General features: G+C 49.4%; 12 protein-coding genes and 1 pseudogene across 29 annotated transcripts; 4 read left to right on the top strand and 9 right to left on the bottom strand.

The window, feature by feature from the left end:
* Nucleotides 1–45,555: 45,555 nt before the first annotated feature.
* Nucleotides 45,556–56,683, bottom strand: RHBG (Rh family B glycoprotein). The gene is made up of 10 exons (XM_003415153.4): nt 56,497–56,683; nt 50,877–51,063; nt 50,189–50,339; nt 49,930–50,077; nt 48,105–48,271; nt 47,688–47,825; nt 47,426–47,559; nt 46,773–46,894; nt 45,772–45,845; nt 45,556–45,624 (listed from the first exon to the last, which is right to left on the bottom strand). Exons 1-10 carry the CDS (start codon nt 56,681–56,683, stop codon nt 45,556–45,558), a joined length of 1,377 nt encoding a protein of 458 aa, XP_003415201.2.
* An 11,542-nt stretch (nt 56,684–68,225) lies between these two features.
* TSACC (TSSK6 activating cochaperone) lies at nt 68,226–75,080 on the bottom strand. The gene is made up of 2 exons (XM_064282718.1): nt 71,044–75,080; nt 68,226–69,950 (listed from the first exon to the last, which is right to left on the bottom strand). The coding sequence occupies exons 1-2, from the start codon at nt 71,201–71,203 to the stop codon at nt 69,736–69,738; spliced, it is 375 nt and encodes a 124-aa protein (XP_064138788.1). The 5' UTR covers nt 71,204–75,080; the 3' UTR covers nt 68,226–69,735.
* CCT3 (chaperonin containing TCP1 subunit 3) lies at nt 75,069–92,667 on the top strand. Its single transcript, XM_003415151.4, has 14 exons — nt 75,069–75,219; nt 77,731–77,792; nt 78,542–78,592; nt 78,682–78,744; nt 79,034–79,130; nt 83,880–83,997; nt 85,978–86,164; nt 86,885–87,034; nt 88,350–88,482; nt 88,785–88,866; nt 90,402–90,582; nt 91,084–91,329; nt 91,651–91,782; nt 92,334–92,667. The coding sequence occupies exons 1-14, from the start codon at nt 75,189–75,191 to the stop codon at nt 92,436–92,438; spliced, it is 1,638 nt and encodes a 545-aa protein (XP_003415199.1). The 5' UTR covers nt 75,069–75,188; the 3' UTR covers nt 92,439–92,667.
* Nucleotides 92,668–96,358: 3,691 nt separating this feature from the next.
* On the top strand, nt 96,359–99,353 carry GLMP (glycosylated lysosomal membrane protein). 2 transcript variants are annotated; one of them, XM_003415150.4, is made up of 6 exons: nt 96,361–96,521; nt 97,024–97,281; nt 97,449–97,649; nt 97,775–97,993; nt 98,472–98,728; nt 98,841–99,353. In XM_003415150.4, the coding sequence occupies exons 1-6, from the start codon at nt 96,402–96,404 to the stop codon at nt 99,004–99,006; spliced, it is 1,221 nt and encodes a 406-aa protein (XP_003415198.1). In that variant the 5' UTR covers nt 96,361–96,401; the 3' UTR covers nt 99,007–99,353. The 2 variants fall into 2 exon arrangements, with proteins under 2 accessions (XP_010593135.1, XP_003415198.1); XM_010594833.3 differs by lacking the exon at nt 97,449–97,649 and having other exon boundaries at nt 96,359–96,521.
* A 300-nt stretch (nt 99,354–99,653) lies between these two features.
* Nucleotides 99,654–106,954, bottom strand: TMEM79 (transmembrane protein 79). The gene is made up of 4 exons (XM_064282717.1): nt 105,491–106,954; nt 103,917–104,707; nt 103,399–103,612; nt 99,654–100,617 (listed from the first exon to the last, which is right to left on the bottom strand). Exons 2-4 carry the CDS (start codon nt 104,662–104,664, stop codon nt 100,404–100,406), a joined length of 1,176 nt encoding a protein of 391 aa, XP_064138787.1. The 5' UTR covers nt 104,665–104,707; nt 105,491–106,954; the 3' UTR covers nt 99,654–100,403.
* Nucleotides 106,955–106,992: 38 nt separating this feature from the next.
* Nucleotides 106,993–134,475, top strand: SMG5 (SMG5 nonsense mediated mRNA decay factor). Of its 3 annotated transcripts, XM_064282714.1 has the most exons (22): nt 106,994–107,210; nt 110,971–111,069; nt 111,588–111,711; nt 112,081–112,237; nt 115,601–115,690; nt 116,617–116,706; nt 117,369–117,447; nt 119,544–119,669; nt 119,775–119,843; nt 120,266–120,474; nt 121,154–121,291; nt 121,460–122,059; nt 123,333–123,508; nt 124,685–124,760; nt 125,453–125,628; nt 126,561–126,719; nt 130,358–130,417; nt 130,779–130,938; nt 131,366–131,456; nt 132,275–132,349; nt 132,754–132,892; nt 133,074–133,265. In XM_064282714.1, exons 1-22 carry the CDS (start codon nt 107,137–107,139, stop codon nt 133,155–133,157), a joined length of 3,051 nt encoding a protein of 1,016 aa, XP_064138784.1. In that variant the 5' UTR covers nt 106,994–107,136; the 3' UTR covers nt 133,158–133,265. The 3 variants fall into 3 exon arrangements, with proteins under 3 accessions (XP_064138783.1, XP_064138784.1, XP_064138785.1); XM_064282713.1 differs by lacking the exon at nt 132,754–132,892 and having other exon boundaries at nt 106,993–107,210; nt 133,074–134,475; XM_064282715.1 differs by lacking the exons at nt 106,994–107,210; nt 110,971–111,069; nt 111,588–111,711; ... (1 more) ...; nt 116,617–116,706; nt 132,754–132,892 and having other exon boundaries at nt 133,074–134,475.
* Nucleotides 134,476–136,572: 2,097 nt separating this feature from the next.
* PAQR6 (progestin and adipoQ receptor family member 6) lies at nt 136,573–139,493 on the top strand. Its single transcript, XM_023554081.2, has 7 exons — nt 136,573–136,873; nt 137,291–137,418; nt 137,554–137,759; nt 137,901–138,027; nt 138,352–138,448; nt 138,670–138,820; nt 139,219–139,493. Exons 1-7 carry the CDS (start codon nt 136,823–136,825, stop codon nt 139,491–139,493), a joined length of 1,035 nt encoding a protein of 344 aa, XP_023409849.1. The 5' UTR covers nt 136,573–136,822.
* A 905-nt stretch (nt 139,494–140,398) lies between these two features.
* On the bottom strand, nt 140,399–141,366 carry BGLAP (bone gamma-carboxyglutamate protein). Its single transcript, XM_003414939.3, has 4 exons — nt 141,252–141,366; nt 140,972–141,010; nt 140,715–140,784; nt 140,399–140,528 (listed from the first exon to the last, which is right to left on the bottom strand). The coding sequence occupies exons 1-4, from the start codon at nt 141,313–141,315 to the stop codon at nt 140,399–140,401; spliced, it is 303 nt and encodes a 100-aa protein (XP_003414987.1). The 5' UTR covers nt 141,316–141,366.
* Nucleotides 141,367–143,558: 2,192 nt separating this feature from the next.
* On the bottom strand, nt 143,559–185,347 carry PMF1 (polyamine modulated factor 1). Its single transcript, XM_003415147.4, has 5 exons — nt 185,058–185,347; nt 148,017–148,122; nt 146,894–146,994; nt 145,370–145,565; nt 143,559–143,670 (listed from the first exon to the last, which is right to left on the bottom strand). The coding sequence occupies exons 1-5, from the start codon at nt 185,216–185,218 to the stop codon at nt 143,617–143,619; spliced, it is 618 nt and encodes a 205-aa protein (XP_003415195.1). The 5' UTR covers nt 185,219–185,347; the 3' UTR covers nt 143,559–143,616.
* A 105-nt stretch (nt 185,348–185,452) lies between these two features.
* Nucleotides 185,453–204,291, bottom strand: SLC25A44 (solute carrier family 25 member 44). Of its 10 annotated transcripts, none has more exons than XM_064282709.1 (5): nt 204,007–204,279; nt 201,401–203,126; nt 199,005–199,634; nt 191,157–191,284; nt 185,453–188,027 (listed from the first exon to the last, which is right to left on the bottom strand). In XM_064282709.1, exons 3-5 carry the CDS (start codon nt 199,627–199,629, stop codon nt 187,836–187,838), a joined length of 945 nt encoding a protein of 314 aa, XP_064138779.1. In that variant the 5' UTR covers nt 199,630–199,634; nt 201,401–203,126; nt 204,007–204,279; the 3' UTR covers nt 185,453–187,835. The 10 variants fall into 10 exon arrangements, 9 of the variants coding, with proteins under 9 accessions (XP_064138779.1, XP_064138780.1, XP_064138777.1 ...); XM_064282710.1 differs by having other exon boundaries at nt 203,082–203,126; XR_010321552.1 differs by lacking the exon at nt 185,453–188,027 and adding an exon at nt 191,426–191,552 and having other exon boundaries at nt 191,175–191,284; nt 203,082–203,126; nt 203,246–204,291.
* Nucleotides 204,292–209,740: 5,449 nt separating this feature from the next.
* SEMA4A (semaphorin 4A) lies at nt 209,741–234,560 on the bottom strand. Of its 6 annotated transcripts, none has more exons than XM_023554076.2 (16): nt 234,441–234,560; nt 228,401–228,623; nt 226,430–226,590; nt 225,514–225,576; nt 225,151–225,249; nt 224,780–224,885; nt 223,817–223,930; nt 223,321–223,445; nt 222,972–223,144; nt 221,680–221,830; nt 215,112–215,153; nt 214,053–214,233; nt 212,201–212,319; nt 211,920–212,077; nt 211,525–211,625; nt 209,742–211,072 (listed from the first exon to the last, which is right to left on the bottom strand). In XM_023554076.2, exons 2-16 carry the CDS (start codon nt 228,537–228,539, stop codon nt 210,480–210,482), a joined length of 2,325 nt encoding a protein of 774 aa, XP_023409844.1. In that variant the 5' UTR covers nt 228,540–228,623; nt 234,441–234,560; the 3' UTR covers nt 209,742–210,479. The 6 variants fall into 6 exon arrangements, with proteins under 6 accessions (XP_023409847.1, XP_023409848.1, XP_023409844.1 ...); XM_023554077.2 differs by having other exon boundaries at nt 228,401–228,568; nt 234,441–234,556; XM_064282702.1 differs by lacking the exon at nt 234,441–234,560 and adding an exon at nt 233,274–233,293 and having other exon boundaries at nt 228,401–228,568.
* Nucleotides 234,561–241,890: 7,330 nt separating this feature from the next.
* LOC111751930 (large ribosomal subunit protein eL43-like) lies at nt 241,891–246,395 on the bottom strand (annotated as a pseudogene).
* Nucleotides 246,396–251,550: 5,155 nt separating this feature from the next.
* Nucleotides 251,551–270,734, bottom strand: LMNA (lamin A/C). The gene is made up of 12 exons (XM_003415143.4): nt 269,912–270,734; nt 257,921–258,077; nt 256,488–256,613; nt 256,040–256,210; nt 255,708–255,833; nt 254,688–254,908; nt 254,376–254,598; nt 253,846–253,953; nt 253,628–253,747; nt 253,135–253,224; nt 252,116–252,385; nt 251,551–251,814 (listed from the first exon to the last, which is right to left on the bottom strand). Exons 1-12 carry the CDS (start codon nt 270,265–270,267, stop codon nt 251,788–251,790), a joined length of 1,995 nt encoding a protein of 664 aa, XP_003415191.1. The 5' UTR covers nt 270,268–270,734; the 3' UTR covers nt 251,551–251,787.
* Between the last annotated feature and the right edge of the window lie 9,006 nt (nt 270,735–279,740).

The raw sequence follows: 279,740 nt of genomic DNA, 5'->3' as shown, positions 1-279,740 counted from the left end.
AGGTGGTGGGAAAAGGGAGGAGGATTCGAAAATGTGGAATGGGCCCTGGACGTCATGAGATACCTCTGAGTCAGCAGGGGCCAGACAGAGGCCTGTGCCCCTGCCTGCGCCCTAAACCCCAGTGGACCTGGGGGCTCATCCGTCCCACCTCCAGATAAACCAAAAAAAAAAAAAAAAAACCCAAACCCAGTGCCGTCGAGTGGATTCCAACTCATAGCGACAATCCAGATAAACAGATACTTGTTTTCTCTGCAGACCTGGCTTCTTTGTGCCTCTCTGTGCACAGGTTTGCAGCTGTCTCCGTTTTCTCCATTCCCTGCAAACTGGGTACCTGTATCTTTGCCTCTCTATCATTGCTTCCTGGCTTTTCTGGCTTCATCTGTCTCTGTTTTCAGGTCTCTGTCTCTCCATAACACCCACCCCCTCTTTTGTTAATTCAAAGGCTTCTCACTGAACCCCTCCCCACTCTTCCCAGAATAACATTGAGTAAAATGAGATAAAACCCACCCGTAGGGTTTTTTCCCTGTCCTACTCCCTTCAGCCCCCTCCTCCAGGGCTACAATCCCCCTCTTATAATGTCAAATAATTGCTGGTGTGCAGTTCTGAGGAGCCAGAGCTGATACCAGGGAAAGAGGGGTGGGGGGAGAGAAATAAATAATAATCTGCCTCCATTCAGCATATATAGGTTACCTGATTTGCATATATGCTAATAATGCTATAATTACCCTGCTGTTCTGGCCTATGATCAAGTTCTATAAATACATAGGATAGCAGAGCTAGGCCTGGCAACACCATCCCTAAAATTATAAAGTGTATGTATGTATATGTGTGCATTTATATCTACCCCAAATCTATGGGCCTCTCTTTGTGATTCCAGCTCTTCGGCTTTCACCCATCTCTCCTGTGTTTGGAGGCAACTCCATGGGAGGAAGAAAGAGATGCGATGCCTGAATGAGAAAGTATTCTAGGTTATATTTAAGTCTTAGTATCATTGTGAATAGGTTATTAATATTATTTTAAATCAAAGATTTTTTTTTCTTGAATTATTATCGTCTGAGTGCCCCCAGCTCCTCCAAGCCCGCACTTTGGGGTATAGGTTGGGGAATGGAAAGAGGAAGCCCTCATATCCTAGGCCTATTGAGATGTTCCAGAAAGTGCTGCCTGTGGAAGAGGAAGTGGAGTCCTCTTCCCCGCCGGCCGGCCCCCCAGCGCACTCCCCACTCTTGTGGGAAGCCAGGGGGAGACGCGCAGGGGGCTGTGCCGAGTTTTGGATGATGATGGCAGAAGTGGGGAGGAAGCTTGGAGGAACATAAAAGACGCAATCCACAGCTGTCTGCTTTTAATTATAATTATCCCCTTTGCTTCCTTTCTGGCTAATGAGGGGGGAGATTTAAATTTTTTTCTCCCCCTCCCTCCTTTCCCTGGAATGGAAGGGTGGGGTGAGTTCAGGGTCCTCCTCCCCTTCCTCCCCCATCCCATGGTTACTGGGAGAAAGGCAGACTCCAGAGGGTGGTGACAGTATGAAGAGATTTGCAGGAACAAAAGAAGGACAGGTTTGGATTGCTGGACACGTCCCAGAGCTGAAGAGACCCCCCCCATTCCACTGGCACCCCCTCCCACCAACCCCCAACTCCCTAGACAAGGAACTCAATGTCTTCTAGCCGGTGAGAAAGGAGCTAACGGGAGCCCTAGTCTAGGGGGGAGGAGGGTGGAGTTGGGGGGGGGGGTAGCAAAATTAGTCTCAAAGGATCTTTATTTCTGAGCTAGTGAAGCAGATGTAATCAAGGGGAGAGCAAAATAATCATAATGGGAGGAATGGGAGGAGGGGTAAATTGGGGATAGAATGGGGGGACTAGGCCAGGACCAGGCTGAGCATTGGGGGGCAGGGAACCTTGAATGGGGGGAGTCTAATGCCTTCCTCCACCTCCCCAAAGTCTCTGTACTTTGGGGTGGGGAAAGAAGGGCCAGATCTATATAGACCCTGACCTTAGGCCTCAGAATCCCTCATTTGGAGCTTGGTGATGGCTGGGCCAGAAGGTGGCTGGGAAGGCACCGAGGAGAAGAGAGCCCCCACCCCCAGTTTGAGGGAGGTAGTGAAGAGAGGGGAGACTGAAAGCAGTGGGGGAGGGTGAGAGAGGGGAGCCGGCAGAGACTCAAGTGGCCTCCAGGTCTGTGGGACAAAAGTTGAAGGGAGATTTGTGTATGAGAGAGGAGGGGAGGGGACCATGGTGAAGGGGGGGCTTTGACAATGAACTTGAGACAAACTTCATTAGCATGCAGGCCTGCTGTCTGTCACGTCGAGCTCAGGCCGAGTTCCCATGCAGGCCAGGAAGAGTGGGAGGGAGAAAAAGGGAGGGGCTGAGGGTTGGGGTGAGAGAGAAAAGAGATCCGACAATTGTACCATTCTGGGCCCCCGGCTTCCACCAAATATCGGTACCCCAGCCCTGGAAACCAACCCCCAAATCACTCTCCCTCCTCTAAGAACAAGATAATTTATCTTCCACTTTGAATCTGTGGTCCTACCCCTCCTGCTCTCTTGTCTAGACTTCCAAGGGCTAACCTTCACCCCCCACCATCCCCTCCCCCAGCTCTCAGCCTTCATCTTCCAATCCTCACTTTCTCCTACACCACTGAGATCTGGATGTGTGATTAGTTAGGCTGACAGGGATGGGAGTTGGGGGGGAGATTTGGAAAGGGAGAGCTTGAATACCCTGAACCTCCAAATGGTGAACTGTGTCATCTTTCTATCTCTCCTCTTACCAACTCCACTCCCCACCCTAGAAACATCTCATTTCAGCACACTCTCAAGTTCAAAAGTGAATTAGAACTCGAAGGAGACTAGGGATGAGGTAAAACCATCTCTCAATTTCCGTCAGACCCTTTCTCTTAGGAATGGGGAGGGGGGTTGACCTAGAGGAGCAATAGCTCCCCTGAGCCCCGTTTTCCTGCTTCAGGTTAGAAGAGACAGTAGAGGGGAGGTGGGAAACAGGGTGGGGATGACTGAGACCCCTTCTCACACAGGCACTGGGAGGAAGAAGGAGGGGACTTCATCAGAGTGGATCGTAATTCTGGTGGCGTGGTGTCTCCAGACAGGGACAGCACCCCCTTTTTGCTGCCTTTCCAGGGAGAACAGCAAGAGAAAGAAAGAGAGGCAAGCGAAATTCCTGAATGGACAGACAGCTGCTACGTCATCGGAGCTGCATCCTCCGCTCCACAAGAGGCTGGGAGCCGGAGAGGGAGGCAGTGCAGCCGCAGGGGCCACTCTAGCAGTCTCTGCTCCTCGCGGAAGCTGGGTAAGTGGCCTTTCGGGTCCAAGGAGGATCCTTGCCCCTTCAGACATCAGGGCTGGGGGTGGGAAGGGGTCCGCTAAAACCAGTCAGGGCCCCCTAGCCTTCCTACTCTGCCTACTGGCTAATGGAGGCTGGTGCAATAATCACAGAAAGGAAAGGCTGATAGGAAGATTTAGGGGGTCCCCCAGAGGAAAGAGGCACGTGTGTGGAGGAATAGTTGGCAGAGTGGGGTTCCACCTCCAGCTTCCCAGGCGTCCATCACTGAGCTGGAGGCAGCGGCCCTGCCCAGCCACTCCAGAGTGTCTCTCGGGCCCCCTCCTTCTCCCAGCCCCGCCGCTGGCCGACCAGGAGACAGCTCACTAAGTTTGTCGATGGGATTCAGGGGCTTTAGGGTCACGGTGCTACTGATCCTATTAGTCCGCCCCTCCCTTCTCACCACCAGACAGGGCGAACATCTTAATGCTGGCACCAGAGGAGAGGCAGGAAGGAAGATTGTAGTAGAGACGGGAGGGAAGAGGAAAAATGGTTCCGAATTTGGACTCCCGACCTTCTTCCTTACCCTGGTTCTTATCCCTCTCTGCCCCAGAGATTTCGGGCTTCAGGGGAGGACAGTCTAAGGGACTTAGGGATGGGGTGGGAAGGAGCTACATTTCCAGAAAGGTGGAAACCTGAAGTGGGGGAAATCCAAAAACATGTTACAGGATTTAAATTAATTTTATTCCTCCTCTTCCCCCTTATTTCCCAAGAACTGGCAGGTGGGAAAGGGGCCGAGGGGAACTTAAAGGCAAATAAGGTGGCAGAGGCAGACACTTAGGTTCTAGAAGGACTCTGCTTCAGCAGTCTTCAGATCCATCTAATGGAGATCTTGTTTGGTTTTAGGGAGGCCCTGGGGCATATAGAAAGAAGGCGCTATTCTCCCCTTCTGTCCCCCCACAAACACTGTGCCTTCTGAGAAACAGGATGGGGCCATTACGGGATAGTGGAAGCTGGAAGTGAACTGACTATTTCTGGGACTTCAGAGACCAGACTGCTGGGAGAGGCTGAGGCTGCCAGCCATCATACGTGCACACACATATGTTCCAGGCCTACTGGGCCCTGTTCCTCGCCACCGTATTCCCTGGGCACTGTGTGGGTTTGGTGTTGGGGGGGCGGGGCAGAGATCAGGCAGGGGAAGTACAGCTGCACCAGCTATGCTGGAACCCTCTTTGATTGGGGGGCAGGAAGGAGCCAGAGGCTCCACAACTGTCCTTGTGCCTGTTTTCTAGCATGTCGGCAGATTGCGGTGGGGATGCAGGGGGCTTCTTCTTTGGTATGAAGATAACTATTTTGGACTGAGATAGCCCTTTATGAAAAGTGGCACTAGGGCTGGGAATGAAATGGGTGTTAGAAGTGGATAGGGTACATTCAAGGCACTCGTCCTGGAAATCAGGCTTGGTGTTAAGGCTTATTCCTGACCCGCTTTTATCTGATTTCCTCTACATTTAGGTAGGTTATCTTCCTGATTAGAAAAAAAAAACTAATTATTTGTGGAATTGAGTTTGAGATAGGATTCGCCAACTTACCCTATCTGTCTGTCTGTCCATCTCTCACACACATACACACACAGTCCTCTTAGTATTTTAGGAACTGGGTCACCTTTGATATAGCTGACATTCCCTCAAACCACAGTTTAGGAAGGTGAGACCATAAAGTATTCAGACTGGGTTCCATCCCCCACACAAAGATTTTTTTTTTAATTTTTTTAATGGTTTGTATTCATACCTTTTGTGTATGAGAAGAGCGAAGAAGAGTGAAGACAGGGGAAATCCATAGTTACAGGGTATGTCTTTATGGATCCTATCTGATATATGAGTAGATGACAGGTAGATGGGTAACAACAGAAATGAGTGGAGAAAACTAGAAGGATAACTCGGTAGATAATATCTTAAATTCATATAGCACTTCACAGTTTACAATGCAGTTAGAACTAGACAGACAAAAATATATCCCTGATCCCAGATCCTTCATTCCATCTTGGGCTTGCTTTCTGGCAGTCCATGAGCAACAGGAATCTGTGAGGAGTGGGTCCATTGGGCCAGGGAATTGCTTCTTCAGGTTTAAGTTATCTCCACAAGCTAAGTCTAAACCCCTGGGTTTTGGTTGGAGGTGGAGGGAGGTTGTGAGGACAAGGCTGGATTAGAGCCATACAGGCAAGATGGAGCTGGAGAGGCTCTGGCTGGGGGGCCCTGCCTTCTCTGCATGTCTAGGCTTTTCTCTTTCATCTATGCCCCCCCTGTGCAGCCACAAGCCCTTGAAATTGGAGACCCAGACTGTCTAGGTCCTGAAAACGTAAGACTGGGAGAAAAGGAGTTAGTGAGAGAATGATAGGGAGACTGGGGAATGTTAGGGAGAGAGGACTGGAGCCACTCAAAGGACTTTAACCCTTGCATTCTCCACCTTGGCAGGAGCTGGGCATCCAAGAAGAAGTGCCTCGTTTGTTTCTGGTGTCATCGTAGGTCACCACCTTTGGCTTTTGGGGTACTTATTTTCTTGTTTGTATTTTTTTGATGGTGGTGGGTGGGGGAGGAAAAGAAAACTGGCCCTGTATTACCTGTGTTTCCTCCTGTTCTCTATACCTCTCCCCACCGCCCCGCCCCACTCCCTGCCTCTTCTACCTTTAAGCCCCTGATTTTGGTCTACTCCTAGTGTAGTGAGACCTTATATAGTCAATGATAACAGGAATGAAACAAGGTGGGTTGGGAATGCAAGGCCACCCTGTGCCCAGTTCTGTATTTGAGGAGAGGCACTGGGGATGCAGGGAACTCTTTCCTCCTTTTCCTATAGGCTCCTGAGGGCGGAGATGGAGGCCAGTTGACCTGGGGGAGGTGGTTGATTGGGAAGGGGGACATAAATACCTGTACATGGGTGATAGCAGTGAGAAAGAAGAGGAGTGTGGGTTATAGTCAATGGGAACCCGAGAAGTTTAAATAATTGTGAGTGAGTGGGTATGTCAGGACATGTACCTGTAAGCGTTAGGAAGGATGGTGATACTGCTGGAAGTATCCACGGCTATGTCATTGCATTCATCTGAGTTGATAGGTTTGAGTGTGTGTGTGTGTGTGTGTGAGAGAGAGAGAGAGAGAGCATGCGCAGCACGCATGTACACTCGTGCTCTTGCCCCTTAAGGAGACCTTTTGCTGATGGCTGAGGGTCTTGTGGCGAGGGCTCAAAAGGGATGGACAAGACAACCCTCTACTGTCTCTGCCATCTTGTTCTTACCTCCCCAATTCCACAGAGCTCTCAGGCAAGTGAGCCCTGTGTGGGTTCAAGAACACAATCGGGAGCAGACAGGAGGGCCATGCTTAGGCAGGCCTGAGGAATTCTTAGGCTGGCCTTGCAACGAGAGAAAAAGCACTCTTGTAGGGAGAGAAGGGTGGTATCCACAGGGATGAAACCCTCCAGCTTAGTCTCCATGCCCTCTAACCTAGTCTGCCTGTGCGGATATACATGTACGCACATATATATATTTTCCCACACAGCCTCGGCATTTTTTACTGCCAATTCTTGCTTTTATTTCTCACTATCCCACAGACAATGCACACATTCCATAGCAAAAGAATAATGTATCATAATGTCCATCGTCACGATGTACTTAAAAGACAGAAATAAACATCTGAACCCACTCATCCCCAAATGCAGCTTTCGTCTGTATCTTCAAGGCAAATTAACGTGGTAATTGAAACAAAGAAAAAAAATATGCTTTTTATTTAATTACCTGAATATTTCCAGAGAGTGGCTGAACACCAAAATGTATTTTGGGACCTGAATTATAAAGATCCGTCCCAAAGCTGCATCCAGACAGCGTAATTCAGGCCAGGTTTTTCTACACATGATCTCGTCTTCGAGCACACAGACAATGGGTGGGCATCAGGGCTGTAAGGATGGGGGTGGGGACCAGCATTGGTGAAGAGTGCAGGCTCCTAGGTTAATTGAGACACTCACAGGCTCTGACCAGAAACAGGGATTTGGTGTGCGTTCCCATAGTCCGAGAATTTCTCTGGAAGGACTCTGGGTGGGGTCTGCAGACCATGGCTCTACAGAACACTGCGGCAGAGTCTCTGTGTGGCTAGAAACAGAGGGCTCAGCTCCGACTGAGGCCTTCCTAGGGAGACTGAGGCTGGCGTGCCAAGCACAAAAGCCAAAAACCAAACCAGTTGCCGCAGTGATTCTGACTCATAGCGGCCCTATAGAACAGAGTAGAACTGACCCATAGGGTTTCCAAGGAGCGGCTTGTGGCTTTGAACTGCTGACCTTTCCGTTAGCAGTTTTGCCCACATTCACAGTGTTAGCTTCTTACAGGCTTACTGTATCTAAGCCTAGGTAGTAGAAGGGTCTCCTCTGGTGAAAGGAAGTGCCAAATAGTCAATAACACATGACAACTCTCCCTTCCACACACACATATACACAGATCCCACAGAACACACTCTTTACCAGTACTCTCCCTCCCCACCATAACATATTCATGACACACACACAGTCCCTATGGTGGCAATCACAGACTTGACCGACACACTCGCAGGTAGACACATACCTTTATTAATTCAACAATTACTGGACACCCACTGTTTTAGGCATAGAGTTTGAGAACATGGACACAAATATGTATGAAATTGCTCCTACCTTTGAGGGGCTGACTTATTTGCCACCCTTCAAATAATTTCTTTTTTTTTTTTTCAATAATGAAAACAACCTGGCTTGGTATACAAACCAGTCCCAGTTAACATGATGGTGGGGAATTTTCTGCTTCTTTTAGGGCAGTAGGAGCTTATAGCTCCATCCACATTGACGTACAGAGAGATCCCTAAGCAGGAGCCGTGGGAGATGGGGTTGTCAAGTCCACCTCAACAAAACCAAACAAAAAATGACTTCTTCAGGAATATAGACAGAAGAGGGAATTCCATGTGGATTGTGTGAGGACAACTTGGACTAATCTCCATTTTCCTTTGTGGGAGTCTTTCCTCCTTAAATTTGGAAACTGTTTATGCTGAATTACCTCTGTAGACCCTAAAGCCACAGTAAGAGATAGGAGAACCAGCTCTTTATCCAGCTATTTGGGGAAATTTAGATATTAGATATTTTCAGAAGCCAGCTAAGTGTACCCATTTCTCTCCTGACCTTGGTTTTTGAGGATGTCCAGTTGAGTCTAAATTTGGCCAGCGGCTTGGGAGGTCTCCTCTGCGCAAAGAAGCTTTTCTACCCTCTTCCCTCCCAAACAAAAGTACAACCATGGCTAAAAGAGAAGAGATGGCCATGCCGAACCTAGCTCCCCTTTGCCCCTTGCTGTACTGTCTGGATAGCCCAGGCCAGGATAAGGGGTTGTGGAGATAAGCTTGGGCCCCACAGAGGGCAGGGGACTTGGTTGGAAATTGGTGACAAAGAAGAAATGGGACAATATTAGTTAACAGGGCAGCCAGCTCTTTCCTACAAGGTGACCCAGCTTCTCAGGTATTGGGTGAGGGGAAAAGGAAAGGAGAGAAAGGTTTGCTTAAGGTGCTTTTAAGGGATATTATGGGAGGGCAAAGGGGGTGATAATTGCCGGGGAATTTGGTAATGTGTCTGGAGAAATGTAGGCCAGGCCCCACTTAGGATTGCTGGGATGTCTGGAGCGTATTGGCTATACTATAAAAGGGCAAGAAGCAGTGTCCTGAGAAATATTTGAGGGGTTTTGTAGGCGTGAAGAAGAGAGGCTGGAGGGCCTGGGGTCCCTCTGGGGTCCCTCTGGGGTCCATTATGGTGTATGCATGTAGTGAATGCATTTAGCAGCACGCAGTAGGGAAGGTCTATGTTTGCCAAGGATTCTGCTTTTCTGCAACCAATGGAATGAGGGGACCCCAATGCTCCCGGCACTGCTCCATTCTTCTGAGCTCTAGGGGCCCCTGGGAGGGGGCAGGAGGACACAAGGTGGTGAGTGGACACTTCGTCTTTGCCTCTTTCCTTCCCTCATCACCATTGGGTGAGTTCTGGGTGAGGGAGAAATTGATGCTGTGGAAGATTCTAGAAAGCTTTTCCCTTGAGGAAAGGCCCTGAGACCTGTGGAGGCTGACAGAGGGGAAAAGCTGCACCAAGCCCAGTGCTGAGAATGCACTGAGACCTGGGGAAATCAGGCCTTTTATCCCATACTGCCATTCTGCTAAGGAAGCATGTGGCCCTGGACTTCATCCTATTTCAAGCTGTCCCCCACCCCACCTTCATGCTGCCGACACCTTCAGCAGCAATTATCCAGACAGTCTCCAAAATATTTGAGGGGAGCACTAAATTAAACCATTTGTCCAAGCCAAATAGCATTCAGTCTCGGCATTCTCCTGGGCTGCGCAGAGGCTGTGCAGACGCCTGACCCTGGGGAGAATAAATCAATCTGGCCAGGCCTGGTGGCCAAATTGGGGATCCCCTGGAATGCATCCTTGGTGGCTTAGTGTTTAGGGATCCCTGGTTATAAGAGATGGTCCATATTAATCAGATGGACAGGCTCCAGATATCTGAGCCTCAGGTGGAGGGGGATGGTAGTGGTGGCAGCGGCGGCGACTCTGCCAGTATTGGGATTGCTCCCTAGCAGGCACAGTCGCTCAGCCAGGGCCCCGCAGCTGGTTCTCTGCGAACTCCGCAGACAGCGAGAATCCGGATCTCAACTACGGGCCTGTGTGGGCCGCTCGAGGTTGGGACAGGGCATATTATTCTGCTGTGCTTCTCCAGGCGGAGAGGCCAAGCTGGGAGCGCTGCTCTGGGCCAGATGGGGAGCCAGGTCGGGAAGGCCCAGGATCTGGAATCTTGCTCGGGGATGGGCAGGGAGTTGGGGTGATCTTCTTCCCAATCCCAATGACCCCGGCTCTCCAGACGAGCGGAGGTGGAATAGGGGTGAGAGACGCAGGGCCAGGTGTTGGAGCCGCACGGAGCGGTGAAAGGAAGAGAAGGCGCTAGCGAGGGCTTCCGTGGCTGAGTCAAAATCTGCGGGTTTTGCGCAGGCTGATACCAGCCGGGGTCCTCACCTCTAGCCTCCGCACCTGGAGCTTTGGTGCTGCGAACAAGTTGAAGAGATATTCTCGTTTCTCCAAGGTGGAAGAGGAGGCCCAAACTCGCTCGGACCCCTTGTCTTCCTGAGGGGTGTCCCAAACTTCCAGAATCTTTCCCTCACATTTTGTGTCGAAAACCGCCCTTCACAAAGATTAGGACCACAATCTGGAATAGGTCAGAGCCGCGAAACAAAGCATACCCTGGCGGGAGGAGGCAGGTAGCGATAGAGTCTTTTGAATGGAGTGGATTTTACGCGCTCTCTTTTCCATCTTTATACGCTGGTCCTGGTGCAACATACCTAGGACCAAAATGGAAAAGGCAGGACCTACAAAATGAGCGAGGCTGGAGATCGAAACCACAAATGGCATTGGATTGGAGATGGCAGGAGGCTCTCGCGGGTAGGTGAGGCAGCAAGAGGCTGAGAATTAGCACACAGACCCCCGTGCCCCCTCCCCATTCTCCGGAGGGAGGGGCGCCCCAATTGCGCGCTCCGGCCGGTCAAGGAAGGGGGAGGGGCGGGGCCGAGGGGGGAACGAGTTGGTGACGTCAGACTCGGTGGAACCAATCAGAAGCTGGCCTTGGGAGGGAGCGTGAAAGGATGAATGAAAAGTCTGGATCCGGAGCGCGCCTGGGCCAGAGAGGCTGCACCGACCGAGGAGTGAGCTGGGGAGGCGAGTCCCGCTCCGCCCTGCTCGCCTCAGCCCGGCCGAGGCTGAGAGGCCAGGGGGCTCCCCCGCTCCGGCGTCCGCTGAGTCCTTGCAGCAGGGGCTCAGGAACGTGGCGCTCCGCGGGCGGGAACAGGCCGGGAGGACTGCGCGAGGGAGCTGCGCTGGGCACCTTGGGTTCTATGTAAGTGGCCTGGCCGGCGCCCGGCAGGAGGCGGGCGAGCGCCTCTGAATCCAGCGTGCCCGAGCTCCCTCCACGAGGGCCGGCTGAGCCCACGGCCTCCTGGGGCTTCCGGGACCTCCTCCTTCTCAGTTGTTCTTTCTGATCGGAATCCCCACCAACCCCTAGGGCACCTCTCCCCTCGGACCCCCGGCCTTGAGCGCTAGGTGATTTCTGCTCTTCTTTGTACAAAGCCTTTTCTCTGGCAGGCTCTGCGGGGCCTGGGACTCGGCTCACCTGCCCGGAGCCAGTCCGGCCCACTGTCGGCTTGCCTCTCTCCATCTCCATCTCGTGAGCGCTTTCCTGGATCTCTTCCCGGGTGGGGTCTTTGCCCTTCCCCTCTCTCCTTGGGAGACTCGCTTGGGAGTCTCTGGGGTTGCCCCTCAACCCACGCCCACCAGCCTCTCTCCCTCTATGGGTTCTCGGGATTTCCCCATTTCCTACTTGGGCATCTCTAGGGTTGTTTCCGCTAGGGTTTCGCTGCCGGCTTTCCCTTTTAGTCGGTACCTTGGATCCAGCTCTTTCCCCTGCCCGGGCTCCGCCTCGCTTGCACCGATCTCGCGAGTTGGAGACGTGGTGGGGCCGGCTCGGCGGCTCCCCCAGCCGCACGGGTGGCTCGGGCTCCGCCGAAGGCTGAGGCTCCAGCTCTTGGATGAGCCCTTGGTCTTCCAGAGGCGGGCAAAGGAGACCCCGTGAGGCTGGGAAGGCCTTCGCCTCGGTCCCTGCCGCCTTCCCGGGTTGCACGAAAAGCCCGCGGGTCCCTCCTCCCCAGGATCAGCGAACTGCCGCTTCTGGCTCCAATGAGGAGCGGGAAACTGGGCGTCGGAAGCCTTTGGGATCTGGGTCAGGGAGCTATCCCCGGACTTCGACGCCACCGGCCGTCTCGCCCTTTCCACGCCTTTTTCGATCTCTCATGTCTGTATCCCTGTGTCTGCGTCTTTTTCGCTCTTGGTCTCTGTTTCCCTCTCTGCAACCCCTTTCCGACCTGTGAACCCTGTGCCCAACCCCACCGGCGGGCGACCCAGAGGCTGTGGAGGTGCTGGAGGCGGCGGAGGCTGCAGCCGGGAGGCTGCGTGGAAGCGGCGGCGGCAGCCAGGAGGCGGGGTTGGTTGTTATCTTTGGTTATCTAGCTGTATGAGTGGTGTGGAGTCTTCATAAAGCTAGATAACCGAAAGTAAAAATAACCCCATACACAGCGCAGAGGGGCCCGGGGGAAGCTGGCCGCACCGGCAGGCGGGGGAGGCCTTAGCGAGAGGGTAGGGCCGCCAGGACCGACGGGCCACGGGAGGCAAGAAGAGGACCCGGCGGCCCACCGGCTTCGAGCCCGCACCAGTCAGGCCGACCTTGCATCCCCGACCCCTCGCCCGCGCAGGTAGGAGTCGCCGGCCCATTTCACTTTAGCCTGGTGCAGTATCTTCCCCCGCGGAGTTGGAAAGAAGCAAGAGAGCCGCGTTTTGGTCATCTCTCGGGTTGGGGCCTTTTTCGACCTTCTGTGAGTGGGGTCACCGCCCGGGAAAGCTGCTCCAAGGAAGAGATCTGTTGAAATCTATTTGTAGGGTTACCGGGGACAGTGTCTGGGGCTCCCAGCCCTGGCCTTTTCCATAGGCGCTGGTGAACAGTTTTCCCCTCTGGCTACCCACAGCTATTATTGGGGTGGGAGGATTCAGGAAGGTCACCTGAGAACACTGGTCTTTGCTTCAGTGAGTTCCCTGAAGCCATATAGGACTGTCCAGCCTGGCTGGGATCTGAGAATGACGCAAAGTGCTGGAGGTACTGGGTAGGAGGTTTCTCAGAATGAGGCCAGAGTGGTGGGAAGCCTTTTTCTCTGCAGCCTGGGTTCTTGAGCAACGGGATGCTGTCTCTCTCAGTCCCATTTCTGTACCTTTCCTTCTTGGGACCCAGGACCCTTAGCCTGATGTCTGGAAAAGTTGACCATGCAGGCTTGTCCTCACTGACCAAAAAGATTGAGTTGGGGTCTCTCAGGACATTCTTCTTTCCCACCCCATCCTCACTCTTGGAAATCATTTCCAAGAAGAGCGAATGGCCTCGAGGAGCTCTCAGGAGCTCAAACACAAAGGAATTTGTAGCTTAGTATCTATGCTGCTCAAAGAGAGCAGAGAATTAGAGAGATTAATCAGGCTTCCCTAAAAGAATGCATTTATTTGGTTTGACCCAAATATTTTAAGCAAAAGAGTGTTTAGGTGCAGTTGAGAGGAAGATGGTCTAGAGTCACTTCATCGAATAAAAGTAAATGGAGCCGAAGGTAGAGAGAAGTGGCTCCCTCTGCACTTACTGCCTCTCTCCATGGCGTCCTCACCCTCTCACTTTCTAGGACTCAGGGCAGAAGGGAAGAAAAGGGGCAGGAGAACTGGACAAAATGACCTTGCACTGACGCCAGTTTCTGGTGTAAATTTAAAATTTCTTTCCAGGAACTGATTTTACAGCTTGAAGCTTATGAGTCATTTATATGTTATGTGGAAGAAATATTGGGGAATCCAAACTCAAAAAATTGGGCTCCCTAGAGACTGAAATACCCAAGTCTTCCTCCTTCCAAGGTTCGGCCTCTTGCTTTTGTTTTTTTTTTAGCTGTTTGGGATTTGGGTTTTCTGGAGGAAAGGAAGGTGAAGGCAGGGTTAGGGAAGACAGTCGGGGTTATACTGGGTAACAGAGCGCTCCCCTCCGTGCCTTTCTTTGATCCTTTAACACTGTGAGGTAGCTGTTATTAACCCCATTTTACAGATGAGGATCCACAGACCCAAATGAGTTGCTAACGTCACTCAGTAAACCATATGCTTATTCCCACTATGCTACACTTGCCTTTGTGGAAGGCTGAATAGAGAGTGAGGTGGAGAGGAGATTGAAATCCAGGGAGTGATGGGGATGAGTTGAGTAGGGAGGGATGGGGCAGAGAAAGGAAAGACCTGGGAGTGAGCGTGGGCTGAGGAGATGGGCAAATGCACACACAGGGGTAAGGTGGGGGATTTGTGAAGCCTCCAGGACGATAGGCCTTTTTTTTTTTTTTTTTAAACCTTTCTTGAGCTGGTCAGGAATGCATATTTGGGATCTGCTGAGGCTCATCTGGAGCCCTGGTGGCACAGTGGTTAAGAGCTCAACTGCTAATAAAAAGGTTGGCAGTTGGAATCCACCAGCCGTTCCTTGGAAACCCTATGGGGCAATTCTACTCTGTCCTATAGGGTCTCTATGAGTTGGAATCGACTTGACAGCAGCGGGTTTTGGTTTGGTAAGGCTCATCCACATGAGACTTAGAACTTATATTATTAACCACAATAAAAAAAATTTTTTTAACCACAATGGGTTTATATTATTATCATTGTGTTCTATTAGCTCATTTGACTATAGTATCCCCAAAGAGAGCTACAGAAGGGCAGGAGAATAGAGGATCCTAGGGAACTGGTGGGTTGAAGGTTTATACCTACAAAACAAGCACTTCAGTAGAAAGGGGAAATAGAAGCGAGGAGGGACATGGGGTGACAGTTTGTGTCTGCCTTATGTGTACATATGATGTGCGGGTGGAGTTGTCAGATGGGTTACTGTGTCTGTGAGCTGCGTGTGTCTGGTTTTGAGGGTGCTGAACTGTATAGTGTCTGACATGGTGTGAGCTGGACTGTGTGACTCCATGGTGGGTCGGAAGCTGGGTCGTGAGATTAGGGATGTCTGGCTATGTATGGGTATAAATCCACTGTAGAAACAGGCAAATATAGGCATCACAGTGATACCACTGAGTCCTATCCTCTTCCTCCCCCTTTACCAGCTAGCACTTCCTCCTTTAGGAAAACCCCAGGGAAAGAGGGGGCAGGGAGGCTGGGTTGAAAAGGGCTCAGAAGGGCTTCACCAGTTAAGTGTTAGGAAATGTCCTTCTTTGTATCATCACACCTCTGCCTGTGTCCAAGATTTTTCAGAATTTGCAACATCTCCCTATTCCTGGTGGAAACGAAGCTGTGGGTTAGTTTCTTTACTCGTTTGTGTCCTCAGCCTCTCATTCTAATACCTCTTATCAAATTCTGAGTCCAGGAGTTCAAAGGCAATTTTCTCCTGAATATTTCACTCAAGTTTTGCATTATCACGTACACCCTCGCCCTGGGACAAATTTTTTCTCAGTTCCAGGCATAGAAAAGGGTCTTATTGAAAGGTCTGTACAGTCATAATAACCCTCACAGTCAGTAAGCCTAGAGAGGGAAAGAGACAGAAAGAGCAAATGTGCTGAACCAAGGACCATGTTTAAGCTCCATCGCTTACCAGCTATGCAGATCACTGAGCCTTGCCTCAAATGTTTGTATAAAAAGGGATAAAAATTTATAGTCTCAGAACTGTTCTGTGAAGCACATGAAGAATTCTATGTGAGAGCTTTATGATACGTTATCATACCTGTGGGTAACGGGAAATTCTTAGATTCCAGAAGGGTAAAAGGCTGCAGTTTGGAAAGACTGAAAGCATATGATTGATCTCAGAGTGCAAAAAGGATCTTTGGCATGTTCCTGACTGAGGATCTCAAAACATTTAAACTTGAGGAATTTCCTCCTCCTTTTCCAGCTTTGAGAGTCGAAGAGGAGGGAATTCTGGGAACCTGAGTGCCCAGGCTGAAGCTGGAGGAGAGGAGCCACTGCCCTTGGGCAGCTTGTTAAGGGGGAAGGGGCTGGAGTCCACGTGGAGTTACCCGTGATTTCTAGCAGAAGGGCCACTATGCCTTTTCTCCTTAATGGATCTTACCACCGAAGGCATGGTTTACAATCGGCAAACTGAATTCTACACATAGAAAAGAAATATATATAAATGATAATTTCAAGTTTATGCCATTAAGCTTCTAGATTCTGGAGTTACTAAAAACACAATTTATTAAAGAACCAGTTAGGTAGTGGGTGAGATTAATGGACCAAATGGAGACCTACCTACCAGCATGCAGACTTTTCTTCATCGCTGAGTGACTTGAAGAAGGAGTGTCTTCTCTCCCCTTGCCTCCCAGCCCAACCTCCTCCCCTCCATCCCCAAATGGGATTCTTGAGGTTGATAGCCCACCAGGGAGGCACAAGCCCCTCTGCAGTCTTCAGCATCTGCAAGCCCTTGAAGTCTACAATGGGAGTCAGAATACTGGTTATTTGTTTCTTTACCTCCACCCACCCCATGTTCTGGGGACAGATTGACCTTCCTTCCTCCCTCCCTTTGCTGTTAGGACCTCAGAGAGCCGGGAGATTATATACTGTCTCATCCAGAGGGAGAGCATGCCAACTTCCCTAGGAAATAAATGAGTTTAGATTAATGCTTTAAAATCATTGGAGGGAAGGAGTGTGCAAAACAGTAAAAACATTTTTGTTGGTGCTTTGAGGAGAATGAGGAATAGGGTTATAGAAGGGAAAGCATGGGTGATATTGAAGTAGGAGAGGTGTGAGAGAAAGGGGGAACCCTTCCTTGCCACCCAGGCTCTCCCAGGGCTCAGAGCGACCCCCCCTTCTCCTGCCCTAATCCCCCCATTAAGGCAGCTCTGAGTTTGTTATGACAGCGGCTGAAGGCAGCTGAATTGCTGTTTGCTGTGTCTGCTAATTGGACTGAAGGGTTGGAGTCTGGACACTGAAAGGGACCATTGTTGCTGTTTACCTTCCACAGCAGCCTCCCTGGGGACCCTCTGGGTGAAGGGGAGTAGCACACCCTCAGGGTTATTGCACCCATTCCCTGTCTCTGCACAAGGGACTGGGTTGGGGAGACAGTTCATCTCATTGCCTTTGGGTGGTCTGAACTCCCACAGCCCAGAAGAGATAAGCCCAACACCTGAGTCATCTCCAGGCCAGACTTGGAGGCCTCCTAGGAGGGGAGAGTTACATGCTTGTCCTCCTTCCTCTTCATTCCCTTTCTTTTTGGGGCCCTGGCTTTGCCTCACTGTCCAGCAGAACAGACTTATTCCCTGTACCTTTTTCTGATCTGTCTTCTCCTAGACCAGTGATTCTCAACTTGGTTATGCATTAAAATCAACTGAGAGAGCTTTAAAAAAAACTGATGCTTGGGTCCAGTCTCAGACAAGTTAAATCAGAGTATTTGGGAATGAGGCCTAGGAATAGTTATCATTTAAAAGCTCCCTCAATGTTTCTCATGTGCAGCTAGGGTTAAGAACTGATCTAGGCTCATCTATCTGCCTGGGACACACACACACACACACAAATGCACATATGCACACAACCCAGTCTTCCCCTAGCTCTCCTCCCAAGCTCTGACGCCTATAATTCAGTTAGGCAGATTGTGTGTCTTCACCTGTGTCTTTATCATCTTTATTTCTGAACTCCTGGTAGAAGCCATAGAACTTAGGATGGAATTTAGAGGTCTGTACTCTGTCCCTTACCTCAACCTGAGCTCTTCTCTAAGGGTAGGAACTATGACTCCATCTCCCTCTGGATTCCCAGATAGGATACAGATAAGGACTGAACTAGCCAGGACACTTCAGTCATTGGCGATAAAGGGGTGCAAACTTCAGAGATGCGTAACCATTGTGTTTTCCCTCCCCCAAAGTAATATTGGTGATTTGGAGGTCTTCAGAGAGGAAAAACGTTCCTTAGGAACACATATTCCCCTTTTCTTACTGTTTCCAAATGTTCCTGCTTGTCTTCCCTCTAGCTTCTCATCTGGGGTGGGTGGGGTGGGTGCTTCTCCACCCTCCCGCCCTCTTTCCTCCACAAGCTCTCCAGAACCACGCCCAGCACCGCGGACAGCTCCCGGGCAGGCGGTGAGTGAGATGGCTGCGCTGACCCCCTCTGGGAGGGCTGGGAGGGGTCCTCCCATGTCTGTACAGTCAGATAGCAAAGAATCTAGATTTGTGAATCTGTGGTAGTTGTTTGCAGTCAGCTGTGGAGTCTCAGGGAAAGGCAAGGCAGTTGGCATTCCTGTCGCCACGAAATTGGGCTTGTCTTGGTGGGGGAGTCTGGATGAGAGTGGCTGCTCTAGCAGTAGGAAGGATGAAGGTTAGAGTTGAGGAATGATTTAACCTATGGTCATGTAAGATACAGAGTGTGTGGATCAGGTAGAGCTAAAAAGAACCTCAGATGTCATCAGCCCTATATCGCTCATTTTACAGACGAGGGAATTGAGATTCCAAGAGAGAGGAAGAGGTGTCACCAAGGCCTCTCAGCTGATTAGTGGTGATTCCAACATCCAGGCTTTTGAATTCTTGCCTGGATCTTCCCATTGTGTTCAATTCCTCCTTTAGAAGTCTCCCTGCTTGTGTTGGGTGGAGCAGGCCCAATGCTGGTGGGGGAAGATCACAGGCTTACCCTGCACAAAAAGGGACGGATGCATGTCTGAACATGCCAGGTGTCCACACAGACCAGGAAGAGCTGGGACTGACTGTTGTCTCTGCCTGCGGAGGTTTGGAGGGGAGGCCTCGGGGAGAAGCAAGGGGTAGGCATACCTAGCAGTAACTGGCAAGCCCATGGGAGAAAAGGCAAGGGGGCAACCATCTGCCAGGGCACAGAAGCCAGGAGATGGTCACAAGGAGTCTCCAGAGGCCAGGAGAGTCACACAAACTGGAACAGGGCCTGGGAAAGGCCCTTCTGTGTGCCCAAGCCTGCTCCCCCAACACCGTGAGCCCAGAAACAAAGGAGCCATTCTCTCTAGGATTTGATGCTGCCATCTCCGGCTGGCAGTGCCAGGTGGCAGGGGCATCAGGGGGTGTCAATCCATTATCCCCCCCAACTCCTAGGTCCTCTGGGGCTGGATATTGGAGAGGTGGGTGTTCCATGCTATGTTGCCATGGCAGCCACCCCAACCCCCACCTCCAAAGCACAAAGAGAGACAGCTTTTACCCCCACCCTAAGAAGAACCTGGGTCTGGCTGGGAATCTTCCCTTGGGAATCCTTCTTTCTGAGGCACAAGCCACAGCATGCATAAGCAGCACCCTCTTTCCAGCATCAGGAGTGGAAGGTTCTGCCATCGGCAGGCTGTATAGGCAGGGAGGCTGGAACATCCAGGGTCTCTGGCCAAAGATGTGCAGTGGGCGCCAGGTGCCCTGTGCTTAACCTCCCTCCACTCCCCCACCAAACTCGAGCTCTCCTTCCCCCCACCTACAGCCAGGACCATCCGAGTCCACCCTCACTGTCCTAGGCCTTCTCAGCTGTGGTGATGGAGCCTGGACCTTCTGCTGTTTCCCAGAAGCAAGGGACATACTGCTACCCCACCAGACCTCTAAAAAAAAAAAAAAAATTTTTTTTTTTTTTTTTTTTTTTTTACCTCTGGGATGTGGAAATGGAGAAGAGGAGGGGGCCATTCCTGCCACCCTCCATCTGCACCCTCCGCCATTACTCATTAGGCATTCTGCCCCCTCCTTCCGCTTGTTAAGCCTTATTTGCATACATTTGCATAATACATCTCATTTGCATTCCAGGAGGCTCATGGTAGAAGGCAGGATAAAAAGGGGAGGGGGGCTGGAGAAGAGAGAAAAGGGGAGAGATTTTCTTTTATCAAAGTGTTTGTGGGGGGGGGGTGGCAGGAAGAGGACAGAAATAAAAACTCACACTACTTTCTTTCTTCCTTTCTGCCCTCCCTCCTTGGGCTAGACTCAGAAGCCAAAGAGAGATGCCAAGGGGCCGGCTTTTCTGTCCTTTTTTGTCTTGCTTCCTCTGGCCTTGGCTCCCCAGCCTGGCCCCCCACCTTGTTGGGCTCAGGCTTCAGAAAGAAAGAGGCAGGGGTAGAGGCAAGGGTATGGGAACGGAAACAGAGGGAGGGAGGGAGGCCACCATCTTAGGTAGCTGGCGCCTGTAAAATGGCTGCCTCTGATAGGTGTGGGCTGAGAACCAGCCCTGGATGGTGGACATGGAGGGAGGTGAGACCACAAGGAAGGACTTTCTCGCTGACCAGGGATATTTTGGAGTATTCCCAGTAGTGGACTTGGGAAGAGAGGATGAGGAGAGAAGGAAGGAGAGAGAGACTAGGAATGGCAGTCCCCAGAAGAGATGAGAAGTCAACACAGGAACAGGAATGGTAGAGAGGCCTCAGCACTGGGTTTCCAGACCCTGTGTGAGCACCAGAGGTCAGAGGACTATGGGTAATGTAAGCTCATTCTTTACTTGTTCTGTTCCCCATTCACGCTGGGGCTGGCTGACCACCAACCAGAAACTATGAGTGTCTCCTTGTCAGTTATCAGTACCCTCACCTTGACAGTGACTGATCTTGACCCTCTGCCCATGCTCTGAGCTCCAGACAAAAGGAGATCAGGACAAAGAATGAGGCCAGGAATGACCAGGACAGGCAAAAGCTGGAAACACCAGTACTCAGGGAATTGGGACTGGGAATATTGGCAGAAGGAGGGAAAAGCATGGGCAGTAGGGGTTCTCTGCCAGTTTGAGGCCATTTCTGGGGAGTGAAGGGCCACTGTGTACTTGAGGTGAAGCTCCAAGTCTTCTCTCAGCAACCCAGTAATCTGGCTTTCATCTTCATAACTCTGGTGAAACCACACCCTCTCAAAGGCCACCAACAGCCTCCTCAACACCGGACCCAATGGCCCTTCCTCAAGCCTGGTCCTCTTTGATCTCTGTGGGACATTTCACACTGCTATCCACCTGTCTTCTCCTCTGGCCTTTTGTCCTTCTGTTATATCCCTTATTATTCATTCTTAGTTCCATTCACTCAATCCTCTGGATCAACCAGTTTGCCAACCAGAAGTGTTCTCCAAGGTTAGGCCATCAGCCCCTTTCTCCCCCTCACTTCTCACTCTCGTCCACCTTTATCGCCTCAACCATCATCTGAAGTTTTAAACTCTCAGACTGGTTCCTCTAGTCTTGACTTCTCCTAACCTCCAGATTTGCACCCTAACTACTACCTGTGGTCCTGCCATTAGCTCCTGGTATGGTGCATCTGATTGGCCAAGCCTGGATCATATGCCCAGGCCCTAGCTGCAAGGAGGGCTGGGACCTGTATCTGTGTTTTTAGCTCCTATCATGACATATGGGTACAACTTCCCACCAAAGCTTATGAGGCAGGGCCTTCCCCAAATATAGGAAGGGCTTCAGATGCTCACATACTCAGCATCATGCTTCAAGTCTTTTCCCACATTCTTGCTTCCCTAACTCTATCAGTGGCATCATTAAACCCTTAGGCTCTCAGATCCAAATCCTGAGCATTACCCTTGACATAGCACCCCCCCAACATCCAATTCAGTCACATCGAGACCTAAACCTCCCTTCTTTGTTGCACTGCTCACAACCCTACCTTTCTTTCACTTATCCCTGACTCCATCTCAGGCATTTTTTGAGTGCCCACTGTGTGGTAGGTGCTATGCTAAAAGCTACTCTAAGGAGCTAGCCACCTAGTGGGGGAGGCAGACACACAAACAATTACCATACTGTGTGAAGAGTGCTGTCCTGAAGACGTGTGCACAGTGCTGGAGAAGGGGGCCTTCCTGAAGGGGCAGTCACCCAACCTTGGTGCTAAAAGATACATACGGGTTTGTCGGTCTGAGGAGTCTGAGGAGGTAGGTGGTGGAGATGGAGCAGAGTGTGTGAAGGCAAGGAGGGAGGAAAGAGCAGGGAGGTTGGATTTGACGACGAGGGCACTGGGGAAGTTAACTGACAGTGTCAGAGACACTAGTGCAGGGTATGACTGCGGAGCAGCATGTAACCACTCCCAGGAGGGGTGAGGACACCCAGTCTGGCTGCCCAGGAGCCCAGCACCCAACCAGACAAGTAAATGGCTCTCAGCTAGTTCTGAACAAATGAAGGGACACATGAAAGGCCTAGGCACCCCCTGAGGAAGGGAAGTATTTCTGCCTCCCTCCCTTAAAAACCCTCCCTCTCAAGACACACACACAGGGCAGGCTTGGGAGCTCTCTGGGGAGAGACGTAAAGAAGTCCCTGAGATTGGGCAGGAGATGGGAGAGGCAGGGCACTGGCCTGGAGGTAGGCCTCCTAGGAATGGTCCTGACTTTGTGGGGACCCCCTTGACAAGGAGGGGAATCAGCTCATCTCTGAGCTCTGGTACAAAAAGTTTCAGTAGGTTGAGGCTGCAAAGCTGAGGGGGTTGGAGTGAAGAGTCAGAGAAGGGGGCTCAGTCTTGGAAACTTCCTGGAGGAGGGAGTGAGGGAAAGGGTGAGGGGGTAACCAGGGTCTGGACCTATGCTCTGAGGGGATTTTACCTAGAGAAAGGGGGTGAGAGGTAGGAGAGAGGACTGAGGAACCCACGAGACCAACCACTGACCACTGCAGGCTGCTGGGGTGGAGTGTAAGTAGGGGTTACACCACTGCCCATCCCCCAGGCCCAGCCTCTGCACAAAGACTGCTCTGTGAGTGACCACTGAAGTGGCCTTGTCAGGTGAGGGGGCTTAGGGAAGCCCTTCAGGGAGTGGTATAGAATGGGGTTGGGGAGGAGAGGGCTGAGGGCAGCCTCTGCTTTAACTAGGTCCGGGCAGGAAGTAGAGAAAGGCTGAGGCCAGTCCAGGGCCTTGCAGTGAGGCCGGCCGAGTTCTTCCTAGGACAGGCTCCTCTCCCCCATCTAGTCAGGCCACCCATGTCCCAGCACCAAGGCCCTGTCCCTGCCCCCTCCCCCATTTCTTTCCAGCTGTAGCCCCTGATCCTGACAGGCCTTCCCACCCTCCCTTCCCTGGCCCATACATGCTGTTGCCTGGGACTGACCCCACCTTGAGCCTCTTCTCACCTTCCCAGCATAGGGGCTGTCAGAGTCCCCCCCCCCCCGCCCTCCGACTCCTGCACAGGGCTCCTCCTCCAAGGAGGGCTGTGTTGGGAGCCTGGAAAACGAGTTTGACTAGAGCCAAAAAAGATTCCTGAGGCCACCATGACCCTTCTTCACACCCAAGCTTGTCTTCCCCAGGGGAAATTCCTCTCCTTTTCTGGCTTCAGTGTCACTTATTCCTAAACAGTCAGCAGTATAGATAGACCTTCTCCCCCACCTCTGAGCCTTTGTTGTGCTCACTGTCCCCTCCAATAAGTGTTTGGAGTTGGGCTGCCTGAGGCAGTAGAATGACAGAGGACACAACCTCAGCCTGCAGGCTGCTCATAGATTTGGTAGGTAGAGGGGCTGTGTCTGCAGCAAAAGAAGGTGGTTCTGGCTTTTGACTCTAGAATTGGACAGGCTGGCCAGGATACAAATTCTGGCTTTCCTCACTTTCTGGCTGGGTGACCTTAGACAAGCCACTTTATGTCTTTGGGCCCTAACTTCCTTCCTGCCACAGTGATCCTGACACTCCAGTGGGGTGATGTGCATGAGAGTGTTTTGTAAGGCTAGTGTTAGTATGTGCTGAGTAATAAGTTAGTAATAAGTGCTAGTGATAGTAATAAGTGCCAAGGGACACAGAGTTGTAGGAGCTGTTTTTTTTTTTTTTTTTTTGGAGGTAGGTAGGAGGTAATTAGAGAAGGCTTCTGAGGGTTGGAAATGAGGGCCATGAGTTCCTGGGGTGAAGAGTGGCGGGGCTCTGGGTGCAGCCCGTGGTGAAGGTCTGTCTGAGAAGGTTGCTGGGTTCTGTGGACGGGCTGGAGCTCTCATGGTCTTGAGCAACTGAAAGTCTTGCTGAGACTCATTTGGGAGGGACTTGTTTTTAACAACAAAGTGGTGGACTCCATTACCGCAGCTTCTTTCATCCTTCTCAGGAAGAACTTCCCACTGACCCTGCGTGAATACTGTCCAGTCATATGGGGAGGAGAGGAGGGGTAGGGCATAGCCCTGTTACCTCTGATTACCTGTAACCCACCCTGCTTACCCTCCCCCAGCCCTTCGATGCTCTCAAGAGGGAGAACACACCAGACATTGTGGAACCTTCATTTTACATATACAAAACAGCTCCTCTGAGCCCGTCCATCTAGGACCCTCTCAAGTCTCCAGTGGCCATTTTATGACTCCTCAGCATTGTCAGGAGTGAGCTAAATTCAGACCTCTTTGGATTCCTCAGCCCATGGGCCAGGGAGTCTTGTTTGTAAGTAGTCATCCCTTGTTGTACAAGCTAGAGTCGGGAGGAGGGATGGTTTTGGCATCATCCCCCACAGATAGTAATGGGGCCTTGAGGCTTAGAGGGAAGGGCCAGGCTGAGGCTGGCATATGGCGGGAGTGCCCTGGGCACAGGGGGCATGGGCTTCACCCGACTGGGCTGCCTTCTGCTGGCTTTGTCCATCTGGCACCAGCTGGCTTCCCAGTGCCGCCCCCACAACCAACCAGCTCCTTCTACTGTTGCTATGGCAATTGGCTACCATCTTGTACTCAGGGCACTACCTTATATCTGCATTTTCCCATGGGATTCCTGGAGAATGAGAGATAGGTCTCTGGGGGTTTTTCCATTCCTCCTGATGTCCACCAATAAAAATTCATATTAATATGTGATTTTTTTTTAAATAGCCAAATGGAGGCTTACTGTGTGTCAGGCTCTGTGCTAAATACTTTCTCTGTATTATTTAACATGGCTAAGAAAGCATTAGTGAGATAGGACTTGAGAGTTTCCACCCAGTTTCCAGCTTCTATAACAGACTTTGCATCTCTCCGACCAGGAAATTCCATGATCTTGCTTCTTCCTCTCTTGAGAAGTCCTTCCCAATGTCTAAACAAGAGCTGCACTGCTGTAGCATCAGTTCTTTGACACTTGGCTTGACATGGCTAAATTGAGAGGTAAGGAGGGAACTGCCACCCAGCGTCAGTCACTTTATTGGTCTTCCTGGGCTCTAGCTGTTGGAATAGGGAAATTGAGACTTGGCTAGATTGGTGAGAAGGATGAGACAGACTTGGGGTCCCCCACCCAAACCTTTTGTTTAGAGATGCGGAGTCAGTGCCACAAAGTGCTTTGAAATTCCCTGACCTTGGCCCTATCTCCATCCAAAGAAAGAGGCAGGAACCAGGGACCATAGAAAAGTGATAGTTCCCAAGCTCTCTGGGTTGGGGGCTCCCCTGGGAGGTTGGGGAAGTTCGAGCAGGGTTCCTGAGAGATCCTAGAATGGTGAGAGTTCTCCCCTTCTGAAGCTCAATCAGAAGGCAGAGGAGAATGGTCACCTTGACCTAGAGGGCCGTCCATAAGAGGCACGGAGCAGGGCCAGCTTTGCTGAGGGAATCCTGAATGAGGAGCAGGTGGAGAGAGAAAGGAGGCCATCCCAACTGAGGAAGCCTGGGCTGGTGGGGAGGGGCCGGGGATAATTTATGATATCATTGTTCCCCCACCCCACTTTCCCAGCCACCACCCCTCTTCCCAACCCCCTGCCACTGTACCGTTGCTAGGAGATCCTCACTAAGTCTGGGCGAGGAGGTGTAACAGGCGAGACTGTTCCAGCTGGACTCCTCCTCCCACACCAGGGGAGGGCCATGCGCTCAGCTTCATCCGCCACCACTTCCCAGGCCCTTACAGACACCAGCCTCTTCTGCTGTTCCCCCAAATCTAGCCAGCTGGGAGGTAGTAGGGCTCCCAGGCAGCTGAGGGTCTGGAGCAAGAAATAGGAAGGCAGCTGTGGAGGAAGGGAGGCTGAGGGACTTAGAGAGGTGCTAAGAAGCAGCTGACTCACCTCAGGGCCTCCTGGGAGCCAGTCCAGGCCAGGAAGGGGCCCAGAGGGAGTCAGGGATACAGGCTTCAAGAAGCCTAGGTCTAGGGGAGAGAGTCCTTACCTTTGGGGAGTTCCCAGTGTGATGGGCCAGGCAGACCTCCCATTCCCACTCTTCCATAGGTTAGGAATTGGCAAAGCTGGACAGTGGAGCGGGGAGGGGGTGGGTTAGGGAGGAGGGAGGTCACCGTGGAAAGGCTGAGGGGAGAGAGTCTAGGTAGAAGGCAGGTGAGGCTGACCTGAGTGAGCAGAGTTAGGCAGCACAGGAGTGTGACTGAGACCCCTCCTCTTTCCTTCTCAGACTTGGAGGCCCATGAGTGAGGTGAGCGTCTGAAATACAGAAGACAGAGCTTGGGGAACTTCTAAAGCTTCTGGCACCTGACCTCTCCCAAGTCTGGGGGGGACAGGAAAGGAAGGCTGTGCCCATGGCTGAGCTCCCAACACCTGGTTTCTGCCCGGCCCCTACTGATTTTACTGGTCTTCCCTCAGCACACCTTTCCCTCCCCAGGAAGGCAGGAACTGACTTTGATTCAGCACCCACTCGGTTGTACAAGGCCTTTCTTAGCCCTTCTCTCAGTTAATCTTCCCAAGAGTCCTGAAAATTGGATGATACTGTCCCCACTTTACAAAGGAGGAAACAAAGGCTCAGGAGGCCTCCATAAATTGCCCGGAGTCCCAGGACTAGTAAGTGGTCAGGGATTCAAATAGGCTTTGTGGACCCCGAAGTGTGTGCTCTCTCCTTCCTTCCCTCCCCTGTGCTGCCTTCCAGCAGAACTTGTTCTAAACAATCGGAGGAACTGAGAGAAGAGAGGACGAGATGTTATCTGCTGTCAAGTCCATTCTGATCCAAAGCAACCCTATGAACAAAATAGAACTTGCTCCCGTAGGATTACAGTTCCGAATCCCAGCTGCTCCTTGGAAGCCCTATGGGCAGTTCTACTCTGTTCTATAGGGTCACTATGAGTCGGAATTGACTTGACAGCAATGGGTTTGGTTTTCGGTTTTTCATCTTTATGAAAGCAGATCACTAGATCTTTTCTCCCACGGAGCCACTGGGTGGGTTCAAACTGCTGACCTTTAGGTTAGCAGCCAAGCATTTAACCATTGTGACACCAGGGCTCCTTAGAGGACCAGACAGGCAGGGAGAACTCCTCCACAGGTGCTGCGGGGTGGGGTCCGAGGAATGCTAAAACAATCCTTGTAGGTTAAGACAGGATTGGGGGTGAGGCCACAGGGGCTGGGGAAGTTACCACAGTCCTCCCCAGGTTGGTCCCTGGCCCAAGGGAAGCACCCTCCCTGCCTTCCTGAAGCAAGCTTCTGGGCTGTCCTACTAATCTCTCACATGCTTGGGATCTGAGTGCCCCCGGTATCCACCCAACCATAGCCCCGGGCAGGGCACCTGACCCACTTCACACTCTGCCCCTGTGCTTGACTCAAGCCTAGAGGAGATGCCTAGGCTCAAGCTACCATGATGGTGGCTCTCTGTAATGGGGGCCTCCCCAGCTGCTCCTCGTTCCTGATTGAAGGGTAGCCCTTCCAGGGTGGAAAGAAGTTCTCCGTAGAAGTCTGTCCTTCACCTCCTGATAAGTTCTTCATCCAAAGAGTACCTTTTTCACTCTTAACATTTTTTCTTTTCAGATTCAAAAGAAGAACCTGCTCTACTTGACTGGCTTGGGTTCCCTCTGAGAAGCTTTCCTGGATTGACTGAAAGATGAGGCTAGGCTCTAGCAAGCTGACCCGCTCCCCCCAGGAAGCCTTTGAGCAGGATGGAATCAGGGACCTCCACCCTGGGCAGCCCATTACACTTGGAGCAGGTTGGGATAAGACTTTGCTTGACCCATTGCTCCTGTGTCCATAAGCTGTCCATCCTAGCCTATTTCCATGTATCTTGTGTCATCCAGCTGGGATTCTCTTGTCATCCGAGACAGAAGTCCCATCTCATATCTAATAAAGACTCTGGAATATTGAATAACAGTAATAGTGGTAGTGCTTGTACCTGGGCAAGGTTGGGAAGGAGGGGCTGAATGAGAGGTGGGCCACGCTGGGTTCCCTCTAACAGAGACCAGTGCTGCAGAAGCCTGTGTTGGGTGCCTCACAAAAGTCAGAACTTCCACCTGGTGGGGAGGGATTGGAGTGAACCTCTCCTTGGTTCTCTCCACCTCTCTCAGCCATTCCAAGACTCCTGGGAACCCCAGCAATGATCTGGTCAGTCCCAACTCAGAGAAGCAGGCTGATGCACCTAGCTGAAGAGGCACCCTCAACTAGGTGCCATCCCAAGGACCAAGGGAATGGGGGAGGGTAGTGTTGCTCCCCCAGACTGCCTGTTTGGGAGGTCACTGGGTGGCCCTCTGTCTCTTACCCCACAAAGGGACCCTTCCTTGGAAATGTCCCTCCTGGTGGCATGATAGTTAAGAACCCGGCTGCTAACCAAAAGGTTGGCAGTTCGAATTCACCCAGCCACTCCCTGGGAACCCTATGGGGCAGTCGTACTCTGCCCTATAGGGTAACTATGAGTGGGAATTGACAGCAACTGGGTTTTTTTTTTTTTTGGTTGGTTCAAAAAGACCACAGAGAGGGAGCACCCCTGCCCCTCAAGGCCACCAACTCCTCCATGTCTACCCTCAGTGGAGATGGAAGAGAATGCATACAACTAGCAAGAGGGATTCAGGTTTGATAGCAGGTAGGACTTCCCGGCAATAATAAAAGCAGGGACGGAACCTGAGGGGCAAGGGAGCCACAACAAGAAAAAGGAGCTGGGGCCCAGAAACAGTGCTCTTGACCTCAATTCCCCAATAACGCACCTGTATTCCACATGCTACCCAGAAGACGGGCCCCCTCTCACTCTCCAGAGAGCCCCTGCTAGAGTGTTAGCAAAGCCCAGGCTGACAGCACTTTTCAAACTCCCCACTACCCTACAGGAAGTCCTTTCTCCCATCTAACCACAATCTCTCCATGGAAATATATTTCAAATCCCCCAATTTTTCTAAATAAAAATAACAGATAAGACATGTGGCACAATCCTAACACCCCAAAAGGGAAAAAGCATGTCTTTTTCCCACCCCTGTCCCCAGACACCCACCCCTCTCACAAGAGGCAACCCCTGGTACTGTGTCTCCCCGAGACACTCCCTGTGCATCCAAGCACACATGTATACCCACCCATCCACCCCCCCAACACTGCCTTTGAGACCCTGACCACAGTAGTTATAGCTCCTCTAGACCAGGAATCCTAGCCTGAGGTCAAGATAGACTCCAGGGGTTCATGCACCCCCTGAAATTGCCTGCAGTATGCTGGCTGGGCTCCTGGGAGCCTGGAAGAAGGCCAGTCACTCACATGAAGAGCCACCTACCTGTACCCATTGCCACTGAGTTGATTCCAACTCAAAGCCACCTTATAGGACAGAGTAGACTCCATAGGGTCTCCAAGGAGCAGCTGGTGGATTCCAACTGCTGACCTTTTTGGTTAGCAGCTGAGCTCTCAACCACTGCTCCACCAGGGCTCCAAGAGCCACCTAGTCTTAGTTTAAAAGGATCCCTGGTGGTGCAGTGATTAAGTGCTCACCTGCTAACCAAAACATTGGCGGTTTGAACCCACCAGCCGCTCTATGGGAGAAAGATGTGGCAGTCTGTTTCCATTAAGATTAGATTTGGAAACCCCGTGGGGCAGCTCTACTCTGTCCTATAGGGTCTCTCTGAGTCGCAATTGACTTGACGTCAATGGATTTGGGTTTGGTTTGTTCTAGTTTCAGCCCCTCATTTTACGGAGAAGACTGAGGGCTGGGAGGGGAAGGGTTATGTCCAGGGTCCTCAGAATGGCAGAGGCCAGTCAGGATAAGAATCCAGTCCCCCCTTCAACCTGCATGCCAGGGACTCCCAGGGTCCCCCTCAGGGACTGGGGCTATGAGGGCTGGTTGAGGGGAGGTAGCAGCTCAGAGGTGGTTTCATTTGCATCACAATCAGGCCGAGTTTCAGGGACTGAGCCCAGTCTTGTAAGGCCTGCAGTGCTTCTGAGGTTCCCAGCCCTCATTTTGGGGTCCTCCCCACTGCCCAGCCTGGGCCTGGCCAGGACACACCACAGCCCTGGGAGTCAGTCCCTGGGGAGAGGGGATGAATGGAGACAGAGTCTGGCCTGGCGTCAGCACAGAGGAAGCTGCTCAGGTCTGCCCGACCCATCCCCCTGTGTTTATTTGGACCCTGGAGCCCAAGAATCAATCTTCCTGGGTGTTGGGGGGGTGGGCAGACAGGGCGAGGCAGCTAGGCAACCCTCTGCTACCACCAGTGGCCTCCTGCCTTGGAGGGAGCTCCTGGGTGGGGGAGCTGGGACAGGCATGAGGAGGCAGGAGGAATGATCCTCTGAGCACAGGAAAGTGGGGCAAGGGCAACAGCAGGTGGGAGGGGAGAAATGGAGGGTGGCCTGCTTTTTGGAAACAGACCCAGACCCAGACAGGGACAGAAGGGGCGGGAAGGGGCACTTCCCTTGACAAGGATGCCTGTACTAAGGTGGGAGGGCCCAGTTGGGACACTTCAGAAAGTGCCCTGTGAGTCCCACTGAGCATATGCAGATGAGGCATATCTGTATGCAAATGAGCATGCCTGTATGCAGATAAGAAGAGAGGGCATTCTCTTCTCAGGGTTACCCTAGAGCTCACCCCCTCCCCACATCCCCCAGGGCCCCAGGAAGAGGCTAGGCCAGGGGAGAGACAAGCTGCAATAGAAGGTTAGACTTCAGGAAAGACTTCTAACGAAAAAGACTAGTTCTGGGGAAGGAGCTAGAAATGAAATGGGGAATACAGAAGGGCTGCTGGGAGAGCCACGCAAAATGGATGGGGGCGGATCACCACAGAAAGACCATCTCAGTCCCAGGGAACCACAGGCAGACTGGAAGCTTTGAGAGGGAAGCTAGGGAGGCAGGAAGGAAAGGAAACTCGACTGAGTGTCCACTCTATGCATCTACTCTGTGCCAGGCCCCACGCGGAGCCCCTTCTACTCATACTATCATTGGATTCTGGTGATAACCCTGTCTGGACTTTTACAGATGAGGTGCAGAGTCACACAGTCTGTAAGTGGCAGGGTCCTGGTCTGTCTGGCTCCACAGCAGGCAGCCATGGCTCAGAACCTTCTTACTGCTTCAGCAGGAGCAGACTGAACAGTCAGTCCCTCCTGACCCCAGGGCAGGGTAAAGAGAGTTAGGGATTGGGGGCCTGTGCCTGAGGGCAAGACCTGATACCTCCTGAGGAGAGGCCTGGGGAAACTGAGGCCCAGAGAGGTTGACAGAGTTGCCCCCTCACTCAGCAGATCCAAGTACAAGCTGGCCTTGAACCCAGGCCCTTGGGCCATCAGCCCAAGGTCCTTTCCTGGAAGCACAGGGGCTGGGGGAGGTGAGGGGTGTTTAAAAATGGCCTCTCCTCTCCTCCGATGGCCCAGGCCCCCCACATCCAGTGGCGCAGCCAAGGCTTTTGTGGGGAGGCCGTGGGGAAGAGAGGCCCCTTGTTGGCCCATTCATCCTGCCGGAGGCTCCACCAATGATGCCAGCCCCCCAGCACCAGCTGGGTTCTCCTTCCTGGGGGTGCCAGCCGGCCCCCACCCGCTGACACAGCCCGCTCCCCAGCTCTGCTGTTTCCTGGAGCCTCGGGGCTTTGGCCCTGCTCCCGGTTGAAGGATGGCGGGGAGCCCCGGCCCCCGCGTCCCCCGCACCTCGCCTTTCACACGCTGGCACCAGAGCCGTGGGAACGCTGGACGGCAGCTGGGCACCGGTGCCCAGTGCTGCCCACCCCTAGCCGGGCCAACCTCAGAGAGGGGAGAGGAACAGGCTGCCCCCAAAAAGAAGCGCCTCCAGGATGGGGCCCTAGAAATCCTTAGCACTAATTATGAATCTGAGGACAAACAAGGCATTTGCAAGTCAATTAGTGACAGAACTTTCCCAGGAAAGAGCTTCATCCAGGCTTAGCTTCAGACAGGGCCGCATGCTGGGTCATCGTGTCCCTCCTCCTGCCCCTGTCCTGCTCCTGGCTCCAGGGATGGAGACCAGCCCCACACACTGCCAGCTGCTATGTGGCTGAGGGCGCCGGGACCTGAGTGGACCTAAGGGGCTGGGAGGGCAAGGCCAGGCTCTGCTGGGGTCAGCTGGAGGTCAGTATAGGGCTGCCACCGGGGCCATCCTGTCAGGGCTCTGGCCTCAACCCCATCTCTGACAGAACCTCGCGGCTTCTGGAAGGAGATACAGGAGGCAGCCGGCCCTGACAGGGTGGCATGGGTGAGGGTGAGGAGGCTGACAGGAAAATGGAAGCCATTGTGGAAGGGCCAGGGGGAGATGCTTCTCAGAGAACACGAAAAACCACAGCAAGAGGAGACTGAGGGAAAGCAAAAGCTCTTCAGGCATCTCAGGTGATCTCCCCAGGCCAGGAGGCACAGAGCCCAGGGGTTTCAACTGCACCTATGGAGGGACTTCCAGGTGGACTAATGCAGCCACAGAGAAGGCTACAGCGCACAGGGATCTTGCTCCTCCCAACCTGAGAGGCCTTCAGCCAGGAAAGGAGCCCTCTGTGGATAAAAAAAAGATAGGACCTCTTAATTGGGGGAAGGAAGAGAGGGAGGGGGGAAGAGGCTATGCGGGGCAAAAGCCCTAGAGCCAGCCCTGCCATCTGAGGGAGATTAAGGGATTATAATTAAAACATGTTTGAGGGGCTCTGAGCAGGTGGGTTGGGGCTGGTGCTAACGATCTAATTGCTGCCTTTAGCCAGGGCCTGGCTGCTGGGGCTCTGTAATGAGTGGGGTGTTTTTTTAAGGGGAGTGGGTGAGAAGAGGCGGAGTTGAGGGGCCAGGAGGGGAATTCTTTTTCTTTACTTTGAGCACTCTGGCTCACAGGCTTGCAGGCTCGGGAGAACCCTCCCCTACTGCCCTCCTGGAAAAACCAAGATGAAGTGTGCACCGCAGTGGAGGCAGAGGCGGCACGGGGAAGGATTTTTTTTGGACCAGGAATGAGCAAAGAGGGTGCCCAGGCTCAGCCCAGAGAGGGAATGTGGATGCGGGGGATGGCTAGGAGGAGAGCAGAAAACTGGACTCATTACAATAGCCAACATTATGTGTCAAGCATTGCTCTAGCATTTTATAAAGGTATTTAATCCTCACAACCACACTGAAAAGTAGGTGCTATTTTGGAGATGACAGCTCAGGGCCAGACTGAGGGGGAGACACCTGTCCTGTGGGCTCAGCTGAAACCCCTAAGAGAGTAGATGCTGGGGGTCCCACTGACCAGGGGTAGCACTTTCTAAGCATTTTCTCCTACCAAGGAAGGAATTGATGATCAAGCCCTCCGTAGACTCTGAGACCTCAGGCTCACAAGAGCATGTAGGTTGCAGCCCAAAGACCTTGGGCTACTGGGGTCCAGCTCCACCCAGTTCTTGCAGCCTCCTCTCCTGTCTCTCATGCAAAAAAGCCCACCAGGAACCCAGACACATGTTGGATGGCAGACTGCTAAGCCTTTGCACATGCTGTTCCCTCTCCTTGCAAAGTTGTCCTTTCTGCTGATTTTCTGCCCTAAGAATTTCCACTTGCGTGGCCTTCCTTCTAGGGTTCTCCCTCTCCCTCCATCCCCTGTGCCCCTCAGAGCTTTTCAGGGTCAGTTACCTCTGTCACCCAGAGTCAGACGGGTGCTTAGCACTTTTTTAGGAAACAAATGAATGGGATGGTGAGCAGTGGTATTCGGTTTCATGAATAAAAGGCCTGAGGCAGAGCAGCCCTGGGAGGATACACAAGATACCAGGAGCTTTGGTTGTCTCTGGGGTGGGCCCGAGTGGTAGAGACAGAAGAGAGATAGAGACTTCTTACTGGGTAGCAGATCTTTTGTGCCTTTAAAGTGTTGTTCCATGTTAAAAAGAAAAAAAAAAAAAAAGAAAGACTTAGAGATAAATTAAATTTAATTAAAAATATTAGTTACTGCATTTTTCTAAAGGCCTGGGGAAGAACAGTGTTTAATCTCAAAGGCCAGAGCATGAAAGAACCCCTGAGACTCCTTGTTTGAGAAGAAATGGTAGGATTTCAGTTCCTTCTCTCCACCTCCCCTTCTTTGCCTGCTCCTGCCTCCTTACAGGCCAGCTGGGCCTGGTCACTGTGCCCCATACTCTGCCCACCCCCTCCATGAGACTTCCAGGATTGGTGAGGAGAGCAGGTGCCTCTCAATGGCATCTTGGCCCTCCATTCTCCCCTGCCACCTCCCTATCCAGATGGCTTTGCAGGTAGAACACCTGGAAGGTCGGGCTGTAATCCTACCTTTGCCCCTAACTGGCTGGGAAACCTTAGGCAAGTCTTTTAATCTCTCTGAACCTCAGTTTTGTCATCTGTGAAATGGGGCTAATGCCATTATCCCAGAGGGAGGCAGTAGGGGAGGAATGATAATACCCATAAGGGTTTCATAGAAGTGGAGCAACATGGCGGCTCAATGCTGCGCTGCAGACAGACTATCTAGTTGACAGGTCTGCCCCCAGAGAAACTCAACCTCTCGGGGGCAGTGAGACAAGGCCCCAGGGCCTCCAGGGTTAGGGTTCCCAAGATGCTCACTAACTGTGTGCATATGGGCAAGCCACCGGATGAAGCTCCCTGAGCTAGCATCTGGCCCTATGAAAGGAGGGACGGTGGTGGCTGCTCTCCTACTTCAGTGAGGGGTATGTGTGAGCCCTGGCCTTGACGGGGTGGTGGCCGCTTTCTGCCCTCTGCTTGGGCAAGCCTGGGCCCCTCCTAACATGCTGTCTTCTCTTCTCTGAGCCACTCCCCCTTCTCTGAACCTTGGCTGTCCCATCTAGGACGTGGGTGGATCCCTGCCCTTCCCTCCTTGTATGGCTGAGCTGGGCAGAAGGGCACTCTGGTCACCCAGTCTTAGCTTCTGCATCTGAAAAATGGGGAGGCAAACAGGAGCTACTTCCCAGAGCTTTTTAGGGGGAATTAAATGAGATATAGGGTCACTGTGAGTCAGAATCAACTCGATGGCAGTGGGTAATGTATGTAAAGTGCCGGGCACAGTGCGGGGCACGCAGCGAGGGCTCACAAATGGTGGCTGTTATTATAGTTATTAGATGGGAGGGACCCTGTAAACGTGCTAGGCCAGGGAAGGGACTCCTCATTATGGCTCTGGTGGGAATAATGAGGCCTTGTGGTAATAGCCCCTTGCGCTCCCAGGCCCCTCTGACAAAAGGACGCAGGCGGCTCTGGATGAGCCCGACAAAGTGAGAAGTGAATGGTGTATAATGGGACACTTAGGGGCTTAGCCCAGGCTGGGGGCGCCGGGAAGGACCCTCTGGCTCTGACTCCAGGTGCTGAAGGACCCCGCAGGCCAGAAACTCAAGCCGATAAGCAGCCCTGCTCCAGGGGGCTCGGCAAAGAGCCCAGGTCTTCATTCTCCTGATAGGTGTCCAGAGCCTGCTAAGCATTGGTGCTGCTCTGCATGGCAGGAGGGGAGAGGATGCACAAAATAGACCCCAGATCGCCGACCTCCTGAGACTAGTTGGGGAGATAGACAATAATCCAAACAAAGAAGTAAACTACATAGAAGGTCGAATGGTGATAAACAATACAGAGAAACAGAACAGGAAACAGGGACAGACAGGCAGGGCTGGGTGGGGGTGGCAAATCACAACTTAAAATAAGGTGGCTAGGGGAAGGCCCAATTCTCTTCGATTTTTTGTTGTGGACGTTTTTAAATACAAAAAACCCCAGTGCAGTCGAGTCGATTCTGACTTATAGCGACCCTTTAGGACAACAAAAATAAACAGAACTGTGTAACGAACCCCACCTACCCTCATCCAGCTTCAACAACTGCTAACCTCGTTTCATCTATACTTCCACCTACTTTCTTCCATGTTATTTTGAAGCAAATCCCAGTCATCATGCCCTTCCACAGAGGGTGTGATTTGAGCAAAGCCCAGAGGAGGTGAGGCAGCCAGCCACGAGGTCATTTGAAGGCAAAGCATTCCACGCAGAGGGACAGCATGTGCGAAAGCCCTGTGCCAGGTCAGACCTGGTATTTGGAAGGTCGGGCTCTAATCCTAGCTTTGGCCCTAACTGGCTGCGTACATTTAGGCAAGTCTCTTAATCTCTCTGAACCTCAGTTTTGTCATCTGTGAAATGAGGCTGATGCCCTTATCCCACGGGGAGGCTGTAGGGAAGTCATGGGTGACACCTCGACTGACCCCTGAGTGCTTCACAGAAGTAGAACAACAAGGTCTGGCTCCTGAGGAGCTCAGCATCTGGGGGGAGGTGAGATAAGGCTTCAGGGTCCCCAAGACTAGGTGGGGGTTGGGAATAAGGTCTGAGGGTAGTTTCTAGGAGAAGGCCACCCCTGAACTCAACCTTACAGGCCACTCTGATGGGGAGGGGGCCTGAGCCCAGGGCTTGGCCATGTTTGCTGCCCCTACTCCCCGTCCCCCACCCGCCACTGGATCCCAGGCTGCTGGAGACAAGAGAAGGGCTGAAGGCCTGAATGGCTGACTGTTCTCTGAGCAGGCCTGGCCCCCTTTAAACATCCTCATCACCACCTCCACCTCCCTCCCAGGGTGATTATCACCCGAAGGGGCCTTTCCTGGGGGACGCAAAAAGACCCTCAATTCCCATCCTCAAGGCAGGATAATGGGCCATTCACACTGAGGGGACCTCGGCCCCACACCTGGCCCTCTCAGGCAGTCCTCCGACCCTCCCTTTTGTCCCAGGCCCGCCATGCACACGGGTGTCAGTGGCCCAGGGAAACTCCAGCCCCCAGCTGGGGCTCTCCTGGCCCTTCCCCCACCTCTTCAGCCGCTTGGACTCTGGGCTGGATTTGGGGGGAGGTGGGCTTCCCATTCATCCCACGCCCGCTCACTCACAATTTCACTCCTCTCGAAAGTCCTTACAGAGCGATGGGAAAATGGGAGGGAATAATTAGGAAAATCATTAGCGTCTCAAGGCCCATCTGAGAGGGATTAAGGGATTAAAGGCCTTCCAACCAATCTCTCCTACTTTAAAGTTGTTGTAGGGGTTTTGTTTTCAGGACTTTTTTTTTTCTCTTCTTTTTTCCTGGGTTGGGGGAGAGGAAAGTCTCAGTGGATCCTTCCTTCAAACGGTGCAGGAAAAAGTCAAGACATTAAAGTTGGGGTGGAGAGGAATGCGGGAAAGCAGGTGTGTGGAGTAGGGTCTCTACCCAAAATCTCCTGGGCTGCCTCAGACCACTTCTTTTTTTTAAATAATAGTTTATTGTCTTTATGGTGAAAGTTTACACAGCAAATCAGGTTCCTGTTTAACAATTTCTACATAAATTGGTTACTGACATTGGTTGTATTTTTTAAATGTGCCACCATTCTCATTATTTCTGTTCTGGTTGTTCCATTTCCAGTAACCTAGTTTCCTTGCCCCCTTACCTCCTCGTTTTTGCTTTAGAGTAGTTGTTGAACGATTGGTCTCATATAGATGATTTTTTAAAGGAGCAAAGTATTCACGGGTGATAGTCTTTATTTTATAAGCCAATCTGTTTTTTAGCTAAAAGGTGACCTCAGAGGACAGTTTTGGTTCAAGGATTAAAGAGTATTTCAGGGTGATAGTCTCAGGGAGTCCTCTAATCGCAACCAGTCCAGTAAGTCTGAACTTTTTAAGAATTTGAGTTCTGTTCCACATTTTCTCCCATTCTATCAGGATCCATCTATTGTGACCCTGATCAGAACAGTCAGTAGGGGAAGTTGGGCACCATCTAGTTCTTCTGTTCTCAGGGTAGATGAGACTGTGGTTCGTATAGACTATAGACTATTTACTAGCCCTGTAGGCTAGTTTCTTCTCTGGGTCTCTGATTTCCTTCTTTCTCTTTTGCTTCAGACAATAGTTGTATCTTAGATGGCTGCTCACAAGTTTTTAAGACACCAGACGCTGTTCACCAAACTAGGATGTAGAACATAAACTTTATGACCTATATTATGTCAATTGACTGAACTGTCCCACAAGACTATGGTCCTAAGCCTTCAAACCCAGAAAAGCGATCCCACGAGATGTTTGATTACGTCTAAGAAGTATCCATAACTGTATCCCAATGTGCTTTATTATATAGATGAATTTACACACATGCATGTATTATAGATACATCTATATAGTTCATAAAGTTTATGTTGAATATATCCATATAGGAAACCCTGGTGGTGTAGTGGTTAAGTGCTACGGCTGCTAACCAAAGGGTCGGCAGTTCAAATCCGCCAGATGTCTCCTTGGAAACTCTATGGATTCTACTCTGTCCTACAGGGTCGCTGAGTCGGAATCAACTCGACAGCACTGGGTTTGGTTTTTTGGTTTTACGTATGCATACACATATACATACCTATACACATATGCATACATACACACATATATGTGACCACACATGTATTTCCTGGTTGCTGTTGCAAAATTATATGTCAGGGCATTTACCAAAAACGTCCTTTTTTTGGTGTACTTCTTAGTGACATCATTTACCTTGATCAAGCCACGCACACTTCACCTACGTTCAGTGTTACCTTTCCCATTCATCAAAAATAACAAGTGTCAGACCACTTCTTGAGGCATGAATGGGTGGGGGAGGGGAAGCCCAGACAGGTCAGCTAAAAGCTCACAGGCTTCTTCCGAAGGTGCCCCAAGGGCCCCACCCTTACCTGCCTGGTCACCTCCCACCTCCTCCAAGTCTCTGGTGATCACTCAGTCAGGCTCTCCTGCCCCCGATTGGGTCCAGCTGAGGCAAAATGGGCCAAGGGCTCCTTGCTGCTCCTCCTCCTCTGGTAGCCCGAGACTGGAGGCTGGGGGCCAAGGAGGAGAGAGCTAGGCAGGGAAGGGAAGATCTCAGGGAGACTGAGGCAGGAAAACTGCATCAACAAAGCTGGGTTGGTTTTCTACAGTTTGCAGGAACTGGCACATAGCTGCTGTCCTCAGGCAGTGCACGGCCCGGCGGGGAGAGCAGAGAAGGGAAGATCTCATTACCACCCAGTGCCAGGTGGGCTAAGATGTAAAAGGGCAGGGGAGACACACAGAGACAAACCTCCTCTGGTCTGGAGGGACCAGAGACAATTCCACAGAGGAGATGTCTCTATTTTATTTATGAGAGTATCCCTGATGCCTGGAAAATGGTAGTTTCTCAATAACTGTGAGGTCAATATTCCACTCAAGACAGTGTCTCATTGAAGTGGTACCCCTAACTTACGGTGGTGAAAAACCACCACAGAGAAGAAATTTAAGCACTGTACCCTGGTGGCGTAGTGGTTAAGTGCTACAGCTGCTAGCCAAAAGGCCGGAAGTTCAAGTCTGCCAGGCGCTCCTTGGAAACTCTACAGGGCAGTTCTATTCTGTCCTATAGGGTCACTGTGATGCGGAATCGACTCAACAGCAGTGGGTTTGGTTTTTTTACTTTATCACTGGCTCAAGACAACAGGCGAGTCGGGGCTTAGGAAGACGCTGAGACCTCTGAGTTGCTGGTGCACACCCAAACTCTCTCTAGAGTCTCCCTGCCCAGCCCCAACCATGCTAGAGAAGAAAGAGCCCTGGCATCATGGGAGTTCCCACAGTCTCTCTCACATGCACACAACTTCTGGCTTCCCTGGTTCCAGTTTTGGGCCCCCTTGGAGTGAAGGTTGCCCCTCCATTTCCCTGGAAGGCTCAGCTAACCCCCCTCTGAGCCTCCACACCCAGGAACCTTGGCCTTACAGGCCCTGAGGCCAGCCAGAGCAGGTGGGGTAACGGAGCAGCCATTCCCATGATGGAGGCGGGCAGAAGCCATTGTGGACCCAGCACCTTGCCAATGGTGCGGGTGATAGATGCTGGAGGCTGCTGCCTGCTACAGCATTAATAATCCTGTTTATTAATGGTCTTAATTAGCAACTGCCAACAAGAAGCCTGGTGCTAATGCCACCAATAATGGAGGCTTGTGGGGTGTGGACTGGAAGGACGGGGGAGGGGATGGATGGCTTGCAGCCTGGGTAATAATACAGACACAGTGTACAGGGCTGGGCCTGGCTAGCAGCAAAGGCCAGCCTGGGCACTAGAGAGATGAGGAGATAGGGACCCCACCCCCACTGGCTTCCACACCAGGGCTCCTTGACCCCCCCACTGCGCAGCCTCCTCAGAATGGTGTTGGGACAAAATGAAGCGTGAGGAATTGCAGGAGGGGGAGGGACCTGTGTCTGTGCCTTTAGAGCCAGAACCCAGACAGTGGCCCGTGGGATGGAGGCGAGTCTGTAAAGGCTCGAGTGAAATGAGCTAGAAGGGGATTGGGAACAAGCCCCACAGTGTCCTGGAGCCACATTCCTGGCTCTGGGGAGACGGAGACGGATGGGGCTGCGCTGGGAAGGAGGGGACACTGGAGTGAGGGGGGGCAGCTTCTCCAGCTGAGGCCTCCCCTGCCAAGAAAAGCAGGGTGGGAAAGGCAAGTTTAAGAATCAAGACCATGCCTGGTCACAAGAAAGCTCACTTCCCCCCTCAGCCTCAGAGCCAAGGCCGGGCCTACTTAGGTCCTCCCTGGGGACCCAAAGACCAGCCCAGAGCAGGCCCCAAGAGGCCTGAGCATTCAGGCCAAGGGAGAGGGCCTCCTTAAAGAAGGGAATGCTGGTCAATCCTCTTCTGGGGGCTCCCAAAGCAAGGGTCTCCATCTGCAAATGCCCTGGAGAGAGGGAGTGACCTGTGGAGGGATGAGTATGCTCTGGGCTCAGCCAGGTCAAGGTTCCAGTGGCAGGTAGAGAGGGTTGAGGATACTGGTTTGGCTTCTTTCTAAGATGGCTCTGGAGGAGTTTCCATAAAGACTGGGCAGCCCCAGGTCAGGATGCTTTGGAGCGATTCTAGATTGGACCAGAGACCTCTGAGGTCCCCTCCAGTCCTAAGCACACTATCTGAAAACACCTGGATGGGAGAGTAGCGGAGTGACAGGCTGCAGGAGGGGTCTACTTCAAAAGGTGAGGGGGGCCAGAACTCCTGGCTGCTCCCTGGCACCATGAGATGTCAACTCCCAGGCCTGGGCCCTCCCCCAACTCTCCTTTTATCTAATAGTCTCCCAAATACTACCCTAGGAGGCCAAGCCCCACTGCCCACACTCCACTTCCACTTCCCCAGAACAGGGTAGACATGCAGGTTGCACCTGGATCCTCATAGAGGCCAGGACAGGAGGGAAGAGCCCCATCTTATATGGAAGGCTGGACCAAACCAGAAATGAGCCCTCTGAAGCCATCTGCAGGGATATTTTCTCCCGGAAGACTGCCTGCCTTACAAGTACCTCCCCCATTCAACACTCTCTCAGACCTGGACTTCCTGGGACAGTTCTCACTGTGGGTGCTTTTTCCAGTTGACCCCCAAACCGTGACAGCATACCAGAAGCATCAGTGTTTCAGGGCCCAAACACCAGCTCCCAGATGGCTTCTCACCTGAAGTGGCAATGGGTCACATGTCTTGGTGGGAGCTTAGAGAAGATGGACTCAGGCCCTGTGCCTTGCTGAGTCTCAAGCTCCTTTACTTACTCAGTGGGTAAGTGCCCGAGCGCAGGAGGCTAAGCTCAGCTCTGCTCCCAGCATAAACCCTTTAACCCGTTGCTGTTGAGTTGATTTTGACCCTATAGCACAGGGAGTAGAACTGCCCCATAGGGTTTCTGAGGTGTGGCTGGTGGATTCAAACTGCCGACCTTTTGGTTAGCAGCTGAGCTCTTAACCACTGGGCCATCGGGGCTCCCAGCATAGTCTCCCTTACCCACTGCCCAGCTATTTTGCCCCAGTGTTTGAACCTGTTGGATGGACACAGGCTCTTGAGTTGGGGGTGGAAGGATGTGCCTCTTTCATTTGCTTGGGGGAGGGCTTTACATTGGCAACCCTCCACCTCCACATCACTGGAGAAGCTTCCTTTAGTCCTGCTATGGCTGGCCTTTCTCCCAGTGAAAGGTGAGCCTCCTTACCCGGTGAAGGTAGTGGAAGGCAGAGGGAGGCAGGCAGGAAGGAGGCCTGACTAAGCCAGGAAACTCCTAGGTTGGAGGGGACCCCTTGGGGCATCTCTGCCCAGAAGCCCACATTGGGAACACCACAAGTATCTCCCTCAGGCCTCTGGAAGGGAATTGACCCTGATATACCTATGATGAGCCCAGTGGGTCGGTATGACATGACTGTACAGAGGCTGGAGGTGAGAACAGCACCGACTATGGACCATATTTAGCCTCCAGGAAGCAGAGGCTCAGAGAAATGAACTGACTGATGTGACCACCAAGGGAGTGAGCCATGGAGCCAAGATGGGCCCACCAAGTCTAACCCCAAAGTCCACCCTCTTTGGGAAAGAAGTACAAGTGGAGGAGACAGGTGACCACCCCACCTTGGCCCAAGGTCTGGTTCCAATCACCCTCCACCTTCCTCCCTGGGCTGGTGGACTCGACTGGTGATCAGACGGCAGCGGCAGAGACAATGGCGCTCTGTCCCGGTGGCTCCGGGACGACAGCTCATCCCTATGCAGTGACCGCCACCCCACCCGCCACCCCCGCCCCCACCACCCCCACCCCCACCCCCACCCGGCCCGGCCGCCAGCCCCTTTCAGGCGGTGGAAGCCAGGGCGGCGACGGAGGGGATTTCTCACAGGCGGCTGGGCATTTGCATAGCCGGCTCGCCCGCCCGGAGACATAGGCCCGCATTGTTCCCGGGCGGCGGTGGCGGCGGCGGCCGCACGGGCCGGGGCGCGCTGGGCGGCGCGGGGACCCGGCTGGGAGCGGGCGGGCGGGCCAGACAAAGGAGACGGGGCGCCCAGAGCCCGGGCCGGCGGGCGCGGGCGATCCCGACAGTGGGAGCGGAATATCGGGGTGAGGTGGGGGGACGCGGCTGCCCCAGGACGGCCACCGCCGCCCACTTTGGACACCCACGCCGTGTCTAATTCCTCCCGGAGCTGGGGCAGCCGCGCACCGTGATGTGAATCCCAATATGGGAGATGTGAGGCCTTTCCCAGGCTGCGAGGTCCCGAGAGCCGGGTCCTCCAGAGGTCAGAGGAGCAGCTCCAGGCTCACCGGGACTCTGGCCACACAGGCCCAGAAGCCACCCTAAGGCCCCTGGGGGACCTAACTCTTCCTATCCAGGTGCCCTTTGGATAGGAAACTGCTGTTGCACATACACACGTGTGTCCCAAGCCAGAACCGTGGCAGCTTCCAGAGACCTTTCCTTGAGTGCTTGGGGCTCTGCTGGCCTCAGCCCTGACCCCAGCCTGGCCTATCTCTTCCATCAGCAGTGTCCTGGGAGGTGAGCAGGGGCCCAGTGTCCTCATCCATCACTGTCCCCATAGCTCAGTCATTGGGGTTAGACAGACAGAGTTCATGAGCCGGCAAGTGTCTGATTGTCCTGCATTGAGGTGGTGATCAGAGGGGCTGTCCCTGAGGGGCAGAGGCCTCATTATCCTGAAGGGGTGAGGAAGGAGCCCCCCTGGCCCCTGGGCCTGCCATCTTCTTGACCTGTTCATTGTCACCCTGTTGACCCAGCCGGATTGAATAGGCCACTGTGTGGGGGACCAATGGTGCTGAGCCAGGGGATACAGGGAAGATGGGGGAGGGGCTCAGCCTTGGCTCAGTAGAGGGTCTCCCAGGATACCTGTCCTTCCTGCCCTCTGAGCTCCCTGCCGGAAAGCCATATGGACACTCACCTCCATGCCCAAACCACAAATAATTAAACAGCACAATCTGTGGAGAACCGAGTGAAAAAAATCTTGTTTAGAAGCTAACAGTTGACACTAACTGAAAGGTTGGAGGTTTGAGGTTTAAATCCACCCAGAAGTGCTCAAAAGAAAGGCCTGGCAATCTACTTCCAAAAAATCAGCCTTTGAAAACCCTGTGAAGCACCGTTCTACTCTGACACATGGAATCATCACAAGTCAGGTTCGAATCCACAGCAAATAGTTACTGGTTAGAGAGGGCTCAGTTGTCCCGTCCCTAGTTGGAAATGGGTGTTTTGAGATGGGTGGTTCTCCCGTCAAGGACAGGCCTGGCTGGAGCTGCCGGTTTTTTCAGGCCTGGAGGGGAAGATGTGGCTGTGGTCAAGAAGGAACCAGCAATAGAGGGAGAGGGTCAGGTTGCAAAATGTTGGAATAAATGAATAGTCATAGCTTTCCCCACCCAAAATGGGCTAGGCTAGGGAGGGTCTCACCCCATCCTGGAACTTCCCCTTTCCCCAAGTCATCTACCTGGATCTCTGTTCCAGGAGTGCTTGGGGATCTCTGAGGTGAGGGGAGGTCACCTGGAGGGACCTGGATTTGTACAGGGCTGGGAGCTGATGCCCCCTCAGGTGGAATGGGAGCTGGGGCCTCAGCTCTTCTAAACTCCTTCCTTTCCTTCTAGCTGGGGCTGACAGTGACCTGGAACCTCTTGATAATCTCAGCTCAGGAATCTTCCCCCAACATACCTCCCATTCAGCCATGGGCAGTGGAGGCTATGAAGGACGGAGGGGAGTTGAGTGGTGGAAGCAGAGCTGGCCATGCGGCAGGGAGGGGTTGCCATGGAGGACTTGTCCTTCATGCTTCCTCCTTATTCTTCCCTTCTCCTCACCTCTCCTTTGTGCATCTCCTCCCCATCCCGTCAAACTCATCCATCTTTGATGGGCAGCTTTACCCCGTCCCAGAGCCAGGCCCCAAGAATCCCTCCACTTTCTCCCTGTGTTCCTAGGTCTCCATGAATCCGGGTTTGGGAGGGTCTGTATTCATGCTCAGCTCCTGCCAGAAACCTGGGGGAAGGGCAGGAGAAGGCGGAGGGTGTCCCTATGCTGCAGGGGTCCTCGGGGGCTCCGTTGTACCAGAGGGATGATTCTCTGTTGGACGAGTGATCTGAAACCCCTAGCACCCGCCTGGCATGCAGTGGGGGGCAGAGGCTCATAAAAGGTTTGTGGTGTGAATGCATGAGAACCATAGTTGAAGCAGACAGGAAGGGGGTTAGGCTGCAAGAAGGACTTCCATTCTTGATAGAGGCTGAGGGTGGGGCATGAAGGCTGGATCTTCCTCTGCTGAGTGTGGGGTGCCCTCTGGTGGTCAGAATGACCTCAAGTCTACGGAGGCCCCGGACCAACCTTCCCCACCCTTCTTGGCCACACCACACGACCCTACCTACTCCTCACTCCCCATAAGGTAAAGTCTGTGTGATGGCTGCTTCCAGCTTCCAAGGGCCTGGTGACAAACATCCCCCCCCCCCCCGCAAACTGAGGGTCAGAGGGGCAGAACTTCTGGAATAGGAGAGCTCTCCAGCAGCCCAAGTTGCCCTGTAATAGATAAAGTTTTCTGGGAGAGAATGAGCTCCCTGTCCTTGGAAGCATTCAAGCCACCCAGCAAGTCGTAGCATCCCAGAGGGAGTTCCATGTACCACGAAAGTCCTTTCCTACCCCAAGGCTCTAATATCGTGAATTAAAAGACACTTGCCATATTCCCAGTGTGAAAAAAAAGGAGCCAGAGTCCCTGGTGATGACGGTGGTGTTTATCATTCTCAGAGAACCAGGCTCTGGCTCAGACTTCACGGTTTACTGTGTGACCCTGGACCAGTGGATCAGCCTCTCTGACAGCTCCATGGTTTTCTCAAGGAGAGAAGAGCTTGGGTGCCTCATTTTTGGCCCATTCTCTCCACACTTGCAGGCTGTGGGGTGCGGGCAGCTGGCGAGACCCTTCCCACCACACCCAGTTACAGCTGTGCCCCACCCCCACCTCCCTGACCACCTCCTGCCCCTCCCTCCAGCACTGCCCATGGAAAGGAGGCTCCTTCTGGCTCAGGAGCGTCAACTCCTTTCTGCAAAAGGAGAGGTGGGAGCTGGAAAAGAAGAACTTCTCAGCGTCTTCTAACAGGAGGGGGGTCCTCTCAGGATTGGCAGCACGTTAGGCCCGAGTGTCTGGTTCCTTGGTCCTCAGAGGTCCCTGGGCTTCTTCCTCAAGCTCCCCTGGCACCTGGAAGGGGGGGAGCAGCAGGTGAAGGGACAGCTCCAGGGGTGTGGCCCAGAGGAGAACGAGCAGACTCAAAGGACCACAGGGAAGCAGGGAAGGGAGGGTTGGAGGGTGGGCAAGAAGAGCATGAGGGCTGCAGCTGAGTCTCACCTCCCAGTAAATCTGGTCCTCGAAGCACTGGGAGTCCGGTGGGGAGTCCAGGAAGGGCAGCTTCAGCAGGAGTCCTGGGGAGGGATGTGTGAGGCTCGGCACCCATGGCAGGTATCACCCAGTCCCACAGGGCACAGAGGGGCTGGGGGCATGAAGTCAGCATAACGTCTGGTGCAAGCAAACCACGGCTGTATTTGCTGAGCACATACTATGTGCCAGGCCCTGTGCAAAGTGCTGGGTATGTATTGCCTTCCTGAGTAATTACAGCAACCTTCCAAGTGAGTATCATCTCCATATCACAGACCAGGGGGAAGTTAAATTTGCTCAAAGAAGTTAAATTTGCTCACGTCTGCAGTCAGCAATGGACCAAATTGTGATTTTCTCACGAACCACAGCTGCTGAGCTTTCTGTAGCCTCCTACACAGGAGGCGTGCAGAAAATGTTTATGGAATCAATATGTGAGCAAAGGAATGAATGAACTGGTCTGAACCTGGGTAGAGAACGAAAATCTTGAGGTGGGAGCAGAAGAATGTGGATACTGAATCATAGGTTTTATTCTGAAGTCCAAAAGAACTAAGGCCAGACACCAGGAAGAACTGCCTGATCCAGGACAATCTGCCTCTGTGGAAGGTTTTTGTACATCTGTCTAAGGGCAAGCCCTGCAGGTCCCTTGCCTTCCTGCCCCTGCCGCAGAGAGCTCAGGGCCCTTCCAGGCCTCAGCCTGAGGGTGTGCTGCCCTCTGGTGGGCAAAGACGGAAGCACAGGGGAGCCGCAGAACCCAAGGAGAGAGCCTAATCAGCCCCTGGCACCCACTTGCTCCTCCTCACCTGGGGAAGGTTACCCTTGAACCCCACCCACTACCTGGCACAAGTAGGCACTCAATAAGTATCTGTGAGTGAGGAGGTGGGGACCCAATGGCTCTTCCCTGGGAGAACCCCTCCTCTGATTTCTCCCTCCCTGGAGCTCCTGTCAGTCCCTCACCCCCAGCCAAGGTCACTCACCTCCAAGCCCCGCGCCCACAGAGGCAAACGTCAGTGTGACAAACAGCCCAAAGAGCTGGTGCACAGCCTGAGACGTGGCGCTGCGCTGGCCCTCTGCAATGAGTGGGAACACATTCTCCAGGCTGTGGGGAGATGAGGCTGTAGGGAGCCTGGGAGGGGGGCGGCCGAGGAGGGGAGCCAGGGTGGGGCCCGGGGCCATGGCTGGTCAGTCCATTTGCCACGTAGCGACCAAAAGGGCCTCAAGGGAGCCTCCTAGGCTGGGTACCCCTCCAGGCCTTTGCTTAAGCCAGGCCCCCAGCCAGCAGACACCCACACACCTTTCGAGGCTCATTTGAGGGTCGCTCTTGCTCACCCTCTCCTCTGAGCTGTAATGTACAAAAACAGATTGCAAGGGGCATGATCTCTTACTGACCCTTTAGTAACATTATTGCAATCATTTGTTCAATGACCTTCTGCTCCACTTGACTGAGGACAGGAGGACAGGGATGTTATTCACCCCAATTTTCTCAGCTCCCGGAATATGGATGAGTGAATGAATGAATGAGTGAAAACAAACACTGCTTTTTTGCTCTTAGCAGTCTACAAATGGTGGAGGAGCGTGAGAAAAGTCATTCTAGGCGGTAGCGACTCCAGGGTGAGTCAGGGAAACTCACCCATCTCCGTAAGCTTCGTGGGTGGCCAGGCCAGCTACAAGGACCCCCAGGAGAGCCCCCAGGATCCCTGGCATCCCATGAAGATTGTGGACGCCACACGTGTCTTGGATTTTGAATCTTGACTCAAGGATGGGCTAGGGGATGGAGCACCAGTAATGAGTCTCACGTGCCCCCTCCCATCCCCACCCTGGGCCTGTTGGAGAGTGGGAAGCAGGGTGCTGAAGCCTCCCTGTTCTTCCTAGGGCCCAAGAGGCATCTGTACCGTGAAGAACTTGTACCCCAGTGTGGAGACAGTCCCGGCCAGGAAGCCAGCTGCCAGAGCCCCGAAGGGTGTCAGCATCATTTCACCTGACGTCCCCACCACGACCCCTCCAGCCAGCGCTGCATTCTGGATGTGGACCTAAGGGAGCAGGGAAGAACAAGGCATTAGAGGCCTTTTCAGATCATCACACCCACACTCAGACCAATCCCATCCACCGCAGTGGCACCTACTGCTTCCAGAAGTCCTTTCTGTTATTTAGCCTCTGACTCTCCTGCTATTGCATCATCCCCTCCCATGCTATTCCCACCACCACCGGGTCAGATGGAGCCCCCATGCCCTGCCCGTACCTGTTCCCTGGAGAATCTTCCTTGCAGGGTTTTAGACCTCCCTCCCCCTCCTAAGGCCTCCTCCTCATACCATGTCCAGCCGCCCATCTCCTCCGACAAGGGCTGACAGGGCAAAGGTGCTGAGGGTGCTTGCAGACAAGGAGTAGTAGGTGTTGAGGGCTGTCCGATGTTGCCCGTCTCCCAGTGCTGAGGGCGCAGAGTTGAAACTGGGCCAGAAGAGCCACAGGAAGATGGTCCCTGAGTGGTGGGCACACAGGCAGAGTGAGAGGAGGTAAGTGGCTCCCTGACCAGGTGCGGGCTGCGTAACTGCAGGCAAGTCACCTATTCTCTTTCAGCAGCCTCAGTTTCCTCAGCTGGAAAGTGGGGATAATCCTACATACCTCACTGAGCATGGGTGAAATCAGGTGACACATATAAAGTGTGTAGCTCATGGCCTAGCAGATGCTAGGTGCTCAACCACTGGTAGCTTTGGCTGGGTACTGGTGCACAAGGCAACTATCTAACTGAAGACCCAAAAGGCCGAGTTTGTTTTTTTAACCATCAGAAAAGGAAGGAAAAAAGGCAAAGGCCACTGCTTGCTGAGAACTATGCTGGGTACTTCATGGAAATTTGGGTTTTATAACTTCAACTGCCTTCTGGGGAGGGCGGCCCCTGCTGTGTGCACAAGGCCTGTCTGCTGAGCACTGGATGGGGCTGGGCCGGAGAGTATCAGGGTAAGAGCTGGGAGCCGCAGATGACCGGTCTGGTTGTATGAGGTTCCCAGGGCAATTCCAGAGTGAGGAGGAAGCGAGGACAAGGCCACAGGAGAGGAAGGCGTCTGGGGCCCATGTGGGGTATGGCCAGTCAAGGGTCTGCCTCAGTCCTGAGGGGGCTGCTGGGTGTGCCATGTGACTTCTCCCTGTGGCCCACTGTCCTCAGTAAAATCTACCATGCTCACAGATGCGTCCTCTGAGTGGAGAATTTTGGGGGGAATCAAGGAAGGACCGGGTGTCCTGTCTGGGACATATACACACACCACAAAACAGGAGCGGGGAGGCAGAGGAAGCCTCGAGGAATGAAGGGAAATCTTGGGGACACCTTTGGACTTTAACCCAGTCTTATTTGGGTCACGAAGGGCAAGGAGACCTCAGTCCACCTCGGGTTCCACATGTTCTATTTTACAACAAACCCAGAAGGTGGATAAGAAATATAAAACGTGCCTTGCTTTTGAATGCAAGGGCTGGCACTTCAAGCATTGTTTGATTCCATCTATGAAAAATGAGATACCAATTTCCTTTCCTGACTGAAGTTTGTGGAGGTAGAGAGGGAGCAGAGGCCAAGGTGGAGGTGGTGACGGCGCTCCCAGGCCAGACCCTTCAGCTCTCAGGGGTGACTTAAGAGCACCCCCAGCCCCCACTGGCCACCTCAGCCTGGGAGGAAGTTGGGTGGGTGGCAGCTCCAGGGGCAGAGGTTTGGTCTGCAGGAATCGTGAGTACAAAGGCCTGGAGTCTGGCTGGAACAAAGTGAGGAGAGATGAGGAGGGTGAGGGGTGGCAAGACCTGGCAGTGGCGGATGTGCAGGTTGAGGAGCCTGCTTCTAACTCATGGGGACCTGAAGGGTTTTAAGCTTCAGATTTAGGAAGGTCCCTTAGGACGCACCTCCAGGGACATGTACACCCCAGAGCTGAGTTCTAAGAACCTGTCACAAAGCTATCAGGAATGATGAGCACAGAGCCTAGGGCTCTTGCTGCAGAATCTGAGTGGGAGGGGCGCTCTCAGCCAGAACGCAGAGATTTCAACCCAAGGACTGTGGGCAGCATCCTGAGATGCTGCCTGGAGATGGTCTTCCCTGGCCCAGGTCAGGGGTGTCTGGAGCCGTTTCTCCCTACCCCCCACACACACCTCAGCAGGCCTCACCAATCATGGCAAAGAGGTCAGAATAGTAGACAGAGCCCTGGCGATGCTTGTTCTTCTCCAGCTGGGGCCTGTAGAGCACCCGTGAGAGGACCAGCCCGAAGTAGGCACCAAAGGTGTGGATAGTCATGGAGCCTCCTGCATCCCTCACCTGGGGAGGTGGAGCTGAGGTGGAGGGGCAGCACCCTTCCCACACCCTCCCGGCTCTGAGCCTGGCCCTGGCCTCCCCACCCCCTCCCCCTACCCCTGTCCAGGCCCTCACCCCCAGGAGACTGAGGAGCACAAACTCGTTGATGCCAAACAGCACCACCTCCAGCAGGGCCATGAGCAGCAGCTGGGTGGGCCCGGTCTTGCCCAATATGGCGCCGAAGGAGATGAGCACGGCTCCGGCGCAGAAGTCAGCATTGATCATGCTGCGGGGGAGGAGAGGAGGCAGGGAGAGGCTCTGCCAGGCCTGAAACAGGACAGCACTGAGGGGCGGGGTGGGCAACAAGCCTACAGGTAAACCAAAACAAGACCCACTTCTACAGAGTCAACTCCAACAGAGAGGAACTGCTCCACAGCTTTTGCTTGGCCTACATGTACCGTGTGCCAAAGCTCTTCCCTGGGAGGCAGGAAAACCGAGGCTTAGGGAAGTTCTGTGATTTGGCTACATAATCCATACGGGTGGAAGAACCAGGACTTGAACCAAGAGCTCTTCTAAGTCCTGACTTTTTTCCATTAAGCTCTCTATCCTCCTAACAGACCTTGGTAACGGGGCCCTAAAGAAATGGAAGGTAAGGATGAGTGTGTGGGTCAAGGATGAGGATGAAATGAGGCAAAGAGAATGGACAAGGCACCTAAGAGAAACTGACGGATGGATCAAACCTGGGCCAGGGAGCAGACTTGAAGGACAGGGCTTCAGCTAGGTCCCTTGGGCAGGGGGCTCCCAGGTAGACCTGCCCGCCCACCTCTCCACGCCAACATAGATGTAACCGCCATGAAAGGAGTGAAGGAAGCCCTGGATGAGCGTGGACCACTGCAGGGCAAAGGCGGCCAGGAGGAAGGTGAAGCCCACGCTGCTGAAGCCGTAGCGCTGCAAGAAGGCCATGAGGAAGCCGAAGCCCACGAAGACCATGACGTGCACATCCTGGAAGCCTGAAGGGGGCAGGGGCATATGTGGCACGTGGGGGTTGCCCTGGTCATGATCCATAAACCAACCAGCCACCCTGCCAGTGCCCCCAGCTCTCACCAGCAGCCTTAAAGCTGGAGTCGAGCCTACAAAACTCTCCAGGCATGGAAGGGCCTCCCAGCCCTGGGCCACCTGCGTGGAGCCAGCCAGCTTGGGGCAGGGGGACCCAGACCATTCCCACTGGCTCCACGTCAGAGCAAGGGAGTAGAGCCGCCTTCTGCTCTATTCTCTCTCCCTGCTCTTTTTATAAGGAGCTCTGGTGGCACAATGATTAACCACTCAACTGCTAATGACAAGATTGGTGATTCAATCCCACCCAGCAGCTCTGTAGGAGAAAAGGCCTGGTGATCTGCTCCTGTAAAGATTACAGCCTAGAAAACCTCACAGGGCAGTTCTACTCTATCACACTGGGTGGCTGAGTCAAAAATCGACTTGGCGGCATCTAACAACTCATTTGGTAGTGTAAATGGTTTGCTTTCCATGGCTGACCTAAAAGTTGGCAGTTCAAACCCACCTGGCAGTACCACAGAAAAAAAGGCCTGGCAATCTGCTTCCGTTAAGATTACACCAAGAAACCCTGTAGAGCAGTTCTACTCTGTAACACGTGCGATTGCCAGGAGTTGGAATTGACTGTACAGCAACTAACAACAACTCGTTTGCCTCATCCCTGGGTCTCTTCCAACTGACGAGCTAAAAGACCAACCTCTGCTCCTTCCTGCTGCAGTCCTGGCCCCTCCATGCTCAAAATCCTCTGCCCCTTCAGGCTTCTTTTCAACTTTGCCTTTCCGTCAGAAGGTCCTTCTCGATGTCTAACCTCCATTCCTCATACTTCAGAGTCTATACCTCTCCATTTTGAGGTTTCATCCATTTTGTTTCTTAATAAATTATGAATTTTAAACTATTAACAGAGATTACCGATTACCCCAGGGAAAAGGAAATGAAAGGAGGGAGCAGGGCTGCTCATTGCTCAATTCCAGTCCAAATGGTGCCCCCGATGTTGTACAATATGTCAGCGCTGGGAGGGAGGATTTTACTTTTTCAGTTTATGCCTTTCTATAGTTTGATATTTTAACATTATAGATAAATCACTTGAATTTTTTAAAGTGTCAGTGGGGTTTCTAGGCAAGGAGATTTGGGACCTTTTTTATTTGTTTTCTATTCTGTACCACTCCACACTACCAAAAAAAAAAAACAAAAAAAAAAACTAAGCTAATAATAACAATATACAATAACGAGATAAATACAAATAGTTTACTTTGGCATTAGTTTGTTCTGTACCTGCCCTTCCCCCCGCCCCTCCCCCCCCATGTACTTGCAAGTAGGCTTGAAGCAAAACCTCATCTGGTGTTTAGCTAGTCCATGTGGTCCTGTGGTTAAGCAGCTTGCTCAGGATCGTGCTGTCAGAAATGGGTGGGGGGCTTGGATCTGAACCAAGCTTGGGTTGATGTAAAGTCACACTATATTTTTGGTTTTAATCAAGAGACACTAGAAAAAAAGTGTCATGAGCGCTCTTATTGCATTTGTCGTAAATATCTTATTGATAAACAGGGTACACCATTACCCTCAACCTCTCTTTAATAGCTCCATGTGAGAAATTCCTCTTGGAACTTGGGCTAGGAGTGATCTGCTTTCCCTCGTTCAACTGATGTGACTGAGCAACCGGGGACCAGGCTCTGGGAATGCTGCTGTCATCAGGCACCCACAGTCCCTGCCCTCACAGAGCACAGATGACAAAGAATTGCATGTGTGAGGTTCTGGTGAGAACAACATAACTGATCATATTTCCCTTTTCTTCTTGGCTGCCTGGAAGCTCAGAGCTACACTGGAACCTCAACTGCAACTAGAACGTTCATATTTGTGTTCTGCCTCTCTGCTTTTCTTGTACACGTGTTTTTGTTGTAAATGATCTCAAATCTCTTATAGAAAGAGGCAGATCATAAAGAAAAAGAAAAAAAAACCTACCATGATCACATTTTTGGTTAATCTGAAGAAGCACTGACAAGCCAAAAATTATTATTGAGCTTTAGAATGCAGTAAATAACTTAGAGACAAGCAAACTTTTACTTTTATGCTTCTTTGTGTCATATATGGGCTGATAGGAAATGGGGTTGCAGGCCTTTGGCAGAAGGTTGGATGTGTGCTGGACCTGGAGGTCCGCAGCTTAGCTCCCAGCCAGCGGCTGAAGGGAGCGAGGGTCTGGAGAGCCACCGGCCTCACGAAATGTCCCCAACGCTGCACCACTTCTCCAGCCCTGCCTCTCCCAGAACCACTCAGATGTTTCTTCCCTCCCAGATCTTAGAAACCTAAGAGGAAGGGACAGGCATCACTTAGAACTCAGCCTGCAGCCCAGTTTCTTTTAGGCTCGGTGACTGACTCCTTTTCTCCTTGTGTAAATGATAAAGAGGATGTCATGTCTGCTCTTGTGTCCAAGGACAGCAAGATAACGATGGGGGGCTAGGTCACAGGGGTCTGTGCCCTTCAGGTGCCGAGAAACCACTCCAGAGCTCGTTGTAAATGGCAATAAAATAACATTTACTTCCCCTGCCCCGGGTTTGTTCGGAATCAAAACTCAACCCCTTAACTTTTCAAGTGAAATTAAAACATCAGGAAATCTTTCCCAGGGGAACCCTCCTAGGGCTGTGGTGGGAGAGGTGGGTGAAAGATTACTCCAGGTGGAGTCAGGGAGATGAGTAAGATGGCCCCTCCACATTCCCTCGGGAGTCCTAATGCCTGACACCCACCCCGCTGCATTTACCCCCCACCAAGCCTATGCCCTTTTGGTTAGAGAGATGATAAAAGCCTTCTAGAGCCACCTATTGCACTCCTTCTTGCCCTAAACACTGCCCCCCCCGCCCCGCTCCAGTCCTGTCAGATGGCCCTGGACAAGACAAGACTGTGGGACAAGGAAAGGTTAAAGCTTTAGTGTCTGACAGGTCTGGAATTCAATTCCAGCTCCCTCCCCTTCTGACTGTGTAGCCTTGGATACACCACTTAACCTTCCTGAGCCTCAGTTTCCTCATCTGTAAAAATGGGCATATAAAATATGGGGAGTAGAAAGAAGGGAGAGGGGAGCTGGTGAGGTCATCTTTCCCTCCCCCACTGCATTCTCACCTGCCCCTAAGAGGGCAGATGTGGCCATAGTCTCCTAAAACAGAGGCCACAAACCACTCTGGTCCAGATCATATCCTCCATCCTCCACCTCTTCCCAGAAGATCCTGATTCCATTGATCCTAAACCTCTCTCCCTGCAAGTAAGGTCTCTGAGGTATATAAAAAAGGACCCACCCGTATCTTTTTTCTTAGAACCCTTTCCATGTTTGCTTCTGTGACCTCTGTACCCCTGGCTCTTTTCCCCTCTTTCTTATTTTTTGTCACTTGCTTCGTGGAATAAGAGGCTGCAGATGGGAGGGGGAGGCGGGGGAGGTGGTCAAGAGACCTGGTTCTGCAACTTGCTGCATGACCTTGGTCAGGTCACATGACCTCCTTGGCTCTCTCTCCACATCTGAGAGGGGTGGACCAGATGGGCTCTGAGGGCTCTTCCTATCAGGAAAACAGACAGACCCTCAAAGCGGCCATGCCCTTGGCATTGGTTAGTCCTGCAGCTCAACACCAGCCTCAGAACTCCCTTTCATCTTCCGAATCAAAGGGCGGTGGCTACACTCCCTCTGGCCCTGACCTTCCTCTAAACACAGAGACAGGTAAGGATCGGCTCATAAAAGCCCCAGGCTCTGGGGACCTCACACCTCCCTCCTCCCCAACCTGCCCAGAGCAGGGGCCTAAGTCCACAGGGATTGAAACCCAGGGAGTCCCACTGCCATTCCTCTCATTGCAATGCAGGGATGGGAAGCCATGTGTCTGAGAAAAGCCCACCATCACAGCAGGGGCCAAGAGGCCAGACTCAGGGAGGATTTCGAAAGGAGCAGGCCTGGGAGGCCCTGAATGAGGCCCATGGCAGAAGCAAGTGGGGGTCATGGCAAGCAGCCAGGTCAGACCCTTGGGCAGGAGCTTACTTCTCTCTGCTCTGGACTCTTCCCTCCCAGCTCCCTATCTCTTTGGATAAATGCATGACCCCAAGAATTCTCCATCCCAAATATGAGCCCCAGCTTCCATGGCCCACCTTTTCTGATCAAGGCTGAGGGTTAAATATAGGGAGGAGAAGAATTCTGCTGAGAATGGCTGGGGGTCTAGCACTCCAACTCTCTACCTTGCCCTCTATTTCCATAGCATTCTGAGTTTCCTGTTGTTGGGGCTAGGGTGGAGTGGGACGGAGACAGCCTGCCACCAGGTCTGCATACAGAAATTAGGGTAATAACAGTCTGGGATATTTTATAGGAGACCCTCACACCCTAGGCCTTGAAACTAAGGTGTCCTTCTCCCCATTGCCAGGATGGGGAAAACTGAGGCCTTGAGAAGAACTGCCCAAGCATTTGTGATAACAGAAATCCAGGAGGTCTGGTGTCCTTGGTCCTAGCCACCTAGAACCTGGGTCACAAGCCTGGGCCCCCAATCTTGAGGCTCTGTCCCTAGCCAAGGGCAGAGGGTTAACCCTTTCTGGGCCTTGTCAGCAGGAAGCTGAGCTGTGGTGCAAGGAGCTTTGGATACCTGAGATCTAGTTCCAGCTCTGCAACTCACATGCTGGGCTATCATGAGCAAGTCACAACTCCTCTGGCTTCAGCTTCCTCCCCTGTGAAATGGGCTAATGACCCTGCCATGGCTCCCTCTCAGGACTGGAGGGTGTGGCTCTGTGAATAGCTTCTAGGCAGGTGTCTGTCTCATTTTCTCTGATTCTGGAAGGGCCAGCTTTCCGAGACTGGGGAAGAAATGCCTGAACCCCACCAGTCTTGGCTACCTACAGGTGTCCGGGCTTCAGAGCTAACACCCACCATTATGGCCTCCTGCGTGGGGCCCAGTCCCTGCCTCCCCTACCCAGCAGGATTCCCTTCTCTGTGGTCAGGGAGGAGTCCCTAGGAAAGGCAAAGTCGCTGGAGCAGCCCTGCAAAGCCCAGTTAGTCCAACCGGAAAGCGAGAGGAGGGAGAGGTTAAAGCAGGGGCTTTAGATCTGGGTTCGAATCCAAGCTCCCTCACTTCTGACTGTGTGACACTGAGCAAGACACTTAACCTCTCTGAGCCTCAGTTTCCCCATCTGTGTCTACCTCATAGACTGAATGAGATAAGGCATGTGCTGGCCTGCACAGTACCTGGCACGTGGCAGACACTAGGAAAGGATGCTTGTTATTATAAATCCGGCCTCTTCATTTCCCATTAGGCGGCCTCCAGCCACGCCCCCTTCTTTGGAGCAGAGTCGCCCACCTACGGGTAGATCTGAGCACCCAGGAGCCCCTCCCCAAACGGCGGGGAACTTGGGGTCTTTGATCCCCGCGCGCCCTCACCCGCACTCACTTGGGTAGCGAAAGTAAAATTCATTGGCCGCGTTACTGTGGTTGCCCCAGTGCCAGAGGGCAGGGTCGGTTTCGTGGTTGTAGCGGACAAAGGCCGCAAAGAGGACGGCGGTGGCGCCCTGGAAGAGGAGGCACAGCAAGGGCAGCTGCAGGCGCCGGCCCTCGGAGCGGCGGGGGAACCCGGGCATGGGGCAGGGGTGCGAGTCGCCGGCTGAGATTCAGGGCTCTGGGAGCGCGAGGCGCAGACCTGGCGGGGCTGGCGGGGCAGGTTTCACTGCACCGGGCCCCGCCCACCGGAGGGCCCGCCCACACGGAGGCGTCACCCTCTGCCACGCCAACCTCTCCCTCCCAACTTCCTCCTCCGCACCCCCTGCCTCTCAGGGTCCTGGGTGGGATGGGGTTGGGGGTGGGACGGCGCGGGCGGCGGCCTTGGCCTACGGCCTGAGGTGGGGCAAGGACTGTGTGTGTGGGTGCTTAGACCCGCAGGTCCCGTCTCCCTTGGCCCAGCTGACAGTGGCTCCGTTCAGGTTGGAGCAGGTTCTTGGAAATGACCCTGGAAAGGCGCCCGGTGTTCTGCCCTGCTAGGGCGCAGCTGCGCGACCCGTGGCGGGGAGATGGAGAGGACCCGCCCCCTCATACTTGGTGTCAGATTAGAGTGTCTCCTCAGAAATAAGCGGCCTTTAAAGGCCCCATCCTGGGCCCTGCACGGTTAACACAAGGGGGAGTTAGGGGGTTGCTCAATCTTTTCCCTACTGAAAAAAGCGGAGGTGGAGAGCGGAGATAAACAGATGGCTCTCCAGGCATTGATGATTAACCAGGCTCGGGATGTCTGAGCTGGGCAGTAGAGTCCCTTACACGTCCCCCAAGCCTTCTCTACCTCCCCGCCCCCAATCTGCTACCCCTACCACAGTTGGGCAGGCTAGGCAGGGGACAGGTTGACTCCTGAGTTCTCTGCACTGCCCAGCATGGGTATGAGAGGGCCTGGGCCAGCCACCTCTGCAGCTGGAGGGAGGGAGGCTAGATCAAAGGAAAGCCTTCCCAGTTATGAGTTGGAGTCGCCTTGTTGCACAAGCCGATTCACATCTTGTGGAGTCCGTAGACAGGTGTTTACTGAGCACTGTGATCTAGGCTGTGGCCATGAACTAGGCGGCCCCTTCCCCCAAGAGCCCTGTCCAGGGGAGAGACAGATACTTCAAAGGGAATTTAATTACCCTTGGGGTAAATGCTGTGATGAAGAAAGCAGAGGCTGTGGGGGCCCAAGAGCAGGTGCCACTGAGCTCACAGGGAGGGGAAGGGGAAGGAGAACTGCTTCCTGGGGAGGCAATGTCTGAGGGAAGTCTGGCAGGATAGCCTAGGGACTGGACAAGTGAAGATGGAAATACCTCTTGCTGTTGGATTAATTCTGACTTGTGGCAACCCCAGGTGTTACAGATATAGGGTCTTCGCTGTACTCTTTATGGAAGCAGACTACCAGGGCTTTTCTTCTATGGCACTGCTGGGTGAGTTCAAAGTGCCAACCTTTCTGTTAGTAGGTGAGCACAAACCATGTGCACCACCCTGGGACCTCAGGCAGAAGCCTGGCAGAGTGAGCATCCAGCGTGTTCAGGAACCGAGGCTGGAGATCACGGAGCATGTAGCCTCTACCCAGTGGGTGCCGGGTCACCGGACGCCTCTCAGTGGGTGGGAGCCAGCACCAGCATCTTCGATTCTGACAGTTCTAATCCCAGGATCTCCACCTGCAGTCCACAGGGAGCTTCAGAGAAGAAAAGCTGAAGGGCAGTCTCAGTGGGGCTGATGGGAGGGCAGGTCCAGTGTCTGCGCTGCCGCCAGCCCATCACAACCCATCTGAGGGGGCTATGGGGGTGTTTGCAAAGATGCCCAGGCCCCCAGCCTGAGAGAAGAGCTGCAACCCTCAGGGGATGTGGCCAAGGCTTATTCCAACCAGTCACTCCCTAGAGTGGACACAGGGTGGGGCTCCTCCTAAGAACCTGGCTAACCCCCTCTCAGGAGTGGGCAGTGACAGCGGTGTCAGAGTGAAGCCCCTGACCCTCCTCTCCTCCTCCCCTCGTGCTCTTTCCTCAGTTCACCTCCTTCCCACCTCCCCTCATTGGCAAAAAGCCACCGGCCCAGCATGAGCTCTTGGGGACTGTTGGATTTAGGTGTCTGGCTTTCTTGACCTAAGTGCCCAGCCAAGTGGGCACAGGGGTACGGGCAGCTTCTGGGTAGTACTCACGGCTGGCCTAGCAGGCTCTCTGGCCCTTAGGGACCCCTGTCCCAGAGACTCCTCATCACAACTGGGTCAGCAGGAAGGTTGTTTTCCAGCCCCCTCCGCTGTGGTGGAGGGAAGGGGAAGATGCCTGGTCAGCAGCTTTTGGATAATGGTTCTTGGATACTTCAGCATCTGGGGGCTCCTCCCTGGCCCAGCATTCCACCCCAGAGATGCAGCCTACTTCCTGAGACTTGTTTGGGAGTGGGATGTATGCTCTGGGCTTCCCAGGCAGGGACTGGGGAGGTTCTGGACAGTGGGAGCCTTCAAAAACTGCAGAACCAGAGAAAGCAAGGAGGAGTGGGCTGAGCCCTCCCAGCATCATCCAGCTTCCTCCATCTCGATCTCGATCTCACCTGTTGTCTCTCCTTTTTGAATTCCTCTGGGTCTCTGGTTTCCCCTCTCCTCTGTTGGTCATTTATTTATTCATTCATTTAACAACTATTTTTCTAGTGCCAACCACGGGATACAACCTGAGTTTCTAATCAACACAGGTAAAGTGTTGGAGCAGGGTCCTAGAGGCCCCTTGCCCTGGCAGGTGTTAATTCTTTAGTTGCTGGATTGTGGGGAGGACTGGGAAGTCCTTTTGAAGGATAACTTGGCCAGCCTCAGGTGGGTACACCTGGAGACCTTGGGGTGGCAGCTATTTACCAACCCGTATGGGAGTATCTCCATATTTTTACTGTTGAGTACCAACCAGTATCAGCCCTTGCTGAGCAGAGAGCAAGACCCTGACAGCCCTCTGAATCTGAGGTCTTCCCAGCCCAAACCTCCTCCTTTGAGCTTCCCCTGGTCCAGGCTCCACCTGTGAGAGTGTCCCTGTTCTACTACCCACCAAGCACTTTGGAGAGGTTTTCTTTTGGATTGCCATGTGACGTCAGGGCCCTTGACCCTCTCTCCTGCCTCCTCTGCCCCAGGCAGCTCTGATGGAATGGGGGGCTTAGTCTCTCCCCCTACTCACCTTAGGCCTTCTCTGAGGAGCCCCTGACTCCATCACCAGCTCCCATTCTGCCTTGCCTGAGCTCTGCCCAATCTTTGACCTTCCATCTCCCGTTTCTAGCCGGGACCAGCTGGGTGCCTGATGGATGACCAAGGGGAACGGTGTCTGCTGCCTGCCCTGGCCCAGCTGGACCAGGCAGATCCTGAGGCCCAAGTGTTTGAGGTTACTGAGTAACTCAGGGCTGCTCGGAGCTGCTCTCTATGGGGTTCGCCTCCTCCCTATTCCCTGCTCCCCTAGCCCAGGAATCCCCAAAGCCACTTGGCTCCTATTAGTTCCACTGAGCCACCCCCAGGGTTTATGGGGGACAAAAGAGAAAAGTGGCAAAGCACCAGAGTCATTAAGGCATTCGTTCATTTGATCATTCATTTATTCATTCACTCAACACATCTTTATTGGGTGACCTTGGACAAGTTACTCAGCCCTCTTTGAGCCTCAGTTTCCCTATCTATAGGACTAATACTATTTCCTCTGTGGAATTGTCACAAGGAGGCCACATGATCAATGCAGAGTGCTGCCATTTTCATAAGCATTCAACAAAGGTGGTGATCGTTATTATTGTTCTGATGGCTGAGCAAAAACGGAAAAACACAGACCCTATAGGAAACCCTGGTGGCATAGTGGTTAAGTGCTACAACTGCTAACCAAAGTGTCAGCAATTCGAATCTACCAGGCGCTCCTTGGAAACTCTATGGGGGCAGTTCTACTCTGTCCTATAGGGTCGCTATGAGTCGGAATCAACTCGACAGCAACGGGTTGGGTTGTTTTTATAGGACAGAGTAGAACTGCCCCATAGGGTTTTCAAGGCCATAAATCTTACAGAAGCAGACTGCCACATCTTTCTCCCATGGAGCAGCTGGGGTTTCCAACCATCGACCTTTCAATTAGCAGTCAAGCACTTAACCACTGCACCACCAGGGCTCCTGATGGCTGTGCAGAGAAGGCAAATGAGTCACTGGCTCCAACACACTATGGGCCACATGGTGTCTCTGAGGACAGGAATAGATGGAGGGGCAGGCACAGTCTCAATACATTTCCTGCAGGGGTGGGCAGAGGGGCTAGGGGCCTAGGACAGGCACATACAAGAAGGGCTGTCAGACCAGCAGCCCCAGTGACATAACAGCTCCTAAACAGAGGAGACTCAGGAGAAGTCAGAGCCTTCTTTCATTCAAAAACATATGTTGAGTACCTACTGTGTGCCAGGCACTGTCCTAGGTGCTGGAGACTCAGTGGAACAAAGTATGGCCCCTGCCCCAGGTGGAGGCGTCATCTGGGACATGGAAATAAACAGTCAGACAATCATACTACAGAGAAATACCATGGGAGACACAGGTTCTGTGGGGACACTTGGGAGTAGCTCTTAACCTGTGATGGGGGTGGTCAGGGAAAGCTTCCCAGAGGAAGTGATGCTTAAATTGAGACCTGATCAAACTTCACCACAGGTGGGTAAGGGGGATTCCTTTTTGTCTGAACCCTCTGGTAGGAAAATGGAAAAAAGGCTACACTAGAGAGCTCCTTACTGCCCTTTCTGGTGGTGGACAAACCCCAGACCCCAGCTTCTCCTGAAAACCACAGTCACAGTAGCACCATGCATAATATTGTTATGTTTACATGCATGGGTGGTAAAAATTAAGTACGACTTTTTCTTCACAGAAGTTCACTATATTGGCCTCCACATAAAAGTTTGTCAAGGAGCCCTAGTGGCATAATGGTCAAGCATTCGGCTGCAAACTGAAAGGTTGGTGGTTGGAACCCACCCAGTGGCTCTGTGGGAGAAAGACTTGGTGACCTGCTCCTGCGAAGATTCCAGTCTAGAAAGCCCTACGGGGGCAGTTCTGCTCTGTCACAAGGGGTCGCTGTGAGTCAAAATTGACTCGACAGCACCTAACAGCAACAGCAAAAAGTTTGGCAGAATCAGATTACTTACGTTTGCTAACCTGCTTCATCTGTAAAATAAAAATGACAGTATCTGCCTTGAAAACAAAGTTTTGTCAGAAGCAGTCAAGAAGGGCACCCAGGTTTTTTATCTGAGCCACTGGCAGAATGGTGGTACCATTTCCAGAGCTGGGGGCACTGAAAGAAGAGCAGGTCTGGGGGAGATCAGAAGTCCCATTTGGAGATATCCAGTTTGAGATGTCCAGTAGACGCCCATAAGGAGATGTTGAGTAGGCACTCAGATACATGAGTCTGGAGTTAGGGAGAAAGATCTGGGCTGGAGATAGAAATTTGGAAGTCATCACGTAGGGTTGGCATTTAGAGTCATGAAATTGGATGAGATCAACTTGAATACGAGTATAGATAGAGAAGAATAGAGATCAGGAAGAGAGGAGGACACAGCAAAGGAGACCAAGAAGGAGCAGCCAATGAGACAGGAGGACAGCTGGGAGAGAGTGGAGTCATGGAAGCTCACGTGAAACAAGTATTTCAAGAAGGGGGCAATCAGTCACATCAAATGTTGCTCAGAGAGTGAGGACTGGAAGCTGCCTATTGGGTTTGAGAAGGTAGTAGACCCGGAGACCTTGGCATGAGCTGTTTCAGTGGACTGGTGGCAATGAAAGCCTCATAGAAGTGGGTTCACGAGAGAATAGGAGAAGGGAGAACTGTGAGCATAATCACCTCTTATGGGAAGTTCTGATCTACAGGGTAGATGGAGGGGAATGTGGGGTCAAGGAATTTATTTTTTTTAAATGATGGGAGATGTTTTAGCAACTAGCTAATGGACTAGGAGAAATTGGAGCAGTCCTGAAAGTAACCAGATGTAAACAAAATATTAGAATGAAAAATACAATGGTGCCTGTATTCTTTGTCATCATGTAGAGAATAGCTGAGACATGTTTTTTGAGCTGGCAAAATGCTCAGATTTATTAAAACCAGTGTTCATGAGCCTACTTGCCAAACACGAGAGTAATGAAGACTAGTCAGCAGGAGTGTTGGAGGAAAATGTATTCTGAGCAGTTTACACATGGCGCATGTGCTATGGATCTAAATCTTCATATCCTAGTGATGGATTCGGGAGTAATGGCTTAAATCTCCCACAGCTTCTCCAAATCCTAAAGGATGCGTGTAACACACACCACGTAGGAAGATCCAGTGGTATTGAAAATACTCAAGAAATACTTCCATTCCTTGAAGCATATATACCATCAGCTAAAGAGGAAAGTAACTTCCAAGTAGAAAGGAATTGTGGGAATAAGCAAGCCTCTGGGGCCTCTGGGAACTGGACAACAAGAGTGGAGAGAATGAGCAGTCAGGGAGTGGAGGAAGCCTGGGAAAAGGCCAGCTCACCTCTCAGAGAGAGAGCAAACTGGGCCAATTCAGGAGATAAAGACTTCGAAAGACCTGGGTAAGCTGGTTGTCATGGAGACTCTCAGCAAGCGGCGGAGGGTTCAGACTGCCCCTGGCTAGGTGAGGCTGCCCGCTTTTCCAGGAACACAGGGCTCCAGGCCTCTGATGCCTTTGAACCTTCTCCCATGCCCATTAGTGACCTTGGAATCCCCCTTCCCCACCTGCCTCCCACTCATTCTCCAAGTCTCCTCACTGTCTGGGTGAATCTGCCCCTGGTGCCCACTCCTTCCACCTCCACCCCCAGCTTACACTCCTCGGATAGGAGCTTATGGTACAGTGGGAAAAGCATGGTCTGGGAGCCAGGCAGACCTGGAGTTGAATCCTGGCTATGTCCCAATAAACTGGATGCTTTTGAACTAATTATTTAATCTCTCTGAGCCTCAATTTCTGTTTGTTAAAATGGGGATACCAGGACCAGGCTGACCAGCTGGCTGTGACTCTAAGATGCTGCACGAAGTACTCGGCACAGAATAAACAGTAAACAGAGCTATTGCTATTTTATTATTATAGTGGTTAAGTGCTATGGCTGCTAACCAAGAGGTTGGCAGTTCAAATCTGCCAGGAGCTCCTTGGAAACTCTATGGGGCAGTTCTACTCTGTCCTCTAGGGTCGCTATGAGTCGGAATCGACTCGACAGCAGTGGTGGGGTTTATTATAATAAACGGTTTATACATCTTTCTCCCTGGATAGACTGTGAACCCCTCAAGGGCAGAGAGAGGACTGTCTAATTTACCTCTGTCTGGTGCCTAGCATGGAGCCCTGGTGGTGCAGTGGGTTATGGCTGCTAACCAAAAGGTTGGCAATTCAAATCCACCAGCCAATCCTCGGAAACCCTGTGGGGCAGTTCTACTCTGCCCTATAGGGTTGCTATGAGTTGGAATCGACCCCACAGCAACAGGTTTCATTTTTTTTTTGGTGTCTAGCACAATGCCAGATAGAGGTAGATACTCAGTGAACGCTTGTGGAATGAATGAATGAAGCAACTGGAGCAAATGCAGAGCTGTACAGTCAGGTCCCCTGTCCTTCCATCATTAGCCTGCAGCGTTTCTTGAAGTTTCCATTACTACGGATGCTTAACAGCCAAGGTCTTCCTCCACCCCTACTCTCTGCTGCTCAGACAAGATCTTCCTCCTCCCTCCCCACCCCCCAGGCACCAAGCCACTTCTTCAAAGCCAGCAGGGAACTGAGAAGACCTCTTTCAAATACAGCCTGTTTCTCCCTCCATGCTGAGAGGTTCACTTTCTAGCCTGGGTACTTTCGTTCACGCTGTTATCTGCATGCTTTCTTCTCCTAAGGCTCCTCCTTGAAGGAGGATCCACCGTCCTCAAGTATGACTCCTTTAGGAAACTGTCCCTTCCTTTGGGCTCCGTGCTTTGTTTCCCTGAATCAGAGCAATGGACACACAGCCAGGATTTATACCTCCACCCTCTGCACTGGTGCACCTTGAGGCCCGGGTGTCATATACTTTGCTTCAGTGACACCCCCTCCCCCCACGTTGGGTATAGCAGGGTCTCCGCTCCTAATTCCTGAACGAAATGTTTGGCTGAAAGAGGGCGCGACCTTGACTTCATTCAGGTGAAGTGGCCCCCAACATTACTGGGAGGCTTACCAGATCTCCCTCCTGGATTCCTCTCCCTCCGGCTTTTCGGCTGGGCCCAGCTCCCTGAGGCGGCTGCCACCTGGCGGCGGAATGAAGTCATCGCACTGCGTCCTCCCTCCCCCAACACCTCCTCCCTACTCCAGCGGCTGCAGCTCAGTCCGGCTGGGGGTGGAGGGAGCAAATTATTAGGTGTGGATTAGGCCTTGGAGCCGGTTCGTTCCAGTTCGAACCCCTGCTGAGAATCTGCATTCCCACCCCAGGTGTACTGAATCAGAATCTACATTTTAACAAGATCCCCAAGTGATTCTGACGTATAATATTGAGAACCACTGCTCTGCTAGGGGATACCCTGGTGGTGTAGTGGTTAAGTGCTAGGGCTGCTAACCAAAGGGTAGGCAGTTTGAATCTGCCAGGCGCTCCGTGGAAACTCTATGGGGCAGTTCTACTCTGTCCTATAGGGTCACCAGGAGTCAGAATCGACTCGACGGCACTGGGTTTGGTTTTTTGGTGGCTCTGCTAGTTTTTCTCAGAATTGGTCCCTAACCAACAGCATTAGCATAGAGAAAGTCAAACAGACTTTCAGGCAGTGGGTTTGGTTTTGGGAACTTTGAAATGTAAATTCTCAGCAGGGGTTCGGACCGGTCCATTTTTTTAAAGCTCTCTAGACAATTTTAATGTGTAGTCAGAGTTGAGGACCACCACTCCATACCAGCAGCATCAGGGCCAACTTGGGAGCTTGTTAGAATTCTCAGGCCCCACCCCAGACCTACTGAATTGGAAACTGAGAGTGGGGCCCAGCAATCTGCATTTTGACAAGCCCTCCTGGTGACCCTGATGCCCTTTCTAGCTCTAAGAGTCTCAGAACCTCTGGGAAACAAAAAGTCCCACAATCTCCCACCCTCTCAACCAAGGGTGACTGCTCACGGGTCAACCTGCCTACAGGACAAGCCAGTCAAACCTGAGATCACAAAATAGTCTTACTTCTTTATTACATTACACATTATTAAAAAGCTGACGAAAACAAAACTACCCATCCTCAGACTTCTCCAGTAAGTGTTCAGTCTGCCAATAAGCAGTGGTCCTGGGCACCCCCCTCACTTGGCTGTCTGCTGAAATGTGTGGGCCCTTAGGTCCTACCGTGTGGTTTATGAGGTCTTCACCTGTGATACCTTGATATCTCTTTGGTTTTCATCCCATCACGAAGAGTTAGACTCCTGCAAAGAGGGGAAGGACCCTCCCTCGAGGAGAGTTGGCCCAGCTCACTCAAGGAAAATAATGGTGGCAAAGTAAGCTTGAGCGGGAAAGGGAACGGTCACCTCCTGTTTCTACGGCTACAACCTCTTCTCCTCACCTTCTGCTCCACGCTCCACTCTCCACAACGAGCCTGGAGAGGCAATGGGTTAAGGCGCTCAGGGATTCCTGTCCCTGGGCTACTGTTTCATTCAGTGACAAGGAAACAAAGTGCCAGCCATGGTAGGAGAGTAAAACCAAACGCCTGTGTCAGAGCAAACCATGTACAATGGGGAAATGGCATATTTAGGGATCGGGCCTGAGCATGTCCAGAAAACACATGCTAACTCCATGAACTACTGGGCCAGATTCCCACGGCACCTATGTCCTTTGCACCAACGCCTTTCCCTCAGCTTACACCTACGGCCTCAGGGGAGACTTCCTATGACCAGCTGACAGAAGAAAAATTCAGGCCTGATTTTGAATACTCCCTGGATATTTGATGATATTAAGGAATTATTGTTATTTTTTAAGTATCATGACGATATTGTCATTATTTTTTAATAGATTTAATTTTTGAAGCAGTTTTAAGCTCACCTAAAAACCGTGCAGGAAATACACTCGTTGTCGAGTCAGCTCCGACTCACGGCGACCCTATGTGTGACAGAATGAAACGTTGCCTGGTCCCGCACCATCTCCATGATGATTGGTGTGGATGAGTCCATTGCTGCAGCTGTTGTGCCAAGCCATCTCTTTGAGGGTTTCCCTCATTTTCATTAGCCTGCTACTTTACCAAATACAATGTCCCTTTCTAGTGACTGGTCTTTCCTGACGACATGTCCAAAGTGAGTGAGTTGAAGTCTTGTCTTTCTTGCTTCTGAGGAGCATTCTGGCTGTTTTTCTTCTAAGACTGATTTATTCTTCGGCAGTCCACCATATATTCAAATATTCTTCACCAACACCACCACTCAAATGGGTCAAGTCTTCTTTTTCCATCACCCAACTTTTGCATGCGTATGAGGTGACCGGAGACACCACAGCTTGGGTCAGGTGCACGTTAGTCATCAGTGACACTGCTTTTTAAAACTTTAAAGAGGTCTTTTGTGGCATATTTGCCCAATATAATCTGTTACTTGATTTGACTACTGCCTTCTATGGAGGCTGACTGTTGATCCAAGTAGAAATAAATTGTTAACAACTTCAACTTCTTCTCCAAGAAAGTACAGAAAGTTCCCTAATGCCCCCTTCCCTCTGCAGTTTCTCCTACAATTAACTTCTTGCATTTGTGTTGTACATTCGCTACAACTGATGAGCCGAGACGGAGGTATTAACTACAGTCCGTGGTTTACATCAGGGTTCACTCTGGTTGTACAGTCCACGGGTTTTGATAAATGCATAATATCATGTGTCCATTACAGTGTCACACCCGATAGTTTCCCTGACCTAGTGCCCTGAGCTCCACCTATTTACCCCCCCTTCCTCCCCAGAACCCCTGATCTTTTTTGCTGTATCTAAAGTTTTGCCTTTTCCAGAATGTCACCTAGTTTAGGTTTCTCAGACTCTCATTCATTGCTGGTGAGAAGGTAAAACAGGCATGGCCACTTTGGAAGACAGCCTGGTGGTTTCTTACAAAGCTGAACATAGGTTTACCATTCAATCCAGCAATCATGCTCCTGGGGATTTACCTGAATGAGTTGAAAATGTATGTCCACAATAAAACCTGCATACCAGTGTTTATAGCCGCTTTATTCATAACTGCCAAAAGCTGGAAACAAAGAAGTCCTTCAGTGCGTGACTGGATAAACAAAATGTAGTACATCCACAATGGAGTATTGTTCAGTGATAACCAGAAACGAGCTCATAGCTATAAAGACACTGAGGAAACTTAAATGCATACTGCTAAGTCATTTTTTTTTTAAAGAACTCCTTATATTTTAGAGATACATACTAAAATATTTATAGTAAAATTAAATAACATCTGGGATTTTTTTTCAAAATAACACGGAAGGGGGAAATGAGCAGGGGTATGGATGGGAGAGAAACAACCATGGTTTTGTTAAGCCTGAGTTATGGACAGATGGGGGTTCATACAGCATTCTCTTTATTTAGGTATATGTTCTAAACTCTCTGTAAACCAAGGTATTAAAAAAAAAAGAAAAAGCAAAAAACACCTGGCTCACAGATGGGTCAACATGACATATTGGCATTAGCTGTACATGGGCTGCGGCTGCGGTACGGCCTTATTCAGGGTGGATCTTTTTTTTTTTTAATGCATATTGCTAAGTCTTTTTTTTTTTTTTTTAAGTACTCTTTACATTTTAGAGATACATACTAAAACATTTACAGTATAATTATATAACATCTGCAATTTTTTTCAAAATAATACAGAAGTGGGAAGGCTTTCTCTGTTGGCTCTGGAGGAAGGTCCTTGTTATCAACCTTCCCCTGGTTGAGGAGCTTCTCTGTGCAGGAACTCTGCGTGCAAAGGAGACGCTCTGCTCCCAGCACTGCTTTCTTGGTGGTATGAGGTCCCCCGACTCTCTGCTAGCTTCTCTCTTTTACATCTCAAAAAAGATTGACTCAAGACACAATCCAATGTTGTAGATTTAGTCCTGCTTCATTAACATAACTACCACTAATCCCATGTTATCAACACCATAGAGACAGGATTTATAACAAATAGGAAAATTACATCAGATGACAAAATGGTGGGCAATTACACAATACTGGAAATCATGGCCTTGCCAAGTTGACACACATTTTTGGGCGACACAATTCAATCCGTAACAAGGACCCAGTCTCAAGAGTAATTTGCCAATAAGCCTGTAAGAGAAAGTGGTGACTTCATGTGGCTCAAATAGCTAGGCCAACCTCAGTTGCCTCCTTCACAAATACTGAAAACTCAGGGCTGGACCTGAACCTCCTTAAAACTAAACTGACTTCCCAACTTAGAGACTGCTGACTCTTGGTGTTTTCATGCTCAAGACTACTCCATCTCTGCTTGGATTTACCCATTTCCTGTCTTCATTTCTAAACCCTTTATCCAGACCATGGTAATTTTACATCAGATCACTATTATTACTTTACGCAGGCCTCTCAGCTACCATTCTCTCTCCCCCGCCAAAATGTTTTGCCCACGGTGTGTCTACTCCCTTATGTGTACTTTGCTGCTATTTGCAAGCTGCCAATGTCTCTCCACTGCTTCCAGTAAAATCAGAGCTTCCAATAGCTGCTATCAGAGACAGTCCCCAGGGAGAGCTGCCCTGTTTTCAGGTCTTCTTTCTACCTAATCCCTCCTCCTGCCCCATATTCTGGTGGTGGGGAAAGCTGCCATCATTTCTCTGTTCCTCATTTCTGTTGGTTTATTCTCCTACTTCCAGGTCTTTGTCCAATTTTTCCACCTGACATGTAACTACTTGACTCCATTTGTCCATACCACCCAATCGCTCCCCTTCTTCAAATATCATCATAAAGCTACTTCCTCCAGCAAGATTCCAAGGCTGGTCCAGTTGTATCTCAGTAACCTCCAATGTTCTCTCTGAACTCTCATTCCCCCTTAGAGCACCACTAAATTTTGCAGTGAATTATCTGTTTTATCTGCCTTGTTAGACAGTAAATCCCCCACAACTGTCTCTTCTGTAACATGTATCCCCAAGTGCCTTGTATAATGCTTTATACTCAACGAACACTTACTATGAACTTGTGAATAAACCAACCACATGAAGAATATATGCCCAGATTCCATCAAATGTTGACTGGGAAGAGAGAGGGAAAAGTTTACACAATAACTTTGTTCCACAGTTCATTTACTGAATTGGGGCAAGTGATTTAAAAACAGATTATGAGATACAGCTGGGAGAGAGGTCTTGCTTTCCCTCCCAGGAACCAGTTGTGTCATGGATGCTTGTAAATTCTCCAGAATGGCCATCTGTTGTTGGGCAAGCTGGGTCTGGAGCTGGAGATTGGCATACATACATTCTAGGAGTCCTATGCATTCCTTGGGCTTGTGGTTAACTCCTGAAGGAAGAGGAATGGAGGTGCAAAGGGGACAAAGGGGAGAAATTTTATAATTGTACTGAGATTGGAAGGGCTCGAATAAAATGACCCCTCTAATCTCTCCAGGCACAAGGCAACCCAGACATACCTTTGCTGAGCTGTCATGTTATCAGTGAGGCCTACCTGTACACCCTACCCGAATCTGAAACCAATCACTGGAACTCGTTACCCCTTCCCTTACTTTATTTCCCCCATAATAGTTATAATCATAGGGCATATTTTGTAATTACTTATTTAATTTTTGTTTAAGTCACCCTTTTAGAATATAAGTTCCAGCAAGGCAGAGATTTTTGTCTTTGTTCCCTGCTGTATCCCCAGCACCTAGAAGAGTGCCTGGCACATGTAAGTGTTCAGTAATTATTTGATGAGTGAATGAAATGGTCTGGGAGTGAAGCCTAACCTCCGTCTTAAGAACTCAGGTGATACCCCAACTTCTCTTTTTCAGGTAAACAGAGTGTTTCATTAGCAGTGACCTAAGTGCTTCTTGTTGTCTAACTTCAACTATTCTTGCTGCATTGGCCCATTTTTTCCTAATATCGTCAAACACATTATGCATAGCCAGCTCTTAGTTAGCCTTGGTAATTATATTACCTCTTGTTTCTGTATTTACTGGTTCTAACTTCTTTGTTAGATCCTGAGGTCCTCAAAAACAGGGGTCATGACTGACTACTGCCCTGTTAAGCTCCCCACAGGAATGCCAAATACCCACTGACTTTCCCAAGGAAATGATGAATAACCGAAATTCAAAGAAACAGACTGAGCTAACAGTCATTATTTCCTTCTCTGACCACCTTTCAATTACCACTGCTAGCAAGCATTAAGATTTTCATTTCCCTTCTGCTTAGTCTACCAAGGGTGTTAATAAGCAAGAAAATAATGCAAATTAGTAGAACCAGGAAGAACTGAACAATCAGTGAGCTGCCAATGGAAAATCTAGAGGTGCCTTGGCACACAGTTGGCAACTAGACCAAAAGGAGAAAGCCCAGGACACCTCCCTCCATGCCACCCCTCCCCACTGCTGAGTCCATTTTGCAAACCCTCCCTGCATCCTCACCTGAGGGTAGCTTTGTTGTCTGGATGTTCAAGCAAGTGCCTGCTGGGGAGCTTGCTTGAAGATGAATATAGCTGGGGGAGGGTTTGGCTCGGCAGAGAGGCACAGCACTAACTTCCTCTTTGGCTGGAACAAAGTCAGAGGCCACTAAATCAGAACTCATTCCAACAAGGCGTGGCCTTTCTAATTAGATCCCTGCACCTGGTCTACAAAGTGCTGAGGCCTTGCCCTAAACATCTTTGAAACCAAACCCACTGCTTTCGAGTCGATTCCACCTCATAGCGACCCTACAGGACAGAGGAGAACTGCCCCATAGGGTTTCCAAGGAGCACCCGGTGGATTCGAACTGCCGACCTTTTGGTTAGCAGCCGTAGCTTTTAAACACTGCGCCACCAGGGTTTCCAAACATCTTTAGGAAAGATACATAAGACGAAAAGAAACCTGAGTGGGATTAGGGAAACCAGGCAGGGGTGGGGTAGCTAAAACTTAATTCGCTTACATCTTACAAGTTCTCACTGAGATGCATTACATAGTGACTGCTGGGCTAGATCCTAGAGGATATGCAAGATATGTAAGAAGACAGTTTCTTGGGTCGTTAGGGAGACAAATCGGAGCTAGTGATATTACGACACAACTCTTTAAAATGTTAAAAAGCAAAGATGTCACTTTGAGGACTAAGGTGCGCATGACTCAAATCATGGTATTTTCAATCACCTCACAGGCATGTGAAAGCTGGACAATGAATAAGGAAGACTGCGGTGTGACAGATTGTTTTTGTGTGTGGCCCTTCTAGCCATGGTCTTATAACTCCCACCCAAGTGACTGATCAGGACTGTGTGATAGGGTAATTGTAGCCCACCAAAGGGATTGGTCAGTTTTGCCATCCTGCTGGACTTGAAATGAGCCACCCCAGAGGGAAGAAGAAGGTACCACCTCCACCAAGGAAGGAGAAACCGGCAATAGAGACCCACAGGATACAGGGAAATGGGTTTCCCAGCCCACGGAGTGAGAAAGCTGAGTGCCTTTGGGCAGAGACTGAGGGCCAGGGAGAGGTGTGCCTGTGAGCACAGCTGAGAAGAGGCTGTGTTGATGTTAAGAACTGTATCTTTGAGTGTCCCTGAGCCTGAATTGTAACCTGTTACAATTGGTAAAGATGGCGAAGAGAGGAGGCATGTTTGACCTCCGCCTCATAGGAATCAGCCTAGGGCTGTTGATCTTGGTTCTCCCTCCCCCTTAAAAGGAAGGAGGTCTGACGCCATGCCCAAGCCATTTTTACAAAAACAGAAGAACTGATATATTTGAATAATGGTGTTGGTGAAGCATATTGAATATACCATGTACTGCCAAAAAAATGAACAAATCTGACTTGGAAAAACTATAGCCAGAATGCTCCTTAGGGGTAAGGATGTCGAGGCTTCATCTCACATACTTTGGCCATGTTATCGGGGGGACCAGTCCCTAGAGAAAGACATCATACTTGGCAAAGCAGAGGGTCAGCAAAAAAGAGGTGGACTGACCCAGTGGCTATAACAACAGGCTCAGATATAGCAAGGATCTTGAGGATGGTGCAAGATAAGTGTTTCATTACATTGTACATGCGATTGCTGTGAGTCAGAACTGACTCAATGGCATCTAACAAGACAGTAGGTCCTCCATCTTCTCCTCAGGCCTGCCCTAGAGTCATCAATCATTTGACGGCTCATGCAGAGTGGTAAGGAGATAAAAGCTGCAACTCAAATCTCAAGATTCTTCTCACCATTTGAATATCTGTTAATTTGCTAATTTCCATGCAAAGGCACTTCTAAATAATTTGAGCCCTTTCCGTGTATAAAAGGATGCACTTCCTACCGGGTTGTAAAGTTTAAAGAACACTTTACATATACTCTATACTAAAGAATCATATTTCTGACTAGACAATATTGAACAGAGGATTAGGTTGAGAAGCAGCAAAAGGAGGCAGGACAGAGAAAATAAAACAATGCTTTACGTACAGTATCTTATATATTCCTCACCATAACCTGGTAAGGTAGGCAGCACTATCTCCATGTTATCTGAGGAAACTTAAATAGATTAAGAAACTTGCTTAAGATTCCACAATAAGTAAGTGGCAATGCTGGGCCTGTAGACTTTAAAGTCATGTCTTTTTGTTTTTTTTTAACCATTGCATTATAGACTCTGTAAAAAGAATGAGTTCATTTATGTCCAAGCTATGGCAAAGTAGGCTACTCAGATAGTCTATTCCACCTACAGTTAAGTGGACAGGCTCTGGAGTCAGACTGCCTCAGGCATTTCCCTGGCTCCCAGAGGACTGTCCCACTCAAACTGAGTATCTGTTCAAGGCCATGTCTTCTTGGACCACTGTACAAGTAAATTCTTGTTATAAGTATTAAAAGACACAAAAGAAAAATAAGAAATTGTTTCAACAAATAATTATTGAGAATCTACTATATGAGAGATCCAGTTCTAGGCACTGGGAATACAGCAATGTCCCCATTTAGTGGGAAATGCAGAATAAACACAAATACCTTCCAATGAACAGGGGAAAATGAACATAAAACTAGAATCATTATCCCAAATGCTGAGCATTTAGGAAGGTGTGGCTTTTAAGTGAAAGGAAGTGGGGCTTCTGACACACACCTTTTTCATCTTTTTTGTTAGTGGGCTGACTAGTGTGCTGCTCCATCTGAATACCAGCAGGTGTGGTACCTGGGAAAGAATCACAGCATTGCATGATCAACAACCCACACTATTATTTTTACTACCGACAATTTCATAAGCTCTTCTTCAGTAGGTCTTAGACTGTCAATTTTCATGGCCAAACATAAGTGACTTATTGATAATCTTTATTGATAATCTGTTGTTAGGTGTCATCAAGTCGATTTCGACTCATATAGATCCTATGCGTTACAGCGTAGAACTGTTCCATAAGGTTTTCTTGGTTGTAATCTTTACAAAAACAGATCACCAGGTCTTTCTCCCGCAAAGCTGCTAGGTGCGTTCGAACAATCTAGTCCTCTTGAATTGTTTGCACTCCCCACAGTCTCTTCATTAGTTTGGCAAACAGTTGTTTCTATAATTATTGCTTCCTCTATGAGCCGGAATCGACTTGATGGCAACGGGTTTGGTTTTTCTTCTGCAGGAAATAGTAATTATACCAAGCCGAAACCTTAAGAGTCTAAGAATGGACCACAAAATCTCCACAGAAGGCAGCACCAATTACTCTCTTCCTTAAAAGGGTGTTCTCTCCATGCCTAATGTCTGCAGCATCAGTCCCTTCTCTGTCCTGTGCGGCAATTTAAGAACTCCAGCTCCTGTCATCTCTAACGGGTCCGCAGTTGAGTGGATGAAGACCGAAGGGAAGGGTAGGAAATTGGGCGTGGAGGAAGAAAACCTCGAAGCAGTAGAAGGAATACGTAAGGAAGTGTTTTAGGTAACGGGGAAAACGGAAGCCATCACCTCTCTACACACAGCTCAGAGTCCAGAGGAGATGAGCCACAACTCCCAGCGTGCCCTGCGGAAGGGTCGTTACCGCCCAGCCCTGCAGGACTACCACACCCATCTCACCCGCTTCAAACCCGCTAGGTCTCTTCTCAACGGCCGGCTGAAGTACAGCCCTTCTATTTCTCCCCCTTGCTTAAGACAGGAACAAAGAGTGGGAACCGGTACGCATTCCTTGACCTTCACGGTCCGGGAGGAGCCGAGGCGCACGACACAGTTTAACGACCTCACCTGCGGCGTTAGTTCAGAGCCTCTACCCCAGCACCCTCCCCGGTAGTTGTTGCTCATGCGCAGTAGGAGGCCGACCAACTGCCTGAGCCTTGGCGCTTGCGCTGAGCTTCGCGCCGCACGCGGCCGGGAGCGGTCACCCTATAGCGCAAGCGCCTGTGCCCTCCCAGGTCCATCACTGCGCTCTCTATCTAGCTTGCCCTGCCGTTCTTGCGTAAGGGGCGGGGATAAGAATTTCAATTGGTCTGTTTTAGTGCCAGTCAAGGAAGCCGGTGCGGTGATTGGCGGCGGTCCGGAGGGTAGCGGGTTTAGGTGTAAGCCTTGAGGAGGCAGCGTTTTCTGGGCTTCTCCGTGGTTCGCTCTCTCCAGAAGGTTCTGCCGGTTCCCCCAGCTCAGGGTACCCGGCTCTGCATCGCGTCGCCATGATGGGCCATCGTCCTGTGCTCGTGCTCAGTGAGTTCTGGGGAAGCCGGGGAAGGGTCCCCTTTACACCCTCATCTCTTCACACTTTTCACTGTTGCCCCAGCCGGGTCTCGCCCTGGCTTGGCCACTGATCCTCCCAGTCATCGTCCTCCTTTAGGGATCTCCGCCTTTCGTTTTCCTCCCTTACTTTAACTCGTTCCACTGTTTTTTATAAACGCAAACTGACATTTTCCCTCGCCGAGCCCTTTCATGTGTACTCGCCTCAGGAGGCTCCTTCCCTACTCTCTGTCCGGCTCCTCACCCTCCCGCCCACTCTCCCTTCCTTAATCCTTTTCCACGGTTTTCTGCGTGTTGTAGCCGAATGAATAATGGTTTTTAAATTAGTCCTTGTTTTTTTCTTAGCCCATCTTGTAGTAGCGGTGCGCCCTCGGGCAAACTGTTCAATATATTGTGAGGTTAATATTTCCTCGTAGAATTGTGAGGGTTAAAAGAGATAAGTAGGTAAACTGTTCCAAGGAGGATCTAGCAAATAGTGAGTGGTATCCTTGATCACTTTCTATTACTTATTTTTTCCCAGTAACAGTCCCACTTGAATTTCCATTCAGTAACCCCTGTTCTTAAATATTCCTGGTTGCCTCACTGGTCTTCAGATGTGATCATTCCCTCAGCGACCCCTGCATTGTAATCTTTCCCACTAACCGACTGATTTTTCCCAAAACTACAGGACTGATTCTCTTTCCACTTTGGAAATACTCCTAATTTCTCTCTGACTGACGGGCATCACCTCCCTTGTCTTCTCCTAGTATGTTTTCATTCTTTGTACCCCATCTGCAGGACTAGCTAAGATGCCTGACTAGACATTTCCCCTCGCTTTCCATCTTCTGAATACAGAATGCTATTGAAAGTTCTTATCCATTTTCTCTGTACTTGGGAGATAACTGTTTTCAGGAAAAAAAAAAAATAATAACCCTGGAAAAAAACCTCTTCTTTTTGATGGATTGTAGACCTGTGCAGGTTTTTAACCATTGCCTGAGATGGGAACGTAAGCCCTGAGGGTTGTGGGTGCTTAGATTTGATGGGAATAAATTGAAAGAGGAGCCCTGGAGGCACTTTGGTTAAGCATTTTGCTGGTAACCAAAAGGTCATCAGTTCACATCCGCCATTCACTCCTTGGAACCCTATGGGGCAGTTCTTCTCTGTCCTATGGGGTTGCTATGAGTCGGAATCAACTGCACGACAATGGGTTTTTTGCTTTGGATTGAAAGAAAAATTTATAGATTCAAATGGTAGGGGAATGTATAATTTGGAGAGAAAAAAAATAGCATTATATTGGGTTGGTTACAACCATTGCCTTGTCTTATCTCCACTGAAAGGGCCCTGGGATGAGTGGTGCATTTGGGATGCCCTTTTCGAGTCTGAATTAATCCCTGATATTAGTGGCTGTAACCAGTCAGACTCCCTATTAAAGTATGTAGTCACCATTGGTATAGTTAATAGGTTATTGAGGCATCCTCACTACCTCCAAGCATGGGATGACCATAGAATTTATCTTGCAAACTAGGACACTTTTGAGAGTGAAAGGGGACACTATCAATAATTATGCTAGGACTGTCAAAGTATGGTTCCCTAACAAGCAGGAGAATATGAACCACTGAACCCTTGCTCTGGCAAAGAATATTGAATATACCATGGACTACTGGAAGAACAAACAGATCTGCCTTGGAAGAAGTACAGCTAGAATGCTCCTTAGAAGCAAGGATGACGAGACTTCGTCTCATGTACTTTGGACCTGTTAATAGGAGGGATCAGTTCTTAGAGAAGGACATCATGCTTAGTAAAGTAGAGGATCAGTGAAAAAGGGGAAGACCCTCAGCAAGATGGATTGACACAGTGGCTGCTACAGTGGGCTCAGACATGGCAATGATTGTGAGGATGGCACAGGACCAGGCATGTTTCATTCTGTTGTACATAGAGTTGCTATGAGTTGGCAGCGACTTGATGGCACCTAACCTAACGGTAACGATGACAAATTTTCCCTTTCTTCGTAAAGCCATGATTCATACTTTCTTAGGGTCATCAGCCTTTTGAGGTTCTGATGATAACTGGATCTTCTCCCCTGAAAAAAATGCAAGATCTCCCACTTTCTCATGTAATCTGAGAGGTCACTGCCCCTCTGAAGCTCATTCATGCATCTCCAGTTATGAATCCTTGCTGTATATTGATACATGAATATTTGGTTAAAGGGAAAGTGATGACCAGGATTCCAGAGTTTTGAAGTGTTACGAGTTGTTTCCTAGTATACCGGGGTTGAAGTAAGTAAAGTGGTGAATAGTCATAAATATTCATGTGATTTTATTGTTGAGGTATAATCGATACACAATGAGCTGCACATATTAAAGTGTACAATTTGATAAGTTTTGATCTGTGTATACACCCGTGGAGTTGGTATGCTTATTTTCAGAGATTAGGGGTTAAATAGCTTATATGCACTGGAGCAGTCCTGGGCTCTTGCCTTTTGGGTTTTGTTTGTTTCTATTTTAGGCCAGAACACAAAGCGTGAATCTGGAAGGAAAGTTCAGTCTGGAAACATCAATGCTGCCAAGGTAGCTTATCTTTTAAGTGTTCAGACTTCAGTAGTTTGCCTCCACTTTTTTTCTCTAGTATTTCTATATTTCTTTTTAGTGGTAAGTATCCTATGCATCTATATTTCAGAGTGTCTGATTAAGTTAAGTACCCTGGTTAGGGGGAGGGTCCTAGCCCCAACTGAGTTAAGCATACTAGTTTCCTTATATTAACCTGTGCATAATTCTGTTGCTGTATATTGTTTTATGATGTTTTCTTTGTGCTTGTCTCCAGTACTTGAGTTACTTGAGGGGCAAGACTATCTTTGAGTTCCTTTTTGTGTTCCTAGTACCCACTGTAGATCCTGGATAGGTATTCAGTCTTGAATGAAAGACTGAAGTGACCCTAGACTTCGTGGGTGGTGTGGAAGCCAGTATCATGGAAAAGAATACATGAACTTCTAGTTATCTGGACTGCTGGGAGACTGAAGTTCCAGGAGACATTCCCCCTTTTTTCTTGTAAAAAGTCCTTTCTTTGTATATTTACCCTAAAAGCATTCCTCGGGAGGTGGGGGAGGAGCTAGCCACATAGCTAAAGTTGTTGCCTAAATGTCTAAAGTTGTTGCCAACCTTACTTTAGAAGTGTCATTGTTTAAATGAAAACACTGGCTCTGTGCGTTGCTCACGTCCCCTTCCCCCAGTGCTCCCCCTCTCACACACACCAGCACACTCACACTGGCCTCTGATTCATGCTTACATGTTTTATGCTTTTTTTTTTTTTTTTTAATTAGACTATTGCAGATATCATCCGAACATGTTTGGGACCTAAGTCCATGATGAAGGTAGGCATATCTCTTAGTGAAGCTCTTAGACTACAAATTATCCTGTTATCGGCGACACTCAAATATAACTTTTACTTTTGTCTTATTAGATGCTTTTGGACCCAATGGGAGGCATTGTGATGACCAATGATGGCAATGCCATTCTTCGAGAGGTGTGACTTTTTATTTTGTTATTTAACAGTTTTTAACTATATAAGATCTGTATAGATACGTGTAAATGGTGCTAAAAGGTAATTGTTCTGTCCCCAAGGAGTTTTAATAGTTGAGTTAGCAACTACTGGGAACAAGGCTTACTTAAATATTCTAATCTTTCAAGGTGTGGTAAAGAAAGGGAAAGGGAGTAAGTGTGAAAACAAGAAGCTCAAGAGTTAGTCCAAGTAGAATGGGTTAAGAGGCCTTCGAGTAGTGTCGATTCAGTGGCAGTCTTCGTTTTTCTTCCAGATTCAAGTCCAGCATCCAGCAGCCAAGTCTATGATTGAAATTAGCCGGACCCAGGATGAAGAGGTTGGAGATGGTACCACATCAGTGATTATTCTTGGTAAGAGGAGAAGGGGAAGTTGATAAGGAAAATTGGATTGAAATGTGAACATATTTTGCTAGAAATGCATCTCTGTCATGTTTTAAGAAGGAAATTCTCTTACCAATCCACTAATTACAATAGAATTGACATAGTGGTTGCAATAATGGGCTCAAACATAGCAGAGATTGTGAGGATGGCACAGGACTGGGCAGTGTTTCATTCTGTTGTACATAGGGTCCCTATCAGTCCGAACCAACTTGATGGCATCTGATAACATAACAAATAACTTGTTGCTAATTTTTTATGTATTCTCCCCAACTGAGTATAAAACATGGAAGTATAGAGTGAGCTGTGCAAGTCTGGTAGAGTACAATACACCGTTTTTAGTTTTAATGACTACTTTTTTCATTTGCTAAATAGGATCATAAAGGATCTCTCCTGAAAATTTTGCTTATTGTTTTTGTTGAAAAGTTAATTATTCGTTGTATAAATTTCAAGTTGATGGCAAAATTTTTATAATAGAGGTGTTCATTAAAAAAAATCTAATTGCAGCAGTGTATTGTTAGAGAATGAGAAGGGAATTATTTTAAATGAATGTATGTCAATTTATAGTGTTAGGCCACATGTCTAAGATGATAGAGTCCTTACAACAAAATTACAGTAGCATCTTGAAAAGCAGTGTTGTAAATTATTTGTACGTTGCCTTTGTGTTGCATTTTGAAAATGGCGAGTTGGATAGAAATTTGGCTAAATTACCAATCACCTCTTTAGATGCAGTTCTTTTGAAGATCCGAAAATACACGTGGCTAGTTCTGAACTTTAAAGAAACACTTGAATGGCATCCTTTACCTAAGAGAATGAAACAGGAAAAAGGAGTTTGTACTCCTTCTCACCTTTTTTTTTTCCCCATTTGTAAAATTTGAGGCTTAGATGTCAGGCATAATTTTCTAACCGATGTCACGTAGTTGAATCTCCTGGTGATAGAAGATAGCCATGAGTTTGGGTGTCAGATTTTTAAGGCACTTTAAAAAAAACAAAACTTGGCCATCCCTAAAGGTGTCTTTCTTCTGTGTTACTGTTGTGACTGTTCTTTAACAGGGCATACCCTTTTCTAAATCGTCTTACTCAAGTATCTTTTAAAATATTATTTTTTAATATGCATGATGGTTACTGAGGAATTGGGATAAAGTATCGAATTCAAACGTTTGTGCACATGCTGCATTTGTGTTTATTTAGAATTACTGTCAGTGGGCAGATAGTGCAAGCAATTAGTACAAAAGCCTTTTCTGACAAAAAGGATTTTAGCATTTTTCTTAAACCTTTTTTAGAAACAAATGTGTGTGTGACAAAGTTGAAAAGAAAGGGGACATTTTTACTGCTAATTTGTTACACAGAGGACAAGTTTTGTACATTTTTGCAGTTACTCTTCTAGTTGTAAAGTTTATTTGTTGTGTTTTGTTTTTTAAGTACTAGTGATTTGGCTACTAGGTGTTGAGGTAATAACAAGCATGTCAGTTTCTCCTGTATTTCTTTCTATTTTTGAGTCTTGGGAAAGTTTTTCCTTTTTTTAAACCGGTAACATGTATTTAGTTAGAAATATCAAGAACATAAGTAAACTTTAGCATCAATCTCTGACCATTTAAAACAGGTCAGATAGAGATGTTTTCCTAATGGATTGGCTTGTTCAAAGGGTAAGATTTAGAATAGTGTTGTTAGTAGCCATCAAGTCAGCTGCAACTCAGAGCAGCCTTATATATAACTGAACAAAATGTCGCCCAGTCCTGCACCATCTTCATCATCGTTGCTATGCTTAAGTTCATTGTTGCTGCTTTTGTGTAGTGCCTTCCAACATGGGGGTTCATCTTCCAGCAATATATTGGAGAAAATTTTTGTGTATGCAGTGAAAAGATACATAATAAAACATACACCGTCTCAACAGTTTCTACATGTTCAAGTCAGTAACATTGATGACATTCTAAGTTGTACAAGCATTCTCAGGATCCTTTTCGAAATCTTCCCCCCACCTTTAACGTAAACTCAGTGCTCCCTAAGCAGAAGCTCCAGTTTGTTCCCTCACTCCCAACTCTGGTAACCACTAACAGTCTTTGGTTTCTATATGTTTGCTTCTTTCACGTAAGTGAAATCATACAGTGTTCGTTGTTTTGCAGCTTATTTCAGTCAGCATGATGTTTTCAAGGTTCTCTTGTGACGTGCATGCGGATTTCATTTCTGTTACAGCTGAGTAGATTCTATTGTGTGTATATACCACATTTTATTTATCCATTGATTTGTTGGTGGACATTTATGTTGTTGCCACACTTTGGCTATCATGGAAAGTGCTGCAGTGACCATTGGTGTGCAGGTTTCTGTTTGCATTCCTGCCTTTACTTGTGGGTATATACCTAGGATTGGGGTTGCTGGGTCATATGGGAGTTCTAGGTTCAGTGTTTTGAAACTACTTTCCACAGTGGCTGTACTATTTTACATTCCCACCAGCAGTGGATGAGGGTTCCAGTTTCTCCACAACTTCAACAACACCTATTGTTTTCTGGAGTTTGTTGTTTTTTTTATTTTCGATCATTGCCATTTTAATAGGGGTGAGGTGGTGTCTCATTGTAGTTTTGATTTACATCTCTCTGGTAGTTACAGGAGTATCTTTTCATGTGCTCATTGGCCATTGAAGATCTTTGCTGGCAAAACGTTCGAGTCCTTTACCCATTTTTTGATTGAGTTGCTTGTCTTTTTGTTCTTAAGCTATAGAAGTTTTTTATATCTGTTCTGGAAATTGGATCCTCATCAGGTATATGATTTCTCAAAATTTCCTCCCAATCTTCAGGTTGGTGTTTCACTTTTTTGATAATACATAAGGTTTTAATTGGCTAATTTTCTAAAGTAGGTCACCAGGCCTTTCTTCCTAATTGTCTTAGTCTGGAAGCTCTGTTGAAACCTGTCTGTCCACCATGGTAATCCTGCTGGTGTTTGAAATACCGGTGGCATAGTTCCTAGTATCATAGCAACACACAAGCCACCACAGTGCCACAGACTGACAGATGACTATTAGCAATGTCAAATGGGGGGGAATCTGTTTTAGAAAAAGATAATGTATTTTTAGAAGTATAATGAAATTGTCGATATCCAGGCACTTTTTTTTTTATTATTGTGCTTTAAGTAAAAGTTTACGAATCAAGTCAGTCTCTCATACAAAAATTTATATACACCTTACTGTATACTCCTAGTTGCTCTCCCCCCAAGGAGACAGCATACTTCTCTCCACCCTCTAATTTCATGTGCATTCAGCCAGCTTCTTTCCCCCTCTGCCTTCTCATCTTCCCTCCACACAGGAGCTGCCGACCTGGTCTCGTGTCTACTTGATCGAAGAAACTCACTCCTCACCAATATCATTTTCTGTGTTATAGTCCAGTCCAATTTCTGTATGAAGAGTTGGCTTTGGGAATGGTTCCTGTCTTGGGCCAACAGGTCTGGGGACGATGACCTCCGGGATTCTTCTATTCTCAGTCAGACCATTAAGTCTGACTTTTTTATGAGAATTTGAGGTCTGCATCCCACTGCTGTTCTGCTCCCTCAGGGGTTCTCTGTTGTGTTCCCTGTCAGAGCAGTCATCGGTTGTAGCCGGGCACCATCTAGTCCTTCTGGTCTCAGGCTATTGGAGTCTCTGATTTATGTGGCCCTTTCTGTCTCCTGGGCTCATAATTACCTTGCGTCTTTGGTGTTCTTCATTCTTCTTTGCTCCAGGTCGATTGAGACCAATTGATGCATCTTAGGTGGCTGCTTGCTAGTGTTTTAAGACCCCAGATGCCACTCTCCAAAGTGGGATGCAGAGTATTTTCTTAATAGATTTTATTATGCCAGTTGATACAGATGTCCCTGAAACCATGGTCCCCAAACCCCACCCCTGCTATGCTGGCCTTTGAAGCATTTGGTTTATTCAGAAAACTGCTTTGTTTTTGGTTTAGTCCAGTTGTGCTGACCTCTCCGGTATTGCGTGTTGTCTTTTCCTTCACCTGAAATTGTTCTTGTCTACCTTGTAATTAGTGAATACCCTCTCTCTCCCTCTGTCCCCACTCATAACCGTCAAAGAATATTTTCTTCTCTGTTTAAACTATTTTCTGAGTTCTTAGAATAGTAGTGTCATACAGTATTCTTTTGCAGCGGACTAATTTCACTCAGCATAATGCCTTCCAGATTCCTCCATGTTATGAAATGTTTCACGGATTTATCATTGTTCTTTACCAATGTATAGTATTCCATTGTGTGAATATACCATAGTTTATTTATCCATTCATCTGTTGATGGGCACCTTGGTTGCTTCCATCTTTTCGCTATTGTAAATAGTGCTGCAGTGAACATGGGTGTGCATATATCTGTTGGTGTAAAGGGTCTTATTTCTTTAATATATATTCCAAGGAGTGGGATTGCTGGATCGTATGGTAGTTCTATTTCTAGCTTTTTAAGAAAGCGCCAAATTGCTTTCCAAAGTGGTTGTACCATTTTACATTCCCACCAGCAGTGTATAAGTGTTCCAGTCTCTCTACAACCTCTCCAACATTTATTATTCTGTGTTTTTTGGATTAATGCCAGCCTTGTTGGAGTGAGATGGAATCTCATTGTAGTTTTGATTTGCATTTCTCTAATGGCTAATGATCGTGAGCATTTCCTCATGTATCTGTTAGCTGCCTGAATATCTTCTTTAGTGAAGTGTCCAGGCACTCTGTAAAACTTTCCTGTGGTGTTTGTACCCTTTTTCAGCAGGGGAAATGCTGTCTGTGGCCGAACACTTCCTAGAGCAGCAGATGCACCCCACAGTGGTGATCAGTGCTTACCGCAAGGCATTGGATGATATGATCAGCACCCTTAAGAAAATCAGGTATTGGGAGGGCCAGAAACGGGTACTGTCAGACATGGGGGCCTGGAAGACTGATCTGTTCTTATGTGGTAAAAGAAGGCCAGGCATAGCACACGCTAGTGGTTTATACTCTGGTGTCAGTTTGTGAGGAGGAGAAACAAGAGAGCAAAATAAAGGGGGAGATAAGGGAAATAAAAGTTTTAGAAAATGGCAAGAGATACAAAGACAAACATAAAAAGAGCTAGGATCAGTTTTTCAAAATACATTTTGATTGCATGTGATTTGCAAGCTTCCATGTTAGGCACTGCCGTGGGAAACATGTAAGTAAAATATGCCTGCCTTTCAAGGTTTTAGATTCTAGTGGGAGAAATATGTTAATAACTTATGTAACTATAGTTATTCAGGCCATGATATTATAATATTCTGCCATCACGTGTGTTTATAGCTAATTCTGATAAGGTACTGTGCAGGATGATAGCCAGCAGTTCTCCATTAAAATCAAAAGGACTGGGACTGAAAATGCAATTTGAATCCCATCTCATAATCACAGAACTTGCTGTTAAGTCTGTATATGCTGAGCGCTAATATGGCAGTGGAAACCCTGGTGGCATAGTGGTTAAGAGCTACAGCTACTAACCAAAAGGTTGGCAGTTTGAATCTGCCAGGTGCTCCTGGGTTACTCTGTGGGGCAGTTCTACCCTGTCCTATGTATACGGTTGCTATGGGTGGAATCGACTTGAAGGTAACGGGTAATAGGGCAATGAAGGGAATATAGAAATGCACAGCTTCTAAAAAAAAAAAAAAACTTTAGAGAACGTTAATTAAATTGTGACATAATGGGAAGTCACAAAGAGGAGTGTTTTTGATAAAAATTTTTATTTAAACTGCAGTGTTCTATTTTTTTGTATGGTTAGATCTTAGGGTTCATAAGTATTCAGTAATTGGTGAGTTTAGTATTGTGCTGCTGTCTGTTAAATAGAAAGTGTACAATAATTCTGTTCAGCACTCTTAGGGGATTAAGTGTTTGATGTAAATTGTTTTTATGAGGTAATCTCTACAAGATGTTAGAAATATCTGAAGATTTCATTGAGTGTGGAGCTGAATCACTAGGAAGTTCTCTTTTTTATCAAGCAATAATTTCTTCCCTACGGCACTATATATACATTTATTTTCGATAATACCTTTGGAACCATTGCCCCTTCCATGAAGTCCATGATTCCGCAGCTATTTAGTGATTGCATTTTAATAATAGGTGAAAATTTGGACTAGGTGCTATTCAAGATTTCTTTTTATGGTTCTAAATATGGGGAAACCTGTGAGAGCCGGAACTCTACCAACCCACCTTCTTTGTCTGGGTCTCACAGGTTTTCCACCTTTGACAGGGTGTATCTTACTGCTTTTCTGTAGCTCCTTTTAATGGAAAATATGTGAGTTTTCCTTCTCTGACTGGTTCCAGCTTTCACGGGTTTTACTGTAGCCTCACTGTGGAGAAATATGTGAGCTTGTGGGAGGGAGGCTAAATGAACAGTAAGACATTATGCAGCACCATGTTTTACAGTGTTAGGATAGAATTAGGTGTTCAAAATGGACAGCACAAACTGACGGTTATTATCAAGAGGAACTCTCACAGAATTGGCCAGTTATGGGATAAGGTTTCATAGACAAAATAGATCTTGATCCAAGTCTTAGAAGTTAAAGAGTTCGGTTGAAGCAGAAGGTAGGGAACAAATTATTTTAGTGTAAGCTCTATATTTAAGTGCGGAGAGTTGTCAGACACAGGAACCAATTACTGAGGCATTTCAGGGATGGATTGGTTGTGATCTTGAAGGGAGAGGGATGGGTAGGTTTACTTCTCAATGTTCCTTATAGTTTCCCACAAAGGAACAGATTCCCCTAGTTGTGCATCTTGGCCTACTGTATAGTCACTGAGATACAGATGAGAGGCTTCTTGAACTAACCAGGAAGCCTGCTGAGCCGTAGTGTCTGTCTCGTCTTCTGCAGTACCCCCGTCGACATCAATAACCGTGATATGATGCTGAACATCATCAACAGCTCCATTACTACCAAAGCAATCAGCCGGTGGTCCTCTTTGGCTTGTAACATTGCCCTCGATGCTGTCAAAACTGTTCAGTTTGAGGAGAATGGTCGGAAAGAGATTGACATCAAGAAATACGCCAGGGTGGAAAAGGTAAATGCTTCCAGTGTGTACTTTTGGGACAAGTTACTTTCTAGCATGAATCATTCCACTTGAGGAAATGGGTTTAAACCAGAGCAAGATAAATTTAGTTAGAACAAGGAAGAACTACCGTATTTGCTGCCTGGAAAACAAAAAACCTAACGAAGGGTACGAGGGAGGAATTTGGGAAATGATTTTGTTAACCGTCATTGCTGTCCTTACACGTGGTTTACGAGGACTAGGGATTGACTTGTTGGTGTTTCCATGTTTGTGCCTTTTTATACCTATCAGTCACTTGGTCAGGATATGAGCCTAATAAAGCTATACAGTGTGGTGCTAATCTGATCTTATGTGCCTGACTGGGCTCACTAAATTTTAGAGGAAAGGGCTTTAGTAAACCCCAGATCAAGAAGTAGCAGTAATAGTTTCTGGCCAGTAGGTGGTGCCCCAGCCATAAAATTCAGTGGGCATATCTTTAAGAAAGTTGAAGAGATCTGAGCCCTTCTGAAGCTTTGTCAAGTCACTGAATTTCTCTGGGTCTCAGCTGGCCTCCAAACTGAGTATCATGGTCCAAGATTGGTGTGCTTCCTACAGTTTAAAAAAAAAAGGGATTGCAATCATATTTGTTTGAGCTTCATGAAAGAAAGGTACTTGAAAAATAAACATGTGGGAAAGAGATTGAGAAATTGTTTGATCTTAGTTGTGGATTAAAGTGGATCTCCTTTTGCTCAGATTCCTGGGGGCATCATTGAAGATTCATGTGTATTACGCGGAGTCATGATCAACAAGGATGTGACCCATCCACGAATGCGGCGCTATATCAAGAACCCTCGGATTGTGCTGCTGGATTCTTCTCTGGAATACAAGAAAGGAGAAAGCCAGGTAAGATTCCTGACTCTTTTCCTTAAAGTTGACATAAGAATCTGACTTCTAATATGGCAGGGTAAATAAATGTATGTTAAGTGCATGCCTACTCTCTGCGAGTTACTGTTCTTTACATACATAATATCTGCTTCTTAAAACAATCCTTTGAAATAGTTGGTATTGACTCCATTTTATAGATAAGAGGTCTGTAGCTCAAAGAAGTTAGGTTACTTCCCTGAGGAAGACAAATCAGGATTTGAACCCAGCTCTGTCTGGCCTCAATTCCACACCACCATGCCACTTTCCTTACTGCATCAGGAGAATATAGGGTAGAAGTTAATTTAGCTTTGAAAAGTGCTGAAGGAGAATTTCCAGAGGACAGGCTTCATCATTCTCAGATAAAACAAAGTAATTGACTTTACTAAACAAATATTATGGAGCCCTGGTGGCACAGTGGTTAAGTGCTTGGCTACTAACTGAAAAGTTAGCAGTTGGGACCCACCATCGGCTCCAGGAGAGAAAAGACGGGGCATTCTGCTCCCATAAAGATGATTGCCTAGGAATCCCTGTATGGCAGTTTTACTTTGTCCCATATAGTCACTATGAGTCAGAATTTGAGTAACCTAACAACAACAAACAAGGATTGGGAACAAGAATCAAATAACTTAATTGGCAGGAAGAATTAAGACCTAGAATTACCATAGATGTTGTCAGGACAGAGGTAACTAACACTGAATCGGGTGGCCAGAGACCTTTCTAGGCCAAATCTCCACTAATCGGCTTGTTGACTGACTGAGTGTGGTTGCTTTATGGTGAATTGGAGACGTTAAACTAGATGATCAAAAAAACCCAACGTGTTTAAGGAAATAATCAGACAGGCAAAGACGGATAATTAAGATACTTGTTGTTACATCATTATTTTAGCAAAAACATGGAAAAACTCAATTTCCAGTATTAAAGGAATGGTTAAGTGAATACTAGCACATCCATACGATAGACTGTGATTGAGCCATTAAAAACAGCCTTTTTAAGCAACTCGTAAAACCCACTGCCATCAGTCAATTCCGACTCATAGCTGCCCCATAGGACAGAGTAGAACTGTAGCGCAGGGTTCCAAGGAGCAGCTGGTGAGTTTGAACTGTCCACCTTCTGGTTAGCAGCTGAGCTCTTAGTCACTGCACCACCAGGGCTCCAGACTAGATGATAGTAGACCTAAAGTGGCTTATAGAGGTGTGAGGACTGGGTGGAGGGAATGTAGTAGTTGGAATGACCCTTGAGGAGCTTCACCAATCCGGGAATTTTTAAATCAGAGCTCCTTTTCTTCACCACACAGACTGACATTGAGATCACACGAGAGGAAGACTTCACTCGAATCCTCCAGATGGAAGAAGAGTACATCCAGCAGCTCTGTGAGGATATTATTCAACTAAAGCCCGATGTGGTCATCACAGAAAAGGGCATCTCGGGTAGGACTCCATTCATTTTTCCAACCTACCTTTGAGGTTGAAGAGGGTGGCTGATTTTTACCAAAAGGTCAGCAGTTCAGTTCCACCAGGCACTCTTTGGAAAGTCTACGGGGCAGTTCTGTTCTGTCCTATAGGGTCACTATGAGTCAGAATCGACTGATGGCAGTGGGTTTGGTTTGGTTTTATGTTGGCATAGTCTAGACATAATAAATGTGTGATTGTTAGAGTACGTTGAGGATAAAACCAGGCCAGAACCCAGAGTTCTTTCTTCCAGCTTGACACCTCTGCTCTTGGTTTTGCAGATTTAGCTCAGCACTACCTCATGCGGGCCAGTATCACAGCCATTCGCAGAGTCCGGAAGACAGACAATAATCGCATTGCTCGGTGAGTGGGCCAGGTTAAAGTAAGGTTCATCCTTCTCATGTTTTTCCATTTTGTAGTTGTATGGTGTAGTCATTAAATCGTTACCTGAAAAGATTAATCAAGAATACCATCAGATCAGTTACGGGTGGAGATAACCTGGGTTTAGCTGTATGCCTTCCTGTACTCCTCAAGTCCTCTAGCCCAGCAGTTATCCACTGCATGAGTCTGTTCCTGTATTGTCCCTAATCAGTAGTGCACAGCTCATGCTTAGACATCTGTCATCGCTAACTTGTAGGTGTCCATTACGCTTCCGAATAACTGTCTGTGAAAGTTCTTTATTGTGATGATGATTCTCAATGAACTCAGGATCATTAAGGGTTTATTTCCCTCAGTGAGGTTTCTGAGATAGTCTGTATTAACTGGCTCGGAATATAGTAGAAGTAACAGTTTTCTTTGATTTGGATCCTTGTGTGTTGTTATTGCAACTTCAGATTGCAGTCAGACATCTGCACAAGGTCCTTACACAGATACCGTCTTCTTTTTATTGTAGTGAAAATACGTGCAAGAAGACATTCGCCAGTTAGTGATCTCTGCATACGTAATTTAGTGACGTGTTTAGATTCTTCATGTTGTGCAACCATTATTACTATCCCTTTTCAAATTTCCCTACTACTAACAACATAAATTCAGTGTCCCCTAAGTAAAACACACCCCGTGTAACACCAAACCCATCGCCATCGAGTCATTTCCAACTCAGGCAACCCCACGTGTATCTACTGATCTTTGGTTTCTATCTTTTGCTTATTTTATATAAGTGACATCGTACAGTATTTGTTCCTTTGCAGCTGACTTGATTTGCTCAATATAGCGTTTTCAATTTCATCCATGTTGAGGCAACCATCCACTCCTAATGGTAGCTTATAAACAGGAGGATTACTCTACCCCTGTATTTTGTGACATATCACAAATCTAAGTTGAACATTACACTTGTGTTTGCTCTGAACAAACTGCATGCCTATGTTTACACAGGTCACCCTGCATGCCCGTGACGAGGGGAGAGAATGACAAAGAAGTTAGTCCTAAATTCATTAAAATTGAGTCACGCACATACTTAGGTGCTTACTTTCCTTGTTGCTTGACCTTTGCATCTTCTTTAGCACAGCCCTCTTACTGGTTTTGAGACCTGACTGGGCAGTACAGAACAGATTATATCTGGAAATGACTACTTGTGGTATATACATGTTAGATGTGCGTGAAAGCTCATTTGTCCAGGACAAATGTTGGTAACCACGAAGTATATTTTGAATGGAAGTGTATTTGGTTATAGCAGTTGTCTTAGGTATGTGCACACTTACTATAAAGCCGTATTTGTTTAAGGAAACTTTACCTATATAGGTTTGAAAGTCTTTTTACCAGGCAGCCAAGACCTCTCAAGTTATGTGGAAATCTTTCTAGCAATCACTTTTGCCCTTATCCCTAGCCACAGACCTTAGGGACAAGGGAGGTGGGCACAAGAATCTGAAATCATCTGCTTCTTCACCTCCCACCCCAAATAGAGCCTGTGGGGCCAGGATAGTCAGCAGACCAGAGGAGCTGAGGGAAGATGATGTTGGGACAGGAGCAGGCTTGTTGGAAATCAAGAAGATTGGAGATGAGTACTTTACGTTTATCACCGAATGCAAAGACCCCAAGGCCTGCACCATTCTCCTCCGGGGGGCCAGCAAAGAGATTCTTTCGGTGAGTCAGCCTTGGAAGTGTGACCAGATAAGTAGGTCATTCCACTCCTTCAGAGTTCACCAGAGGGCCTAAAATCCTGTCGTCCATTTATTTATCTCTTGTTTCCTTATTTTTTATGTTAAAATTATAAATCTTATAGTCCCTCAGTGAAATTAAAGTGGCTTGTCCAAAGACACACAGCTAGTAGTAAGTAGGGTGTTTCCACTATACTGTGCAGTCTTCTAGAGAACACATCTGGGAAGGGAAAGGACACAGTAGGGTATACTCTAGTATAATGGATGAAAGCCTAACTTCACACACACCACCCCCACCTTGTGCAGTCATGAGTTACACATTCTTCCAGGTAAATAGTATCTGCCCTGTCCAGTAGAGGTTCCAGGGACCTTTCTTAGCCTCCTTCCTTGATTTACTAACCCTGGCAGTCAGGAAATCCTTTGGTGCCTCTGATTTGTCCCTGAGTCATGAAGCTTTGTCTTCATATCGTCTGTTTGCTTCCCCAAGGAAGTAGAACGCAACCTCCAGGATGCTATGCAAGTGTGTCGCAACGTCCTCTTGGACCCTCAGCTGGTGCCAGGGGGTGGGGCCTCTGAGATGGCTGTGGCCCATGCATTGACAGAAAAATCCAAGGCCATGACTGGTGTGGAGCAGTGGCCATACAGGGCTGTTGCCCAGGCTTTAGAGGTCATCCCTCGTACCCTTATCCAGAACTGTGGGGCCAGCACAATCCGCCTACTTACCTCTCTTCGGGTGAGTTCCTCTCCATGCCGTTCTCTTGATGGGTTAGGGAAAGCTGGCTATGTTTGGTCTAAGGGATGGTTCCCGTATGTCTCTCCAAGTTCTTATAATAAGCTTGTTCCTTTAAAGTCTGAGTTACCCTGATCTGTGACTCACTTGCTATCATTACGATTTTCCCTTGTCCCTTACCAATCTTGTTGTCGTTGCCATTTTTCCTATCCCTCCATTACCGATGCACTATTTTTCGTTTAGTTTTCAACCTGATGTTTCCTGTCAGCTTGCTTTTCTCTGGTATTTTCCCCCTTTAGCTGCTGCTTCTTGTTTTAACTGCAGGCCAAGCACACCCAGGAGAACTGTGAGACTTGGGGTGTGAATGGTGAGACGGGTACTTTGGTGGACATGAAAGAACTGGGCATCTGGGAGCCGTTGGCTGTAAAACTCCAAACATATAAGACGGCAGTGGAGGTGAGGCACACACCATACTATTTATTTCCTCCTTTGCAGGGGCAGCAGATAGGAGAATGTTTATGCTACACTGTGTGGAAACCAGTGTGTTTGGTCCACTCTTTAAGGCAGAGTGTTGAAGGCAAGAATATTACCCAAATTAAGAGTATTCTTCCCACCCTTTGTATCTTTGGAAACCCTGGTGGCACAGTAGTTAAAAGAGTTATGGCTGTTAACCAAAAGGTAGGCAGTTCGAATCCACCAGGCGCTCCTTGGAAACCCTGTGGGGCAGTTCTACTTTGTCCTATAGGGTCACTTTGAGTCAGAATTGACTCCACAGCAAAGTTTTGTTTTTTCCCCCCTTATCTTTAGCTCATACAGGAAGCAAGGGTAACGTAGTATAGGCTTCATACCTTGCTTAGGGAGAGCCACATTTAACATTCAAAACTCTGGAAAGATTGATTTTAGATAAAATGGTAAATCTGTGGGCGGAGCTAGGTGATACGTCTAAAAGAAAACAAATGTTCTCACTTTCCCTGCTAACCTCTTTGGAGTTGTGGTTTTTCTCCTAGACGGCAGTCCTGCTGCTGCGGATCGATGACATCGTCTCAGGCCACAAAAAGAAGGGTGATGACCAGAGCCGGCAAGGAGGAGCTCCTGATGCTGGCCAGGAGTGAGCTGTGGGCAAGCAGCCTCAACACACAGAGCCAGCAGATTGTCCTCCTTCCCTGAGCCGGAATGCCAGGGCCACTGTGGACGTCTTTGTTTGGAAGGGATCACGTTGAGGGGCAGCCCCCAGTCCCTTTTTGTCCCAGCTCAGTTTGCAAAAGGCACTGACATGTAATTCTTCTCTATTGTAAGCTTTCCATTTAGTTTGCTTCCGATGATTAAATCTAAGTCATTTGAGATGGTTGTTAATGTGTTTTTCAACCTTGGGTCATATCTCTCCCTCCTGGCAAAAAGGGAAGAGACAGAAAACCTTACTGAGGAGGAAGGGAGATGGGAGTGAAGTCATTAGTTGTCTTTATTTGCATTCTTGAAGGGCTGTTCTTCAGGATTTTCAGTAGATTTTGGTTGGGAAGACCTTTTTGAAGATAAAAGAATACAAAGTTTAAGAGTACCACTTTACATTGACCACCCAGAGAACAGGAGGAACCTGTCTGAATGATAGGTGTTCCCAACTGTGGTGGTATGTAGAGCAACACCCAGTCTGTGCTGGGGCTCAGGCATTTGTCCCTGAAACATCTCGTTTTTGTATTGTATTCTGTAGCTTTCAGAATCCTCCCTAGCCTACCTGGAGTGCTCTCAATGTTCTTTGTGATTCCAAACTACATTCTGACTTACTGGCTTATTCTTATGCCACAGTATTGTCAAAGTCCAACCTCTGCCTACCCTACTAGCAGAAACAAAAGATTTAAATCTCATCTTAGGCTTTGTTTTTATCACAAGGGAAAAAAATCTGAGTAGTGCCCCTGGGACACAGGAGGCTAGGTGGGGCCAGCCTTTGATTTCTTCAGTGTCCTTCCTCTTAGCTTCTGAGCCTTCCACCCTCCCCTTTGTCATGATTCATACATTCAGCCCTTTTTTCTTCCCCCCTGACCTAGGGTTTAGTCATACTAAATTGAACTACTAGGTAGATGTAATAGCTAGGACATAGCATCTGAGTGTAGCAGACGTTTACTCTCTGTGTGTGAACTCATTTAATCCTCACAACAACCTTCTAAGGAAGGCAGTATCTCCCATTTTATGGCTAGAGATCTAAAGCGTAGATAAAATGTCTAAGGGTCACAAGCTGTTAGTGTCAGACCCAGAGTTCATATGCAGGCAGTCTGCCAGGTGTGAGGTGGGAAGGAGCTTGTTAGGGCTGCTGGAGACCCTCTCTGCACTGTTCAACAACCAATTTTTAGCTTCCTACTTAGCCTAGTCCAAAGCCTGCAGCTTTTCCTCTTCTACGAGGGCCTCTCAATAAGCCCACCTGCCTTCTGCTGAAGTCCCTGCCTCTTTACTTGCAGTATTAGTTCCCTTAGAGCTTTTAGTCCTTAGAGAGAATGGTTTGTTCTCAAAAAAAAAAAAAAAATTTAAATCTTGAAGAAATATGCTCATAATACCTGAGAAATTATGGAGAGAGAAAAGTAGTCATACTCTGTAAATTTTTTACTGTCATTTGTCCGTTAATAAGTCCATCCTGTTTTTCGTTCTGATGGTTAAGTGCTTGGGTAATTGTACGTAGTAGACTTCCTTGCTGTCATTAAAAGTACCTACAAGGCCTACTAGTTGTGAACCTGTGGAAATCCCACTGGCGTGTTGGATCGGCCTGTGCTCTCCAGTCTAGCTTTCAAAGCCCCTCTGTTCTCAAAGTCTAAATTTAACAGTGTTCAAGGACCATACAGGTCACTTCTTCTACTGCCCTGCGTGAACCCTAGGCACTAGACTTAGGAAAAGAATTTTGCCACCCTCCTGACTTTGTTGATGGTTCTTCCCACTGTCAAACTCCTAGATTAAGTCAAATCCTATTTTTCCCTCATAAAGCAAAACTTTTTGCGTGATGGGGCAGGCTTGAATTCCTGACTAACCAAACACACTACTCAGTCATCCAAGGCTTTTATTCTTATTTTTACCATTTCTCAGAGTTGATATCTCTGAAGATATAAAAGTACTTTTTTCCTTAAGAAAGATAAGGGAACTTTGAGAATCCCAGTGTTTGTTATCTAGTACTGCTATAACAAATACCACAAGTGGATGACTTTAACAAAAAGAAATTTACTCTTTCACAGTCTAGTAGATTACAAGTCCAAATTCAGGGTGTCAGCTCCAGGGGAAGGCTTGCTATCTTTGTCGGCTCTGTAGGAAGGCCCTTGTCCTCAATCTTCCCCCGGTCAAAGAGCTTCTCAGGTGCAGGGACCCTGTGTCCAAAGGGCGCACTCTGCTCCTGGTGCTGCTTTCTTGCTCTTCTCTTTTCCTTCTGTCTCTTAAGAGAGAAAAGGTGGTACAGGCCACACCCCAGGGAAACTCCCTTTACGATGAATCAGGGAGGTGACCTGAGTAAGGGCAGTGGTACAATCCCACTGTAATCGTCAACATAAAACTGCAATCACAAAATGGAGGACAACCATACAATACTGGGAATCATGGCCTAACCAAGTTGATACATTTTTGAGGGAACATAATTCAATCCATGACACCGAGTATAGCCATTTGGGGAAGAAAATGAAGCTGGATGCCTACTTTGTTCTTTACAGCAAAATTTAATTTCAGGCAGGTGAAAATTTTAAATACATATATAAAAGTGAAACTAAGAGCACAGGGGGAAAAGAAGATTTAAAATGCATATTAGAGTAGGGGAAAAATATAGCCACATAAAGAATTTGCATGGCCAAAAAAAAAAGGGAGTCCTTTGTGACAACACAGTTAATTTCCACAAAGAATTTTTAGGACTTCGCAAGTAAGAAAAGGCCTACAGAAAAATAGGCAAAGGGTATAAACAGTGCCCAGGGAAGCAAAAATGAATGCCTCTGCAAAACATGAGATGCTTAACCTTTTTCAAAGAGAAATGGCAAATTAGGTTGGTAAACGCTTTTGGGGGTGTGGGGAAATGGGCATGCAAAAGTATGGTGTGAGTGTCCATTGGTAAAGCTCATACAGGGGCCATTTGACAGGGCAGTGCTGCTCCTGGGTAGTCATCGTATGGGTTTGGGTACAAACACATGACATGCTGTATGTCCAAGGGGGGATATTTCTTCCACCATTGTTTGCCATAGCAAAGTAATGGAAATAATCATGGTTCTGGTTAGATTAGATATATCCTCAGAACACCCCCCTGCAATTACTGTGTAGAATCAGGTAGCTCCAAGTGTGTTGGTAAAGAACAGTTGTCAATATATTAATGGAAAAACCAAACTGCGGAACAGTGTTTGGGTGCCATCGTTGTGCAGCATTTTAAATACATGTTCTTGAGTACACATAAAATATCTTTGGAAGGATACATAAGAAACGGGTGATTTGTCCATTGGAGGAGTAACCAGGTTACTGGGGAATGAAGATGTTACTCTCTGGTGCCTATTGGATTTTGTACTATCTATATAATTTTAATTTGAAAGCAAGCAAAATTAAAGAAAAAAAAAGTGACAACAAGAAGCGCATTCCTTCAGCCAGTCGCAACTTCCTTCCTCTTTGGGCAAATATGTACGTGCTGCTCTCGTATCTTATCTTCCTGAGGCGTATTTTCTCCACAATAAAATTGGTAACTCTTCCAGAACAAGAACCTGCATACCTGGGAGCTCAATAAATATTAGATTGATAAAAGCCCTCCGGGGTGCACTACCTCTCCCATGGAATTTTATTGGGATCCCATTTGGATCTTAAATCCAGACATCATGCCCACTACAGGCAACTGTGCAGTGGGACCAGCTGGGTAGAAGAGGACAGAAGTGTGTCCACATATCTCCTGTGGGGTGTCTCGCTTGTCCTCCAAGTCAGGGAAGGCGAACTCCCAATGGTTCTAATTGTATTCTAACTCAAGCTGAAATCTGAGCTAAGGGAGGCGGTCTCTTTAAGAACTGGTATGGTGGCTCCGCCCTTTAAAGGGATCAGCTGAATCCAAGTCACTTGACTTTCCGGTGCCTGTTCGGAAGTTGGGCCACATGTGCGGCTGTGGGGAGCCCAGCTGGGGTTGGGGGCTCTGTGCCCCCAGCCCCATACTCCTCCTGAGCCTACTTCTGTCTGCAGCCCCGTTTGGTCTGCTGGGGGAGGAGACCCGCCAGGTGAGGCTCTGGGGCTAGGAACAACAGCGGTTTCAGGAAATGCTACCCTTTCGGGGTGGCTGGAATATGGGGCAAATGAGGGGTGGGGGCCTGGCTGCAAAGAGAAGGATTCTTCCATCTGGGGAGAGGGGAGGCAGCCAGGGGTAAAAGAATTGTGGAGTAGGGTGGATGTGAGGACTTTGTACCTTCAGATGAAGTCTGGACCCTGACTCAGCCCTGAGGGACCCAGGTGCAGGCTAGTCTTGGATTTTTCCCTTCCTCATAGTCCTGTGCCCTGATCTGCCACTGGCTGTACCCCCATCTCCTCCAACTCACCTCTGCCCCTTCCCCCAGGATTCCCTTAGCTCCCACACCCAAGTCTCTTGCCTCGGTCTCTGAGAGATCCCGCCCCTTCCCCAGTATTCCCCAAGTCCCCCCACTGAGGCATCTCCTTTGCCCTCTGTCTCTCCCTGATCCTGTTCCCTCAACCCTCCCTCCTCATTCACACTACTCCTTGTTCCAGGTATCTCTGGAGGCCGTCCCTGGCTGGCCAGGGCCCCCCCAGAACTTGCTGCATATCCGGGCAGTGGGTGCCAACTCCACGCTGCACTATGTATGGAGCAGCCTGGGGCTTCCAGCAGTCCTGCTGGTGGCCACCAACACCCCTCACAGCTTCCTGAGCGTCAACTGGAGCCGCCTGCTATCCCCTGAGCCTGATGAGGGCCTGATGGTACTCCCCAAGGACAGCATCCAGTTTTCTTCTGCCCTTGTCTTTACCAGGGTGAGGAGGTTGGGGGAAACCAAAGGGAAGAGCCTCAGAGGAGGGGGTTCATCCTCATTTGAGGGAGGAGCTGAAGACTGGGGGTGGGGCCAATGAGTAGGAGGGTGATGATCCAGGAGAAAGCTCGACCCAGGCAACCCCAGTCCTGTCCCACCCCTGTCCTCCAGCTGTTTGAGTTTGATAGCACCAATGTGTCCGATGTGACAGCAAAGCTCCCAGGAAAACCGTATCCCCCATACTCTTTGGCTGAGTTCTCCTGGAACAACATCACTGACTCATTGGATCCTGCCACCCTAAGTGCCACATTTCGAGGCCGCCCCATACATGACCTTACCAAGGCTTTTGTCAATGGCAGCCTGTCGTTCAGGGTAAGAATGTGGGGAATCAGAAGGAATTAAGGCTTATTTATGGGGGTGGGAGTTAATGATGGGGGTGGACCTCAAGCTCAGGCATTCATCTGCTTCCCACATGTCCTGTGCCTCCTCCTTTCTAGGTCCAGGCGTTTTCCACATCTGGCCGGCCAATCCAACCCCCTCGCCTCCTGCACACGGCAGACACCTGCCAGCTGGAGGTAGTCCTGACTGGGGCCTCTCCCCGGGGAAACTGCTCCCTGTTTGGGCTGGAGGTAGCTACCTTGAGCCAGGGCCCTGACTGCCCCTCAGTGCAGGAGCAGCGCTCCATCGACGATGAATATGCACCTGCTGTCTTCCAGGTCAGGCTTCCAGTGGAGAGGTACATGGGTGGGGCATGTAGGTGGGACCCCATCAGGACTTCAGAGAGTCATTCAAACATTTAACATTTAGCAACACTTTATTCAGCTCCTCTAAGTGCTGGGCAAAGTGCTAACCAATCTAACTCAGTGGAGGAGACAGGCAGAAGGCCGTGCCATGTGACTTGTGGTCTGGCAGGTGGGGATCTGCAGGGGCCTCAAAGGAAGGAGCTGAGTGCTGACTTGCAGGATGTCAGAGCTAGAAAAGGACTTGGTGCTGATCTAGTACGACTCCTCCTTTCTACAGAGCAGAGACTGAAGCCCTCGTGCACAGCCTGTCAGTTCTAGAACCAGGCCTAGGACTTGGACCCCTGCTTCCCCTGGCACAGTGCCTGTCACTACTAGTGACTGATGGAGACTGGGAGGGGACGAGGGACAAAAAGGGTTGATCGTCTTCACTCTGCCTTGTCTTTCTTCCCAGTTGGACCAGCTACTGTGGGGCTCCCTCCCATCAGGCTTCGTGCAGTGGCGACCAGTGGCTTTCTCACAGAAGCAGAGGGGCCGAGAATCAGCCCTGCCCTGCCAAGTATCCCCACTTCACCCCACCTTGGCATACTCTCTTCCCCAGTCACCCATTGTCCAGGCCTACTTTGGGTCCCAGACCAACTTCTGTGCCTTCAATCTGACGTTTGGGGCTTCCACAGGCCCTGGCTACTGGGACCAATACTACCTCAGCTGGTGAGAGCCAGGGCCTGGTCTGAGGGGTTTGGGGGATTGGGGTGGGGGAGAGCTGAGCCTCCCAGTCCTCTGTCCTAAGCCTGCTAACTCTTTTTCACCCTGCTTGCTCTAGGTCGATGCTCCTGGGTATGGGCTCCCCTCCGGTGGATGCCTTGTCCCCACTAGTCCTGGGTATCATGGCGGTAGCCTTGGGTGCTCCAGGGCTCATGCTGCTAGGCGGGGGCCTGATTCTGCTCCTGCACCACAAGCAGTACTCAGAGTACCAGCCCATAAATTGAGGCCCTCTTGTTAGAGGGAAGGACATCACTGAACCTGCCTTGCTGTGCCTCATACCTCTGTAGGTTGGAGGGTCAATGTTCCTAACCACGCCATCTTGCTTTTCTGCAGAACCTCAAACCCCAGCCTCGACAGTGTGGAGACTCCCAGGTTGGGCTTCTTTCATACCCTGGAGAGGAGGCCAGGGATGGGGTTATTGGTAGAGGAAGGGTCCCCTTGGTGTTGCCTCCCCTGCTCCTCCTCCCCGCCTCCCCATTTCCCCTGGATGGGACTTAACAGGCCTGAATGACAGGCTTTCTAACTGGCTGGCTGCCCTGGAGGTGGTGAAATAGACTTTTTTTTTATAGAGCTCCAGCCTCTCAATGTATGAGTGTTGTTGGGCCGGTTTGGGCTGGTTCCAGCGAATAGGCAGGCTCAGAGATGGGTGTGGAAGGTGTGTTTCTGTTTTTCACCAGGCCTAGTTCTCCCCCTTGCCATGGGACAGAGGCTCCAACCAGCCACCCCCTACCATGTGGAGCTGGGAGGTTTCTGCTGCACAGTCTGAATCAAGGAAGGGATGCTGGAGACTAGGGGACAAACACAAAGAAACAACCAATCAAGTCTGTGGTAGTAATTTATTGTCCCCCACACACATATACGCACATACTCACACTCGGTTAACATTTGCCACTGTGCCGTCCAGTCACTCCCCAGCTGCCACATGCATGGTCATACACTCACTCCACAGCCACTTTTTGTGCTCTTGGGAGGCAGGTTTCCCTGTCTGCTCCCCTTTTCCCATGCAAGAGGTGTGATTTGTGGGCACTTTAGAGGTGGGAAGTCACAGGGGCCTAAATATGTTGGAAGGGATGAGGCAGCAGCCCTGGGTTGGGACAACTGGAATAATCTTGGCTGAGGCTAAAGGGCAGGTCATCCCAAACCCAGACCCCCTAGGGAAGGTTTTCACCAAACTTCAAAGTCCTGTCTCATAGCATGTCAGACACAGAAATGATCAAAGGTTTGGCTGTGGCTCTGCTACCTACTTAGCAGGGGCCTTGGGAGGGGGCAGAGTCCAGCATTAGTGGGCCTTGTGTGGCAGTGGTGGGAGGCTGCTCAGGAAAAAACCTCCCTGTTTCTGGCCCCTGTGCCCTCAGCATCCTTAAAGGACGGAGTGGTTCATCTCTTTCCCTGCAAGAAAACTAAAACCCTGCCTCATGACTGTGAAGAGCCGCGCTGGCAGGGGAACAGAGGACGGTGCGGGCTCTGATTGCATGGGACCCCTAGGGCAGTAGCGGGATTCATCCCTCAGAGGCACCAGGATTGGGGCAAAGTCCAGGCCAGCAAACCCATTCAGAGAAGTGCCCCAAGCCCATCCGGGATCAGCCCACCCGCGAACCCGGGAGACTGGAGGGCCAGCGGCTCAGCCCCAGGGGCGGGGCCTGTAGATGGAGGCGGAGTGGGCGTGGTCCGGGTAGTCCAGGCGGCTCTCCGCCGCAGTGAGCATGCGCTCGGGCTCCACCACGAACATGTAGTAGAGGTTCCACACCAGCATGGCCAGCAGCGGCAGGAACGTCAAGCCGTAGCCAAAGCCTCGGAAGGAGCGGCCCACGGCGAAGGTCAGCCAGTATATCAGCCTGCGAAGGCAAGAAAGGGTCAGACCATCCTATGGATCACAACAGTCCCATCCGTTGTGCGTGGGGTGGCCATGAGTCTGTCGCCCACTGGACATCAGCTCATAACCACCACCACCCTCGAGGGAAGCGCATAGGCTGATGGTGGTGAGAACACACAGTGAAGGAGGTAGATGGGGGCTGGTGAATACAGCTGGTATACTAATAACAGCCAATATTCGTGCACTTACAATGTGCCAGGTACTGTGCTAATTACTTGAACAGCACTATTAGACTTATCCACATCTCTATGAAACCGGTATATTTATCCTCCTCTTTTATATATTTTTCAAATTTTAATTAAAAATTTTCGAATGGGTAGTATACATTGACATGGTTCAAAATTCAAAGGTACCCCCATGCATATAGTACCTTTCCTGACTCCCTGGCAGCCGGTGTTATGGTTTCTTGTGCTTCAAGTGATCTTTTACACACATAGGATGAGCGAAACGATTTTTGTTTTCTTTTTCTCCCTTTTTTGAAGTACAGCAGCATACTATATGCACTGTTCTACACGTTGATTTTTTTCTTTTAACGTATCTTGGAGATAATTTTATATCAGTATATAAACAGCTTCCTCATTCTTTTACATCGGCAGTGCATTTCAGTGTGTTTATTTCCTCTTTTGCCAATGAGGAAACTAAGGCTCCAAAGGGGTTAAATAAGACTGGCTCAAGGTTATACATCTGGGAAATAGCAAAGCTGTGATTTGAACCCAAGCCTCATGTCTTTTTAAAGGGGCAGAGGAAAAAGAGGAGAAGCCAGCTTCACGAGGGCTTGAAGCCCAGAGGGATGGGTCAGCCACCAAATTTTCCCTTTCGGAAAAACAAAATACACATCCTTCAATGGGGATTGGAGGAGCAGCATCTGCTTAATATAAAAAGGACTGACCACTCATTACAAAACTGCTTTTTCACCTGTGAAAGGGAGGGAAGAGTAACTGCGGTTTCTGGACTGTACCAGGAAGCAGCATGGGATAACAGTAAGAGGCCACATTTATCAAGCCTTCCCAAGTGCCTGGCTGCTGTAAGCACCCTACAGGAATTAACTCATTCAGTCCTCACAACAACTGCATTTTATAGATGATGAAACAGGCACAAAATGCTAAGGCAACTTGGCCATGGAAGAGAAGAAAGGAGCCTGGATAGAAGGAGGAAGGGACCTGGATTCCAGTCCTATAAAATGAGGCGGCTGGACCGGATAATTGCTGAGTCTTCCTTTAGCTCCCTAATGATTCTTACTGCTTAAGCCAACTTCTCCCTGAGACCAGCATTCTCCAAGAGAGATGGGAGGTTGAGTTACGTAAGCAGGAACATATTTATCTTGAGAAACATTTACGGAGAGAAAAGGCAAAGCTGCATGATGGTCAGGAGGCTGGGGGAGGGGGGTACAGCTGACCACTAGACTACAATCAAAAGTGACAGGAAGGCACATTTTAGCTTGATATAAGGAATAATATTTTAGCAGTTAAAGCTACCTGGAAGCCTGTATCAAAAGTAACAAGAGGAAATGTAATAGGGAAAAATGGAAAGACCTGCGTTTGGGCTCAGAAATTCAAAGATGCCTTCCAGGTGAACAGTAGTTCACGTGGAAAAAGCCCTAAGGATTTCAGGGGACTGCAGACTCTGAATGAAAGGAGAGTAATGACGCTACCATGAGAGCTAATGTGGCCATGGTTTGCATGAATAGGACAGTGCCCTTGAAGGGTCCCCATTAACAAGCAGGAGAATTTCCTGCCCAGAGGAAAGGACCTGGGACAGTGAAGGGACCTGGGCAGTTAGCAAAGAAAGAGACTGGGTAGCAGGGTGCTGAGCTAGGGGGTTTAAGAGCTGTCATCAAACGCCTGAATTTGTCTTAGGCAATTCCAGAGATCAGGGTCGGGGCAGCAGTTTTCAGCACAACATAAAAACTTTCTAACAGTTAACCCGTTGTCATCAAGTCAGTTCCGACTCATGGCAACCCCATGTATTACAGAGTAGAATTCAGCTCCGTGGGGTTTTCTTGGCTGTAATCTTTATGGAAGCAGATCACCAGGCCTTTCTCTCATGGTGCTACTGGGTGGGTTCAAAACCGTCAACTTTTTGATTAGTAGTGGGTGCAAGTCATTTGCAATGCCCAGGGACTCCTAATAATTGTTGTGTGCCCTCGAGTCGATTCTGACTCATAGAGACCCAGTGTGACAGAGTAGAACTGCCCCATGGGGTCTCCCAGGCTGTAATCTTTACAGGAGCAGATCGCCAGGTCTCTTCTCCCACAGAGCAGTGGTGGGTTAGAACCTCCAACCTTTCAGTTAGCAGCTGAGCACTTAACCATTGTGCCACCAGGGCTCCTTTATAACAATCAGGACCTTTAAGAAGTGAAACAGATTGTCTTATAAAGAATTGAGCCCCTTATCTGAGGGGGTGTTCAACAAGACGCCAAATGGCCACTAGACCAGAGTGCCACAGAGGAGTGGCTACAACGGGTGGGAGGTTGGTCAGGATGATGCCTGAAGGCCCTTCAGGTTCTAGGTTGGTATATATGTCTCTGAAGTCAGCTTCCTATGAGAAGACATATGAGCTGATTACCCACTACCAGGTGAGGTCAAGTGCAAGGGAGAAAGTGGACTCACTGCTCCAGGATGCACATTTGGGCTGATGCAGAATCCAGAAAGACCCCTGTCCCTGGTTCTCCAGCCATTCAGTTGCCTGGGTCCCTCTAGCATCACTGCCTTGCCCTCAAGCTCCACCCACAGTCCCAACTCACCTGGAGATGGCAAAGAGGCCAGTGAGCAGTGGGAGCAGCTTGAGGGTGTCCTGGGGCAGGTAGGTGGAAAGCACGGCCAGGTTGAAGAAGTAGAGGATGAAGAGCTGCACCGACTGGGCCACATATCGCCGGTGGATCTCCACCTCCCGCCGGGGCTCCCCAAAGGGCCGTAGGGCAGAAAAGCACAGCAGGCTCAGCCCATATACCAGGATTCCTGGGGTGGGGTTGGGGAGCACACAGAGTCAGGAAAGACAGGAGGAAGGAGCTTTAGGCAGGAAGCTGGGGCCAGGGTTCACAGTGGAGGGTGCAGGCCCCACAGAAGGAAAGTGCATAGATTATACACAGTGGGGCTGAGGTGGTCCTAAGATGGGTGGACACACAGGTGGCAGGGCACAGGAGGCCATGAGGGGTCCAGCTCGAGTGAAGGGAAACCCAACTGCTCCCCAAACCAGCAGGTCCCACCCTCCTCGAGTCTAGTTCCCAGATGTCCCCTTTCTTCTGAAGGGCCCCGAGCTCACCCAGCACGATGGGGAAGGTGGCAAAGACCCCGCAGCGCAGCGTGTAGACCAGACGGGAACTCACTGTGGGCAGCCGAGGGGCATCGAAGGGCAAGAAGGCATATGCCCCATACAGTAGGCAGGGGAAGAGGATGAGGGCAGCCCCTACCGAGGCCACGGCCCTCAGCCCCTCACGGCTCCCACAGCCCTTGCAGGACCGGCTAGGTGGCCTCACCACTGCCTCAGCCCACTTGCGCTCAGGGGGCTCAGGGTGGGTGGCCCGGGTGGGCAGAAAGGCCCGGCGCTCCTCCTCGCCTGACTCACAGCGCACTATGAGGTCCTCCTGGGGCCGCCGCTCAATGCATTGTAGGTCGATGGGCACAAAGGCGCGGGCTGCCTTCTCAGGCAGCAGGTTCACATCATCTTCGGATGGCTCCTCTGGCCTGGGAGGTGGCTCTGACTCTAGGGACTCTGGCCCAATGCCCCGCCAGCCGGGGGGGTCTGGGAACGGAGCACTGGGCTGGGGGCCAGTCCCCCAGGGCAAGGTGGCAGCCTCGCTCACTGTGCTGTCCAGACCATCCTCAGTCCCCTCTCCAGCCATGGGAGACCCAACCGAAGACTCCACTCTGGGGGACTCAGCTCTGGGGGACTCAGCCCCACCTTCCCCTTCTGGCTGCTGGCCATTGGGAACCAAAGCCTGAGGTGGGCTCTTTTCCAAAGCCTCGGACCCCTTCACTTCCAACAGGGCTACGGTCTCAGGTTTGGTCATGCTGAGGCCTCAGTTCTGGGGTCTACAGCGAGGTCATGTCACCCTGGAGAGAGCAGAGGGAAGCTCTGTCAGTGCCCCTGTCCTCTGGCCCTTAGGACAAGCGGGCAGAGCTGGAACTCTCCAGGACAGACCCTTGATGGGCTTGAGCCCCATCTGGGACCTTAAGGAGAACATGCTGTGAGGAAGGTGTTGAAACAGAGGGAGGTGGAAGGGAAGTGAGCAGCTGAAATGGAGGCTCCCTTTCGACACCAAATGCCAACCAGCAGGAGACGGTGAGTCAGGGGGGCACAGGTCCTGGCAGTTATGGCCTCAGCTGGCCTACCCACGCCTTCTGCCCCACTCCACCAAAACCCCTGGGGTCATGGCCACCCTAATCCAGGAAAGGGAGAAAGAGGAGGTGTCTAGAACTTTGCCAAGAACTTCCTTTCCACCCAGGACCTTCCTGTGACTAGAGAAGCTGCCCCCCTATTTTCCCACCTGCCCTTCCCCCTGCAGACCACCACGTGGAACTCTAGTGGCAGTGGATGCCCGTGATTTGCCTACAAATATGTCCTAGGGAGCTAGCTGTCCCAGGGCACCCTGTCCCTTCAGCTCCAATCTGGGTATTTGGTCAGATTCCAAACACCTCACTGGCCTACTTCATCTACCTCCACAGGGCTGGGGTCTGTCCATTCCCAACTTCCAGGTTTAATAATGGCTGTTTTCCATGTCTCTCCTCCTGCCTTTCTTTCCACCCTGCCATTTGGTCTGCACCTCACTGCTCCCTCCTTTTCCACAAGGACGCTTCTACCCCTCCTCGCAGTTTGGACCCATGACACCCTCTTACTTTCCATCTGGAGACAGGTGGAGGGTCCTGGCCGGTGTCTGGGAAGGAGCTGCCCAGCTCCCTGCTGGCTCTACAAGTATTTCTCTCCGTCTCCCTCTCTTTACCTGTGTCTCCAAACCTGTCTGACCAGAGCAGGTGGGGCCCAGATTAAAGGAGCAGGCCCCGCCCAGCTGAATTGGCCGACAGAAAAGGCATTAGAGGAGGGACTTCATTCTTTCTGGAAGTGGGGGTGCAGGTGGGCATAGGCACCAGTACACTTTTTAGGTACATGGGATGTGTAGGGGCTCCCAGCTAGGAAAGCAGAGGAGGAAGAGTGGGTTTGTATATTCGCAGGTATTGGAATAAGTTGGAATGCCCAGAAAAGAGGTGGAATTTGTACATTTATTTATTCAGTAAATACTTATTGAAGTATTATTAGCTAGATGCTATTTTAGGTACTGACCCAGAAGAAAACAAGGTGACAGCCAAGGTCCCTGTCCTTGAGGAGCTTTTGTTCTATTGGGGTGATAGATAATTAAAAAACCTAGCAACTAAGCCAAAAAGACAATTTCAATAAGGAAAGTCTCTTTGACAGGGTGACATTCCAGCCGAGACCTGATGGGAAATCAGGAGTATGAGTGTTCCAGGCAGAGGAACAGCAAGTGAAAGGCCAACAGGTAGGAAGGACAGACTGTTTCAGGAGCAGAAAGAGGGTCAGGTGGCTGGAGCCAAGAGCATAGTGGTGGAAGGGAAATTTATGTTCCCATTGCAACCTGTAAACAGGCTCGGGGACACCTTGCTTTTTAACTTATTAAGGTTAAGAGAGCAATACAAATCCATGTTAGATAGCAGGTGATCCTTCTACGTGAGCGAGTGGGAGAAAAGGTGGCTTCTCATTCCTGTGCGATCTTATTCCTAAAGGCATTGGAACTCTGTGAGACCACGGTTAGTGTCTAGCTTGCTCACCTCTGTGTCCTCAGCACGGTGGTTGGAAGACAGCAAGTATTCAATAAATGTTTGCTGGGCTGGTGTGAAAGAGATACGCAAGCTGGAAATCTTTCGGAGGTGGAGCTGAAAGGCGCGATGCTTGTACAAAAGTCTCACTGGGACTTACTCCTATGTGATCCTTGGCTTTTTCCAAGAAAATTTTAACTTTTTTTTTTTTTAATTATGGAAAAAAGGGAGAATTGGAGTCACTCTAACCAGTAACCTGAAAGACGCTCGGCTCAAATGGGGAGAGACTGAGGGCAGATCACTGGGACGCCCCTCGCTGTTGGCTCTCCTGCCCCAATCCAGTTTAGCTTCAGCCTCCTGAGTCCACTGTCTGTTCTCTGGAAGCTTTGTCAATAAAGTTTTTCGTGAGCGCTTAGAGAAGCCAGAATGGAGCCATGCTGCCCAGAGTTAGTTCTGGCAACTTCCCGGGAGGGAAAATGAGTTTCGCGAGATTTGGCAGTAGCCGGCCACTGGCCTACAACCGTGCGCCTGACTGATATCGCGAGATTTGACAGGCGGAGGAGGAGCTGTCGCGGGCAGCGTCCTCACAGCGATGGCGGCCGAGCAGGGCCGGCGGTGGTGGCGGCTGCGGCTACGGCTGGATATGGCAATGGCAGCGGCAGCGGTAGGTGGCGGGGGCCTGTGACCGGGAGCCGTCCCCGGACCCGGGCACCATGAGCCAAGGCCCCCCGACAGGGGAGAGCAGCGAGCCCGAAGCAAAGGTCCTCCACACCAAGCGGCTTTACCGGTGAGAGGGGCTGGGGCGTGAGTGCAGCAGCCGAGGGAAGTGGGGGGACAGCGAGGGGCGGGGCTTCCCGGACGGGCGGGGGCCAGGTGCCGGGCTGGGCGGCGGGCGAGGGAGGAGGGTGCAATTTTGGAGGGAGCAGGAGGGGCGGGGCTCCGTAACCGGGATGGAGCTGAAGGGCGGAATTGGGTGGGTGGGAGGTTTGGAGGGAAGCACGTGGAGGCATCCCCTCCGCGGTGAACTTGGGGCGGGCACTGAGCTTTGCGGGTTTGTGGTAAGAGGCTGGGAATTGGGGCTGGAAGGGTTAGAGAGGTGAGGGCGGGGCCGCAGATAGAGAAAAACCCGGAAGGGAACGGTGCTTAGAACCCTGTAGGGGATTCCTGCGGGCCGGACTTAACAGGGAAGAGCCCCGGACTCAAAGCCAGGTTCGGGTCATTGCTTCGCCGTTTTCTGACTGTGTGACCTTGAGTCTCGGTTTCCTTGTCCTTAAAAGGAGCGATTCGGATTGGACAAGCTCTTGAAGCCATTTATGACTCTATAAATTTTGGGGAGTCTGAATGAGAACAGAGAGGCTGGAAGGCTAGTTGCGTTCGACAGGAAGGGCCATGAAGGACTTTGGGTTCAGGGTGTTCTTAGGAAATGGGAGCCCACTTCAGGGCCCTCAGGGACTCCTGAGTCTTGCCTTTCCCCCAGCCTCATGACTGCAGTCCCTTGCCAGGCAGCTTCCATTCCTGGTTTCTGATTTCCACGGTGTTTACCCACTCCTCAAGTCACATCTTCGCCCTTCAGCCTCTGTTGGGAGCAGGCCAGTATGAGCTTTTCCCAGCCTGGGTTGAGGATTTGGGGGGTAGGGCAGCTAGAACATGGACCCCAGAACTGGATCAGAATAGGAGGAAGCGTAGAGAATGAGGTGAGTTTTATGCCCTTTTAGGGAGAAGAACTTGGGGTTTTCATTTATCACAGGCAATAGAGAACAGGAGTGTTTGCATGAGGAAACTACCTTCAGAGCCTTGGCCCCCATGTAGGCAGTGAAAGGGTCAAGAGCATGTTGTGTTTTCTTCCCTGAGCAGGCATCCTGCCTCCTCTGGTTTTGTAAGCCAGAAGGCAGAAGGCAGAGGGGAGCATAGGCTGCTCCAAAAATAGAAAGGTGATCCAATCCAGCAGCCCCTGGGCTCCCACTGTGGGCTGCCCCGGGCAGTCCCCAGGCAAGTAAGGAGTTAGCTGGGGGTGGGTGACACGTGTGCCTCGTCATGCTGCCGAGTGTCAGCGCTGCCTGTCAGACAGAGCGTGGGCAATGTCTGCAACATTCCTTACTAGTCTCCAGCTTTTAGGGATGGCTGTGGTCATCTTTCTTGTCATTCTCAAATCTAGTTCTTTCTCAAGCCACTACCTTCACAGGTCTTAGCTGACTTAAGCTGGTGTGTTTGTGCGTATGGTTTCCATGTGTGCACATGGGTATTTGTACCTGCAGTTGCATGTTGTTGGCTTTGAGCAGTGTGGAAATTTGAGGTAGCCCGTCTCTGTTTTTATTATTTATTATAGCAAGGGCGATTGGTGGAAGGAAACTAGCGAAGGAAGATCTGACTTCTCTGCCCAAGATAAACTTGTTAGACTATAAAGCTGCCACTCACACTCCAGTAAATTTGGGAAACTCCCACAACCTAGTTGTTTACTCAAATAAAGTTCTGAAATGTTTTAAGCACTCAAAAGGCAACAGGAGAAGGGATGCTGGAATGGATAAAACCAGAAAACCCATTGCCATCCAGTTGTTTCCGATTCATAGCAACCCTACAGGACAAAGTAGAACTGCCCCATAGGGCTTCCAAGGAGCAGCTGGTGGGTTCGAACTGCTGACGGTTTGATTAGCAGCCTGAGCTCTTAACCATTGTACCACCAGGGCTCTGAAACAAATAAAAGCACCAATTAATTAGGCAAATTAATTATTTCTTTTTTCAGCATTTAAAAAATATTAACACCGTGTTAAGCCTGGGATTACAGTAGTGAATGAGTCACAATACTGGTTTCTGTACAAACAATTTAGTGGAAGGAGCTTATGGTCTGATGAGGAGTGGGGAAAAGACTGCTGAACCCTTTCAGATTTGAGATCTTGGAATTGGAACTTCTTAGAGTAGTGATTATTAATCATTTTTGGATTGAGAAGTCTAAGGAGCGCTCTGGAGCCTCTCCATAAACACAAACACATACCACCAACACCTTAGATCTCTCCATGGCATTGAGGTCGAGAAGCCCTGCCTGGGGACTAAGCTGGCATGGAGTAAATCACTGATGGCTGCCAGATGCTATCCCTGGCACCGAGGGCCAGACTGGCTAAAAGGGTTTGGCTGCCATCTCTAGGCAGCCCAAAAGGTTTTTGGAGAAATGCGGAGCTCTCAGATTGCCTGTGAGAAGGCCTTGATTACTGTCCCACTCACTCAGCTGGGTGCTGGTGGTCACTTTGTCCTTTACAGGACAGCTTTTAGTGGTGTTCCACCTAAGCCGCCCCAGCCCAGGAACACAGTTTAGTTTGTTTTGGGAATCATCACTCCCAGTTTTTTGGTTGCTTTTATTTCCACATATGTGCCTGATTCACCTATTGGTGCCTATCATGCTCTTGGTTTTACCCTTCTGGAGATGTCACCTACCTCTGGCACTTTTTGGCTTTCGATTGTAGACTTTCCTTGGCCTTTTATTTGCTGTGATGACAAACTTACTTCTCAGGGCTTGAGCCTTAGAAGGATGGAGACTAACACTTATTGAGCACTTATTATGTCCAGGTGCTGTTTTGAGTGCTTTGTGTATATTGGCTAATGTAATTCTTACAAGCTAGATGATGCTATTATCCCCATTTTATAGATGGAAGAACTGAAAGATAAAGAGGTTAGGTATTTTGCCCAGGACCACTTAGCTGCTTAGCTGGACAGAAGTAGAGCCAGGATTTGAACCCAGGCAATCTGGTTCCAGAGCCTTCACTCTTAACAGTATGCTAAACAATTCCTTTAGTAGAATCCAGCAGACTAGGTTGAGTGGTGAAATGGACAGTCCACCTTACAAATAAGCCACTCAAGAGTCCCCTCCTACTTTTCCATGCCCCACTATTTCAAAGCAGAATTTTATACAAGGGATGCCTTCCCTTTATGTCAGATAATAACCCCGTGCGTAATAATGATTTACTCATTCCGCCATCATTTATTGGATGCCTATGGTATACCAGTGTGGTATATAAATTATTTTATTCTATCTTCACAACAGTCCTCTGAGATAGCTGCTATTATTTCCATTTTTATTGATGTGGTAACTAAGGCTTAAAGAGTTTAGGTAATTTGCCCAAAGTCACAGAGTTAGTAAGACACGGCCAGGGTTCAATCCCTGGATTTTCTGCCTGACATCACAGCCTGTGCTCTTTCTATGGGGGAGGGTGTTACATAGTTTCTCTTCCTTGACACTGTTGACGTTTGGGCCAGGTAATTCTTTGTTGTGGATGGCTGCTACTGTTGGGGGGCAGGGTATTTAGCATATCTCTGGCCTCTGTTCACTGAATGTTAGAGTACTGCCTTCATCTCCAGGGCCGGGAGGGGTGGGAGGGTGGGAGGCTGCCAGATCAGGATGGAGACTGTGTTCATCTTGTTTTGTACAGAGCTCAGCCTGCCACCTTCTCCTGGTTTCCTCACCCCTAATTCTTTAGCTTTTCCTCTAGAAGCAGCATCCCGGTGTCCTGTGTACCATGCATATGTCTCGGGGGCTGTTTGCTTGTCTTTCCCTGCAGGGCTGTGGTGGAGGCTGTGCATCGACTTGACCTCATCCTTTGCAACAAAACTGCTTATCAAGAAGTGTTCAAACCAGAGAACATTAGCCTGAGGAACAAGTAAGCCGGAGACTCTAAACCCCCTCCCCACCAGATCCTTATTGTTTCCCTGCCACTTTCCACCCGAAACCCTGTCAGGTGTTGTTCTCTTACTTCGTGACCTTGTGGTATCAGGATGGGCTGTAAAGTCTCTGGCCTTTCTAGGAGGGGTGATGGCATCCCTCAATCCATCTGCCACTTCTACATCTAATAGACTGGTACTACAAGAATAGCAGTTGAGTTGCGGGAGTTGGCCATACTACATAATGAAGGGAAAGAAAGGGGATAAAAAGGATAGAAAGGTACAGGGGAAGAAAATGAAGATTATTAAAATTTTTGTTGCTTCCTGCCTCTATCTTTTGGGGCTCCCACTGCTTTCTTGAACTTCTGTTATCCTGGATCATATTGACCCTTTGGTGTCTTTTGGGAGGCCCATTGATTCATTGGTGGATGTATTGGCAGAAGCCTCCTTGCCTTCGGTCCTTGTGTCCCCACCAAGGGATGGACAGTCTCTTTCATGCTTCTCTACACCCTCCCAGGCTGCGTGAGCTCTGCGTCAAGCTTATGTTCCTGCACCCAGTGGACTACGGGAGGAAGGCTGAAGAGCTGCTATGGAGAAAGGTATATTATGAAGTTATCCAGCTTATCAAGACTAACAAAAAGGTAAGAGAAGGTTCTAGAACTTGGGAAGGAACTTGTCTAAAGAGGGGAAGCTAAGGATGGAAGAGACAGCTAGAAAGCGGGCCAGAGGACGGTCAGAGATAGAGAAGCCAAGGATGAGATGGCAGGAAGGAGGCAGGGAGGCAGTCTTGATTAGCACTGGAGAAGGAAGGGAGCCTGGTCCCAGAGGGGAGAGCAGAGAGGTCGATCTGAGGGTGTGGGGGTAACGCCTGAGTGAGAGGAGATGTGGGTGAAATTCTAGCGTTAAGGTGGCTGTAAGTTTATTTCCTCAATGAGATGGACAGAATGGGAGAGGAGAGTGGTACTCTGTGCCTGTTGCTTAGCCATCCCCTTCCCTTTCCCAATCTCTAGCACATCCACAGCAGGAGCACCTTGGAATGTGCCTACAGAACACACCTGGTTGCTGGTATTGGCTTCTACCAGCATCTCCTTCTTTATATCCAGTCCCACTACCAGCTTGAACTGCAATGCTGCATCGACTGGACGCATGTCACCGACCCCCTCATAGGTCAGTGAAATCTGAAAGGTGTACTTGAGGAACAGAGTCACATGCCTCCACCTCTGGCCTTCTCATCCCTCAGGGTTTGTGTAGCTTGTGACCCAGCCAGGCAGAGAATGTTCTAGCGAGACGTACGAATGGTTCATGGAGTTCTCACTTATCCAAACAAGCATTTGCTGTTAGAGTAAAGATCTTAAGGAAAGAGAGAGCCTCCCTTGCTCCATGATTGTGGACCGACGTGGGCTCAGGGGAGGGACAGAATGATCTAGAGTAGATCTGGCTCTGGAAGATGGTATTAAGAGCATTTCTTTTCCCCCAGCTCTCTTCTCAGTTGAATTTGGCCAGCACTGTTTCTTTTCACTTTAGAGCTTGTTTCTCAGTATTCGATGGACATATTGAAATTTTTTGAAATGTTGGGAAAATTATAAACCTTGTCTAAGTACAAACCCCTTCTCTGCCAACTGAGGAAATGGCAGCTATAGTTTTACCTCCTTTTCTAGATGGTAGTTTTCTCTTTAGTCTGGCCACATTTAGAGGCTCTTCCCCCAACTCTTGCTTTCTACCTCTTCCATCTTCTCACCCCATGTGCTTACCCTTACCAGGACGCAACATTCTGGGTCGGAGATGGAGGTTGCATCCTTGTCACCACCATGGCAGCATTCTCTGGTCCAAAGGCAAGCATCTGCTTCTGGGGGCATTCCCCGTTGTGGCCGCAGTGCGGCCTATAAAAGCAGGTGTTCCATACCTGGGATCGTCGGATCCTCATAGGCTCTGTGAATAGGATTCAAAGCATCCAGTAACTTGGATGGAGAAAAATTGTAATTTTACTAACCTCTGAGAAGTTAATTATAAATGTAACTAATAACTGTAGTCATATTAGCAGACCTGTCACTTTGTCAGTAATAGAATCATTGATATTTTCATATCACATTCTGCTCATTAGAGATACCTTGAAATATATTTTACACTCAGTGCCACCTTGAAATTACAGAACGGGTAGTCCCCGACTTGGGACAGGGTCCCTTTCCGATGACTCAGTCATAAGTTGGTTCTAATGTAAGTTGAATATCTCATTTTTTTAAGTTATTACTATTGCCTTTTATTATCAGTATCTTGATGAAGCCAGCAGTGTTTTGAACAGTGAATCATAGAATTGAACATCTGTGAGTGATAATATCAGCAAATTATGCGCTGCAACAGATTATTCACAGTAAGATGTTAAAGAAAAATGGACGGTTGTAAGTGCAGTTTGCTGTAACTTGAATACGTTGTAAGTCTGGGACTACCAGTAGTTATTAGATCCTCCACTAGATCTTTTTTTTTTTTTTTAATTTTATTGTACTTCAGGTGAAAGTTTACAGGACAAGTTTATTTCTCATTCAAAAATTTATATACGTATTGTTTCGTGACATTGGCTGCAATTAGATCATTATTTAATGCGTTAATAAGCACATACGTTGCTCTAGCAGACATTTAAGACAATACTTGGTTTACTGTTCCTCAACGTAATTGGTTTTCTTTGTATTCCTATGTATACTTTGCATTTAAAAACAGTATTTCAAAGCAAAATATTATTCTGAGATAGTGTCCATAGGCTTTACCAGATGACCAGAGGGGTCAGCAGCTTGAAAATAAGGTTAAGACCCCTTAACTCAAACAGCTAATTCCCCCAAACGCTTTCTTTGATCCCCCTTTTTTCCCTCCCTCCTCCCTGTTAGTCATATCTTCATTGGTGCTTTCTCCATTCAGCCAGCTCAGAGGTGTCTCTGTAGCGAACCCCAGGAAGGGCTTTTCGGAATGGGAGCTGCACAACCAGGAGAGAGGCTACATGGTGGAGCGGTTAGGAGGAAGGTCTCTGAAACCAGACTTCCTTCTGAATCCTGGCTCTGCCGCTTACCACTGTGTGACCTTGTTTTTCTCAACTGTAAAATGAGAGTGATAATACTATTTCCTGGGGCTGCTGTGAGGATTAATTAAGTTAATACTGTAAAAAACTTAGAGCACCGGGGACATCTCACTCAATTGGCATAACATAATTTATAAAGAAAATGTTCTACATCCTACTTTGGTGAGTAGCATCCAGGGTCTTAAAAGCTTGTGAGTGGCCATCTGAGATATTCCACTGGTCCTACCCTGTCTGGAGCAAGGGAGAATGAAGAAAACCAAAGATACAAGGGAAAGATTAGTCCAGAGAACTAATGGGCCACAACTACCATTGCCTCCACCAAACTGAGCCCAGTACAACTAGATAGTGCCCGGCTACTGCCATCAACTGCTCTGACAGGGATCACAATGCAAAGTCCCAGACAGCGCTGGAGAAAAAGGTAGAACAAAATTCTAACTTACAAAAAAAGACCAGACTTACTGGCCTCACAGAGACTGGAGAAACCTTGAGAGTATGGCCCCGGGACACCCTTATAACTCAGTACTAAAGTCACTCCTAAGGTTCACCCTTCAGCCAAAGATTAGACAGGCCCATAAAACAAACAGTAATACATGTAGCTCAACAATGTATACGAGACTAAATAGACTCATCAGCCCAGGGGCAAGGACGAGAAAGCAGGAGGGACAGGAAAGCTGGGCGAATGGGAAAGGGAAACCCAAGGTCAAGGGGAGAGTGTTGACACGTTGCAGGGTTGGCAACCAATGTCACAAAACATTATTGTTTAATGAGAAACTAATTTGCTCTGTAAACCTTCATCTAAAGCACAATTAAAAAAAAAAAAACTTAGAAGAGTATTGGGACTTGGGAAAACTGCCACCTGAAGAGCTCAAGCTGTCTGAACTGAAAGATGTGGGTGAAAGGAGAGATGAGAGTTCAGGCATATTTGGGTGTGACCACCACCAGACTCCTTGGGCAAGGCAGGCTCCCCTTGTCTCCTTCACGGGCAGACCCTCCTTGCACCTTCTTCTTTTCCATGGACCTCCTCCGCTAGGCAGAGGCCAGGAGTATTTGCCTTGGCCTCATTCAGATTCTGTTCTTCCTGCCAAGTTAGTTTCCCATCTTTGCCTCAACCATTTATCTTTATATGGGTTGCTTCTCCAAGACACCTGTGACCTTCCTAACACTTCAGCCTCATATCCGTCTACTTTCTGGAAGCCTTCCCATGATGACCTTCCCCCAGAGAGCTGTCCTAGGTTGAGGGCCCTGGCTCTCCTTTTCCAGTTTCTTCCTGTCCTGTGAATGAATCCCATCTGTAGCCTCTGTGTCCCTACCTATGTCCTGGATGTGTGTCCTTTCTGCTCCATGAGACAGTGTTCCAAGGCTGAACCTGGATTCTCAGTCTCCTGTCTCCACATAGGAAAGGTGTTTCCCACAGGTAGGGGGCAAAGGAACGGGCTCCTAAGTCTCTTTCTTTGTTTCTCTCTCAGGATGCAAGAAGCCAGTGTCTGCCTCAGGGAAGGAGATGGACTGGGCACAGATGGCGTGCCACCGATGTCTAGTGTACCTGGGGGACTTGTGTAAGAATCTGCATCTTTCCTTCTCTCTCTTTTGGACAACAGAGCAAGCCCCAACTGCTTCCATTGTCTACCTCCGTTTATGTGATTGGAGCGCAGGAGCAGTCACTTGGCCTCTCTCATAACTTTTCCCTTCAGTCTGCTTCTAACGATCCCTTCTTTTCATTGCCCTTCATGAGTCAGAGAGGAGCAGTGCATATGGGAAGAAGGACAATACCAAAGTCAGGATGCCAGCTGTTGCAGTAGCAGATGAGGACGATTTGAACTGGATGTCTTCTCCTTACTTGGGATTTTCTTTTCTCTTTCTGCACTCCTGTATGAGTAGGAGCTTTAGCAGGAGAGGCGTTAAAGTGAGACCTCAGGGAGGACTTACCTGCTTGACAAATGTTTTTAAGAATGGAAGAGTACTCTCTTGTTTTATGGCCCCTGGGTCCCTGCTTCTGGCAGACAGAGGTTCCTCATGTGTGGCTGCTGGGTACATTATCTCTTAGTGACCCAAGGCTGCTTCTCTCCCTGCCCCCAGCCCACCCCTCATAAGACTAGACTGACCAGAGTGTCATTAGTTAATGTCTTCCCTCTAGAATCGAGCAGTTGCACTCCAGAACCAAAGAGCAGAGGTCTTTCCAAGCTATTATATATGCTGCAACTCCCCTCCACTGGGAAGAGAGAATCAAGAAGAGCCTGTTATCTTACAAACACTAAATATTCTTTACATTTTGAACCTACCAGCAAGGAAGAGAGAGTTGAACAATTTGCCCATAGTCATGCAGATTTAAGACTGTGCCAGAGACCCAAGCAACCTGCCTCCTAGCTCAGGTATCTTCCTCCCAGGCTCTTATTACAGCTCCTCAGAGTGGACTCCCAGATGAGGGGAGGTTTTCTGAAACCCAGAGTCATCACGTTTCCCTTCCCTCCCTTCTCTCTTGCAGCACGATATCAGAATGAATTAGCTGGTGTAGACACTGAGCTGCTAGCTGAGAGATTTTACTACCAAGCCCTGTCAGTAGCTCCCCAGATTGGTAAGTGGACCCCCACTTGGGCCTCCCAACCAAGTAGCATTTTCCAAGAGGAAGACAATATTGTTGAGATGGCAGGCAGGTCATCCTTACTTTCCCCTAGTTCCTCCCCACCCTTAGCTCTCTCACTTCACCTTTGTCATGCATTCTCCCCCTTGCTACACACACTCAGAAGATGGTAGAAGGGGCAGAGAAATGGGAAAGTCTTGAATTAAGAAGGAGGGAGGCAGAAGAGAAGGAAGAGAGAAGATGGTGGCTTCCCTGTCCCTGAGGTCTCTCTAGAAAAATAAGATCACACTTTGGCTCCATTGCTGGAAGAGATGGGGATTAGCGTGTAGGAAGGAGAACTCAGGTGAGAAACTGAGCTGGGAAGATGGAGGAGAGGGCTCCATGGAGTCCCATCACCTTAAAAGAGCCAAAGAAATGGCACCCCTTCAGTGCCGGTAACCCCTGATGGGCCAGGCAGGAATAGACTGATAGGAAGTGAGAAGAGATCAGGAATCTCCTGGAGGGACAAAATTAAGCCACTAATCACATGAGACACTAGTGTCACCTGGAGACCAGCTCTTCTCTCCACAAGCTCACTGATGCTTAGCATTGGTTGGGCCTGGCTGTTTGGCCTGAGTAGTACGGCCTCAGACTGCGCAACTTCTCTTTCTCGCCAGGAATGCCCTTCAATCAGCTGGGCACCCTTGCAGGCAGCAAGTACTACAATGTGGAAGCCATGTACTGCTACCTACGCTGGTGAGTATAAGCTGACTCTTTGCCAGCCTGGCTTTGCTTTCTCTCTTCTGTTCCTCCCTTCTCTAGTTCCTGGCTGAGAATGAAACAGGAAAGGGAAAATTGAGGATTCCTTCGCCTCTGAGCCAGATGGATTTATAGGCACTTAGCTATAATAGCTTTCCACTATCTTATGCAAAATACAGGGCTGCTGTCTTCCTGAAGAAGGGAATAAGTTTGATAAAATATTAACTAAAGTGGCCTGTTATAAGAACCTCAGAATTAATAGAGCTTCAGTCTCTGTCTCTTTCTTTTTTTTAATTTTATTTTGTTGTTCTTAATTGAGAATACGCACAGCAGAACGTACACCAATTCAGCCATTTCTACATGTACAATTCAGACACCTGATTACATTCTCTGAGTTGTACAACTGTTCTCTCCTTTTCTGAGTTGTTCTTTCACCATTAACATAAACTCACTGCACCCTAAAGTTCCTATCTAATCTTTTGAGCTGCTGTTGTCAGTTTGATCTTGTATAGATAGTTCTTAAAAGAGCATAATTCTCAGGGCAGACTTTTTTTTGCTAGTTAAACTAAACTATTGTTTGGTTTTAGGAAGACTTCAAGGGATAGTTTTGGTTTAAGTTTTAAAGATTATCTCAGGGCAATAGTTTATCCAGCCTCCAATGGCTCCAGAAAGTCTGGAGTCCATGAGAATTTGAAATTCTGTTCTACATTTTCCCCCTTTTGATCAGGATTCTTCTATGGAATCTTTGATCAAAAAGTTCAGCAGTGGTAGCTGGGCACCATCCAGTTCTTCTGGTCTCATGGCAGAAGAGACAGTTGTTCATGGAAGCAATCAGCCACACATTCCATCTCCTCCTTCCTCTGTTGGTCCAGGCGAATAGAGACCAATTGTTGTGCATCGGATAGCCGCTTGCAAGCTTTTAAATCCCCAGGCACTACACAACGACCTGGGAGGTAGAACAGAGAGCTTCGATCTCTTGATAGATAATACAGCACGGGGGGCCAGGTTAGCAGGCAGGGTGTATTACTGCTTCTTAGGGCCTGACCCTCGGAATAAAAACCAATTTTGTTAGTGCCCACAAAGCTGAGTAGGCTTAGGGTAGTAAGTCAACATAACGAAATGCACGAGGCTGATAGAATGCAGTGGTTATGTTACGGTGAGAATAAAGTGCCAGGAAAACTGAAAAACTGCGCTGTCACCGTATCGGGGCTGAAGTCTACCCGAGAAGCCCAGTCATTCTCAGAAGAGGCTGTGTAGTGAGCTGGGCTTCCAAGCAAAGGGAATGTGTCGATCTTCATAGCTTAAGTGGCCAAACATGAGAGTCATTTTCATAATTCTGTGCAGTTCCGTGTGCCGTGATCCTTGGTTCACCTGGTCAAGGAAACCTAGTCCCTGTTTCAGCAAGGTATTTGCTTTTGGGGTGCCTCATCTATTCTGGATCAGTGCAGACTATGTTTATTTTAAATATGACGACCAGGTGTATAACCTGTTGGCCCGGGACTGGACGATGTTTCATTCTGTTATACGTGAGGTCGCCAAGAGTCAAAGCTGACTTGACAGCAGCTAACAACAATAACTAAGTTAAATTTGTAACATACCGCAGTATCAAGTGTCCCACGTATAGATAGAGGGGAGATTAAGGCGTCTTTACTCTGATGAATCCGGAAGAAGTTGTATGTGTGTGTGTATTTTATCAGAAAAGGAGGATAGCTCGTGAGTCTTTCAGTTTGAGGTGGAAGGTGAGACGAGGGCAGCCTATGTTTACTAGTATTTACTGGAGTCCCTGGGTAGTGCCATCAGTTAACATGCTCAGCTGCTAACCAAAAAGTTGGAGGTTTGAGTCCACCCAGAGGCACCTTGGAAGAAAGCCCTGGCAATTTACATGTGAAAAAAAGCAGCCATTGTAAACCCTATGGATCACAGCTCTACTCTGACACACATGGGGTTGCGGTGAGTTTGAGTCAACTTGACGGGACCTGGTTTTATGAGCGTTTACTAGTAACATCATTCCCTAAAGCTCTGACGAATGACCTTTCCCCTCTCCACCTCTGCCCCTGCTAAGACTCAACAGTTTACCTCTGTAACTCCTTCAGCATCCAGTCGGAGGTGTCCTTTGAGGGGGCCTATGGGAACCTTAAGCGGCTGTATGACAAGGCAGCCAAAATGTACCATCAGCTGAAGAAGTGTGAGACTCGGAAACTCTCACCAAGCAAGAAGCGGTGAGCGGGGTCTGGGGAGAGCCACGGTCTTTCTGCTGTTGGTACAGAAGGGCCATAGGGAGTCTGGAGCCATTGAACATCTACCTTGGGCTCTTCTCATTTCAGATGTAAAGACATTAAGAGGTTACTGGTGAACTTTATGTATCTACAGAGTCTCCTGCAGCCCAAGAGCAGGTGAGCATAAGCAGGAACTGAGTCCTGAGCCCTGTCTAGGATGGCTTCTTTACAGAAGGGGGTTTGTAGGGAAGGGACTGGACTGTTGAATTCTGCTTCTCAGTTGGAACTTCTCTACCCAGTTAGTCCTTTGTTGTCAGCCCTCGTTCTTTTTCCAATAATTCTGTGCACATCCTCCACCTCCAGGCAGCTGACCCTCTGGCACAAAATGGGTGCTTAATAGATGTTGAATGAAGATGTGGCTGAGTGGGAAGCCCTCTTGTTGTTTTGTCTGCTTTGAAAATCAGTCCAGCACTGTCCCCTGCTGCTGTCTCTCAAGTCTCCCTTGCAGGACCCCTTGGTTCTCTCTGAATCTCTGTTGCCAACTTTTCCCCTCCCCAGCCCTGTCCCTGATTTCCCCTGTTACTCCTGCCCTTCTACAGCTCGGTGGATTCAGAGCTAACATCACTTTGCCAGTCGGTCCTGGAGGACTTCAACCTCTGTCTCTTCTACCTGCCCTCCTCACCCAGCCTCAGCCTGGCCAGTGAGGATGAGGAGGAGTATGAGAGCGGCTATGCTTTTCTCCCGGACCTGCTCATCTTTCAAATGGTCATCATCTGCCTTATGGGCGTGCACAGCTTGAAGAGAGCAGGTAGCCCCCCTCACGTCTCTCTTTCCTCCCAACTGACTTCTGGGATCTTCACTGGCCTTTTCTGCAGTTCCTCATTCATAAATTTCCTTCCATAAGCAGCCCCTTCCTTCATCACCTGGGTCACTGCTTGGTGGTAGAAGGGTGAGGGGCAAGAAGCCCTGTCCTAAAGGAGTATCTGGGGAATGAGCAAAGGCAGCCTGCCTTCCTGCTGCCCTGCCCCAGACACACACACCCTCAGCCAGGTCGCAGGCAGAGTCAAGGGTATGGACACTTAGCTGATGATCCACACAGAATTCAGACCTTGTTGGGGCAGGTAGGCAGTTCTGGAAGCCTTTCTGGCGGAGGAGTCTGGAGCACCAGGTTGGGAGGAAGGAGGGGTAGGGCTAGATGTGGAGGTGCCTGGGACATGGGCAAGAGCCCGCATGGGGGCATCACAGCCAGGGAGGACGAGGTGGGATGAGAGGATGTGCTTATATGAGGGAGCGCAGTGTGGCCGGGCACGTTCTAGGTGACAGGAGGGATAATGGTGTAGAGACCTGGGAAATCTTTCTTCCCTAGGAGTAGCTTTGAGAGGTAGTTCGGTCCTCGAAGGGTTGAGAGCAGGTGAGATGGGTTGGAATTGATGGTGCCTGCCCCTCGTCAGGCCTGGGCCCCTAACGCCTGGCCTTCCTGGCTTTAGGATCCAAGCAGTACAGTGCAGCCATCGCCTTCACGCTGGCCCTGTTCTCCCACCTCGTCAATCACGTCAACATCCGGCTGCAGGCTGAGCTGGAAGAAGGCGAGAACCCCGTGCCGGCATTCCAGAGCGACGGCACGGGTGCGGGAATGGGGAGGCTGTGACTGGGAGGGTTGGTGTGGGGCGTGCGGGTCACGGAAGGGGAACGTGAGACTTACGGGGGAGGGGCGGAGGCATCGCTGGAGAGCCCTTTCCAGCTTTCCGGCTCCGCTTTTTCCCTAGGCTACACCTGACCTTCTTCTTCCACAGATGAGCCAGAGTCCACGGAGTCACTGGAAAAAGAGGAGGAGCCAGGGCCTGAGCCACCTCCGGCAGCACCTCAAGTGGGCAAGGTCAGAAAGAGCCGTAAGATCTCCCGTCTCTCTTGCCTGCGCCGCCGCCGCCACCCGCCCAGAGCTGGCGACGACAGTGACCTGAGTGAAGGCTTTGAATCGGACTCAAGCCATGACTCGGCCCGGGCCAGCGAGGGCTCAGACAGCGGCTCAGACAAGAGTCTTGAAGGTGGAGGAACGGCTTTTGATGCTGAGACAGACTCGGAAATGAACAGCCAGGAGTCCCGATCAGACTTGGAAGATATAGAGGACGAGGAGGGGGCACGTTCCCCAGCCCTGGAGCCCCTGCGGGCCAACTCAGAGGCTCCTGAGTCCCTCAATGGTCCACTGGGCCCCAGTGAGGCCAGCATGGCCAGCAATCTCCAAGCCATGTCCACCCAAATGTTTCAGACCAAGCGCTGCTTCCGGCTGGCCCCCACCTTCAGCAGCCTGCTCCTCCAGCCCCCCACTGAACCTCACGACTTGGCTGGCTGCAGGCCCTGTGTCAACGGGGGTGTGGGCAAGCCCTCAGAGCCAGGTATGTGGGCCTCCCGTTGTCATCCTGCTCTGGTCCACACCTCCATGCCAGGGGCACTCACCTGAGGGAGGCCACTGTGCTCTGCAAGTGACCTCTCATTTCTACCCTTGAGGTTTTTACCCTGAGGACCCCTTCTGCTCAGTGCCTTGTTCCCAGCTCCCAGCCCATTTCTTGGTCATGCGGGGCCTTGGACTTATGTCTCTGCCACTCCACCCTGCTGCCTGGATTTGGGGCTTTCCTGACCACGTAACAACTGCAATAGCAGCTTCCTCCCCTAGTGCCACCCTGGGTCCCTCCAGGGCTCCTGGAAGCTGGAAAAACCAGCCCCGACCAGGGCAGGTAGATTAGAAAGAGACTCAACTCCTGAGGACCTTCCCCACTAAGGGAGTGGCAGTTGAGTAGCAGCAGGCGTTTGTTCAGCTTGGTCTCCGCCAGGCACGAGGCTGAACTTTGTTAAGGTGCTGTCTCACTTAAGTTTCACAGCGGTCTTGGCGTGGAAATGTTACCATCCCTGTTCTGAATGGTGTTCTTTACCTCCATGCTTTGGGATGTGGTGCTCCCTCTGGATGGCACATTTTTTTCCCCTTGTCCCAAGCCTGGCATTTGGCTAATTCACTTGCCGTCTAGTTTTTAGGTTGAAAGTCACTTCATCCTTCCTGTGGGCTGTAGCCTTTGGTACTTCTCTTTTTCCACTCCAGTGTAGTTGTCTGTTGACTTGTCTGTCCCATCTGTTGCTGTACCTCTGGTACCTGACACAGTGCCTGACACATGGCCGGGGCTTAGGAAATGTTAAATAGCTGAACGATGAAAGAAATGAGATGCTGGTGCTCAGAGAGGTGAAGTGCCCTGCCCAGTGTCATAACCTGCAACGTAGAAGAACTGGGAGTTGAAAGTAGTTCCTTTAACTCTGGACCCTTTTTTCACCTCCTCCCTTGCAGCTCCCCTCCGACTGTCTGCCTTGCCTTCCAGCACAGAGTAGGCACTTCATAAATATTGATTGCATCAATAGCTGTAGACCAGCTTCATAAATTAGCTTGTGTCTGAAAGAAGCATATTTAAAAGGCACGAGGTTCTTGGTTTAAAAGCAGCCAGTTAGTGGGCCTGGAAAAATTGGGCAAGGGTCTGTAAGTGAATTCCCCCATCTCTCATGTAACAGAATTGTGCAGAAGAGTCCAGGCAGGGCTGGGGCAGGCTTCTTCCACAGAACTGGGGCCTGTCACCAAGCGCCTATTAGTCGTTCATCTCAGTTTTTTCTCTGCCACTCACCCACCAGCCTCTGAGGAGGGCTCTGAGTCAGAGGAGAGTGAATCCAGTGGACACTCGTGTCGGAATGAGCGCAGCACCCAGGAAAAGCTGCAGGTCCTGATGGCTGAAGGTCTGCTCTCTGCCGTGAAAGTCTTCCTGGACTGGCTGCGAACCAACCCCGACCTCATCATCGTATGTGCGCAGGTGTGTCACTCCACCCCCACCGTCCTTTGTCAGGTCCCAGGGGGTCAGAGGAGGGGGTCAGTCAAGAGGAGCTTGGAATTGCCTCAGACCATCTCAGCAAGACAGGAAGAATTGCTGAGCACCCACTGTGCCTGGGCCCTTCTGCTTTTACAAGAGAAAGGTTAGGCATGAGCTTTGCCCTCAGAGAGCCTGTGGCCTGGGCTGGAATAGAGCTCTTGTGGCCTGGGAACAGTAAGCAGGCGGGAAGTCGTGCTTTGTGTCCCCAACACCAGACATAATGCCTGCTGTTATGAGTAATGTGGAATGAGTGAGGGAAGCGTATGTGTTTGAGGGCTAAACGCGATAGTACGGACTGTGATGCCAGAGAATCCAGAGAAGGGAGAGGCTGTTGAGTAGAGGATGGTGACAGAAGAGGTGGCATCTAGAAATGGTCAGATCTTCAGACAAGGGTTGTCAAGGTGTCCTAGGCTGGGGAGCAGCTAAAGAAGAGTCATTAGCCAGGAGCGAGTCTGGTGTCTGAGAGGCTGGCTGCCGCAGAGGCCAGGTGGGTGTGATGGCAGCCCTTTCCTTCCCAGGTTCAGAGCCTCAATCCTGAGCCTCTGGGTCCTTGAGGCTTTTATTTAGAGTATTCTTTTATTCCATCAGCATGCCTGACCTCCATGAAAACGCTCTTCCCTGTAGTCTTCCTCTTCCCCAGCAAGAGTGTTTGAGTCAGGGTCAGGCACACCCTTGGGTGTGTGTTTATGTGCTGTGACAACTAGTTACTCAGTCATTATTAGTCATTGAGGGAGGTGTGGTAAGGATGAAAATGCTGGGTCGTGTCCCAAGAGAGCTGAAAGAAAAAGTTCCAGTAGACACCACCTCCTCCAACACTAGCTTTTCCCAAGATCCAGAAAGTCCTTCCTGGAGCCTCACTGCCTCCTTGACAGGAAGCATCCAGCTGCCTCATGTCATGTTCACCAAGGCTTTGTTGTCCCCTTCCTCATTCCTCAAGGGACCAGCTCTTGTTTTCCAAGTACTCCATGAGCCCCTTGGCCTCTTTTGTTAATTTTTCTGTCACATCCCTCCAAAGCCTCTGACTGTAGCCTCAAATTGTCCAAGCATAGCACTTTCTTGCTCACTGTAGCCCTTCAGCACTATCCCTGGCTGAAGCCCCCTTTCCCTCTATCTTCCTAGAGCTCCCAAAGTTTGTGGAACCGTCTGTCTGTGTTGCTGAATCTGTTGCCAGCTGCTGGCGAGCTCCAGGAGTCTGGTGAGTGAGTCTCTGGCACTTCCCTTCCTGTTCCTCTCCCTCCTTGGCACCACTGTGCCCATCCCCCTCCTGGTAACCCAGCCCTTGGGTAAGGAGGTTAATGGGATTCACTGCCCAGCCTCCTTAGCACACAGCAGTCATTGTGGTCTAGGCCTCTCCGATTTCCCACCCCAGCACTGCCCCACTCTGGGCAGGTGGCCTGGTCAGCTAGGGAACATGCTCCCTGGGGGGATAGCGGGGTGATCAAGAACAAAATGAGAGGAACCTGGAAGCCAGGCCTAGTCCTTGGTGTCATCCTGATGCCTGTGGTCATTGAGTACCAACTTTGACCTCCTGAGCTCATCCCTGCTACCACTTTCCAGCTGGAAAACTCCACCTTCTCCTACCTCTGAGACTCCAAGGACTCTGGATTCTGCTGCAATGCAGGGGTCCCTTCTGTCAGGACCTGCCTGGCTGAGCTGTGCTGATTCTTCCCTCCTGGCTCTGCTCCTCTCACCCTCAGCTCTGGTGTCCTAGAGCTTGGCCTGACCGGTCCTTGTGTGTCTGCCCCTCCTTCCCTCCCTCTCCTCCCACTTTCTGCCCTAGGTGTATGTACTGTCTCTTCAGCCTGGGAATTCCCAAAGCACAAGGCCTGTGTGCCTCTGGCTGGAGGCCCCCCTGGCAGGTGGTCTGATGTGTGCTTTCTCTCCCAGGCCTGGCTCTGTGCCCTGAGGTCCAGGATCTTCTTGAAGGCTGTGAGCTGCCCGACCTGCCCGCTTCCCTGCTGCTGCCAGAGGACATGGCGCTCCGCAACCTGCCTCCCCTCCGGGCTGCCCACAGACGCTTTAACTTTGACACCGATCGGCCCCTGCTCACCGCCTTAGAGGAGGTGAGGACTTCATTTGTCATGATGCTCTCTGCTTGTCAATCATACACTGTAGCAAAGCAGAGGGCTCAGGGCTGGGGGACAGGGTGTACCACCTGTCCAGACAGGGAGAGTCTTTGGGCTACAGGCTATGCTACAGTGAGCCCCATCTTAGCACTCCCCTCGCATTAGCAGGATGTCCGTCCAGAGGCCTGCTGTCGGTGGCTTCTGTTGTAGAACACCTGCTCGTTCCTGTTCTCCAGCTTCTGTAGAGGATGGAGCACATCAGTCTTTAGGACTTTGAAGTCTTCCATCAGTCTCTTTTCTGCTCTGGGCCCGGCCTTCTCTGAACTGAATGTCAAACAATCATAGAAAGAGCTGGAAGGGAACATGCTGCCCACTTACTCCCGTCACTTTCACCCTTGAATCTGTCCCCATACAGGCTATCTGCGGTTGCAGAGAGAAGCCCAGCAGGATGGGGCTGCCAGCCCCAGCCCCCTGCTCCCCCCAGACACACACAGACCACTGCTCCCTTGGCAGCCAGATCAGCTTGGCTTTAGTCTGTTTTGTATTTTAGGATTCTAGGTAAGGTTTTGTTTGGAGGGGAAAGAACGGTTTTGCTGACCCAAAAAATTAGTTGAAAATGTTGATCTAGTCCAGTCCCCTCATTTTACACCTGAGGAGCTGAGACCCAGAGGTGAGAACTGGCATTAGCACCCAGCTCTGAGCCTGGTTCCCTAACCAACCTAGGTGTCTTCTTGCCCTGCTTGCGCACTCCTTTTCTGGCAACTAGAGAAGCTCTGGGCTCAGTGCTGCTCTTCCCCACTCCCCGCAGGCCACAAGCCTTTCCGAGGAGCCCTTGTTGCTGAGCAGGCTGGGGACAGGGAGGCAAGAGGGGCAGAGCCCCGCTGGGCCTGCGCAGCTGGGTCAGGCACGTGTCTCTGTGTCTCCCACAGTCGGTGGTACGTGTCTGCTGCATCCGCAGCTTTGGCCACTTTGTGGCTCGCCTACAGGGCGGCATCCTACAGTTCAACCCAGAGGTCGGCATCTTCGTCAGCATCGCGCAGTCCGAGCAGGAGAGCCTGCTGCAACAGGCCCAGGCCCAGTTCCGGATGGTGAGTCAGGCCCTCCCTTCCCATCAGCTCTGCTCCCCTGGGGCCTGCTGAGAAACCAGGGTCAGAGGCTGGGACTGAGAGAGGGGTTGGGAAAACCAGGGCGGTGGGAGAGGAGGCCTGGAAGGAGACGAAGGGATGGGGCTGGCAGGGCAGGTGGCACAGAGCCTGCGTCCAGACTGACCTGGCTTTGAGGACCGTCTCTGTCACCTCCTAGCCTGTGAAGCTTGCTTTGTCATCAGTTACGTGGGAATAACCGAAGCAACTTTAGGGGTCTTTGTGAAGGTGGAGTGAATGATAGTGCACGTAGGGTACCTTGCACATTGTCTTACGGAGGTGTGTGCTCGGCAAATGTTTCTCTCCCTTTATGACGGATGAAGACTGAGGAATGGAAGGGAGTGGAGGGATCTTGGTGTTAGGCTACATGCAGGTACCCTGCCACCCCATTAAAAGTCTTAATCCCGCCAAGACCCCAAGAGTAGGAGATGGCCTTTGTTACCTCTTTTTCATTCAGTCATTCATTCTACAGATATTTATCGAGAGTCTGCTCTGTATCAGACATGTTGGTATTCTAGGGACCAGGGTTATAGCAGTGAACAAGACAGTCTTTTCTCTTGTGGGGCTGATACTTTGTGAGCAGCATTCTGGGTTCCACAGTGTGGCCTGTTTGATCCTGGGCGTGCTGTCTTCCCTGGGCTGAGTGGCACCAGTACATTTGGGGTGTCACTGTCTGGCACGGGAAGCACAGCCCACGTGTCCCAGCAAGCCTCAGGATTTCTTCATTCCAAGCCAGTACCCTCCCGTACGGCCTTCCTTTCCCCCAGCTCCCCGGAAATGCCCTTCCTTGCTGTCTTATAATCACATTTTGTTAAAAACTTTTTGCGTTAAGGCTTTTATTCCTGTTTCATTGGGTAAAAAACACGGGGCTACAAAAATAATATGGGGAAGTCACACAGCTTCAAAAACATGAGTGTTTTTGCAGGCATTTCCTCTAGCCTACAGCTCCTGAAGGCTCCTGGGGGCAGGGGGCACCTGAAAGCCTCTCTCATGTGGTGCCGGATACCACAGGCCAAGGCAGATGTAGGCCATGTTGCCTACTGGGCCTGCCTCCTGCTCTGCCCAAGTCACAGGCTTCTGCCCCAAGGGCCTGATCCCCCTCCCCGAGAACAGAGAACGTCAATAGTAGTTGTTAGCCATCTCTGGTCATTTAATGAGAGCCTTCTGTATGCAAAGCCTGCCTTCCTTGTGACATCTCATTTAACCCTCGCAGCAACCCTGTGAGGTGGGTGCTGGGATTTTCATTTTATTGATGAGGAAGCATAGAAGGTCTGCAGTTGGACAGACCTGGGTCCTTGTCCTGGCTTTTCTAAGCGGGCCAAGTGGGCACCAGGAGCCACTGCACCTACTCTCTGGGGCTCCAGTGTCTGCCCAGTTCAGAGACCAGAGTATCCTGATAGGACCTCTGAAAGTCACTGTCGTCCCTGGGGAGCGTGCAGATCAATCTGTCTGTCTGCTGGCCTGTGCTGTCGGAGCCTCTTCTGGACTCCCCCTCACCTGCACTGGTTCCCTGCGGTGACCTACATGGGGTTTCAGAAGTACAGTTTTAGCCTAAAAGGAAGACTTAGGGGTTTGATTTCTGCAGTGAGAAGAAGGGAAATTTCTTATCCAGTGTAAAAATGGCATGGGGCTGGTGTCTGATCTCCTGTGACTTCAGGAGGGGGAAGGAGAACCAAGATCAACAGCCCAAGGCTGATTCCTGTGAGATCAGACATGCCTCCTCTCTCCACCGTCTTTACCAGTTCTCACACCAACCGTCCCTCCAGCGGTGCTCTCCGCGTCTCTGCCGGCTTCCATAATCCATTGCAGTGGGCACACAGAACTTGCAGACAATACTCACAATTACGGGGTTTATGAGGGAAGTAACAGTTACAGTTCAGGCTCAGAAACACTCAGGATGCAGTTCTTCCATCAGGACAGCGTCTTCCTAACCGCGCACGCAGGCACACCTCTCCTGGTCCTCGGCCTCTGCCCTCCCTCCGAGGGCCGGGAAGCCCACCCCACCGTCTCCTGCTGCTGAGTCTCTGCTGCCCTCAGGGTTACATCTCTCTCTCTCCTGGGCCCAGGAGCTGCTCCACGTAGGATCCGGGGTCCAGAGGATGTGCTGGCTCCTGGCTGTTCTTCCTGGTGGTGCTGGGATCCTCTCTCCTTCCTCTGGGGTGGGGCGGCCCTCCCCCGGGCTTTGGCCTCCTGCCTCCCTTCCTTCTTTTCACCTACCAGTGTTTCCTCAAGGGGACACCTGGTGGCTGGGCGGGACTGTGCAGGGAGGGGGTGATCATGCAGAAAGCCGAGACATCAGCACTGGTGCGGAAAACCAGCCGCCACCCAGCCGGCCCCGACCCCGCCGGCCCCGCGTGCGTCAGGGCAGGACTCTGGCTTGTCTGAAGCAGATCACCAGGACTTTCCTCGGAGGCACCTCTGGGTGGACTCGAACTTTCAACCCTCTGTTTAGCAGCCAAGCACGTTACCTGTGCCACCTGGGGACGCCCTCGAAGGTCACCAGCCAGTTACTTGGTAGAGTGTCCCTCAGTTTGAGTTCGTCTAGTGTGTTCTCGAGATCAGATGGGGTTATGCGTTCCAGACTAGCATTAAAGCCCCACTCTGATGATGCCGGTTTGCTCGTCAGGAGCCTTCAGCGGCTCCCTGTGCCTTACAAGGGAGCGTCCCCATCCTCTGACGTGGTCTTTAGACCATATTAAGGAGTTCGGACTTCATCCGGAAGACAGAGGAAAACTGTGCAGGGGTGTAACGGGCATCAGATGGGCTTGGAGAGACTGCCTTGCCTGCAGCTGGAGAAGATGGACTGGATCAGAGGCAGATCAGTGAGGCGCTGTTACAATAGTCAAGGGAGGGATGCCGGCTTGGGCTGGAGTTGCAGCAGTAGAGGCGGAGGAAGTGGAGAGGTCTGAGTGGTGACAGGACTTGGAAGTTGATAACTGCTGGGGCTGAGAGAGCGGGAAGAGTCAAACTGAGCTTTCTGACTGGGGTGGAAGGTGGGGTGTCAGCCAAGGGGGGAACACTGGAGGGAGCGAGGCCAGTTTTGCAGAGCCGATGAGGCTGTTGAGGAGGCAGTTGGCTGTGTGGGTCCAGAGCTCAGAGGTGCTCAGGTCTGGGCTGAATCTGCAGATCCGGGAGAACTTGGCCAGGAGATGGTGAGAGAAACCAGGGTGGGTGCCTGGGCAGTATCCCTCCAGAGGGGAGTACAAGCAGAGAGAAGCCCTGAGACACAGCCAGGGGTTAAGGAGGAGAGATTGAGGCTCGATTAGCTGGAGAGTGTGATGGCACAGCCAGGTGGCATCCTGCATGGTGCCAGTGCATGCCATCGGCTCCTTCTCTCCCAGGGTGTCTGCGACACAGTGACCTTCATTCCGTAGGTTGGTAATGGAAGTTCAGATTGCACCTGAGGACTGTTCTCTCTTCCATGCCTCCTTTCCCCTGGTTGAGCAAAAATGACAGAGGTGATTTTATGTGACGCCGTGCCTATTTCAGACCCAGGGGTTCCTTTTGGTCTTCTTGGTCACTGGGGAAGAGTATATACTCTCAGCTCCTCACCCCCAGCTTATCACTTGCCTTGTTCCTCACAGGCACAGGAGGAAGCTCGGCGGAACAGGCTAATGAGAGACATGGCTCAGCTCCGACTTCAGGTAGGAAATGGGGGCCCAAAGGCACCTTCTCCTCCTGATTTGCTCATTGCTTAACCCCACCGGCAGATTCTCACCCTCCGGCTGCAGGCCTTCCTGTTCTGTCCCCTGTGGCCCTCTGTTTCTCACAGACCCTGCCCTGCGGCTCATTGTTCACTGAGCCTCAATGCCCCCGACTGCCTTCACTTGGGTCTCTTCCTTCTCCTTCCCTTACCCTGTGTTTCTGTTTCCGTCTTGCCCAAGGCCATTGGTAGTGTCCTCTGCCCCTTAGCAGGAGGGGGAGGGCCATAAGAGCACCTTGAGCCCCACCCCTGCTGCCCAGGCTGCAGCCCCCACAGCCACACCAGCTGCCTTCTCTCACCAGCTCGAGGTTTCCCAGCTGGAGGGCAGCCTGCAGCAGCCCAAGGCCCAGTCGGCCATGTCTCCCTACCTCATCCCTGACACCCAGGCCCTCTGCCACCACCTCCCAGTCATCCGCCAGCTGGCCACCAGTGGCCGCTTCATTGTCATCATCCCAAGGACTGGTAAGCATATTGGGGAGGTCGGGGGACAGGTAGAATGTGGCTAAAAGAAACTCTGGGCTCTGGGATTGAGAGACCCTTCTTTGGGGTCCAGCTTATACACAGTGCCTTGGTCAAGCTGTACAGCCTGTCTGAACCTCAGTCACTTCCTCTGTGAAATGAGCTTAACAGCCCCTCTTAGCCCTGCCTCACAAGACAGTTGGGAGAAACAGATGAAAAAATATAGAAGTGAAATCACTTTGTGAATTGCGAAGTACAGTGCTGGTCGAAGGTCATGTTTGAAGAACTTCGGGAGCCCTGGAAGGTTCCATGGCCCCGTCTTTTCCTGTAGTGCGTACTGGGGTGAGGGCAGGTACTTTTTGCCGGGCCTCTGCCACGGCAGCCCGAGCTTTTCTGTGTTGTCTTTCCCCATCTCCACTTTGCCCACTAGTGATAGATGGCCTGGACCTGCTGAAGAAGGAGCACCCAGGGGCCCGGGATGGGATCCGCTATCTGGAGGCGGAGTTTAAAAAAGGAAACAGGTGAGTGAACCTGGCTGGATCTAGAGCTGCTGGGATGAGTAAGACACTCACAGACTCTGCCCACCATACGCTAACTGTCTGAGGAGGGAGACAAAGAGATAATTAGAAGTCAAGGTCTGTAGGTGCTGACACAGAGGGTGACCAGAGGAGCCAGGGGCCCTGTGGAGGGGATATTGACCTGCTGTCCATTCGCCTCTGGACAGACACATGACCACCAGTCCCTGGGGAGAGGAGTGCAGATTTCCTCTAGCCCCCAATCCAGGCTGTGGGTTCCTTTTCAGGAGGGAGGTCTCCTGGTCTAGTTGGGTCAGGTGATCAGGGCCCCCACCTTCCACGGAGCTGAGGCGGTGGGGAGGCTCAGGCCAACCAGGGATGAGCAGATGGCAGTGTGTGCAGGTGCTCACCCAGCACAGGCCCCTCCTTCTGGCCTTTGGGGCCACAAGAGGGCTAGGTAGTGGTTTAGGGAGCAGGGAGAACGCTCCCTTCTCTCTGCTGGCTGGCCCACTCCCTCCTCTGCATCTGCCCCCGCCTGATCAGGGAGCCAACAATGCCTGCTTGTTTGGACCTTGTCTCCAGAACCCCTGACTTGAAAAGCGTTTGCTGCTTCTCCCCTCCCAGCTCGTCCCCTGAGAGGAACCAAAGAAGCGATGTTTATCAGGAGGAAAAGCGAGCTGGGCCCAGGGGCCAGGAAGCCGCTTCAAACCGACCTGTGATGGGAGAGATGGGAGCCCCCACCCCCTCCTGCAAAACTGGGCCCCCAGAGCAGAACAATGGCCGGCTTTGTATGCCCTCACCTCCACTCTCATGTCTCCTTGCAGGTACATTCGCTGCCAGAAAGAAGTGGGCAAGAGCTTTGAGCGGCATAAGCTGAAGAGGCAGGATGCAGATGCCTGGTAAAATCTCACCCTCACTCCTGGAGCTTCAGGCTGCCCCCCTTGCTCCTTCTTGAGCACTGCCTGGAGCAGGCCAGGGCAGGCCCCCCACCCAGCCTTCCCAGGGCCTCCTGCAGGTGTCGCTTGGGAAGGAGCAAGAAGCTGCTCCAGCATCTGAGCCCCCTCCCTCTACAGAAGGGTCAGCCTCTCTGCCCTGAGATGCTTGGGCTTGGTGTCCTCAGTCTCTAGGGCCTGTCCCTGTAGCACATCCTCCAGGGCCAGCCTCCAGCACCCCCTGCCCAGGCTCCCTGGTCCCTCTCCTTTCTCCTCAGGTGCCTCCTGGCCCCCAGCTCACCCTAGAGATCCTGGTGTTCAGGCCATGCTAATGCTGGCTCTTGGCTCATTGTCCCTCTCCTCTCCCCCAGGACTCTCTATAAGATCCTGGACAGCTGCAAGCAGCTGACTCTGGCCCAAGGGGCAGGGGAAGAGGACCCAAGTGGCATGGTGACCATTGTCACAGGCCTCCCACTGGACAACCCCAGCATGCTTTCAGGCCCCATGCAGGTGGGTCATGGGCTGGGAGGTGGGGGGCAAGGTGGGATGGGAGGAGGTACTGGAGTGAACTCCATCCTCAAACCCTCCATATAGGTATCCTTTTCTTGTCACCCCTTCCCTAGCCCCTGGACAACTTGTCCTATAGTTCAGAAGGCCAGGACCCCTCATGTCTCCTCTCTCTACTCCACAGGCAGCCCTGCAGGCCGCTGCCCACGCCAGCGTGGACATCAAGAATGTTCTGGACTTCTACAAGCAGTGGAAAGAGATTGGTTGAGACTGACCCCCAAGGCCCTCCAGTGGGGCTGACTCCAGATCTCTCCTGCTCTCCCTGGCAGCCAGGACCACCACTTGTAGTCACCCCACCACACGCAGACTCACGCACGCACACAGGAAGGAAGCCTAGCTGTGCAGAGGCTGCAGGGAGGGCCCAGGAGCCAGTGGGGAGGGCGGGGTCCCCTCTTGCCAAGCTGATGTCAGGAAAGCAAGGAGAGTGCTTGGAGCAGGAGAGGCCTGTGGGTCCCAGGCCAGCCTTCCTGCCTCAACCCCCTGCTGTCCCCAGGGGCAGGTGGCAGGCATGGGTGTCTGTCTCATTGGAGTGGTTTCTAGACCTCTGAGGGGAAGGAACAGAAGAGATCCTTCTTCCTCACCAAGATCCAGGGTGGTTGGGGGCTAGGAGTTTGGACCCTCCAAGCCCTGGGGGAAGAGTTGAGTAACACCTAATGTCTGGGTGGTTCTCTGCAGACCCTTCCCCTCCTCAAGGACCACCCATCCTCCTTTCATCGCCCTTTGTGGGGGCTGGGCAGCTCTGGAGCCAGAGGCTCTTCCAGAAGTGGGGCCTGGTGGGCCTGGGGCTGCCTGTGCTGAGTAGCATGGCCAGCCTTGGACTCCCCTCCTCCCTGTTGCAGGGGCCTCACACCAACCTCTGCTTTCTGCCTCCCTTAGTCTAGCTTCCAGGGTAGGGAGCAGGCTGTGCTTTGTGCTCTTGGCTGCTATGCTGGGACGAGCCGGATGCCAGTAAGCAAAGCGAGGGGTGCAGCCTGCAGTCACCACCCCTTCACTGTTTATTTAGGGAGGGCTTTGCTCACAGCGGAGGGGAGAGCCGAGACTGGGGCCTGCATTCAGGTGGGCAGTAGAAAGGAGAGGCCCACTGAAGCTGCCTGGTCAGGGGCCTGCTGTCCTGATGGGCTTCCGTACCTGTGCCCTTCCCCAGGACTGAAGAGCTGGTGGGGCTGAACATGGGCTAGCTTTGGGGTGTCGAGGTGAATGTGGGAAAATGGGGGCAGAGATCATGAATAGCTCACAGTGGTGAGCGGAACCCCAAAAGCAGGGCCGCGGGAGGTGTGGGCCAGGGTCACCTCAGCCCTTCCCCCTCAGGCTAGTAGCACAGGGCAGGGGTGGGGTGAGGGAGGGATAGCAGCTCTGCTACCCTTTTCCTCCCCCAGGGCTAGCCCAGCTTCCAAGCTGCTTAGAGGAGGGCGGGCTCCCTGCCTCCTCTAAGACAGCAAGGCTGGGAAAACCTGGGTGGGTGGAGACACCCCGGTCCCTGACAAGAGACTGAGAAGCATCACTTAATAAAAGTTCCCCCAAGCCCACTCCCTGTCTGCTGGTCCCTTTCTGTACAGAAGTCTTATTGGAGGGGGGCATTGGGGATTATAGGCTGTGGTGCCTTTGGAGAGGCTTCCTGAAGGTGGGTAGGACAGAGCAGCAAGATTTGAAGGAAGGCCCTCCGAAGTGGTTTGTGAGAGAGACTGTCAGGCTCATTTGACCCTGTGAACTAAGGCGGTGCCCTCAAAGGGTTGATAATGTGGAAGGGGCTGCGGGGAATGGGACCAAAAGCCAGATATGAGTACACTCGGCCAGCTGCCTGGGGTGCCTTCCTAGGGAAGCGTTTGCTGTCAGCTAGATCCTCTGAGTGGGGAGAAACTTTCTCCCTCAGCCAGCCTGAGTCCCTATTCCTGTCCCTCTGCAAGGACTGGCACCTCAAGTTATATCTGGAGGAGGGTAAATAACGCTTGGTGGATCCCTCGTGGTTGAACCAACATTGACCAAAGGCATTTGCTCTGAATCTTGCCCAGTTCCAGGTGTTAAGGGACAGGAAAGTATGGTGGGAGGTGGTTTCAGAAGTCTGGTTCAAGATCCGTGGGAGCTTGGATCCTTCTGCCCGGCCTAAGGCAGAGCCAATCTCAACTCCTGGGCGAGCCTGGAACTGGAGCGCAGCCGGCCTTAGGGCGTGGGCTCCATCACCCTGGTCCCAGCTGGCTTGGGCCCCCAGCCTGTTCTACCCGGTCTCATCTAATGGGGTTGGGTCAAGCTGGAGGGGCTGGCTGTGTGAAGGAGGGCGAGTGAGCTGCCTGCTAATGGGGCTGGGCCACCCTGCGCTGCTCTCTGGAGGCTGGACAAGGCAGGGATTGTTCCCCCACTCCCCTTTGTCTCCCCACTCCCCGCCCAGGCCTGGCCCGCCTGCCTGGCCTCTCTCCCTCCCCTCTGCCTGGCTGGCAGGAGCCTGGGACTCCGCCTGTGGAGCCGGGGCCTGCTAACCCACCAGCTTAGGAGCACCCCTCAAGCTCAGGGTAAGAAGGCTCACCTTCCGAGGTTCTGACGCCTACTCTGGGAAACAGAGGTAAAGCTCCTGCTCCAGAGACCTGCCCATTTCCATGGTAACAGGGCATACCTCACCCTACTCCAGAAGCCTCCAAACCCTACTGCTAAGGGAAGGGACCCTGAGAAGAGAGAGTGCCCGGCATCTTTCTCTCCCTTCCCCCGCAGGATGGGCAGCACTTCAGGACAGACCAGACCAACTCCTGGGGGTAGGGCTACCCTGGGAGGCCCCCATCTGCCTTAAAATGGCACAGGGGTGCAGAAACTCGGGACCAGGGCTGTCTTGTGCCCAGCTGGGTCTGCAGCATCCAGCTCAGGGGCAGAGGGCTCCCAAACTGTTGAACGGCAGACAGGCCTGGGGGACTAACTGGCAGTGTGGGGCCACAGTATGTTCGGCACAAACGGAAACACAGATGGACAAACACACAGATGGACGGCGAAGCAGGCAGCAGCAGGAGGTGGGGCCAGGCTAGGCCGTAGAGCTGCTGGAAAATTTTGGCTTGGGAACATAGAGTGGGGGGAGTGTTCTATTCCTCCCCCAGGGGCGGCTCCACCAGCCAGGCTGGCCCAGCCCTTCTACTTGTGCCAAACAATGTGTCTGGGGAGGGGGGTGGCCTGAGAGGCTGACGGGGCAGCAGAGCACAGGTCTGGGGCTAACAGGCAAGGGGCTCAGAATGGGTAGGGACCTACCTCAAATGCCCCCCAGGGACACAAGTGACATGCTCAGAGACAGCCAAGCGTCCTGTAATGCCTTGCCCTGCCGGCAGGCACCTGGCCTCTCCAGGAATTTTCCCTGAGGGCCATGAGTCTTCTGTGTTCAGCCCAGGCAACTGTGGGCCAAGGAGCTTTCTGGTGGGGTGGGGGGTGATTGGGCTCTCTGTGCTGGCTCCAGGAACCAGAGTTCTCTGAGACAGAAACTCGGGGCTGGGAACCTGGATCCAGGGCCTAGGTTGGTAACTGAGGTTAGCTTCCCAGCTGGGGAGGGCCTGCTGCTCCATGCTTCGCCACTCCATGCTTCGCTGAGGCAGACCAGCCCCTTTGAATGGGTGGTGGGGCGGGGGGGGGGGGGCAGGGGGAGGTGCTTAATTTACCAAGGCTAGGAGCCTGGGAGGGGTTGGGGTTATGTGTTATGATGACTGAAGGCAGGCGCTAGCCCCAGACTCCCCCGGTCTGAGGGAAGCCGCTCAGCAGCCAGCTACTACCAGCACCCCCCCAACAGTCTGACCCTTGGGGCTCAGTGAAAAGGCCCAGCCAGAACCCGGGTGAAGAGGGCCTGTGGATGGTGCAGACACTGACTCCCCCTCCACTCTCTCCAGGTCACTGTGGAGGCACCAGGCCACCATGCTCAGCCTCAAGCTGCCCCAGCTCCTGCAAGTCCACCAGGTCCCCCAGGTGAGGGCTTGACCCACCAACCCCCAGTTTCCAGGGGACCAACTGGGACACAGGTTCTCCTTAGCTATTGGGAAAGTCTCTCCGGCAGGCTAACTCCTATCCCTGCCGCTCTGTTCCAGTGTGAGACTCTTCCTCTGTCCTGCATACCCCTCTGCCCAGAGTCTCCTCCCCTGAGCACCTTGGCCATGCCCCCTCCACCGTCATCCTACCTTGTCCCCTCACTCTGCCTTTTCTCCTGTTTCTCATCTGTCCTCCGGGTATTGACACCTGTGGTAAGGTGGTTTAGTTTTAGTGTGGCTTTGGGGCCACTGTGATTTCCAGACCATCCTCTTAAACCCTGCTTCCAGGGATCCCTCATAAGTGAAAGGGCTCCAGGCGCAGTGACTCCCCTCTTCTATCCTCCTACCATCGCCCCAGGTGTTCTGGGAAGATGGCATTATGTCTGGCTACCGTCGCCCCACCAGCTCGGCCTTGGACTGTGTCCTCAGCTCCTTCCAGATGACAAACGAGACGGTCAACATCTGGACTCACTTCCTACCCACTTGGTGAGGGGAGGCTCTGCTCCAGGCAGCAGCCTTGGGCTCAGAGGGGATACCCAGGCGGGCAGGGGCCACTGAGGCCCGCGGGCAGCAGGAGGAGTCGCGGGGGTCCGCGGCGGCCTGAGCACGTGCCCGCCGCAGGTACTTCCTGTGGCGCCTCTTGGCGCTGGCAGGGGGCCCGGGCTTCCGGGCGGAGGCATACCACTGGCCGCTGCTTATCTTCCTGCTGCCCGCCTGTCTCTACCCCTTCGCGTCGTGCTGCGCGCACACCTTCAGCTCCATGTCGCCCCGCGCGCGTCACATCTGCTACTTCCTAGACTACGGAGCCCTCAGCCTGTACAGCCTGGGTGAGCCCGGCGGCATCGGAGGCGGGAGGGCGGGGTGGGGCGGGGTGGGGTTCGGGGGCGGGAGGGGGGTGTGGCGCGTGGGGGAGGAGCCTCTCCCGCCACGCCCCTTGAGCCTCAGCTCCCGCCCCCACCTTGCCCCAGGCTGTGCCTTTGCCTATGCTGCCTACTCCATGCCAGCCTCCTGGCTGAACGGCCGCCTGCACCAGCTGTTTGTGCCCACCGCCGCACTCAATTCCCTCCTGTGCACCGGCCTCTCCTGCTACTCCCGGTGAGTTCCCCCAAACGGGCGGCCAGCGGTCTTGTTCCCGTGCCTCAGGCCCTTGTACAGTAATAGCAACATAAACGGGCACGTTTGTTGAGGACTGTGCCAGACTCTACACTAGCACCATCCCTAACAGCCATCTAAGAGGCAGGTGTCTTTATCCCCAGCTTACAGATGTGGGCATTTACAGAGGTGGCCATATGCCCTAAGGGCCCTCTTAGCCACTAAGCTACAATGACATTCATCTTGGTCCAAGGCTGAAGGGGTCCCCCTGCCCTTTTCTGATGCCCAGGGCTGGTGACCAGACTACTTTTCCCTCCCTCCTCTCAGCTTCCCCGAGCTAGAAAGCCCTGGGCTCAGTAAGGCCCTCCGCACAGCTGCCTTCGCCTACCCCTTCCTGTTCGACAACCTCCCGCTCTTCTATCGGGTAAGGGTGCCTGGACTCCTGCCCGGCTCCTGCTCCCCCCCTTCTGACCCTCAGGGAGCCCACTTCCAGTCCTGCCCCTCAGTCTCTAGCCTCAGCCCTCGTGCCAACCCCCAAGGCCCAGCCCCAGCGCAGCTATGTGCACCCGTCTGCATCCTCACCAGACCCCTGACACACTGCTTGCACTCCAGCGCCCCTTCCCAGCCCTGTTTTTCCATTGCCAGCTCAACCTGTGCTGGGGCCAGGGCCACGACTGTGGGCAGGAGGCGCTGAGCGCCAGCCACTGCTACCACCTCCTCTGTGCACTGCTCACGGGCTTCCTCTTCACCTCCCACCTGCCTGAGCGTCTGGCTCCAGGACACTTTGACTACATTGGTAAGAGGGGCAGGGGGAGGCAGCTTCCCGGAAGCACACATAGCGAACTGCGTAAATGGGGTATCCCAGCCAGAGGGATGGAAACAAATGACAGGAAGGACTTCCCTGTCTTCCTATAATCAGAGGGTGTCTGGAAGGGTCCTCAGGGTCCAGGCTCGTCCCCACCCCACCACTCAGATAACAGCAGAACTAGTTGAATGTAGTTACAATGCTGGGAGCTGTGTGCCTCTCAGCTCCTGCAGTCCTTCGGACAGCTCTGGGAAGCAGGCTTTCCTGTTTCCAGTGTAGTGGGGGAGTAGCAGGCCCTGAGGGAGGGCTGACTGGCTCCAGGTCACAAGGTGAGTCAGGGCCGCCCTGGGAATGGGGGACGTGTCCTGAGCTGCTCACCTTCCCCACAGGCCACAGCCACCAGCTGTTCCACATCTGCGCCGTTCTGGGCACCCACTTCCAGCTGGAGGCAGTGCTGGCCGATATGGGGTCACGTCGAACCTGGCTGGCCACGCAGGACCCTGCCCTAGGCCTGGTGGGCACGGTGGCCGCGCTAGGCGTGGCGGTGGCCGGGAATCTACTCATCATCGCCACCTTCACAGCCTCTCTGCTTCGGGCCCCTGCTTCATGCCCCTTGTTACAGGGTGGCCCCCCGGAGGGGGGCACCAGGGCCAAACAACAGTAAGCCTGTCTGTGACCCTGCCCTGGAGCGGGGGCAGAGGCCAGGCCCCAGCAGTGCTGACTGAGTGGGGGCACATCTGAGCCTGGAACCTAGAGTGGCTGAGGAGCGAGTGCAGAGGAGAGAAGGCAGAGGAGGGGAGAGGGGTGCTTGGGGAGGCTGGCTGAGAGGATGTGTGAGGGTGGGGTGTGTGAGGGTGCTCTTGATGGAGCCGGGGAACGTGCTGAGGGTCTGAGAGGGGAGAGGCACGTGTGTCCAGGCCAGGGCTGCCCCCCTTCCCTCCCCAGGCTGGGATGGGGGTGTTGGGGCCCCCTCATCTGGCCCCATTTCTGGTGCTCCTGGAAGTCTGCTCAGTCCAGGGAAGAACTAACACAGCTCACCTCGGCCCACCTTGAATGCTTGCTAACGCGCCCAGGAGGCGGCCCCCTTGCCTCCTGCCTCCCAGGCCAGGCAGTGCCTTCTGCCAGCAGCTCTCTGCCTACAGAGATGAGTCTGTCCATCCTGGACACAACCTCTGTACTCAGTGTGTCCAGGCCCTTGGTGTCTGGGCCTATGTGGGTGTGGCATGGATAGGTTGAGGTGGGAGGGGGGTATGCTGGAACCCTAGTTAGCCTTTAGGAATTCACCTTAAATGCTTTCCGGAACAAGGCAGATACAAATAAACAGTCGATTTTAGGAAACACTTTCTAAAATCTGAAGAAGTAAAGCCTCACCCCATCCCCACCTCTCTCCTGAACTGCAGAGACCGGACAAAGACTCACTGGCCCACTGATTCCTCTTCTGGGGTTTATTTTGGGAGCAGCAAGTGTGACACCGGACTCCACATTCACAGGGCGGGGAGGTCAGGGTGAGGGGAGAAGGGGTCGTGAGGAGGGCCGAGGTGGCCAGCTGGGCCGGCAGGACTGGAGGGCCTAGACCGTGCCATAGAAGCGCCGATAGGCCTCGTGGAAGCCAATGTGGTCAGCCAGCTCATCACAGTCCGGGTTGAGCTCACACACCTCCTTCTTGAGCTCCAGGGGATCTGGGTAGGGGGCTGGGGCTCTGAGAACCCCAACACAATGGTCACGCCCGTGCAAACACCCCAACAGCTGCCTACCCCCTCCCAATGCACATGGGGCTCTGGGGTCCCAGCCAGGAGGGGATGACACTTCCCCACCCCACAGGCCACTCCTGCTCCAACTCCCCCCGGAAATGCAGGGCCCAGCCCAGCACCCCCTTCTCCCTTACCCCAGCACTTGATCCAGGTAGCGCCTGGGTCTCCTCACTACCTCACTGCTCTCTCGCTTGGACACGAAGGCTGTGGAGCAGAGGAGCAGGGATCAGGTTTTGTGGGGCAAGGTGGGGAGAAGGCTGGCCTTCCCGCCAGCCAGACAGAAGCTGGCAGGAAGGGAATGGGGCTAGGGGACCAGGGCGAGTGGAGGGGCTAGAAGTGGGAGGCACCGAGGGGCCATGCAGTGCATAGCCCCGCTTGGGCCACCTCATACCTGCACCTTTGCCAGAGTCAGCAACGCTGGGCTTCAAATCTGCAAAGGAAAGGGAGCCAGTTCATCCTGTTCACCCCGGGGGCCCTTATCCTCCTTCCCCTGCCTCTGTGGCGGTTTGCTCTCCCCTCCTCTCCCTCCACAAGGCTGGGCAGAGCAGGGGAGGAATGGGTTGAGCCTGCAGGACGGATTGCTAGTGGAAGGGATGCAGGGTGGAGGTCTTGGTGCTTTTCCCCTGGAGCCCCCCACCAGAACATGGACAGGGTGGAAGTGGGGTACTTACCTACCTGGCCAGCGAGGCAGAGTGCGGCCAGGGCCAGCAGGGCCAAGAGTGTGAGGGGTCTCATAGTGTGTCCTTCGGCGGCTGCTTTGGGGCTGCTTCTTGGGACTCAGCTGCTCTGTCCCTTCCAGCCTCCGGCACCATATATACCCTCTAGCTGTACCCCGGAGGTGAGGGGGAGTGCCTGACCGTGGCAGGGGCAGGTCACGGGGGAGCTGGCAGAGCTATCTGGAGGTCATCCACCCAGCTCTGTAGGCCAAACCCGAAAGGATGCTGTGGTCAGGAGCTGCGGCTGCCTGGGCAGGGCCTGGGAGTGATGAAGGGAATGAGCCACAATCTGTGACCACCAGGCTCTGAACATGGCCTCTGGGACCACTGGGTCCAGGGGGCAGCCTCAGGTCCCCCGGCCCCTACTCACCCTCAGGTTGAGCACTGGCTAGGCAGGCCAGAGAGGTGAGGGGGGAGTAGCCAGGCCAGAGAGGTGAGAGGGGGAGTATGGAGAGGAAGGGGGCTCCGAAGTCTAAAATAGGTTAGAGCAGAGCTGGGTTCCAACTCTCTTGAAGCCTGCGATTTCCACTGTCGGCCCCCGGGGAGGAGCCAAACCCCAGGGAGGAATGCCCTCACTCACCCAGGGGCTATGCCCCATCAAGACACCCCTTGCAGGCCTGGCATGGGGGCAGCTGGACTCTGGTCAGGCTTGAGCATCAGGTAGGGGAGAGGCTGGGGCAGCACAAAGCCAGGGCCAGGGGAATAGAGTTGGGTCTAGTTGTGAGGTAACAACCTCTCAGGTCTCTGGGCAGGCCAGGCAGCTGTGGAGTGCCCCTTCACAGCAGCAGTGCCAGCCAGGTGTGCAGTGGCGTGGCCACAGGACAGAGAGGTGGGGTGCTGCAGTGGGCCCCCTTCTCTGTGTCCCTGGCGGGTGGGCAGGCACGGCCCATGAAGGGCAGGGAGCTGGAGAGCTCCTCAGGGCTCCTGGCCCTCCGGGTCTCTTCCTGCCCTTGTAGCCTCCTTTCAGAGTCAACAACCTTGGGACCCAGCCCCCGCCCGCCCCATGCCCCCAAGTGATAGGAAGGGCCGTTCTCTAAGGGACAGAACATCCCAGCCTGAAAAATGCTCTGTCCCACACCAGGGAGCCAATACTGCCTCAGGTCAGCTTGGGGACAGGGAGGAGGGCATCCTGGCACCTTCTCTGACCCATGTCCTTACTCATCCACCCACCCACCTGGGCTTAGGACCATCTGTCCAACCCGACAAAGAACGTGATGTCCCCCCGCACCCCTGGGCCCGGCTGGCCAGGAGGGGTGTCTGTCTGGTTTAATGCTGCAGCTCCTCTGTGATGGGGCAGAGATGGGGCCACTGGGTTCAGTTTACTGTGGGAGTGCAGGGGGGAGGATTGATCACGGGCCACTTGATGTCTTCCTGTCTGTCCCCGGTGGTCTTCTCCACAGGATTAGGGTGAGGCCTCACCAGTGCTCCTGCCTCACCAGGGAGAAAGTTTTGTCCTCAACCCATACCCAAACCCCCTTCACCCTCTGGTCCTGAGGGAGTACCCATCCTGCTTGATTCCCTGCTGGCCTGGCTGGGGAGACGCAAGGCGAGAGAAGCCCAAAGTGCTAGCTCCCTCGAGGGCTCAGCTTACTCTGGGTGTGAACCCTGCCACGCATAAGCCAAGGCTTGCTTAGAGTTAACCCAGATGGCAGGGGAGGATGGGTGGGGTTGGGCAGAGTGACACTCCCTTGGCAGCTTGTCCTGGCCTCAGGGAACCCAGGGGTCCTGGTTTCTGTGACATGGGGCTGCACTACCCTCTGCAGATGGTGGACAGATACACCCGCTCCCCCTCTTGCCCATACACCCCAGCCTGGAGGTGCTCAGGGCTGCGAGTGAGGCCTTGACTAAACCCAGCTTGGAGGCCAGGCGGGGTCCTGGCCGGGAGAGGCTGGGAGAGGCCCCGCAGAGGAAGCATCCTCACAGATTACAGTGCAGATGAGGAAGTTTATTTAGGGATGTGGGCAAGGCTCTTGGGCTGGCCAGCAAGGGGACAATCAGTGGAGATTGAAAACAGATTCCCCAAGCCAGGTCCTGGGACAGCTCAGGACCTGCAGGGGGCTCGGAGGAGAGGCTCTGTGTTGGCAGACCCTGAAGAGGAAGCATGCCTGATTCCCAGGGTGGGAGCTGGCCAAGAATTCTCAAGTTAGAAGAAACAAGGTAATGTGTGTGTGACCCCAAAAGGGCATCAAAAGCCCAGTGCAGTGGGGCCTGCTCAGGCCTCGCCTCCAGCAGCTTCCATCACTGCTTAGGGACTGGGCACTGCTGCAGCTGTTCTCAGGCTGGTCATCCAGGGCCACAGGCTCCTGGGCCCGGCGTCTCCTCACTCCGGCTCCCTCAGCACGGCCACCAGCTCCCTCTGCTCTGTGTGTAGTGCCTGCAGTCAGGGGGAGAGGACAGGCAAATCAGGGCACAAGAGAAGCCAAACCTGTCCCCCTACTGTCCCGGGCTCCAGGCCTCGGTTTCCCCCAGACTGCATGGGCAGGGTCTGTGGCTCATGCCACTGGCCGGATAGGGCGTGTGAGGGGAAAGGAATGCCAGGACGTCCCACCACTCAGGTTTTCATGGCAGGCGGGTGCTGTGACCACTGAGGCCAGGCCTCCCCAGAGCAGAGCCTGTGTCCAACAAGGACGCCCAAAGTGGCCCCCAATCCCTGGGCCCGACCAGAATTCTCTAGCAGAGAACGTTTCTTGAAGTGGACTTTCAACAGACATGGTATTCTGGTGAAAGAGGGCTCTCTGAAGCTCCCACATGGAGCTCTGGGCTGAGCACTTACTCCAGTTGTCTAGCTGACCAACTTAAAACAGTCTTCCTGGCTGGCTGGTGAGGTGTGGTATAAGAGCAGGGGCTTTCTCCCCCTCTGCGATAAAAGCACTGTGTGGCAGAGCTGGAGGGGCCCCGCACAGATGTGGATGCCAGGGCCCAGGGCCGCGAGTGACCCACGGCCTCCTAGTGATGGAGTAACACTGGCGGAATACAGTAATAGGCGGAATAGCATCTTGCCTGAGAACTCAGGAGGGCAGCCCCAAGGGTACGCAAGACCCAGCTCTGAGCTGTGGGACCTACCTGCAAGACAGCACCAGGGCCTGGTCACAACCACCTTCATGCCTGCTGCCCAGTCCCCCAGGACCAGTCTGATAAGTGGGGAGGCTGCAGGGCTCGGCACAACAGGGAGCAGGGCAGGGCACTGGCCTTCCATCACTGACTCCTCCCCAAGGCTCAGGGCCCTTGATGAGGCTAAGGGCAGGGCCTTCAGGTGGCAGCTGGCTGGTTTGGGGAAGAGAAGACCCCGGGGATCGGGAGCCATAGATCTGGGACCTCTTCCTGTTGGGAGCAGAGGAGTCTGCCCAGGAAGGGAGCTGTGATATGGCTCTGAGTAGATATAAGCTGGATATGTAAATGTGGACACGGGAGAATCCCACAGTGCGGCCACCGTTCGACCCTACTGGAAACCCTCTCTTGGAGCGCATTTCTGGCCAACAAGAAAACACATCTCGTCACTTTGCACCCACGTCTGCTACCTGCGTCATCCAGCTCGGTTACCCTCTTCCCTCAACTTGGCCCCAAATAACTTTGGGCTGTTTTCAAAAATTACATTCACTATCAAAGGACACACATTTGTTACATGGAGCATATTTTTTAGATGTGTCAAAGGCTCTAAAGGTCGCTCCAGTGTAGGCACTTTAAGGATCCAGGCAGTCGTCCCATGGAGTAGAACGACCACTGGATACACAGGGTTTTAACTCCGGTTCTGCCATAGATGAGCTGTTACCTCGGGCAGGTCACCTGCCCTTTCGGGGACAGTTTGCTTCCGGGACACCCCAGGCTGCTGCAGCAGGGAGACGTGCCTGCGCTGTGGCCACTAGGAGAGCAGAGGTCCTGGGAAACCTGACTGCTGTGGCTGGTGAGGGGACCCCTGCACGTGTCCATGGAGACACAGCGAGCGTCAGGCCACAGTGGCAGGCTCTCCTGCTCCCTGTGAAGGACCTTAGGTTGGAGTGGAAGGAGCCACCGATTTGGGGATCCGAGGGGCTCCCAGGGCAGGAAGGGAAAGGGGGCAGGGCCCGGACACTGACCTGCCAGGCCTGCTGCCGGGCCTGCACCTGCAGCTGTAGCTCTTCCACCTGCCTGCGCCCGGCTAGGACGGCGTCCGCCAGCTGCCGGTTCTCAGCCTCCTGTTTCTGCACACGGCGCTGCAAGGCGTCCCGCTGCTGCAGGAGGTAGGGCGCCATGGCGCCACGCAGGTCTTCCTCCGGGATCCCACTAGGGCGCCTGCGGGGCCCACATGGGCACAGGGTGGGCGGAGAGGACGTGTCCGGGTGAGGGCTCTACTTTTAAAGTGCTTCACCCCCAAGTCAGATTGGCTTTCAAGGACGTCCTGTGGTTCTCCTCACCTCCCAAGACCCGCCGGCCCGCACAGCTCCTGTTCCCGATGGGAACACTCACCACCTGTCCTGAGCTTCAGTGCCCAAGGGTCTGCCTTGCCCCTTCTCACAGCCAGTATTTTAGCCTTCCCAAGCACACCCATATTCTCCTCGTCTCTGCCACATTACCCTCCTCCAGCTCTAACGCTCCAGGAGTAGAGGCTACTTTCCAGCCCTGTCTCTCCTTGTGACTGTGTGCCCTGCTGGGCCATTCACTCGATGAGCCTGGGAGCTAGAAAGATTGGGGGATGGCTGCCTGGGAGAGGGCCCAGCCCTAGGAGGCCCGGGATGTGTTGGCTGATGTGGGAAGATGAGGAAAGACAGGGCAGGGGAGGCAGAATGTCCAGTGAGCTCAGGTCAGCTCTGAGGGGCAGAGGGGTGGAAGCCACTGTAGGTTCCTTAAAACAAAAAATTTTTTTCAGTTGTAAAACTTAATTCTCTTAAGTATTAAGGTCACAAAGCATAGAAAAATTGCAAAGTACCCAAAATGTCTACTCCCTTTGGGCAAGATTCTGTTCAGGAAGAGGGCAATAGGAGGCAGGTAGCCTCAGGGCCTTTCCCCTCCACTCCTCTCCAGCCCCCTTCTCCATCCTGAACAGGACAGGACAGGCAGCTGGGTAGCCGTGGAAATGTGGGCTTTGGGAGAGGAGGTATTTGTCTGTCTTGTTCACTGCTGAATCTCTGACGTCTAAAACAGTATCAGCTGTATTATAGCAGGTGCTCTCTAGAGTTGAATGAACAAATGAATAAAGACCAGATGCCCAGGCCAGCCCCGTCTCCACAGGATTCCAAGGCTCGCTATTCCGCCTCCCCTCTCTCCCACAGGCCAAGCAGGTCCTGAAACGCGCCCCCCCAGGAAGGCCTCCCATAGTCCTGCCACAGACTACTTCCCTTCCTAACCCCTGACGACATGTACGCCCTGGCGCTCTCCTTCCCAAGGGGCACCATGCATTTCAGCCATCTTTGGTGACTGTTCAGTGTCTGTCCTGCCTTGTCCCTGTCAGAGGGTTCTCTCTCAGGGACCATGAGCCCAGTCCCTGCCTGTGGGTCCCTCATAAAGTCTCCTTCATGATGATAAAAGGCAGCCCCTTCCGCACCTCTACCCCCTGGGCTGGGGGAGCAGCTGAGAGAGGTCAGGGTCCCTGGCCCAGCTCACCTCCCGGCTCCCATCCTCACCATGCTGGCTCCTTGCAGTCTTTGCCTTCCTCCACAATTTTATCCAGGGCATTCAGGATTGCTTCCAGGTTCCCCTCCTGTTTAATTTCAGAAATTTCTTCCTGAAGAAAGGAGGAAGGCGCTGTAATGATACTAGACAAGCCCAGAGTAGAACTATGCTAAGCTGCTAACAGTGCTTAGTAAGATTCTGCCTGTGTCTTTATACTTTCCAGCTTTTCTGTGACAGGTGACTACGTAATTAAGGAGATAAAGTATGAAATGGAAAACATTTAGAATGAGCCTGCAGCGAGCCTCTTCCCACCACCCATCTAAGCCACCCAATCTCCCCACCTTGGCACTCATTGCCCCAGATCTGACCTTCCCAACCTATCCGCCCTGTTGCCCCACACCTGGGCACTCACCCTGTTCTGCTGGGTTCCTCACTCTCAGAGAGTGCAGGTGGCCCATTCCTGGGCCTGTGTCCCTGCTCAGGCAGCTGCCCCACCCCACCCTCCTCTCTACATATCCCCTCTTCTCTACACCCCACCCTCCTCTCTACACCCCACCTCTCCACCTCCACAGCAGCGTCCTCTCTGGCCATGGTGCCGCTGGGACCCCCACTCCCGGAGTGTGCTTTGCAACACCACATTGTGATGCTTAACAGGACCATCCTGGAGGATAACAGCATGGAAGTTCAACTCTCTAGAGAGGTCACAGCTACTTAAGGACACGAAAGAGATCATGTCCTTTTAACAGCCCTTGTACCATGCAGTTCCACTGACTTCTAACAGTTTATTAGATGCCTCCTCAGTGCCAGGCATTGTGCCAGGTGCTGGACATACAAAGATGAGTAAGACTCAGTCCTACCCTTGCTGAGCTCACCTGTCTAGTGGGGCAGACAACATATAAACACATGATTACAACAGAGGACAACTCCAGCAGGGGGCATTTAAAATACCCATGTTGGAGGGTGACTGATGCTGCAGCCTGCTGGGCATGAAGGGAGGTTCTAGGGACTGAGGAGACTGCAGGGCAGAGTAGTGTCCCTGCCCTCAGGACCCAAGTCAAGGATACCTGCTAGTATCTGCCAAGTGACATGACTATCTCAAATGCCTTCCCTAATTCTCCTCTATTGCCAACTCACCCAGATAGATGTCTGCAACTGAGTTATAAACTTGTCATAGATCCGCTGTGTCATCTCAGGCTGCAACTGGTAGAAGCGCTTGTAACAGTCAGTGAACCTCTGGTAGCTGGTGGGAAGGAGAGAAGACAGAGGTGGGAGGGTCACACAGCCGGTCACTGTACTCTTGTCAGGGCACCCCGCTTCTCTTCAAAGGAGTGTAAGCTTTGTCCACGATTCTGGTTAAAGGCAGTGGATGCAAGATGTCCACCTGCAGTTCCAGTCACGAGGAATGCGCCAAACCTTAGCGTGCATAAAACACCAGGAGGGCTGGGGGGTGGCCTGAGAATTTCTGACCCTATAGGAAAAAGTAGAACTGCCCCATAGAGTTTCCAAGGAGCAGCTGGTGGATTCGAACTACTGACCTTTTGGTTAGCAGCTGAGCTCTTAAGCACTACACCACCAGGGCTCTGTGAACAAGTTCCCAGGTGACGCTGATGCTGTTAGTCAGGGGACCACACTTTGAGAACCTCTGGCCTAAATTCATCTTGATTATTCCTGTCCGCTGCACGGGCCCTGGATTAGGAAGGGCATGTGGCCTCTGGGAAGGCTTCCTCACGCCTATAAAGAGCCACTGAGGAAGAGACCAACTGCTTCTGTAGGACACTGCTGTGTCCAGGTGACACCTCCAGTTCCCAGCAACCCCGGGAAGCCCTGGCCCTAGGGTAGAGCTCACACCCTAAGGAGCGGAGCAGAAAGAAGGAAAGAACTGAGGTCTCTGATGTTGTCAAGCAGCTGAAAACACCAACCTGGAGCCACCTTTCTTCATGTGAGGTAGTGGTTTTCTCTTATTGTTCAGGCCATTTTAAATCGAATTTCTGTTACTAGCAGCTGAGAACATCCTCACTCACGCATCCCTTGTAGCTGGAAGGATCAAAAGGTACCCAGCCTATCTCAGTGCCTTGCCTCCTCTTGGACAAAGATACTCAATTAACTCGCTTGGCTGTTTCTGCTCCCTCCTCCTTGTTCTCTTGCCCATCTCTCTGCCTACGCTCTCGGGCCCTTCCCCTTCAACTCAGTGCTTGCTAGGAGCTCGGTGGCCACGCAGGCACTGGTGTTCAGGGGTGAAGAGACTGACACGGCCCTCCTGGAGTTTACAGTAGAGGGAGAGACAAACAGCAAGCATGCATAGGAAGGAATACAGGTAATCACTACATGTGTGCAGAGTGCTTAGATGGAAAGGGGCCTGGGTTACGGGGCTGAGAGAGTGTGTCACGAGGATCCTCTTTAGGTTGGGGGCCAGTGAAGGCTTCTGATGAAGCAACGTTCAACCAACCTGCACAGAGTTCTGAGCTGAGGAGGTGTCTTCAAACACAGGAAAGCATGCAATAATGCTTTACCGAGTCAGAATTCTCCTTGGTGAGACTGCAGGGCCCTGGATAAAGAGAGGACTATGTACCTGGAACCCCATACATCTCCCCCCAGGGAATCACTGCTGGCTTCCTTTCCCTAAGTCTCTCTGGGCCTCCCCACCCCGCCCAATCCACACCCCCAAACTCATTTTCTAAAACAGGGGAAGAGTAAGAGCAGGGGTGTGCTGGAGCCAGCTCACAGCAACTTGCAAGAGCCAACTGTTAACTTTCCAGGAAATTTGTGAACCAGTTGTTAAACATAGCCATGATTAAAAATTAAATTATATAAGCTTCCAATTAAATAAATATTAAGAACAAAGATACTAAATGCTCAAAACTTACCACTTCCTAACTATTCTACCACATTTTACTCTGCTCTTGAGGTTACCTGCACTTACTTCATCTCTCTGGTGAAAATACTATATAAAGGTACCTATCCCTATAAAAAAAAAAAATCCCTATTTCTTCCTTGGAAACCCTATGGTGCAGGTCTACTCTGTCCTATAGGGTTGCTGTGAGTCAGAATCGACTTGACAGCAACGGCAATGGGTATCCCTTCCCAGGGGCTCTGGTGGCACAGTGGTTAAGTGTTTGGCTGCTAACCAAAAGGTCAGCAGTTCAAATCCACCAGTCGCTCCTTGGAAACCCCATGAGGCAGTTCTACTCTGTCCTATAGGGTCGCTATGAGTCATAATCGAATTGATGGCAATGGTTTTGTTTTTTTGTTTTTGGTATCCCTTCCCAACTCTGGTCAGTGACATCATATTGATAGCTTAGGAGTATGTAGACTTCAGAAATTGCAAACGCTACAAATCAATGCTTTCCTCAGACAGCTGGTTGTTAAGCACTTACCAACACACTTGAGTAAGGGTGACACAATCTCCCACCTAGTCATCAATGATACACATTCAATATTAGCACCTTGGAGGCTAAGCCTAAGGCATCAAAGGAAAATACAAAGAACTGATATGGGTGTCCCTTCAACCCTCAGCACAGTCCCAACATCTTGTTTTGCTGCTGGCCCCACTAGCCACGTAGTCTGTGGCTACTCGGAGGAACGCGGAGGAACATATGACGTCTGACCAAGCGGGGCTGGAATGGAAACTGGGTAATTGTGGCTGAACCAGGTTTGGCGTGGACACGGGAAATCCTGTTCTTCACCCCAGGCCCCTCGGCAGGCGGAGGGCCTGAGCTGGGTGTAGCTCTCTGCTCAGGCAGCTGGCAGCAGAGAGGGGGTTCCGCCCCACAGGGCTGCCCCGGAACTCTTCTGGAGCCCCCTTTGGGGTTTGAGAATCCAATGACTGTGAAAGACCTCAGAGGCCTGCACATTTGTAATAATACCCAAGATGGGGAATTCATGCTGCCCAGGCCACTGCGGCTTAACCAGGGAGGGAAGACAGCCAGGCTGGGGGCCAATGTCAGAGAGCACAGGAGGAAAGCGATTCCTTTCTGAGCACCAGCACAGACTTGGGAATGGTTTGAATGCCCTTGTGGATTTCCTAAAATATATACTGAGGAAGAAGTAGGAAAGTGATGCATTTTAGAAAACATTCATGCCTCCTACCCCCAAGTGTCCAATCTTATCTTCTCACGCAAACTGTTTATAGGAAACCCATCTGCCACATTGCTGGATCTACTCGGTGTCCAGAACAGGGTTACGTGCACAGCAGCTGTGAGACGCTCTGTAGGTGGGGCAGCCGGGGCTGAGTGAGACCTGCCCCACTTCTAGCCACCTCTCCCACTCTGGGGCCCAGGGTCCCAAGGTCTAGGCTGCTTGGGCAGAGAAGTCCTCCCAACAAGCATCCCCAACAGCTTCTATGGCCAATGCCTCTCCTTGGCCCACTAGGACATCCTCCTGGCCTTGGAATTCCAAGGGGCCACTCAGCTACGCTCTGGGTAAGTGCACTGGCTTTAAGGACAGACTGCCTGGGTTCAAATCCCACCTTTACCTCTCATCACCTGAGTGATGTTGGACCATCTCTTTACCTTGATAAGCCTCAGTTTCCTCCTTTGTCAAATGGGGATAACTGTATCTATACCTCTCAAAATTACTGTGTGGATTAAATGAGGTCACATACATAGTTAGCACACTGCCTAGCATACTGAAATGGTATGTTACCTATAGCTGTTACTGTTCTCAAAAGAACAGCCCTCCTCGCCCCCTCGGAGGGGTAGAGCGTGGTCAGTGACTTGGCCCCCACACTCAGGAATCTCTCCTGCCAGACGCCGGTGCTTAAGAAATGCATCTTGGTTGCAATTAGGATTTGTCCCCACTACAGAAAAAAGGCTACGTTGTGGCTTTACCATCGTGAAAGTAATTTTTTTGAATTGTGCTTTAAGTGAAAGTTTACAGCTCAAGTTAGTTTCTTATACAAAAATTTATACACACATTGTTATATGACCCTAGTTGCTCTCTCTATAATGTGACAGCACACTCCTCCTTTCCACCCCAGATTTTCCACGTCCACTCAACCAGCAACTATTCCTTTCTGCCTTCTCACCTCGCCTCCGGACAGGAGTTGCCCATTTATTCTCATGTATCTACTTGAACTAAGAAACACACTCTTTACAAGTACCATTTTATGTCTTATAGCCCAGTCTAATCTTTATCTGAAGAGTTGGCTTTGGGAGTGGCTTAAGTTCTGGATTAACGGAGAGTCTGGGGGCCATGTCTTCCGAGGTTCCTCCAGTCTCAGAGACCAGTAAGTCTGGTCTTTTTACTAGAATTTGAGTTCTACACCCTGCTTTTCTCCTATTCTGTAAGGGATTCTCTGTTATGTTCCCTGTCAGGGTGGTCATTGGTGGTAGCCACACACCATCTAGTTCTTCTGGTCTCAGGCTGATGGAGTCTCTTGTTTATGTGGCCCTTTCTGTCTCTTGGGCTAGTATTTTCCTTGTGTCTTTGGTGTTCTTTAGTCTCTTTTGCTCCAGGTGGGCCCGGGCCAACTGATGCATCTTAGATGTCCACTCACTAGCTTTTAAGACCCCAGATGCCTCTCACCAAAGTGGGATGCAGAACACCTTCTTAGTAAACTTTGTTATGTCAGTTGAGCTAGATGTCCCCTGAAACCACGGTCCCCAGACCCCTGGCCCTGCTATTCTGTCCCTTGAAGTGTTTGGTTGTATTCAGGAGACTTCTTAGGTTTTGGTTTAGTCCAGTTGTGCTGACTTCCCCTGTATTGTGTGTGTTATCTCTTCCTTTACCTAAGATAATTATTCTCTACTATCTAGTTTTTTTTTTTATCTAGTTAGTGGATACCCCTCTCCCTCCCTCCCCACCCTCGTAACCATCAAAGAACGTTTTCTTCTGTATTTAAACCTTTTCTTGAGTTCTTGTAATAGTGGTCTTATACGATATTTGTCCTTTTGCAATTAATTTCACTCAGCATAATGCCTTCCAACCATGTTATGAGATGTTTTGCAGATTTGTTATTCTTTATCCTTGCATAGTATTCCATTGTGTGAATATACCATAATTTGTTTATTCATTTGTCCATTGATAGGCACCTAGGTTGTTACCATCTTTTTGCTATTGTGAACAGTGCTGCAATGAACATGGGTATACATGTATCTATTCATGTGACGGCTTTTTTCTCTAGGATATATTCCGAGGAGTGGGATTGCTGGATCATATAGTACTTCTGTTTCTAGCTTTTTAAGGAAGTGCCACATTGATTTCCAAAGTGGTTGTACCATTTTACATTCCCACCAGCAGTCTCTCCACAACCTCTCCAACATTTATTATTTTATGTTTTTTGGATTAATGCCAGCCTTGTTGGGTGAGATGGAATCTCATTGTAGTTTTGATTTGCATTTCTCTAATGGCTAATGACTGTGAGCATTTCCTCATGTGTCTGTTAGCTGCCTGAGTGTCTTGCCTGTTCATATCCTTTGCCCATTTTTTTAATTGGGTTGTCTTTTTGTTGTAGAGGTTTTACAATATCTGGTAGATTTTAGAGATTAGACCCTAATCAGATATGTTGTAGCCAAAATTTTTTTCCCAGTCCATAGGTTGTCTTTTTACTCTTTTGGTGAAGTCTTTTGATTAGCAAGTGTTTGATTTTTAGGAGCTCCCAGTTATCTAGTTTCTCTTCCGGTATTTGTGCTTTGTTAGTAATGTTCTGTATTCTGTTTATGCCATGTATTAGGGCAGTGAAAGTAATTTTTAAAAACCACATTTATTAAGTCTTAAAACTGAGATGACTATATTAACTGACTTTAACCTGCTTTTTTCCCTTAAACATGTATAACGCAATATTTGAGATGCTGTCACTGTTCTGGAACTCACTGAAAAACCATTTCATTTACTGCCCTAAAAATTCATCATAAATTGTTACAGAAGTTTAACTTAAAAAAAAATTTTTTTAACTTCAAAATATTTAAACTCAGAATCAATTTAAGCTCTCGTGGTTTACCAGTCTGTCAGCTTATATATGTAGATAAGTGGTGCAGGGCACCACAGAAAGATGAAAGAGGCACAGACAAGTAAACAGACCACTTCAGTAACACATGGTCAGGCAATATGTGTACACAGTGCTATTTTTGTTTTTGTTATTGCTGGGTGCCATTGAGTCACTTCCGACTCACAGCAACTATCTTAGTTATCTAGTGCTGCTATACCAGAAATACCACACGTGGATGGCATTAACAAACAGAAGTTTATTTTCTCATAGTTTAGAAAGCTAGAAGTACAAATTCAGGGCACCAGCTCCAGGGGAAGGCTTTCTCTGTTGGCTCTGGGGGAAAGTCCTTGTCATCAATCTTCCCCTGGCTCTTTTTGCTTGGTGGTAATGAGGTCCCTCTCCTCTCTGCTTACTTCTCTCTTTTATATCTCAGAAAAGATTGATTTAAGATACAACCTAATCCTATAGATTGAGTCCTGCCTCATTAACATAACTGCCTCTAATCCTGCCTCATCAGCATTATAGAGGTAGGATTTATAACACATAGGAAAATCACATCAGATCACAAAATGATGGACAACTACACAATACTGGGAATCATGGCCTAGCAAAATTGATACACATTTTTGGGGGATACAATTCAATTCATAGCGACGACCCTAAGTACAACAGAATGAAATATTCCCAGGTCCTGCTCCATCCTCACCATCATTGCTATATTTGAGCCCGTTGTTACAGTCACTGTGTCAGTTTATCTCGTTGAGGGTCTTCCTCTTTTTCACTCACCCTCTTCTTGACCAAGCATAATGTCCTTCTCCAGGGACTGGTCCCTTTTGATAATATGTCCGAAGTACTTGAGACAAAGTCTCACCATCCTCGTTTCCAAGGAGCACTCTGGCTGTACTTCTCCCAAGACAGATTTGTTCATTCTTCTGGCAATCCATGGTATATTCAATATTCTTCCAATACCATAATTCAAAGGCATCAATTCTTCTTCAGTCTTCCTTATTCATTGTCCAGCTTCCAAATGCATATGAGGCAATGAAAAATACCATGGCTTGGGTCAGGCACACCTTAGTCCTCAAAGTGACATCTTTGCTTTTTAACATTTTTAAGAGGTCTTTTGCAACAGATTTGCCCAATGCAGTATGTCGTTTGACTTCCTGACTGCTGCTTCCATGGGCATTGATTGTGGATCCAAGTAAAATGAAATTCTAGACAACTTCAATCTTTTCTCCATTTACCATGATGTTGCTTATTGGTCTAGTTGTGAGGATTTTTGTTTTCTTTATGTTGAAGTATAATCCATACTGAAGGCTGTGGTCTTTGGTCTGCATCAGTAAGGGCTTCAAGCCCTCTTTACTTTCAGCAAGCAAGGTTGTGTCATTTGCATACCGTAGGTTGTTAATGAGTCTTCTTCCAATCCGGATTCAGTGTTCTTTTTCATATAGTCCAGTTTCTTGGATTAGGTGTTCGGCACACATATTGAACAAGCGTGGTGAAAGGATACAACTCTGACACACACTTTTCCTGACTTTAAACCCTGCTGTATCCCCTTGTTCTGCTGGAACAGTCAAGTATTCTGGAATTTCAGTTCTTCACAATGTTACCTATAATTTGTTATGATCCACACAATCAAATGCCTTTGCATAGTCAATAAAACACAGGTAGACATTTTCCTATGGGAGCCAAAAAGGGAGCCCTGGTAACCCTGTGTGTTACCCAACTGAACGCCTATTCACAAACTTTCCACTAGAGGGCAGGCGGGGCCTGGCACCTCATCCCAGTAAAGGAGTAGAGGGGTGAGAAGACTGACTCCAAGCTGGGCATCAGTGTGACAACCCAAATCCATGCCCCCACCCCAACGTGCCACCGATACAGCTGCCTTGTTTCATTAAGAAACATTTCTCTGTTTAGTCTTTTTCCCTTTCTCCTTTCTCATGTGTATGTACTCTGGGTAGCCCCAGGACTGAGAAAGGGGAGAGAGAAAAAGACCAAACATAGAAATGTTTAATGAAAATAAGAGGAAAATCTCCAGGTCACTGATTCAAGACGAATGGCTATATTAAGAAGTTATCTTTTAAAAATTAATCTTAATTATTTCTTTAGGTTATTAGGTCTTGGGCTAATTTAACCTTTCTTTTTTTGGATGCTTCTTTTGGAAACTGCTAGAAAACTTAACAGTGAGAATCTGAAACTGAGATACGTTTTCTGGGGAAAAAAAACCTTCTGATTTGATAAATATTAGCATGAAGATAAAAAATAACATCAGGATAATTGTATTCATTTATTCAACAAATACTAAGCACTGAGCATGTGCCAGGCTGAGCTTGGTGGTGCAAACCCAAAGATGAGAAAGATACAGTCCCTGCCTCAAAGGGTGTATCGTGTACAGGGGAAGACAGCTCAGTCCAGGAAAATCAGGGCAGGATAGCACGGGGGACCTGCAGGGGGCTCAGGGAAGACTCTGGAGAAGCAATGTCTGAGATCTCAGAGAATGGGGTGGGCCAGAAGACAGAAGGGCAGCAGGTACTAAGACCCAGGCAGCATGGCGGAGGGTAGGGCGCATGCGTGTGTGTGTGCACACATACTGTGTGTGTGTGCATATATTGTGCAGCTATAATAACCACAGGCAATGTTTACTGAACACTGACTAGCAGCAGGCACTGTTCCAAGCACACTATACGCAGTAGCTCATTTAATCGTCACAGCCACCTTATGAGGTAGGTTCTATTATCATCATTCCCATTTTGCAGGTGAGGACGCTGAGGCACAGAGAGGTTAAGAAGCTTGCCCAAGGTCACACAGCTCAGATGTTGTGGAGCTGGGATTCAACCGAAGCTGGCTGGCCCTGGATCAGGTGCTCTTGGCCGCCAGGATGCTCTGCCTGGAGCCGAGGAGGGGCAGGCAGAGAGCAGCCAGGCGCATACAGAACCCGGATCGTATCATGATGGGCGTGAGGAGCTAGAAAAGGGTGTTAAGCAGGGATGTGATGTGGGCAGATCTGCATTTTAGGAAGCTCCCTCGGGCTGCTGTGTGAGGGCGGACTCAGGAGGCACAGCTGAGAGGACGGCAGAAGCAGGGCGATAGAGAGAGGCGGATGTCTGAAAACATTTAAAGACAGAGAACCAGCATGAGGTGCTGAAGCCACAAGCCACACTTCTCAGGTCTGATGAGTCTCCCACACGCCAGGGACGAGTAACTGCCAGCAGCATGCATCACTGCGCATTCAAAGAGGGTGAGATCTTTCTGAGGCAGTCACAGTACTTGGAATATTTTATATATTAAACCGCTCTTCTTCCTGTGAAGAACTGTTTTCCATGAAGAGCAACAGTCTTTGCCACTAGTTTAAATCTACCAGCCCATGTACAGGTGCAGTCAGCCCTCTTTGCCGCTCACCGTCAGACTTGGGCTTTAAGTCACTTTACGCCAACCTCACTGCACAGCACACCCCAGACCAGAAGCCTGGACCGCAGAGCCTGAGTCAGACCCAGTGTGGCATCTAAAAACTTGAGACTGGCCAACCACCTCTCGCTTCCTCACCCCCAGCCCCATGGGACTGACACCAGGTATAGCACAGCTGCCAGGGCGCTGTGGGGACCTGAGGCCAGACCCTGCTTTTTCTCTGAATAGTGCTAACTGGTCTGCAACCTGGGCCCCACAAACACCACCTCTCACCAACTGCCTCTCTCTTGGCAGGACCTGACTATCACAAAACACAGAAAGGGGGCAACCTTGTTTGCTTGCTTTGGCAACAGGAGCATCACTGTTTCTCAGAAGGCCCAGGAGGCTGTGAGGACAGAAAAGAACCCTTCCTTCTTCACAGGACAAGGCACAGGTTTCAAATGGTGGACTCCGACAGGGCCATGTTTCTGTGCTCAAAGCCTGAGGAAGGACGGATTTGGGAGCCTTCTCCCAGCCAAGCCAATGAAGGGAAGATGCTCTAACTGAAGACACTGGAGTGTGAACGTGCAGCCCAGAGCCCAGCATGGCTGATGATCTCCCAGTCAGTCTGGGGTGCATCATATGATCTGTCCTCCTGTTGTTTGGTGCCGTTGGGTCAGTTCCGACTAAGAGAGACCCTATGTACAACAGAACAAAACGCTGTGCCATGCCCACAATTGTTCTTATGCTTGAGCCCCTTGTTGCAGCCACTGTGGCAATCCATCTCATTGAGGGTCTTCCTCTTTTCTGCCGACCCTGTACTTCACCAAGCATGATGTCCTTCTCCAGGGACTAATCCCTCCTGACAACACGTCCAAAGTATGTAAGACGCAGTCTCACCATCCTTGCTTCTAAGGAGCATTCTGGTTGTACTTCCTCCAAGACAGGTTTGTTTGTTCATTTGGCAGTCCATGGTATATTCAATATTTTTCGCCAACACCACAATTCGAAGGCATCAATTCTTTGGTCTTCCTTATTCACTGTCCAGCCTTCACATGTATATGATGTGACTGAAAATACCATGGCTTGGATCAGGCTCACCTTAGTCTTCAAGGTGACATCTTTGCTCTTCAACACCTTGAAGAGGTCCTTTGCAGCAGATTTACCCAATGCAATGCGTCTTTTGATTTCTTGACTGCTGCTTACATGGGTGTTGATTGTGGATCCAAGTAAAACGAAATCCTTGACAACTTTAATCTTTTCTCCGTTTATCATGATGTTGCTCACTGGTCCAGTTGTGAGTATTTTTGTTTTCTTTATGTTGAGGTGTAAGCCATACTGAGGGTTGTGGTCTTTGATCTTCATTAGTAAGTGCTTCAAGTCCTCTTCACTTTCAGCAAGCAAGGCTGTGTCATCTGCATAATGCATGTTGTTAATGAGTCTTCCTCCAATCCTGATGCCCCACTCTTCTTCACATAGTCCAGCTTCTCCGATTATTCGCTCAGCATACAGATTGAATAGGTATGGTGAAAGAATACAACCCTGATGCACACTTTCCCTGACTTTAAACCACACAGTATTCCCTTGTTCTGTCCAAACAACTGCCCCTTGATCTATGTACAGGTTCCTCACGAGCACAATTAAGTGCTCTGGAATTCCCATGCTTCACAATGTTATCCATAATTTGTTATGATCCACACAGTCGAATGCCTTTGCATAGTCAGTAAAACAGGTAAACATCCTTCTGGTATTCTCTGCTTTAAGCGAAGATCCACCTGACATCAGCAATGATATACCTGGTTCCATGTCATCTGAATCCGGCTTGAATTTCTGGCAGTTCCCTGCAGATACACTGCTGTAGCCACTTCTGAATGATCTTCAGAAAAATTTTGTTTGTGTGTGATATTAATGATACCAAATGAAACCCACTGCCGTCGAGTTGATTCCAACTCATAGCAACCCTATAGGACAGAGTAGAACTGCCCCACAGAGTTTCCAAGGAGCGCCTGGCAGATTCAAACTGCCGACCTTTTGGTTAGCAGCTTAACCACTACGCCACCAGGGTTTCTGGTATTAATGATATTGTTCAATAATTTCTGCATTCAGTTGGATCACCTTTCTTAGGAATAGGCATAAATACGGATTTCTTCCAGTCGGTTGGCCGGGTAGTTGTCTTCCAAATTTCTTGGCATATATGACTGAGCACTTTCAGTGCTGAAATCTGTTTGCTGAAACATCTCAATCGATATTCCATCAATTCCTGGAGCCTTGTTTTTCGCCAATGCCTTCAGAGCACCTTGGACTTCTTCCTTCGGTACCATCGGTTCCTGATCATATGCCACCTCTTGAAAAGGTTGAATATCGACTAATTCTTTTTGCTATAATGACTCTGTGTATTCCTTCCACCTTCTTTTGATGCTTCCTGCATCGTTTAATATTTTCCCCATAGAATCCTTCACAATTGCAACTCGAGGCTTGAATTTTTTCTTCAGTTCTTTCAGCTTGAGGAGCGCTGAGCATGTGAGCGTGTTCTTCCCTTTTGGTTTTCTATCTCCAGCTCGTTGCACTTCACTTTGTCTTCTCGAGCTGTCCTTTGAAATCTTCAGTTCTTTTACTTCATCAATTCTTCCTTTTGCTTTACCTGCTCGATGTTCAAAAGCAAGTTTCAGAGTCTCTTCTGACATCCATTTTGGTTTTTTCTTTCTTTCCTGTCTTTTTAATGATCTCTTGCTTTCTTCACGTATGATGTCCTTGATGTCATTCCACAACTCATCTGGTCTTCAGTCATTAGTGTTCAACGCATCAAATCTGTTCTTGGGATGGTCTCTAAATTCAGGTGGGATATACTCAAGGTCATACTTTGGCTCTTGTGGACGTGTTCTAATTGGCTTCAGTTCCAACTTGAACTTGCATATGAGCGATTGGTCTGTTCCACAGTCGGCCCCTGGCCTTGTTCTGACTGATGACACTGAGAGCTTTTCCATTGCCTCTCTCCACAGGTGTAGTCGATTTGAGTCCTGTGTATTCCATCTGGTGAGGTCCATGTGTATAGTCACTGTTTATGTTGGTGAAAAAAGGTATCTGTAATGAACAAGTTGTTGATCTTGCAAAATTCTATCATGTGATCTCTGGCACTGTTTCTATCACCAAGGCCATATTTTCCAACTATGGATCCTTCTTCTTTGTTTCCAACTTTCGCGTTCCAATCACCAGTAATTATCAATGCATCCTGATTGCATGTTTGGTCAATTTCAGACTGCAGAAGCTGGTAAAATCTTCAGTTTCTTCATCTTTGGCCTTAGTGGTTGGTGTGTAAATTTCAATAGTAGTTGTATTAACTGGTCTTCCTTGTAGGCATATGGATATTATCCTATCACTGACAGAGTTGTACTTCAGGATAGATCTCGAAATGCTTTTTGACAATGAATGCAATGCCATTCCTAGCACAGTATACCATATGATCGTCCATTTCAAAATGGCCAATACCAGCCCATTTCAGCTCAGTAATGCCTAGGATATTGATATTTATGTGTTCCATTTCATTTTTGACAACTTCCAATTTTCCTAGATTCATACTTCATACATTCCACATTCTGATTATTAATGGATGTTTGCAGCTGTTTCTTCTCATTTTGAGTTGTGCCACATCAGCAAATGAAGGTCCCGAAGGCTTTACTCCAACCATGTCATTACAGTCAATTCTACTTTGAGGAGGCAGCTCTTCCCCAGTCATCTTTTGAGTGCCTTCCAACCCGAGGGGCTCATCTTCCAGCACTATATCAGACAATGTTCCGCTGCTATTCATAAGGTTTTCACTGGCTAATGCTTTTCAGAAGTAGACCATCAGGTCCTTCTTCCTAGTCTGTTTTAGTCTGGAAGCTCAGCTGAAACCTGTCCTCCGTGGGTAACCCTGCTGGTATCTGAATACCGGTGGCATAGCTTCCAGCATCACAGCAACACGCAAGCCCCCACAGTATTACAAACTGACAGACACATGGGAGGACATGTGAGGATACTAGCATTTACTACACATAGACTAATGTCCCAGGTATAAGTACTGTGTCCTTGAGCCTGAGGGCTTAAAAACACTTTTAACTTAGTGACTTGAGCGGGTGGGGGGGAGGCAATATTTGCATACATCTTAAAATTCTTCATTCCTCCTGAACATTTACTGAGCCCCTTCTATGTGGAGACCAGCATTGAGTAAGTTCCCATTTAACCAATGAGGGGAAGGATGTTCCAGTGAGGAGATGCAGCAAGTGGAAAGAAGAGGTAGCAAGGATGGGGGAGAGTGGTCGCACTAGATGCAAAAGAGCTTGTGTGCATGTGTGTGTTTGTGTGTGAGTATGCACTTGTATGCAGGTGTGCATGCGTATATTATGCACCATGGCCCTGACTTGAGCTGAAGAGATGGGGGTTGGGGAAGAAGGCATAAGTGCTTGTATATTGTGCTATGGAGCTTGTATTTGATTCTGGAAGCAACCCTGAGCCAATCAAGCATTTTAAGCAGGAGCCAGACACAATCTGAGCTGTAGATTGGAGGGAAGTGGAAGGACTGAGGCTGGTGCAATTCTCCAGATGGCGAGGGCCAGAACTAGAGCAGTGGTGGTGGGATGGAAAGGAGGGGACTGACTGAGGAGGAGCTGCAGTCAACAGGGCTTGGTAGTTGGCTAAAAGGAGGGTGCAGGGAAGGAGGAGTCAAAGCGGTCTTCCAAATCTCTCGCTTAGAGAATGGGTAGATGGTGGCACTTCAACCAAGTTAGGGACCACAGAAAAAGAGGGGAAGGAGAATTCCTGTTTCAGCCATGCTGAGCTTGATGGTTCTATGGGACACTGAGTGGAGTTTTCTAGCACTAGACTGTTAGAGGTCTGAAGCCCAGGACAGAGATGTTGCTTGGGAACTGTCACTTATTCCAAAACTATTCACTGAGTCTCTCTTATGTGCCAGGCACCGTGATAAGTAATGAATAGAGTGTGGTGACAACACAGACAAGATCCTGTTCTCAAGGACCTTACATTTTATATAGGGAAGGTAGACCACGAAGAAGTACACAAGTAGACAGTAGAATGGCACACTGTGATAGGTGCTTGAGGGAATAAAACAAGGTGCCATGATAAAGAACAACCAGGGGAGAGAGGCAGCTTTAGCGAGGTGGTCAGGGAGGAGATGGAAGACCATTCCTGGCAGAGAAAACAATAAGTGCAAATGCTCTGAGGCAGGAAAGCCCTTGACATTCTAGGTAATAAGAGGAGGTCAGTATGGCTGAGTATGATTGGAGGGCCACAAGAGGTAGGCAGAGGCTAGAGTATGCAGGGCCTCAGAAGGCACGGGAAGGAGCAACGTGCAGCCACTGCAGGGCTTTCAGCAGCAGCAAGCCATCAGATAGGGTGGAGGCATGTGGAGGTAAAGAGAGGGCAAGACCAGAACCCTGAGGAACGTTCACATTTAAGGGACAGGTGGAGGAAGAGGAGCCCAAGAAGGAGCAGCTAGTGAGATAAAGTGGCAGAGAATAGTGCTGGAAGCCAAGGGAAAGATTTCAGAATCAGAAAAGTGGTCAACAGTTTCAAATGCTATAATGAGAGCAAGTTGGTTAAAGACTAAAAATAGTCCCAGCATCTAGCAACAAGGAGGTTATTAGTGACCTTGAAAGGAATAGTTTAAGGGAATGGACACAGCAAGGACAGACTGCACCGAGCTGAGGAAAAACTGGAGATGGGGAACTGGTGACTGGGAATGTAGAACCCTGAAGCCACTGTACTGGCTGTAAGGGGAAAGGATTGATGGGAGGCAGCTAGGACGAAGAACTGGACATCTCAGCCAAATTTATAGATGCAGAAACTCCTGTGGCCTCAATTTTGTCTACGAACCAGGTGCTGGGCTCATTTTCACTAACAGGGTGCATTGGCAGGAAGGGGGCCTGAGGAACACGATAAAGCTTTCAAAAGTTGCTGTGGAGAAGGGTAAGGCTGGGAGCCCGAGGGCCGTGGGCTCAGTGAGGACTCAGCTGAAGTCCCAGACTGTGACTTTGTGAGGCACCAACATCCACCTTGGTGTGGGACTCTGCAGTGCGGCTCAGCAGGCTGGTGTAGGGGTACAGAAGTGCAGACAGAACACTGAAGTTGGGGTTTATCAGTTGGTAGGTTGGATCGGAGAGCAAAGAAGCTGAGAAACAGGAGTGGGGCTACCATGCATCTCCAACTGAACTTGTCCAAAAGATGTCTTGATTTTCACCCCCAGACTTGTTTATCGCCCAGCCCTCAACCCTGTTCTTCCCTATCTCAGTAGATAGCATTCCCTCTACCTGACCACCTCAGTGAAGAGTTGGCATCCTCTTGGGGGACTCCTTCCCCTCATCTTCCCCACAATCCACTCTAACTCTAGTCAGCTCAAATCCACCCATGTCTTTCATCTCCACTGCATCTCTTGCCTGGAGCACAGCAACAGTCCTCCCCACTTCTACTGTGGCCCCCACTATGCAGTTGGCACCCGAGACACAGGGCTTTGGACTGACGAGCCTTTCAAGGGCAGGCAAAATGTCTTAGACTTAAGAAAAGTGGAATGGCTTAAAAAACACAAAAGTTCAAACTTGAACTAATAATTATTACTTTAAATGAATATAAAATGTACAATAAAAAATATGAAATGTAACATTATGTTAACTGCAATTTTTTTATAATTAGATAACAATTAAATTAATGTGGTATGTGAATGGTTTTCCCCCATAACCTGGTTTTTTTATTTCCCCACTATTCAATGTTATTCAAAATGGAATTTTAAACACCTGCATAATATTTTATTAGTTATCACAATTATATAACTATTCTTCAAATGTTGGACATTTTAGGTAGTTTTCAGTTATTTTCTATTGAACATTGTGCTATGATGAGTATCTTTTGTACATAAACCTTTTCTGAGCTTTTCATTTTGAAATAATTATAAATTTGCTGAAAGGTCAAGAAATGTGTTAACATGTTGCACAAATACAATACAATATCAAAATCAAGAAACTGACACGGGAACAAACCATAGTGCTTATTCAGTGCAGTTATACATGCACTCCTTTGAGAGAGAGAGTGTGTGTGTGTGTGCGCGCGTGCAGATCTCTGCAATTTCATTTCATGTGTAGCTTTGCGTAACTACCACCTAAATCAAGACACTGGGTGTTTTTTAATAGATTTGACATGATGTGGGCTGGGGTCTGAAAAACATCATGGTGTCTAGGGCTTAGGTAGATCTTCTCTTTTTTTTTTTTTTATGAAAGTTTACAGAACTAGTTTCTCATCCAACAGTTAGTACACGCATTGTTCTATGACATTGGTTAACAACCCCACAACATGTCAGCACTCTCCCACTCAACCCTGGGTTCCCTATTACCAGCTTTCCTGTTCCCTCCGGCCTTCCAGTCCCTGCCCCAGGGCTGGTGTGCCCCTTTGGTCTTGTTTTGTTCCATGGGCCTGGTGACTCTTTGGCTGAAGGGTAAAGCTCAGGGGTGACCTCATTTCTGAGCTGAAAGGGTATCTAGGGGCCATACTCTCAGGGTTTCTCCAGTCTCTGTCAGGCCAGCAAGTCTGGTCTTTCTTTTTGAGTTAGAATTTTGTTCTACATTTTTCTCCAGCTCTGTCTAGGGCCCTCTATTGTGATCCCTGTCAGAGTAGTCTGTGGTGGTAGCCGGGCACCATCTCGTTGTTCTGGACTCAGTCTGGTGGAGGCCATGGTAGATGTGATCCATTTGTCCTTTGGACTAATCTTTCCCTTGTATCTTTAGTTTTCTTCATTTTTCCTTGCTCCCGAAGGGGTGAGACCAGTGGAGTATCCTAGATGGCCGCTCACAGGCTTTAAAGACCCCAGACGCTACTCACCAAAGTAGAATGTAGAACATATTCTTTATAAACTATGTTATGCCAATGGAGTTAGATACTCCCTGAGATCACGGTCCCCACAGCGCTCAGCCCAGTAATTTGGTCCCTCAGGGAATTTGGATGTCTCTACATGACATTGCCTTGTACAGGTTGTGCTGGCTTCCCCAATATTGTGTACTGTCTTACCCTTCACCAAAGTTTCTACTTATCTCTTGTCTATTAAGTGTTTCTCCAACCCCACCCCTCCCCTCCCTCATAACCATCAAAGATTGTTCCTTTTTGTATGTAAACCTTTTGATGAGTATTTACAGTAGTGGTCTCATACAATATTTGCCCTTTTGTGACTGACTTATTTCACTCAGCATGTCTTCCAGATTCATTCATGTTATGAGATGCTTCACAGATTCATCACTGTTCTTTATCATTGGGTAATACTCCATCATTGTATGTATGTACCAGTTTGTTTATCCATTCATCTGTTGATGGGCATCTAGGTTGTTTTCATCTTTTTGCTATTGTGAACAGTGCTGCAGTGAACATGGATGGACATATCTATTCGTGTGATGACTCTTATTTCTCTAGGGTATATCCCTAGGAGTGGGATTGCTGGATCATATGGTATTTCTATTTCTAGCTTTCTAAGGAAGCGCCATATCGTTTTCCAAAATGGTGGTATCATTTTGCATTCCCACCAGCAGTGCATCAGAGTGCCAATCTCCCTACAGCCTCTCCAACATCTATTATTTCCTGTTCTATTGATTCGTACCAGTAATGCTGGGGTGAGATGGTATCTCATTGCGGTTTTGATTTGCATTTTTCTAATGGCGAGAGATCATGAGCATTTCCTCATGTGTCTTTGGCCGCTTCAATGTCTTCTTTGGCGAAGTGTTTATTCATTTCCTTCGCCCATTTTTTAATTGGATTATTTCTCTTTTTGTGGTAGAGGTGTTGGATTTTCTTGTAGATTTTAGAGATTAGACCTTTGTCTAATTTATAACAGCCAAAAATTTTTTCCCTGTCTGTAGGTTCTCTTTTTACTCTATTGGTGAAGTCTTTTGATTAGCATAAGTGTTTAATTTTTAGAAGATCCCAGTTATCTAGCTTATCCTCTGGCGATTGTGTGTTGTTGGTTGTGGTTTGTATCCTGTTAATGCCATGTATTAGGGCCTCTAGCGTTGATCCAATTTTTTCTTCTATAAACTTCATATTTAGGTCTTTGATCCATTTTGAGTTAGTTTTTGTCTATGCTGTGAGGCAAGGGTCCCGTTTCATTTTTTTGCAGATGGACATCCAGTTTTGCCAGCACCGTTTGTTAAAAAGACTGTCTTTTCCCCATTTGATGGACTCTGGGCCCTTGTCAAAGATCAGGTGACCTTAGGTGGATGGATTGACATCTGGGTTCTCAATTCTGTTCCGTTGGTCAATGTATCTGACGTAGTACCAGTACCAGGCTGTTTTGACTACCGTAGCTGTATAGTAGGTTCTGGGGTCAGGTAGCGCGAGTCCTCCTGCTTTATTCTTCTTCTTCAACAATGCTTTATTATCCAGGGCTTCTTTCCTTTCCATATAAAGTTAATGATAAGTTTTTCCATCTCTTTAAAGAATGTTGTTGGTATTTGAATTGGGATTGCATTGTGTTTGTAAACTGCTTTGGGCAGAATTGTCATTTTCACAATGTTGAGTCTACCTATCCATGAGCATTGTATGTTTTTCCGTTTATTAGGTAGATCTTAGGACAGTTCTGCCAACAATCTACTGTCTACACAGCAGTCAGAGCATCTTAAAAAGTTCAGTTACTACTTAAAAACATCAATGGCTTTCCATTTCTCTTACAGTAATAATCAAACTCCCTTACACCTAATAATAATAACCTCTGCATATATAATGCAGCTATGACAGATTATGGGGAGAAATAGATAATATCAACAACTGTGCTTGGAGATTTTAAAAAAGAAATTAATGGATGCATCAAAAAGATTAAAAAAATGAGCACATAGAAGATTTGAATAATAAAATTTAAAGTTCAATAAATAAGTATAGAATTTTACCTCCAAGAAACAGAAACTGCACATTGTTTTCAAGCACACATACAACATTCACAAAACCTGTCCATATACTTGGCCAATAGTGTCAAAGTGTCAAAAATTTTAAAAAATCTGCATTCATATAGGCTATGTTCTCAAACCATAATGCAATAAAATTAGAAACCACAACAGATAACTTTTTTTAAAAAATAATTTTTATTGTGCTTTAAGTGAAAGTTTACAAATCAAGTCAGTCTCTCACACAAAAATCCATATACACCCTGCTACACACTCCCAACTACTCTCCCCCTAATGAGACAGCCCGTTCTCTCCTTCCACTCCCTCTTTTCATGTCCTTTTCACCAGCTTCTAACCCCCTCCACCCTCTCATCTCCCCTCCAGGCAGGAGATGCCAACATAGTCTCAAGTATCCACCTGATCCAAGAAGCTCACTCCTCACCAGCATCCCTCTCCAACCTATTGTCCAGTTCAATCCATATCTGAAGAGTTGGCTTCGGGAATGGTTCCTGTCCTGGGGCAACACAATGTCTGGGGGCCATGACCACCGGGGTCCTTCCAGTCTCAGTCAGACCATTAAGTCTGGTCTTATGAGAATTTGGGGTCTGCATCCCACTTCTCTCCTGCTCCCTCAGGGGTTCTCTGTTGTGTTCCCTGTCAGGGAAGCCATCGGTTGTAGCCGGGCACCATCTAGTTCTTCTGGTCTCACGATGATGTAGTCGCTGGTTCATGTGGCCCTGTCTCTTGGGCTCATAATCACCTTGTGTCCTTGGTGTTCTTCATTCTCCTTTGATCCAGGTGGGTTGAGACCAATTGATGCATCTTAGATGGCCGCTTGTTAGCATTTAAGACCCTAGACCCCACAGTTCAAAGTGAGATGCAGAATGTTTTCATAATAGAGTTTATTATGCCAATTGACTTAAAAGTCCCCTTAAGCCATAGTCCCCAAACCCCACCCTTGCTCTGCTGACCTTTGAAGCATTCAGTTTATCCTGGAAACTTCTTTGCTTTTGGTCCAGTCCAGTTGAGCTGACCTTCCCTGTATTGAGTATTGTCCTTCCCTTCACCTAAAGTAGTTCTTATCTACTAACTATTCAGTAAATAACCCTCTCCCACCCTCCCTCCCTCCCAGCTCTGTAACCACAAAAGAATGTGTTCTTCTCAGTTTACACTATTTCTCAAGAACTTGTAATAGTGGTCTTATACAGTATTTGTCCTTTTGCATCTGACTAATTTCACTCAGCATAATGCCTTCCAGGTTCCTCCATGTTATGTTTCACAGATTCCTCACTGTTCTTTATCGATGCGTAGTATTCCATTGTGTGAATATAGCATAATTTATTTATCCATTCATCCATTGATGGGCACCTTGGTGGCTTCCAGCTTTTTGCTATTGTAAACAGTGCTCCAATAAACATGGGTGTGCATATATCTCTTCGTGTAAAGGCTCTTATTTCTCTAGGGTATATTCCGAGGAGTGGGATTTCTGGGTTGTATGGTAGTCCTATTTCTAACTTTTTAAGAAAACGCCAGATAGATTTCCAAAGTGGTTGTACCATTTTACATTCCCACCAGCAGTGTATAAGAGTTCCAATCTCTCCGCAGCCCCTCCAACATTTATTATTTTGTGTTTTTTGGATTAATGCCAGCCATGTTGGAGTGAGATGGAATCTCATCGTAGTTTTAATTTGCATTTCTCTAATGGCTAATGATCGAGAGAGCATTTTCTCATGTGTCTGTTAGCTGCCTGAAAATCTTCTTTAGTGAAGTGCATGTTCATATTCTTTGCCTACTTTTTGACTGGGTTGTTTGTCTTTTTCTGGTTGAGTTTTAACAGAATCATATAGATTTTAGAGATCAGGCGCTGGTCAGAGATATCATAGCTGAAAATTTTTTCCCAATCTGTAGGTGGTCTTTTTATTCTTTTGGTGAAGTCTATAGATGAGCATAGGTGTTTGATTTTTAGGAGCTCCCAGTTATCTGGTTTCTCTTCGTCATTTTTAGTAATATTTTGTATTCTGTTTATGCCTTGTATTAGGGCTCCTAGCGTTGTCCCTATTTTTTCTTCCATGATCTTTATCGTTTTAGTCTTTATCTTTAGGTCTTTGATCCACTTGGAGTTAGTTTTTGTGCACGGTGTGAGGTATGGGTCCTGTTTCATTTTTTTGCAAATGGATATCCAGTTATGCCAGCACCATTTGTTAAAAAGACTATCTTTTCCCCAATTCACTGACACTGGGCCTTTGTCAAATATCAGGTGCTCATATGTGGTTGGATTTATATCTGGGTTCTCAATTCTGTTCCATTGGTCTATGTGCCTGTTGTTGTACCAATACCGGGCTGTTTTGACTACTGTGGCTGCATAATAGGTTCTGAAATCAGGCAGAGTGAGGCCTCCCACTTTCTTCTTCTTTTTCAGTAATGCTTTGCTTATCCGAGGCTTCTTTCCCTTCCATATGAAGTTGGTGATTTGTTTCTCCATCACTTTAAAAAATGTCATTGGAATTTGGATGGGAAGTGCATTGTATGTATAGATGGCTTTTGGTAGAATAGACATTTTTACTATGTTAAGTCTTCTTATCCATGAGCAAGGTATGTTTTTCCACTTATGTAGGTCCCTTTTAGTTTCTTGCAGTAGTACTTTGTAGTTTTCTTTGTATAGGTCTTTTACATCTTTGGAAAGGTTTATTCCTAAGTATTTTATCTTCTTGGGGGCTACTGTGAATGGTATTGATTTGGTGATTTCCTCTTCGATGTTCTTTTTGTTGATGTAGAGGAATCCAAGTGATTTTTGTATGTTTATCTTGTAACCTGAGACTCTGCCGAACTCTTCTATTAGTTTCAGTAGTTTTCTGGAGGATTCCGTAGGGTTTTCTGTGTATAAGATCATGTCATCTGCACATAGAGATAATTTTACTTCTTCCTTGCCAATCCAGATGCGCTTTATTTCTTTGTCTAGCCTAATTGCTCTGGCTAGGACCTCTAGCAAATGTTGAATAAGAGCGGTGATAAAGGGAATCCTTGTCTGGTTCCCGTTCTCAAGGGAAATGCTTTCAGGCTCTCTCCATTTAGAATGATGTTGGCTGTTGGCTTTGTATAGATGCCCTTTACTATGTTGAGGAATTTTCCTTCAATTCCTATTTTGCTGAGAGTTTTTATCATGAATGGGTGTTGGATTTTGTCAAACGCCTTTTCTGCATCAATTGATAAGATCATGTGGTTTTTGTCTTTTGTTTTATTTATATGGTGGATTACATTAATGGTTTTTCTAATATTAAAACAACCTTGCATACCTGATATAAATCCCACTTGGTCGTGGTGGATTATTTTTTTGATATGTTGTTGAATTCTATTGGCTAGAATTTTGTTGAGGATTTTTGAATCTATGTTCATGAGGGATATAGGTCTGTAATTTTCTTTTTTTATGGTGTCTTTACCTGGTTTTGGTATCAGGGATATGCTGGCTTCATAGAATGAGTTAGGTAGTATTCCATCATTTTCTATGCTTTGAAATACCTTTAGTAGTAGTGGCATTAACTCTTCTCTGAAAGTTTGGTAGAACTCTGCAGTGAAGCCATCGGGCCAGGGCTTTTTTTTGTTGGGAGTTTTTTGATTACCTTTTCAATCTCTTTTTTTGTTATGGGTCTATTTAGTTGTTCTACTTCTGATTGTGTTAGTTTAGGTAGGTAGTGTTTTTCTAGGAATTCATTTCTTCTAGGTTTGCAAATTTGTTAGAGTACAATTTTTCGTAATAATCTGATATAATTCCTTTAATTTCAGTTGGGTGTGTTGTGATATGGCCCATCTCGTCTCTTATTCGGGTTATTTGTTTCCTTTCCTGTATTTCTTTAGTCAGTCTGGCCAATGGTTTATCAAATTTTGTTAATTTTTTCAAAGAACCAGCTTTTCACTTTGTTAATTCTTTCAATTGTTTTTCTGTTCTCTAATTCATTTAGTTCAGCTCTAATTTTTATTATTTGTTTTCTTCTGATGCCTGATGGATTCTTTTGTTGCTCGCTTTCTATTTGTTTAAGTTGTAGGGACAGTTCTCTGATTTTGGCTCTTCTTTTTGTATGTGTGCATTTATCGATATAAATTGACCTCTTTGCTCAATTTCTCATCTCTATCATGCTTCCCTTCTTTTCTCCTGAACACCTGGCAACATGTGCCATCTCTACTCCTTCTTGACAGACTGTGCAGTGCCACTCAGCTGGGGACCCGCTTCCGGGAGGCTCCCTTGGTGCATTTTTCTTTTCTTTCTTCTTTTTTTTTTCTCAGTTTCTTGTCTCTCTCTACCTCCCTTTCTTACACGTCTCCTGAACATGTGGTGCTGTGTGCCACCTCTACTCCTTCTGGTCGGGTTGTGCAGCACCACTCAGCAAAGGATGTGCTTAAGGTAGGCACCCTTGGGGCATTTTTTTTCTATCTTCTTTCTTTTTTCAGTTTCTTGTCTCTCTCTACCTCCTTTCCTTTCCTTCTTCCTGACCACCTGGCATCTTTTTCCTTTCCTTTTCTTTTTTTTTTCTAGGTTTTCTTGTCTCTCTCTACATTCCTTCCATTCATTTCTCCCAACCACCTAGCTGTATGTGCCTCTCCTTTTTTTTTAAATCTAGTTTCTTATCTCTTTCTCCCTTCCTTCCTTCCCTTTCTCACACCCATCTAGCTGCATGTGCTGTATCTGCCCCTTCCTGATGTGCTGTGCCTCACCCCCTGGTGAGAAAGCCACCAACACAGACTTTGCTGGGTCTGCGCCACTCCAACAGCAGGCTCCCTCAGCACATTTTTTTTTTTTTTTTGGCTCCTGTTTCTCCCTCTTCTTTTTCTTCATTCCCACACCCACTTAGCTCCACACATCACAACCTCCCACATCCCCCCTGCCTATCTGCACCATGTGCTGACCCTAGCACCCTGTGCAGCACAAGCATGGTCTACCAGAACCTGCCCTGCACTGACCCCTGGCCCACACTGTCGGCCCCAGTATGTGCCAAAACAACCCATCCCAGCCCCTCCCCTTCCACTGGACCTGCCCTGGTGCACCATAGTTGAACAACTGGCCCTGCCCAGTGGACAAGGTGGTGAGAAGAACCATGCCCACAGACAAGAAAACAACAAAGAATGCCCATAACGAAATAAAACAAAAAAACAGGAAAAAACAAACAAATCTACAATCAATAAATGAAGAAAATAACTACTGAATATCCCAAAGACAGCAGACAATATCAAAACATATTAAAAAAAAAAAAAGGAAAGGATGGTTCTAGTAGCCATCTAAAATAAAACACCAGATGATCTTCCAGCAGAAGAAAAGGCACTGGAACTACCTGATAGGGAATTCAAATCTCTAATATTCAGGGCTATCCAAGAGTTGAAGAAAAAAGCAGACAAAAATGAGGAAAAAATAGACAAAATCACGGAAAAGGCAGACAAAATCATGGAAAAGACAGAAAAAACAATGGAAGAATTCAGGAAAGTAATTCAGGAACAAAATGTCAAAATAAATTCACAACTAGAAATCATACAAAAGCAGCAATTAGAAATCCAAAAGATAAACAAGATTTCAGAAATGGACAGTGTCCTAGAAGGTCTGAGAACAGGTTTGAAACAATGGGAGACAGGATCAGCGAAATTGAAGACAAATACTTGTTTACTATTTTGAGGAAAAATCAGAGAAAAGAATAAAGAAAACTGAAGAAAGCCTGAGAATGATGTGGGATACAATCAAAAGCAAAAATCTGCAAGTGATTGGAGTTCCAGAACGGGGTGGGGGGAAAATAGAAAACACAGAAAGGATCACTGAAGAATTGCTGACAGAAAACTTCCCCAATATCATGAAAGATGAAAAGCTCACGATCCAAGAAGCTCCATGAACCCCAGATAGGATAGACCCCTCAAGAAAAATCACCAAGGCATGTCATAATCATACTTGCTAAAACCAAACACAAAGAACAATCCTGAGAGCAGCTCAAGAAATACAAAAAGTCACATAGAGAGGGCAACAATAAGACTAAGCTCTGATTACTCAGCAGAAACCATGCAGGCAAGAAGGCAATGGGATGACTTATATAAAACCTTGAAAGAAAAAAATTGTCGACCAAAAATAATATACCCTGCAAAACTCTCGCTCAAATGTGATGGTTAAATTACGACATTACCGGATAAACAGAAATTAAGGTAATATGTAAAAACCAAACCAAACTTACGAAAATTATTAAAGGCAGTTCTTCGGGTTGAGAACAAACAACAACAGATAACAGCTTGAATCTCGGACACAAGATCACATCAGCCAGATAGCAACCTAGGTAATGAACTCTCAAGGATTAATGAAAACTAAAAGACTAACAACAGGGAACCAGAGAGGTTAATCTATAAATGATAACAACATCAGAACAATAACAGAGTGAATAAATGGTATATGTATAGACCTTTCAAATGGAGAGTAGGTCAAGGCAGTACTGAGTAATAAAAGACTGGTTCAAACTTAGGAAGATAAGAGTAAATTTCAAGGTAACCATATAGAAAGTTAACAAACCTGCTCATCAAAATAAGGAAGAAAAACAAAGTCTCAGTAAACACAAAATCTACAAAGAAAAGAAAAAAAAAAACAGAAATCCACAAACAAAAGGAATTCAGCACAGTAGAGTAAGAGGAACAAAGAAAACACAAGCACCACAAAAAAGCACTACAAAATCACAGCAATCAACTCACACCTATCAATAACTACACTGAATGTAAACGGCCTAAATGCATCCACAAAAAGACAGAGTGACAGAATGGATTAAAAAAACAGGATCCATCAATATGCTGTCTACAACAGACACACCTGAGCAACAAAGACATAAATTTATTAAAAATCAAAGGATGGAAAAAAGTATATCAAGGAAACAGCTACCAAAAGAGAGCAGCAGTGGCAATGCTAATCTTGATGGACTTTAAAACAAAATCCACCATAAAAGATAAAGAAGGGTATTATATAATGATTAAAGGGATGATCCATCATGAAGACATAACCATAATAAACATCTATGCACCCAATGACAGGGCTCCAAAATACATAAAACAAACTCCAACAGCACTGAAAAGAGAAATTGACAGTTCCACAATAATAGTAAGAGATTTCAACACACCAGTCTTGGTAAAGAACATCTAGAAAGAAACTCAGCAAAGATACAGAAGATATAAAGGTCAAAATCAGCCAACTTGACCTCATAAACACATATAGAACATGCCACCCAACAGCTGCAAAGTACACATTCTTTCCCAAGGCACATGGAATGTTCTCTGCAATAGACTACATCTTAGGCCACAAAGCAACCCTCAAAAAAATCCAAAACATTGAGATAATACGAAGTATCTTCTCTGATCACAATGTCATCAAAGTAGAAATTAACAACAGGAAGAACAAGGAAAAAAAATCAATTCTGTGGAAAGTGAATAACGTCCTACTTAAAAACCACTGGGTAATAGAAGAAATCAAAGATGGTGTCATGGGTTGAATTATGTCCCCCAAAAAATGTGTGTATTAACTTGGTTAGGCCATGCTACCCAGTATTCTGTGGTTGTCCTCCATTTTGTGATTCTAACTTTATGTTAAAGAGGATTAGGGTGGGATTGTAACACCCTTACCAGGTCACATGCCTGATGCAATGTAAAGGGAGTTTCCCTGGGGTATGGCCTGCACTACCTTTTATCTCTCAAAAGATAAAAGGAAAGGGAAGCTCCAGAGTGGAGACCTCATACTACCAAGAAAGCAGCACCAGGAGCAGAGCTCATCCTTTGGACCTGGGGTCCCTGTGCCCAAGAAGCTCCTACACCATGGAAAGATTAAGGACAAGGACCTTCCTCCAGAGCCAAGAGAGAGAGAAAGACTTCTCCTGGAGCTGATGCCCTGAATTTGGACTTTTAGCCTACTTTACTGTGAGGAAATATATTTCTGTTTGTTGAAGCCATCCACTTGTAGTATTTCTGTTATAGCAGCACTAGATGACTAACACAGATGGCATCTAAAAATTTCTAGAATCAAATGAGAATGAAAATATATCATATCAAAATCTTTGGGACAAAGCAAAGGCAGTGCTCAGAGGTCAATTTATAGCAATAGATGCACACATCAAAAAAGAAGAAAGGCCCTGAGGGATAGAATTACTGGGCTGAAGGCTGTGGGGACCATAGTGCTGGGGAACATGTAGCTCAATTGGCATAACATGGTTTACAAAGAAAATGTTCTACACTCTACTTTGGTAAGTAGCATCTGGGGTCTTATAAGCTTGTGAGCAGCCATCTAAGATAATCCACTGGTCTCACCCCATCGGAAGCAAGGCAGAATGAAGAAAACCAAAGTCACAAGGGAAAGATTAGTCCAAAGGACTAATGGACCACGACTACCACAGCCTCCACCAGACTGAGTCTAGCACAACTAGATGGTGCCTGGCTACCGCCACAGACTGCTCTGACAGGGATCACAATAGAAGGTCCTGGGCAGAGCTGGAGAAAAATGTAGAGCAAAATTCTAACTCACAAAAAAGACCAAATTTACTGGCCTGACAGAGACTGGAGAAACCTCGAGAGTATGACCCCTGGACACCCTTTTAGCTCTGTAATGAAGTCACTCCTAAGATTCACCCTCAGCCAAAAATTAGACAGGTCCATAAAACAAAAAAAGGCTAAAGGGGCACACCGCCTAGGGGCAAGGATGAGAAGGCAGGAGGGGACAGGAAAGCTGGTAATTGGGAACCCAAGGTCAAGAAGGGAGAGTGTTGAGATTTTGGTAACAAATGTCACAAAACAATATGTGCTTTGTGACCAATATTGTTTGTTCTGTAAACCTTCATATAAAGTAAAATATTAAAATAAAAATAAAAAACAATGCATCCTTTAACAGGATACAAATCACAACCAACAACACACAAGCTCCAGAGGATAAGCTAGAAAACTAGGATCTTCTAAAAATTAAACACTTATGCTCATCAAAAGACTTCACCAAAAGAGTAAAAAAAAAGAACCTACAGACTGGGAAAAAAATTTTGGCTGTTACAAATCAGATGAAGGCCTAATCTCTAAAATCTACAAGAAAATCCAACACCTCTACAACAAAAAGACAAATAATCCAATTAAAAAATGGGGAGAGGAAATGAACAGACACTTCACCAAAGAAGACATTCAAGCAGCCAACAGACACATGAGGAAATGCTCAGGATCTCTAGCCATCAGAGAAATGCAAATCAAAACCACAATGAGATACCATCTCACCCCCAGCAATACTGGTACAAATCAATAAAACAGGAAATAACAAATGTTGGAGAGGATGTGCGGAGATTGGAACTCTTATGCATTGCTGGTGGGAACGCAAAATAATACAGCCATTTTGGAAAATGATATGGCACTTCCTTAGAAAGCTAGAAATAGAAATATCGTATGATCCAGCAATCCCACTCCTAGGAATATATCCTAGAGAAATAAGAGTCGTCACACGAATAGATATTTGTACACCCATGTTCACTGCAGCACTGTTCACAATAGCAAAAAGATGCAAACAGCCCAGATGCCCATCAACAGATGAATGGATAAATAAACTGTGGTACCTACAGACAATGGAGTATTACGCAATGCTTAAGAACAACGATGAATCTGTGAAGCATCTCACAACATGGATGCATCTGGAGGACATTATGCTGAGTGAAATAAGTCAGTCACAAAATGACAAATATTGTATGAGACCACTACTGTAAAAACTCATGAAAAGGTTTACATACAAAAAGAAACAATATTTGACGGGAAAGACAACACACAATACAGGCGAAGTCATTACAACTGGACTAAACCAAAAGCAGTTTCCTCAATAAACTGAATGCTTTGAAGGTCAGCATAGCAGGGGCAGGGGTTTGGGGACCATGGTTTCAGGGGACATCTAAGTCAACCGGCATAATAAAATCTATTAAGAAAACATTCTGCATCCTACTTTGGATAGTGGCGTCTGGGGTCTTAAATGCTCGCAAGTGCCCATCTAATATGCATCGATTGGTCTCAACCCACCTGGATCAAAGGTGAATGAAGAACACCAAGGACACAAGGTAATTATGAACCCAAGAGACAGAAAGGGCCACATAAACCAGAGACTACATCAGCCTGAGACCTGAAGACCTAGATGGTGCCTGGCTACCACCAATGACTGCCCTGACAGGGAACACAACAGAGAACCCCTGAGGGAGCAGGAGAGCAGTGGGATGCGACCCCAAATTCTTGTAAAAAGACCAGACTTAATGGTCTGACTGAGACTAGAAGGACCCCAGTGCTCATGGCCCCCAGACCTTCTGTTGGCTCAGGACAGGAACCATTCCCAAAGCCAACTGTTCAGACAGGGATTGGACTGGACAATAGGTTGGAGAAGGATGCTGGTGAGGAGTGAGCTTCTTAGATCAGGTGGACACTTGAGACTATGTTGGCATCTCCTCCCTGGAGGGGAGATGAGGGGCTAGAGGGGTAGAAGCTGGCAAAATGGACACAAAAAGAGAGAGTAGAGGGAGGGAGTGGGCTGTCTCATTAGGGGGAGAGCAACTGGGAGTGTGTAGCAAGGTGTATATGGGTTTTTGTGTGAGAGACTGACTTGATTTGTAAACTTTCACTTAAAGCACAATAAAAAAAAGAATTAAAATTATAAAAAAAAAAGGAACTATTTGATGGTTACAAGGGAGAGGAGAGGTGGCCATGGAAAAACACTTAATAGGCAATAGATAAGTGGTAACTTCGGTGAAGGGTAAGACAGTACACAATACTGGGGAAGCCAGCAAAACCTGTACAAGGCAAGGTCATGGTAGCTCCATAAACAAATCCAAACTCCCTGAGGGACCAAATTGCTGGGCTGAAGGCTGTGGGGACCGTGTTCTCAGGGAACATCCAGTTCAACTGGCATAGCATAGTTTATAAAGAATATGTTCCACACTCTACTTTGGTGAGTAGCATCTGGGGTCTTAAAAGCCTGTGAGCCGTCTAGGATACTCCACTGGTCTCACACCTTTGGGAGCAAGGAAGAATTAAGAAAACTAAAGACATAAGGGAAAGATTAGTCCATATCTACCACAGCCTCCACCAGACTGAGTCCAGTACAACTAGATGGTGCCTGGCTACCACCACTGACTGCTCTGACAGGGATCACAACAGAGGGTCCCAGACAGAGCTGGAGAAAAATGTAGAGCAAAACTCTAACTCAAAAAGAAAGACTAGAGTTGCTGGCCTGACAGAGACTGAAGAAACCCTGAGAGTATGCCCCCTGGACACCCTTTTAGCTCAGTAATGAGGTCACTCCTGAGCTTCACCCTTTGGCCAAAGATTGAACAGTCTCCATTAAACAAAACAAGACTAAAGGGGCACACCAGCCCTGGGGCAGGGACTGGAATGGTAGGAGGCAACAGGACAGCTGGTAACAAGGAACCCAGGATTGAGAAGGGAGAGTGTTGACATGTCAAAGGGTTGTTAACCAATGTCATACAACGATGTGTGTACTGTTTGATAAGAAACCAGTTTTTTCTGTAAACCTTCATCTGAAATTCAATTAAAAAAAAACTAAAAAAAAAAAAGGAAAAGAAAATAAACATCATTAAAAAAAAAAAAAATGCATCCTGAGGCTGCTTATGTACTACCAAACACGTCAGGAGATTTGGTTCCTTGGTTTGGAGGTTTAGGGTCATCGTTTTATGGGACACCCAGTTAACTGGCTTCTGTTCTACCTCCTGGTTTGTTTTGTAGTGCCTGGGGTCTTAAACGCTTTCAAGTGCCCATCTAAAGTACAACAATTGGTCTCTATTCACCTGGACCAACAGAGGAAGAAGAGTCAGGAATGGGAGGAGAAAATGGAATGTGTAGGTGGCTAACTGAACAGCTGCCTCCTTTGCCATGGAGCCAGAAGAACTGGATGGTGTTCAGCTACTATTACTGAACATTTTGACCAAAGATTACACAGAAGAATCCTGATCAAGAGGGGGAAAATGCAGAACAGAAATTCATATTCTCATGGAATCCAGATTTTCTGGAGCCATGGAGGCTGGATGAACCTCAAAATTATTGCCCTAAAATAACCTTTAAATCTTAAACCAAAGTATCCCGAGGTTTTAATAGTTTCGCTTAACTAGTAAAGAATGTCTGCCTCGCGCATTATGCTCCTTTAAGAGATACCTATAGGGGATCAAATTGACAACAGCAGCTTGAAAGATTAGATAGGAAACTTAGGGGGCCATGAGTTTATGTTAATGGAGGAGGATCAAAGCAGTAAAGGAAGGTGAGAATGGTTGCACAACTCCAAGAATGTAACCAATATTACTGAATTGTATATGTAGAAACTTCAATTGGTGTATGCTTTTGTGGTGTGTTTCTCAACAACAAAAAAATAAGTCTAAAAAAACCCCATATGACTGTGTAACACAAAAAGTGAAGCTTATTTAACTTTCATTAATAATATATCAATACTGGTTTATCATAACAAATGTACCACAAGAATACAAGATGTTAATAGGGGAAACGTGGCAGGGGGAGAAGGAGGGTATGTGGGAACACTGTACTTTCTGCACAATTTTTCTGTAAACCCAAAACTGCTCTAAAAAATAAGACTTATTAAAATAAGTAATACATCATAGTCAAACATATTTATTCCAAGAATGCAAAGATAGTTTAATTTCCATAAAATCTACCAATGTAGATCACCAACATAATGAATTAAAGAAAAGTCACAAGACCATCTTAATTGGGGAAAAAAAGAATATTTGATAAAGCTCAACACCCATTTAATGATTTTTAGAAAAATTTTCAGAAAACTAGGAAGAAATAGGGACTTTCTTAACTTGCCAAAGCTATGTACCAAAAACCTACAATAAACATTATAGAGAACTTTAGGAACAAGACAAAGATGACTATATCGCTGTTACTGTTTAACATAATACCCAGAGTCTTTGACATCATTATAAAAAAAGGAAATAAGAGGTAAAAGAACTGGAAGGGAACTAGCACGGTCTGCAGATGAAGTGATCATCTATAGTCAAAACTCAATAATCAACAAATAATAAGAGTCCACCAACAGTATAAAAAAATAAATAAATAAACTGTGGTAGTTTCACACAATGGAAAATGATATAGCAGTGAGAATGAACAAACTAAAAGTATATACAACAATATGGATGAATCTCACAAAGGCGATGCTGAGGAAAATCGGCCAGAGAGAAAACAAAATATACTATATGATTCATTTACATAAAGTAAAAAAAAAAAAAAAACAGGCAAAAGTCATCTATGACAACAGGAATCAGGAAAGTGGTTACCCTTGACGGGAAGAAGGTAAGGATGGGAAGGTGACCAGAGGGATTCCTGGGGTTCCAGTAATGTTTCTTATCCATTTCTTAACCCGGATGCTGGTTACATGGGTGTGCTCATCTGGTAAAATATCATCAAGCTGAACACCTCTGATTTGTTTTGTGTACTTTTTTAGAGAACGTTAGACATCAATAAAGTTCACCAAAAATAGAGTAATGAATCACTGCTCAAGAGGTACAGAGTTTCTGTCTGGGGGAGATGAAAAAGTTTTGGCAACAGACAGTGGTGAAGTTGCCCAACACTGTGAATGTAATTAATGTCATTGAATTGTACCCTTAAAATGGTTAAAATGGCAAATTTTGTGTTATAGTATTTTACCATATTAAAATAAAAAAAAAGAAACTGTAGCAAGATTGCTAGATACAAAATTGTCTTATAAAAACCAATCACTGCTCTAAACCCTCAATAATTAACTTGAAAAGAAAGCAGAATTTAAGAGTATATTTACAACAGGGACAGAAACTATACTTACACGGTAACCCAGTAAAGAATGTCCTTTACAAAGAACTTTAAAATTCTCCTAAACCTGTTGTCAGAGAGTTGATTTCAATTCATAGCGACCCTATAGGACAGACCAGAACTGCTCCATAGGGTTTCCAAGGCTGTAATCTTTACGGAAGCAGACTGCCACATCCTTCTCCCGTGGAGTGGCTGGTGGCTTTGAACCCACAACTTTTGGTTAGCAGCTGTTTAATGACTGCGCCACCAGGACTCCTTAAAACTGTACTAAAAGACTATCTGACTAAAGATTCTATCATATTTGTGGTTGGATGACATCATTGTAGAGATGTCAGTCTCCCCACATTGACACATAAATTCAGTACAATCCTAACCAAAATTACACATGAATGTTCTGAGGAACCAGACAAATTCATTCTAAAGTTTAAAAGGAAAAATCAAGGTCTACAAACAGTTGGAGCAATTTTAAAGAAGAGAGAGAAGGGGGGACTTGCTGTACCAGACTAAGGGTTTTAAGAACTTGCATGCACTGGCACACAGGGAGCCCTGGTAGCAGAACAGTTAAGTGCTCGGCTGTTAACAGAAAGGTTAGCAGTTCGAACCCACTCAGCAGCTCCTCGGGAGAGATCTGGCAATCTGCTTCTGTAGAGATTACGTATAACCAAAAAAAACCTTACAGAGCAGTTCTACTCTGTAACACCTGGGGTGGCCATGAGTCAGAAATTGACTGCACACAACAACATGCACTGGCACAGAGACAGGAAAACAGATCAGCGGCGTGGTAGAGAGACGCAGGGATGTGGCGGGAGGACTTGCTATATGATAAAGGGGACTCCATAAAGCAATGAGGAAGGGCGAACTGTATAGCTGCCACTGCTGAAAACACTAGAAATACAAGACTGCCTGAGACTACCGCTTTACATGTTAATCTAGACAGATTCAGTGAAACGATAAAACAGCTAACAGACAACACCGAAGAGTATCTTTGTGACCTAGTTGTAGGGCATACGTTGCTTGTATAAACAAGACCCCACAAGCACAAACCATAAAGTGAAAAAAATGAACGGATGTAATTATATGAAAATTAAGGATTTCAAAAAATAAATTGATTAGGTGATACTCAGCAATTTATTATGGCAGTTTGAGGGATGGTGAGTTACTCCAAAGGCTGAAAAAAAAAGTTATGAGGGTTCATACAGCTCATGAGGGGAGCCCCTGGGACGGCGGACTTCTCTTTCTGCTTCATCCTCCTTGGGGTAAATTGTAAACAATTAAAGTCTGTGCTGTCAGGTTTTTTTTTTTTTTAATTAAATATTTCTGTTCCTCAAAGGGCACTAAAGACAAAGCTAACAGCTGATGGAAAAAAAATTTTGCCTCTTCAGTCTAAAACTGACAAGGGATTGATGTCTAGACTACATTAGAAATGCCAGTAACTAACGACATCAAAAAAAAAATTGGGGTCAGAAAGAAAAGACAAGAGGGAAATGAGTAGGCTGTTCGCAGAAGGGGAAACCCAAATGACTAATAAGTATATGAAGAAATGTCCAAAACTATGAGGAGTCAGGGACATGCGAATTAAAACAGTAATAAGATGCTTCTTTCACACCTGTCAGGAAAACACTAGAATGGTGGATACTCAGTGATGGTAAGGATGCAGCAGACAAGAACTGCTTTCCTGGGAAGCAATCTGACAAGATTTAGGTAGGTGTAAGCCCTGGGACACAGTGGCCCCTCTCCCAGTTATGTACCAGAGAAATTCTAGCACTAGCTCATGAAGGAATGCACAAGGATAGTCGCCCTGGCATAATTTGTGGAAGGAGGAAGTAGAGACTGCCAGGAGACCATGACAGGGGCTAGGCACATGGCAGGTGCACAGCATGCAATGACAAGCAACACTGAGAAGCTCTGAACCATATGTACTTACAGTCCATGGGTGGAGCTTAAAAAAAAAAAATTGGTGTGGAGTGAAAAAAGACATCTATAGCATAATATCATTCATATAAATTAAAAACACATAGAAAAGCAAAATATTTTACAAGGATACAAACAGTCCAGTGTCACTTCATCACACTCACACTAACCCTGACCCCTCTCCCCACTGCTCTGTATTCCTTTACCCTGATCTATTTTTCCTTCTGGCACTGGAATGTCTACTCCACGAGAGCAGGGGCCTTGTCCGTTTTGATCACTGCTGTATCTCCAGCTCCCAGAACAGAGCCTGGCACATTGTAGATGGTCAATAAATACCTGTATCATGAATGAATGAATGGAGGACATGGAGCACCAGAGAGCGGGCCCTAAAGGGTGAGGGATACTAGAACAGGAGTGGTGGGGGGAAAAAAGGGAGGGGCCTTGCCAAGACATATAAACCCACTGTCGTTGGGTCGATTCCGACTCATAGCGACCCTAAAGAACAGAGTAGAACCGCCCCACAGAGTTTCCAAGGAGCGCCTGGCGGATTCGAACTGCCGACCTTTTGGTTAGCAGCCATAGCACTTAACCACTACGCCACCAGGGTTTCTGTAGACATATAATGATGTCCATAAAGATCATTACAAATTCTTTCTTTGAACTCATTACTATGGTGAACTACAGTCTGCATGTTCAGGCTGTCACCTCAGGGCCACAAACTGTTCCCTTTGCCTACAAGTTCTTCCTTCAGTTCTTCAAAAAGCTGGTTCTTTCTCATCCTTTAAGCTTCAGCTCAAATGTCGCCTCCTCAGAGTAGGCTCCCCTACCTTCCCATCGAGTGTTCCCCTTCCCCCCAAGCGACTCACTATGACACTACTTGCTCATTAGCTTACCAAGCTCCGTGATTCTCTTGTTCACTGCATGTCTCTACAAAGCAAATGTAAGCTCCAAGAGGACAGGGGCCTTATCTGCCTTATGGTATCCCTGGCCCCTGACACACTGCCTGGCACAGAGTAGGCACTCAAATATTTGCTGAGTGAATCAGAGAGGGAAGAGATGGATCATAAGGTCTTTGTAGGAAGATCAAGTACTGAACACAGGAGTGATCAAAACTGGGAGAAGATGGGAGTCTTGATGAGGTCACATAACAGGGGTTATGGGGATAGAGAAGGCTGGATGGAGAAGAGGCTGTGGTCAAGGCACCAATCCGTTGAAGTTCTTATAACAGTGTGTTCAGCATTAACGTGCTACGGTATTCGGATCATGGGCAACTCTTCTCCTTCCTTTAAACCACCCAATTCTGTTACAGAATTGTTCATAAAAATAAAAATCAGGACGCTTCTTTCTATGGTCATACATTTATTCCTACAACCTCCCAGTGAAGAAGGTATAAATTAGCTATATTAGCATATTAGCCAACATTCTAATGCTTTCTGTGTTCCAGTTGATGAGGAACTGTGGTACAGAAGGTGAAGTCTTGCTCACATAGTGATAAGGCCATGATTTGAACTCTGATCTAATTTCAAGCCTGTATCTCTCCTTTCAACCAACTGAAATTTTAACTAAATCTAGGCTTACTGGCGGAAAAAAAAAAGCTAGCTGTCTCAAGTCTAGGCGCCCTGGTGGCGCAGAGGTTAAACGCTCGGCTACTAACGAAAAGGCTGGAGATTTGAACCCACCAACAGCTCTGCGGGAGAAAGACCGGCGATCTGCTTCCATAAAGTTTAAACAAACAAACAAAACCCACTGCCGTTAAGTCCATTCCGGTGGTCTACTTTACCGCTACAGTCCATGGGCGGTGGCGAGCAGGTCGCCGTAAAGATTAACCCATTAACCCAACAGCCTTGGAAACCTTTTGGGTGAGTTCTACTCCCTCCTATAGGGTGGCTGACTCGGAATCAACTGCATGGCAACGGGTTTGTTTTTTTTTTTGTTTTGGTCCTAGGTCTGCTACAGGTTACCTGTATTGGTAAATATTACTTGACTTCTCTAGGCACCGGCGTTGACCACGTCATTTGGTTAAAGACAGCCAACCCCGTCAATAAAAGCTGAAACAGCTTCCCTCAACCCCAAACCTGCCAGCGACCGCACCTCCGCCAGCCCACGTGACCGAGTTTTTGACTTCTTGCCGTCCTGATCTCGCGGGATTTGGACTGTTGCTCACGCCCTAATCCGCCCATTCCCGCTCCCCCTCCACCTCACTGCGAAGTTTGTTTTCTCCCTCATATTCCTCCACCCTACCTCCCGGCAGCGATCAGCTTCTGGAGGAAGGTGTCCACCATGGTATCGAGGAGCTTCACCCTCGAAATGGTAGTGCCAGATAACAAAGATTTCGGGGACGAACCCTCAGGCCCGTTTTCCTCACTGCGGTTATCTGTTTCACCGCTGCTCGCTTCGGCCATGTTGAAGTCGAACCGCCAAATCTAAGTGGCCCGACGCCCCGCCCACCGGAGCCCCCGATTGGTTGTTCCCGGCACCGGGAGCCTCCGATTGGAATTGGCGGAACGTCTATCACCAGCCCCCGCGGGACGGGGAAGCGGACACCGGAGGCGGAAGGTTTAAGCCGGGAAGAGGCTGTTAGGTATCGTTCACCGACGTACTTTCTCCGCAGCCTTTTCAAAACAAGCATAAAAGCCTAGGGGCTCAATAAAAACTTTAATTACACTTCAGAGACTTCGTACAGTGCAACAGTGAACACTCACTGTTAATATTCACAAGAGTCCACTTTATCAAATGCTAAGTGCGCCTGGATTTTCATTCACCCGCCCCTCAATACTCCCATCAGGTTTCCTGTCTTGCCCAGTCTTCCAAGAGTTTCTTGTATAGTTTTGGCCACGAACCAATACATCAAAAATTCCAGCTGGCCGGGTCTCTGGTTCTTGGGAAACGGAAGCCCCCTCTTGTACTCACTGGATAAATTTCCCCCAGGACATGTTTTAATCAAACCCAATCCCAGTCCCTGAACTTATTAAATGAAAATGTAGCGGCCAGGGGACCCCTTAATTATACACACATTATCCTTTAAAACTGTGTGAGAAAGATTATGAGACAAAAGCTGTGAAATACTGTACAAGAAAACATAACAGTATAGGAGGGGAAAACACTAAGACAGGAGAGGCAGGAGACCACTTCTTATCCATGATACTTTACTCATTTTGCCGTAGTAGGGAGGAACTGAAGATAAGTCTCTAGAGAGAAGACATGGAGATAGAACCAATCTACAAAGATTTCCCTACAAAGAGCTTGAAAACAGAGAAGGAGAGGCCCCTTGCTTCCATTATATTGGTAGTTCTTAAGATAAAAAGGTGACTGAGGTGTAGGAAGATTCAAAACGATCTGTGGGCCCAATCATTTGGACCGCCACTCATGGATAGAAATTGGAGGACTCCTTTGATAAAGTGTGGGAAGAGACAAACAAAAATAAAAATAAATGAAAAGGAAAAATACCCTCAAAGATGGAGACCAAGATGGGCAGTGTTGGTAGTAAAAGTAGAGAAATACAATTTTCAGATTCTGATCTGGCCAGGGTGAAAGAATGTGGGGCAGCCATAGAAATATCAAGGCTTCAGGTAGCTAGCACCTTTCAAATTGGCACCATGGCCTTTCCCAGTGGGCGGGACCAATAAGAAGGTTTGAAGGATTGTCCAGGCCAGATATCTCAAATAGAAATGCAGGGTTGACATGCCTTCTCATTTTGTTTGCTGCACTTCTCCGCTTGCAACACAAGCTTGTTGGAGGAGTTGGGGAGGGAAGTCCGGCAGGGAAGAAGGAGAGCCCATCTCCCACCTCTGAGGACAGCGTCAACAGATAATCTCGGCAGTATCAGGCTGGTAAATGCAGTGGTCCTGGTATGGGTAACTTCCTGACCCACTCTTTACTCTCCTCCAAGCATCCCTCCAAAGGGTACCATGATTGGGATACCTCTTCACATCCAAGGAGAAAAAAACAAACAGTTCCACATTGCAGAAATTCCCTTTGTGAGATAGCGTTTGTTTCCATGAGTCCCAGTGATTAGAGTATACCTGTGTTTGTCTAGGGCTGCCTGGGGCTGAGAACCTCCACTGCCCTCTCCTAGGCTGGCCTGCAGGGAGATATGCCAGACACATACCCGCTCTTGTTGCTTTTCAAACCGACTACTGTCTCAGCCTTACTTTTCAAGGCAGTGCTCCAAGTCCAGTGCCCCAAACAGCCTGATCTACCTAGAACTTCACCCACCACTGTAGTCATCTGGGCCAGAGGAAACCAGCAGCTTATATTGTTCCAGGGCTCCTGGAACTTCGGGGACAGGGAACTGGGATTACGGAAAAAACTACATTACATTTTTCCACCTGTCTGAGGAAGAGGTGGGCTCCAACTGCAGGATTGGTGCTTTAGCAGGACTAAGACAATGGTCTGGTTCACAGAGGTAATAAAAAAAAAACAACAAACAAAAAACCCACAAAATAATGTATCAACATTTCTCCCCAACCTAGTAACTCCTCCAAGGAGAGTTTTTGCTACTCCTAATGCCTGTGCAGAGTACCTGGCACCTTGCCCCAGTGGTGGGGAAAAAAGGAGTAATCTGGTGGGCAGCTCAGCTCCAAAATAAAAATAAGCAAGCCTAAAAGAAGAACTGCGGAGGGCTGATGACAGCTGCTTGGAGCATGGGCTGTAAACCCACGAGGGAGACCACTGGTAGTAAACAAGCTCTATGTACAGCTCTTCTCAGGATCTCAGGAACATAGAAGGGGAAACCTGGAGGGTTAGCAAGTGGAGGTTTCCTTAGGGTGGGATAGAGTACAGGGACTAAGTGAGGGAGCACAGTTTGGCAAGAGAATTAAAAGTAGTGTAGGCAAGGGGTCCAGGCTTAGAATCCCTTCGGCAAGAGCAGTTCAAAGTCTCTGTCCCTGTCCCAGACAGGCCACCTGGCCCAGGGCAGGGCTGGGTGTCTGGTGGGGGCATTGGAGAAGGTGCTATCTTCCTCACTCTGCCCCCGACCCAGTAGTGTGGGAAACGGTACGTTTCTCTCCCCACCACTGGTTACCAGTGTCTCGAATCCACCAGCTCAGGTCGCAAGCTGAGCTTCTTGAGGCTCTCATAGCCCACCACAATGACGATGGTCGAGGGCGTGGAAGAGATGATTCTGGCCGAGAGGCCCTTCATGAGGCCCCAAGGCCCCTCCTCTGCCATCAGCTGTCTGAAGGTCAGGATGATGGAGTTCTTGCCCTCAACCTGGAAAAGTCAACACAGTGAAGGGCCATTAACTGCAGTCAAAGTCCCTCTGCTTAATCTCCCTCTGCCTCAGGCTAAAGTGGGAAGAAGCGGACATAGGAGGCAGAGGGCTGGGTTCTGCTTCTGAGGGACACAGCAATTTAGAACAGGCTCTGGTGTCAGACTGCCTCAATTTGAATCCTGCTCCCTAACTTACTAATAGCTTAACCTTGGAAAATCTACTTAACCTCTCTATGTCTCAGTTTCTTCAAATACAAAATGAATAAAAAGAGTACTCAAAACAATACTCAATAAGTGCTGAGATCAGTACCTGGCAAATAGAAAGTATTCAAAAAATATTGGCTATTATTAATATCATTATATAAGCTACGTAGCTGTGAGTCTTTGGACTAGGTGTTTCCTTCTGATCTCAGGAAGGTTAGATTCCATCTCCTCTAAGGTCCTTTGCAGCTCTGCCAGTCCATGATTTTGACTCCGATCATCTCGACCCCCAGGGCTAGAGTCTCCCATGGCCCCTGTGGCCTGTCTTCCCCATCACACTGGAAGCCTGGCCATGATAGGAACATCTCTGTCAATAGCCCCTTGCCCACCATCAAACAAACTACACTGTTGGAGACTGCCCCAGCTCAGACTCCCAGCTGATGCAACCACGGGCTGTGGACTGGTAGAGGGTTAGGGGACAAAGGTGGTTGACTGAGACGGTACAGGTAGTCCCCGACTTAGGACATGTTTGAGTTATGACAAACCGCACTTACGACCATCTTTTTTTTTTTTGGTACATCTTATTGTTAGTAATACGTACTACATACAATGTCGCAGTGTGTAATTTGCTGATGTTATTATTCTCATGCCAACCCCCAAAGACAAAGTTCGGATTTATAAAGATACTGATAAAAAAAGGCAGTAATGAACACTTAAAAAAAAAATGAGGTATTTGACTTACGCCAGAACCAATTTATGACAGTTATTGGAACGTAATCCCGTTGTAATTAGGGAACTACCTGTACTAGAGAGCAAGAGTGGAGTATGGAAGAGGCAGGGAGGAATGGGGAGGTGTTCTTAGCCATAGACATGATCACCTTGTGAAGGTGATACAGTATTCGGAGGTATGAACAGAGAAGTACATCTGTCCTGCACTGGCTGAGAATCTGTTAACATTATTTTTCTTCCCTCCCCTCCTCACCATAACCCAATGACCCTACCATCCCGTACACCTTTCTTGATCTTCCACCTTCCCTCTTCAGCTACTCATATCACACATTAAAACCCCCCATTCTCTCCACCTAAACCTTTATACAGCAAAACCTGCCATTTGCCTGTTATGCATTATCATTCAGAAGCTGTTTTCTCAGTCTAGGTGCTTGTGTAATTAGTCTTTGAGTTGACTGAAGATGGGCTCTAATCTCAGGACAGCGCCACCAAGGGCTCTGTCAATGTTTTTACTGAGCTCACACAGTACACTCTGGGAAACCTATACAAGAATAGTTGCTCTCACTGTAGGGAGCTCACAGCCTCGTAGATAAAACAGACAGGCTTCTGAAATTAACAGAAATAGATATTTCTAATAACCACAAACCTGCAAGGTAAGGAAAGGGTGGTTGACAGGCTATGAGGATAGAATGACAGGCTGGAAGAAATCATCAAGAGTCCTGGAGGTGTGGGCCATGTAAAGGACTAGAGGCATGCAAGGCAGCAGACGGGAGAAGAGAAGCATTCTAGGTGCTTACAAGTGCTCAGCTAGTTTCTGTAGATGTTAAGCAGTAACCACAGGAATGGACTTGGGCAACTAAGACTGGCTAGGCTAGAGAGCCATGAGACAAGGAGGTCAGAGATATGTTGTTGTTGTTGTTGTCAGGTGGTGTCAAGTTGGTTCCAACTCATAACGATTCTGTGCACAACAGAACGAAACACTGCCCGGTCCTGTACCATCCTCACAATCATTGCTACATTTGAGCCCACTGTTGCAGTCACTGTGTCAATCCATCTCGTTGAGGGTCTTCCTCTTTTTCATCAACCCTCTCTCTACTTTACCAAGCATGATGTCCTTCTCCAGGGAATGGTCCCTCCTGATAACATGTCCCAAGTACATGACACTAAGTCTCGCCATCCTCCCTTCTAAGGAGTATTCATTCTGGCTGTACTTCTTCCAAGAAGAATGTCTTAGGCTGGGTTCTCTACAAAAGCAAAACCAGTGAAGCATATATATACAGAGAGAGAGAGAGAAAGATTTAACCCAAGGAAATGTGGCTGTAGAGGCTGGCAAGTTCCAAGCCTGTGGGTCAGGAGTCAGTCTGGAGGCTTCTTCTGACTCACATAGCTGCAGGCGCTGACGAACCCAAGGTTGGCAGATCAGACAGCAGGCCACTGGTTTATGGGCTGCAGAGACCAACTAATCCAAGATCATCAGGTAAGACAGCAGGCTGCTTCAGGATGATGGGAACATGGTAAGACCAGTGAATTCCATGAGCATGGGCCTACTCCTGTACTTTCTTTACTGTGAAGTGAGTCTCTTGATCTGAGGTGATGCTGTCTGGGAATACCAGGATGACAGATAAGGCATTCTGTGAGTCCATGGATGGTAGTTTTGGCAGAGGCACTGTGTGCAGGGAAGGCAAATCTGTATTCAGAGTAAGTAACTATCCCAGTAAGAATGAAATGCTGCCCTTTCCATGATAGAAGCGGTCCAATGTAATCAACCTGCCATCAGGTATGCTGGCTGATCGCCTTGAGGAACAGTGCCAGACTGCGGATTCAGTGTTGGTCTCTGCTGCTGACAGACTAGGTGCTCAGCAGTGGCTGTAGCCAAGTTGGCCTTGGTGAGTGGAAGTCCAAGTTGCTGAGCCCAAGCATACCCTCCTTTCCTGCCACCACGGCCCCTTTTTGTTCACGAGACCATTGGGCAATGATGGGAGTGGCTGGGAAAAGAAGACGACTGGTTTCCACAGAATGTGTCATCCTATCCATGTAATGGTTAAAATCCTCCTCTGCCAAGGTCACCCTTTGGTGAGCATTTACATGAGACACAAATATCTTCACATCTTTGGTTCATTCACAGAAATGCTAGAGGGCCTGAAGACCATGTGTCTAATAGCTTATCTAAGAAGAGAGGGAGGAAGAAACTGGTCTTACCTGCACACGGGTTCGGATGACATCCATGGGATTGGTGAGGATGGAGGCAGTGGCTGCAGCCAGGGGCCCTGAGATGGCTTGAAAGACAATGTGAGGGCACTCCTTAGGACAGAGGTATGAGAGCTGCTCTGGAATCAGAGAAAAGACAGTGCCTTAAGACATGAGCTACCACCCTACCTAACCTCACTATGTTTGCTGCTTCTACCAGCTGGCATTCACAACGATAACAAACTGTCCATCTTTAGCCATCTTAAACCCATAACTCCCACCTTGTTTTTCTTTGCTTCCATCTGCATCCAACAAAAAAAATTATACTATAAATATTAGGGGCTTCCAGGAGTCATTGTGGTCATGTCACCCATTTGAACAGGACAAGATTCTTCTGGTTCCTTTCACCTGATGAAGAGAAAATTCTTCCTGATATATGTCTCTTACTCCACTCCTCCCAGACTCACAGCCTAGAAAAGCATACACGACATGTATTGAATAACTCTGGTACTCTCTAAGGAAGGGAACTGGGTGGCTGAAGTAGGTATGGAGCCTTTTCATTGCATACCCTTTCCTACCTTTTGAAATTAGAACCATATGAATGTTCACCTATGTTCATAAATGTTAAAATAAAAACATTTAAAATAATCACTGCTCTTATTCAACATTGTGCTAGAGGTCCTAGCCAGAGCAATTAGGCTAGACAAAGAAATAAAGGGCATCCAGATTGGCAAGGAGGAAGTAAAATTATCTCTTTTCGCAGATGACATGATCTTATACACAGAAAACCCTAAGGAATTCTCCAGAAAACTACTGAAACTAATAGAAGAGTTTGGCAGAGTCTCAGGTTATAAGATAAACATACAAAAATCACTTGGATTCCTCTACATCGACAAAAAGAACATCAAAGAGGAAGTCACCAAATCAATTCACAGTAGCCCCCAAAAAGATAAAACACTTAGGAATAAATCTTACCAAAGATGTAAAAGACCTATACAAAGAAAACTACAAAGTACTACTACAAGAAACTAAAAAAGACCTACTTAAGTGGAAAAACATACCTTGCTCATGGGTAGGAAGACTTAACATAGTAAAAATGTCTATTCTACCAAAAGCCATCTATACATACAATGCACTTCCCATCCAAATTCCAATGACATTTTTTAATGTGATGGAGAAACAAATCACCAACTTCATATGGAAGGGAAAGAAGCCCCGGATAAGTAAAGCAATACTGAAAAAGAAGAAGAAAGTGGGAGGCCTCACTCTACCTGATTTTAGAACATATTATACAGCCACAGTAGTCAAAACAGCCTGGTACTGGTACAACAACAGGCACATAGACCAATGGAACAGAATTGAGAACCCAGATATAAATCCATCCACATATGAGCACCTGATATTTGACAAAGGCCCAGTGTCAGTGAATTGGGGAAAAGATAGTCTTTTTAACAAACGGTGCTGGCATAACTGGATATCCATTTGCAAAAAAATGAAACAGGACCCATACCTCACACCATGCACAAAAACTAACTCCAAGTGGATCAAAGACCTAAACATAAAGACTAAAACGATAAAGATCATGGAAGAAAAAATAGGGACAACGCTAGGAGCCCTAATTCAAGGCATAAACAGAATACAAAATATTACCAAAAATGACGAAGAGAAACCAGATAACTGGGAGCTCCTAAAAATCAAACACCTATGCTCATCTAAAGACTTCACCAAAAGAATAAAAAGACCACCTACAGATTGGGAAAGAATTTTCAGTTATGACATCTCCGACCAGCGCCTGATCTGTAAAATCTATATGATTCTGTTAAAACTCAACCACAAAAAGACAAACAACCCAATCAAGAAGTGGGCAAAGGATTGAACACACACTTCACTAAAGAAGATATTCAGGCAGCTAACAGATACATGAGAAAATGCTCTCGATCATTAGCCATTAGAGAAATGCAAATTAAAACTACGATGAGATTCCATTTCACTCCAACATGGCTGGCATTAATCCAAAAAACACAAAATAATAAATGTTGGAGGGGCTGCGGAGAGATTGGAACTCTTATACACTGCTGGTGGGAATGTAAAATGGTACAACCACTTTGGAAATCTATCTGGCGTTTTCTTAAAAAGTTAGAACTACCATACAACCCAGAAATTCCACTCCTCGGAATATACCCTAGAGAAATACGAGCCTTCACACAAACAGATATATGCACACCCATGTTTACTGCAGCTCTGTTTACAATAGCAAAAAGCTGGAAGCAACCAAGGTGTCCATCAACGGATGAATGGTTAAATGAATTGCGGTATATTCATACAATGGAATACTACGCATTGATAAAGAACAATGACGAAACTGTGAAACATTTCATAACACGGAGGAACCTGGAAGGCATTATGCTAAGTGAAATTAGTCAGAGGCAAAAGGACAAATACTGTATAAGACCACTATTATAAGATCTTGAGAAATAGTATAAACTGAGAAGAATACATACTTTTGTGGTTACGAGGGGGGTAGGGAGGGAGGGTGGGAGAGGGTTATTTACTGATTAGTTAGTAGGTAAGAACTACTTTAGGTGAAGGGAAGGACAATACTCAATACACAGAAGGTCAGCTCAACTGGACTGGACCAAAAGCAAAGAAGTTTCCGGGATAAACTGAATGCTTCGAAGGTCAGCGAAGCAAGGGTGGGGGTTTGGGGACTATGGCTTAAGGGGACTTCTAAGTCAATTGGCAAAATAATTCTATTATGAAAACATTCTGCATCCCACTTCGAAATGAGGCATCTGGGGTCTTAAATGCTAACAAGCGGCCGTCTAAGATGCATCAATTGGTCTCAACCCACCTGGATCTAAGGAGAATGAAGAACACCAAGGTCGCACAATAACTATGAGCCCAAGAGACAGAAGGGGCCACATGAACCAGAGACTTACATTGTCCTGAGACCAGAAGAACTAGATGGTGCCCGGCCACAACCGATGACTGCCCTGACAGGGACCACAACAGAGAACCCTTGAGGGAGCAAGAGATCAGTGGGATGCAGACCCCAAATTCTCATAAAAAGACCAGACTTAATGGTCTGACTGAGACTAGAGGAATCCTGGCGGTCATGGTCCCCAAACCTTCTGTTGGCTTCAGGAACCATTCCTGAAGACAACTCATCAGACATGGAAGGGACTGGACAATGGGTTGGAGAGAGATGCTGATGAAGAGTGAGCTACCTGTATGAGGTGGACACTTGAGACTGTGTTGGCATCTCCTGTCTGGAGGGGAGATAGGAGGGTAGAGAGGGTTAGAAACTGGCAAAATTGTCACGAAAGGAGAGACTGGAAGGACTGACTCATTAGGGGGAGATTAAGGGGGAGTATGGAGTAAGGTGTATATAAGCATATATGTGACAGACTGACTCGATTTGTAAACGTTCACTTAAAGCTCAATAAAAATTATTAAAAAAAAAATTTAAAATAAAAAGGAAAAGTCATATCTGACAGTGAAAATTTTTCTCTAGCCCATATCAAGAAAGAGAAATTCATTTTTCTAACTGCTGATGAAGATGGAATGGTACCCAGGTTCACCCATTCCCAGTATCACTAGGAAGTCCACCTGCAATTGAATTTTTTGCTTCATCCTCTCTGGAGGTGAAAGACAAGAGTTTATTCATTTATTTAAGAAAAGTTTATTGAGTTAACTACCATGGGCCAGTCACCCGAGGCCCTGAGGATATAACAATGAATAAAACAGCCACAAATTCCTGGCCTTATGAAATTTACATCCTAGTGGGGGAAGACTGACAATAAACAAATAAAAACAAATATATACAGTTATGTCCAAAAACAATGTGTGTTATAGATAAAAATAAAACAGGAGAGGGAGATAGGGGGTGCCGAGGGTAGGGAGTAAAGAGGTTGCCATTTTAAACAAGGCAGTCATGGAAGCCCTCTCCAAAAAGGTGAAATTTGAGCAAAAACCTGAAGGAGATCTGAATGGCTCTGCAGAAGAGCTTTCCAAGCAGAGGTAACATCCTAGGCAAAGGCCCTGAGGCAGGACCCCCACCTGAAGTGCTCAAGCGGCAGGAAGGCCCATGTGGAGCAGGATGAGTGAGAGCAGGAACAGGAGATGAGGCCTAAGAAGTAAATCCTTTGGGGTCTTGAGGCCATTGCAAGGCCACTGGTTTTTACTCTGAGTGAGAATGGGATGTGTAATAGAGTCATCATTGTGAAGACTCCCTCTAGTTTTTTCTTCTGCAGTTCAGTCATCGTGATACCTTTAAGAATTTTTTTTCTCATGCTCCTAGTTTTGGCAGTTTGCGGCCAGGCAACTAAAGACTTGGAGAGAAATAGGGAGGTAGGGGTTGGCAGGACAGAAGTGAGGATTCTAAGTCCCAGCAGGCATGGCAACAGTCCTTAAGCCCGAGCAGAACCACCTCTCCCCCAGTTTCTAATCGCTTTCTTCCTCAGGGTCAGTACACAAACAGAAACAAACTGAACTGGCGACGCTGCCTTACGGGTGTCCTGTTTCTCCTGAAAAGAAGGCATTTTGCTATCATTAGAAGGTGGCGTCTGGACTGGCAATACCAGTCCCTTGGGCCTGTCTGCACTGGCCCCCACGACTGCAAGCTGCAGCGGATCCAGTTGCCAATTTTAATCATGCAGATGAAAAAACAAAGGTGAGAAGGTAGGGGAAAGAGCCCCACATGCTTCTTTCTTCTCTCTTATTCATTCAACAAATATTTATTGAGTACCTATTATCTGCAGGCTACATCAACCCAGGCAGATTTGATTTAAGCCCCTCTTGGCTAAATGACTTTGGAAAAGTAATATAAATGAATATTCATTGAGTGCTTACTGGATGCCAGGCACTGGCCAAAAAACAGAGAAATGGAAGAGAAAATTTATATTCTAATTAGGGAGCTGGGAGTTGGAGGTAAAATAATTGCAAATTATGGCAAATGCTGTGAAGAAAACAAGGTGCTGAAAGAGAAAACAGAAAGAGCCCTCTTTTCAACAGGGTGGTTAAAGAAGGGCTCTGCAAAGGTGGTATGTAAGCTGAGGCCTGATGCGTGAGAAGGAGCCAGCCACACAAAGAGCAGGGGAAAGGGTGTTCCAGGCAGAAAGAACACTACCTGCAAAGGCTTTGAGGTGAGAACAGCCTGGTGTGTTCCAGGAACTTAGAGAAGGGCAGTGAGGGTGGGCCAGAGTGAGCAAGGGGTGAGAGGCATGAGATGGGGCTGGAGAAGCAGAAAGGGGCCAGGTCATGAAGAACTGTGTAGACCATTGGAAGGAAACTGGATTGGATTATAAATGCCCGTGAGGCAGCATTGGCAGATACTAAGCAAGGGAGTGACAAGAGCCAATCTACTCATTCAACAAATATTACTGAGCACTTACGATTCACCAGACCCTGAGCCAGGTGTTGGGGACAGGGGGTACAATGGTGGACAAAAACAGGCATGGTCCCTGTTCTCACAGAGTTGCAATCTAGTGGGAGAAAGAGGCACTAACTTAATAGTCACACAAATCAATGTGTCATTACAAATTCAGCTGAGTGTTCTGAGAGATAAGTAATGCGGCTTCATAAAAACATATAAAAAGGGACCAAATCTAGACTGGGACGTCAGGGAAGGTGTCCTGCGAGGACATCTAGGTCATAGGTTGTGGCGAGGGTGAAATGGGAGATGCAAGGTCTCAGCATGGGGCCTGCACATAGAGTAGTGGGCATTCGATAAATGTTAAGTTTCCTCCCCCTCCAGGGACCTTTCCATGTAGAAGAGATAAGGCACATGGGAATAACATCAAGGCAAAATGTGAGAACTGCACTAAGAAAGACTCAAACAAAGTGTCGTAAGGGTGAAAGGAAGGAAGAGATTGCTTCTGGGTTAAGGGATACGTGGAGAGGATGGGAAAGGATGAAGCAAGGAGCATTTAGGGTGAGTCATGATTTCACCTGGGATAAATGGATCTGGAAGGCACTCTAGGCAGAGGGCTGGCATGAAGAAAGCACAAAGGTGGGAAGGAGGGTGCATGATTGAAGAACTGTTAGTAATCTGCCTGGCTGCAGCCTAGACTATACATAGGGGAGCAGCAGGAGATTTCACTGGAAAGGGAAGTCAAAGCCAGGCTGAAGAGTTTGGATTTTCCTCCACACACAGTGGCAACTGATGAACATCACAACTAGGGTTTAGTAAACTAATCCATTAGGGATGTGTGCAGTGGATGGGAAGGAAAAGAGCTTAGGCTGGGAGAGGACAGCTGGAAGGCTGATGCAGCAGCCCAGGAAGGTGGTACCACAGGTATGGTTTCCAGGGAAGGCAGCAGAAGTGGAAAGAAAGTTGGGAGAGGCAGTCTGGAGTCATCAGGACTAGATGTGGAGACAAGGAAGAGGGGGCAGTCAAGCATCAAAGCTTCAAGCCTCAGTGATGGAGAGAATATCAAGGCCACTGACAGATGAAAAGTAAGTCAGAAGGAAACACAGGTGTGGGATGAAGGATAGGTAGTTGAATGCAATTTTACATGTAAGTAGATGCATCCAGGTTGAGAAGTCCAACAGTCAGAATGTCTACGCAGAGCTCTCTACGGGGAAGTCTGGGAATAAAACCAAAACCAAACACATTGCTGTCGAGTCAATTCCGACTCATAGTGGCCCTATAGGACAGAGTAGAACCACCCCATAGGGTTTCCAAGGAGTGGCTGGTGGATCTGAACTGCTGACCTTTTGGTTAGCAGCCGAGCTGTTAACCACTACGTCACCAGGGCCCCAATTTGGGACATATCAGAAAAGTTCCGCCCGAGCTGTAAATGAATTCAAATGAGGAGAGAAGGCAAAGACACACTCCAGAGAAAACGTTCACATTTTCTGGGGAGCTTTTTTAACATTAAGATTGCCAGGACCATATTTACCCTCCCCCTGCCCCCCGCACCCCCCCCCCCAAAAGATTGCCAGGAACCACTCACAGAAAGTCTGATACAAAGAATCACGGATGGAGTCTAAGAATCTAGATCTTTACCAGATACTCCAGATAGAAGACTATGTTAAACAGAAAAAGAAAGAAACAGAGCTAGGGGGAAAATAAAGAAGGTATAATCAGAAAAAGAGGAGGAGAATCAGAAAAGCACAGCACCACAGAAACAAAATGATTACAAAATTAGGAAGTTATTACAAAGTTAGGTCAGAAAATTTCCAGGTGGATGGAGAAGAATGACTATTGCCAAGGGTAAGGAGCCAGCAGCAGAGATTGGTGGTCACCCAAAGTTGTGGAGATCACAGGATAGCAGGCACGCTCTGGCCCTGCTCTTGGCAATGTATTCTGCCCTTGTAGAAGGAAATCTGGAAGCATGTTTATCAAGGCCCTCAAAAATGTTATCTTTTGACCCAGTAATCCCATTTCTGGTAAAAAAAGAGAAGTAAAATGTCTTATGAACAAAGATACATTATAGGAAATGGAGAAGTTCAAGGTTATAGCTCACTTTAAATTTAACAACGTTAAGTAAAGACATCCAACTCAAAAGCTTACTGTTGTCCATCAATTTCATCCTCAAATCCCAAACAGCCCATGGACTTTGTCCTTCCCCATCCTTCAATTCTTTGCCAATATTCTGCTAACCCTAGTTGATTCCAACACATCCAGAGCATACCCTAGCACCGCTCTACAGTCACCTATTTTACTTGTCATTCCCTCTCCTTTATTACCAGCTCCTTGACGGCCAGAACTATGTCTTATCTTTGAATCCTCTTGGCACATAATAAGGACTCAGTTCCTCCATTAAATCTCACCTTTTCTCCAACATGCACAGAGCAACAGCATCTCACTCCCATTAGTAAATCCATCCTTGCATCACTCTCCTGGACCTTACTTACCTGCGTAGAAGTGATAGAAGGGCCACCAGACAGCACTGTTTGGGATGTAGGTAAGCAGCGAAGCCACGTATCCTCGGTAGAACCCTCGAAGCCCATCAGCCCGCAGGATCTGTCTCATGATGTCCTTGGTTTGGCCAAAAGCAACCACCCTTTGTCCCTCTGGGTCCCCACGCACCTGGAAGCGGCCCATTTTCTCACCCCTGCGCTGCATCATCAGGTGCTGGGAGACCACATCAATGGGCACCGTGATGCTCTGAGCCACCAGAGAGGCCGAGCCACCAGCCACCAGCGATTTGACTGTGTTGCTCTGGCTGTAGTCAGATACAAACTTGCGAGTGAGCTCATAAGTGGTGACGTAGCATTGGCCAGAGATGAGCGTGAAGGTGTTGACAAGGAATCCCCGGTAGAGACCGGTCACACCATCTGCCCGCAGGATCTTGATGAAGGCGTCAAAGGTCCCATGGTAGAGGCTCTTGCCCTTCTGAACCTGCAACCGGGTGCGGATGAGCGTGAATGGGTAGACACTGACACGAATCATCATTGTCATTGCCACGCCAAATACGTAGAACTTCTTCTTATCCAGGTGTTCCCACTCGATGATCTGGATGTTGCGTTTGTCCTCCATCGTACCTGAAGGCAAGGGGATTTGAGTAGATGGAGGCATGTGAGAAGGGAGAGGTCAGGACTTCCCTTTCCCCTCTTGTCTAGGATTTCATCTCCTGGGACACTCACCTCCCCACAGCTTAGGCTTCAACCAACCTGGCTCTACCAACCCCTGCCCAAGTCTTCCTTCCTAGATTACAATGCTACCCCTTCTCTCTCCTCCACCAGTTCTTCCCAACACAGCCCTCTCCTCCAGAAATTGTTCCTTACCTTGGTGACTCCCTGGCTCCACTACCCCCATCCTATATGATCATCTATCCCTGACTTCCTGCCTCTGCCTGGGCCCTGATGGCAGGGCTCATCCAGGAAGATCTCAGGATGCTGTGGGCAAACCGACCACCTGGCAGGATGCAGAGACTTTAAGTGGGTTTCTGGGATGTTACTAAGTGACATTTAGCTGGCCCACTGAGGAGGCACTACTTTTGGCCCTTCATTCTCAGCAGGGTGCCTCTCTTATCACCATTTACTATCTGATTCACACCACTTTATTTCTGGTTTCCAGCACTAGCCCTTTTGAGGCCCCCTGACCCACACTAGCTATACTTCTCATATTTTCTCCAGTCTGCTTTAGAAGTAAAGTATGGGGAAGAGGATATGTGGGGCTTTCACATCACAGAGCACCCCCATCACCTTCCCTCCCTCCAATGAAAGGAGTTAGAAAATTAGGAACAGGCCAAAGGTCAGAGTCCTCTTTGGTTATTAGATAACTCACACCAGAGAAAGACAGAAAAGAACCACCCGAGAGTTAAGTAACTTACTTCCCTGTGAAGTCTTGAGAACTACACAGTAGAGGACGTGTTTGACCCTTTTCATCCCTAAGCATATAAACCTCCTCAGTCCTAGATAATGAAGGGAGATTCAAATGACAAAGAAGATACGGACTCTGCCTTTGAAAAACCGCCTGTTTGTTCAAGGAGACGTTTCAAGGAGACGTAGTATCCCTCTGGGGAATGCATATAAGATACAGAGATAAAGAAGCTAGAGCAAATCAACGTACATGGTGCTCTCATGTCTACTACCTAAAATTTCAAACAATGCTAATAAGCTTAGTAATGTGATAATTGTGTAAAACCAGGACCTTCCAACTTAGGAAATGTCAAACCAGAGGCCATCATATATCGGACATTTACTTAATGGTAATGTGCTCCAGGGTAGCCCACCCCTGTTCTGTAGGATACTGGAAATTTTCAGCTAGAGGGTAAAGTGGAAAGTTAAATGTCAGGAAATGGGAAGTCAAGGGCTCCCCAGGCTTTGAGAAATATCCGTAAGGACTGGAAAAGGAAGTGGCCACAGCCCAGGCACGACTCTAGAGAGCTAGAATTTTCTGCACAAGCAGTCCCAGGGCTGGTGCTGTGGCAAACCTTATGCCAAGTGCTTAATCAGAGTCTGTCCTCCACCACCTTCTCCAGCCAAAGTTTCCAACTCAGGCTTCAGGTAGCTTCTGTTCTATGAGAACTGCTCTTGCTTTACCATGGAAGTCGGTGGGAAAAACAAGATTGGCTTTTCAGAATTCCCTGTGCTCAACTGCATCACTTTCATAAAAGTATGGGCTACCTGCAGCGCAAACTGAGTACATGAGAGTTGAGGCTTTCCTCAAGGTGAGGCATGGTTCAGATGCAGGTAACCCAGACAGGCTTCCTGGAGGAGGATAAAGCTATTTGAAGAAAGGAGGAATACATACAGACAGTGAAAGGGAGAGAACAAAAGCTTGGAACTGAGAAGACGGAAGTTACCTAGGTTGGCCAGAATGGGGCATCTAGGCAGTGGAAAATGAGCTTGAGGTGGGGTTCTGCAGTCAGGAGAAGAACCAACCCCTGGAATACTGATACACCACTTGCTGGGGGCAAAGGTGGCCCTTCTTCCCCAGCTTCAGCCTGGGACACCCACCAAGTCCAGTGGGGCAAACTTCTCTTCTGAGGCCTTTCAAGAGACGATGTCACTGTCTCCCCTGTCCTAGGGTGTTTGTCATCCAGGGTCCCAGGGTCATGTTTCCAACACCACTGAGGTGAGGGACAGGGAGACCCTCAGATTTTTTGAATACCTACTGATGCATGTAATCCTTACAATTAATCTGTGTAGGTACAGTTAGAAACTTCTGATAAATGAGGAAATGGAGGGTCAGAGAGGTTAAAAGTAACAGGCTTCAGGTCATGCAGGAGATCAGTGGTGTTGGCAGGATGTAAGCCAAGATCTCTCCTCTATTCCACATGTCTTCAGCCCCATGGGGCTGGGGAGTTCCAAAACAAATCGCTCTCTTCAGTCTAAAGCCAAGTCACTCCCACCCGTGGGAGGTGAACTGATGCCCTCATGACTGCCGATCATCCAAAGGTTAAGCAGAAGCTCGTGGCCATGCAGATGCCCAGGGACTTCTCTTAGCCTTGTTCTGGAGAAATCTAGAGCTGCCTTTGCTTTCCCAGTGTGCTTGTGGCTTGGTCAAGCTGAGTGGCCGAGCAGGCATTGTTGTGACAGGACAACCTCCTGCTGGGCTTGTGTGCTAAGCAGGGCAGAAGGGCAGAGCAACTGAGAGTCACACAGAGCAGCAAAGGATTCCTTTCCAGGACTTGGTTTCATGTGCACCATCGCAGCTTGTCAAACTGAACCACAGCGTACCAGCACCTCTTGATGAGAAACACTAAGGGGGACCCTGTGCCCCATTCCCCCTTTCCTCATCTCTCACATGTACCAGTCAATTTTAAATTCCCAGAGAAGCGGGGAAACGCTGGGGCAGGTGACTCCTACCATCAGCATGGTGACAAGAGAAGCCACTAAGGGTCATGCCTCAGAAGGATAAGCTACTACAGTCAAAGTGGGGAGAGGGCACTGTAATCACCTCCTGTACCCCTCCCACAGATGGGGGCTGCTCCCAAAAGGTGGGCCTGTTCTTTGTTATATATTCTCCAAACTTCCTGCTGAAATATGAAACCAGTTCCCCTTGTTTTACCCTTTGGAAAATCCTCCTTGCTGATACCTGTATGCCATCTTCCTTCAGTCTTCCCTTCTTCCAACTCAGTCAGCCCAGTTTCTTTATGTCTGCATGGCTCTAATTCTAGATTTTCTTCTGCCTTTTAACACCGTTACAGGCACAAAGGTTGAAGTACTTCCTGTGCTGACCCAGCTGTAACCAACCCCACTGGTAAAAAGAGACAACCTGGCTCAGGTATGCACATCTCCTGTCCACTGCCACACTCCCTGCACCAGAAAAGTCACACCAGGTTCTGAGGTAAGACTCTGACTTGGGAGAGGGCACTGTCACCTAGAAGGCAAGGTCATACAATGAATGGTAAGAACACTGGTAGTCAGGATATCTACTAGTGTGGGACTGCAACCAAGTCACTTCATTTCCTCATCTGTGAAATGGGGCTAATAAAGCCTGCCATGGCTGATATAAAAGTTGAGCAGCAGCATGGATCTCACCTGGGAGCTTGCTGGAAATACCAAATCTCAGGCCCCACTCTTGATCTGCGGAATAAGAACCAGCGTTTTAACAAGACCCCTCAAATGATTTATATTATTTATCAAAGTTTGGGGAGCATTCCTCTAACTATAAAGATTCTCAGTATAATGATTACTCTGCTCACCTCCACCAGTCCAGGACCATTGTGCTTGGTTAGGAGCACTCTGACTCCATCCTGACCTGTCAGCAGAACTGGGCCCAGTGATGATCCCCTGATTCATTCCAATTCTTTCAGGTGACCACTCCCACCAAACAAGACACCCATAGGGTGTGGACTTCACTTCTCAACTGGAAACAAGGAGAACAGAGACCAGCATTTCCTCTCTCTGTTCTCCCCACTGCATCTGAATGAAGGCTCTGCATGCTGGGAGCTATCTCCCAAATGCAATTTGATTACATCGACGGGCTTGCCCACCTGTCTTCCTGAACTATATATACGTTGCCCTACGTGAGGTCTCTGGTGATGCCTCCGACATCTCCTTCAAGATAATCCCCTCTCTCGGACATGGTGAGATTCCCACCCAGCCTTCCTTTGGTCTTCTATAGTTAGCACGTGGTCCCTCATCGCAGACACCACATGACAATCCTCTCCACATATTCCACGTGACACCCCCTTTATGCAGCTTCGGTCCAGGCCCCCCGCACAGCTGCCTCTGGGTCCTTGGGCACGCCGCCTTTCGCCATGCTTCTTGCGCTGTCAACAAAACTCGTGCTCCTCCGACAGGAAGAGATGTCCTCACTGGGTTCCTCTTTCAATCCCAAAACTGCGTGGCGGCTCCAACGGCACTGCAGCCGGGCACCGCAGACACCGCTGACTCCTTGACAAGCGCGGGTTCTCAGAGACTCCACTCCTCACGCACTCCAAGCCGATCCGTGGTTTCTTACCTTCTCAGATCCGGACGGTTCCGCCGCGTCTGGGGCGAACTGCAAGCCCGGACCTCTAGGCCGCAGCTCCCACGCTACCCTCCATTCCCGGGGACTGTCGGCCTCCGGTCGCATTTTCCATCTCGACCGGACTCCCGGTGCTGCCGGAACCGGAAGTTGTGACGCTTTCGTTTCCACCCCTTGCGTGAGGGGGCGGGGATGAGCGGTGGGCAATTCCACCAACGGAGTTCTGAGTCTTTGAGCCTCTCCCCCAAGAGCGAGTATGGGCGGAACTGGAGGCCATTTTGGATTCGGACAGGAGCCACGCCTTCCTAAGCTTCACGATGCCCTCAACTCTAAGGCGCGTGCGTGTTCTGATTCGGTCCTTGCTAATTCGGGAAAATCGAGCTACCGGGTACTTCTCCAAGCGTCACTTGTGAAAGGGTCACCCTGTGTTTCGGAATCAGTTGGCTTCCTCAAGTTCAAATCTAATCTGTGGTTTTCGTCTGGACGTTTCTCATTATCCATAGAGCCAAAACAGTAGAGGCCAATGTGCAGCAGAAAAGACTGGGGTTGGATGACCAATTATGAGGTTTGGGAACTCGAAAAACTGCAGGTATGGAACATCATTTTTTAAAAAAAAAACCGTTGCCGTCGAGTCGATTCAGACTCATAGAGGTGGACAAAATGATATTAAAGGTCCAGCTCTGAAATTATTTGCGTAAACATAGATTTCAAAACAGGAAGAGCCCTTTAAATGAGGGCCTAGGAGACGCACTGGGTAGGAGACGCCTGCGATGTTGTTAGGTGCCATTGAGTTGGTTCAGACTCATAGGGACCCTGTGCACAACAGAACGGAAACACTGTCCGGCCATGAGCCATCCTCACAATCCTTGCTATGCTTCAGCCCATTGATGCAGCCACTGTGTCAGTCCATCTTGTTGACGGTCTTCCTCTTTCATTGACTTTCTACCAAGTGTGATGTCTTTCTCCAGGGACTGGTAGCTCCTGATAACATGTCCAAAGTACCTGAGAGGAAGTCTCACCACCCTTGCTTCTAATGAGCATCTGGCTGTGCTTTTCCAAGACACACTTGTTTGTTTTTCTGGCAGACCATGGTGTATTCAATATTCTTCACCAGCACCATAATTCAAAGGTATCAATTCTTCAGCCTTCTTTGTTCATTGTCCAGCTTTCACATGCATATGAGGCGATTGAAAACACCATGGCTTGGGTCAGGCTCACCTTAGTCTTTAAAGTGACATCTTTGCTTGTTAGCACATTAAAGAGGTCTTTTGCAGCAGATTTTCCCAATGCAGTGTGTCCTTTGATTTCCTGACTGCTGCTTCCATGAGTGTTGATTGTGGATCCAAGTAAAATGAAATGCTTTACAACTTCAATCTTTTCTCTTTTTATCATGATGTTGCTTATTGGTCCAATTGTGAAGATTTTTGTTTTCTTTATGTTGAGGTGTAATCCATGCTGAAGGCTGTGGTCTTTGATCTTCATTAGTAAGTGCTTCAAGTCCTCTTCACCTTCAGCAAGGAAGGTCCTGTCATCTGCATATCTCAGGTTGTTAATGAGCCTTCCTCCAATCCTGTTGCCATGTTCTTCTTCATATAGTCCAGCTTCTTGGATTATTTGCTCACCATACAGATTGAATAAGTATGGCGAAAAGATACAACACTGACACACCTTTCCTGATTTTAAACCATCATCTCCCACCTGGATTATTCCAGTAGCTTCCTTACTGGTCTCCCTGCTTCCACCTATGCTTCTGCTCTCAATAAAGCAGCCAGAGTTCGCCTTAGAAACTGTAAGTCAGATCATGTCCCTTCTCTGTTCAGAATCCTCCAATGGCTTCCCATTTTACTCAGAGTAAAAGCCAAAGCCCTTACAATGGCCTGCAGGGTCCTTCGTGACGTGCCCCATGCACACCCAGTATCTCTCTCACTTCAGCTTTTACTACTCTCACTCCTGCCTCATGGCCTTTGCATTGGCTGTTGCTTATGCCTGGAAACTCTCCCACGCCTGAATACAAACTCTGTGTAGGCATGAAAAGGTTGTCTGTTTTGTTCACCAATATGTCCTCATCACCTAACAGTGCCAGGCACATAATAACTGCTCAATAAATATTTTTTGAGTAATTGAATTTCAGCATTTAAAGAATGCCTACCACATCTGGATTTGGTTTTTTTTTTTTTTTTACCACATGCTGGAGCCCTGGGGGCACAGTGGTTAAGACCTTGGCTGCTAACCAGAAGGTCAGCAGTTCAAATTCACCAGCCACTCCTTGGAAACACTATGGGGCAGTTCTACTCTGTGCTGTGAGTCAGAATCGACTCAACAGCAATGGATTTTATTATTTTGTTTTTTACCGAATGCTAGGCATACAAACACCATGAAGAAGCAGCATTGTGTGAGAAGGTTCTACTGAGGTGTGCAGAGAGCACTAACTGCACTGAGAGGACAATGTTCCAGGCAGAGCTATCACCCCCAAAGGAATCTCACTGCTAGTTCCTTAAGGTAGAAACCATGTCTATTCATCTCTGTATCACCAAGACCTGGAACAGACACTTAATAAAGGCTTCTGTGGAACTGCAGAGAGGGTTCAAGAACTACAAGTGGCACCAAGATGTGTATGGAGGAGCTTGAGGCAGGGCACACCATTTCCAAATAGTTATGATTTTTTATTCTGAATTTAATAAAGAGTCCTTTAGAATTTTAAGCAGACTTCCTTTTTAGAAAGCTCCCCTTGACCTTGAACACAGAGTGGAGTATGGATGGGGGTGGAGTGGGAAGGGGGCAGCAGAGACTAGTTCATGGTCTGCTCTGGTTGTGCTGGTGAGGTGGTATGCGCCCAGCAGGACTGGGGAGGAGCTAAGGGATTCAAAGGAAAGGAAGGATGAAGAGAGGCTAGGACTGAGTGGCCCACTAAATGTGGAGAGGCTGAGGGAAAGGAAATGTGAGAGCCCCAAGCTTCTGCATTGCAGTATTTTTAACTACCTTGGGGAACATGGAAGGGAGAGCAGGTTTGGAGGGGATAGCAAATTCAGTTTGGAGCATGTTGCATGAGAGATGTCAACTCAGTGGCAATGGATTTTGTTTGGTTTTTAAGGAACCCTGGTTGCACAGTGGTTAAGCGCTCAGCTGCTAACCAAAAGGTTGGCAGTTCGAATCCACCAGCTGCTCCGCAGGAAGAAGATGTGACAGTCTGCCTTGGTAAAAATTACAGCCTTGGAAACCCTGTGGGGCAGTCCTACTCTATCCTATAGGGTCGCTCTGAGCCAGAGTTGACTCCATGGTAACAGCAATGGGTGGCGTATCCACGTGGAAGAAACCAGTAACTAGAGGAGGAGGCATGAAGCCAGAGCTAACAATACATTGTCTCCCACGACACCATCTCTCTCATGGTTCTGATTGCACCCCCACTGCTGGATCGTAAGCTCTGTGAGGGCAGGAAGTGGGTCTGATCCATGTGTCTCTCCAGATGTCTAGGCCAGATTCTGAATCACAACCTGTAACCCATTGCCATTGAGTTGATTCCAACTCATAGCGACCCTGAGGACAGTAGAACTGTCCCATAGCTTCCAAGGAGCAGACGGTGGATTCGAACTGCCAACCGTTTGGTTAGCAGCCAAGCTCTTAACCACTGCACCACCAGGGCTCCTTCTGAACCATAACTAGTACTAAGTGTGTGTTTGCTGAATGAGTGAATGAATATCTTTGGTAAGGGAGTGCAAATGGAACCAATAGGCATGGAAGACATTGTCCAAGGGAGACTTTTAAAGGGACATGAGAAGAGAAGCACTTGAAGGATACTGAGGAGTCGCGAGAGAGGTGGGAAGGTATGCAACAGTGTTGTAACTGGAGACGAAAGGACAAGTGTCTCAGAAGGAATTGTCACCAATGTCAAAAGCTATAGAGAAGTCAAGTAGGATGAGGAATGACAAAGGTCTTGACCTCACAATTAGAAAGTATTTCCCAAGTGCCTCCTTTCCCTGTAACACACTGTCTCACACTGTAGACTGTTAAGATTGTATTGAAGATACTTCCTGCCCTCAGGATGTTGACAGTCCAGCAGGGATAACCTCATGTGCCATCCAGTCCTGAGACTTATATTCTTATCTTTGGGTGTGTCTCATGAGTGAGACAGACAGTGAGTACTGGGAACATTTTAGGTAAGAATAATCAGCCCGAAAAGATCAAATAATCATCCAGGACTGGGGTGGTTTGGGAAGATGGCACAGAGAAGGGAGCCTCTAAATTGTACCTTAGAGGGCGACGAGGACAGAGTACATTCTGGAGTGATGGTGGAGAGAGGCAGAGGGGGGGAGGAGAGAAACGGGTGTGCTTCAAGGAGCCTCTGGGTCACCTGGATAAAGACATCCATCAGTTTTGTCCTTGTCCTGGCCAGAGCAGGGGAGAAGGCTCAGGTCTGGAGCTGTACATTTGGCAGTGAGGGGGTCATCATGTTTTAAAGCAGATCTTCCCATCCGTTCTCTTCATCCAGCAGATCAAGAAATTGAGGTGTAAACAGAAAAGGGCTGTCCAGTCTATCAATAGCAAATGAAGGCCCCAGAACGCCGATCCTGATCCAGTGCCCTTTCCACTACCCCTGGCTGCCCCAGGACACTTGGCCTAGAGGTCATCAGGGAAACCACAAGAGAGGAAGCTGGAAAGTGTGCTTGGCCTGGTAAAAGCTGGGCCAGGGGGCGGGGAGGGGGGAGAAGGAGCCAACAGAGGAGAAAGAAGTAACCAGAGAAGCCAAATAACTCCAGTGCAGAAGCCCTGTAGGAGAGAATTGTGAGAAGAATGGAGTGGCCATGGTGTGAGGGCTGCAGAGAGGTCAAGGTCAAATTTGGCAGCTAGGAGTCATAAATAATCCTGGAGACAGTAATTTGTGCAGAGAGGTGGAGTAAGAAGCCAGACCACAGGGTTTTAAAGAGAGCAAGGGCAAAGTCAGGGGGGCGAGATGAGGAGGCAGACAGTATGGACCCTCTCTGATGTTTCGTGGTAACTGGAAGGAGATGGAAGGGGGTGGAGAGGGCAGATTGAAAGGGTGAAGTTGGAGGGTTATTGTTTTTTTCATACAGAGAACACCTGAGCACACCTGTGGGTGGGAGAAAAGGAGCCAGGGGAGGGGAGAAGTTAAAGATGAGGGAGTGGGTAACATGAGGGAGGGCAGGGCTGAAGGCTAGATAACTTATAGAACAAATTTCTAGAAGTGGCAGAAGAGGAGGGGTAAACACTGGTTAGCCCTGGTGGGAGGAGGGACGTGTTACTTCATAACAGGAGAAAGGGAGGAAAGGTGGTGTGGGGGTGTCGACAGAAGGTTTGTCAGATATTGGGAAGGATGTGGCCAGGATGGGGGTGGCTACATGGTCCTTCTACAAATTCAATTTATCAAGAGTTGAAGCCAGCTGCTGCAGTGGGGAAGGGGGCTGAGCTGGAGTCACGAGAAGTGTGGGAGAGCTGGGGACAGCAAGGGTGGGGGCTGCAGCCTAGAAGTCAGTGACAGATGGAGTAGTTGGCCCAAAAGACAATGTTTGAGGCACTCTCTAGCAATTTCTGAAGTGGAGGGAAGGGCTGAGGGGCTGGTTCTGGTTGGGGAGCTCGCAGGAAGACAAGGTGGTCAGGGGCTATAGAGAACAATCACTCTACAAACTTAGTCCTCCTCCCTAGTGATGTCTCAGACAGCCTACTCCCCTCACACCCCTGCAGTCATCTGCTGCCCCAACAAAACAGCACAAGTCATAAGCTTTGTCTTTTAATAAAAAATAAACTGTGACAAGCAGATTTCTGAATCCCAAAACAAAGGGAAGAGAAGAGGAAGAGAGAGGTCAAGGGGTCAGCCAGGGTAGAGGAGTGAACAAGGCTCAGATTACCCCTGCCATTCAAGCCAGGGCAGAAGGGATCAAAATCCGCTCCAAATGAAGCAGGAAGGAAAGTGGTCAGACTCCAGGAAAGACTTCCTGGGAGTCAGCGGTGCATGGATTGTAAAGGGAGCAGCAAGGGGCCGCTCCCTGCAAAACCCTAGAGACCCCTGAGAGGGGAATGTTCATGTCCAAAGCGGTAGCTGCTTTCAGAATGAGGTCCCCAGAAGTGGCGCATTATGGTGGTTTAGCTGGTTGATGTTTTTTGCCATGGGTCCTGGAACAGTCGGGTTTTAGGGTCTCTTGGAGCAGTATGTTTCTGGAGGGTCTCTGAAATGGTCAGAACTGAAGGATCCTCTCTGGGTCTTCCTATCATAGCCTGGATCCAAGTCTGGGGCAGCCCTGGTTGGAGAGCCTTGGCTCCATGTGCTTGGTAGAAGGGAGTCCCACTGCTGGGTGCTATCAGTAGCACGGAGTGGCAAGAGAAGCTCCTCTCACAGAAGAAAGAGGAGGTCTTTTGTGCTACTCTCACCCGGACCAGGGCTGCATTGTCCAGGTCCCCAGCCAGCAGGGCCAGGCACCCTGACCTACCCACCAGCTCCAGCCTGTGCCCAGAGTTTATGCCACCTCAGTGCCCAGGTGGTTGTTGTCAGTGTCCACGTCACTGGCAGAGGTCCTGTGTTCCTTGGGGGACTTGAGGGGCTGCTCCTTGCTTAGTGGGGCCTTCTCCCTGGGGGGCAGGGCCTCACAGCCCTGGACCTTTCCCCGGGCTCGGAGTGCCCCCAATGGGGAGGCGACGAAGCAGATGAGGGCTCCCAAAAGCACTAAGGCAAGGAGCACAGTGACGGTGAGGAACTGGGGCCAGTAGGTCCGCTGGGCAGCCAGGGCAGCCCCACCACCGACCCCGGCCAGTGAGGCCTTCACGCGCTCCCGGGGAATGCCCGCCAGTTCAGGGTCCAGGGCCAGGGGCTGGTCCTGGCTGTCCACCCAGTAGGAGACCACGGGGTAGGAGAAGCCACTCTCAGTGGCCCAGCACTGGTAGAGACCCCCCACCCCATCCTGCAGCAGCAGCAAGAGGGAGCCATTGTAGATGGTGGAAGAAGCTTCTGGGACTGCTGCTATCCCGTGACTCCAGCGGTAAGAGGCCAGGGCTGAGAGATGGGGGCAGGGGAGCTCCAAGATGGAGTTGGGGGCAGCCAGAACTTCTTTAACTGTAGAAAGAAAGGTGGTAAAAGGGTTAAGGAAGGGGAGAAAAAGAAATGCAGCAGGGTCTCTACCCTACACTTGGACCCCAACTCTCATCTCTATCACTATCTCAACATCCATTTCAACTCCCAATCTCAACTCTGACTTCCTCCCTATCCCCAGTCTCCACCCCAAACCAACCCCCAGTGTCCTTCCTCACCTCCTTCCCCCATCTAACTCCACCTCTGACACCAAACCAACTTCAACCTCAATCTTGAATCCCAGTTTGGCCCCCAGCTTAGAATTCCTGTCCCTCCACCCTACAGCTAGGACCCAAATCCACCCTCACTCCAGGTGCTTGGGTGTCAAGCTAGGCAGGCGCAGGGGAGGAAGGGCTGGGAAGAAATTCAAGCAGGAACACCCACCCCAGCCCCCAAACCCTCCAGACCCTTTGTGCCTCCCCCAGCCCCACACTCACTGATCTGGGGGCGGGTCTGAGGCTGGTGGTTCCCGCCCACGGGGCCGGTGGCACATGCCCACTTTGGGTTCCCTCGCTTTACATCCTGCTTCCAGGAGCTCCTGAGGGGGCAGGGAAAGCGAAAAGCATCCCTTGAAACAGACAAAAGTGGGAAGAGGAGGGACAAAGGGAGGGAAGGGCAAGTGGGGAGCAGGTGGGCTGGGGAAGACGAGGAAGAACAGAGAAGGAGAGGAGGAGAAACCCAGAACTGCCGGAGCAGCTTCAGAATTGCCTGGCAAAACCCCATCTGTGAAGGATCTCACCACAGGAGGTCATGATCTTGGAGTGAATGTGTTAGAGCAGGATACAAAGGGTCCTGGCAGACCATCTGGCCACCGTCCAGGACTGGTACTCACAGGACAGGGCTGGGCAGGAGGCGGCAAGTTTGAGACTCAGGGTCCCAGGCACAGTGGGGGTCCTGGGCAAGGACACAGTCCATACAGCTCTCATAGATGCTACAATTGGCTCGGGGGACTCTCTGGACGCCACCTGAGAAGCCTGCAAACACCACGCCCTGCAACAGAGATGGACGGCATCAGGGTGCCCTGGCCCCACCCAGTAAAGAACTGGCATCTGTCCCAGATCCCCAAGGCCCTGCCCCACCAGAAAGCCATCTGATGGCCAGGTACCTTCCCACCTGGGTAGAGGCCAGCTGCAGGTTTCGAACAGGCTCGGGGGCAGGGAACAGCTGGATCTCCTCCACCAAACGAGCGTCACTGTTGTTGCTTACCACCACCTTGTGGAGGGACCCTGTGGCTGTGGGGAGACGGAGAGCTGGGATCTTCTTGGCTCATCCATAGAACCCCCTTTGCCCTCTCCCTGCCTCCAGAGGTCCTCCCCAGCTGTTGGAAGGCTGCTCCTGAAGACTAATGTGGATACAAATCAAGCAGACTGTTTCCTCTACGCCATGCAGATGGAGCTCTCCTGTAAATGACTTAAAATCCCTTGCCCTTCTGCCCTTCCTTTGCAATGGCCTGTCAAACCCCATCTCTGGAGGAATGCAGCTGCCCACTTTTCTCATGGACATGGGGGAGTGGGCATTTGAGCACTTCTGTAGAAAGCACATTACCTGTCCTCCACCTCCATCGAGTCTTGACCCCAAGGCACCTCAGCGAGGTCTACCTGACCACCTTGTTAAAAACAGCAACCTCCCTACCTGGCATTCCTGATTCCCCCTCACCCTGCTCTAATTTTCTAATTTCATAACATTTTATGTAACTTTCTCATTCAGTATGTTTATTGTCTGTCTCCTCCCACTCCACAAGGACTGGGATTTTTATCAGTTTCACTCACTACTGTATACCCAAGTACACAGCTGATGCTGTTACAAGAACATTAAAAACAAAAAACAGTTGACAACGAGTTGATTCTGACTCATGGCAACCCCATGTGTGCAGAGTAGAACTGTGTTCCACAGGGTTTTCGAGGGTGTGACCTTTTGGAAATGGATCACCAAGCCTGTCTTCTCAGGTGCCTCTGGGTGGGTTCAAACTGCCGACCTTTCGGTTAGTGCAGAGTGTTTAACTATTTGGCCCACGCAGGGACTCCTCCTAGTATATAGTACCAAAAAGTATATAGTAGGGGCTCAATAAATATGTCCTGAGAGAATGAATGAAGCTGGTGAGTTTCTTTCACTGAAGTGCATGGTCATCCACCTCAGCTAGGCCCTCAATATGTCTGGTAGACTTTCCACATCCTCCCACTGACTCTTTCTCGTCTTTCCACATGACTATCTGAATCTACTCCTCTCTCCTCAGACCTCCCACCTCCTCCACCCCCTCACTCCCAGCTTATAACCTTGTGTCCTCCTACTTCATAAGGAACAAAAAAGTCTTCAGATAAGAGCTTCCTTGGCTTCCTGTCCCCTGAGTTGATACTCCCACCAGATCTCACCCCTCTTCACTCTCATCCCAGGGAGGCGATAGCCATCCCTCCTCCACGCAAAGCCAGCCCTTCCACCTGGGTCCTAGACTCCTCCTACCTCCTGTTCCCTCAGCTACTTTACCTGCCAATTGTCCCCTTTCTTGCCCATTTCTTCACTCTCTCTCTCTCTCCTGAATCTTTACATGCTCCCATCTATCAAAAAAAGAATCCTTGCTAGATCCCACACCCCAATCCAGTCACCACTCATTCCTTTCTTCCCCTTCACAGTGAAGCTTTCAGAAGGAGTGATTTCTACATTTGCTGCTTCCAGCTACCCTCCACCCACTCATTCTTCACCCTTCCCCCTGTAAGGCAAGCAGCTCTTGCTAAGGCCACCAGACACCTCTGTATCTGTCTCTTCCACCAGCCTGAAAGCTCAGAAAGGGTAGGGACTGGGCTGCTTTGCTCCCCACTGTATTTTTAGAGCTTAGCAGGGTGCCAGGCACATAGTAGGTACTCAGTAAACATTTATGAGTGAATGAATGAATTCAAAGCCTTCCCTCCTCAGCCTGGGTTGGAGTCTGCTGCTCTAATCTCTGAGGGATGTCCTAGAGCCCTTTACTCACTGGTGCCCAGGTACATGACCAGATGGCTGTTCCCTTCAAGGTCCTGGGCTGTCTCCACTGCAAGCTGTGTGTACTCCACACCAGACTTCACCAGCACGGGTGTCCCCAACACCTGCCCATCCATCAGGAAATGGTCCTTCATGAAGGTCAAGGCTTTATCAGAGGAGGGGCCCACTGAGCACTGAAGGGGGAAGGAAGCAGGTCAGAGTGACTCTCCCCTTTCCTGCAGTCTAGCCCTTGCCTCTTGCTTCCCTCTCCCTCTGCTCCCTTCTTTGGCCCCCTCCCTCATGATTTATACCATGCAGTCCTCATGTTGGAATGGTGGTTAAAAGCTTAGACCCTGCAGCTGCCTGTCTTTGAATTCCAGCCTTTGCATGCCAGTTTCCTCAACTGTGACGTTACCAATTCCTACCTCAGGCTAGCTGTGAGGATGAAATGCACTAATACATAAGGAGCAAGTAGAACAGTGCTTGGCATGAAGTACTCAATAAATGATAGCTCTTGTTACTTTCACCCTCATCATCACCTTCATCAAGGGTGCCTGGTGGCCAGCAGGAAGCAGGGTGAGGGCTCCATACGGGTAAATACCATGTATTACTTACCAGTGCCTAGTGCAGGCCCTGGCACACAGTTGCTGATCAATAAATGTCTGCTGAGTCAATGACTGGATGAAGATGTCCCAGAAAGGGTTGGTGTAGCAGGGAATGCTTCTCATTATGGTTTGCACGAACTTGCCACGTGACTATGGAAAAGTCCCTTCTTCATTCTAGGCCTCCTTTTTCTCTCCCATGAAATGAGGGGGTTGCCCCAGTTGTTCTCTAACGGCCCCACCAGCCCCAGCATATTGTGCCTCTGGGACACCTGTGTTCTGATCTTGAGCAGGATCCTTGTCCTCCATATCCAAGATCATGGTCTTAAGGCCAGTCCCAGCCCTGTCACCTCAACCTGTGTCCTCAGACAAGTTACCTCATTTCTCTGAGTTTCAACTTCCTCATCTGTAAAGTGAGAGAATAACATCTACATCTCATTTTTACTTCAGAAATGAGCATATGTACTTACTTTCACTTCCTCCCAAAGGAAGTTTTTGGTAAAGGCATAAACCTATAGGAAAGGAGGCAAAAGCAGCCACATTTTGGACATTGGAAAGCAAATAAACAAATGGTAAATGACTTAGCTGACCAAAGAAAGGGAAGAACAAAAAAAGGGAGTTCTTAAGCCAGCACTGGGGGAAGTCCTAAACCATCCTGATCTATAAGGCAGAATTCCTAAAAGTTCATGAATTAGTGATTTCAGTTACCTGTGGAGGGTTAAAGCAGGGGCTAAATAAGGAGAATTATTTGAAGTCTGTTTAAAAAGCAGGCAGAGCCCCCTCCCAGTTCCACACAGGTGGGTGACAGCCCCTTCCATGCCCTGGCCTAAGACTGGAGGTTTAGTCTCTGGAGAGGGTAAAACAGAGAGTCTCTGGATGGAGGGCTACAGCACTGTTGAGGGGGAACACCATCCTGAAAACAGGGTGATTAAATGCAGGCAGGCACACTACATGCTGAGACCCTCACATTTGCCTTCTTCTTCCATGGCTCCCAGACATTGGAGCCAGACCATCTCCTTCCAAGTAGAAGACTAGAAGACTCTATTATGGAGAAACTGATCAGAGGCCCAAGAGGAAAGACCTAAAGATACTGACATGGAGGGTACTCAACAGAACAGCCCAGCCAGATCATCCTTAGTAGAGCTATAAGGGAACTCACATTACCAAACCATAACTATGGGTGCAGAGTTTCCAAACACCTTTATGGACTCCTACTCTTAAACGTAAGTAGGTCGTCAAAGATTATCAGACACATTCACTAATATGAAAGAGACCAAACAAACAGAAAAAACAAACGAATACCTAACACCTAAGAGAAAAGAGAAATGATTCAAAGAGAAGAAAACTTCTCAGAAAATTATCATTATTACCCTCAGAGAGATAAAAGATTGTAATTGTGAAATAAGAACAGAATGCTATTGAGTTCTCTAGAGAAGCAAAACCAGTGAAGCCCATATCTATCTATCTAGTGAGGGATTTATCTCAAGGAAATGGCTCACATGGTTGCCGAGGTTAACGAGTCCCAAGTCTGTGGGTCAGGCATCAGGCTGGAGGCTTCTTCTGACTCACGTAGCTATAGGGGCTGACAAATTCAATACCGGTAGGTAGGATGGGAGGTGGCTGTCTCACCAGCTGTGGAGGCCAACCAATCCCAAGATCTGTAGGCAATAAGGCAGGCTGCTAGTTCAAGTCCCAAGAACCGGAGGTCAGATGATGAGCCGGATGCAGGATCCAGAGTGAGCAAAAGCCAGCGAGCTTTGCCAGAACGTCCGTATATATTGGATGCAGGCCATACCCCCAAGGAAACTCTCTTTACAATCGATTGATCATATCAGATCACATCATGGAGGTAATTACATTATATCACAAAATGGAGGATAATTACATCACTATATATAGCTACCAAATTATATCATTACATAAGTGCCAAACTACATCATTACATAACTGCCAAACAACGGAGAATTACGGCCTAGCTAAGTTGACCACAACCTTAACCATCACAGCTATAAGGAGGAATAGTACTTATTTCACAAAAAGAGAGCAGCCAGACATCACATGCTTCCTGAAGGAGAGCCACGATGAAGCAGCCTTGCCTCCCCAAATCAAAACCGAATCTGACCAACTTCTTATCAATTTACAGGAATTAAGTAAACTAACAACAGAGATGCAATCACCAAAATCTAGACCGGAGAAAACTCCATATGACAAATTGCAAGAGAAAAAAAAAGAAGACGGAGAGGAAACACATAAATTAAAAGAGATTTAAGAGACAACAACCTTGGGTAAGACAGTACACAGTACTGGGGAAGCCAAAACAACTTGTCCAAGGCAAGGTCATGGAAACTCCATAGACATATCCAAACTCCTTAAGGGACCAAATTACTGGGCTGAGGGCTGTGGGGACCATGGTCTCAGGGAAACACCTACCTCAATTGGCATAACACAGTTTATAAAGAATATGTTCTACATTCTACTTTGGTGAGTAGCATATGGGGTCTTAAAAGCTAGTGAGTGCTGTCTGAAATAGCAAAAAGATAGAAGCAACCAAGGTGCCCATCAATGGATGAATGGATAGATAAATTATACCACACATCGATAAAGAACAGTGATGAATCTGTGAAACATTTCATAACATGGAGGAATCTGTAAGGCATTATGCTGAGTGAAATTAGTCAGCTGCAAAAGGACAAATATTGTATGAGACCACTATTATAAGAACTCAGGAAATAGTTTAACCAGAGAAGAAAATATTCTTTGATGGTTGCGAGAATGGGGAGGGAGGGGGGGAGAGAGGTATTCACTAATGAGATAGTAAACAAGAACTATTTTAGGTGAAGGGAAAGACAACACACAATACATGAGTGGTCACAACTGGACTAAACCAAAAGCAAAGAAGTTTCCTGAATAAACTGAACGCTTCAAGGGCTAGCGTAGCAGGTGTGGGGGTTTGGGGACATCTAGGTCAATTGGTACAATAAAATCTATTTAGAAAACATTCTGCATCCCACTTTAGGGAGTGGCATCTGCGGTCTTAAATGCTAGCAAGTGGCCATCTAAGATGCATCAGTTGGTCTCAACCCACCTGGAGCAAAGAAGAATAAAGAACACCAAAGACACAAGGTAATTATGAGCCCAAGAGACAGAAAGGGCCACATAAATCAGAGACTACATCAGTCTGAGACCAGAAGAACTAGATGGTGCCCAGCTACAACCAATGACTGCCCTGACAGTGAACACAACAGAGAACCCCTGAAGGAGCAGAAGAGCAGTGGAATGCAGACCTCAAATTCTCAGGTAAAAAGGCCAGACTTAATGGTCTGACTGAGACTAGAAGGACCCCTGAGGTCACGGTCCCCAGACCTTCTGCTAGCCCAAGACAGGAACTACTTCCAAAGCCAACTCTTCAGACAGGGATTGGACTGGACTATAAGACAGAAAATGATACTGGTGAGGAGTGAGCTTCCTGGATCAAGCAGACACAAGACTATGTGGGCAGCTCCTGTCTGGAGGGGAGATGAGAAGGCAGAGGGGGACAGAAGCTGGCTGAATGGATATGGGGAATACAGGATAGAGAGAAGGAGTATACTGTCTCATTAGGGGGAGAGCAGCTAGGAGTATATAGCAATGTGTATATAAATTTTTGTATGAGAGACTGACTTGATTTGTAAACTTCTACTTAAAAAAATTAAAAAAAAAAAAAAAAGCTAGAGAATGGTCACCTAAGGTGTTCCAGTGGTCTCACCCCATCTGGTGCAAGGGAGAATGAAGAAAACCAAAGACACAAGGGAAAGATTAGTCCAAATGACTAATGGACCACAAGCTCTACAGTCTCCTTCAGACTGAGTTAGGCATAACTAGGTGGTGCTTGGCTACCACCACCAACTGCTCTGACAGGGATCATAATAGAGGGTCCCTGGCAGAGCTGGAGAAAAATATAGAACAAAATTCTAACTCACGAAAGAAGTCCAGACTTACTGGCCTGACAGAGACTGGAAAAACCCTGAGAGCATGGCCCCCTAACACCCTTTCAGCTCAGTAATGAAATCACTCCTGACGTTCACCCATCAGACAAAGATCAGACAGGCCCATAAAACAAAACGAGACTAAATGGGCACACCAGCTCAGGGGCAAGGACTAGAAGGCAAGAGGGACAGGAAAGCTGGTAATAGGGAACCCAAGGTCAAGAAGGGAAATGTTGACATGTCCTGGGTTTGGCAATCAATGTCACAAAACAATATGTGTACTGTTTAATGAGAAGCTAGTTTGTTCTGTAAACCTTCATCTAAAGTACGATAAAACAAAAAAAGATACTGGAAAGAAAAAAAAGAACAACCAATCACACTTTGTAGACCTTATTTGGATTCTGATTCACAAACTACATTAAAAATATTTTTTTTAAAAATGATATTTATAAGACTATTGGAAATTCGAACACTGAATACATACTAAATTCAAAAATTATTATTAAATTTTTCCTAACACCGAACCCAAGGTGGAGAGGGGGAGCATGTTGACACATCAAAGGGCTGGCAATCAATGTCACAAAACAATTTGTGTATTAACTGTTTAATGAAAAACTAATCTGCTCTGTAAATTTTCACCTAAAGCTCAATAAAGAAAAATTTTCCTTATATTTTGGAGATATATATCAAAGTCTTTATGAATGAAATGATATGATATCCAGAATTTGCTTCAAAATAGTAAGTGTAGGAGTGGGCAGGATGTAGACGAAAGCAAATTTGATTAACTATGAGGTGAAGCTGGCTGATGGGTACATGGAGGTCCATCATATTATTCTGTCTTATTTTTATGCATTAGAAATTTCCTATAATAAACCATTTTTTAAATAAATGTGACATTCAAAGTTCAAAAATCTTGGAAATTATTTTAGCAGAAAAAAAAAAAAATCTAATGGACTAGAAGATAAACTTGAGAAACTCTCCCAGAAAGTTGAACAAAACCCAAAACTTGGAAAATAGAAAGGATTCAAAAATTAGAGGACCAGATCAGGAGGTCGAGCAAAAAGTGAGAAAACACACCCCACTAGACTGTAAGCTCCATGAGGGAAGGGACTTTTGTCTGTTTTGTTTGCTGCTATATCCCCAGTGTTTAGAATAGTGCCTACAGTATGGCCTCAATAAATATTTGTTGAAAGAAAAGGAAATAGGAGGAAATAATTCAGGAAAATTTCTTAGAACTGAAGGAATTGAATTTCCAGACTGAAGGGGCCCATTGAGTGCCAGCAGAATAAATGAAGACGGTCTCACCAAAGTATACAATCATCAACTTTCAGAAATCAGGGACAAAGAAAAGGCACTACAAGATTCCAGTGAGAAAAAACAGGTTACATTTAAAGGGCTAGAGATCAGACAATCTTAGGGTTGCTCAACAGCAGCACTGAAAGCTAAAAGCCTTCAAATTTTTGAAGGAAAACTATTTTGGGCCTAGAATTACATATACCTAGCTAAACTATCCATTAAATGTGGCAAGAATAAAGACATTTTCAGATATTCAAGGTCTCAAAAAATTTTACGTGCCATGTAAAGTTTTTCATATCCTTTTCTAGGAATCTATGGAAGATATTCTCCACTAAAAATGAGGAAGTAAAAAGCAAATTTAAAAAAAAAAAAAAAGAGGAAGCTACAGGATGCAAGAAACACAAGATCATCACAGGAGAAAGGCAAAGGGAATCCCCAGGATGGTAAGAAGGGAGATTCCAAGACAGCAGCTGTGCCCTGCATGTAGAGGGCCTCCAGTCTAGACTGGAGCAGACACGAAGGCTCTCTAGGAAGATGAAATTGTTAGATGACCTGATGAAGCTGTCTTCAGAAGTCATTCAGATAACTGAGGAAGAGTATGGGGTTGAATTAGAAATAAGAGTTCAAAAACAAAGCAAACCAAGAAGTCAAGATAATTACTAACCGCAGGCAGGGCAAACAAAAAATTATGCAAAAGGAAAGTAATTATGGTTTACTACCTGGCTTGACTGTGAATAATAAGAGTCATAATGTAAATATTTATCTAACCAATATCACTATAAAACTACATTGGGAGGTTGAGGGTGGGTGCAGTGGTACGTTGGTAAGCTGGCTTTCCAGGCGTTGGTGTGGGGCAATCCTGATTTATAATGTTTGCTGATTTCTGTGGTAGAAATACTCCTACCTTAGCCGATTTCAAGCTACCAGCGGTAGTGTCATTGAACACTGAATTCGGAAAGAGGTGTGCAAAATCAGCTCTTGCTAGTTGCTGCAAACCAGATCCAGCACAACACTAGGTGGTGAGGGGGGTGGTGGTAATGGTAGGAAGACAGCTAAAGCCTCACCTTCCAGAATAGGAATTCAATACACACTGCTTAAAACTGAAACATCAAGTAGTAGCAATAAAAGCATGTTATTTAGACATCTGAAGGTAAATGCCAAAAAAAAAAAAAAAAAATCAGCTAAAAGAGTTGAAGGTGGTAGTCTCTAAAGAGAGAAAGTGAAGGATATGGCATGGGTCTGTTTTTTTGTAATGAACCTTGTAGATCTAGAAACCTTGGTGGCTTAGTGGTTAAGTGCTACTGCTGCTAACCAAAAGGTTGGCATTTTGAATCCACCAGGCGCTTCTTGGAAACTCTGGCAGCTTTACTCTGTCCTTTGGGGTCGCTATAAGTCAGCATCGACTCGACGGCAATGGGTTTGTAGATCTATTCTTTCATGTACATATAAAATCTGATTTAAAAAAAATGAAATGCAGGTGAAGATGCCCAAGATAGTACTTGACATATGGCCCATGCTCCCTGTTTCCTCAGTGATATACCCAGGTATTGCCTGGGGGGAGGAGGGTGGCCTTGGTAACTGCTCTGTGTAGGATAGGGTTGGGCACCTGTGGAATGTGGACAGCTGGATCGGGTACATATCTGAGCAGACATGACTGGTAGGGTGGGGAGCATTAACACTTAGTGAGCATTTACTATGCCATGATAGGTACTTTTCCGTGCACATGTGTGTGTCTATGTGTATCCGGGCTTTGCTCAGAGCAGGGGGTAGTACTCACGCTGCCTGGCCGGGGGCTGGGCTCAGACCCCATGTAAGTAATCCAGCGCGAAGTCTCTTTGTTCATCTCCTTGTATTTCCCCTCAAAGACCTTCTCGATGTCCATAAGAGAGAAGGCACAGACGGCAGAGCTCTTGGTCCCACCCATCTGCCTGTAGACAGCCAGAAGGGACATTGTCTGTGGTCTCCTCTGCCATACCAAGGAAGGTCCCCCTGCAGCCCTGGCCCACCCTCAGTGAGAAACCACAGGAGGGCAGAAATGTGGTGGCCTGGGTCAACCCCCAGCTGCTTCTCCCACCCCCTGCTGTGGTTATAAGGGCTAGAGAGCCCCATGCAGTTTTCTGGCTCTGGCCCTGGCCCTGGCGCTAGGCCCATCTTAGGATCTAATGTGTAATAACGCTTAACGAGAATTAATTGGAGCTCAGGCCCTGAGGTAGCTCCTGCCTGTCCTGCCCAGGATGGGCTGCAACCAGGGGATGGGGCAGTGTAACCAGCTGTGAGTTAGCTCCAGATGAAGACCCCTTATTTGAGCTCCATGGATTCCTAGTGCTCAGAGAACGGACCCAGGACTACTGGACTGTTTTTATTTCTTCAGTACTGGTCTGCAGAGACAGAATGTCTGTCCCTCACTCTCTCTTTAACCTGACTGCAGCACACACTAGATTTTCTGTTCTGGAAGTGTTGATTACCCAGACATCACCTACACCTCTGGTCCCAGAGATATCCTCAGCAGGAACCTAAACACTGTGGGGCCAGAGCCCAGCTGTAGGACCTTGGGCCAATCAGTTAACCTTTCTCAGCCTCCAAGAAATGGCTTAATTTTTTGTTGTTGTTGTTAATTTTTATCTTATGAGGCTGACTGTGTTTCCCTCTTTGCCCTGGGCATTAGGAAGCTCAGAACTAAATTTGTAACCAGCATCCAGGCACTGTGCAAGACCTTATGACAAGCATTTGTAAAGTGCTGACTCCACCCCTGGCTTCTCTTATTCTCCCATGATTCCATTTCTTCATCTATTTTATTGTAATGTTAGGCTTTTGTAAGCTGCCTCCCATCCTTTTTGGACTGAGCAGGATATAAATTAATAAGAACCTCTCTGAGCTTTATTTTCCCCACCTACATGAAGGGCATGAGTGAAATTCTTGGGAGGTGGTGACTAGCAAGTGCCTTCCATGTAAAGAGTAGAGTAGGTGCTTAGCTCATGTCAGTTCCTGCCTCGCTTCGGGAGTCAGGGCAACACGAGCGCTGGCCCCAGACACCCGGTCCAGCCCCAACGTTCCTGCTCCGCTGCTCACCACTGGGAGGTGAAGACTGCGTAAACGTAGGAAACTGAGGAGGAACTGGCAGGCAGCAGGACTGCGTGACGGATGACGTTGAAGGGCAGCTGCCCGTGCCGCGCGCAGAGCAGCTGGGCCTTCAGGAAGGTGGTCCACTTCTTCTGCAGCAGCTTCTCGCCGCCCACGTCGTTCTGGGGACGCCCCAAAGTCAGGGAGGAGACTGCTGCCCCTAATGCCCTCGCCCGGGCCCCGCCCCGTCCCCTTGTCTCTCCCCGCCTCCATTGGGCCCTAAGCCCTCAGTCCCGCCTCTGCCATCTCCCCATTGGCTTCCCTACCGCCAGCCCCGCCTCCCGCCCCGGCTGCAGACCTTGCAGACTCGGGCCACTCGGGAACTGCGGACCTTCTCGAAGAAGTCAAACTCGCTGGCGGTTTCCTCGAAGAAGAAGTAGACGACCTGGGTCGAAGGAATGGCTGCCACGAAGGAGGCGTCTGCTACAGGGCCGGGGCAGAGGGGCTTAGAGACTGAGCACCTGACTGCCTTGGATTCATTCCCCTTGTTGAAAACCCTTGGTTTGGCTCTGGAGGCCAAGAGACAGGGTATCTCGGCTCCCACAGCTGGTCGGGGTGGGGTTGGGGGCGGCTGGAAATTCTTTATGTAGGTAGGATGGAAGCTTCATGCAGGCGGGAGGGGGGGGTGGCTTTGTCTTCTGTCCTGCTGTATCCCCAGCGCCTAACTACTGCCTCTCACATACTATGCCCCCAAAAAAGACAGTAGAATGAATTCATAGAAATTCACAATGCCAGAGCTCCGGGGCTCCAGGAAGGTGGCCTGAATCTGTGCTGCGTGGGGGTGAGGTTCTTACGCTGCAGCCAGCTGAGGAAGGTGTCGGTCCTGAGGACAGGATGGCCCAGTGTTCGTATCAGGATGGGCTCACTGCCCAGGAAGTTGTTCATGGTGCCAGAATACAGCATCCCATCTGGGGGGATAAGAAGAGACTTATCAGGCACAGGGCTCCCCTAATGGTATCAGACCTGCCTCTGACTGAGCCAGCATCCACGTCAGTCTCTGGGCCCTCTTAATTCTTTTCACACTTTCCTGAGCCCCAGCTCACACACCCCTACTGAGCACCCTTCCTAGGTCCCTCTGCTCACAGAGAATGTGTGGCCTTCTATGCTTTGGTACTTTCCAGCCTTTCTCTGGCTACTTCCTCACACAACTCTGGCTACTTCCTCACGCACCCAGCTGAACAGCTTGCCAAATAGAATCACTCATTGTTCCCAGAAGGTGGCTGTGTTTTCTGCTTCCACACCTTGGGTCCTACCTTACTCTTTCTGGAACATCTTCCCTGCCCATCTACCTACCTATCCTTCAAGTTCCCACTTTAAAAGCCAAAGGCTACCTCCTCCAGGAAGCCAGGGTGGGAAGCCTGTAATGGTTTGTATCTGAGAGGGCACAGAGCCATGATTTCTTCTTTGTAATGCCTATGATTCCTAGCATGATACCTGGTGCACTAGAGGAGGTGCGCACACAGTGCATATTTGTTGAACAGATGATTGAATCTCAGGCCTCTTCTCTGCCTGAGACCCTTCCTGGACCCTTCTACTTCTGTGTCTCTCCCCATTCATCTCTCTACCTCCTTTGTGTCAGGTCCGGCAGGAACTGGTGGTTGGGGTACCTGATTCTCCCTCTTATCTTGTTCTCTGAGGCACCTGGCTTCCCCCCACCCCCTCTGTCTCCTGCCTTTCAGGAAACTGTCAGATTGTATATTTCACAGAGTGACTCAGGAAGGCAGACGTTGGGATGGACCGAGGAACCTGATACTCACCCACCACGACAGCCGTGTGCTTGTGGGCTGGGTTGAAGGGGCTTTGGCCTTTCCCCTCTACGACATTGTCCTCCAAGATGGGCATAAGGTTGGAATTTTTGAGTTCCTAGAGGGGGGGAGAGGCTGGGGGGCCAGAACGCCAGAGTCTCACGTCTGGGAAATCAGGGGACATGAGGGGGGAAGGGAAAGGGACATACATCAAGGGAAATTGGTCTGGAGCCAGGAAGCACACAAGGATCTCGTGCCTGGAAGACCAGAGTTTTCCAGAGCTACTTTTTTTTTTTTTTTTTTTTTTTTTACAGAGGATGGGCTGAGTGAAGACGTGAGGAGGGAGGCTTGGGGGCCTGAGAGCTGGGCACCAGATAACTCACAATGAAGGTACACACAGGGCTGAAGGCAAAGGTGCCGCAGGCGTAGAGATGGGTGGCATTGAAAGAGACCAGGACACGGATGAAGTTGAAACACTGTGACTGGAGGAAACAGAAGAGTCAGAGCCAGTTGCTACTTGTCCCAGAGTCCTGGGCCCCCAGAATCTGCCCCTCACCTTCTAGTGGGGAGAAGGAGTGGGCAATGCTGGGGCAGTCCCCGTACATCTTTATAGAACATAATAAAGACAGATAATCACGCAAACAAGCATTCTCCACTGCCCTGCCTGCCCAGCCTGAGGTCATCCCAGTGACGGTCTGGACGCTAGGACTCCCCACCCAGAGCTCTCCTACCTCTGTTCCACTTACCTCATTGCTCTTCCTCTTAAAGGCACATTCAGTCTTTTTCTTCTCACTGGCTGGCCAGGATATCTGAAGCAGAGAGTCAGGAGGAGGAGATGAAGGGAGACGAGGTCTTGAGCTTTAGCTCTGGCTTCTCATCCCCTCTTTGGCTCTGGTGTGAAATCACCAGCAGGTATAGTGGTTAGTAACACGGTAATGGGCTGTAAAACATCAGTTTGTGAGCATGGCTGTTACTGTCAGGATACTGACATTCATTACACCATAGCTCCATGGTAGAACATAGCCTCTGGAGTCAGACAGACCTGAGTTTAAATCTAGGCTTGGCCACTTACTGCTTGAGTGATCTTGGTCAAGTTCACAGGCTGCTGAAGAACACAAGTAAGTGGCACATGTAAAACACCTAATGAAGTGCATGGTATACGCAGTAGCAATTGTCAACCCACGCATTTCCTGAGGAAATTATTAAAAGTATCAGTTCTTGGGTCACACTCTAGAAAATCTGCTTTTTTAACCATGCTTGGTATGATTCTATTCAGGTGGTCCACAGAACACAGGTTGAGAAACGTGATCAGTAATTGCTAGCACTTACTCTCTCTCTTCCTTCTTTCTCCCTCTTTCCATCATATTGTTCCCATTAGTAGAGTGACTATAACACAGAAGCTTCAGTGATTTCTGTCAGTGGGTGAATATCAAATTATTGATATAATTTGAGTCAGTGTTTATTTCCTATGTCAATAACTTCCATATCAGCCATTTTGGCAATGAATATGATTCAATCAGTTATCTGGTGCCGAGGAATGGCATCATAATATTTCTTGTCCATTATGTGGGTAGCAACTGGGCAGTTATTCATGTATAAGCAGCCCAGGTCCAGGGCAGCTGCAGGCCCCCTCCTCAGTCCCTTTATCCCTGGCCTCCTCACCCTGTTGAGCAGCCTTGGGACCCCTGGATCTTGGATATTCAAGGCCAGAATGGCCTCTCGAGCCCCCACATAGAGAGTGTTTCCATCATCACTCAGGAGCAGAATGTCAAAATCCTGGAGGTCCTTCTGCTGGAAGAGGCTAAGCACCCTGCGTCCATCCCCTGTTGAAAGGTGGTGAGAAGGAGTGAGTGATGAGGAGTAGGGGGCAGGCAGCTGATCCCTGAGATAGAAGTGGGGGAAGGGGTGGGTTGGCAGTGTGCTCCCCAGGCCTTGGCAGCCAGACCCTCTCTTCTCCACCAGCAGCTCCCCCTCCGCCCCGCCCTGCTGGCAGCCACAGGAGCTTTGTGTGCAGAGCCCACAGAAGAGAGGAGAGGCAGCCAGAGATAGAGAAATGACAGCCTAGGACTGGGGACGGGTGGCTAGCACCCAGGAGACAGACAAAGGGACAGGAAGCAGAGTGAGACACAGGGAATGTTCTTCAGGCCTGGGGGCTGCGGTGGGGGAGAACACCTTGTCCCCAATAGTAAGGGTAGCAGCAGGCAGACAGAAAGACAAGAGGATGTTTGCAGCCGCAGGCAGGAAAGCCAGACTGTGTGTCAGAATAGCTGTGGGTTTTAGGGGTCCCTCTTAGCACCACCTCCACCCGCTTCTTTCCCCTCCACTGTTGTAGGAAATTTCCACCTCTTGAATCATTGTTGTAGGCTGGACAAAAAGGAAGCATTTTCCTCAGTGGTCCCTATAGGCATGCCTGGATGTCACCGGGGCAGGGGAGGTGAACGGGTTGCAGGAGGCTCACCTAGGCCATCTCCATTATCTTGGTGTGATGGCAATGACGGCGACTATGATGTGTGTGATTCCTGTCCCATTGGCCTATCAGCAAGGGGAAAGGAGCTCCTCAAACCCTCTATCATTAGCACTTTGCACTTTTGCTTTAGTTAGTGGACTGATTAGCTAACTGTTACCTTTGGGGGCTCAGGGAATCTTAGGACCAAGAAGAGGAGTCGGAGAAGAATATGTGGCATGGTGCTGGAATGGCCAGCCTGAGAGAGAGGAGTTTGCTGGAGGAGGCCAGGCCTTCCCCAGAATTGTATAAAACTCTCAGTTACAGTGCTAATCAACCTGTAGTATGACTTCCTGATTGCTCACCTGCCTCCCCTGTGAACACCTTGAGGGCAGGGGCTGAGTCTGGTCCTTGTTTCCATCCCAGGACCCAACATGAAGGATACCTCTCAATCAATGGGCAACATATATTTTCTTCACTAGGTTGCCTTAGGAAGATGCTAAAGACAGCCATGCCCGGATACCCTGCCCCTACAACTCTGACAGGGTTCATATCCTTTTTGGAACCTTCTCCCAGAGCTGAAAGGGCCAGTAGCCGCACAGCCTCCATAGGAGACCAGCAAAGCTATGTCTACAGGGTTTCTGGGCCCACTCCCCAGCCGTGCCATCCTAGGTGCTGGTATTCCTGGTGAGGAGGTCAGTGCCATGTGTCCATGGTGCTGGAGCCTCTCAGCAAGGTCTGTGTGGTTGGCATGGGCCTGGTGCAGTAACCATCTCCACAGATGGTCTCCCCGCGTGAGCCTTAGATTTGAGGGCACCCAGGGGCGTGAAAGAGGTTAGGGCTTTGAGGTGCCCAGCTGATGGCCCTGACATTTAAAGAGAGAAAGAAAATCCACCAACTTTGGAGAACTGGAACGAGCAGTGTCCTGGACTCCCGGCACCCTTGCTTCCCTTTCCTCAGTCTTCGACCCAAGTGAGTTTCACCATGTACTCTCTTCTGTCTGAGTTTGTTTCTCGCTGTCTCTTTTTCTGAGGCCCTTGGTTTCTCTCCTGGCACATCTCTCTGTGTCTCTGTGTTTCTCCATGTCCATTTTTCTCCCCCTCTCCTTCCATTCCTCCACCTCCCTCTCCTCTCTCCTTCCTCCACTCTCCCCAGCTCTATGCTACACTTCCCCAACATCAGACACTTACCTGCATGGTATCTGACCCTGGCCACAGGCTCCTGCCCACTACCCTTTGTGGTTGTTGGCGGCAGCAGCAGCAGCATTAGTTGGAAGAGGAAAAGGCCCAGGAGGCTCCGGAGGTCCAGGCCCAGGGCTAGGAGGGCCATGGTCAGTCAGGGGCAGTCACCAGCTGGCTCTGGGGAAATAGGCACCCAGACACTCTCAGGGTGAGCCAGCCTCACCACATCCGCCTGAGGACCAATCAGAGAGCCCTAGGTAGCAGAAGTGTGAATGCAGGAGGCAACACTAAGAGAGGGGTGGTTTCCCCTCTGGGAGAGCCCTAAGGGAATCTCATTTCCATCACCCTCGCAAGCTGCAGCCTGTTGCCTCACTATTCCCTCTGGGTAAGACCCCAGCTATCCCCTGTCCTGGCCCTTCTAGTCTCCTTTCACCAATAGCCCTGTTCTGCCTGTTCTAGCCTTTTCCTCGGGGAAGTCCTTACTGTCTCCTTCCTCCCATAGCCCAGAGCCCAAAAACTATTGGTGGGCCCCAGGGAAGGAATTTCTGGGAAGCAGATGCTTGCACTCAAAGCATACCTTCTGGGTAACTGAGTAGCATCTGGGGCATTAAAAGCTTGCCAGCAGCCATCTAAGACACAACTACAGGTCTCTACTTGCCAGGAGCAAAACAGTCTCTGTGAGCCACAACCTCATCTACCCTGAGACCAGAAGAACTAGATGGTGCCCAGCGACCACCACTGACCCTTCTGACTGGGATCACAATAGTTGGTTCCAGATAGAATGGGAGAAAAATACAGACCAAAACTCAAATTTTTATTGAAAAAATTTTAAAAAGCCAGACAAACTGGAACAGTAGAGAGCACTGGACTCCCTGATACTATAGCCCTGAGACACTGTTTAAACCTAGAACGGAGCCTATCTCCTGGGATCACCTTTTAACAAAGTAGCAGAGTGGCACACAAAATAATATTACTGGTAAGATTGGTGCCCTACTTAAAAACCATCAGTATGAGACCAAAAAGTCAACAATTACTCAAAAGCAAAGATGAGACGATAAGGGGCCAGGGAAGCGAGAGTACTGGAAAGGGAGCAGACAGAACAAAAAGAATATTGATACATTGTGATAAATATAAGTAATGTCACTGAATTATTTGCATAGAAATTGTCAAATAGGAACCTAACTTGCTGTGTAAGCTTTCACCAGAAACTCAACAAAATATTATTCAAAAACAAAGTACACATTCTTCAGACCTTACTAGCCTTTGAGATCTGTTGGCACTCGGTGCCTCAAGCTCAGCACTGCCCTCTGATGACCTAGGCAGGCAGACCTGGTCGGAGTCAGCCTGCTCTGACCACTCCCCAGCCCTAGCTGGGCTTGGGGGTCTCTGACACTCAGGCCTACCTGGCTGTCTTCTTCCAGGGAGTCAATGATAGTCCATCCCCACAGGCTGGCTATCTGCATTATCCAGGAGTGGCCCTGAGCAGGGGGCAGCTGGCTGGCTTCCAGTCTCTGCAGCACCCCTGCTTGCTTATCTCTGTGCTCCTGATGTCTGTTTCCCTGAGCCTCTGCATAATGCTCCCCCCCTCCAAGGCTGCCAGCCCCAAGCTGCCCATCTCACATACCCCTGAGCCAGCCACAGTGTGGAAGCCAAGTGTCCAGATTCTCGTGTGGAGATGCCTTCCAAGAGAAGGAAGGAGAGGGTTCCCAAGCCCCAGAAGGCAAAGGACGGAAGGCTCAGCCCGGCTATGCCGGGACTGCAGCCCCCCAGGTGCCCATAGTCCAAAGCCAGCACTGGACTCTGGGCCTGGGAAACCAGAATTTCCACCTCTCGAGTTATGGCAGATTCCTGGCTTGGGCGGAAGTAGATGGATTGGGAGAGTAGAAAAAGAAGCTCTGCCACCTCTCAGGAGACACACCTCTTTCTTTTTCCCTCTTCCTTGCCACCATCCACCCAGAAAGTTTAGAAGGCCCTTCTGGGTCACTTCAGTCATTCCCCGGTTCTCTATCACATCGCATCCAGTCTAACCAGCCCAGAGGTGGCTTCTCCTCTTGTTTAAGATTTCCTGTCTTTCATATTCCTCTTTCACTTACCCACAAGGTGGGGGTCTCCCACTCCTACCTACTGGGAAGTCCCTGCAGTGCTCTATCCTTCAAACCTCCCACATCTGGCTGAGCCATAGTCTTTAAAAAATAAAACAATTGCGTCAGGCTCTTATCCATGGCTTTACTGAGGAGGCCCTTCCTGTAGTCCAACCTCCATCACTCTTAGGAGCATCAGGCCAGTGGGAGGCCTAGGAAATTTCCCGTTTGAGCTCAGGCTTCTGGAACATGCTTCAGAAGCACTCAACCCCCAGTGGTGGCCGCTCACCCCTCCCTGCCAACTGTGGGGAGTACCTCATAATGCAGGGTTAATGAGGCAGCCAGCGCCAAGGGCTCCACAGCCTATAAAGTGGGTAGTTTCCTGCCCACTCAGCCCCTGTCAGCTGATGGCAGGTTAAAGAGCAGAGACGTCTCAGGGCTAATGGACTCCAATAAATAAGCCACCTCCATCTTAAACGCACATTCCTCACGGTGGTCAGGAAGCCAATCCTGCAGTGTAACCTCCACTCCTCCTGCTACAGCACCAGCCTTCAGGAGCCTGGCTATTTCTCAGAATTCCTTCTCAGAGCCTGCTCAGCCTTCCTTCACTCTCCCTCTGTTTTCATTATCCCTCCATGCCTCTGGACAGTCTGAGACCAGCCTCTCTTGATGGCTGTTTCTGTCCAGACTTGCATAAGCCTGCTCCAGACTCTCCTGCATGCTGGTTGCAGAGAGAATCCCTTCTCCTTGGGAATCTCCCTCCTTGGGAGGCCATGGGCCAGGCCACCCAGAGAGTCTCCTGGGCCCTCAAAATCAAGGGAAATTCCCGCCTGCTGAGTTTCCCCAAACCCTAGCTTGGATCTGAAGACCCACCCTGCCCCTGGGCCTCTCTTTCAGATCAAATTGCCTTATCTGGGTCACTGGGAGGAGTTCTGATGGGGGGTGAGAGGCATTTCCAGCCCCACTCTCCCCACCCAATGCCCTGTTCCCCACCTCTCTGGAAATGGTAGACCCAAAGCCTGGTTCCCAATGCTACTTTCCCCCAGCCCCAGGCCTCCTCTTCCCTAAGCCCTCCAGCCAATATCAATAATTTGCACTATCAGGCTTTAGTCATTTCAACAATTTTAGAATGTAGGCACCAACATAATCCCATCATACAGATAAGGAAAGCGAGGCTCCAGGAGGTTACACAACTAGAAGTCAAATCAAATTCAGGTGTGCCTCATTCAAAATAACCCCTTCTTAGCCAGGCCGTCTGCCTGGAGTCCTACCCCCTCAGTCCTGCTTTCTTCCTGCCCCAATCAAGGAAACTCAGCTCTGAGCCACCTGAGTGGAGAAGGTGAGTGTGGAGGTAGTGGTAGGCTCTATTTCCTCTGAACTGAAAAACCATATCTTTGGGGGTGATTCCTGATGGGGGGAGCAGAAACTTCCCCACAAGAAGGCCATCAGGAACCACTCTCCTGCCTCTGCGAGAACCTCCTGGTCAAGTTCTACAGAAGAGCCTGAAGAGGAGGAAGGGCATTCACACACCAGAGCCTCTGGAGTCAGACCCAAAGTCTCACTGCTATCTCTCTTGCTGCAGTTGGCGGAGCCCACAGCCATGGTGGCTTCATGGATGTGAGACCTGTGCAGTCACACAGGGCCCCATGCTCTGAAGGGCGCCACACTTGGTTTAATGCTCTGCTGTTGTCACCTTGGAAGTCTTAGTAATTTTTGAACAAGGGGCCTTGCATTTTCATTTTCTGGGCCCTGAGTATTATGTAACAGGTCCTGCTCACAGGTCAAAGAAACTCAGAGCTGGCAGGGTCCCACCCCCTTCTTCACGGGACAAAAGAGGAAACCAAGGCCAGGGAGGGGAAGTGACTTGGCTAGGGTTGGAGTCAGGCAGCCGGTCGGGGGGTGGCAGGGGAAGGGGTCAGGTGCCCACGTATCAGGCCACAGGGGCTGTGCCACTTTCATTGGCCCAGTCTAGGGTTTCCCCTGCCCCTTTCTCCCAAGCCCTGGAGCCCAGCATAGGGACTTCTCCACGACAACAATGGTGAGTTCATCCTCCCCCTGCTGGGATCCAGCTCCTCTGGGGACTCCTCCCCCACAGTCCCTAGACCACATCAAACAGTAGCCCCTTCCTGCCAGGCTTTATAGCCCAAGTAGAGACCTAGTCCTAGGGGTGGAGGTGGGAGGGGAGAGGAGATGTTTCTCCTCACCCCTACCCCACGCCACCTCTGAGCTTTACTGCCAGAGGCTCAGCCTCTTCCCACCAGCGGAGCGTGGACTCCTCACTGAGGGATGGGCTCCCGGAGCCACTCCTGCTCTGCCAATGGCCTGAAAGGTCCAGTCCCCCAGCCCCTTCTCCCAGGCTCAGGACAGCCCTTGAAAGAGCACAGTCCTGGTGGACATCTGCTTCCTGGCTCCGGTTCCTTAGCTCCACCTGCCCTGCCCCTTGCCTGCCTCGTTTCATGATCATAATAAGCATGTCAAATCAACTTCTATTTATTGAGTGCCTACTGTGCATAAGAACCTAAGCATGTCCCCAAGTATCCACTCCTCCAATATCCCCGCACCTCTTCCCACCCCCACAATCTCCCAGCTTCTTGCTACCCACCCAGCCCATTCTCCCTAACCCCCCTTACCCAAAGCCACCCAGGTCCCTTCCTGCAGTCTGACTAGGGCTGGAAGGCTGTGCTGAGTATCACACACAATGGCCTGACTCCCCTCAGTCTGCCCCCTCCTTAGTAGGGAGCCAGCTCCAGACAATGGCCCGCCCCCTCCTCTCAGAGCTGTCAGCTCTCCCGCTCCCTTACCTGGAGCTTGGGGATGCCGCGCGTTTCCCTCCCTGTGGAATGCCAGGCGTTCAGGTCTCCCAGTGCCTCCGTCCCTGCCACACCCCCGCCCCCCATCCCACCTTACTGGTCCTCAGTCGCCATGGCGACCACATCTCTAAGTGGGAGGGACTAGAATCTCCCGATATTCTTCCTCCTCCTACTGGTGTCCCCCTGTTCCCCACCTTCTGCGGCTCCTGCATCCACATGTGTGAAGGCAGGGCTCCAGATGTGGGGGGAGGTGGCAAAGGGGCACACTTGCTCCACCCCCATCTCTGCTTGCTCCCTTTCCCACCTTCAGGCGGGTACCACCCTGCAGATCCCCCCCAGCTGAGTTCTAGGGATCAGCTCGGGCCAGTTCCCCTTTTTGGTCAGTTTCTCTGGTTTCCCCCCTCCCCAAGGAGTCTATGTGTATACAAGGGTCACACCTGGATTCCAACCTGGCCCCATGCAAACTGAACTTGCCAGTGAGAGTGCAAATAAACACACAAATATCTACGCAAATGAGCCAAGGGATAGGGTCTCTGTCAAGAAGCCCAAGAAGCCTTCTATTAATATTATCCTGACTTCCATGGGAGGGAGTCCACTGCAAGGTTCCAGTTCTGCCTTTTCTTCCCATCTTACTGAAAAGGTTGCTCCTCCAGAAGCCTTCTTTTGCTACTATCTTGTCAGGGGAAGGAGGGGAAAGTCCGTACTATAAGAAGCGAAACGGAAGGCAGACTTCTGAAGGTCTAGATGCTGATTAAAAAAAAAAAGAAGACTGAGCTAGGTTCTTCCCCATATGGGAAGGAGCAGAAGCTGGCAGGGTTCTTGGTAGAGACTTTGGGAGCTGGGCCTTATGTCTCTCCCAGTCCTGATTTTATGCAACCCTATTTGCCAGAGCTCTCCTGTCCCCCCTGGGTTTCAGCTTCTTCACCAGTAAAAGGAGGAGTTGAAAAAGCCTCTTCCAGGCTGGCCTCTCTCACCTTGTAGGAGGACTGTAAAAAAGGAAACATGGTGCTGGGAATTAAGAGCTCTGGGTCCCAGGCCTGCCTGCCTGAAGCATGCTGTGTGATCTTGGACAGGACACTCACCCTCTCTGATCCACGTAGGTAAAATAACGGGCTTTCTAGCCTATCTGGGAGCAGTTTGCCTTCTCCCCAGACTTACCGTAATAGTATTTTTAGGAAGAACGAAGTGAATGTGCTGGCTCTGGCCCCGGCAAAGGGTTTCACAAACCAAGTCTGGTTCCCTTTTAGGTCTAGGTTGGGGCGGAGGGTAAGCATTTCTGTCTGGGGTGGGGCGAGGAGGGCATGCATGTGCTGAAAGCAGAAGTGGACCCTGAGCAGAGCTGCTATCACATCCCCCACTGCTTCCTGACTCTCGGTGGCCCTCAGCACCTAGGGCCTGGGCACTCAGAAGGTGCCTGTTTGTTCAGGCTCTTGTTCCCCAGGACTAGGGCACAGGGTAGCAAGGGAAGAAATTATTTGGGACCAAGGTGGCAGGAACTAGAGAAAACCGAGCTAGTTCTCTGACAGGAAAGAAGAGGATTGGACTGCAGAAGGATTTCTTACCCCCCAGGGCATCCTTGAGTCTCTGACCCGTTGCCTTCCCTTTTCAGGGAATTGGACCCCCTTTCTATGGCAGAATTGGAAGGGGCTGCAATTCTGATATAATCCAAGGGAATTAAGTAGGAGGAGCCTACAGGTCTAACCATGGCTCCACTTCATGCGGGGTTACCCAGCCAAGCTTCAGGGGTCCTCTCCTGGCCTCCGGATATGGAAGTCAAAACTTCTCGGAAGGAGCTAAATTGTCCTAAAGAGGAAGCATGACTCTGTCTGGGGTGGCAGCGGTAGCCACAATGAGGACCTTCTGGGTGAGCTGGACGCCTGGGGCCCCTGATTGCAGTTCCCTGGTTGCACAGTGGTTAAAGTGCTAGGCTGCTAATTGAAAAATTGGTCATTCCAACCGGCGAATCCACTAGCCTCTCTGTGAGGGAAAGATGTGGCAGTCTGCTTCCATAAAGATTATAGCCTTGGAAACCCTATGGAGCAGCTCTACTCTGTCCTGCAGGGTCTCTATAAATCACAATCCACTCAAAAGCCATGGGTTTGGGGGATTGAGAAGGAGAAGGGAGAGCCTTCTCACATCCTACCATCCATTGCTCCTACTGCGGTACACACAATTCCATTTCCTCCAGTTTGCCCAGCCTCAGTTTCCCTACCTGTAGGAAGCTGGAGTGTCAGGGCCCTGTGTCTTTGATTGGGGGAAGGCCAGGGACTGACTGGTAAAGTTTAGCAGATGAAGGTCCTGGGGAGGAATGAGGCATAGGAGGAGGAGGCCCAGATATTCTGCCCCCTAGGACCCACCCCTCAAGATCTCTGGAGCTGCAGGGGCTTGTGAGGGTAACTGTAGGGAGTGCCCTGGGGCAGTCTCAAAGGTTTCCCCTCCCCCGCCCGTTTCAAGATGAGTAGACATTGATAGCAGCTACAGAGTCAGCAGAAGCACCTTCACCCCCTGCCGGCTGCATCCATCAGGCACCTTTCGTATTTGTGGGGCCTCAGAATGTCATTCTGCGCCTCATCTGAAGCCCCCTTGGAGTTGCGCCCGGGGGCAAGTGCCCCCCTCTACCCCCCTCACCCCGATAGGCCAATGCGGAGCTGCCCTTCCCTTAGTCCCAGACCAGAGGACCACCCAGCCAGGGCCCCGTACATCATCCATTGAAGTAGGCACACAAACACTCCATGTTCACAGCCCCAGGAACCTGGCATCCTGCCCTCTATCCCACCCCAGGGATCATGGTCCCCTTCTCCACCTCTTTCAAGCCTTACCCCAGCCCAGCAGTGGAGACCCTAACCCGGACATCCAAGTCGTCCGGCGGTTTCTGTAACGGGCAGGGGGCAGAGCAGAGCAGGGGCGGGCATGGCTAGGGGAGGGGTGGGGACCCTGCCAGCCGCCTCTGGTGCCCCAGTTCCCAGGCAGCTCTTAAAGGGACCAAGACAGATTAGCCAGGGGCAGCTTACGGGAGTGGATGTAGGGGAGAGTGGGGTGGTAGGGAGAGGGCTGGGACTGCCAGGGGCAGTAGGACCAGGGTGGGGGAGTCTGGCACCTCCCCTACTCCTCTGGAAACCCCAAGCTCCTTTATCTAGCCTTTCCCTCATCCCATGGGGCTCCCATGCTGGCCACCCAGCTTCTGACCACCACCTCCTGGGATCCTGGTCCCTATTCTCCTTGGGCCCCTGCCCATTTCCTTCCCCTCCCCCATATTCATGCCACCTCATTTCCCTGTGAGAGCTGCCAGCTGGCACTGACTGGTACTAGGCACGCAGAATCAAATCGGCCCAAGGCGTGTGAGGGCCTGAGGCCAGGCCCGGAGAGGGAGGGGAGGCCAGTCTCAGAGTCAATCCCCAGGAGACCAGGTTGGGGGCAGAGAGGGGGTGAGGGTGCAGGAGGCCCCTAACTTTCCCAATTGCCTCTCCAAGTCTTGTTTCCTCTGCCCTCTGGGGGCAGGATGAGGGGAACCTAGGCTCTGGGAAGGCTGAGAGACCTCGAGTCTTGGCTCATCCCCTCCCTTCCCCACTTCCTAATGGGCTGTCAGGGTTGTGATATAAAAAAGAAAAGTGATGTAGCTGATTCTTCTGGCCCTATGGAGGACCTGGGACAGCTGAGAGACACACACAGAGAAGGAGAGAGAGAAATAGAAACTTAACAATAGTGGACAGACAGACAGACCAACAGCAGAAATCTTCAGCTCTCCCATCAGTCCCCTGCTCAGAATCTTCTCTGGCTCCCCTGTGTCCACAGAATGTATTTCAAACTCTCTGGCTGGTGCAGAAGATTTGTGCTCAGAGTCAACTCAATAGCACACAACAACAACATAAAGTACCTACTATATTGTCAGGCACCGTACTAGGAACTGGGGATCCAGCACGAATTAAACAGACAAAAATACCTGCCCTCTGGGAAAATGCGGAACAGAATTTCAAGTTCTTATGGAACCCAGACTTTCTGGAGCCGTTGAGGCCCAGGAAACTATTATCCTGAGGAAATCTCTAAACTTTGAACCAAACTATCCCCTGAAGTCATCTTTGAACCAAGGAATAGTTTAGTCTAATCGGAAAAGAATGTTAAGCAGTATACCCTTTTAAAGAGTTATCTATATGTGACCAGATTGACAAAAGGGTAGATAAGAAACTGAGGAGGCATAGAGTCTGTGTTAATGAGGGTAAATTTTTGGGAAAAGGTTGTTGGGAAAAGTGACACAACTTTAAGAATGTAACCAGGGTCACTGAACTGTGCACATAAAAATTGTTGAAGTGGTATATGTTTTGTTGTGTATATTTTCACCAAAATAAATAAATAAATTAAAACAAAAACAACCTGCCCTCAGGTGTGTGTATCCTGGTATGGAGGATAGAAAATAAATACACAAGTAAAAATTGTCCAATGTTGTTAAGTGCCGTGGAGAAGAATAAAGTAGGGAGGGGGCGTGGAAGTGCTAGGGCTTGAACTGGGGAGGATGGTGCTATTTTTTAAAATTTAGTTGGGAAAGGCTTCACTGAACAGTGACATTTGAATAGAGACCTGAAGAAAGTGAGAGAAATATATATATATATATATATATAAAATTTAATTTTGGGGGGAAATATACACATCAAAACATGAAAAACATGCGCTCATTTAACAGTTTCTACCTATGTTATTCATTGGTTACATTCTTCACATTGTGTCAAGGGTCTTGTTACTTCTGCTGTAGTTGTTTCAGCCCATTAATTTAGACTCATTGCCCACCTAAACTTCTCATCTATGCTTTAGAGTTACCGTTGCCCCTTTGGTCTCATAGAGATAAATTTTTTTTTTCTTTTAAAAATTTAATTTTCAGTTCCAATTCCCACAATGTGCCAGCACACTCCGCCTTTCCACCCTGGGTTCCCTGTGTCCATTCGACCAGTTCCTGTCCCTTCCTGCCTTCTCATCCTGTTTTGGACAGGAGCTGCCCATTGGGTCTCATACATCTGATTGAATTAAGAAGCACATTCCTCACGTGTGTTATTTTTGTTTTATAGTCTTATCTAATCTTTGTCTGAAGAGTGGGCTTCAGGAATGGTTTCAGTTCTGGGTTAACAGCGTGTCAGGGGTAGATAATTTTTTAAAAGAGCGCAATGCTTAAGAGTGACATTCTTCATTTTTTGAGCTAAGCTGCTTTTTTGTTGTTGTTGTTGTTGAAAGATGACTTCAGGGGGTAGTTTTGATTCGAGGTTTAAAGAGTATCCCAGGGCAATAGTCTCAAGGACTCTTTCAACCTCAACGGGCCCAGTAAGTCTGGATTCTTTTGGAATTTGAAGTTCTGTTCCACACGTTTTCCCTTTCTATCAGGGTCCATTTATTGTGTCCCTTATGGAAAAGTTTGGTAATGGTAGCTGGGCAGTTAGTCCTGTAGTCCAGTTGCTTCTCTGCTTCTTGGGTTTCCTTCTTCCTCTGTTGCTTCAGGCAAATAGAGACCAATTGTATTTTGGATGGCTGCTTGCAAGCTTTTTAGACCCCACACACTACTCACTGAACTGGGAGGTAGAACAGAACCTTTAAAAACAGTATGATGCCACCCACTTTGGTGAGTGGTCTCTGGAGTCTTAAACACTAGCAAGGGGCCATCTAAGATGCATCAATTGGTCTCAACCCACCTGGAGCAAAGGAGAATGAAAATACCAAAGACACAAGGAAAATATTAGCCCAAGAGACAGAAAGGGCCACATAAACCAGAGACTACATCAGCCTGAGACCAGAAGAACTAGTTGGTGCCCGGCTACAACTGATGACTGCCCTGACAGTGAACACAACAGAGAATCCCTGATGGAGCAGGAGAGCAGTGGTATGCAGACCTCAAATTCTTGTAAAAGGTGTGGCAGGGCCAAGATGGCAGAGTAGTCAGATGCTTCCAGTGATCCCTCTTACAACAAAGACCCGAAAAAACAAGTGAAATGATTATATTTATGACAAGCTAGGAGCCCTGAACATCAAAGGCAAAATTAGAAAATGGACTGAGCAGCAAGGGGAGGAAGAGACAGTTCAGAAGTGGAGAGGAGTTGCTGGACCTGAATGGCCAGGAAACCTCAGGCACCATTCCCTGGAGCGACCGCAGCGGGGCTGGCCATAGCTTTCTAGACACAGTTTCCTCAGGGAGAGACAGCCGGCCGCACAGCCTACTCACACCTCTGGAACCAGAGAAGAATGGTGCTTTCAGTAAAAGCTAAGTACTTTAGTATGTTTTACCGCACCCCCAGCCCCCAAGCTGGCTTCAGTGGCTGTCGATGTTCCTGGGCCTGAGATAGACTCTGCTGATCATCCTGAGCCATTCTACAGGTCTTGAAGAAGAAATAAATTCACAGTTGGGGGAAAAGATAATCTGCCAGCTCCACTAAGCTGGGAAGCTCAGGACAGAGGCGGCTCCTGTCCAGGCATAAACGGTCCGCGGACTTTGAATACTTTTCCACCCCGCATGGACTTGTGTGGGCCTATTTCAGGAGAATAGGCCCTTGTTGGTAAACTGCAACTATTTCAACTATGCAGTGGAGAGTTGGGTGTTTGATGTTTGACACCGCTTTGCCTATTTAACAGAGTCCTCAACTACCCACATCAGGGGCATGAGGACTGGTGGCTCTACCCAGTCACCTAGCCACCTGTGAGAGGGGTCCAAGGATAATTGATACCTCCTGATCCTTACAACCAAAAAACATTGGGTGCCCATGGTCTGTCTGCAGAACCCACCTACCTGTGTGCTCTAGGGAACAGGGAAACACTTTCCTCACAGACAATTGGGGGGATGGTTGTCAGCCCCCTGCCTTGTTCAGAGCGTGACCTCCTGCTGCAACCAGTTACCTGTACCTACATAAATCACCCCTGCCCCTCTAAGACTGTAGCACAGAGCCTGTACCACACACTTGGTGACCAACTACCTGGACACCTGAGCTGAATCCATACAAGAAAAGTGAATGGACTCCTAGGCTTACATACCTGGTAACAGCTCTAACCATTTGGTGACAGGATGTTAGAGCTTCAAAGGTGAAAATAATCAAGCTAGCTCACTCAAGCAGCCTATCTGGGCATATCAAAACAAAACAAAGCAAGAAGCTAGGATACAGTAAGCAAACATAAAATAAACTAATACAATAACTTATAGATGGCTCGGAGACAACAGTCGATATCAAATCACATAAAGAAGCAGACCATGATCGCTTCAACAAGCTCTCAAAACAAAGAATCAAGGGATCTTCTGGATGAAGGTGCCTTCCTGGAATTACGAGATGCAGAACACAAAAGATTAATATACAGAACTCTTCAAGACATCAGGAACAAGATCAGGCAAAACACAGATAAAGCAGTTGAAGAAATTAAAAAGGTTATTCAAGAACATAACGGAAAATTTTATAGGGTACAAGAATCCACAGAGAGACAGAAATCAGAAATTCAGAAGATTAACAATAAAATCTGAGATTTAGACAACCCAGTAGAAAGTCAGAGGATCAGAATTGAGGAAATGGAAGGTAGAATTAGTGAGAGTGAAGATAAAACACTTGGTAACAATATATTCAAAGCAAAAACAGATAAAAGAATTTTTTAAAAATGAAGAAACTGTAAGAACCATGTGGGACTCTATCAAGAAAAATAACCTACGAGTGATTGGAGTACCAGAACAGGGAGGGATAACAGAAAATACAGAGAGAATTGTTGAAGATTTGTTGGCAGAAAACTTCCCTGATATTGTGAAAGATGAGAAGATACCTATCCAAGATGCTCATCGAACTGCACATAAGGTAGATCTCAAAAGAAAGACACCAAGGCATACTATAATCAAACTTGCCAAAACCAAAGATAAAGAGAGAATTTTAAGAGCAGCTAGGGATAAACGAAAAGTCACCTACAAAGGAGAGTCAATAAGAATAAGCTAGGACTACTTGGTGGAAGCAGGCAAGATAACTGGGAGCTCCTAAAAAATCAAATACCTCTGCTCATCCAAAGACTTCACCAAAAGAGTAAAAGATTACCTACAGATTGGGGAAAAGTTTTTAGCTATGAGATTTCCGATCAACATCTGATCTCTAAAATCTGCATGATACTGCAAAAACTCAACAACAAAAAGTTGTTGAGTTAAAAAAATGGGCAAAGGATATGAACAGGCACTTCACTAAAGAAGACATTCAGGTAGCCAACAGATACATGAGGACATGCTCACGATCATTAGCCATTAGAGAAATGCAAATCAAAACTATAATGAGATTCCATATCACTCCAACAAGGCTGGCATTAATCCAAAAAACACAAAATAATAAATGTTGGAAAGGCTGTGGAGAGATTGGAACACTTATACACTGCTGGTGGGAATGTAAAATGGTACAACCACTTTGGAAATCGATTTGGTGCTTCCTTAAAAAGTTAGAAATAGAGCTACCATACTACCCAGCAATCCCACTCCTTGGAATATATCCTAAAGAAATAAGAGCCTTTACACGAACAGATATATGCACACCCATGTTCACTGCAGCACTGTTTACAATAACAAAAAGATGAAGCAACCGAATGCCCATCAATAGATGAAAGCATAAAGAAGTTATGGTATATTCACACAATGGAATACCACGCATCAGTAAAGAACAATGATGAATCCGTGAAACATTTTATAACGTGGAGGAATCTGTAAGGCATTATGCTGAGTGAAATTAGTCAGTTGCAAAAGGACAAATATTGTATGAGACTGCTATTATAAGAATTCAGGAAATAGTTTAAACAGAGAAGAAAATATTCTCTGATGGTTGCGAGAGTGGGGAGGGAGGGAGGGAAAGGGTATTCATTAATTAGATAGTAGACAAGAGCTATTTTAAGTGAAGGGAAAGACAACACACAGTACAGGAGAGGTCAGCACAACTGGACTAAACCAAAAGCAAAGAAGTTTCCTGAATAAACTGAACATTTTGAAGGTCAGTGTAGTAGGGGCGGGGGTTTGAGGACCATGGTTTCAGGGGACATTTAGGTCAACTGACATAATAAAATCTATTAAGAAAACATTCTGCATCCTATTTTGGAGACTGCCGTCTGGGGTCTTAAACGCTAGCAAGAGGCCATCTAAGATGCGTCAGTTGGTCTCAACCCACCTGGAGCAAAGGGTAATGAAAAACACCAAAGACACCCAAGAGACAGAAAGGGCCACATAAACCAGAGACTACACGGCCTGAAACCAGAAGAACTAGATGGTGCCTGGCAACAATCGATGACTGCCCTGACAGGGAACACAACAGAGAACTCCTGAAGGAGCAGGAGAGCAGGGGATGCAGACCTCAAATTCTCAAGTAAAAAGACCAGACTTAATGGCCTGAGATTAGAAGGACCCCAGGCCTTCTGTTAGCCCAAAACAGGAACCATTCCCAAAGCCAACTCTTCAGACAGGGATTGGACTGGACAATGGGATAGAAAATGATACTGGTGAAGAGCGAGCTTCTTGGATCAAGTAGACACATAAGACTATGAGGGCGGCTCCTGTCTGGAGGGGAGATGAGAAGGCAGAGGGGGACAGAAGCTGGCTGAATGGACACGGAGAATACAGGGTGGAGAGGACTATACAGTCTCATTAGGGGGAGAGCAGCTAGAAGTATATAGCACGGTATAGGTGTATATAAATTTTTGTATGAGAGACTGACTTGATTTGTAAACTCTCACTTAAAACACAAAACAAACAAACAAAAAAACAGTATTATGCCAGTTGACTGGATTGTCCCATGAGACCATCACCCTAATCCTTCAAACCAAAACAACTAGTCCCTTGAGGTGTTTGGTTATGTCTGAGTAGTATCAACAGCCGTAGCCCATTTTGTGTTTTCTCATTTCAAATTTATACATAACACTTACCAAGCTGTTCTTTTACTTATGTACAGCTTAGTGATATCTCTTACATTAGTCAAGTTGTGCAATTTCCACCCACATTCGGTGCCACCTTTCCCATTACCATAAACAAAAAGTCACTACCACCTAGGGAAAGATCCCCCCCCGACCCTGGTAACCGTTTATAATCATAGATCTCTATATCCTTACCTGTGCTTGTCATTTCGTAAATATGAGATCATACAATATTTGTCTTTTTGTGATTGACTTATTTCACTCAGCATAAAGTCCTCAAGGTTCATCTATGTTGCAGCATGTATCAGGATCTCCTTTTTATTTATGGCTGAGTAGTATTCTGTCATGGATTGGCTTACGTCCCCACAAAAATGTGTGTGTCAACTTGGTTAGGCCATGATTCCCAGTATCGTATATGGTTGTCCTCCATTTTGTGATTGTAATTTTATGTTAAGAGAATTAGGGTGCGATTGTTACACCACCCTTACTCAGGTCACCTCCCTGATCCAAGGTAAAGGGAGTTTCCCTGGTGTGTGGCCTGCACCACCTTTTATCTCTCAAGAGATAAAAAGGAAAGGGAAGTAAGCAGACAGTTGGGGACCTCATACCACCAAGAAAGCACCGCTGGGAGCAGAGTGCATCCTTTGGACCTGAGGTTCCTGCGCTGAGATGCTCCCAGACCAAGGGAAGACTGATGCATCACAAGGACCTTCCTTCAGGGTCGACAGAAAGAGAAAGCCTTACCCAGGAGCTGGCACCCTGAATTCAGACTTCTAGCCTATTTGGACTCTGACAGAATAATCTTCTCTTTGTTGAAGCCATCCACTTGTGGCATTTGTGTTATTGCAGCACTAGATGACTAAGACATTCCATTGTATGTATGTACCACATTTCATGGATCCATTCATCCCTTGACAGACACTTAAGTTGTTTGCATCTTTTTGCTCTTCTGAATAGTGCTGCAATGAACATAGGTCTGTTCATGTGGCTACTTTTAAATCCCTACAGTGTATACCTAGGAGCGGAATTGCTTGGTCATATGGTAGTTCTATTTTTAATCTTTTGAGGAATCGTCATACTGTTTTTCACAGCAGTTGTACCATTTTACATTCCTACCAGCAATGGACAAGAGACCAATCTCCCCACATCCTCTCCAAAAAACCCAAAACTAAACCCGTTGGCGTCAAGTCTATTCTGACCCATAGCGACCCTATAGGACAGGGTAGAACTGCGACATAGAGTTTGAAGGAGTGCCTGGTGGATTTGAACTGCCAATCTTTCAATTAGCAGCTGTAGCACTTAACTACTACTCCACCAGGGCACATCCTCTCCAGTATTTGTTATTTTCTTTTTTTAAATCATTGTCATTCTAGTAGAGATTAGGTGATGTCTCATTGTAGTTTTGATTTGCATCTCAATGGAGATGAGCATCTTTTTCACGTGTGTGTTGGCCACTTGGTCATCCTCTCTGGTGAAGTGTCTGTTCATGTCTTTGGTCCATTTTTCAATTGGGTTATTGGTCTTTTTGATGTTGAAATGTAGAAGTTTTATATATATTTTAGATATCAGACCCTTATCAGGTACGTGGTTACCGAAGATTTTTTTCCCAGCGTGTAGGTGGAAGGCATGCAGATATTTGATATGAGATGCTTTCCAGGCAGAGGATGCCACTAGTGCAGGGGTGTGCTCGGTGTATTCTAGGAGTACTTAGGAGGTCACTGTAGCTTGTGTGGAATGAGTAAGAGGGGGAGTGGTGAGAGATGACAGTGATGCTGGATTTTGCATGCCATTACAAAGACTTTGGCTTTTACCATGAGTGCGCTGGGAAGGCTTTAGTGTTCCCTCAGTCTCCTGATGGTGGACTTCACTGTGACTGCAGAGGTGGTGCTGTAGGTCCAGCCACTTTCAACTACTGTTTTCATGCAGAAACCACAGCGTCAGATTCCCACAGCTCGTCTCTTCATTTTGGGTTTGTCATAGAAGGAGCAAGTGCACTTAGTGTGTTAGCTGATTTCAACTTTCTTCATCATTTTCCTGAGAGAGGCGCCTTAACTTGTCCTATATTTACCAATAATTTTGACCTTCTTGGTGCATTCAGCCATATTGCCCAGAGACAGCTGGGGAGTTTTGAGCAGAGGAGTGACCACATTGTTAAAGGGTTATTCTGCTGCTGTGTGAGAATAAACTGTAAGAGCAAGGGCAAGAGACCACAATCCAGGCAAGAGATGATGACAGAGGTAGTGGCAGTAGCAGTGAGAATGGTCTGGATTCTGGGTGTATTTTGAAGATGGAGCTGACAGGATTTGCTAATGGATTGGATATGGGTGAGTGATGAGAGAAAAAGAGGAGTTAAGGATGACTCCAGGGTTTTTAGCCTGAGCAACTGGAAGGAGGGATGCTGTTGTCATCAACTGAGATGCGGAATGTTGTAGGTGGAACAGGTTGGGGGGGAGGGTACAGGTCAGTTTTTGACTTGTTAATTTGAGATGACTATTAGAACTTCAAGTGGGTATTCAGGCCTGGTGTTCAGGGCAGAGGAAAGGGCTGAAGGTATAAACATGGCAGTCAACAAGTCTGGATGGTGTGTAAAGCCATAAGCCTGGAGGAGGTTACTTACAGTGTGAGTGTAGAGGAAGAAGAGAACTGAGCCCTGTCCTGGAGCCATTGAGGATGGACGAACTCTCAAAACAATTGCCCTGAGATAATCTTTAAGTCTTAATCCAGCACTATTCCCTGAAGTCTTTTAAAACCAAACAAGAGTTTAGCTTAATTAGTAAAAAATATCTGCCTTGAGCATTGTGCTCCTTTAAAGAATTATCTATACATTGTCAAATTGCCACAGCAACTGGAAAGGTTAGATGAGACACTTACACATTGACCATTGCCTTGGAATTGATTTCAACTCATAGCAGCCCTACAGGACAGAGTAGAACTGCCGCATAAGGTTGCCAAGGCTGTAATCTTTACCGAAGCAGATCACCACGTCTTTCTCTCTGGACCACCTGGAGGGTGTGAACCGCTGACTTTTCAGTTATCAGCTGAGCATTTAGCCACTGCACCACCAGAGCTCCTTGATGAGAAGCTTAGGGGGCAGTAAATTTATTAACGGTGGAGGAATAATTTAAAAAAGGATAGCGAGAACGGTTGCCCAACTTGAAGAATGTAATCAAATCACCGAATTGTACATGTAGAAATTGTTGAATTGGTGGAAGTTTTGCTGTGTATATTTTCACTAAAAAATTAAAATAAACTATTAAAAAAAAAAAAAAAAAAAGAACTGAGCCCTGGGTACTCCATCAGCTAGTTGTTGGAGAGAAAAAGAAGAATCAGCAGAGTATGGTGAGAGGAGGAGGGAGTGGCCACAGGGTAACAAGGTCAGGTAAGATGAGGACTGAGGACTGAGGAGCGGCCATTGGTTAGCAATATGCAGGGCACGGCACTGGGAGCCTTGACAAAAGCAGTCTCCTTGGAATAAAATAGGAAGCAGATGAGCAGCTGAGAGTGAGGAGGGAAGGAGGTGCTGGAGTTTGAGGAGAGAGAAGGTGTGAACAGTCATCTGGAGAATGAGGATGACTGGACTAGGAAGGGATGGGGGCAGTACCAGGGCTTTGTGGTCCTGAATTTAAAGTAAGACCAGTCATCAGGGGATTCCAGTTTAAGAAATTACCTGAAATATTTAAAGACAAGATTTTCACTGCATCACTATTTACACTTATGTAACTGAGAATTCATTTCAATATCCAGAGGGGATTAGTTAAATGAATCGTTATATATCCACGCAGCTCGAATCCGCCAGGCGCTCCTAGGAAACTCTATGAGGCAGTTCTACTCTGTCCTATAGGGTCGCTATGAGTCGGAATCGACTCGACGGCACTGGGTTTGGTTTTGGTTTTTGATATCCACTCGGGAAATTATTACTCAGCTTTATTACATAAGGATTCTTTACTAAAGTATTTGTAAAACATGTGCCTTAATATCTACAGATAGATAAAATTGAGAGGGAAAGTTTTCTCTCTTAACCTTCAGAACTAATAATTTAAAAGATAATCCTCCCAATTAAAAAATAAGCCACATTCTTCATATAATCCAGCTTCCTGGGTTATTTGCTCCGCATACAGCTTGAATAAGTATGGCGAAAGGATACCACCATGATGCACAGCTTTCTTGATTTTACACCACACAGTTTCCCCTTGTTCTGTTCAAACAACTGCCTCTTGGCCTATGTACAGATTCCTCGTGAGCACAACGAAGTGTTCTGGAATTCCCACTGTCCGCAATGTTATCCATAATTTGTTATGATCCACACAGCTGAATGACTTTGCATAGTCAATAAAACTCAGGTAAACATCTTTCTAGTATTCTCTGCTTTCAGCCAAGATCTATCTGACATCTTCAGAATCCAGCCTGAATTTCTGGCAGTTCCCTGTCAATGTACTCAGGCCGGGGAGAGCTTACCGACTAAAACAAGGTATGCCCAGGGTTTCATTGTGCTTACTTCCTAATCCGTAGTGCACAGTTTCACCTGTTTTGCACCACGGGACTGACTGCAACAGACCATCAATTCCTCCTATATAAGTTCAAGTTAAACCTGAAGAAAATCAAACGCTTCTTCATTTTGTCTAGCTTTCACATTCCAATCACCAGTAATTATCACAGCAACTTGATTGCATGTTTGATCAATTTCAGATTGCAGAAGTTGGTAAAAATCTTCAGTTTCTTCATCTTTGGCATTAGTGGGTAGTGCATAAATTTGAATAATAGTCATATTACAGGTGTATGGATATTATCCTATCTCTGGCAGCGTTGTACTTCCTGATAAATCTTGAAATGTTCTTTTGGGCAATGAATGTGACACCCTCTGTCTTTGATTTGTCATTCCTGGCATAGTAGACAATATGATTGTTCAATTCAAAATGGCCAATACCAGTCCATTTCAGCTCACTAATGCCTAGGATAATCTTTATGCATTCCATTTCATTTTTGACAACTTCCAATTTTTCTAGATTCATACGTCCGATTATTAATGGTTGTTTGCGGCTGTTTCTTCTCATTTTGAGTCACTCCACATCAGCAAATGAAGGTCCCAAAAGCTTGACTCCATCAACGTCATCAAGGTCAACTCTACTTTAAGGAGGTAGCTCTTCCCAGCCATATTCTAAGTGACTTCCAACCTAAGGGACTCGTCTTCCAGCACTATGGCAGATAATGGTCCACTGCTATTCATATGGTTTTTACTGGTCAATTTTTAAGAAGCAGATCACCAGGTCTTCTTCCTAGTCTGTCTGAGTGTGGAAGCTCCACTGAAGCCTGTCCACCATGGAGAACTTTGCTGGTATTTGAAATAGGGGGGGCATAACTTCCAGGATTACACCAATATGCAAGCCACCACAGTACAACAAACTGACAGACAAGGGGTGGAGATATCTCTCCCCTAAAGGCCTCCCACAATGTCAGTAGTGCTTCTTGCTGAGTGTTGGAAGTACAGATGATTAATTTTCCACCTTTTCTATGCTCTCTGTAATGACCAGGTATTCTTACACGAAGAGACAGAAAAAGAATAGATACTATTTTTTTTAAATAGTGTTTATAAGCTTTGAAATAACATTGGAAAGTGCCTATGCATGTTAACTGAGAAGAGCAGAGTATAAATTGAAACCCAGTGAGATCTTAACTATATGCTCAGGGAAAAAAAAAAAAATCTGGAAGGAAATCCACGGATGGTTGCCTCTGGGGAACTGAATATGAATGATTTTTTTTTTCTTCTTCTATGTACTTATCTGTGTTTTCAGTTTTTACTACAGAGTATGTGTTATACTTTTATCAAAGAAAAAGTTGTTTTTTTAAATGATCACATGCGTCCTGCTGAGCGTTAAGCTGCGTTGTGAGCACCACGTGAGGTTACAACGTGTGCGAAGGCCCCAGCTGCGCACGACCTCATGGCTAGTTCGCAGCAGCTTTTGCGTGTTTGCCTTATCCGCCTCAGCCCTTCTCAAAATCAAGAGACCTCGCCTGCTGGTCGTGGTGTTCCCCAGGCCACAGTGCCCGCACAGCCTCCTGCGCTCAGAACCCGCGCCATCCTCCCAGGCTCAGCTGAGCTGAACAGTCCACACGCCCAGAGTGCGCGGAAGCCTCGCCGGCCACAGGTGGGGCTCTGGCGTCCCCAAGTGCCCTGATAGGGAAGTGCATGTGGACGCCCTCGCTAAGAGGCGACAAGCCTTTTTGCTGACGCTTAAAACACCATGGGAGCACTGGTGGCGCAGTGCTTAAGAGCTCGGCTGCTAACCCAAAGGTCAGCCGTCCAAATCCACCAGCCGCTCCTTAGAAACCTATGGGGAAGTTTTACTGTGTCCCATAGGGTCGATATATCAGTCGGAATGGACTCGATGGCAACGTAGGACCCCATGCTCACTGGGACCCTTAGGTGCTCTTGCTGAGGGTTGGGGGGACGAAGAATTTCCTGCTTTGAAGTTGCTCTTCCAAGGCAGGGACGCCTTCCTACAGCCCCTACCCTCTCCTCTTAGCACCCCTACCCCAGGCCACCGCCCCGGCCCACGGTGCGTGGTGGGTGGGGGTGGGGGTGGGGGTGGGGGTGGGGGCGGATCAAGGGTTCCCGGTATGACCCGAGGCCCTTCTCCTCTCATTAATTTTGCTTTTACCAATCTTATTTTCCCACACTCTCTGAAATGCTCTTTCCCTCACTGACTTTTGCAGTCTCAACTGCTGGGCTCCAAGGAACATAAATTTTTATCATCAAATGTTTTTTGTTTGGAGGGAAGCATGAAGTCACAGAGGGAGCAGGGGTCTGCAACTAGGACCCTTGGGTCTCTGCCACGTACTAGCTTTGTGGCCTTGGGCAAGTTAACTCTGAGCCCTCATTTGCAGGAGCAAAAGGCACAGAGATGGTGTGAGGGTCAAATTAAGTAGTGCAGAAATGCTTTGGAAACTGTAAAGGACCAGGGAAAGGTTAGTTACTATGACTCATTTCCTGTATGGGGCTCTTTCCTTCCATCTGGGCTCCTCGTTCCCCCAGGTTATAAGCCATCTCCCCTTCTGAGGCCCTTACTCGGCCTGATACACCCCCTTTGTGAGCAGCAGTTCACAATTTCTGACTCCAGCTTCATGGTGAGTTCTTTGAGGACACTGACCATGTTGTCATGTTCATTTCCCTATCCCCCAAACTGAACACAGAGTGTGGCATGAAGGGACATTAACTGCTTGGTTTCAAAATATGTCCTCAGTTTTCTCAGCTGCCCTCTGACCAGCTCCTTCCTTCCCATTTGTCCTTGCCTTGAGGCCCTGAGGCGTCGTCACCCTCAGACTGACTAGACCCATAGTGTACGTCTGAATATTCACACTTAGCTCAGGGGCTGGCATATAGAAAGTGCTTAATAAATGCCTCGGATGAAGGAAGTTAGGAAGGAAATGCCCTCCTTCAGGCTCTACCTCTCTGAGGAGCTTCCATAGGAAAAACACACATGGTGGGTCGGTGATGCCTACCTCCAAGCCTCTTCCCATGAATGCCCCAATTTGCACCTGAAGTGCTCTGAGGCTTCTCCCTTCTTGCCTCCTCTAGAGCAGGGGCAAGGCTGGGCAGTGATGACCATGGGACATTTATGTGTCTGCCCCTCAGAACACATCATGACGCCCACCAACAAAGATAGACAACACAGCAGCCAGGGATAGAAACAACTAGTGTATTGATTTGGGGAGAAGAGGGGTGCAGATGAGAAATAGGGAGGCGAGGGGTTCCTTAGTGTTTGCCAAAAACCACTGCCACGCTCCCTCCACCCCTTCTCAGCTTGCTGCTCTGGGGTGGGGCCCCAGCAGACTCTCATCCTTTCCAGTAGGCCTTCCTCTCCCTCCTCCCTGCACCCCACTTGACCTCAACCTTCAGTGACTGACCAGAGCCCACCCCGGCTCTAAAGCTGGGCGAAGGCAGATTCAAAGTAACCCTTGTTCCACCTCCCACCTCATTCCCATCTCTTGTCTAAATAAAATACAGAAAAAGCAAGCACAGCTGGTACCTGGGAGAATCAACTCACCCCGGGGCTGGGGACAGGGGTGGGGCTGGGGGTGGGGCAGGCAGAGGAGCTTTCACCAAGTGTAGTGGAATGGGAGGTTGGGCCCAAGGGGCCTGGCTCAGCTCTCCTCCTTCAGAGGCTGGCCTGGCGATGGGCCTGCCACCTGGGAGGAAGCTTGGGCAGAGACAGCTCCACACCTGCCTCTCAGGCACCATATCACAGGGTCCCCGGGGTGGGGGCAGTAGCCAGGGCAGAAAAGCAAAAACTAGATTCTGTCAAAGCACCCTTCTCCCTTGGCTCCTAGAGGAAGCCCTCTTTGGTTTTAAGGCAGATATGGCATTTCCTGGGAGCAGAGAAAAGGAAGGAGAGAGAAATTCGGATTAGATGCCTTTTTTTTTTTTTTCACTTGTGTTTTTCCTTCAGTATAAAACCACTGTAGAAAATAACTTCTCTTAGAAAAAAAGAAAAAAAAAAAAACACAGAAGAAAAAACCGAAGGGGTATTTTTCTTTGGCTTCAAGCCCTCGCTCATGAGGTGCAGAGTCGGCGGGGGGAGTAAGGTGAGAAGGAAGCAGGAGGCCTCCGCCCCACCCTGCCCTGGCAGGTCCCAGGTTACATGATGCTGCAGTTCTGGGCGCTCTAAGAGAGATGAGAGAAGGGAAGAGGGGTGAGTGGCAGTGCCTGGTCGGTCCCATCCCTCCCTCATTCCTGAAGGTGGGTACTGTCTCCTCCTATCCCTCATACTCCAGCCCTGCCCCCGCCCTCCAGTCTGGGGCTCAGACGGGAGGGGCAGGACACAGGAATGGGCTGTCTAGGACCTTGGGCTGAGGGGAGGAGGCTCCCACTCCCCCGGGCTTCGGGAGAGAAGGCTGTCCCCCCTACAGGACCCCCTATCCTAACCTTCTGACTGCGGGCTATGGAGACAAAGGGGGCAACTTACCTGAGTTCGGGGACTGGAGTTGCCCAGGAGGTAGGAGCGGGTGACCAGGCTGTCCCCGAAGCTGCCACCCCCACTGCCCCCCACACTGCGGTAGCTGCGAGTGACTGTGACACTGGAGGCAGAAGAGCCAGAGGAGATGGATCCGCCCACCTGGGCTCCCGAGCCGCTGGCCGACGCCTTGTCGGCAGGCTGCCCGCATGTCCCGCACAGCACGGTGCGCGAACGCAGGTTGTACTCAGCGGGGTCCCCCGTGCCGCTGCAGTGGGAGCCCTGAAGAGGGAGACAAGGCTCAGGCGGGACGGCGAGTCTGGGACTGACCGCTCAGGCCCAACACCCAGGCTCCGGGCTCCTGCAGGCTCCAAGCCACCAGGCAGGGAGATGGGGGTTCTGTGCCCAAGGAACAAGAGGGCAACGGGGCTGGAGAGGCCAGGGGCTGGGAGGACACAAGGGAGTGAGTGGGGGAAGTATCAAGGGAAGTGTGCTCAGCTCAGGAAGACTTGGGGAAAGGGAACAGGCGTGTGGCTTTGACTCTGTTCCAGCTATCCTAAGCTTAAGAGGAAAAGTAGAAAGAACAAGCTTATGGGACAGCAGGCATGCTGGGGGGTGGAAACGAGAGAACATTCCTGCAGGAAAAAGAGGGGAAATGAGAGGACATGCAGGCAGCAGAGATGCGGAAGGGACAAGAGAGGAAACGCATACAACAGAAATGGGGGGAGAGAGGCAGGGCTGGGGTGCCCCACATCTGTCCTCCCGTCCCCTTCCCAGGAGACAAATCCAGACCGTTGTCCACTGCTCCCATGGGAATACTCCATGGCATCAGGAAGTTCCCACTCCCTTCCTTACCAGAGTAGGGCACCCAGATGCCTGGGTTCCCTGTTCAAGGTAGAGGGAGGAGAGAGAAGAAAGGCCAGGGCAGCAAGTGAAGTTCCAAAATATTCTTTAATGAAAAGATTTTTGGCATGGGGGGGCCTGTCTGGGTGCCCCAGTGCGGCTCGGCCTCAGCGGCGGCTGCCACTCACGTGGTGGTGATGAAGCAGGTCATCTCCATCCTCATCCTCGTCGTCATCAACCACAGTCACTGAGCGCACCAGCTTGCGCATGGCCACCTCCTGCCAGGGACATAGGACCAGGCCCGAGGTCAGGGCCAGGGAGGGGTGTGCAGCCCGGGGGACCTTTCTTGGGGTCTACACTTTGTCCACCCTGCTGCTTACTCTGCCCTCCGTGGTGTCAGAGATAAGAAACTTGTTTCTATCTCAAAGAGAGAGACACCACTGAGCTCTCTGGGGATGGCTCTGCCGTTAACAATCCTCGCTGTCTAACGTCCACCGCTCATCCTGGGGGAGGCATCTTTTGGTGTGCCCACTGGGTAGGAGGTTGGGGCCTGCGACTGTACCAGAGAGCCAGGGGAAAGTGGCCCTGAGTTGGCACCCTTAGATTGGGGGATGGTGGCTGATGTGGCCACCAGGGGGAGCCTCGTCCAGCAAGAGGCCCGCCTGCCTGCAGCATACTCACTTCCCCAGTGGAGTTGATGAGTGCCGTGCGCAGGCTGTTCCCGCAGCCCCAGGTGTTCTGTGCCTTCCACACCAAATCAGTAGGGGGGCTATGGGTGGCCCCAGCTCCAGCAGCCCAGATCTGGGGAGGCAAGATTAGAGAAAAGGAGCTCATTCCACCACTCCCATCCTCAGGCCGACATGTCCCCACCCACGGCTGTCCCCAGCCCCGCCACTCACCGTCACCACCTGCCCAGCCTTCAGAGTGAACTTTGGTGGGAAGCGGTAGGTCAGCAAGGGATCATCTCCATTTTGGCGCTTGATCTGCCAGTTGCCCATGGACTGGTCCTGCCAGGAGGGGAGGGAAGAGGAAGGTGGGGAGACTCATCCAGGCTCTTGGGTTTATCTTACTCAGGTGCCCAGGCAGGCCCTCCTTGGCCTACCATCAGAGCCCTCCACCCCCTCAAAGAGCTTTATCTTGAAGCTCTATCTTTCATCTTCCCAACAACTCAAAGAGTTTGGAACTATTATTTATCCCATTTTACAGATGAGGAAACCGATGCCCTGGGAGGTTAAATAACTTGCTCACCGTCTTCCAGCCAGTAAATGATGGAGCCAAGGCTGGAACTAGAGTGCTGAACGAATGAATCTCCCTGGCCCACCCTCTGAGGGGGCAGATATTCCTTTCTCCAGCCTTCGTCCCTGTTCCTTTCAGGTATTCTTCCTAACCCAGCTGTACTCCCTCAGACCCTGACCTGGGGGCAGCCTACCTCATTGGACTTGTTGCGCAGCCGCACGAACTTGCCCTCCTCGTCCACCTCCTCCACGGCCACGCGCCCGCTGGTGCGTGCATGCTGCGAGAAGCTGCTGCGGCTCTCGGTGGCCTCCAGCTTGCGCTTCTTAGTGATGCTGCCCCCACTCTGCGTCTGGGACGAGTGAGAGGAGGCACGGCCACGGCTACGCTGCGAGGTGGGGCTGGGGGACAGGCGTAGCCTGGTTGCGGGGACAAAGCAGAGGGCTTAGTCAAGGCCAGAAGCAGTCAAGGCCACTCCTAGCACCTCCGAGACTGCTCCCCAGCCCACCTCTCCTCCTCGCCTTCCAGGAGCTTGCGGTAGGCATGGATCTCCATGTCCAGGGCCAGCTTGATGTCCAGCAGCTCCTGGTATTCGTCCAGCTGCTGCTGCATCCTTGCCCGCATTTCTGCCATCTCCCGCTCCTTCTCCGCCAGCAGCCGCCGGCTGGTGTCCCGCTCACGGGCCAGGGAGTCCTCCAGGTCCCGCAGCTTCGACTCCTTGGCTGCCAGCTGGGGTGAAGGAGGCAGGGGTCTGGTAAGCTCCAAGGGCCCCAAGAGTGTGAAGAGGGAAAGGCATGCATAAGTGGTAGGGGAGACCCAGCTACTCCCCAGGATCTCCAGGCTTCCATCAGAGCCCATCATGGGTTCTAATAGGGCCTTGGCTAGCAACCGAGCAGTCCTTCCCAATGTCTAACTGAAATTGCTCATTCTGTGGCTAAAACCCACTTCCTCCTGTCACAAATGGCACAGCCCGCTGGAATAATATTGATGCTTTTAACGCCTCATGTTTTATAAAAACTAGTTGCCGTCGAGTCAGTTCTGACTCCTGGCAACCCCACACGTATCAGAGTAGAACTGTGCTCTGCAGGGTTTTCAGTGGCTGATTTTTTCCTATGTAGATTGCCAGGCCTTTCTTCCAAGGTGCTTCTGTGTGGACTTGAACCTCCAACCTTTCGGTTCGCAGCTGAGCATGTTAACCGTTTACACCACCCAGTGACGTTTCACATTTATTAGGACTTTATGCTTTGACTCATTGGAGTCTCATGGCAGATCTGTGAGTTAGGGAGGATAAGAATGGTCTCTACTTTCAAATGGGACAACCAGGCTCTGAGAGGTATCTCCTAGAGGTGAGAGAAGAGGCAGTACTGGAGCAGCAGACAGGTCGTCTGACTCCAAATCCTAGGCCCCTTCTCTCAGCCTGTGGAGCATGTTTGTGCCTCACCTCTACCCTCCCCTCCTCAGCAAGCCCCTCCAGGCTCCCGCCCTACATTCTGCCCAGATACTGGCTGGTGGGGTGTGGGGGCATCACCTGCTTCTGGAGCTGGCTGAGCTGGGCCGAGAGGCTGTCGATGCGGATGCGAGACTGCTGCAGCTCCTCGTGGGCAGCCCCCACCAGGTTGCTGTTCCTCTCGGCTGACTGCCTAGCATTATCCAGCTGGAGGGAAGGACACCAGGTTAGGATGGAGTGACTGGGAGGGACAGAGGAAGGGCTCTGGGGCCGCATCATTGCTGCAACCTCAAGTCCTGGGCCACCCTGAGCTCCCCACCTCTGCCCACCCGATCCCCCACAGAGCATCCCAGTGTGGGCAGGGACAGGGCTGCTGAGGGTGGAGGTAGCAAGGGAACCAGGAGAGCAAGCACCTTGGCAGAATAGGTCTTCTCCAGCTCCTTCTTGTACTGTTCCACCTGGTCCTCATGCTGGGCCCGCAGCTCCTGCAGGGCATCCGCCAGCCGGCTCTCAAACTCACGCTGCTTCCCATTATCAATCTCCACCAGCCGGGTCTCATGGCGGCGCTTGGTCTCACGTAACTCCTGGAAGGGTTGGAGCAAGGACACAGAAACCAGAATCGGTACTAGTTCCTTGGAAGCTGAGCCCCGGATGGCTATGCTCCCTGCCCAGCCTGAGCCCCACGGACCACCATCAGCCCCACTTTAACCTGGGAGCTGGGTGTTGGCTGCCCTCCACTCCCCATCCACTAGTACAAGGGACTCAGGCTGGTGAGTTCTGCACACAGCTGATCCCACATCCCAAGACCCGTGTCTGTCACACCCAGCCCCAACAATGTGGCCTGTAAAGCTGGGTCCCTACCTCACTGTAGATGTTTTTCTGGAAGTCCAGTTCCTCCTTCAGGGTCTGCAGCCTGTTCTCAGCATCCACCCGCCGCAGCATCTCATCCTGAAGTTGCTTCTTGGCCTCACCCAGGGCTGCCTCGAGCTAAGAGGAAGCGGGCAGGGGTCAGAGGTGGAAAGAAGGGCTCTTCCCAGGACAGGACACAGGTCCGGGGGAGTGAGGGCCTCGGATGCCCACTGAGGTCATGACATCCACTCACCCACAATAACCCCTCTGAGTGGGTACTCTGCTAAGAAAATGAAGATGCCCTGCCCACCCCAAAGAACCTCCACTTTCCTAGCATGACATAACAGTTGCTATCAAGGAGGTCTGTGCAAAGTATAGAGGGAACATGAGGGAAAGAACCAAAGTTTGCCTGGTGGAGGGGGAGCCTGGGAAGGCCTCCAAGAGGCTAAGACTTGAAGGATGGGTGAGTGGGCCTTGCCTGGTAGGCTGGGGTCAGGGAGGAGCAGAGAAGAGAATGCGCAAAGGTACTGAGGTCTGAGGGTACACACACGTGTTCTGGAACCCCCAGGAAGATCAGTACTGCTGAAGCCTAAAGTGCAGGCAGGGAGAATGCTGGGAGAGGTGGCAGGACAGGCAGACAGGGGCCGGATCATAAAAAGATGCCCTTACTGGCCACGATAGAACCTCTGAAGAAGGGGAGCACTTTGCTGACATTTTAGAAAGCACAGGCTGGCCAGCACAGCTGGGAGAGGCTGGGGGAACGGAGCTGGAGGCGCCAGAGGAGAATGGCCCAGCCTTCATTTTGTAGTCACCCTGTAGCCATCTCCCGGTCTCTCCATGGTGCACTGCGGTGGGCGCCTGGGCAGGGAAAGCCCAGGATACAAGCTGGGCAGCTGGTTCTAGACCTGGCCCTGCTCTGAGCAGAAAAGGCTGTGAAATTAGAAACAATCCAGCTCCTTTGCTTCCATTCCCTAACTTGTAAAATGAAAAATTAGAAGAGAGAATAGATAGCAAAGTGTTTTGCAAGTAAAAGCTACCATAAACATGCCAGACAGTTATTAATATGCATCCCACATGCAATTAACCATCAGCTCTGACTACAGCCTCTGTGGCTGGTCTACAACTCCTCTCCTTTCTTCCAGAGAGGTCAGGAGCTGTTTATAGGAGGGTCAAACTGGAGTGACTCGGGGCCAGGCACAGTTCATTACAAAGTTAAATGGAAATGACAATGGCTATGGTTATTTGAAATTCACTATGCTGGATACCGTGGCCAGCCAAAGAACACGAGATGGTCTAGATGGACGAAACGATGCTAGGAGGGGTGAATGGCTCTGACGCCATGTCAGACTAGGCACTTCCTGAGGGCAGGCTGGGTGGAAGAGTGAGTGTGCATGTGTTTGGGGGGTCAGGTGGGGTCACGGGCAGGCCTCGGAGGGTGGTCTCACCTTGGCCACCTGTCCCCGCAGGTCACGCAGTTCGTCCTCCAGTGTGCGCTTCTCACTGAGGGCGGTGCTCAGCGCGGCCTCCTTGGAGTTGAGCAGAGCTTCCAGGTCCTTGAGGCGGGCCTGGGCGGCCAGCAAGTCTCCCTCCTTCTTGGTGTTGCTAAGGAAGAGAAGGAAGAGTGGGTTTGGGAGGAGTCCATGTCCTTAGAGAGGTTCTCTATGGGGAAAGAGGAGCTGCCATAGGAGCTGGCTCTGCTGTTCCCCCAAATACCAGGAGAGGGCGTGCTTGGCTTTAGATCTGCTAGCATCTGGCAGCCTCTGGGGCCAGGCTCCCACCTCTGCCAAGGTCCCCAAAAACCCCCTTCCTGCTCTTCCACCCTTCCCATGACTCAGGGCTCAGGAACGTGCCTAGGGCTAAGGGCAAAGCTCAATCCCATGATATGAATGCTTTTCCCTCTTTCCCCTCCCATCCCCTCCCAAACAGACAGGGGCACCTTTGTCTCCTGCTCCTTCCCACACAGGGCCTTAATGGCTCTTCCCTGGACTCCACCCACCTTCCACTCAGCCAAGCCTTCCTCCCCATGGAGACCCAGACAGCCAGACTCCCAGCCCTGGGGTCCCCGTGTCCCTAACACTTCCCAGTTTGAGCCCCAAGGGTGTTGGCCCTTCTCTCCTCTCCCTTTTCCACACCTGAGACTAGGGGGAAGGAAAGTCTGGTTAGAACTCAGGAAGAGCTGGGATGAGGATGACCAGGTGGAGTACTGATCCTTGCCCTTCTCAGGCCCTGACTGAGTTCTCTGATCTAGGCACAGCAGAGGGGTCCCAGCCTCCCCCACTAGGGGTCTCATCAGAACTCTGAGAGCATGCCTTTGGTCACAAGCCTCAACATCTGGAGCCAGATGTGGCTCTTAGGCCTCCAGGTCCTTCTGGGCTCCAGCCTTGAGCCTCCTCTCCTCAAACTGGGTAAAGCTTTAGCTAGAACCAATGAAACAGAGGTTGCCACTGCCACCTCCCTCCCCTTTCTCGGCCCCTGATTATTTTTGCTGGATAGCAAACTGGAGAAATAGAGGAGTCTTATTTTCTTAAAAAGGAGTCCCTGGGTGGTGCAAACAGTTAACGGGCTTGGCTGCTAACCCAAAGGTTGGAGGTTCGAGTCTGTTCAAAGGAACCTTGAAAGAAAGGCCTGGCAATCTACTTCCCAAAAATCAGCCATTGCAAATCCTATGAAGGACAGTTCTACCCTGACACACACACAGGATCACCGTGAGTGGGTGTCAACTGCTCAGCAACTGGTTACCAGTGTTCTTAAAAACCTCTCAGGAACCCAAGAACTTTCCAGATGTTATAATCCCTTTACAAATAGACAGTGAAAGAATGCAGGAGATTCAGGGAGTGAAGGGAAAGATCCCAGTGGCCTAGTCACAAATGCCATCTGCAACTCATCAGTCCTTAAGCGCCAGCTACCACAGCAAATGGAAAAAAGGAAAAACCAAACATGGGCAGGGACAAAAAAAAAATCCTATCCTGGAAAAGAGAAACCCAGCCCTGCCAATATTTTTCTCCCACCCCCAAAGCCCTAAGCTTCCAAAGACCCAACAACTCACACTGACGTGGGACAGAACAAGGCTAGACTTGAGGGAGCACTCGAGGGAGGGGTGAGGCAGAGACAATGCCCCCCCGCCCCAGCTTAGGAGATTCCACTGGGCTGGGAGGGGGATAGAGCCATTTCCAGAGGGGCAGAGGAAGGCTGCGAAGACCAGAGGGAGCTCCCCCAGCTGCGTGCTTGCTCCTTGTAGGCCTCTGGGTGCACCTAAGAACAAGTTGTTTAATGCAATAGTGTCCACCGCCTGCGAAAACAGGCCCTTCCAGAACTGGAGGATGTCTCCCCTCCTCCAGCTCAGCCAGAAAAGCTAAAAATAAAGTCAAAACCCAGCTCAGGTTTTGGCTGCCATCCGGCCCAGCCCCTGGCTGGGACACAGCCCCAACTTTCCATGACTTCAGAACTTTTCCGAAGCTGAGGCAGCTGCAGGGGGAGGAGAGAAAATGAAGAAAATCGCTGGTAAAGTGAAGCGCCGTGCAGACATAGACGCTGAGCTCCTTGGGCTGACTCCAAGGCTCGCAGGGACTTCCCAGAAGAGGCCTCTCCGCCCTGAAGGCAAACGGCTGCTCTGGCCACACGGAGAGGCAGGGAAGGCCCTCAGCACTGAGAATTTAGAGAACTGGAGTTTAGAGTCTGTTTAGCTCAACCCCACTCCCTTTACAGATGAGAAAACTGAGGTGCAGAAGAGGAAGATGAATGGCCTAGTGTCACATGGCAAGCCGGCGGCAGGGACAAGGCTGCTGATCTAGGACTCCTCCTCTTCCACCTCACCGCCTTCCTAAGCCACAAGGTCCACAAGGTCCGGAGAGAATGGAGAAGCTGAGAGGAGGAAGAGGGCAGATGCTGTGGCATCCAGCTTCCCCGACAGCCAGCCTGAGCTGGAAGCAGCAGGAAGAGCAACAGGATGGTCAAAAGACGTCTCAAGGGCATCTCTTGCCTAGTCCTGTCGCCCAGCTTCCTTAGACACCCAGAAGAGGAATTCCTGGAGTTCTCCTTGGTAATAACACCCTTTCCGTGGGAGTACCAGGAAGACACTTATTGAGGAAAGAAGAAGTGCCTGCATAAAATGCTGAGAAAACAGGTGCCTGGTCCGTGTCCTCTGGGAGCTTAGTCTGACCAAAAAAAAAAAAAAAACCATAGTTGCCGTGGAGTCAATTCCGGCTCATGGCGACACCATGTGAGTAAGAGGTGAACTGTGCTCTGGAGGATTTTCAGTGGCTGATTTTTTGTAATTAGGTCGCCAGGCCTTACTTCAAGGCATCTCTGGATAGATTTGAACCTCCAGCCTTTCGGTTAGCAACCGAATGTGTTAACCGTTTGCACTGCTTGAGTACTCCTAGTCTGACAAGTACAGGGCTTTTTCTTTTTGTCTAACTTCCTACTGCCCCCGAAGTTGGTGGTCATGGGGATAATAAGAATAATGATGGCGGTGACAGCAGGAAACACTTGTAAAATGGAACATATTATGTGTCTAATGTACACTGTCCTAAATATTACAATGTTAGCTCACTTAATCTTCATGGTTACCCTGTGAGACAGGACTATTACTACATAGATAGGAAAACTGAGGCATAAAGGACTATGTCCAGGGACCCACAGCTAGTAAGTAGCAGAGCTGGAAATCAACACTGTACTGCTTCAGTACATGCCATAATATATGGCCTCCTAAGAAATTAAAGGAGTCCCAGAGACACCATTGAAAACCCTATGGAGCACAGTTCTCGTCTGACACACAACGGGCTGGAGTTGACTTGACGGCAACTTGTTTGCAGGTTTAAGAAATTAAGGGGACTATTTTCCTTTCCCGTTTTGAGGTTTTGACTAGCACTTAGACAGAGATGTAACTAAAGGACCAAGACACACCATGCAGATGAAGGAGACCACAAAGCAGAGGGAAGCAGAGCGAGGGCCTTTGCGGTTTTCTTAGTCAGGCTCGGGGAGCTCCCATCTGCGGGGAAGAAGCCACTATCACCATGGGCTTATGACTCAAACCTCGGAAGCCCTGTGGCCAGCGAGCCGCACGCACTCTCCAAGAGACGGCTGGGGGTGGCAGAGCCCAGCGCCCCTCCTACCTCCTCCACAGCCTTGCCTGCCCACTAGCTCCAAACACTGATCCTTCCTAGTCAGGGTCCTCAGACCCAGCAGGGACCCAAAGCAGATGCCAGCCAGCCTCAGGATGATGGTGCTGCCCGTGCCCGTGGCAAAACTGAGCACGTGCTGACTGCTGCCTCCCCCCATCAGCTGGCAGGAGGACAGGGTGGAGCAGGCAAAGGGAGCAGGGAAGGGTGGGAAACGGGCTTCTCAGGTGACTCAGCCTCAGCAGACAATACCCGGGCAGGGGTCGGGAAATCCTCTAGTGCTCACAGGGGAGACTCTGGCTTTGCCCACGTCCTGCCCCAGGCCCAGTGCCATGCCAGTGGGAGTGGCCAGCTCTTTCCCGCGCATCTGCCAGGTTCTCCGTGCACAAGAGTGGCTCCATCCCAGCAGCCTTGTGAGGGAAGGAGGGCTGGGCACCCTATTTCTAACTCTTCTCACAGCTGGCAAATCTGATCTCAGAAAGAGAGAAGAGGTGGGGGGGAGGAGGGAATGATAGCAGAGAGGAAAAGAATAAAAGAGAAACGGGAGCTGGGAGCTGGTGGGTGTGGCCCAAGGCTGGGGATCTATAACACCGAGGCTGGTGGGATAGAGATGCCCGGCTCCTGGCTTGCTGCAGGCCAGGACTCTCGGGGCTGCTTTGGGGGAAGAAAGGCACCCAGCTCAGCAAAGGGGCTGGGTGGGCACTGGGCCAAGAGCTGACCCGCCCGCTGAGTCACCCTCCTCAGTCCAGCTCTGATGCCAGATATGGAAACCAGGGCCGGCCACAGGCCTGTTTGGGCCTGGTTGCTGGTTGCTGGGAGCAACATGCTAGGCCCAGAGGGAGAGGCCCCCATTTCCTCCCTTGGGCTGATAGAGAGACATAGAGGGGCAGAGATATTAGGCTGAGGCTAAAAATAAGGAGTAGGAGGTACAAATGGATAAACGGGGAGTGGAGGAGCTGGTCCAGCCCTGCAGGGGCTCCCTCAGACCCACCCCAGCCTCCCTGGCAGCCCTGCCTCACCAGCCCTCCATGTTCCCCATGCTGAGTGGCCATCCCAGGAAGCGGGGAGCAAAGGAAAGCAAAGATCTCTGAGGCTCACGGGACAGGGCGCCCCCTGTGGCCAGGCTGGGCAGACCTATGTGGATAGCAAGGAGTCTCTGCACTCATGGAGACTTTAATCCTCACAGTGGTCTAGACCTCTGCTCAGGCTGACTTCCTGTTGGGTGATGGGGGTCTCCTGCTGCTACCCCACGCCTGCCTGCACATTCGTTAGTATCGCCTCTCCTCTCGTTTTGTTCCAGCCACTCCTCCTACTGCGATATATCCTCCTTTCCGCCCTCCCTCGTCTATCCAAATCCAACCCAGTCCCCACCTCAGCTGAGACCTGCCCTGGGTCTGCCCTGCTGCTCCGGCCCCATCCCCTCTCTCCTCTCCCAACTCCCAGCTGCATTTAGCTGGTGCCAAGGCCACTGTTTGTTTTACCTGCCGGTTTTATCATTGCTTCACTTATGTTGTGAGCATCTCGGGGCTTTTTCTATATGTCCCCCAGATGCCCTGAGACTAGGAGGTTCATATGCTCAAGGCTTCTAGAAGGATCTCCTCCTGGATCAACTCCTGTACTTTTACAGATGGAGAAACCAAGGCCTAGGGAAGGGCGGGCTCATTCACTAAAAGCCTGCCTACCGGGTAACCTGAGGACACTCCTGGCAGGAAGGGACAGAACCCGAAAACAGTAAGATGCATGCAGGGGCTGTAGACAGTAACACAGAGAGACCCAGTAAGGGAGCTGGGAGATGCCTTGCCCTCTTCCTGGCTTGCTGGGAGACCCCCCAGTCAGAGTGTGATATCGGAGCCTAGTGAAACTACCACTGACACCTACCACCAGTCATCACACACCCCACAACTGCATGCAAAACCCTGAGGCCTGACGCCGCCCCCCCACCCCCCCCCCCCCCCCGCCAAATTAACCACTGCTTGGTTTGACTTGTCTGTGGGCCTGCAATCACTTGCAGGTAAGGGCAGGATGTGAGAAGGTTGGAATATCTGGTCCTTAGCCACAATCCCCTCTCTTCCCCAGACTTCTCCACTTTGGAGTTCATGGCCACAGCCCTCTCTGGAAAGGAGAATTTGAATAGAGGAACGGAGGGGCTCAGGTGGTTCAGGGACCTGAGCCTTTCCTAAATCCCACCCTATGAAGTCCTGAATGTCTCTTGCACCTCACCTGGAAAGAATATGGCAGGCCCCCCAGTATGGACCGCACCCAGTCACCCTCCGAAACAGGCATATACACCCCGCGGCAGGCACGGCCCTGCTTCCTCCTGTCTTGGGTGTGACACCTGCCAAACATGCCCGGGGTCTAAGGCCCCTCAGATCCCCTTCCAGAGCCACCAGGCTCCCAGCTGTCCCCTCTTCCCCCCAGACAAAGCAAAGTCTTGATTCCAGGCAGAGAGAGGGGCTGGGGTGGGGGGGCAGGGGGAACTGGCGCTGAAATGGAGGATAGGAGCTGTTTACATGTCCAGACTCAATGCAATGCAACTCCCAGGAGCAGAGGCACTTGGCCTGGCAGGGGGCCAGGCCTGAGTCACAGCTGCTGGGTGTATTAACGTGGCATTGTACAGAGGCAGGAGAAGCCTGGGGCTGGAGGCCAGGGCACTGGGGTCCTGGACAACAGGCAGCTGGCTTTCTGATCAACCATCCCCTGTGCGGTCCCCTGCCAAAACCCACTTTCAGTCTTCCCGGCCTATCTCTCCAGAAGTCATTCCTGTGTTGTCATAAAAATGCGGGGGACAAGGAGACAGACCAAAAGAAGTGGGGGTGAGGTGGGGAGGTGGGGTGTGGAGGGGTGGGAGGGGATGGCCTAAGAAGGTAGAATGTCCTGAGGGAAGGAAGGAGGCCACGGGCTAAAGGGAGGGACCTTTAGGGGGATCCCCACAACGAGCTAACTCAGCAGTCCCTTCTTAGGACTCATTAACCTTCCATCTGGTGGCTCACAGTAATTAACCCTAACAGTACTGGGAAGGGGTGAGAGCCGCACCCCAGGTCAGGAAAGGAAGCGGGACAGGGGGGCGGGGGGTGGAGGGCAGGTGGTGGTAGTGGTGGGGAATCTAGGAGTCCTGGTCCCACTGCATTCCAGCTCCAGCCTGGGAACATGTAAGCCTCTCTCCCAGCCGGCAGAGGGTGGCAGCGTCAGAACTTTGGGAGGAAGGGGGAGCCCTGGCAGTCACAACCAGCCTTCTCAAAAATGCCCAGAAACTGGATCCCCTGAAAAGAAGAGTCTCTGGCTCCCTTGAGCTTATCCTAAAAGGACTCATGATTCCTGTTCGCCTTGCATTTTTTCCCCCATCAGACACAGATCCTCATCCCTCTTGCGGCAACTCGAATGTAGTTCTCAAGAAAAGGCCACCCCTCAGGCTTGCCTTTCCTGACTAGACAAGCTCAGGGTCTCCCATCCATTCTGTCCTGTACCGTGACTCAGCTCCCCTGCCGTGCCCGGGAGCCCAGCCAGAATTATTCCTGGCTTGGGCAGGCGGGATTCCGGCTCCCTCTCCCACAAAGGGACAGGAGGGAGCCTCCTGCATGTTTCCCAAGCCCTGTCCTCTTCCTTAAGAGACTGGTAAGGGCCAAAACCCCTCACAGCTCAGCCTCAGGTTGGGAGAGCCAGTATGGGTACAGGAAGGATGGAAGAGGGGCAGTTCAAGGTCACCGGTATCTCCCTCTGGCTCCAGACACATGGTGTCTACGTAAACCTGGCCAACTCTAAGGTAACAGTCCTAACTTTCTTAGGGCCTCCAGTCTTGCCCCCAACATAGGCCGATGGGAGTCATTCCTGGGTCTACTGTCTTGTTTTCCTGCTACATGATACAGCCCTTCCCTCTGTCCTGAAGGGGAGGCATTGGAAACTAATTGTTATTCCCAACTAGCAATAACAACAAAGCAGAAGCCAAGAGGCTAATGTCATAACAATTAACCATTTCTAATAAACTTTCTTTGGGAAATAGTGAAGGGTGATAGTACTTTTAATTCCACAGCTTGTGGGAAAAATACTTCTACTGAGAGTAGCATTAGCTATTATTTTCATGTTAATTGTATTTTATTTGCATATTAATAGTTTGGCATTTTAGAAGATGGTTTTCTCATTTTGTGGGTCATTGTACTACTTTGGAACCTGAGAAATCTCTGGAGACCTTCAGCTCTAACCCTTTTCTTTTATAGCTGGGGAAATCCAGAGAGGGGAGGTGATTTGCTCAAGGTCACACAGCAATTTAGTGGCAAAATCAAGTCTAGAACTAAGAACACTGAGGGTCAGGGCTGTTTCTACTACCCCCCCTGCCTGGCAATTTGTTGGTGGATTACCTTGGCTCTTGTTAAGGGATAGGAGACCCTACAACCTCTCCAAAAACCCTCTCTCTAGACATGTCCAGGCTCAGCCTGTGTCACCTTCAGTACTAGGAATCCAAAGGGGTGGGAATGGGATGAACTTCCCTTGTGTCTAGCTTCTGAGCCAGGCTTGGTCTTGGCTGCTGCAGCTGCTGGAGGTGGTAAGCGGCTGAAGAGGAAGAGAACAGCGGGTACAGCTGGTAGGTGAATGCATCTCTTACCAGTTGTCCCTGCAGCTGTCCCTGGCTCAGCCTGACACTGAGCTACTGGATCACTGGGGGAGGGGCTGGGAGTGAGGTTAATGGATACTTCTCATTTGAGTCAGGATCTCAGGCTCCTGGAGGCCAGGAGAAGTGCTAACCAAGGGCATTGTTCATGGGAAGGCAATCAGGACCCTACTGAGAAATTTTTCTTTCTTTTGTTTCTCCCGGGCTCCTTAAGTACTTCTCGGTCCCCAGGTTTAGTTGTACCTTCTTCTTTCCCTTAGATCAAAACATGGACTTCAGGGCAGGGAGATGGGAAAGGTAAAACCAAGAGGTACCCTCAGATGAGGGCTGGGGCCCAGGGCTACCCAAAGGCCCCTACCCCATTCTCCTAATGTCTCTGCCAAAGTGTATAATCTCCTTCTGTTCTGGGTAGACAATGCTCATGACGAGTCTCAAGACAATCTCAAGACAGGAATCCCCAGCCTCCTGTAGCCTCCCAGAGCTCGATCTCACCATGCATGATCTGGCAGGGACACAGGTCTTTACAGGTACAGGCTGGGGCAAGGGCTGTTGATCAAGTGCTAACAGGCCCTGGCATGAGAGCAGAGCATCGAGGCATCACAGGTCCCAGAGCAGAAACTCCAGGCCTCAGGAGTGAAGCTCAGAACCCAGGGGCTGGGCCTCTAGCCCCCACCCTCAGAGCCCTTTGACCTATCCCTTAAGCTAGAGAAGTGAGGTTTAATGGTAAGAGTACGTGGCTGGGAGTCAGAAGGCCTGGGCTCAAGTCCTGGCCTGTTATCCACTTGCTGTGTGTGATATGGGACAAACCTCTGTGGCCTTTGCTATCCTTGTCCTATCAGAGCCTGCACCTCTCAGTGAGGCTGCATAAGGTGGACAATCCAGGAAGTCATCAAGCACCAGAGCCCTGTCCGGGGGGAAGAGGTACTTCTGCTTTGTGGGCTTGGGATCACCCTACTTGTGACTCAGGCTTCCTTGGTCAGTTCCGTATGGGAAGGCACAGACCCTGGCAACCCCAGCAACCCCTACAGCCCAAGCCCATAACTCTGGACTCAACTCTAGAACCACTTGTGCATATTGCCTGTCCAGAACCCTGATTCTAGAACATCACCAGAGGAAAAGGACCCCAAGATGCAGTAGGAAGGGGCATAGAACACTAACACATTCAGATTTCCATCCCCTCCTTTAAGACATCTGCTATGTCCACCCTGTCTCTTGAAAAGCCACCAGGGTAGGAAGGAGGAGGCAGCATCTGAGTCATCCACTCAGCTGTCCTACCTGGGGTGGGGCCCAGCTCCCAGCCTGGACCCCCAGACGGGCCTTCCCTATCACTCTCAACCTTCCCATTCTCCCTGCACTTGGGTATCCAAATCTTTCAGGCTCCAGGGTAAAAAGAGTGTGTGTGTGTGTGGTTGGGTGGGTGGGGGGAGGGAAGGAGGGCCTTCTGCTGGAAGCTTATAACCTAGCCCAGCAAAAGGAAGCCCCAAACTCCTGGGTGTGGTCAAGGTACCCAGCCTGGGCCAGGGATTGCTACAGGGTCTTACAGGCAGCTCTGCATCCCAACTCCAAGCCTGACCCTGAACTCTGAGCTCTAATTAAACATTAAACCAGACAACACCTTCTCTCCAAGCTTCAGTGGGAGGGATTGAGGCAATACCTTTCTTCCTCTCCCAAACTCTTCATTCTACCCACTTCTCCACCCCACCCTGAGGACAGCAGGCGCAAAAGGGAGGACCAAATCCTGGCTCCTCCTACTGGAGACAAAAGGGGACAGGCACTCCAGTCCAAGCCCCCTTGGTCCCTTCACCCCTACTTCCCATCAGCCTGGGATCCAGGTGTGCACCACCCGCCCCCCTTTCCCGGAAGCCCAGTCAGGATCAGTGGGGGAGAAGAGAGGCAGGTGGCTAAATATAACAAGTACACACACCACCCCCGCCTCTGCCCCACGTGCACACACACCCGCCTGGTGTCCCAAGCCTGGACAGCTGCACCAGAAGGCAAAAGAGACAGACCGGTGTGGCTGAGTTAGCAAGAGACTATAGACACTGCTCATCCTGTGGGCCAGATCAATGTCTTCTCAAGAAAAACATCTGCTAAAGATGTCCTTCATAAGAATCTGGAAGGCAAGGGGCTGCCTAGGCAGTTGAGTGGACTAGTTTAGAGCACTAATTCTCTTAATTCTTCCAACCAGTCCAGTGCGGGTAGGGACACACCTTGTTTGCCTCCAGTTTGTCCTGCTAAGTTGTTCATATTAGTAGGGAAAAAAGATAGGAGTGATCTCTTTCAACAGGTTGAACCCATGTCTCCCCAAGGAACTTCCTTCCACTCATTAGAAGGGTGATAGGATCTGGTCACACCCACTATACCTCTGAGCAGAGTCTAGTGAAGGGTCAGGGGTGGTGAAGGGGTAGAACAACCATAGAATACATAGAGGGGATCTGGGAGGAGCAGGAGTTTGGAGAAAATGATGCGGAGGGAGAGGGGAGGTCAAAACCCATAGGCCCTCCTGGGATCTCTAGGCCTGGGTCTTCATAGAGGAAAGGGGAGCAGGGAGAAGGAAACCAAATTCTTGGGGGGCTGGAAGAAGAGGGCCTAAACTTCCAGGCTTCCAAAGGGTAGAGTGGAGTAGGGTGTGGTAGGGTGGGGCAGGACTGGGTGAGGTGGGAGTGGCCTGAAGCTTCCAACGGCTGGATTTCAAAAATGTCACTGTATTCCAGCAGTTTAATAAGGCAAAGATCAAAAACGTCAGCGGCTGAGAGGATGGGCCAGACCAAGAGCAAAGACTGCTCGGGCTTGGCTGGGAAAATGAAAGTGGCTCACTCAGACAGGGAGGGAGAAGGAGGGATAGAGGCCTGACCCTCTGCAGACACCAGGCAAGACGACCAAGGTGGGGGGGGGGGTGCCACCAGACCTGGGCATAACACAACTTCCTGAGCCTGGAGCCTCTGCCCTCGGTCTCCCTCCCTCCCTTGCATTCCTGGGCCAAGCAGGCCAAGGGCTGTGGGAGCTGCGGGGGAGCTGCACTCCTGGAGCCCTTTGGTGGGCCTGTCAGAGCTCAGGAAAGGTCTCAGGCATGTAGGGAGTAAGAAAGAGCTTCTGACTCTTAGCAAGAATTCAGGAAAGGGTCATGCCAAGGAGGCCACTGCCACGCCCCTGGAGGGGAAGAAGGGGGTCACCCTGCCTTGTGACCTCTCTCCAGCACCACTGGACATCTGCCAGCCTGGGAGTTCTGTCTTAGTGTGCATCACGTGCTCAGAGCCAGCTTGCCCAAATCTGGCATAGTGCCAAGGCTGCCAAGAAAGTTCTAATAGGGCCCTCTCACCCACTCCAATGTGCCCTGGGTGCCTAGATTTTTCATACCTAGCAGGGCCAGTTCTGCTTTGACCAAGCTTCTCCCCCAGGCTCCAAATGGCAGGCAAACCCCACCCTAACGGAATGCCGCCTGCCACGAGCCCCTATTTGGCCCGGATGCTCCCACTGTTCCTTGTATTTCCCACCCTCTCCCAGAGACCCCTTCCCTCTCTGTCCTATGACAACTATTCCCCTTGGCACCGCCAGTCCCTCGCCTGGGGCAGTTCCGGGGAGGGAGGAGACTATATGGCAAACTTATCAGCCTCCCAAAGCACTCTCGCTCCCTTCCTGTAGCCCGGCAAGGGCGCCGCTCCGCCTGCCCTCTCTGCTCCGGGCCCGGCAAGCTGCCACCTGGGCGCACTCACCGCGCTTTGAGCTCCTTAAACTCCTCTCGCACTTTGCTCAGCTCCAGCTGCAGGCGGGCGCGCTCCTTGGCCACCGAGTCGAGGGTCTTGCGGGCATCTCCAAGCTCGGCCTCATAGGCGGCCTTGATGCCGGACACCTCGCGGCTGACCACCTCCTCGGACTCGGTGATGCGAAGGCGCAGCCCTGCGTTCTCCGTCTCCAGTGAGCGCACACGGTCGATGTATACCGCCAGGCGATCATTGAGCTCCTGAAGGTCTTCCTTCTCCTGCAGCCGGGTAATGCGAGTGGGCGACAGCGGGGTGGAGCTGGCCTGCGCCCCACTACGGGTGGCGCGCCGTTGGGACGGAGTCTCCATGGCCGGCAGGATGGCAGCGCTGCCCTAGGGGCAGGGGTCCCGAGAAGGGCGCGGGGCTCGGGCTGAAGGACAGAGACTGCTCGGGGTCGGAGCGCGCCGGCCGGTTGGCTCTGGGCTTGCTCCTGGCAGGCGTGGTGATCTGGGCCGGGCGCTGTCGGACTTCGGGATCCGGGTTGGCTAGTGCAGATGCAGTGCTCCCGCGAACTCTCTGAGTCACTGACGCCGGGGCAAAGGCTCTAATAGGTCTATGGAAAAGGAGGAGTGGCCACTGTTCTTAAAGGGGCCGTCACATACCCACAGGGGCCGGGTGGGATCGGCGAAGAGCTGAGAGGACCTGGGGGACGGGGGCGGAGACGGGCCCCACCCTCTCCCGCGCACTGCCGTCTGCCTAGGACTTCGCTGAAGCTCCTGCGTCTTGGTTCCTGCCTACTCAGTCCTCCTAGCTCCAAGCTTTCCCCGACTCCCTCTGCCTTCTGGGGTAGAGGGCAGAGCCAAGGGATGAGAGTGGGTGGGCAAAGGGCAGGGGGAAGGGGGAACCAGTTGTAAAGCAAAGGGAGGGGTCCAGGCGGGCAGGCTGGGCTACAGGAAAGTGGGGGGAGGGAGGAGGCTGGTGGCTAGCAGGGTGACTCACCCTGCTTCCACCACAGGCTCCCCCTTCCCTCTCCCCCCCTTCCCTCCCCGTAGTAACAGTGAGTCACCCCTACTCCCCCTCCGCACGTGGGCAGCCCATTCAAAGCTGCATCTCGGCATGCCAGGGGTGGGGTGGAGAAAGAATGCCGGGGTTCCCCGGGGGACAGCGAAGTTCTGGGTCCTGAGTTCCTTTACCCCCTCAGTCTTGGGGTAGAATCAGGAATTGGGGGTCCCTTTACCCCATCTTCAAGGAGCTCTGATGGCACAAGAGCTCCATTGCTAACGGAGAGGTTGGCAGTTCGAACCTACCAGCGGCTCTGGGAGAAAGATGTGGCAGTCTGCTTTCATAAAGATTACAGCCTTGGAAACCCTATGGGGCAGTTCTACTCTGTCGTATAGGGTCGCTATGAATCAGAATCGACTGGACAGCAATGGGTTTTTTGGGTTTTCTCCTATCTTCTGTCTGAATTTATTCCCTTCGAAACCAAGTGTTGGGTCTTACACCCAAGCCCAGTTTCCCAGAGAAGGCCAAGAATAGGACCCAGGCATCTGCACCCCCCATCTCCTGCCCCCTTCCTTTGGTCCCAAGCAGTTGGAAAATAGGATGCCTAGGTTTCTCCCCCTTTCAGTCCCTTTCTGCTCCTCACCCCACCCAGCCAACTCCAGGACTGTACTTATTTTTTTCCAGAACTGTACTTATTTTAATGGATAATTTAAAACAGATACCAGAGCTGTGCGTGCGCTCATCATGTTGCCAGGACACCAGGTCCCAGATTTTTGTGGTTCCCATAGGGGCCTAAAAGGGGGAGCAGGGCCAGGGCGTGGGCAGCCAATGTTGGGTCTTCATCCCAGTTCCAGCCAGAAAGGAGGGGGTTAGGGATAGCCAAGAACCCACAGCCTCACTGGCTACAAAGGCCAGCACTCCCTCACTACACTCCTCTTGGCCAGGTTTGATTTGCAGCTGGCTCTGGGGAGGGAACCAGGACTCTTACATGACAGGAGCACCCAGGACCCCAGACTTCCTGGCCTTGGAGCCTTGGGCCTCACCAAGGACCCTCTGACCAGCCTCCTGCTCCCCTCCCCTAATCCTGGCCCTGACCCCACCAGCCACCTAATCCACTCTAAGAGGTGTCAGTGCTGAGGCTCGAGGACCCATCTGCCTGCCTGACCCGCCTGATGCCTCTCACAGTTTATTCTCTGATGAGGAACCCAGGAAATTAAATTATGTTGCTAACTCCTACAGCTCCCAGATAGCAGGATTTCTGTAATAGACAGGGGAAGCAGGGCTGGGCAGCTCCTCAGTTCTGGGTTCTGGAGCCAGGCTTCGAAGTGCACAAGGGGCAGTAGTGGGATTAAGGCAGGGACTCTGTTCAGGGAGGGACTGATGGGAGGGGGTGCCTAGGTCCCCATCTCTGTGAGGGTGACTGGCCAGTGGGGTAAGCACCCACCTCTGGGACTCAGGACATGACTCCCCTCCCTGCAGCCCTCTCCCCCAGGGTGCAGCACCCCACCCTCAGCTTCCCAGACAAAACAAAAAGCCTTGTTCTGCTTCTCCCTCTCCTGTTCCCCAAACCAAGAGCAGAGGCAGGGTGGCTGAGCCAGAGAAACGTGAGGGGACGGCTCGTGCTGTTCCCGCTGCCTCAGCCCCTCCCTGGCACCGAGCCCCCCCTCCGCCCCACCCAGTGGCCTGGCTTCCCCTCTTGGCTGGGAAGGCAAAACCACACTTAACTCTTCCTATCCTGGACCACCTCATCTTTGGGGAGAAGGGGCAGGAGAAAGGAACAGGGCTTTCACCCCAAATTTCACTCTGGGCTCTTTCCAAAAGGCCTTCCCTCCCACCACAATGGCATCAATCCTAATTTGAACTTCAAAGTGGGCCTTTGTTCCTGAACATTTCATCCTAACCCTGGCCCCCCAAATGCTATCTGTTTGCTTTCCCAGGAGAGCAGAAGAGATCAGGTCCCACAGGGCTGGGTCTGCTGGGGTGAGGGTGGAGGGGAATTGTTCCTGGGTGGCAACCAGGTTCCAAACCTACCTCTCTCTTGCTGCGTGATGCCAGACCAGCTACTGAATTCTCTGGGCCTTGGTTGCTCATGTGTAACATGGCCAGAAAGTCTACTAGACACATGAGGACAGAGCTCCTCAGTGTGCAGAGGGTGGACAGGGTAGAGCGATGCTACACTGGCCCTCGAGGAAGCTGCCCACGGGTAGGGTAGACTGAAAAAAAAAAAAAAAAAAAGACAGGGAGAGGCAAAACCAACAAGCACAAAGAGTAGCATAGGGCACTGAATTGGATAATAAATTCTAAATGAACCCCAGGAGGCTGGGGCCTGGAGAGTTAATGAGTGATCTCAGGATATGGTGGGTGAAGACCAGGGGATGGTTTGGGGAGGGAAGGGGCACCTGTCTTAGAGGCCAATGATCTTGGTGGAGGCCTTTCTTTTGTGCTCCTATAGCATTCTGGGCCTCCCTCTACATCCCCCCCTTCAAAGATGAGCTCTTTGAGGGACAGAAAGGCCCAAGTCTTGGTCATCTGTGACCCCAACATCTGGCCAGTGCCCGGCACACAACAGATGCTCAGTGCTTCTTGGATGAACAAATGCATCTGGCCCTGCTACTTTTCAGGAAGAGTGATTCTAAGCAAGACTCACTTCTTTCAGCCTCAGTTTCCTCATCTGTAAAATGGGAGTGTTGTAATGATTAAATAAGGTAAAATGCATTTAAAGGAAGGCTTCTTGGAAAAGAGAGATCTAGGGACTCTACAGAGGTGCTGTATACACAGTGAATTCAGTCATTTAACAAACACTTATTGAACACTTACTACATGCCAGGCACTGTTCTAGACACTGGGGAAACAGCAGTGAATAAAACAGACCAATATCCCTGCCTCATGGAGCTGATATTCTAGTGGAGCCCATAAACAAAAGACACAAATTTACAGTTTGTTAGAAGGTGGTTAAGTGCTATGGAAATAAAAATATAAAGCAGGGCAATGCTCTCAAACAGCGAATCATACTTTTATGCCGTTTATAGTTGTATATTTTCAAATACATTCTCTAACTTGGTCCACAAAACCCCTTCATGGGCTGGAGGTTACTTCCCTGTTTTAAAGGTGAGGCTTGCTTTCCCAAGACTAGACAGTAAGTAATAGCCAGAGCTCAGAGCTTGGACTAGAAACCGGATAGCCTGGTCCAAATCTAGGGTGTGCTTCACTATCTTAGGCCACTTTGGCTGGCAGCATGAGAGATGCGCGGTGTGGACTGGTGCTGGGAGGAAGTCTGTGTAGAGTTGCTGAAGTTGGCAAGAGCAGGGAGGTGAGGTCGGAGACTACGTGAAGAGAAGTGGGAGGTGGCGGCAGGGAGCTGAGAAGAGCTCTGGTACTGGGATGGGCTCTGAGCCAGAAAATTCTAGCTGCGTGGTAGGGCTTGGGGTCAAAAGGAGAAGGGAGGCATCAAGACCAGTAAGGAAAGAGTGAGAGGCATTGGTATTGGCAAGACAAGCTAAACTGGGTTGAGTCTCAACAGGGGGATGAAACCAGGAAGGTTTCAGAGGAATCCTAATAACAATTATTCTAGGGAATATTTATGGACTGTTGGTAGGCACTGGGTGTTTGCATAATCTTCTGAATTTACATAATAACTCTAGCAAATGGATACTACTATTATCCCCATTTTACAGATGAGAAAACTGAAATCATTTAAGGCAGGATTTCCCAACCTTGGCAACATTATTTTAGGACCAAATAATTCTTTGTTGAGCTGAGCTGTTCGGTGCATTGCAGGGTGTTTAGCAGCATCCCTGGCCTCTCTACCCATTAAATGCCACTAAGTGACTCCGCCCCCAGTTATGACAATCAAAAATGTCTTCAGACATTGACAAATGTCCCTAGGGAGGGGACATAAAATGGCCCCTGGTTGAGAACCACTGGCCTAAGGTCATATGGATAGTAGCAGAACTGGAATTGTCAGGCTGTAATACTGGACAGGTGGGAGTGGGAGAGAGGAGCATTCAGATGGGATCCTAAGCCATTGGGGAGGCAGTTCTACTCCTCCATGGGGGTGGGAAGGGGTGACTCTTTGGAGGAGGTTCTGGAGAGTGGGGGTGATTTAGAGACCCAAGGCCATGGCTTAGCAATTCCTTTAGCGTTTCTTGAGGGAGGGTTCTTAACTTATTCATCCTTTGAACACAGGGTCTGGCACTAAACAGCTATTGAACAGCCGAGTCACTCAGGCACAGGTGATAGTTATAACCTTGAGCATGGAAGAACTTGCCTGTTCTAAAGAAGCCACTACCTTGTGCTAGGCACCAGGCTAAGGACTGTGTGGAGGTGATCCCATTTAATTTTCACCTCAACTTTATGAGGTAGGTATTATCATCTGCATTTTATATGCCAAGAACCCAAAACTCAAAGAGGTTGAGTGATTGGCCTGAGGTAACACGGCTGAGTGTGAGGATGGCACAGGACCCAGAAGTGTTTCATTCTGTTGCACACAGGGCTGTGAGTCGGCCTATGAGTCCAACAACAACAGCACAGCTGAGGAGACTGTGGCCTTTGTCCCATGTGGACTGGAACCACTGCTGAGAATTTCTATTCCCACCCTAGATATACTGCATCAGAATCTACAGTTTAACAAGATCCCCAGGTGATTCTTATGTATAATAAATTTTGAGAACCGCGGCTCTACTAGGAGCGTTGGTGGCACAGTGGTTAAAGTGATTGACTGCTAACCAAAAGGGTGGCGGTTCAAAACCACCGAGGGATCCTTGGGAGAAAGATGTGGCAGTCTGCTTCTGTAGAGATTTACTGTCTTGGAAACCCTATGGGGTCGCTATGAGTTGGAATTGACTCCATGGCAGTGGGTTTGGTTTGGACTGGGCTCTACTAGCGGTTTTGAGAATTGGTCCCTAGCCAGCAGCATTAGCATCGCCTAGGAGCTTGATACAAATGCAAATTCTTAGCAGGGTTTCCAGCTAGAATGAACTGGTTCCATGTCCTAGTAGGGTCATAGCTGATTGGGGGTGGGAGGAAGCCTGTTATGGATTGAATTAACCCAACCCAAGTCCCCAGAAGTATGTATTGTAAATCCTAACCTCTATGCTTGTGGTTATAATCCCATTTGAGAATAGGTTGTCTTTGTTAATGAGGCAGGATTAGTGTATTTTGAGTCAATCTCTTTTGAGATATAAAAGAGATTAAACCAGAGAGCAGAGATGGGGAAAAAGAGATGCCAGGCCACATGAAGATCTCCCAGGAGCAGAAGCTCACAGAGACAAGGACCCTCCTCCAGAGCCGACAGAGAGAGAAAGAGTTCCCCTAGAGCCAGCACCCTGAATTCGGACTTCTAGCCTCCTAACTGTGAGGAAATAAATTTCTGTGTTCAAGCCATCCACTGGTGGTATTTCTATTACATTAGCACTAGATAACTAAAACTAGTCCTTAGAAGGAGCAAGTGATTTACAGCCATTCTTTTAGGCCACAGAACCTCATTCAAAAAAGCCCTCATGATTTAAAAAAAAAAAAAACCCAATATTCTAAATGACAGGTAGAGCCTCCCTAGGAGGGAGGTTGGGGGACCTCTGTCTGGTGATCCCCCTCCAGGAGTCTCCCAGGGCTCTGAGGAATAACCCCTTCTCTCTATAGGTAGGCTTCTGAGGCCTGAAGGGGAAAGATTTCCCCAAGTCACATGACCAGGCAGGGCCAGGCCCCCTAAAATAGTGCTCCAACCCCATCCCACACTACCCCAGGAGATGAGATGGCACGCCAGACAGATTTTGAGGTATGAAGCCACCCCAAAGGACCAGCATTGATGTCCCTCTGATGCGGACAGGCCAGGTGCGGAACCAGAGTGGGGCTGTTTTCCTTCTTTGCTCCAGCTCTGCTGGAATGAGCAGCTGGATAATGGGTATGGAACCAACTCCTCACACCTCACACCCCAGCAAGTCTCACTGTTGACACCTCACACCTGGGCAGGTCTCACTGTTGGCTACCCTTTCATAATTGAGATCACCGTAATTCTCTCAAATCTCTTTGAGGTGCACCATTATCCTCATTTTACAGATGAGGAGATTGAGGCTGGACATATTAACTGATTTGCTCAAGGCCACACAGCTGACAAGTGACAGAGCCAGGACCCAAACCTCAGGTTTTTGCCTCCAAGTTAACTATCTCCCAAGCTCTCTTCAGCCCAGATCCCAAGGAGCCCAATCCAACAGCAAAATCTTAGGATCTGCCCATGAAGTCAGTTCCCGACATTCCAAACCACCCACCTCACCCACCTGGGCCAAGATAGCCACTCCCCTGTGTCCCAGGCTCCCTGAACTTCGGTTGACTGTCATGATACACATCAGACTATGAACCAGCCAAAAAGAAATCAGGCAGCGGGCAGGACGAAATCGAGCACTGGCATTTTCTCCTTCCTGTCTCCTCTCCACCCTCCTCCAGCTTTGACCCCTCACCTCCAGGGTTAGGCAGGGCTGGGAAGGGGCGGGGCACCGGCGGCGTGGGCGGGGTCAGGTGGAGGATCATTTAGGGCCGGTCTGGTCTGAATCGGGCTCAGGCCGGGCTGGCCGCCTCTCCGGGAGGCGGGCAGCGCTGACGGCTGGTGCTGACGCAGGCGCCTGCGTGTGGGCGGCTGCGTGTGTGTCTGCATGTGTCTGTGTGTGTGGTTGCTGGGGCCTCCCCAGCTTCCTAAATGGGGGTTTCCTTTCCCTGTTGCCAAGGAAACAAACAGAAGCGCCACAAATCCAGGGCTGGAGCTGGAGAGAAGAGCCCCCTCGCCCCCAATACACTTCCAGAAAGTGAGGCTGAGAAGGGCCCCCTTTCTCCCTCACCCCTATCCAGGTTTGTGGAGACCTTAAGCTAGAGTGGCGGGTTTGCCCAGGCCTTGAGGGGCTTCCCAGGGCAAAGAACTTTTCAGTACTAAAACTGGGACAGTCCGGAGCAAACCGGACAGTTGGTCACCCTACCTGAAGCTTATACAGTTTTGAGGGGAGGCCCTCTTTAAAAGAAAAAAAAAATCTCACGAATTTTACACAGACATATGACCATGTGGAAACAACAGCAGACTCCTCCCAGGGCTTTGGAAAGGCCTGTGCAACGAAGGGGACTTGAAGCTTCACCTTCATTAGCTTTACGGTGAATCTGCTCTTGTCCCAGCCCCTGCAACCACCAAGCTCCTCGGGGTCCCCTTTGAAGGCTCTCCCCTGACATTCAGGCCAGGGGATCAAGTAGGAAAGTGGATACAGCAAGGAGGGTGGTGAAGCTGCAGATTTCTGATGAGTGTGGTGGACAAACGGTGCTTTCTCGAGCAGTGGTTATGAGTAAAACCAGTTGCTGTTGAGTCGATTCCGACTGATGGCCACCGTTGTATATGCCCTTGGTTATCCCAGGGCTGCCCAAGTGGGTCAGGTGGATGGGTAGGGTCTCTGTCAAGATCAGGAGCTCTGGAGGGATGCTCTGTGGGAGGGGGGAGGGGCTGGGCTTGGGCTAATACCTTGTCATTCACTGCCTAAAAGCTAGAACTTCAGAGCTGGGAGAAGACTTCTGGCAGGCATCATGCAGCCCAACCCCCTCATTTCTAGACCTACATTAGTCCGATCCTCCAGATTCCCTGCCCCTAAACGAGCCCACAGACCCACCCTAGAGGAGCACGCATTGGCCCACTTTGCCCACTAAGCCCAAAGTTTACAGGGCACCCCAAGAGTTCACCTTGCTTTGGCCCTTGACCCCTGAGGGTCATCATCACAGTGCTAGGTAATGGGGGAAACCACCCGGCGGGGGGTTGGGGTGGCAGGAGGCCTAGCTGGGAGGAGCAGGATGCAGAGGCTGAGGATGGCGTGCTTCTCAGGCCCTGGCCTTCTCAGGCTGCCCAGGATGAGGCCAAGGGGCATCTGTTTCCTCTTGGCCACGGTCCCCTCAATTGTACCCCCAGAGGAGGTGAAAATGGTGCTGGCTTCCTGACAAGGAACTTCCTGGCCTGGGGAGGGAGGACAAGGTGTCCAGCAAAATATCCCACATCCCCTCTTCCCCTTCTCCTGGGGCTGTGGGTAGGGTCCTGGGCCTCAGTAAGTACCGGTGGTGTACCAGGAATCATAGCAGCCTGGGGTCTGAGCAGGTTGTGGTGGGGAGAGACAGATGACCTGTCTGGCTTAGGGGTGGGGCGTCACTCAGATACCTTAGTGGATCCAGGGGTAGAGGATGGCCCAGAGAGAGTTGAGCCCTCGTGAGCTGGGGACAAAAGGAGAGGTCCTAGTGGGAACAGGTGGAGGTGGCGAAGGAAGTCTACCATGAGGCAGGAAGAACTGAACTTTGAGATTCAGGGTAGGAGGGTAATCACAGCTGGAGTTGAGGCCAGGGGGATTCAAAGTGGGGAGTAGGCACAGGCGAGCCCCAGGAATTGAGGAGGGGGCAGCTGCCCTGGCTGACGCCTGGGCTCCAGCCCCAGATCCTGGTGGGGCAAATATTTACTGGGTGACGGTTGCTAAGCAGGGAGGAAGGAGGAGGGAGGCCAGTAGCTGGAGGGCCTTCCAGGCTCCTCCCCCCGTCCCCTGCTCTTAGACAGCTCAGAGAGGCTGGAGATTTACAGTTCCTCCCTGCAGGCTCAGCTACACCCCTTCGTGCCCACAAATCTTGGGGGTCATCCCAACCCCTCCCAATCCTAAACTGACAGTAGGTTGGAGGGCTGGGCTAGGGGGAGTCTAATTCCTGGGATGCTAGGCTTCCCCCTACCCTGGAACAGCTCTAGGGGCTCAGAGCTGGCAAAATGTCCTCTTCCCCATCTGCTGCCCAGTAGGGGCTGGGAAGGGGGTCCAAGGAGTCAGGATATGGTGAGGGAGGGGGTGCT

This window comes from Loxodonta africana, chromosome 3, assembly GCF_030014295.1.
Source record: "Loxodonta africana isolate mLoxAfr1 chromosome 3, mLoxAfr1.hap2, whole genome shotgun sequence".
In the NCBI taxonomy this organism is placed as follows: Eukaryota; Metazoa; Chordata; class Mammalia; order Proboscidea; family Elephantidae; genus Loxodonta; species Loxodonta africana.
The sequence above is the reverse complement of the archived record's forward strand: the minus strand, read 5'-3'. Positions and strand labels throughout refer to the sequence as shown.

Coding starts and splice junctions, on each gene's coding strand:
- RHBG (XM_003415153.4), bottom strand. CDS start 56,683: ATGCCCGGGTTCCCCCGCCGCTCCGAGGGCCGGCGCCTGCAGCTGCCC. Junction 51,064..56,496: donor ATTTTACTTTCGCTACCCAA/GTGAGTGCGGGT, acceptor TGCCCCCTTCAG/GCTTCCAGGATGTGCACGTC. Junction 50,078..50,188: donor TGCTCCTCAGTCTCCTGGGG/GTGAGGGCCTGG, acceptor CCACCTCCCCAG/GTGAGGGATGCAGGAGGCTC.
- TSACC (XM_064282718.1), bottom strand. CDS start 71,203: ATGAGTTCTGATTTAGTGGCCTCTGACTTTGTTCCAGCCAAAGAGGAA. Junction 69,951..71,043: donor GACAACAAAGCTACCCTCAG/GTGAGGATGCAG, acceptor CTCTTCCTTCAG/GAGTTAACCACAAGCCCAAG.
- CCT3 (XM_003415151.4), top strand. CDS start 75,189: ATGATGGGCCATCGTCCTGTGCTCGTGCTCA. Junction 75,220..77,730: donor TCGTCCTGTGCTCGTGCTCA/GTGAGTTCTGGG, acceptor TTTCTATTTTAG/GCCAGAACACAAAGCGTGAA. Junction 91,330..91,650: donor GCCTACTTACCTCTCTTCGG/GTGAGTTCCTCT, acceptor TTTTAACTGCAG/GCCAAGCACACCCAGGAGAA.
- GLMP (XM_003415150.4), top strand. CDS start 96,402: ATGTGCGGCTGTGGGGAGCCCAGCTGGGGTTGGGGGCTCTGTGCCCCC. Junction 97,282..97,448: donor CTGCCCTTGTCTTTACCAGG/GTGAGGAGGTTG, acceptor CCTGTCCTCCAG/CTGTTTGAGTTTGATAGCAC. Junction 98,729..98,840: donor GACCAATACTACCTCAGCTG/GTGAGAGCCAGG, acceptor TGCTTGCTCTAG/GTCGATGCTCCTGGGTATGG.
- TMEM79 (XM_064282717.1), bottom strand. CDS start 104,664: ATGACCAAACCTGAGACCGTAGCCCTGTTGGAAGTGAAGGGGTCCGAG. Junction 103,613..103,916: donor CACCTTCCCCATCGTGCTGG/GTGAGCTCGGGG, acceptor ACCCCACCCCAG/GAATCCTGGTATATGGGCTG. Junction 100,618..103,398: donor GGCCTCTTTGCCATCTCCAG/GTGAGTTGGGAC, acceptor TTGCCTTCGCAG/GCTGATATACTGGCTGACCT.
- SMG5 (XM_064282713.1), top strand. CDS start 107,137: ATGAGCCAAGGCCCCCCGACAGGGGAGAGCAGCGAGCCCGAAGCAAAG. Junction 115,691..116,616: donor AGTGTACCTGGGGGACTTGT/GTAAGAATCTGC, acceptor TCTCTCTTGCAG/CACGATATCAGAATGAATTA. Junction 130,939..131,365: donor TGTCATCATCCCAAGGACTG/GTAAGCATATTG, acceptor TTTGCCCACTAG/TGATAGATGGCCTGGACCTG.
- PAQR6 (XM_023554081.2), top strand. CDS start 136,823: ATGCTCAGCCTCAAGCTGCCCCAGCTCCTGCAAGTCCACCAGGTCCCC. Junction 137,419..137,553: donor ACTCACTTCCTACCCACTTG/GTGAGGGGAGGC, acceptor TGCCCGCCGCAG/GTACTTCCTGTGGCGCCTCT. Junction 137,760..137,900: donor CCTCAGCCTGTACAGCCTGG/GTGAGCCCGGCG, acceptor ACCTTGCCCCAG/GCTGTGCCTTTGCCTATGCT.
- BGLAP (XM_003414939.3), bottom strand. CDS start 141,315: ATGAGACCCCTCACACTCTTGGCCCTGCTGGCCCTGGCCGCACTCTGC. Junction 141,011..141,251: donor CTGCCTCGCTGGCCAGGTAG/GTAAGTACCCCA, acceptor TTTCCTTTGCAG/ATTTGAAGCCCAGCGTTGCT. Junction 140,529..140,714: donor TACCTGGATCAAGTGCTGGG/GTAAGGGAGAAG, acceptor TGGGGTTCTCAG/AGCCCCAGCCCCCTACCCAG.
- PMF1 (XM_003415147.4), bottom strand. CDS start 185,218: ATGGCCGAAGCGAGCAGCGGTGAAACAGATAACCGCAGTGAGGAAAAC. Junction 148,123..185,057: donor AAGCTGATCGCTGCCGGGAG/GTAGGGTGGAGG, acceptor CCTTCCCACCAG/CTACCAGAGGTTCACTGACT. Junction 145,566..146,893: donor GACTGCAAGGAGCCAGCATG/GTGAGGATGGGA, acceptor TGGGCCCCGCAG/GCGCCCTAGTGGGATCCCGG.
- SLC25A44 (XM_064282704.1), bottom strand. CDS start 203,342: ATGAATCAGGGGATCATCACTGGGCCCAGTTCTGCTGACAGGTCAGGA. Junction 191,285..199,004: donor CTTCTATCACTTCTACGCAG/GTAAGTAAGGTC, acceptor CTCTGATTCCAG/AGCAGCTCTCATACCTCTGT. Junction 188,028..191,156: donor TCATCCGAACCCGTGTGCAG/GTAAGACCAGTT, acceptor TGACTTTTCCAG/GTTGAGGGCAAGAACTCCAT.
- SEMA4A (XM_023554076.2), bottom strand. CDS start 228,539: ATGGCCCTCCTAGCCCTGGGCCTGGACCTCCGGAGCCTCCTGGGCCTT. Junction 224,886..225,150: donor GCCCTGTGTGTACCTTCATT/GTGAGTTATCTG, acceptor CCCCCCCTCTAG/GAACTCAAAAATTCCAACCT. Junction 212,078..212,200: donor TGCAGCTGGCCTCTACCCAG/GTGGGAAGGTAC, acceptor TCTCTGTTGCAG/GGCGTGGTGTTTGCAGGCTT.
- LMNA (XM_003415143.4), bottom strand. CDS start 270,267: ATGGAGACTCCGTCCCAACGGCGCGCCACCCGTAGTGGGGCGCAGGCC. Junction 256,211..256,487: donor AGAAAAACATCTACAGTGAG/GTAGGGACCCAG, acceptor CAACCCTTCCAG/GAGTTACGTGAGACCAAGCG. Junction 251,815..252,115: donor ACTCCAGTCCCCGAACTCAG/GTAAGTTGCCCC, acceptor CATCTCTCTTAG/AGCGCCCAGAACTGCAGCAT.